The 288,358-nt window shown below is 42.6% G+C and overlaps 2 protein-coding genes across 2 annotated transcripts; both read left to right on the top strand.

Moving 5' to 3' along the window:
* The first annotated feature begins 19,238 nt into the window (after positions 1-19,238).
* Positions 19,239-63,935, top strand: LOC134566017 (vomeronasal type-2 receptor 26-like). The gene is made up of 6 exons (XM_063425732.1): positions 19,239-19,916; positions 35,653-35,931; positions 39,464-40,162; positions 49,468-49,698; positions 55,359-55,482; positions 63,028-63,935. The coding sequence occupies exons 1-6, from the start codon at positions 19,239-19,241 to the stop codon at positions 63,933-63,935; spliced, it is 2,919 nt and encodes a 972-aa protein (XP_063281802.1).
* Positions 63,936-109,705: 45,770 nt separating this feature from the next.
* On the top strand, positions 109,706-233,107 carry LOC134566018 (uncharacterized). The gene is made up of 9 exons (XM_063425733.1): positions 109,706-109,870; positions 132,042-132,115; positions 132,200-132,373; positions 148,690-148,981; positions 163,392-163,599; positions 189,728-189,945; positions 191,003-191,083; positions 213,583-213,706; positions 232,188-233,107. The coding sequence occupies exons 1-9, from the start codon at positions 109,706-109,708 to the stop codon at positions 233,105-233,107; spliced, it is 2,256 nt and encodes a 751-aa protein (XP_063281803.1).
* Positions 233,108-288,358: the final 55,251 nt, after the last annotated feature.

Raw genomic sequence — 288,358 nt, forward strand, 5'->3', positions numbered from 1 at the left:
CATATATTGCCTGGGTATTTGGGTGGTTAAAGGTTTCATCGTATCATCGTAGGGTGTAACAGAACCCTACCTTTTGCCTGGGAATAGTTATTACTACCGGCCCTTTAAAAGCTAACCGGGCACATATACAGTAACAGAGACCATGGATATAATTGAATATGCTTACCTGGTTCATGGGGATTATTCATTATCACAGTTCAGGAATTTTACAAGCATTCGTTTATGTATGCGACCCATTCGGTATTCATAAATACGAATGCAAACTACCAAACACCAGACCACCCTGCCACCTAATTATGTGGTAATTTACCTCCCTGATCGGCACATATAACTCCTATGAGAAACGCACAAACTCTTTGTTTCAGTTCCTGGGTGGCCGCCATTTCGGGACTTTTACATGTGTTCGTGGCCATCTTAACTCCCGAACAGCGGTAATTTGCTGTTGAGTGTCTGGAACTAAAATCAGACACTCGAGTAGGCGAACACCGCTGAGACCTCCATAACACCGTAAATTCGTGCTGAAACTACCGACTGTCCTGCCGTTCGGTAGAAAGACTATATAACTGTAGCGGAATGCAGTGAGCCTGTCCTGTAATATGCCTATGTGACTGTATTCAGTATATCATGCCTAGTTAATTTTCCTATTGTTATAATTCTGTGTATTAATCATATGTTATTCGGTAGTTTCCATCCGTACAATATGCATATGGAAACTACCGAACTGAGGGACCACCCCAGAGAGAAGTGTGTCGGCAATTAAGGTTCGCAATTCTTTCTAACCGCAGGTTAACAAGCTCGTTATGATTGTATCTGGGTGGCCGCCATTCGGTATGCGTACACGTGGCGGCGGCCATCTTACGCATGAAAATCTCAGCGGTGTTTGGTCGTCGAGTGTCTGGAACTCAAATCGGACACTCAAATAACCGAACACCGCTGAGACCTCCAGAGCTCCGTAACTACCGAACGGAGAGTCCTAACGAATCCCCATTCTGTAGAAACAAAGTACCGAACGAGGGAACCAATATCTAGGTGAATTGAAATGCGGATGGCGAATATAATTGTATGTTTTTACTGCCGAACGGAGACCGACCGCAGGGCCCAAACACATGGAACCCTTTTCGGATACCACCTCATGTGCGGTCGGTCAAACTTCACCCTCCACCTAACTACCGAACCACTGGTCCGATCTGGGTGAATTTTGGATATAATAGTCACCCAGATCAGGGCTACCTAGCGGTACCCTAATATTCAGATTATGTGTTGGTTTAGGGGTATATCCATGTTAGGGGTAAAATACGGTATAAGTTAAGGGGATTATGAGTCACTCTGAGGGGAGGAGATGTGTGGGAGGTGGCAAGTACTGTATTGGTTACTGTCCTAATTGATGTGAATCCCTCCCTTGCATGGGAGCATGCTTTATAAGGAACCCTGGAATAAAAGATTGTCAGTTCTGCTCCTGAAACTGTGTGTCGTCCAGTTATTGGGAGTGCTGTGGGATCTTAAGTGGAGATTAGCTGTGGGAAATCAGCTCTCCGCTACAATAACATACAGGGATTCTAGTGACCATCAAGATATCCACGGATGGCAAGCTTTTCGTGACTTTTTACCGCACGAACGAGGACCGACCGCAAGGCCAAAACTTATGGAACTATTTTCGGCTAGTGTGCCTGTGCGGTCGGTCAAAACTTTAAAGCTCCATAACTCCCGAACCCCTTAACCGAATGGGATGATTTTTCCATATGTTGCTCCCCCAGATTAGGGCAATCTGGGGATACTGGATTTATGAATGTACCCCAAGTATTTGGGGTACATCCAAAAACTAGGGTAAAAATGTGTGCTTGTTAATTATGTTAAAGGTTTGTCTGAGGGGAGGAGATGTGTGGGTTGTACCCTGTCTGTTATTGGTTATTGTGTTAATTATGAAGGTGTCTCCCTTGCATGGGCAAAATCACATAAAAGGAGAATGCATGCCATTAAAAGTTAGTTCTTCTTGACCCTTCAAAACGTAGCCTCGTCTCGTTCTTGGAAGGGGATTTACTGCATAACCACCTTGCACTTTTAATAGCTATGCCTGACTCTTCTCTTGGATCTCGTGGATTGGAATAAGTAACTCCACTACTACACAGCAGCTTACCGGGAAAAAGGACGTCTCCAACGGCTGATACACTCTCACTATCTGGGTAGCCGTTACATAGGGACATTAAGCAGGCCTACTGGCTTCACTTGAGTGATACACCCTGTAAAAGATGGTAAAATATAAAAAGGTAAAAGCGCACACAAAAGGAAGGAGGTAGTTACCTGACGTGTAATATAATATTAAGTAACTGTTGATAGATATCTCCTCCTTTTATACGGCAAATATATTCAGTATTGTATTAAAACAATAATGCCTATACAAAAAATATAAGTACAAAACAAAACATAGTGTAATCTGTATACAGTACACAATAAAATGGAAATTTTGAGCTGAAATCACTCACACTTTTCTGAGCCGTTTAGAAGTAGGCTCGGGACTTATACAGCTTTTATGTCACTTAAATGGGACATACGAATTTCCTCCTCCCTTCAAATGAATTCTCCATTTGTCTGAAAAACCTTCTGTTGGAAAGTTGGAGTCAGGAGCCAGGAGTATCAGAATGTATAGATAAAGAATTTATTTGTATAAAACAAAAATAAATAAAAGATATTGCACAACGCGTTTCAACCATCTACAAGTGGTCTTCCTCAGGTGCTGTTCAAAGTAACAATGAACATACTGCTGTTTATATAAGGGATGATATTAGAATTTAATTACTCAATTTCCCACACATGTAGCATTTAATTACTGTTCCCTGCCTTATATGGTCTGGACCGGATGTGAACTGCCACCTCCAATATGGCTCCACATCCGGTTTCGGATACACAGAGTAGGAGGATCATATACCTCATAACATTCTACAAATAGCAGAAAGTCCAAAATAAAACACAAGTATTACCCTCCCATCATAGTCAACCAGCACGATATAACCAGATCGTGGGTGACTAAGTGGTTGGGGATGTTGTGAAATAATTCCATCTGTCCGTCGCGTCATTTCCGGTGACGTGTGAGCTTATGAAATCTGTCCGTCGCGTCACTTCCGGTTTCGCCGAAATTCAATCATCATGCCTCTTCTCTTTCTCCGTAGTATCATGATGTCCATAAATTTAAGGCTGAAGTAGCCATCTTTGAAATGGGCAGTTAGTCCATATAGTCACATTAACATATAAATGGCAAAAAAAAATAGTACATATAAAGGAAAAAAGGAGATAAATATTAGTCTTTCATATCCCCTATGTATATAATATATAAAAGATAAACATTTAAAGTGCCTCTAATCACTGTGTATAAAGTGCAGAGAAGCTGTAAAGTGCAATTAGAAATATAAAGTGCATGTTATCTCATAATAAGGAATTTATAAAATAATATAGGGAAAATATTCCATAAAAAAGATAAGTAGGAAACCTAAATATACAATAAAATATCAATAAAAAATAGGAATTGCACAAAAAAATGGGAACTGCACTAAAACACACTAAAGAACCTTAACTATAGCAATTTATTAATTTCAAAATCAATATTGAGTCCTTTTGGGATTAAGCTCTGGATATATCTCCTCCTCTCCAGTTTCCTACCACCTTTTCAATTGCATAAAAACTTAGAAACCTTGGGTCCGAATCATGATGTTGTAAAAAATGTCTTGACACACGATGATTCGGAAAACCTTTCCTAATGTTTCTAAGGTGTTCGCTAATTCTTATTTTAAGCTGGCGGGACGTCTTTCCCACGTACTGGTAACCGCAGCTACATTGCAAGAGGTAGATAACATAGGTGGAATGGCATGTAATTAGGGATTTAATATGGTATTCCCTTTTAGTAACCATGGAATGGAAGTTTTCAACTTTCTTATTGATTCTTAAAGTATTACAACAAGCCTGACAAGTTCCACAGTAAAAAAAACATTTTGTTCTTGTATCCAATCACTTAAAAAGTTCTTAGGGGCCTCGGTTTTAATGAAGCTAGATGTTAACATTTGTTTTAGATTTCTTGCTCCCCTAAAAATAAACTTGGGTTTATTCCCTATGTACTGATGGATATCCTCCTCATGTTGTAGGATGTGCCAATTTTTGTTGATGATTTTTCTTATAGCACCAATATTACTGGAAAAGTTGAAGATGAGAGGGATCTGGTCAGTCTTCTGTCTACCATTTTCTTTCTTCTTCTATTGTAACAAAGGAGACCTATCCATGTTAGCAACCTGGTCTATTTTTTCTTGCAGGTCGTCCTCTGCATATCCTTTATGTATCAATTGATCTTTGAGAGCCTTCGCTTGGATAGTGTAGTCTTCTTTCTTAGTACAGTTTTTACGTATCCTTAAAAACTGCCCTTTAGGTATATTGTTTAACCACGGGCGGTGATGACAACTGTCTAGTTCAATAAAGCTATTAACGTTGACCTTTTTGAAAAAGGTCTTAGTCATCAGAGCATTATCCTGACTAAAAACATTTAAATCTAAAAAATCGATAATACATTTACTCACGCTCTTCGTGAGTTTAATGCCCCAATCATTCAGATTCAAATATGTAAAAAACTGAAGAAAGGTCTCTTCTGACCCCTTCCAGATAATGAAGATGTCGTCTATATATCTTTTGTAGAGGACCAAGTTTGCACCAAAGTCATGTCCCTGGAACACAAAAAACTGTTCCCAAAAAGACATAAATAAGTTGGCATAACTTGGCGCAAACTTGGTCCCCATGGATGTACCTCTAATTTGTAAGAAGAACTCCTCCTCGAACCAAAAATAATTGTTTAGTAAAATCATACATATTCCTTCCAGAATAAAATTTCTCTGTAGTTCTCCATATGTATTAGATGCCTCGAGGTAAAAATCAATAGCTTTGCATCCCTTTTCATGCTAAATAATTGTGTAAAGACTAGATACGTCACATGTGGCAAGTAAATAGTCATCATGCCATCTAAAATCTTTTAGAATGTTGAGTAGACTTATTGAGTCTTGTAAAAAAGCCAGAGTACTCTTTACTAGGGGTTGGAGATGGTAGTCTATGAATTGGGACAATGCAGACAAAACTGAATCAATCCCAGAAACAATAGGTTAACAGTATCTTTATGGATTTTGGGCAATATATATATAAAAGGAAGTCTCGGATGTTCTGGAAATAGGAAAGAAAACTCTTTCTTATTAAGAATATTATCCTCTAGGCCCTTCTCCAAAAATATTTTTAATTTCTTTTTAATTTCCTCTAAGGGATCCTTTTTAAGTTTAACCTATGTGGTATTGTCTTCCAGTTGTCTGTAGATTCCCCCTCCCCTCCCCCCCCCCCCGCCCATATCTGCTGGTTTCACAACAATTAATTTATCTTTTTTGATTGAGTCTATAGCTCTCCTTTCCTGAAAGGTTATATTTTGTTCAAATTTCGTAAGAGACTTGATGTTATGGATATCATTCAAACATAACTTTTCAAACACCTTAATGGTATCTGTCTTAAGGAAGGTAGGGCAAAAATCTGACTTTTTCTTTAAATCTAAATGTATAATTTCTAACCCTTCGTTTATTGGAGCAATATTCCCAATATCAACCGACATAGTTGGATTCTGCTTATTAAACATTTTTCTTAGACAAAGTTTCCTCGGATAATGATTTAGATCAACTTATTTGCTGGACAGCTGGGTACAAATTTTAAACTTTTTGATAAAATTGTATTCTCCATAGAGGAGAGAACTCTATTAGACAAGTTAAAAATCTTTATCTCATCTCCTTTAGTCTCCTTTTTCCTGGTATAATCTCTCCCTCCTCTCTTTCCTCTTCTGATCTTCTGATCCTTTTCCTTGGAGTTTCTTTTACCGGGGTATTTCTCGCCATTCTGTTTCCTAAAAAAACATCTTCTTGGGTTCTATTCTTAAGGCCTCAAAATGATGTCTTATAGGTAACCGTGGAGTGTTCATTCTACCTGGGCTCTTTCTCCTGTTGTTGAAAGTATTTTCTTCTCTATATCTACTGTGTCTTTGATAAGAGGAGTCATTTCTTGGATAATCAGATTTAGGTGGCTCTGTTTGTACAGTCCCTCTAAATTTCTGATGTTTTGCTTGTTGGAATTGGGAAACCATCCTTCTCGGCCTGTAGTTTTCCTCCAATTTAGATTGGGAGTTATTTCTTCAAGGTCTATAATTATGATCTCCAGAATGCTGATGGATATAGTTATTTCTCTCTTCAATAGATGCTTTATTATTAGTTTCTGGGATCCTAGGTCTCCCTTTCTGTCTCTTATGATAATTATCTTTTTTGAGATTAGGTATTATTCTAACCCTATTGCTTGCATAGTCCTCAAGATCTCTATAGAATTTCTTTTTTTTATTTGTGATAAGACTTTTTTCAATTTTGTCTATTTTGTTGCTAATTCTTTCTGAGAGACTTTCAAAGTCCTTGGTCCCGACAAAGGGTTCTAGTTTTGTTTTAATTCCCATAATCAATTCATTAATCTCCTGTAAATTATCCCTTCTTTCTGAGACGATAATGTTAATCATGGTTATCGAAAATGATTCTAGAGCGGAGGTCCATCTTTTTACAAAGCTCTCTTTTCCCCTATTAAACGTAGATAACTTTGTAAATCTGAGCCCCCTTGGGGTGATTTCCTTCTCAAGATATTTCTCAAGAGTAAATATCTCTCATTTAATCTTTAACTCCCGTATGAGTAGTTTTTCTAATTGAAACATACTCTCATCTAAGTTATCACTCAGGATAATTTGGGGTTCAATTATCTGATCTTCCTTTGTCTTTGTTCAAATATTGACATATTCCTCAGCAGCCTCAACTATTAGTGGCAAGAACTAAACAAGTGACAAAAGAATATATAGAAGTGGCGCTTAAGGATTAAGAAAGTGAATGGTGCTGCTATACCCAAGTATATCGCCACTACATATACTTAGAGAGAATACAGTAAAATATAAAAAACTACTCATACTGGACTGAAAAAAAGGAGATAAATATTAGTCTTTCATATCCCCTATGTATATAATATATAAAAGATAAAAATTTAAAGTGCCTCTAATCACTGTGCCTTGTGTATAAAGTGCAGAGAAGCTGTAACGTGCAATTAGAAATATAAAGTGCATAAAAACCCAGTCCAAATTGTCCAACATTCCTTATCTCATAATAATGAATTTATAAAATAATATAGGGAAAATATTCCATAAAAAAGATACTGTATATACTCGAGTATAAGCCGACCCGAATATAAGCCGAGGCCCCTAATTTTACCCCAAAAAACTGGGAAAACTTATTGACTCGAGTATAAGACTAGGGTGGGAAATGCAGCAGCTACTGGTAAATTTCTAAATAAAATTAGATCCTAAAAAAAATATATTGATTGAATATTTATTTACAGTGTGTGTATAATGAATGCAGTGTGAGTGTATGAATGCAGTGTGTGTATGAGTGCAGAGTGTGTGTATGAGTGCAGTATGTGTATGAATGCAGCGTGTGTGTATGAGTGCAGCGTGTATGAGTGCAGTGTGTGTGTATGAGTGCAGTGTGTGTGTATGAGTGCAGTGTGTGTATGTATGAGTGCAGTGTGTGTGTGTATGAGTGCAGTGTGTGTATGAGTGCAGTGTGTGTGTGTGTATGAGTGCAGTGTGTGTGTGTATGAGTGCAGTGTGTGTGTATGAGTGCAGTGTGTGTGTGTATGAGTGCAGTGTGTGTGTGTGTATGAGTACAGTGTGTGTGTGTATGAGTGGTGTGTGTGTGTATGAGTGGTGTGTGTGTGTATGAGTGGTGTGTGTGTGTTGCAGAGCCCTGGTGGGGGGTGGGCAATTTTTTTCCATTTATTTTTTATTATTTTTTTATTATTATTATTTATTATTATTATTTTATTTAATTTAATTATTATTATTATTTTATTATTATTTATTATTTAATTTAATTATTATTATTTTTTATTATTACTATATATTTTTTTCGTCCCCCCTCCCTGCTTGATACATGGCAGGGGGGCTCTCCTTCCCTGGTGGTCCAGCATTGGCAGTTCAGTGGGGGGGAGAGGGGGGCTGTCAGAGCTGTAACTTACCTGTCCTGCAGCTCCTGTCAGCTCTCTCCTCCTCCGCGCCATCCGGTCAGCTCTTCTGTCAGCTCCCACTGTAAGTCTCGCGAGAGCCGCGGCTCTCGCGAGACTTACACTGGGAGCTGACCGAGGTGCTGAACGGACGGCGCGGAGGAGGAGGGAGCTGACAGGAGCTGCAGGAGAGGTAAGTAACAGCTCTGCCAGCCCCCACAGCCCCCAGTCTGTATTATGGCAATGTAAATTGCCATAATACAGACTATTGACTCGAGTATAAGCCGAGTTGGGGTTTTTCAGCACAAAAAATGTGCTGAAAAACTCGGCTTATACTCGAGTATATAAGGTAAGTAGGAAACCTAAATATACAATAAAATATAAATAAAAAATAGGAATTGCACTAAAAAATGGGAACTGCACTAAAACACACTAAAGAACCTTAATTATAGCAATTTATTAATTTCAAAATCAATATTGAGTCCTTTTGGGATTAAGGTACGCAACTCAAAAATCCACTTGGATTCTTTCAAACTAAGAGCTCTGGATATATCTCCTCCTCTCCAGTTTCCTACCACCTTTTCAATTGCATAAAAGCTTAGAAACCTTGGGTCCGAATCATGATGTTGTAAAAAATTTCTTGACACACTATGATTCGGAAAACCTTTCCTAATGTTTCTAAGGTGTTCGCTAATTCTTATTTTAAGCTGGCAGGACGTCTTTCCCACGTACTGGTAACCGCAGCTACATTGCAAGAGGTAGATAACATAGGTGGAATGACATGTAATTAGAGATTTAATATGGTATTCCCTTTTAGTAACCATGGAATGGAAGTTTTCAACTTTCCTATTGATTCTTAAAGTATTACAACATGCCTGACAAGTTCCACAATAAAAAAAAAACCCTTTTAGTTATGTCTTTTTGGGAACAGTCTTTTGTGTTCCAGGGACATGACTTTGGCGCAAACTTGGTCCTCTACAAAAGATATATAGACGACATCTTCATTATCTGGAAGGGGTCACAAGAGACCTATCTTCAGTTTTTTACATATTTTAATCTGAATGATTGGGGCAATAAACTCACGAAGAGCGTGAGTAAATGTAGTATCGATTTTTTAGATTTGAATGTTTTTATTCAGGATAATGCTCTGATGACTAAGACCTTTTTCAAAAAGGTCGACGTTAATAGCTTTATTGAACTAGACAGTTGTCATCACCGCCCGTGGTTAAATAATATACCTAAAGGGCAGTTTTTAAGGATACGTAGAAGGCTCTCAAAGATCAATTGATACATAGAAACATAGAAACATAGAATGTGACGGCAGATAAGAACCATTCGGCCCATCTAGTCTGCCCAGTTTTCTAAATACTTTCATTAGTCCCTGGCCTTATCTTATAGTTAGGATAGCCTTATGCCTATCCCACGCATGCTTAAACTCCTTTACTGTGTTAACCTCTACCACTTCAGCTGGAAGGCTATTCCATGCATCCACTACCCTCTCAGTAAAGTAATACTTCCTGATATTATTTTTAAACCTTTGTCCCTCTAATTTAAGACTATGTCCTCTTGTTGTGGTAGTTTTTCTTCTTTTAAATATAGTCTCCTCCTTTACTGTGTTGATTCCCTTTATGTATTTAAATGTTTCTATCATATCCCCCCTGTCTCGTCTTTCCTCCATGCTATACATGTTAAGATCCTTTAACCTTTCCTGGTAAGTTTTATCCTGCAATCCATGAACCAGTTTAGTAGCCCTTCTTTGAACTCTCTCTAAGGTATCAATATCCTTCTGAAGATAGGGTCTCCAGTACTGTGTACAGTACTCCAAGTGAGGTCTCACCAGTGTTCTGTACAATGGCATGAGCACTTCCCTCTTTCTACTGCTAATACCTCTCCCTATACAACCAAGCATTCTGCTAGCATTTCCTGCTGCTCTATTACATTGTCTGCCTACCTTTAAGTCATCAGAAATAATCACCCCTAAATCCCTTTCCTCAGATGTTGAGGTTAGGACTCTATCAAATATTCTGTACTCTGCCCTTGGGTTTTTACGTCCAAGATGCATTATCTTGCACTTATCCACATTAAATGTCAGTTGCCACAACTCTGACCATTTTTCTAGTCTACCTAAATAATTTTCCATTTGGCTTATCCCTCCTGGAACATCAACCCTGTTACATATCTTAGTATCATCCGCAAAAAGACACACCTTACCATCAAGACCTTCTGCAATATCACTAATAAAAATATTAAAGAGAATGGGTCCAAGTACAGATCCCTGAGGTACCCCACTGGTGACAAGCCCAAGCTTCGAATATACTCCATTGACTACAACCCTCTGTTGCCTGTCACTCAGCCACTGCCTTACCCATTCAACAATATTGGAATCCAAACTCAAAGATTGTAGTTTGTTGATAAGCCTTCTATGTGCAACAGTGTCAAAAGCCTTACTGAAATCGAGGTAAGCAATGTCTACTGCACCACCCTGATCTATAATTTTAGTTACCCAATCAAAAAAATCAATAAGATTAGTTTGGCATGATCTCCCTGAAGTAAACCCATGTTGTCTCTGATCTTGAAATCCATGTGTTTTTAGATGTTCAACAATCCTATCCTTTAACATGGTTTCCATCACTTTCCCCACTACTGAAGTTAGGCTTACTGGCCTATAGTTGCCCGACTCCTCCCTATTACCTTTCTTGTGAATGGGCACAACATTCGCTAACTTCCAATCTTCTGGGACTACTCCTGTTATCAATGATTGGTTAAATAAATCTGTTAATGGTTTTGCTAGTACACCACTAAGCTCTTTTAATAGCTTTGGGTGTATTCCATCAGGTCCCATTGACTTATTTGTCTTTACTTTTGACAGTTGAAATAGAACCTCTTCCTCTGTAAACTCACGTGTAATAAATGACTCATTTATCCTTTTTCTTAACTGAGGTCCCTTTCCTTCATTTTCATCTGTAAATACCGAACAAAAATATTCATTGAGGCAGTCAGCTAGACCTTTATCCTCATCTACATACCTTCCTTCTTTTGTTTTTAATCTAACTAATCCTTGTTTTACTTTTCTTTTCTCATTTATGTATCTAAAAAAGGTTTTGTCCCCCTTTTTTACTGACTGTGCTATTTTCTCTTCTGTGTGTGATTTGGAAGCTCTTATAACTTGCTTAGCCTCTTTCTGTCTAATCTTATAGGTCATTCTGTCTTCCTCACTCTGGGTTTTTTTATAATTACTAAATGCTAACTTTTTGTTTTTTACTATTTTGGCTACATCTGTGGAGTACCACAGTGGTTTCTTGAATTTTTTGCTTTTACTGACAAGCCTAATGCAATTTTCTGTTGCCTTCAGTAGTGCAACTTTTAAATAATCCCATTTCTTTTGGACTCCATTTAAATTGCTCCAGTCTGATAATGACTCCTTTACACATATTCTAATTTTGGAAAAGTCTGTTTTTCTAAAGTCTAAAACTTTTGTTTTTGTGTGGTGTGACTCAGTCACTGTTCTTATATTAAACCACACTGACTGATGATCACTGGATCCTAAACTTTCACCTACAGTAATATCTGATACCAAATCTCCATTTGTTAACACTAAATCTAGTATGGCCTCTTTACGAGTTGGCTCCTCAACGACTTGTTTTAGAGACAATCCCAGTAGGGAGTTTAGAATATGTGTGCTCCTGGCACAAGTAGCTATTTTTGTTTTCCAATTTATATCAGGAAGATTAAAGTCACCCATGATGATAACTTCCCCCTTCATTGTCATTTTAGCTATTTCTTCAACTAGTAGATTATCTAACTCTTCAATTTGTCCTGGGGGCCTATAAATCACACCTACACGAGTTACTGTGTGATTACCAAATTCTAACGTAACCCAAACTGACTCTATGTTCGCCTCACTAACCTTTATTAGGCTAGATTTTATGCTATTCTTTACATACAGGGCCACCCCTCCCCCTTTCTTGCCTTCCCTGTCTTTTCTATATAAAGAGTACCCTGGTATTGCTATGTCCCAGTCATTTTTCTCATTATACCATGTCTCAGTAACAGCGACTAAATCTACACTATCAGTTGCCATTATTGCCACAAGTTCATGGATCTTATTCCCTAAACTGCGAGCATTTGTAGACATGACTCTAAGCTTATCATTTTTTAACACACTTGCTACAGGCACCTTCTGTCCTTGTTTTGGGGGACAATTGGATTGATGTTTTATCACCCTTTTGCCCCCCCCTCCTAGTTTAAATACATCCTAGCAAAACCTCTGAACTGCTCACTGAGAACATTTGTTCCCTTTTGAGAAAGATGCAAACCATCTTTTTTGTACAGTTTATTTCCATTCCAAACAGAGCTACCATGAGCAATAAAGCCAAATCCTTGCTCCCGACACCATTCACCAAGCCACAAGTTAAAGTCCCTAATACGCATCCGCCTGTCATTCTGAGTGTTATGCACAGGCAGAACTTCAGAGAATGACAATGTGGAAGCAACCTGCCGTATATCATTGGCAAAAACACTAAAAACTTCCTTAACCTCTGAAACCTCATTGCAAGCCAAGTCATTTGTCCCTAAATGGACAAGTACATCCAATTCCCCTTCCTGCTTTGCTTGCTTAACAATATTACCGATACGTCTCCTGTCTCTGTGAGCAGTAGCTCCGGGAAGACACCTCACAAGACCACCATTGTCCATCTCCACACCTCTTATGATGGAATCCCCCACCAACAACTGCTTTCTATTAGGCCTCACCAAGCCTCTCTGCACAACACCACTAGCCTCAGTGCCTCTCTGCACAACACCACTAGCCTCAATGCCTCTCTTCACAACACCACTAGCCTCAGTGCCTCTCTTCACAACACCACTAGCCTCAGTGCCTCTCTGCACAACACCACTAGCCTCAGTGCCTCTCTGCACAACACCACTAGCCTCAGTGCCTCTCTGCACAACACCACTAGCCTCAGTGCCTCTCTGCACAACTCCACTAGCCTCAGTGCCTCTCTGCACAACACCACTAGCCTCAGTGCCTCTCTGCACAACACCACTAGCCTCAGTGCCTCTCTGCACAACACCACTAGCCTCAGTGCCTCTCTGCACAACACCACTAGCCTCAGTGCCTCTCTCCACGACACCACTACACTCTGAAAGTGCAGAAAATGAATTATGTAGAGCAACAGACTGTGCAATATGCCTTTTATCCACAACTCCAAGTCTACCAGATCCTACAGTAATCCATCTGCCATTCCTAGTATGTCTCTGCGGCAGTGGCTTTGCAGCAGTTCCAGCCTGAGTTTGTTTACCAGATAATTTACAAATCTCAGACTTCAAAAATACAATCTCCTGCCGCAAAATAGAGAACTGTCTACAGATTAGACAACAACCAAACCTCCAAAAAGTGGAACGTGAAACAAATGCAAAGCAACTATTACACTGAACTAAGTCTGCCATTCCAATGAGGTGAATAATTTAAATCAAACAAACCTTAACTTTTTATTTATCCTCCTGAATACCTTGGATTACCTCCAGCTTATCTCCAGAATATCTCCAACCACACACACACTTAGAAGCAACACTTAGATGAAGCAACCAAGCTCTATTAGCCAAGCTAATGACAACTACCCTTATATACTCCTAAAATCACCACCCACTAGGAATGTTTAACACCTGGGTAGGCCTCTGCTTATTAGCAAACAATAGCTAATTTAAATAGCAATCAATAGCAAGTAGCTACCTAATCCAATCAAATGCCTTATAATTACCAACAGGAAATCAAACCTTGTGCAGTCAGTAACCTTTTCCTACAGATGAATCTTACCTGTAACAGTAAAAAAGAACTCTTAGCACAGCTCTTAGACAGTTGAAGCTTCTGTAAAACTCTCCAGAATATCTCCAACCACACACACACTTAGAAGCAACACTTAGATGAAGCAACCAAGGATACATAAAGGATATGCAGAGGACGACCTGCAAGAAAAAATAGACCAGGTTGCTAACATGGATAGGTCTCCTTTGTTACAATACAAGAAGAAAGAAAATGTTAGACAGAAGACTGACCAGATCCCTCTCATCTGATGACTGAATTTCGGCGAAACCGGAAGTGACGCGACGGACAGATTTCATAAGCTCACACGTCACCGGAAATGACGCGACGGACAGATGGAATTATTTCACAACATCCCCAACCACTTAGTCACCCACAATCTGGTTATATCGTGCTGGTTGACTATGATGGGAGGGTAATACTTGTGTTTTATTTTGGACTTTCTGCTATTTGTAGAATGTTATGAGGTATATGATCCTCCTACTCTGTGTATCTGAACCGGATGTGGAGCCATATTGTTCACATCCGGTCCGGACCATATAAGGCAGGGAACAGTAATTAAATGCTACATGTGTGGGAAATTGTGTAATTAAATTCTAATACCATCCCTTATATAAACAGCAGTATGTTCATTGTTACTTTGAACAGCACCTGAGGAAGACCACTTGTAGATGGTTGAAACGCGTTGTGCAATATCTTTTATTTATTTTTGTTTTATACAAATAAATTCTTTATTTATACATTCTGATACTCCTGGCTCCTGACTCCAACTTTCCAACAGAAGGTTTTTCAGATAAATGGAGAATTCGTTTGAAGGGAGGAGGAAATTTGTATGTCCTATTTAATTGACATAAAAGCTGTATAAGTCCCGAGCCTACTTCTAAACGGCTCAGAAAAGTGTGAGTGATTTCAGCTCAAAATTTCCATTTTAATGTGTACTGTATACAGATTACACTATGTTTTGTTTTGTGCTTATATTTTTTGTATAGGCATTATTGTTTTAATACAATACTGAATACATTTGCTGTATAAAAGGAGGAGATATCTATCAACAGTTACTTAATATTATATTACACGTCAGGTAACTACCTCCATCCTTTTGTGTGCGCTTTTACCTTTTTATATTTTACTGTATTCTCTCTAAGTATATGTAGTGGCGATATACTTGGGGATAGCAGTACCATTCACTTTCTTAATCCTTAAGCGCCACTTCTATATATTCTTTTGAACCCTGTAAAAGATGACTCGCCCCATTTTATATTCTCTTTTTTTCTCCCAGTCTATTAAAGGATTGTGCTTAGAGAGCCAGGGAAAGCCAAGAATGACCGGAAAGGTGGGAGAAGTAATCTGCTGTAGGATTATAATTTCCTGATGTATGGTACCTACAGTCAAGACTATGGGGTTTGTTTCTTGAGTAATAAAAGTAATTGACAGTGGTCTACCATCTATGGCCTCAACGGCCAAGGGTGTTGATCTCTTTTGAAAGGGGAGAGCATGTTTCTGACCGAAGCTGAGATCGACAAAATTCTTGGCAGCCCCAGAATCTATCAACGCAATGGTCTGAACCTTCTTTCTCCCCCACTTTATAACAACTGGTAGAAGAAGCCTAAGATCTTTTTTGTCATTGAAGGAGGACATACACATTACACCCAAGGCCTGTCCTCCTGGAGGGCTTAGGTGCTGGAGTTTTCCAGCCTGCTAGGGCAAGCAATGCCCCTTCTTCCCACAATACAGACAAAGTCCCTCCCTTTGTCGGTATTGTTTCTCAGCTTCGGACAACCGCGTGGCTCCCAATTGCATTGGTTCAGGGAGGGTGACAGCGGTTGTCTCCGAAGCAGGGAAGGTGAAAGCTAAACGCTCCGGCACACGACTAGGTCTCTTTTTGGTGCTTTGTCTATGCCTGAGACGTTTATCAATATGAGCCAAATAGGTGATTAACTCCTCTAAAACATTAGGTAGATCTCTGGTAGCTACCTCATCCAATAGTTTATCAGAGGCAGTATTCAAGAACACATCCACAAACGTCTGCTCATTCCATCTCACTTCGGCAGCCTGTGTATGAAAATCTAAGGCATAATCTACCAAAGAACGAGAACCCTGTCTCATGCGTAAAAGAGTTTTAGCAGCATTGGTCCATCTCCCAGGGGGATCAAAAGTTCTCCTAAAGGCAGCGACAAACTCCGCATATTTGAACACTACGGGATTGTCGTTCTCCCATAATGGGTTAGCCCAAGCTAAAGCCTTATCCACTAAGAGGGTTATAATATAACCAATTTTCGACCTGTCTGTCGGATAAGCTCTAGGATGGAGCTCAAAATTATTGCTCACTTGGTTTAGGAAACCACAGCAACCCTTAGGATCGCCCCCATAACGAAGAGGGAATGTAGCGTGGTTAGAAGAACCACCTTCGACCATTTCCAAAGGTGGTTCCAGGTTTCTGGGAGCAGGTATTTGCTCCTCAGGTTGGAGATGGGCAGTACGTGCTAATAACGTTTAATAACTGCTAATAACGTGTTAATAACTGGTCCATACGATGGTCCAGTTCCTCAAATGGTTGTTAGGAACCGGGTCATGAAAATTAACACCTGCAGGGTCCATGGCCCTATTGTAATTTCACGACAGTGACCCATACACGCAGAGTGTAATTAGAAAGTGACGTATACCAGACCTTAGAGTGGCTGAACTCAAACGCCAAGGAATAGTCGAAGGAATAGCCAAGAGTCAAGGGAGTACGAAAAAGCAGGCACACGAGAATAACCAAGCCCAAATCAGATAACCAGAGAGTAGAATAGTCAGAGAGTACAAAAGCCAAAAGTCAAATTCCAGTAAATACAATAAATGATCTCAAGAGCACTAAAGGGAACTATCAAGAACCACAATAGGGCGCTGAACAATTGAAAAAGGCACCTTTTTATAGTGTGGTTCCTTTAGCTTTAAATCCACCCCCCCAAAAGGTCCGGGAGCGTGGTAATGTTTGAATATCCGCGGGATAATTATGCTGACGTCGGCGCGCATGCGCTGCGTCATAAGAGGAGGCGTGCCTGGAGCGTCCGGCTTCCTCCCGGAAGCAAGAAGAGAGGACGCCGCGCTGCACGGATCTGGAGGGAAAAGGTAAGGTATCGTTACACCCACCCAAAAGTGCAGTCCTAAGTTTAAAAGTTGAAGGATCACTATAGGATCAGGAACACAAACATGTATTCCTGATCCTATAGTGTTAACACCACCATCTAGCCTCCCTGGGCCCCTCATGCCTCCATAAATATAGTAAAAATCTTACTGTATTCAAACCTGAAGCTGTAACTCTGCATGCTGTTAGACTCAGAAAAACAAGCAGTCTGCTGACATGTGGTAGCCTGATCCAATCACAATGCTTCCCCATAGGATTGGCTGAGACTGACAAGGAGGCAGATCAGGGGCAGAGCCAGCATGATTTAAACACAGACCTGGCCAGTCAGCATCTCCTCATAGAGATACATTGAATCAATGAATCTCTATGAGGAAAGTTCAGTGTCTGCATGCAGAGGGAGGAGATACTGAATGTTTGGAAGCATTTTAGGCAGCCATGACCCAGGAAGGATCTCTGACAGCCATCTGAGGAGTGGCCAGTGAAGTTATCACTAGGCTGTAATGTAAACACTGCATTTTCTCTGAAAAGACAGTGTTTACAGCAAAAAGCCTGAAGGTAATGATTCTACTTACCAGAACAAATTCAATAAGCTGTAGTTGTTCTGGTGACTATAGTGTTCCTTTAATCCAGATGTAGACCCCTTGCTCATGGTGCTCAGAGGGCTACTGGCTGTACTTCAATAATGAGGCCTAACAAAGGAATATGATAATCTGGTATTTCTGTATCTCTCACTCAGAGAGACCCGGCCTACATTTTAAATCTGGGCCGCCCTTTTGTGTGAGACCAATGCAAATAACCTATGTTCTATTTGTTATGACATAAGATGAGCTAAAACTAACTTTAAACTTGAGTGGAATCGCACTGAAGGGCAAGCTACTTGAGCTGTTCTCTGTTCTCACTATTCTCTTGTACTCTATTCTCTTGATTTTTTGCTCTCCATAAGTTTAAAGTGAAATCTAGAGGTGGACCCCTTCCTCATGGTGCCTAGAGGGGTAGGTACTGGCTATACTTCACTGACGAGGCTTAACAAGGGCAAAATGATCACCTAGGGTTGTTGTATCTCTCCTTTTAGATTTGAACTGTCCTTTTGGGTGAGATCAGGCTGATATGTAAATGACCTAAAAATAGCTTAAAACCTGAGCGAGGACCCATAGAAGGGAAAACTACTTGAGCTGTTGTCTGTTCTCAGTATTCTCTTGCACCATGTTTTTTTATTTGCCAGGTAACTCTTAGACATAATTACCTGAGTTTCATTGAGTTGTGCTTGCGTTGAGGGAAATCTTGATCTCAAATTCCCCTATTGATGGGACTCCAGCTTTAAAGATGATCCTCGGCCACTGTGAATCCATATTCCTGGCATAAGGTGCTGCTCTCAATTATGGTTTTGGGGAACCTGGCACAGAAAGGTTTATTGAAATACAATACAGCATGTGGGAGAGAATCTAGATCAAACATAAACTAAGAAGGGAATAGTTAAGAGATTTTTGTAAACCTGCTGCCCAAAGGTAATTCAATGGCAAGTTGTTTAGAAGAATTAAGACAAGAAAAAAAAGGAAGCCCAGTCCCTCATGAGAGAAAGATGTAATCTCTTGGTCTGTGACTATCATGGTCTATTTGACAGTGTGACCAATCTGGGCCCTACACATATTCTGTAGTCAAGGTAGGATTTATAACATGCAGTGTTCATTCATGAACTCATAATAAAAGTTAGTGAGGTGAACATAGAGTCCTTTTGGGTTACGTTAGAATTTGGAGATCACACAGTAACTTGTGTAGGTGTGATTTACAGGCCCCCTGGACAAATAGAAGAGTTAGATAATCTACTAGTTGAGGAAATAGCTAAAATGACAATGAAGGGGGAAGTTATCATCATGGGTGACTGTAATCTTCCTGATGTGAATTGGAAAACAAAAATAGCTGCTTGTGCCAGGAGCACACATATTCTAAATTCACCACAGAAAAGACGGAGAAGTATAGAGGAAGGGGAGTTAGAGGAGGAGTGGATCTTCAGAGGAGAAAAGAGAGACAAAACAAGCAGGGATTTTCAATTTGACTCCATATGTTTTAAACTCCCCTCAGATCAAATTATTACAGAAGGGTTTAAAATTCGCACCAACAAAAGGGTTAAACAAATTTAAAACATATGTGGATTTAAATAGATTTAAGAGGACATTGTGCCTAAAGATTTTTTTTCAAAAGAATCCCATTATGACTAGTTCTGAAGATATTCAACAGGACAACCATAAACATACAAATCTGAAAGAAAAACCAAAGTATTACTCCAAAAATTTAATTTCAAGCGAAATGATAACATTTGAAAAACTAGTGATGAGAGATATAAACAAAATTAAAAAAACAAATACATATCAACAGAATCTCACTAGGAAAGAATGTATGGCCCTAAAGAAATTCCAGAAAGATAAATCAATAATAATTAAACCTGCGGATAAGGGGGGAGGTGTAGTCCTTATGACGTTAGATGACTATAATAAAGAATCACATAGATTATTGGAGGACACTAACACCTATATAAAACTACGAGCAGATCCCACTAAAGATTTGAAGGAGAAATGTCATAATTATCTAAATGAAGGATACAAAAATGGGATTTTAAATCAAAAAGAGTTCAATTACTTAAAAATTGATTTTCCAAAAATTCCGGTATTATACCACCTCCCCAAAGTCCACAAGAATCCCACTCAACCTCCAGGAAGACCCATAGTTTCGGGCATTGGATCTATATCCTGCAGACTATCTGAGTACATAGACCAATGTCTGCAACCAATTGTTCGACAAATACCCAGCTACTTAAAAGACACTGGAGATATATTAAGGCACATAGACAAATTGGTGTGGAGTGAGAATTATTTCTTGACCACTGCTGACGTGAGTTCCCTTTACACCATCATTGCCCACGATAAGGGCTGTATGGCCACTAGGTTTTTTCTAGAGCAATCAAGACATTTTTCACCAGAGCATATAGATTTTATTATGCAAGGGATTCTTTTAATTTTAACCAGCAATTACTTTTGGTACGATGGGCATTTTTACCTGCAGGCCTGTGGAACAGCGATGGGAACAAGGTTCGCGCCCAGCTATGCCAATCTTTTAATGGCATATTGGGAGCTCCAGTTTGTACATCATGGGGCTGGCTGGGCGACGGGCCTTGTTACCTATCGCCGTTACATAGATGATCTGTTTTTTATCTGGGAGGGTACTGAAGAATCACTTACTAGTTTCATCAATTCACCAATACCATTGGGGGTATAGTTTTAACCACGGATATTAGTAAAATGAGGGTTAATTTTTTAGACCTTGATATTTTTATTGAAGACAATCAAATTAAAACCAGTACCCATTTTAAAAAAGTCGATGTAAATAGCTTCATTTACACTACGAGCTGTCACTTTACACCTTGGCTCAAGGGAATCCCCAAATCCCAATTTATCCAAATTAAGAGAAATTGCACCGAGGAGATAACATTTATTGAACAGTCACACAAATTAGAAGTCAACCAATTGGAAAAATGAGATAAACAAGATGATTTGACTAATGATCTAAATCAAGTAATGGCAATTAAGAGAGAGACTCTACTAATAGATAGAGGGACCAATGATAATAAAATAAGACTCAATATTGCCATACCAATTTTCTTCAACTACAGCCATGGAAATCGTCATTTAAAAAAAATTATTAACAGACATTGGTCAATCCTAAAGGAGGACCCAGCCCTGTCTACCATTCTACCAGATAAACCCAAGGTGCTTTTTAGAGGAGCTCCAAATATGAAAAAGTTATTAGTGAGGAACCATATCAGGAAACAATGTAGTATAAAACCAATTGATATTAGGCAAGGTTTCTTTGGGTGCGGTATGTGCCTGGTGTGCAAAAGCACTGGAAGTAAAAAGAGACATATAGGGAAATTTAAAAGTAGTAAGGAGAACGAAGAATTCGATATTAAAAGTCTCATTACCTGCTATTCAACTAATGTAGTTTACTTGTTGGAAAGCCCATGTGGCCTTAAATATGTGGGTCGCACAAAACGAAATTTGCACACCAGGATAGAGGAACACACAAGGAACATCAAAAAGGGGTTTGTGGGACATAGTGTGTCGAATCACTTCAAGATTGCACATAACAGTGACCCTCAAGATCTCACGTTTATGGGTATACAAAAAGTTTTAGAAAATTGGAGAGGAGGTGATTTTAATAAAATTTTAGCTCAAAATGATATGAGATGGATTTTTAACCTTGGGACTTTACAACCCAATGGTCTGAATATAGATTTTGAACTCTGCCATTTTCTTTAAAATCATATTTGCACTCGTACCTCCTGAGAATCTCCATTTTTTAAAATTTTCATTCCTTACTTTATATTTTTTACATTTATTTATTTGTATTACATATACATTTCCTATTCAGATATGAACTGCATTTAAGGTTCTTTCTCTTATGCCCACTTTCAAAATGGAGCTTCACTATATTTTTAGGAGGAGTTTAGTTTGACCACTCCTCCTTTTTTAACCCCTTAACGCCGTTACGGCGTTCTATGCCGTCGCGGCTTTAAAGGGCTATAAAGCCGTTGCGGCGGCATAGAACGCTGTAACGGCTTAAGCCCCCAGAAGATCGCAACTACTCACCTCTGCCGCGATCCTCTTCTGGGGGGCTGCCTGACAGCCCAGGCAGCCCCCCCATGGCAAATGAGGCCCCCGGGGGCCATGTGATCGCTCTCAAAGAGCGATCACATGGCCCCCTATAGCTGGCTGTGGATCTGCCAGCAGGGGGACTGTTTGAAATATCAGACAGTCCCCCTGCTGGTAGGAAGAATAAAAAAAAAGTATTAAACATGTGTAAAATTAAATGAAAAGTATTTATATATATATAATATGTATATATATATTATATATATAATATATATACATATTATATATATATGTAACGTCATACAAAGTGTATTTTAATATTAATATTAGTATATATATTAATATTAAAATACACTTAGAATGATGTTACATATATATAATATGAATATATATTATATATATAATAGATATATACACATATATTATATATAAATACGTCTAATTACAATAATAAATAAAATAATAAAATAAATAAATAAAATATTGAAACAAAATTTAAAATAAATTATATATGCATATGTAATTTCATTCTAACTGTATTTTGCTATTAATATATATATATATTGGTAACATAATACACATAGAATGACATTCTATATATATCTATCTATATATAAAATACAAATAACCGCAAATATATATATAGAGATAAATACATATAATTACATAAAAGATTACATTAGTATACACGTAGAATTTAAATACCTATAAATGCATATATATTAAAATTCTACGTATATATTTAAGTAATTTTTTAACGTAATTATGTCATTTGATTAATTAAAATTTGATTGACATGCCTGACAACACAGGGAGAAAGTGCAGAGAATTTAATTCGCAAGCACTATATTTGACCCTGTAACTCTCCAAGACACCATAAAACCTGTACATAGGGGGTACTGTTTTACTCGGGAGACTTCGCTGAACTCAAATATTAGTGTAATATTGTATTAAAACAATGATATTTTAAGTAAAAGTGAAGTTTTTTGCATTTTTTACAAACAAACGCCACTTTTATGGACTATATTATTGTTGTAATATGTTTTACTGTTTTAAAACACTAATATTTGTGTTTACCCCCCATGTACAGGTTTTATGGTGTTTTGGAAAGTTAGAGAGTCACATATAAGGCTTGCATTTCATTTTTTTGACATTGAAATTTGCCAGATTAGTTATGTTGCCTTTGAGATCGTATGGTAGCCCAGGAATAAGAATTGCCCCCATGATGGCATACCATTTGCAAAAGTAGACAACCCAAGGTATTGCAAATGGGGTATGCCCAGCCATTTTTAGTAGCCACTTAGTCACAAACACTGGCCAAATATTAGTTTTTTCCTTTTGTTACACAAAAACAAATATGAACGCTAACTTTGGCCAGTGTTTGTGACTAAGTGGCTACTAAAAAAGACTAAACATACCCCACGTTCAATACCTTGGGTTGTCTACTTTTTCAAATGGTATGCCATTATGGGGGTAATTCTCATTCCTGGGCTACCACACTGTCTTAAAGGTAACATTACTAATCTGGCAAATTTCAATTTGAAAATGGAACGTTCTATATTTGACCCTGTAACTTTCCAAAACACCATAAAACCTGTTAATGGGAGGTACTGTTGTACTCATGAGACATCGCTAATTACAAATATGTGCATTTTGTTGCAGTAAAACCTAACAGTATTATGACATTTACAGCTAAAATGTGAGGCGGAACTTCACATTTAAAAAAAAAAAAAAAAAATACATTTCTCACAGTTTTTTAAATTTTATTCATAATAAATTATGTTTCATATATAAATATTTGATATAAAATGAAAGCCCTGTTTCTCCTGAACAAAATGATATATAATAAGTGTCAGTGCATTTAATATGAAAGAGGTGAATTACGGTTGAACAGACATATAGCGCAAATTCCAGTTTTTGTTTACATTTTGTTTTGATCAGAACGTGTACTATTGACTCCGTCCTGAAGGGGTTAACATATATTATTTTTAACACATATTCTTTTAATAACAAATTTTATTTAAAATATCTTGTTTTTATTCTTATTTTTTTTTCCGGACAGTGGGTCCTTGATGGTCACTCAAATTTGTGCTAATGTACATGTGCACTTTATTCCGGCGGTGAGGGGCGGTCCTGGCGAGCGGGTAAGCCCGTTACGTCATTTCCTCCGATCCCCGACTGGATGGTGAACATATTATAGGTGCACCTGCGGTATCCTCCCCCTGCACACACTGACACCTAACAAGGGTTCCGTTGGAGCTAGTGTGCCTGTGGGGATCTCCAATTTGACGCACGATATGTGACGTCATTGGAGTTTACTTCCTCCCGGCCGGCCACCAGACTTCAGCATGGGAATCACTTTTACCCGTTTTTTTAAATAAGTTTTATGACGCTCGGGCAAAGCAAAGCATGTCATTTATACATATCTTGATTATGTAATCACAGAGGGGGGTTGTCTAGTCGGCGGTGGAGGGCGGAAGTGGCGGTCGGTATTTTCCGTAACTGCCACTTCCGCCAACCACTACCCTGATTGGATTTCCTTTATAATGATACAACCTAATAACCTAATAATCTCTTCAATTAAGTCTCTCTTTTGAGTGAAGGGAAGTTTAGCCAATGGGAACCCCTTTAACACAGATGTTTTGCCAAAACGAATTGTTTTAATTTTATGATTGGACAATTACATATTGAATGACCCCAAAGGGAGGTCCCATATAATTTTTGGAGCATTTATAAAGCAGTAGATTCCTGAGGCTACTCTACAGTTACTGAGGAAGCTCATACAAGAGTGAAACGCGTTTAGCTGGATTTTGGACTTTTTCATTTTATTTATGTGTTTTATATATAATTCTAGCATTGCTTTTATCGTCAATAAATTATTTGTTATACCTACACATATCAGTCCTTAAAGTCCTTTCTAGCCTCCAGGAACTTTATGTGGGGAATGCTATCCCGTTTAAATTAGCATACTGCCAATCAACCTCAGAGCCGGGAATCCAAGGCTCTGTTCAAGGTGAGCACAACCTTTATCACTTGTACTACATTTACTCTTCATACAATACTACCCATCTGGCCTATTGCTTTCTGCTTTATATCCCTGGAGGAATACCGTTTGGGACCAAGGGGTGTGTTGTTGCCTTAAAAGCAAGAGTTATTTATGGAGCCAATGTCATATAGGCTCCAACCCATGTGAGTGGTTTAAGCTATTTCTTACTATTACCCACTGTTTTTATGTAACCATCTGCACTATATTCTGTTTTTGTTTTTTCGTTTTGTATGTATTTTAGGACATATATTTTCGAGACTGTCATTGCACTGGAGGGGTGAGTGTACCCCCACATTACTTATATTTACTATAGCGCTCCACTTGTTGGTATGTAATCTATACCTCCTTTTTTTGAATAGTTGAGGAAATAGCTAAAATGACAATGAAGCGGGAAGTTATCATCATGGGTGACTTTAATCTTCCTGATGTGAACTGGAAATCCAAAAAAGCTGTTTGTGCCAGGAGCACACATATTCTAAACTCCCTACTGGGATTGTCTCTAAAACAACTCATTGAGGAACCAACTTGTAAGGAGGCCATACTAGATTTAGCGTTAACAAATGGAGATTTTGTATCAGATATTACTGTAGGTTAAAGTTTAGGATTCAGTGATCATCAGTCAGTGTGGTTTAATATAATAACAGTGACTGAGTCACATCACACAAAAACAAAAACAAAAGTTTTAGACTTTAGAAAAACAGACTTTTCTAAAATTAGAATATGCGTAAAGGAGCCATTATCAGACTGGAGCAATTTAAATGGAGTCCACGAGAAATGGGATTATTTAAAAGTTGCACTGCTGAAGGCAACAGAAAATTGCATTAGGCTTGTCAGTAAAAGCAAAAATTTAGAAAACCCCTGTGGTACTCTGCAGATGTGACCAAAATAGTAAAAAACAAAAAGTTAGCATTTAGTAATTATAAAAAAATCCCATAATGAGGAAGACAGACAAATCTATAAGATTAGGCAGAAAAAGGGTTAACCAAGTTATAAGAGCCTCCAAAGCACACACAGAAGAGAAAATAGCACAGTCTGTAAAAAAGGGGGATAAAACATTTTCTAGATACATAAATGAGAAAAGGAAAATAAAACAGCGATTAGTTAGATTAAAAACAAAATAAGGAAGGTATGTAGAAGAGGTCTAGCTGATTGCCTCAATTAATATTTTTGTTCAGTATTTACAGATGAAAATGAAGGAAAGGGTCCTCAGTTAGGAAAAAGGACAAATGAGTCATTTGTCACATGTGAGTTTACAGAGGAAGAGGTTCTATTTCAACTGTCAAAAGTAAAGACAAATAAGTCGACAGGGCCTGATGTGATACACCCAAAGTACTAGCAAAACCATTAACGGATTTATTTAACCAATCATTGTTAACAGGAGTAGTCCCAGAAGATTGGAAATTAGCTAATGTTGTACCCATTCACAAGAAAGGTAGTAGGGAGGAGTCGGGCAACTATAGGCCAGTAAGCCTTATTTCAGTAGTGGGGAAAGTGATGGACACAATGTTAAAGGATAGTCCCTGCTTCCCCAACATCCAGACTCCAGGAGCTGCACTGCCTTCACTCCTCCCTTCCAAGTTCCAGCCCATAATGGACAGAGGTAACTGTGTGTGTGTGACTGTAACTGTGTGTGTGTGTGTTTGACTGTAACTGTATGTGTGACTGTGTTTGTGTGACTGTAACTGTATGTGTGTCTGTAACTGTGTGTGTTTGTGACTAACTGTATGTGTGACTGTATGTGTGAATGTAACTGTAACTGTGTGTGTGTGACTGTATCTGTGTGTTTGTGTGTGTGACTGTCTGCCTCTGTGTGTGTGTGTGACTGTCTGCCTCTGTGTGTGTGACAGTTTGCCTGTGTGTGTGACTGTTTGCGTGTGTGTGTGACTGTTTGCGTGTGTGTGTGACTGTCTGCCTCTGTGTGTGTGACAGTTTGCCTGTGTGTGTGACTGTTTGCGTGTGTGTGTGACTGTTTGCGTGTGTGTGTGACTGTTTGCGTGTGTGTGTGACTGTCTGCCTTTATGTGTCTGTGCGTGTGACTGTCTGCCTCTGTGTGTGTGTATCTGCCTGCCTGTGTGTGTGAGACTGTTTGCCTGTGTGACTGTCTGCCTCTGTGTGTGTGTGTGGCTGTGTGTGTGACGGTCTGCCTCTGTGTGTGTGACTGTCTGTCTGTGTGTGTGACTGTTTGCCTGTGTGACTGTCTGCCTCTGTGTGTTTGTGGCTGTGTGTGTGTGTTTGACTGTCTGCCTGTGTGTGTGTGACTGTCTGCCTGTGTGTGTTTGACTGTCTGCCTGTGTGTGTGTGACTGTCTGCCTGTGTGTGTGTAACTGTCTGCCTCTGTGTGACTGTTTGCCTGTGTGTGTGACTGTTTGCATGTGTGTGTGACTGTTTGCATGTGTGTGGCTGTCTGCCTTTAGGTGTGTGTGCGTGTGACTGTCTTCCTCTGTGTGTGTGTGACTGCCTGCCTCTGTGTGTGACTGTCTGCCTCTGTGTGTGTAACTGTCTGCCTGTGTGTGTAACTGTCTGCCTGTGTGTGTGACTTTTTGCCTGTGTGTGTGACTGTTTGCCTGCCTCTGTGTGTGTGACTGTCTGCCTCTATGCATGTGTATGTGACTGTCTGCCTCTGTGTGTGTGACTGTCTGCCTGTGTGTGTGACTGTCTGCCTGTGTGTGTGGCTGTCTGCCTCTGTGTGTGTGTGTGTTAATGTCTGCCTCTGTGTGTGTAACTGTCTGCCTGTGTGTGTGACTGTTTGCCTGTGTGTGTGACCATTTGCATGTGTGTGACTGTTTGCGTGTGTGTGGCTGTCTGCCTTTATGTGTGTGTGTGTGTGACTGTCTGCCTGTGTGTGTGACTGTTTGCCCGTGTGACTGTCTGCCCCTGTGTGTGTGTGGCTGTGTGTGTGTGTGTGTGTGACTGTCTGCCTCTGTGTGTGTGACTGTCTGTGTGTGTGACTGTTTGCCTGTGTGACTGTCTGCCTCTGTGTGTATGACTATGTGTCTATGTATGTGTGACTGCCTGCCTGTGTGTAACTGTAACTGTGTGTGCATCACTGTCTGCCTGTGTGTGTGACTGTAAGCCTGTGTGTGTGATTTTTCACACAGAGCGTCTAAAGCCGGCCCTGGCTGTATCGATCCAAAGTGCCCGCATTGATGTCCTTGGTGATTCCTCCTGTCATGGAGGGAGCAGTTTATGGACCCCCGAGGTGGGCAACTGTGAGCACATTAGAGGCGGCGAGAGAGCTGTAATGATCCTGCTCTGCTCCCTTGCGCACTGTCTACTGATGCCGGGAGCTGGAACATGACATCATATTTGTGCTTTCCAGTTGAACCTGGAGAGGGTTACAAGCATCTAAAGAGGCAAACAGCAGGTGGAATGTTTCAGCCATTATTCAAGCATACCAAGCTTCATGGGGTTCTGTTCCAGATGGACTTAAAGCACAATTAATCAAATCTCTTTCTCCTTCCTGGACAACAGTGGAGAAAGTCTCACCTGAGGTGAGTTGCAAGGCTGCTACTTGGTCTTCCAGTAATGCATTTATTAAACAGTATTAGTTGGATGTCAGAACTGCTCAGTGTGATAATGTTGGTAAAAGTGGTTTCAGTTTGCAATATTTAATGCAGTGCAAACTGTATGTTTGATTTTTTTTTATGTTTGATTTTTTTAACCATATCTCGGGGTGAAAATATAATTTTGCCTCTTTATAAATTGCTGGTAAGTCCACACCTTGAATATGCTGTGCAATTTTGGGTACCTCTTCTAAAGAAGGATATCATGGCACTAGAAAAAGTGCAGAGACGAGCTACAAAATTTATAAAAGGAATGGAGCATTTTAGTTATGAAGAAAGGCTAAAAAATGTAAATCTCTTTAGTTGTAAATCTCTGCTTGATCCAAGGAGATATGGAGATATCTGACTCATTTTAGGGTCAAGAAGGAATTTTTTCCTAGTTTGTTGCAAAATTGGAAGCGCTTCAGACTGGGTTTTTTGCCTTCTTTTGGATCAACAGCAAAAACATATGTGAGGAAGGCTGAACTTGATGGACGCAAGTCTCTTTTCAGCTATGTAACTATATTTTTTTCTCGCAATCTGGAGTATGTGTTTTCTTATTCTTATGGGTCTTTGCTTGGGTATTACCCAAGGAGGAGAACATTTATTTCTACTTACTGTAATTTTCTTTTCCTGGTCATAGGCCATGGCAGCACTATGGTTTTACCCTTGGTATTTGGCTTGAGACTAGGAAGGGTTTTTACAACTTTATTTTAATTAGGTTCCTGCATAATTGTGGATGAGAGGAGCCACACATTGTTGTGCTACCATGGCCGATGACCTATCGTGCATCCGGGCTTAGTGCTGCCATAAGTAGGCACAGGCAGTGGCCTTAAGATGCACTGGCCCTGTTGGCGCACTGTTTGCATGACTGGCAGGAGAGGAGCACACAGCACATCGCTTCCCTCCTACTGATCACAGCATGCAGTGTGGCTGAGCTGTGGATTGCAGTAGAGGAGCTTCTGTAACCTCTACCCAGTCTGACAGGAAGCTGTTCGGTGCTCTATGAATGCACATCCTGTCAGACTGGGTAAAAGTTACAGAAACTCCTCTTCCATGGTCTGTGGCTTGGACCCACTACAAACACACAGGGAGGTGAGAAAGTTCAGGTAGGAAGAGGGAGTAAGACATACAGGGACTGGGGGAACGAGACACATGGAGTGGCCTGGAGGAATGAGACACATAGGGGAGGGAACTAGACATATGGAGGGGGCTGGAAGGAATGAGACACGTGGGGGCTCAGGGAGTGAGACACATGAAAAAAGGCGATGGTGGAAGAAATAGGACACATGGGGCTGGTGGAATGAGACATTGTAGGGAGGGAATGAGATGCATGAAGGGGATAGGGGATGAGACACATGATGGGGCTGGGGGAATGAAGCACATGGTGGGGAAGAAATGAGACACATGAATGGAGGGGCTGGGTGAGAAAATGAAGGGGATAGGGGGATGAGACACACAAGGGAGTGGGTGGAATGAGACACATGAGGTGAGGAAATGAGACACATGCATGGAGAGGTTGGGAGGAATGAGACATATTGCAGTGAGGAAATGATACAATTGGAATGGAGGGGCAGGGAGAACGAGGCAAATGGAGGGGCTGGGGGGTACACAAAGAGACAGAGGGGATGGGGAGAAAGAGACATTGTGGGGGAAGATACATGCAAAAGGGGCTGTGGAGAGAAAGAGACAAACAGAGGGGATGGGGGAATGACACAGAGGGGCTGGGAAAGGGACAAAAGAGACACCCAGAGGGGTTGGGTACAGGTTACGGGATCTCCTCTACCAAGGTCTGTCACTCGGACACACTACAAGGTGGGAGGCAAGCAGGTGCAGGGTAAGGGAGTAAAACACAGTATGTAGCTGGGGGAATGAGACACATGGAGAAACCTGGAGAGACATATGGGTGCTGGGGGAGCCACATGAGTGGAGGTGCTGGCGGATAAAATGGGACACATGAGGGGAGGCTGGGGTAATGAGACACATGGTGAAAGGAGACACATGGGGCCTGGGGGAATGAGACACATGGGGGGCTGGGGGAATGAGACCCATGGGGAGCTGGAGGAATGAGACCCATGGCGGCTGGGTCCATGGCGGCTGGGGGAATGAGACACGAAGGGGCTGGGGGAATGAGACACGAAGGGGATGGGGGAATAAAGCACATGGTGGAGAGGGAGTAAGATACATGAATGTAGGGGCTGGTTGGAGGAAATGAGACACATGGAGAGGTTGGGGGGAATGAGACACAGGTGGGAGTGTGGGGAATGAGACACATGGGGTGAGGCAATTTGAGACATGGATGGAGGGGATGGGGGAATGAGACACAGAGCAGCAGGGGTGAAGAAAAGAGACACTTGGAATGGAGGGGCTGGAGAAATGGGACACATGGAGTGGCTGGGGGGTACACAAAGAGACATAGAGGGGATGGGGGAGAAAGAGACAAGGTGCTGGGGGAAGAGACACACAAAAGGGTCTGTGGAGAGAAAGAGACAACCAGAGAGGCTGGGGGGGCGGGGCCGGGCCACCGAGCTGAGAGGCAGCAGAACAATATGCCTCCCGGCCTGAACGCGAAAAAAACGCTAAAACTCGCCATATAAACTAACTCAATACCGAAATGACCGACACATCCCTAACAAGCAGCATCCAAGCTTCAGGGAGATCCCAAACAGGGACGGGTACCGAGTCAGGAACACCGCAAATACAAAAGCGGGCCTACTCGCCATCACAGACATGGAAAATGGCGGCTCCCAACGACACATTGATCACTGATAGGCAGCCAGTGAGACGGCGGACTGCCAGCTACGCTACCTACACGGAGGACCATACCGTTACAAGAGGCGGTCCGGCCCCGCTCCCCCCCACCGGCCGGGGGGGGAGACAGACCCGGCCACATGGCGGTGGCGCGCCCCGGGTGAAAGATACCGCGAGGGGTTCGAGCAGACCGCCTACACGAGCAAAGGCAACCGGAATGGAGCCTGCCCGAAGATTTGCCTCAGACAGAGAGGCAACGGGGAGACAACCATGGGCGGCTCACACGGGCCCTGGTAGAACCGAGCGCTAAACAGATCCCCCGTGCTGAGTCCCTGACCGCCGGAGAAGTGGATACCCGGGCTTCTGGGTCTGGGAGGTCCCCGGAGAGCCATGTCCCCGATGCCGTGAGCCCGGTGGGGCGGGATTGTGCCACCCTCCCGACGGACCGGTGGTCACGGAGGTGGAGCACCGGCCCCAAGCAAGTGGCCGACACCGGGCGAGACACTGGAGTACACACTTCAGGAGGCCCACGTGGAGCTGGGGAGGTGCAGGGAGCGGATGCCCCGAGGACTTTTGTGGTGGGGTCCGACGGACAGCTACTACTCCTGAGTGCCCACAGCACAGTGGGGGTCCCACCGGTGAGCGGAGACCGACATGGGGAAGAAGGAAGGAGGCCTAGCGACCCAGGGACGGTGTGGTTGCAGCGCCATGGGAGACTCCCTCCAGACGGCTAGGCGGTCTGACAAGGCCTTGCTGCCGTTCGATAGTTCACAATTCTTAATTTTCCACTTTTGATTTTTATTGTTTATTTTATTTTATTTTTTTATTTTATTATTTCCACGCTTGTATTTACAATTTAAGCAATTAGCATCAATGTGCAGGTCCTTCACGAATCCAGGGGCCGTTAAGAAGCCCAGTAAAGCATGTACACTGCTTTCGTAGTTCCACTAATTATTGCACACAGTGCGAGGCATGCCCATATTGTCCTTAACTAGCGACTGCAAGGATGTAAACAGGATATATTGATGCCTCAAGATGCCAGACTAATATAAGTTAATGCACGTGTACTATACCAGACAACAGCATTTTATATAGGGAGTCCGTTTATCTACCCCGTACCAGTACTGCACTGTTAGGAACAGTACTATACTAGACCATGCGTTATAAGCTATTCCAATGACCACCTACATGCTTACATGTTACTGAGCATTATGTTTGGCGATAAATATGAAAAAAATAAAAAAATAAAAAATATAATATAAAAATGTAAAGATAACCAATGAGAATCAGGTCAGACAGCAAGGTCTTGCCGATATGATATCATTTAATGCCAAATGGTTATTAGATATTATAAAGTTTGAACAATGCTAGACCCGGACCAGGCAGCTAGGACTTAATGTTATGTTTATACTCCTTACCAATTGCTTACTGGATCCCGCAAGCATGCATCTTCTAGTTGTTGCCTGAGTAATTAACCTGATAAATGCCACTAATGGCCTACGTATAGTTAAAATGGTTGACATACAGTGCCTTTCCTCTCGCAAAGTTTAGATACCTTACATTTACTTCAATGCCTGTTTATTTTGATATCTCTGCCTCTGCGCAAGCAACCAAATGTTATTCCTATGAATCCGCAATGTGCCTGCTCACAATTTATTGCGACTCCAATAAAAATATTCAAAACAACAAGAGAGGCTGGGGGAATGACACAGAGGGACCTGGAAAGGAACAAAAGAGACACCCAGTGGGGTTGGGTAGAGGTTACGGGAGCTCCTCTACCATGGTACGTGGCTAGAAACACTACAAGGAGGGAGGCAAGCAGGTGCAGGGGGAGGGAGTAGACACATAGAGGTCTGGGGAATGGAACACATGGGGGATGGGTTAACGAGACATGTAGAGTGGCCTAGGGGAATGAGACACATAGTGGAGGGTATGAGACACATGTAGGGGCTGGAGAAATGAGACATATGGGGCTGGTGAAGTGAGACACATGAATGGAGGGGCTGGGGGAAGAAATGGGACACATGAGAGGGGGATGGGGGAATGAGACACATGAGGAAAGGAGACATAGGGGGCTGGGGGAAAGAGGCACATGAAGGGGTTGGGGAGATTATGAGACACATGCAGGGGCTGGTGTGGAATCAGACACATGAGGGGGCTGGGAAACTGAAGCACATGGTGGGGAAGGAATGAGACACGTGAATGGAGGGTGTGTTGGGAGGAAATGAGACACATGAATAAAGGGGCTGGGAGGAGGAAATGAGACACATGGAGGGGCTGGTGGGACTGAGACCCACGAGGGAGTGGGGGGGTGAGAAACATGGGGATGAGGAAATGAGACACATGAATGGAGGGGTAGGGGGGAATGAGACACACAGAGGGGCTGGGGAGTACACAAAGAGACAAACAGAGGGGCTGAGGGAAATAACAAAGAAGGTCTGGGGAAGGGACAAAAGAGACACCCATACTGTGGTTTGTTGCTCGGACACGCTACAAGGAGGAAGGTGAGCAAGTGCTAGAAAGGGGCTTGGAAAGTGGAAGAGACACAGAAAGGCTGGAGAAAGGAAGAAAGTGACACACAAAGGGGCTAATGTAGAAAAAGGAAAAAAAATGGGGCAGTGGTAGAAAAAGACAAACAAAGGGCCTGGGGTAGAAAGAGACACCCAAGGGGGTTGTGTAAGAGACACATAAAGGGAAACAGGGGGGGATAAGATATACTAAAGGGGAGTGCAAGAAAAAAGGGGATAACATACACTAAAGGGGGTAAGTAATTCAAAAGAGAGCATAAGAAAAAGAAAAAAGTTAGAAATGAATGAGGTGGATTAAGGGACATATAGGTGAAGATAATTTTTTGGGGTGAAATGGGGGCAGCAAAATGCATTTTCGCCTGTGTAGCCAAAACTCCCTGCTGTGCCCTGCATATATATTGCATATATTGCCACATTATCATGACATTTCCCTTACAATAAAATGTGAAAATAGAAAAAAATCAATATGGCCAACATATTTGGCAGCATTGACAGTGTTCACTCATCCATAATTAAAAATATTTTTTGTGTGTTTTGTGATTTAGCGGTTATTACTTTACCACCAAGTTACTTACAGTACATTTTCAATTGTTAAATATGTGCATAAAATATTTTGTGAAAAGTCAAAGTAAGTCAAAGAAAATCTATTTCGGCGTAATTGCCTTGCATATCAATTAAAATTCAACTAAGCATTTTGACGTGTTTGTGCATATCTCATGTGTATTTTTAACCACAGGGAATCGAATAATTGTAAAGGCTTTTCTTGGATACACAGCTATTTAAATACAGTGATCTTTCAGCTTATGCCTTCGTTGAACGAATCGCTGTGTCAGAGCAACAAAGAAATCAATTTCACACTAAGGACGTTGTTAGAAGAATTCAGTATGGTTAAGGAAATATTTTTTCTATTTTTTCTATGCCCATTTTTTTTCTTTACTTGTACTTTGTGGGTGATAGACTGTACAGAATTGATGAAGAATTTGAGATATCCATGCACCCTGATCCCCAGAATGTCAGTTCTGGAATACAGCAGCACACAAGATGGAGATATCATAATAGGAGGCATATTCAGTGTGCATTACCATGTTTCAAAGAAGGCACACACGATGTCAATGTGTACGTTGTGAGTTTTTATTTATTTTTAATATGATTTTCTCATGAGTAAATATACAGCTATGTTTGAACAATGGTGGCTGCTTTCATAAAAGTACTATAAAGGTGTCAATATGTTAAGTTTCTCCTTATTTCTAAAGTACTATAAAGGTGTCAAATGCTTACATGTCGGTACAAATTGTCTAAGAATTTTTTCTGTTGCTCTTTTGGCTTCTATGGTTTTTTTTTTTCTCATCCTATATTTTTTTCACTGTGTTTACTTTTCTATCTTTCTTTTATTAAAACATTTTCTAAAATATATTTTCTCTTTAATTTAAAAATAAATAAATAAAATATAACAGCGCCTGAGTGAGAATATTGTTCTTGTATCCGCAAGATGTTTTTAATTGAATGCTCCTACTTTTTAGTTCACTAGAATTTAATGTAACAAATTAGGAATTTTAACTTTTTAAACTGCTAGAAACAGTGGTATGTTTTCCACATTTATATTAGGGGAAATTGCTCAATATAAATAGTGTTTTATTTCCATTTATTTTGTTAGTTTCTTTAGCTGGAAGGTATCACATAAATGTCATTATTTCATTTTTTAGCATTATAGTAAATATCAGTTTTTGTAATATTTATTTGGGGATTTTTGTCTAATTATACTCTAATCTCTATGTAGATATAAATTACTGTTCCAACCATTCCTTGCCGAATATATATCATTTTTGCCCTTTGTATTGACTCGAAAATTCAAAATTGGGAGATTTCAGTATGAACAATTTTACAAAACCAGTTTAATGAGTTTTTGAGATACAGCATCAGACCCCTGTCGAATATGATGTCTGTTACTAGATATAAATTAAAAATTATTTGTAGACAGAACAGTATGTTGCTTTTCTTCTGCTGTGGGGTTTGTAATGGTAAGCTGTGGCAATGTTACAATTATATATTTATTAAATAAAATGATATACCTAACTCAGCCTTTGATTTTTTTTGTTTAGTATTTCTCCTCAGTATTACAGACATTTCTTGGCCCTTGTTTTTGCCATTGATGAGATAAACAGAAATCCCAATATACTACCTAACCTAACTCTAGGATACCATATGTTTGATTCTTGCTGTGATGTAAATACAGCCATAGACGGCGTAATAAGGATATTATCTGGATCTAGAAAAGTAATTCCTAACTACTCTTGCAGGAAACATGGCAAACTAGTTGGCTTTATCGGAGATCTGTCCTCGGACTCTTCTGTGTCTGTAGCTCATGTTCTTGGAGTCCATAGCTATTTACAGGTAAAGTTCTATTGATTTATTAAACTGGATCTGCATCCAAAACCACTTATTAAAAGAATAAAGTATAAGATCTTGATATACCGATATTACAATATTTGCAATGTGCTTTATAATTCTAGCTCTACACCATGGATAGATGCTGTGGGCTACATCTCCCACAATAGTCTTGTGGCCATAAAGCATCATGGGAGATGTAGTCCATAACATCTGGAGTGCCGAAGGTTACCTACTCTTCCTCTACACATTTGTTCATACTACATATTTCCTTCATTAAATTGAACTAAGCGTTTTCATAGATACAATGATTGAAGAACTTTCTATAAAGAAAAATGATGAGTCAACTTAACTATAAATAATATTTTACTATGAAAGACTTATCTAAAATCAGGAAAATAGGAAAATGTGAGGAAGGACATGAACGATAGCCAACTAACACAATTGGATGTCTTACAATTTTGTAATTCCTAATAGTGGGAAGCTGAGTGAATCACAGTTTGTTGAGTACTGGTTTCTGGATACTACATGGATCCTGTAAATTTTCACCCCAGTGTTTGACACACATTGTACTAGTCTGAGGCTACTTGGCCAGAAAGAGACTAATCAAAGGTATTGAATACATAAACTATATACTGAAAGACATTTTCTACATTATTGATATGATTAGGTTCACCTAGATTGAAATTATAGGTGTAGAAGCAGAGTATTTCTTTCAGAATTTGAGTAATGTTCAGGTCTAGATTATTTTATATATAATCATTTAAAGTGCTGAAAATGTGGTGGGCTGTTGGTGATCTGTTATATAAATATACTGAATGTTACTAGTCTAGGTGCCCAGATACATAGGGATAATGAAAGCCTTGAGTTCTGCTTGAAATGTGGTCATTATTTTTTTAACTTCCTTTTTTACCGTGATTTAGCAAAGTAAGTGTTGTGAAAGTCAAGGGCTCTTGGGAAAGTTCAATTCACACATTACTATTTGTGTATGTATGAGCAAATGGACGGAGTATGTCTTCTACTTGTACACTTAAAAGGACACTCCACAGGCCAAATACAAAGCAAATACCCCAAATTAAAACATTTAATTGTGCATGTTTTTCATTGGGTTATATCTAAAAACTGTTTGCAAAAGCTGCAGAACTATTGTCTGCAGCATTTGCAAGACATCCTCTTCTTCCCCAGCCCAGACTCTTTGAGGTTGTTTAACCATTGAGAAGTTTTTTCAAGGCAGGTGCTCTGAGCAATTACTGCCTCTTGGGTTCACCATAATAATCTAATGACTGAAATGTCCAATCCTTTAGCTCAGTGATAACTGGATGTGCAGAGTCCTAATAATCTCCCCACCATCTTATCTAACATAGGAACCAGGGCTGTCCAGTCCCCTGGTCCAAAGAAGTTAAAGGGGAACTGCCCCTTCCAAGGATTTGTAATATCATATTTACTAATCCTTACATTTTACAAATATGTATTTGTGAAGTGTGAAAAATAAAATTAAATGTAGAAGTCCACTTTATCCTGCAACTAGGCTCCCCGTCGATCATTATTAATAGTTCCACCCTGTGCACCCGGAAGCCAGAATACAAAAAACATGCACTGAAAAGAAATGAAACCATGTTTAAATTTCTCCTTTTCCTTTGCAATACTGCCCTGACTTGACTTTGCCTTGTCTGAACTGGATTATCATGTAATTTGCTAAACTTTTAATATAAATTAAGTATTTCATGGAAAACATTTTTTTAACATAAGTTATAGGTGATATTATGATTTTTATTCAATGGTAGAATTTCCCTTCAAATTCTCCAAAACCCCTAACCCTGCACCCATCAATTTAGACATTTACCTAGTTACAACCTCCCTTGAATTTTTATAAAATGGTGAGCAGTGCATTAAAACCTAAATTTAAAGAGTATGAGCAATTCAATTTTGTTACACATTCAACAAGCAGACAATCAAAACACAGATGGTCCTGTATGGGTTAACTGGCGATAGATAGGTTTTTAGGTCTTTTTTTTTTTATTTTTAGTCTTTTTAGATACTGTAGGAATGTGGAAGATGCTAGGTTGTTCCATAATCACAACACTCTGTATAAGAAGGCTGTATGAACTACTTGTAGTTTGACAGCCCTCTAATTGACAACAGGCTTTAAACCTTAGAGGACTTGTGGGATCTAAATAAGGCGAGTTTAAGAGATTGAGTAATATCTTTTATAAGAGTTTATACATATTACACTATTGTAATAGTCTTTTCTTTTTTGTCAATCTTTGTTCTATTGAGGCATGAATGATATACAATGCACGTAATGATGAACATGCAAGAAAGGTAACCACTGGAGTTAGGTTAAGAAATATGCTTCAGCACCAAAAGACTTAAAAGAAAAGTAATTAATAACAACATAAGAAACAATTGGGTGTGAATAAAGCAGTGTCCGCTAATACCAAATTGTATTGAGCTCAGGCGGGGCTTGGTGCCATGCCAGCTGACTCCAGACAGTAGCAAGGTAGGGCAGTGTCTTGGGAAGTCCATGGACAATTCAAAATAGCTGTACAGGAAAGGGTCACCCCTCCAACCCCAGGTCTGCGCTAGGGTCCGCATGTTTGGACCACACTTTTAGAGACCAAGATCTTCCATCTACAAGGACAATGCGAGGAGGCCATATCTTGATTGCCCTTAGCCCAGGTAGGCCAGTAGGCAATTAGCTTTGCCCAGAAGCATCTGAAGATCTTATCGAGTCACATTTGATGGAGCCACTACAATCCCTCAAAGACATGTCCAAGCCCTGGGAGTCGGAAAGAAAGGCATCCACCATATTAGGTAATTGGAGCTCAACAAGAGTGAAAGTCTAAGCAACTTGCAGGTGCCATTGGGACAGCATGCAGAGGTTCAGTGGAGACTGGGTAGTGCATCTATCGTGGCTTTAGGGCTTAATGACCAGGGTTTGTACCCCATAATCAGTCAAAGTGATGTATATGTATATGTTCCTTTTATTTTTCATGTATATGGCACATATACATGTTAAATCTTTTTCAACTTGTATCTCTTTTGTATTTAGTGGAACATATAAACCCAAAAATAAAATTAAAAGAATCCTTTCATTATATAGACAATGCATACTTTTAATTCCACTTCATCGGATATCTTTTTATATGTTTGTTACTTTAAGCATGCAAAGGCTATAGATTTGCATGGTTTGCGGTTATTAAAAGAATTTTTTTATAACAAAAGTGGAAGGTCCAAAAAAACACCACTTTTTTATTTATGCCCACTCAATATTTTACTAATTAAAAAAAATGAAAAAAAACTAATCTAAATAAGTATTGAAAAAAACCCCACAAAAAATGAATTAAAGGCATAGAGTCTAAAGCCATGTAAATCGGGACAAAATTAGAAACGTATCTCTTTGGTGTCTTGATCCCATTTGTCACAGCACTATATTGCATGGATTGTGCAAAACATTGCAGGCTGAATACAGAACAAAGTTCATAATGTTCCTTGATATGGTGAGATCAAAATAAAATAGACTATTTTGTATTCACAGATTAGCTATGGAACCACCAGCCCTCTTTTAAGTGAAAAAAATCCATATCCATCATTTTTTCGTACAGTTCAAGATGATAAAATTCAATTTGTGGCAATTTCAAACTTGCTGATACACTTAGGCTGGAATTGGGTTGGAATTATTACGTCTCCCGATGACAGTGGAAAGACGGAGGGACACGAGCTGGTAAAGGAAATGACAAAGCATAAAATCTGCATTGAATTCACGATTACACTAAAAACTGAACAAAAAATACATGACATTGTTTCTTACAGTGAATTCAATGAAATCCTTTACCATTCCACATCCCAAGTATTCATCATTTGTGGCACAGTTCCAGTGCAGTTTTTTTGGGGGTTTGGGGATGGTGATCCCTTCTTTAACAAAACTCTGATCTTTTCCTCGTCATGGATATTCAGTGCCGACCTTGGAAAGATGCCGATACCTGCCCTTAATGGGAGTTTGCATGTTACTATTCCCAGAAGACACATTCCAGGACTGCAAAAATTCCTTCGAACTATCCACCCTTCTAACCGCCCAGATGACAGCTTCCTAGAAGATATATGGGTGCAATTTTTTGAATGTTTATCTCCAAACCAGTTTAAGAATGAACTATTTGTAGAACTTTATGACGTTGAATTTTTGAATTGTAAAGGGAATGAAACAATTACAGACATTAGTAATGTTGTGTATGACACAGTCAGTTTTAAAACATCTTACAATGTATATGTTGCAGGATACATTATGGCACACGCTCTGCATGATTTACATTACCCTGGTGATACATCTCTCCATCGCCAGCTTAAAATCTATGGACATAATTATAAGGTATAGTTACCTGATCTGGCAAGTCAATGTTATTTTTTTTATATAGTGTGATAAATGATATTATACAGCACATAGAATAACTGAGTTTCACCTTATTTACTAAATATAAAAAACACCTGAGATTGCATAATTCTGACTCCTAACTTGACTTTAGCCTGTTTACGGGATTCATTCAGATGGTTGATTTGGTATCATAGAGCCAAATATCTCAACGTCCTCAATTATTTGTTATTCAGTCTTCTTTGAAAGTGAATTATTCTTATTTATTCTTTGTATCTGATTAAATTGTAACATATATTTATTACTACTTGTTAAGACGCTCACCGCCAGGGGAATGAAGCCGCCGTTTAGTCGATAATCCCCTTTCTCCAGAAATGCAATTTTAGTCCAACCGATTGTAAAACTCCCGAACGGAGCATACGAATACGGCAACTCCCGATCAGCAATCCATCCGAAATCCTTCGACAGCTAGAAATAAACGAAAACGCTGTCCCAATAGTAAATCCCTCCACAAACGAGACAAAGCTCCGTCTTGAAGGTCAAACAGGAATGTGTTTAATGTGGGCTACCTGCCCGGTATTTATGCAGGTCTCCACAAGGTAGACACTCCCCTAGGGGACCTTGTGGAAGACTGTAAAATATATTATACAGTAGCCAATCGCAGTGGCTTCAATACAAGCCCTTCCCATTTTACCCATAAGTCATTATGTTCTATCCCAGAGATAATTAGGGAGAAACCTAATTATCTCCGAGGATAGAGACCATCGCCATTTTAAAACACAATGAGAAAACTACAATAAAATACATAAAATCAGAAATACCGATTGTATAGTGTTCGTGCAACGTATCCCCAGATAGCCTGGATCTGAGGGCATATTCCTACAGAATAGCGCTCAGGTCCGATGTACATAGTCCAATCGCCATGGAGTCAAAGTCTCTCATAAGTCCTTCGGTATACGAATGACTCCATGGGACGGCTACCTGGGTAAGTCCATCCGAATTAGAGAAACTCCCGAACTGACCGGTGTTCGTACGCCTCAAGGAAAATAGAAGGGGGGTGGCCGTCTCCAGCGGTGTTCGGTAGATAAAGAGTCAGTTTTTAGATCCATAGGTTTTGCACCGAACACCGCTGATTCGCCTCGTGTCCAAAATAGCCGCCGCCTCGTGTTTGGCATACGAACGACGACCACCCGTACAAATGGAATGGAGAGGTGTTTGCAGTTAACCACAACGTTCTAATTGTGGTTAAGGTGTTAACAAGCCACACACTCCTCTCCTGGGTGGCCGTTGGTTCGGTAGTTTCAATCGGTACTAAGGAAAACATACAAACAAGGGCATACGGACAGGAAATCCACGAACTCAAGGCAAACAGACGAACCAGCAATACAAGTCTATACAGATGGGTTCGTCACACGGCTCCCCCCTTGTGGGACACTCCGGCAGACCCGGCTTGGCACTTTAACGGGTCAACTTGGGAATGACCGGACTAGGAGGTAGCAAGAACGTCGGTTTGTCGCGACAACCCATCTGCATTCCCATTCTGCTTACCGGGTCGGTAGCTGATGGTGAAGTTATACGGTTGCAAGGCTAAACTCCACCGCAGCTGTCTACCATTGTCTCCTGAGACCCGGTTAAGCCAGACAAGGGGATTGCGGTCCGTCACAAGGGAAAATTCCTGTCCATACAAATAAGGGCTTAACTTTTTCAATGCCCAGACCAGGGCTAAGCATTCTTTCTCCACTGCCGCATAACTCACTTCTCGGGGTAACAGCTTTCTACTGAGATATGCGACAGGGTGCTCTCCTCCATCTTCCCCGACCTGGCTCAGCACAGCCCCCAGTCCATACATACCTTATGTACAGCTAGGGTAGTGTAGCCGGGCTCTTGGGAGAAGGTCGCCTGCTTCTCCCACAGAAGCTGTCTTGCCTGTCCTTTCTCTGTGGGGCTTAACCTGTCCCCTAGCTGTACGAGGCTAGTCATGTCAGTCTGGGAATCTCTGGCTAACAAGTCGGGTAAAGGTAAACTTTCGGTATCGTCTGCAGCGGGGGCACATACTGCAGCTACATTCTCAGGTCGTTCCTGATACTCCTTTAGCATGTTCACATGAAAGGATCGCTGGATTCTGTCATCTGAACAGCTGGCTATAAGGTAGGTAGTATCACACACCTGAGCTAACACCTTATACGGGCCCTGCCAAGATGCCTGCATCTTGTTCGCCTTCACAGGTTTGAGCACTAGCACCTTCTGCCCAACCTGGAAGACTCGCTGCCGGGCACCCCGATCGTACCATTCCCTCTGTCTCCCCTGGAGGTTCTCTTACCATCAGAGACAGTTTCTCCATGCGGTCTCGGAGTTCCAGAACATACGGTACTATGGGGGTCCCTTTTTGCTCTGTCTCCCCCTCCCAGTGGCCTCTAATGAGATCTAGGGGTCCGCGGACCCTTCTCCCATAAAGCAACTCAAATGGGAAGAACCCAGTAGATTCCTGGGGCACCTCTCTGTAGGAAAACAACAGATGAGGCAGGAATCGCTCCCAGTCTCTGCAAGTGTCAGAAAAGGTCCTCAGCATTTGTTTGAGGGTGCCATTAAATTGCTCGCAGAGACCGTTAGTCTGTGGATGGTATGGGGAACTAAGTATCGGTTTAATGCCGCATACCCTCCACAGCTGCTGGGTGAGCACAGCGGTAAATTGGGTTCCCTGGTCAGAGAGGATCTCTTTAGGGAACCCAACCCTGGTAAAAATCCTAACCAGGGCATCAGCAACTGTCTCTGCCTCTATGTTAGACAGCGCTATTGCCTCTGGATAGCGAGTGGCATAGTCCACCACGGTGAGAATGTATTTCTTACCGGATGGACTAGCCCTGGCCAGTGGACCCACAATATCAACAGCTATGCGGGCAAAGGGCTCCCCAATAATAGGCATTGACATAAGCCTAGCTCTTGGGTGGTCCCCCCGCTTTCCTACCCATTGACAAGTGTCACACGTGCTACAATATATCCGCACAGCCTGGTTAAACCCTGGCCAAAAAAAGTTCTGCATAATCCTATAAGCTGTGCGGCGGGACCCTAGATGTCCGGCTAGCAGAACATCATGCCCTATCCGCAGAATCTCCTGCCGGTATTTTGCGGGTACTACCAGCTGTCGATTCGGCAGAGGGGCAACACTCTTCTGGGACGGCTTAGGGATCCGGTATAACCTGTCCCCCACCCACTCATACCGCTCCCCATCGGTTCCTTCCTCTCCAGTATCTGCTCTGCCCCTATATCTCTGGAGGGATGGATCTGTCTGGGTTTCCCTCCCGAACTCATCTGGGGAATCCCAGCTAACTAAAGTCTGCCCTGGGGTGTCAGTCGGGGAATCGGTTCTTACCTGGGTCTCAGCAGCAGGTGGGCTGGTTCCAGCAGCACGGGTCTGAGCACGGGTAGTCACTGGGTTGGCCTCGGCAGGTCCCATGGGAGCATATGCAGAAACCAAAGGGGCCAAATCATTTCCCAGCAAAACGTCAGTAGGTAAATCCTTCATAACTCCCACATTCACATGTCCGGATCCCACTCCCCAGTCCAAATGAACCCGGGCAACAGGCAGACGGAACACGGCGCCTCCTGCCACCCTTACTGCCACAGTATTTCCAGTATGTTGTTGTTCGGAAACAAGGTTCTTTTGGAGCAGGGTCATAGTAGCTCCGGTGTCTCTTAGGCCAGTGACCACTTTACCATTCAGCTTAACGGTCTGTCTGTGCTGTTGGCGATTGTCCTGCTGAGCTGCTTCTACTTGGTCAGCCTCATGTAGGATACCCCAAAACTCCTCCTGCTCAAGACAGTGAGCGGAAGGCTGAGGTGGCTGCTGGGCTCCGCCGGCTGGTCTTCTCCAGGACTGTGCTTGGCTGGCATTGTTCAATGGGCACTCTGGTCTTTTATGCCCCAGCTGCTTGCATCCATAACACCGGATCTGTTGTGAGTAATCCCGAGCGTTGAATCGGGCTGACTGCCCATAGTTGGTCGCTGGCGGCATAGTGGGGGTACGTTGTGCTGGGGGGTGATAGACATTGGTGGGTGGAGGTGCTGCCGGCTTGTATTCTACTCGGGCAGGGACCTTGGCTGCTGTCTGGTCTAGCTTTCGTGCATCAGTGTATTCGTCGGCCAGACGAGCAGCTTCAGGCAAGGTAGCAGGTTTGCGGTCCCTGACCCACTCTCAAACTCCTGCAGGTAACCGGTCAAAGCAGTGGTTTAGCAGGAATACTTGCAGCACCTCTTCCCCAGTTACCGCTTGGCACCCTGCCATCCAGTGGGCTGCCGTGCGGTGTACCCTGCATGCCCATTTCACATAGGAATCACCAGCCTGCTTGTTAATGTCCCGGAATCGCCTCCGATACGCCTCAGGGGTAACGGCGTATCGGGCCAAAAGGGCATCTTTTACTGCCCGGTAGCTAGTGATTTCCTCCTCTGGGATGGCCCGAAAAGCCTCACTGGCCCGGCAGGATAATTTCCCAGAGAGGATAGTAACCCATTCTCCGGGCACCTAGTGTAAACAGGGCCGGCCTTAGGGGTGTGCGAGCTGTGCGGCCGCACAGGGCGCCATGGAGCAGGGGGCGCCGTGGATTTTAAAAAAAAAAAAAAAAAAAAAAAATTTTTTTTTTTTTTTTAAATTTGCAGCGGGGGCGGAGCTTACCGTGCGGCGGGGGCGGAGCTTAAAGCGCCGGGAAACTGCTGCAGGGGAAGCAGGAAGGAGTCCCTGCTTCCCCACCAAACAGTCACCAGGAGCTGCACTGCCTCCACAATGAACTCCACAGGTAACTGTGTGCTTGTCATGTGAGTGTGACTCTCTGCCTGTGTGTATTACTGTCTGTGTGTATGACTGTCTGCCTCTGTGTGTGTGTATGACTCTCTGCCTGTGTGTATTACTGTCTGTGTGTATGACTGTCTGCCTCTGTGTGTCTGTGTGTATGACTGTCTGCCTCTGTGTGTGTGTGTGTGTATGACTGTCTGCCTCTGTGTGTGTGTGTATGACTGTCTGCCTGTGTGTATTACTGCCTCTGTGTGTCTGTGTGTATGACTGTGTGTGTCTGTGTGTATTACTGTCTGCCTCTGTGTGTGTCTGTGTGTATTACTGTCTGTGTCTGTGTGTATGACTGAATGTCTGCCTGTGTGTGTCTGTGTGTGTGTATGACTGCCACTGTGTGTCTGTGTGTATTACTGTTTGCCTCTGTGTGTGTGTCTGTGTGTATTACTGTCTGCCTCTGTGTGTGTGATTGTGTGTATGACTGCTTCTGTGTGTATGACTGCCTCTGTGTGTATGACTGTCTGCCTGTGTGTGTCTGTGTGTATGACTGTCTGCGTGTTTGTCTGTGTGTATGACTGTCTGCGTGTGTGTGTGTGTGTGTGTGTGTATGACTGTCTGCCTCTGTGTGTGTGTATTACTGTCTGTGTGTATGACTGACTGTCTGCCTGTGTGTGTGTGTGAGACTGTCTGCCTTTGTGTGTCTGTGTGTGTGTGTAGGACTGTCTTCCTGTGTGTGTGTATGGCCGTCTCACTCTGTGTCTGTGTGTGTGTCACATACAACCAATACACGCATATCACACACTGTTAATACACCCATTACAAATATCACACATAGCATACATATCACACACCGTCATCACACCTACTATCACATACACAGACAACACAAACATTACAGCATACATGGATGACGGGGGGGGGGCGCTGTGAAGATTTTTCGCACAGGGCGTCTAAATGCCTAAGGCCGGCCCTGAGTGTAAAGCACACTGTCTTTCAAAGTCCACCAGGAACCCGTCTATCTCTCCTTCAGTCTCAATAAAATTTCTAAAAGCAGCAAATGGTACCTTTTTCCTTCCATTATTATTATTATAAGGCACCTCTGCTGCTGCAGCTCCTCTCCTCTGGAGCGCCTGTTGTGCTGTCACTGCGGCTTGTACTTGCACCACAATATCCGCTGCAGGGTTGGGGCCAAAGTGTGCCAGCCTTATCTGGACTGCCCGGTTAAACGATATCTCCTCGGGTGTTAAATCCAGCAGGCCCGGCACATTAGCTCTTTCCATTCCCTGTGCTGCATCCATCTCCAACAATATAGAAATAATCTCCCTTTTCTTGAGATTACTTGCTGATCGTCCTCTGCGCTCCAAAATGTCTTTAAGGGTAGCACGCCTTAATTCCTCATATTGCATTTCCAATCTGGGGTGTGTAGCTGGCCTTCAGGGCGGTGGGATTCATCCCGTCGCTTGCCACCAATTGTTAAGACACTCACCGCCAGGGGAATGAAGCCGCCGTTTAGTCGATAATCCCCTTTCTCCAGAAATGCATTTTTAGTCCAACCGATTGTAAAACTCCCGAACGGAGCATACGAATACGGCAACTCCCGATCAGCAATCCATCCGAAATCCTTCGACAGCTAGAAATAAACGAAAACGCTGTCCCAATAGTAAATCCCTCCACAAACGAGACAAAGCTCCGTCTTGAAGGTCAAACAGGAATGTGTTTAATGGGGGCTACCTGCCCGGTATTTATGCAGGTCTCCACAAGGTAGACAGTCCCCTAGGGGACCTTGTGGAAGACTGTAAAATATATTATACAGTAGCCAATCGCAGTGGCTTCAATACAAGCCCTTCCCATTTTACCCATAAGTCATTATGTTCTATCCCGGAGATAATTAGGGAGAAACCTAATTATCTCCGAGGATAGAGACCATCGCCATTTTAAAACACAATGAGAAAACTACAATAAAATACATAAAATCAGAAATACCGATTGTATAGTGTTCGTGCAACGTATCCCCAGATAGCCTGGATCTGAGGGCATATTCCTACCGAATAGCGCTCAGGTCCGATGTACATAGTCCAATCGCCATGGAGTCAAAGTCTCTCATAAGTCCTTCGGTATACGAATGACTCCATGGGACGGCTACCTGGGTAAGTCCATCCGAATTAGAGAAACTCCCGAACTGACCGGTGTTCGTACGCCTCAAGGAAAATAGAAGGGGGGCGGCCGTCTCCAGCGGTGTTCGGTAGATAAAGAGTCCGTTTTTAGATACATAGGTTTTGCACCGAACACCGCTGATTCGCCTCGTGTCCAAAATGGCCGCCGCCTCGTGTTCGGCATACGAACGACGACCACCCGTACAAATGGAATGGAGAGGTGTTTGCGGTTAACCACAACGTTCTAATTGTGGTTACGGTGTTAACAAGCCGCACACTCCTCTCCTGGGTGGCCGTTGGTTCGGTAGTTTCAATCGGTACTAAGGAAAACATACGAACAAGGGCATACGGACAGGAAATCCACGAACTCAAGGCAAACAGACGAACCAGCAATACAAGTCTATACAGATGGGTTCGTCACACTACTGGTCATAAGTATTACACCTCAATATTTTCACTTTTAATTCAATTTGAGCAGTTCATGTCCAGAGACTAATGTGAAAAAAGTAAGCAGTAAATGGCCAGAGATAAAAAGAAGCACGTTTAGGTTACCAAAATAGAAACATAATAATGTACATTTCAGAGTTATAAATTAAGATTTTTTTTCAGAAGTAAGCAAATTCCAGCAGTTCTGCAACAATTGAGGTAATGTAGGCCTTAGAAGCTCTTTGTATAAAAACATGGTTGGAACAGACTGGGAACTAAGACTGAAAAATCAGGACCAGCCTGCCTAAGTCGGTATGGTTTGGAGGCATGATGTATAGATCTACTTGTGCAGTCTAACTGCCCAGTTCTCTGCCATTTAGGAGTTTCTGTGCAGAAAATTGAGAATCACTTTGTATATGCATCCCTAGTAACACCTTCCCTGCATGTGACTTACACTTACACATTGCCTGTGAAACAAAATACAAAAATGGATGATCCATCAAGTGAAACTGTTTCATTAGGCCAAGGATGTTTTGGTGGTCAGAATATTCCTTTGAACTAAATTTCCAGCTGTGCTAGGACAGGTCTGATGGTGTTCGATCCTAGACAGTGATAGCAGAGATGCATTTCTAGAATATAGAGTGGCCAGGCTTACAAGTAAAACAGGCTCCTGCAAAGAGGTGGTAACTAAACCGTTAACCGGGACATGCTGACATTATGACATGAGGGCACAAGAAATGAGAGAGGGCAACAGACTAGGATAACCAGGACCAGATTAGGATTGTGCAATCTGATGTGTGATGCACAAGTTAATAAAAGTAACAATACATTTACCATTTAGCCGCAATATCATATTTGGTCACTAGATTGTGCATATCAACTGTATCAATAGACGAGCAGGTAGCATCCAGAGAGGGCATGGGAACTGGACCGTTAAATGCAAGCATAAAACTGGCAAGCATTTGGCATATAATGTAGCCACCAGTAACTGCACTATGAAAGATAATATAAATAACAAACATGATTTTTGAGCTCAACCTAAACGGGAAGAGACAATGTTTCCTTCTTGTCTGGAAGATTGAAAACTTGGGCATCATGTTAATGAAAGAGATAATGGCAACTGGTTCATTCTCACAACATCCCTAATACAATAGTAACAGTTTTCATTTGGCAAACACAGAATATACAATATCACAGGCCATATACACAGTTTAAATTTCTTCCATGTCAACTATATCACATTTCTATCTCAAATTGAACCTTCTACATTTTATACAATGAGCAGCAAGGCCCTCTAGCACTCCTTTACATAAATTATAGTAAATTAAATACTGATAATCTGACCAGTATACCGTTCGACGATGACACATAGTCACTAGTCAACTAGATAATTAATTATGCTGAATATCTTTTTTTCCCAGTTCTCCCAACTTAATGTAAGAAGTCTTTTGTAGAGTAGTTTGGCCAAGATAATCGAAAAAGCATTTGCACAGGTAAAAAGAGTATATGCAGAGAATTAGAGAATGTTGATGGCCTACATCGTGCAGAATTCCTTGATTTTAATGGATGTCAAAAGAATAACAGGATTTGTAGTTTAGATATATCTGGGGGGACAGAGTTTGAGATGCCTGATTTATAGCTTCAAAGAGACAAAAACAACTGTGATTAAACACCACCAGAGATGGGCATCTAATGGTGTAAGCATATGCCATTGGATACATTGAAAAATAGATTTACTTATAAGTATTAATTATGAAATAATGCACTAAACATGTTATATCACATGTAGTATTTTTTTCAAAATATCTTTATGCTAGAAATTGCATCACTACATCAGAAGAGTTAACTTTATAGACCCCATCGGAGAGAAGATATATTTCAATGAGAAAGGAGTGATACCGACACAGTACCACATTGTCAATCAAGTTGTTTTGGAAAATGGGACCTTTTTGAGGAAACTTGTTGGTCACTTCACCATGTTGGAGCCTGATGGAAAGAAACTCATTATCAACACAAAAGACACAATATGGAAAGGGAGCACAAATGCGGTCAGAATTGTTTGAGGTTTTTAATTATTTGCCAAGACTTAATGGGCACTGTTTTCATTGTATTGAGTGGTAATTAACTGAGAGTGATGAGAGTGCAATTAGATGAAATTGGCATTAGTAATGTAGAAGTATTCCAAAACTATTTAACTTTAAACTGGGGTCAGGGTCAGGGAGACCATTAGGCATTAGGCAGATGTCTAGGGCAAACCGACAGGGCCGGACTGGGGATACAAAGCAGCCCTGGAAAAAAATGTTATCCCAGCCCCATAAGTCACTGCACCATATATTGTCACATGTAATATGTAAGGCTATATCTTACCACCCCAGATGACAGATGATTGAGTAATATATAATATTGCTTTTTCTAATATAAAATATTGGTCCTTTCAGAGTAAAACGTTTAATTATACAGTAAGCATACTCACATGCAGACACTGACATCTCAATGACACACACCAGCTCATTGATACACAGCCTCATAGACAAACAATCTCACTGATATACATCAGCTCATTGACATAAAAATACAAGCTCACTCACTAGAAGGCACACACATGCAAGCAAGCAAACTCACTAGCAGACACACACACACACACACACACAGCTTAATGTAGTGGTACTGGTGTCTATAGCATGTCCCTACAGGCTTTTCATTGTAAACACTGACTTTTCAGAGAAAAGGCAGTGTTTACATTGCTTCAAAGTGACACCGCTAGTGACAGTCACTCAGATGGTCACTAGAGGTGCTTCCTGTGTCAGTGCACCTACATTCAGGGCCTCCACACTCTGGAGGCACTGAACGTTCCCAATAGAGATACACTGATTCAATGCATCTCTATGAGGAGATGCTGATCAGTGTAGCGTTTTGCAGCCAATCCTATGGCAAAGCATTGGATTGGCTGAGATCATCAATATTGATGATCTCAACCATAGAGGCAGAGCCAGTCGAGGGGAAACCAGCACGCTGCGTGGGGGAAAAAAAAGTGAGCAAAAACACTATTTTAAAACACACATATACACCAGGACAGACACAGAAACACACATATACCATGACAGATACACACCATGGCAGACCATGACACAGACAGACCCACACACACACCATGACACAGACAGACAAACACACCATGACACACACACATATACCATGACACACACACCATGACACAGACAGACCCACACACACACCATGACACAGACAGACACACACACCATGACACACACACATATACCATGACACACACACCATGACACAGACAGACACACACCCCATGACGGACAGACAGACACATGTATATAGGATATAGAATGCACACCATAACAATCTAAAAAAAATATTTAAATTTTATTATGTACAAAAAAGTACCAGAATGTAAACATATAAGAAAAAATAAATATAAACAAAGTAACAGAAGTAAAGGCAGATACAATAAAATAATAGTAATAAATTACCACAAAAATCCTTACAAGCCTCAGACAGAAACACGAGTCACCAAACCCCCCCAACGTTTCGGCACCAACTGGCTGCCTTTATCAAGGGTACCTGACAGACAGACACACACACAATGATAGACAGACAGACAGACACACACACACGCACACACCATGACGGAAAGACAGACACACACACCATGACAGACAGACACCATGACACAGACTGACAGACACACACACCATAGAGACAGACACACACACCATGACGGACAGACATACAGACACATACACACCATGACAGACACACACACACCATACAGACAGACACCATTACACAGACAGACACACACACACACACCATGACACAGACAGACAGACACACACACCATGGCAGACAGACAGACAGACACACACACACACACACACACCATACAGACAGACACCATGACAGAGGCAAACAGACACACACACACACACACACACACCATGACACAGACAGACAGACACATCATAACAGACAGACACACATCATGACACAGACAGACAGACATACACAGACCATGACACAGACATACACACACACACACCATGACACAGACAGACAGACTCACACACCATGACACAGACAGACAGACACATTATAACAGACAGACACACACCATGACACAGACAGACAGACTCACACACCATGACACAGACAAACAGACAGACACACACCATGACACAGACAGACAGACACATCATAACAGACAGACACACACCATGACACAGACAGACAGACACTCACACCATGACACAGACAGACACACACCATGACACAGACAGACAGTAACACCATAACATACAGACAAACTCCCACTGACACACATTACTACTACCTGCCAGGGGTCGTGCAGTGCAGACGGATGTCTGTGCTGGCGGCCACTGGGGGACTTGTGCTGGAGCCTGGCAGCCGGTGGGGGACTTGTGCTGGAGCCTGGCGGCCGCTGGGGAACTTGTGCTGGGGGAGCTGCACTGGCTCTGCTCTCCCGCCCTCGCGCGCTGCTGAATGAGACAACGGCCGGAATATGACGTCATATTCTGGACGCGGTCTCATTAAGCTGTGCGCTGGGGAGCAGAGCCAGTGCAGTTCCCCCAGCACAAGTCCCCCCTGGCCGCCAGCCTTCAGCACAAGTCCCCCAGCGGCCGCCAGGCTCCAGCACAAGTCCCCCAGCACACCCAGCTGTTTGTCCGGCCCCAGGTGCCGACGGCCCACCGGGAAATTTCCCGGTATCCCGATGGGCCAGTCCAGCCCTGCAAACCGGCCCCGGGGATGCAATGTCCAGGTGACAAGCAGGAAGGGAGCGTACTGCACAGTGTTCCCCTAATGCCAGTCACTTCATGTAGCATGGCCGAGCGAACCACAGGAGAGGATCTTCTGCACACATAGAGGGAGTATGGGGGACACAAATGCACAAAGGGGCTGGAGGGAAGAGACACACAGTGGGTCTGGGGAAGGGGAAAATTATATACACAAAGGGGTGGGTGAGAAAGACACACAAAGGGGCTGGGGGACAAAGAGACACCCAGGCTGTACACCTGGGAAATGTGTCAATAATGAGAGATTTTAATAATCCAGACATTGCTTGTGCCAGAGGGACTAGTAGTACAATTAAGAGAAACTGTTTTTTTAATCTGATAAATGATAATTTCATGTCTCAATTAGTAGAAGCACCAACTCGAATAGATGTTTGGGATAACAAATTGACTTATTTTCAAACATTCAAGTTAGAGAGCACTTGGGTAATAGTGACCATAATATGGTATCATTTGAGGTAAACTCAAAACAACTAATTTATAATGGCTGTAAATGTAATTTAAAAAAGGCTAAATTCAATAGGGCATCTTTACAACTAATAGACTGGCAGGAATTATTCACTAGCAAAAGTGCAGAGGATAAATGAAAGATCAATAAACAACTTCTACAAAAGTTCATTTCTCAATACACTATTGGGGAAAAAATATGAAATAGGCAAATAAAAACCAATGTGGCTTAGTACAAGGGTTAGTCTAGTCAAATGATAAAAAATAACAATAGGTCATTCAAAACATTTAAATCAGAGGGGTCGATTGCATCCTAAAATCAAAAAGCTCCAAAGAAAGCAAGACCAAACCGAAAAGTATATTAATGTAAAAAAGATTAAGAGTAAAAGTGCTGGTCCATTGGAAAGCAGAAATTCTAAATAATTGTTTTTCTTCAGTATACAGGGAAGAAGTATCAATGGCTGTAGATATTCAAATCCGTGTTACAAAAGCATTATAACAAACATAACATATACAGGATAAAGTGCTTCAGAAATGAAATAAATGTAATGCAAACAAACTCATGGGGCTGTAGAAATTATTTGAAGGACTATTAAGTAATAATATTTAAGAATTCATTTTGAACAAAAATATCATTAGTAGCCCTCCTATGTGATCTGTAGTCCAGTAACCCTCCTATGATTGATAACAGAACTCAGAAGTTACACATTGTATATCACTCTGTGCTCTCCCTGCTCCTCCTGCAGGGCACTTCCTGTGTGAGAGCTTATTAGTGGACAGATGGGAAATGATCCCATTTGCTTCCCCTACAGTCCCACACTGGAGGAGCTGGGCAGCACCGTGCTTACTCTTTCTATAACTGTTCCTGCAGCTCTGTTATGAAGAAGAGGAGGCTAAATGGATTACATAGGACATTGGACAAGACTCCTGGTATATGTCTCTCCCTATTAGCCCACTTGCAATAAGGCGCTTTATAAGTGATGAAAACAGGTGCATGTTTGTGGACAGGTTCCAGTAGACAGGTGCCTACTCTGCCCAATTGAGCTGGACTCTGTTACGATTGTAGCTCTAAAAGTAGGAGGGTGATCATGATCCATCCAGGTCATTGAGCGGCCATTGAGTTTAAGATATGCAGGCCCGGCTCTACCACATGGCAACACAGGTGGCCCCCTTTGGGTGCACCGGCTAGAGGGCGCAAAGTGAAGGTGACTGGCATTAAGGAGGTGCACAGAGCTCCTTCCTTCTGATGGTCATTCTGAGCCCACCAGGATACAGAGACATTTCCTGGTGAGTCACTGTTACCAAGGGCTGCCTGGTGCTTGCTGTTGGCTTTAAATAATGCTGCAACATGTAGGAGGAGTAAGGAGTGACACCAGCCATTTGCTCCTCACGATGCACAGAGCTAAAGCTGCTAGTATACATGATGTCAGATCCAGCAGCCTTAGCTCTGTGAATAGCTGTAATGAAGCATCAGGCTGCCTTACTCATCAAAACCCTGGTGGCAGCTGTGTAAGGGCAGTAAGTCAGTCAGTCAGAGTGAATGTGTGTGTCAGTATATGTGTGTGTCAATGAGTGTATATTTGTCTGTCAATGATGACTGTGTGTTTCAGTGTGTCAGACTGAGTGTCAGTGATGAGTGTGTGTCAGACTGTCTGTCAATGATGACTGTGTTTCAGTTTGCGTGTTTTCATGTCAGCCTGTGTGTCCATGATAAGTGTGCTTATTTGTCAGACTGTGTGTCACTGCTGAGTATGTGTCAGTTTGTGTGTTTGTGTGTCAGACTGTGTGTTAATGATGAGTGTGTGTCAGTTTGTGTGTCAGACTGTGTGTCAATGATGAATGCATGTTGGTATGTGTGTCAGTGTCAATGGGATTGTGTTTTTGTGTCCATGTGTCTTTAAAAAATCAAGTTTCAAGAACAAAATATATGTGTATGTATATACAATGGTATGTGAACATATTCAAAATATATTTACACATGTCTATTTGTATAGATTTTAAGCTTATTATTTACACACAAATAGTACAAAAATACACATTGATTTGAGGAACACTCCAATGTTCTGATAACTTATAATTGTTTTTAATGTTTTGGGCTATTCCTTAAACCCAGTAGGTGCTAGATCCCTCCTCCCCTTCCAAAAAAAAAAAAAAAAAAAAGGATGAGATGGGGGTGTAAAGAGAGACACAGCATTTTTTTTGGGGGGGGTAGGGGGGGAGGAAAGGCGAACAAAATGCATTTTCACCTGTTTAGCCAAAATTCCTAGCAATCCTTCCGACTCTGAAAATATGTATTTAATGAATGTAAAATGACGACTTAATCTCATTGTAAAACCCAAACGTTTTTATTTTTTTAAAATAACAAATAATTATTTGAATTTTATAACTGCACATTTACAACATCATGCTCTTTTGCTAATCAGATTCCACAATCACAGTGTTCAGATAACTGTATACCTGGCTTTCGAAGAGTTTTACGTATAGGGAAGCCGGCTTGCTGTTACAACTGTGTACGGTGCTCAGAGGGTGAAATTTCCACTGAAACAGGTAACTAAGATATTTGTTATCACATGCAAAACATGAACTACACTACCTTACATACACTACAGAACAAGTTTAAAAGTATGTGCTAAACACAAATTACATTACCTTTACACTACATTGTATACACTACAAAACAAGTTAAATATTACATGCTAAAAACTACCGTATTTATCGGCGTATAACACGCGCCGGCGTATAACACGCACCTCTTTTTCAGAAGGAAATTCCAGGAAATTTCCACCCCTCCCATAGTATTCCCCCCCCTCATCCCATAGTGTTCCCCCCCCCTTTCCATAGTATTCTTCCCCCCCTCCCATAGTATTCTCCCCCCATAGTATTCTCCCCCCCCCTCATCCCATAGGGTTCCCCCCCCTTCCATAGTATTCTTCACCCCCTCCCATAGTATTCTCCCCCCCATAGTATTCTCCCCCCCTTCCATAGTGTTCCCCCCTCATCCCATAGTGTTCCCCCCTCATCCCATAGTGTTCCCCCCTTCCATAGTATTCTTCCCCCCTCCCATAGTATTCTCCACCCCCCATAGTGTGTCCCCCCTCCCATAGTGTCCCCTAGTGCACTTTCCCTCTGTCCCATATTTACTTACCTGTCTTGAAGCGTGGGCCGGCTTCACAGCGCGCACCGCGGTACTGGAACTTAAATTTCAGGTTCCGGTTTCCGGCGGGACTGAAAGGAAGTGTGCACACTATTGTGTGCACACTTCCTTTCAGTCCCGCCGGTTGTGGAACTTAAATTTCAGGTTCCGGTTTCCGGCGGGACTGAAAGGAAGTGTGCACACAATAGTGTGCACACTTCCTTTCAGTCCCGCCGGAAACCGGAACCTGAAATTTAAGTTCCAGTACCGCGGTGCGCGCTGTGAAGCCGGCCCACACTTCAAGACAGGTAAGTAAATGTGGGATATCGGCGTATAACACGCACCCATGATTTTCTCCCTATTTTCAGGGAGAAAAAGTGCGTGTTATACGCCGATAAATACGGTAATTACGTTACATCATTAGCACTCCAGCCCCTAGCTGTCGCTTCTCACCCTGGAACAGGGTCCTGGATCCAGCTTCTAGTGATGAAAGCTCTCTTGCAAAGAGTACAGCTGTTTAGCTGGTACACCCAAACACTAGTGAAATATGAAAAGAAACTGGTCTATTATGGCCAAGTTGCCTGCTTTTATACATAGTTCCCAGCATTGGGTCTCCATTTAATGCAAGACAAGCCCATAAGTCTCTGTGCCTGGGAGTTGATTGCGTTAAAGGCCGGTAAGCTAATTATCTCCAGGAACAGAGAGGCAAACATAAAAATATAAAACATAAAAATACCCCAACATATCATAAAAATATAAAATAACCCCACAAATAATACATCCCCAAATAGCCCTGATCTGAGCACCCAAGTTCTCCAAATAGCGCTCAGATCCATGCAGTGTTGAGGAAACGCCACCGTATTAAAGTTCTGGCAGGATGCACACGTAATCCCATGCCTACAACGGTTCCAGGGCATTTGGTGCTTTGGCCTGTCAACTTTCAGGAGCTCCTGCGTCCAAAATCTAGAGTGATCCGGCTGGCTCTTAGGTAGCATTTGTACCTTCCCTCCAAAAAGTTCTCTCCTGTCGGGTTGCAAAGTCATTCAAAATCTGTTTAAAATCAGTCCCCTTATATAAACCCTAACCTACCAAGCATGTTTTTTGTCTCCACTTCAGAAAGCCATCATAGGTTAAACGCGTTGTGGATATTTTAATATTTTATTCTGTATTCCAAATAAAGATATTTTGGCTACTTTTAAATCACTCTGATTGTGCCATTTTACTCTTTTATTTATTATTTTTACTTTTGCTCGGTATCCTGATCTTATTTTTCCTGCTGAGTATTACACTAAAGACATCCGAGGTGGGGATTATACCACTCACGCCTGAGTCATTGAGCTCAATCGTATGTGAGTACACATTTTACTATTTATACTCCTTATATATAATTTTATACAGTGAGCACTATTAGTTGTCTCTCTTCTCCCTTATTATCTACATATCGGTAAAAGACTTAACCCTCTACACGTATCCTAGAAGCGGGGATTATACCGATGTACGCTATTCACACTAGAGCTGGCTTAAGCTCTACTAAACGTGAGTAGTACTGTATTAGACTCTGTTGTTATACATACCATCTTTACCAGACATACTGCCCTATCATCTGTCTTTTTCTTCCACATACGGAGTAAAGGACCAATATTTCTCTACGTATCCTATAAGCGTGGATTGTACCGCTGTATGCCATCCACACTAGAGCTAGTTCAGCTCTACTATACGTGAGTAGGATTACCATAGATCTCTTCTTCCTGCACCCTCTTATCAGACGTATTTGCACTATTATTTGTTTCTTTCTTTACATACGGATCCTGGAAAGCCATCTTCACGTGACCCTTACAGAGCATACTCATCCACATCAGGCCCAACTAAAGATTTTGTTTTGGCACCACTTACACTTTGGACTTTGTTCATTTTTAGCTGCACTTTAGTCAGCTATGGCGCAGCATTCTTCTGTCTTGTCTTGTATAAGACAATCCTAGACTTAAGATAAAGCCAGGGACTAATGAAAGTATTTGGAAAATTAGGCAGACTAGATGGGCCAGACGGTTTTTATCAGCCATCACATTCGGTTTTATGTTTCTATGTTTGTTTTCGCCAAACATGGTGCTGTGCATTATAACATCTCCACTTTGGTCTTGTCTATCCAAAAGGACATTGTTCCAGAAGTCTTGTGGTGTGTTCAGATGCAACTTTGCCAGTCTAAGCCATGCTGCCATGTTCTTTTTTGAGAGAAAAGGCTTTCTCCTGGCCGCCCTTCCAAACAAACAATACTTGTTCAGTCTTTTTCTAATTGCACTGTCCTGAACTTTAACATTTAATATGCTAACTGAGGCCTAGAGAGTCTGAAATGTAGAGTTTTTTTGCAATTTCTCTGAGCATTGCATGGTCTGACCATTGGGTTCACTGGGCAGATTGGCAACTGTCTTGAATGTCTACTACTTTTGTATAAGCTGTCTCGCTGTAGACTGATGGACTTTAAATTGTTTGGAAATTGTCTGATAACCCTTCAGTTTGATGGGCAGCAAAAATTGCTTCTGTAAGATTTAGCATTTTGTTAAAACACACCTGAATGCTCCAGACAAGCAAACTGCTATAACTTCGACTTTTACAGAGGTGGTGACACTTGCTGATGATCAGTTAATCAATGGCATTTGATTAGCAGCACCTGTCTGCTACTTAGCCTCTTAATTCCTATGGAAGCAGTAAATGTGTACTTATTTTTCCACACCTGGCTTCCCACATTTTGGCTTGATTTTTGTTAAATACTTCATGACATGATGTAATATGTCACATGTTGTTCAGCTCAAGTTGTAAATTTACCTAATTTTAAGACCTGCTAAGGAACATGTGACGAGAGCAATCTCGCCACATTGCATTGGTGAAGCCTGGTTGCCCGCCTGCTGCCTTTGGACTATGGACCGGCAGTTAAACGGTTCATTTTACTGTGCAGAAAGGTTTATTCATGCCTTTCTGTACAGCCGTTCGGTAGATTCTGTCTACCGCACAAACCGCCTTCTATTAGACTCCCCAGAGCCGTGGGGAGCCGGCAGGCGCTGTTAATTGGCCACCCAGAAGCTAGCATGTGCCTTCAATCTACATCCCTAAAGCCGCGGTTAACCACGGCTTAACGAGCGTGTGCAGTCAATTGACCACCCAGTAGCTGCGGTTAACCGTAGCTTAATTGACTGTTACTGGGTGGCCGCGAATACACTTAGCGGCCGCTAGGTGGCGGTGTTATGGAGCTCCCCGGACGGCCAGCGGGGCTCAGCCCGGAATCAGTGCACTAAAAGCGGACACTTTTACGTGCAGGCACCACTGAGCCTCCAGCCCCCTGGTTCCTATTCGTGCGATTTAGCCAAACGCCGGTTAATTCGGTAGTTTGTATATGTGAATGTGTTACCCAGATAGCTATGCCATGGACCCAATTCGTGTAATTAAAGACTCTGGCTCCATGGCAATTGAACTGTGTGACATGTCTGTGTTTTATGTATAAAATGTAATATTATATGTTTTAATGTATTTTACTGTATTTGGGTCCCCACGTGTATAATGGAGTTTGCCTCTGCCCTGGGAGATAATTAAATTACTTCTCAATTATCTCCAGGATAGAGGGAGGGAAATTAGGATGCATTGTGGGGATGTTGTACTTCTGTGTGTCTGAAATGTGATACATGTCTGTCTGTGTTACAGTCTTCTATCTGGTCCCCTAGGGAAGTGTCCACCAGGTGGGAGACCTGCATAAATACTGGGCGGGTAGCCCATAATAAACCAGACCACTGCTTGAGCCTCAACACGGAGCCTTGTCTCGTTCTTGGGGGGATTCACTGTATGCTGATAGAGACTGATTGCCAGGAGTGTAAGCCGCTTGGGAGCTTTTCCTGTTCGTCTGCTAGCAGCTATTCATGAGGTTTCGGTTCTGGAGTTTGGAGTGCTCCCTTATTCCCTTGTATGCAGTTCGGGAGTTTGGTGCATTCACGTGTATTCAATTCGGGAGTTTGGTGTTCTACAGTAGCTACCTTTATATCTGAAAGGGGAATATCGCCTAAACAGATTTTAACCCCTTGTGTGCAGAAACGGTCCGTTACAGAACAGATCATTGTTATTATATTCTTTATATACTTTCTTCCTCCCATGACCGTACAATTTATAAATATTTTTTAAAATAGCTACATCAAACTAAAAATAAGAAAATTCTCTATATAAGTCACATTAGTCTTCATTCATTGAGTCTTTAGTTGATTTTATATGATCGTGCTCAAGTTCAGAATCAAAATGAAACATAATTAATGTGAGTATGTTAGTTTAGCTGTATTTAAGTGTGTCAGTTGCTGTTTAAACACTTGCAAGGTCATTCACTAAAGTCCAAATAGTCCTGAATGGGATGGGGCAAAACCAAGTGGCTGCACATGGGGCCATTTGGCCTGCAAAACCAGAACATAGTTGATGGAATTCATCAATGTTCGGCTTTTGTTAGCAGCCCGGGTTTGGTCTGGATTTTAGCTGAACCGAATTAATTAAAATTCCTTTGTCTGAGTGACTGCAACTAGAGGTGTTACTAGGCAGCATTAAAAATGCTGCCTTTTCTCTGAAAGGTGAATGTTTACATGGTAAAGCCTGCAGGGCCAAACTCTAAACACCAAAATTATTACATTAAACTATAGTGTACCTTTGAATATTAAGGGCTGGTGGACCTATTGTCCCCTCCCCCAAGCCCCATCCATGGGCAGAAAGCAGGGGCCTAGTATTATTAAAACAGGGGGAGAGGCAAGGGGTTTGGGAATCCTGTGGGAATCCCGTGGTCATAGCTATGTCCCATCCCCGTTATATCTCAGACCCCATCTTCATGGCTGTGGCCTTTTCAAATGACTAGGCAGCAATGACTATCCAATAGCAAGTTTGAAATACCTAGTAGATATACCCACACAAGATAAAACTAATGAAGGTAATATACCATCATTATACTAATATGGGGGTCTTCTTGACCCCATAGAAATGTATTAATTTTTTCTCAGAGCCACATTATTTACCTTCGCACTACGATTTTAACTGTTTGCTTGCTGACTGCTAGCTCTGCCGGGGGGGAAACAGTACTTTAAATTAGTATTCACCTGCAGAAAGCAAATAAATGATTGTGGCGGACCTGGTAACAGTCCTATACGTTGTCTGAACCCATCTTTAATTTCCCCATTCACTAGCGTATCCTCCTGTTCAGGAACTGAACAGAACTTGTGTGGTCCCCCTCATTATTGACTTAGACCACCGACCACCCCTGGCTGTTAAACGCATTAAAGGATTAACTTGACTGCTTTCCCTGGGTGGCCGCTGTTCGTATAACCGAATGCACATGGTCCAGTGCATGGCGGCCATTTTATCTCCTGAATAGAGGAAGCAGTACTTGGTCGTTGAGTGCGTAGAACTAATTTTGGCTACACGTTCTCGCAAACCTTGGTCAAGATGTGTCACAAACAACCTGCTCTGCTCGGCTTCTGGTATCCAGTACTCTTTTTACAATTCTTGTTTAGTTTTTCTTGGTTGTTCTGGTTTTCTATTCCATGTCTGGTTTTCATAATGCTGGGTTTCTGGGTTCATTCCTTCATTCCGTTCCTGGAATTCCCAGTCTCCTGGATTCCTTTTTAATGTTTGTTTTATGTTGCCACACCCTTTCCTTTTCCTTTAATCACTTTTGTTTCAGTTGGTTCCTGCAGGCAGTTGCTCCAAGTCCTCTGCCCCTTTCTTGCAGATAAGTGCTGTGTGTGTTTTATTATTGTTTATTCATTCATATCTAGGCAGTCTAGGACCCATCTTAATTTGAGTACTTTGGCGCGGTAGTGGGCTGCATACATCTTGGCCATTTATGTATGTCTAAATCTCCAATGTTTTACATATATAGTACTTAGTTATGTCTCCTCTTGTTTTGCCTTGTATCTCTTGTCTTGTTTAATTTTGTCTTGTATTCCCAGTTCATGTACAGTCATGTCCTGCCCTGTTCTTGTTTTCCTCATGTCTTGTGTACATGTTCTGGGTTCTGCTTTCTGTCCTGTTTCGGTTCTGGGTTCTCCTAGTTTTGTCTTGTTTTCTTGTGTGGTGTCTATTCTAGTCTTACCTTGTTTCTGTACTGGATACATGTCTGCTGCAGAGCCTCCTGACCCTGTTCCTGGGAGGTCTGCATATTGTCATCTGGCACCTGGGATCCACAGAAGCTGCATCAGGGCCCTGATATGTGGGTGCACAAACGCTGGTGCTCAACAGCAGGGGGCGTGCGGTTACCCTGCACCAGGCCCTGATAATCCATTTCCACACAGTGACTCCTACTATCAAGATCAGGCATACAGGGTCCCGGTAACTGGACCGCCACCCCTGACAAGATGGTACTGCTGCCTGTATACTTTCCCGACCAACTAGACAAACCACGTTCAGGACATATGATCTGCCGACTGGGGGGAGCATTCACTACCTAAGAGCCGGGGGGAGCATTCGTCGGTGTTTGTGCAGGAACTGCCCTGGATTCTCTGGAACTCTTGGGGCATCACCTCATGGTCGGCCGGTCAAAACTTCTCCCGAATAGAGATCCCGTACCACCAAACCAATCTGAACACTTTTTGTATATGTTTTGCTCACAGATACAGGCTATTCAGGTGTGTAATAATTATGGGGTTCCTGTAATGTTTTATGTTTTGGGGATGTTTTATAATATTTATGTATTTCCTGTAACTGAGAGATAATTGAGTTATCTAAATTCCCAGCTCAATTATCTCTCAGACCTAGAGACTCTTGGGAAAAAACCCTGTAAACTTGCTTAAGAGACCCCATACTAGGGGGCTGTGCATGCAAAGCTGTGTGTGGGATAATAAAAATAAGTTGACTTCCAGAACTGTATGTCCTCCAGTTACTGGGGGAATGTTTAAATATGTCTGTACTTAACACTATTTTTAATTGTTTATTATTTATTTTCTTTGCAGATGTTGATATATGTCAGAGGTGTCCAGAAACCCAGTGGCCTAATGAAAGAGGTGACAAGTGTCAACCAAAAACATTTGAATTTCTGTCTTATGAAACGGATCTTATTGCTTCAATATTCTCTTTTTTCGCCATATTATTTTCGGTTTTAACCGCCGTAGTGTTGGTGATATTTATTGTGTTCAGGGACACTCCTATTGTCAGGGCAAATAATCGTAACTTGAGCTTTGTTCTTCTGATCTCTCTGTGCCTGAGCTTCCTCTGTGTTTTCTTTTTCATTGGTCGCCCCGTGGACGCAACCTGCATGCTGCGCCATGCGTCTTTTGGAATCATCTTCACCGTGGCTGTATCTTCAGTATTGGCCAAAACAATCATTGTCGGCATTGCCTTTAAAGCTACCAAGCCAGGAAACAAGTGGAATAAATTAACTGGGCTAAAAATAGCAAACAACATTTTTATTTCCTGTTTTTTAATTCAAGTTTTAATTTGTGTCAGTTGGCTGGTTATTTCTCCTCCATTCCAAGATTTAAACATGAATTCACTACCTGGAAAGATCATCGTAAAATGCAACGAGGGCTCTTCACTTGCTTTTTATTGTGTCATTGGATATATAGGGCTTTTGGCAGCAATGAGTTTTATTGTTGCTTATCTGGTAAGGACTTTGCCCAATAGCTTCAATGAAGGAAAACACATTACTTTTAGCATGCTGGTGTTCTGCTGTGTCTGGGCCTGTGTTATTCCAGCCTATCTAAGCACTCAAGGAAAGGACATGGTATCAACGGAAATATTTGCCATTCTTGCTTCATCTGCTGGACTTCTGATGTGTATATTTTTTCCAAAATGTTACATTATTTTGCTAAAACCTCATAGGAACACAAAAAGACACTTGCTTGGAAATTTTAGGAGATAACGACTCTGCAACAATAAACAATAATAAAAAAAGATTACATTATAAACCTTTATTTCTTATTCTTATTTAACATGGTTGCTTAGTTACTCCAATTATACATTAACTGGGTTAACCCCTTAAGGACACATGACATGTGTGACATGTCATGATTCCCTTTTATTCCAGACGTTTGGTCCTTAAGGGATTAATGGCCCTGTGCAGAAACCATTCTCAGCTACACAGGGCCATTCAGCCTGCAAAATCCATACATTGTACACGGTATGTATCAACGCACTGATTCCGAGGAGCCGGCTCCAAATGAGCCTATATTTGGTAACTATATGCCTAATGGCCGCCAATAGGGAAATAGTTAAAAAAACAAAAAACCTTTGGCGTACTTATGAGATGGTTCTACAGTGCAAGCCAGCTGCCACATTAAATAGTAAAAAATATATACAGGAGAAAGCATAGATGGGGTCAACTAGCAACCATTGCTGCTCAGCCACTAGAAGGACTCCATCCAATAGGTTGCGGGTGGGGCTACCGTTTCCCCCAGTCACTATCCACAGAGGATAAGAGGGGGGACAGCCCCCTCTGGACCTGATGGGATACAGGGACAATACAAACAGTTGACCAATGACAGTACACTGCATCGTTTGAAATAGTCCCCGCCCAGCTTGGAGATAATGATTCCAACGGTTATGGCAATGCAATTATCTCCAAGTGCCCAGAATCTCACGTGTTATTTGAACATGTAAAAACAGCATAAAATACATATTTTTAACATTTTAGTAGGCACCCCTTACATTCTACCATTCATTAGATAGCTCAGGTCTAACCACATGTTTTCTATCAGTGAATAGGCGAGTGGGACCTGGCTCCAAAACCCCTGGAGCGAGAGACGGGTAGCCTGCTGTACGAATACCGCTCAGTGGATGGTTGTCCCAGCTCTTCGTGGACCGAACGTAGACCGCCCTGAAGGGGGCAATTAGCCTGTGGTTAACCACAGCCTCAACGTTCTGATTGAGGACACACGCCGGAGTGTAGGTTGTCCTCGTTTGGGAGTATGAGTACGGTGAAATATTATACGAACGAGGCCACCCTGAGGCAATCAATTAACCGCAAACCGCAGCTTCCCGGTGGTTGTCCGTTCGGTTGTTTCAAAGGTGAAAAAGGTTAAGTGGCGCAACACGCCAAGGGCCGGGTGGTCTTAGTTCGTATGCACGAATATATGATCCTGGTTGTTCGTGTAATTGGGTGTATACAACAATAATACCGAAGAGAACGGCATACGGTAACTTGAAATAAAGTAATCCATTACTGGTCTGTAGAGCGTCCGTAACAGTGCCCCCTCCTAGTGGAACACTCTGGCAGACACTGTCTGACCCCTCGTCGGAGCTGACTAAGGCTGTCCAGACTGGTGGGTTATGCTGGACTGAGGTCGGTTTGTCGAGATAACCCGTCTGCATTGCCGTTCTGTTTTCCGGGTCTGTAGGTGATGGTAAAATTAAAGGGCAGTAATGATAAGCTCCAACGTAAGTGCCTGCCGTTATCCCCAGAAACCCAATTTAACCACACCAGTGGGTTATGGTCGGTCACCAATGTGAATTCTTGTCCATATAAGTAGGGAGTCAGTTTCTTTAGTGCCCACACCAGGGCCAAACACTCCTTTTCCACTGCGGCATAACTGACCTCGCGTAGCAGGAGCTTTCGGCTGATGTAGGCAATCGGGTGCTCCCCTCCATCTTCTCCTACTTGGCTGAGGACTGCCCCCAGCCTGAACATGGAAGCGTCTGTATGAACAATGAAACGTTTGTTAGGGGCTGGGGCAGCCAAAACGGGAGCATTAACAAGAGTGGTTTTGAGGGCTTGAAACGCTGTTTCACAGTGGGGAGACCACAGGACCTGTCGGGGTAGGCTTTTCTTGGTCAGGTCTGTCAGGGGCTTAGCTATGGTACTGTAGTCTGGCATGAAACGTCTGTAGTATCCTGCAGTGCCCAGAAAGGCTAGGACCTGGGTCTTGGTGGTGGGGGTTGGCCAGTTGGCGACAGCTTCTATTTTAGCTGGCTCTGGCCGCTGTTTCCCACACCATACTCGGTGACCCAAGTACTGCACCTAGGCCATTCCAAAATGGCATTTCTCTGGCTTTAGAGTCAGGCCAGTGGCCCAAATCTGATCCAGAACCATTCTTACATGAGCCAAGTGTTCCTCCCAGGATTCACTGTGGATCGCTATGTCGTCCAAGTATGGGCAGGCAAAATCCTGGAAGCCATCCAGGAGTCTATCCACCAAGCGCTGGAATGTAGCGGGGGCATTCTTCATCCCGAATGGCATTACCTTAAAGTGGTATAAACCGAACGGGGTGACGAATGCCGACTTAGGGATAGCTTCCTGGGCCAGGGGAATTTGCCAATAACCTTTACAGAGGTCAATGGTCGTTAGATACTTTCCCCTGGCTATACGATCAAGTAGCTCGTCGACTTTGGGTATCGGATAGACGTCCTTTACCGTTTTATCGTTGAGCCTCCGATAAGCCACTCAAAACAGGGTGGTTCCGTCTTTCTTGGGGACTAGAACCACCGGGGATGCCCAGGGACTGTCGGAAGGCTCAATCACCCCTAGTCTAAGCATCTCCTCGATCTCGGTTTTCATTCCAGCCCGGTTTTCATTCCAGGAATTCGGTAGGGGGTCTGTCAGAGGGGTTGCTGCCCTGGGGTGTCTACCTGATGGGTGGTTAGGTGAGTGCACCCGGGTTCTTGGGAGAATGTAGTTTGTTTAACGTGGCTTAGTTGTTCCCTCTCCTCATCATTAAGTCGGTCCCCGATCTGGACCTGGGCCACTAGGTTTAGGTGGGGATTCCTTTCCAGCAAGTCTGGAATAGGGAGGTTGTCTGGGTCCTCGTGAGGGGGAATGCAGATAGCTGTCACATTCTCGGGTTTCTCTAGATACTCCTTGAGCATATTTATGTGAAAGGTTTTCCTCAAATTTTCGTCATGGCAACTAGCTATGGTATAGGTAGTGTCCCCCTTCTTTTCTATAATCTGGTACGGACCTTGCCAGGCGGCTTGTAATTTGTCTGCCTTAACTGGCTTAAGTACAAGCACCTTCTGTCCTATAGTAAAGCTCCTTGCCCGGGTGCCTCGGTCATACCATACTTTCTGTCTCCTCTGAGCCGACTGGAGATTAGCCTGGACCGACCTGGCTAATTGCTCCATTCGGTCTCTTAGCTCCAGCATGTATGGCACGATGGGGACCCCGGCATTCTCGATCTCCCCCTCCCAGTGCTCTCGGATCAGGTTTAGGGGTCCCCTTATCTGGCGTCCGTAGAGCAGCTCGAACGGAGAGAACCCTATCGTTTCCTGGGGCACCTCCCGGTATGCAAACAGGAGGTGCAGTAGGAAGCGTTCCCAATCCCTATATTTCTGTGTTGCTCCTCTCCTCTGCTCACACAGCCAGAGCGCTCCCTGTGGCCTGCAAACTGAGCTGGGTATACTTACCATTTGGCCAAGTGAACAGTTCCCTACGCCAAAATCATTTCAGCTGTATTCTTTCCTGCATTATATTAGATGCTGCCCGTTTAATTGGCGTGTCTTTTATAGTTGAAATACTGTGAAGTCATGCCCACTCTTAAAGTTACCACGTCATCCAGGCGAACCCATCATCAATTATTTTGGAGTCACAGAGATGACGTGAACTAATTAGAATTATTGTTAGCCTATATAAAGCTAAGTTGTTCCCTTGGTTTCTGCCCTGGTACACATTAGTGCTCATAGTAAGTCTCTCTTGTGATATCTTGATATTGACCTCGGTTTGTTTCTGACTTCGTTTATTTGTGGTATCCTGACCCGGCTTGTTATTCAGTTTATCCTTACTATATGCCTGACTTTGGCTTTTTTTGACTCTGTCTTTATCTGTATTAATGTTAAGTCTAGCCTCTCTAGGGCCCGGTTATTTGTCTACATAGTACCTCTGTTTGTGGTGTTCGACATTCCTTTATGTTGAGGTAATACCTCCTCGACAGATGTAACTTGAATGTAACAAAGTTTTGAGGGAAAGGCAGGGTGGTTATACAAAACCTAGCAATGAACCACATGACTTGAAAACCTTAACCCCTTAAGGACACATGACATGTGTGACATGTCATGATTCCCTTTTATTCCAAAAGTTTGGTCCTTAAGGGGTTAAAGGAGCACTGTAGTCAAAATATACTCTCTACTCTCTCAATCACTCTTTCACCCACACTTACTCTCTCTCAATCACACTCACTCTCTCTCAATCTCACACACTCACTCTCTCACACTCACTCTCTCTCATTCATTCATTTTTAAAATAAGTTTACTTACAGTTTGAAGTCAGTAGATCCTCCTGCTTGGTTTCCTGCCTTCAGCCTGTCAGCCAGAGCCCACGCTGCGTGCAGGAGATGGTTATCACCCACACGGTTGGCTTTGCTTGCTGACAGGCTCCGGGTTACTACAGGACACAGGATGTGCGTTCACAGTGCCTCCTGTCTCCTGATATCAGGTTTGATGTATTCACCCAAGCGTGAAGACGTCAAATGTGATAAATGCGAATTAGGCAGCCCTTAACCCGGAAGTCCCTTTGGTGGCTGTCTGAGTGACTGCCACTGGAGGTGTTCCTCGCTTCCAAGGTAAACACTGTATTTTCTCAGAAAATGCAGTGTTTACATGAAAAAGGTTGCAGGGAGCTATAGTTCCCACCTGAACAACCTCATTAAGCTGAAGTTGTTCAGGTGACGATAGTGTCCCTTTAACATCATTATGTGTCTTAGCGGTTTTGTAAAAGTATCTGTTGTTTAATAAATAAAAAAAATGATTTATCTCAGCAACAAAAGTCTTCATATGAATACACAAGTCAAAAGCCTAATCTTTAGCATGTTTGGGAAGATAACTACCGGTAGGACTTGTATCTGTTTAAATAGCAGGAAGACCAAGGTCAGAAATCCCCTGCTTCAGACAAATAAATTATATAAAATTATATAGAATAGAGTTTTCTTTAAACTCTGAAAAATAATATGAGACACCTTTGTATTATAGAGTTTAACAAAAATAATTATAAAAATAAAATAAACCTAATAAAATGTATTCCTTAAAACCAAAACATAATACATAGAACGTGCAATATTCGAATAAACATTTTCATGGAGTGATAAACCTAAAAGCCTGAGTAAATCAGAACAAAAATATAAGTAAAAACATTATTCGAAAACAAATGCATGGATGTAATATATGTGTTAAAAAAAGCTCACTATCACCCAGTAATAGTTTACTGCACACAATACCTGCTCTAAACCTCCCAGTAAGGTCATATTTGAGTATCCAGTAATACTTAGCATTTTACCATCCCAATAGTATCATTCAGAATTATTCATTTTCTGTCATGATTTGTCTCAAAATCTAATTTTTATGACATGTTTTACATGTTAATACTGGCAATTGATTATTTTTTCTAAACTTTAGCTCTATTTTCCTATGGCAGGCAGATACATTTTCCCCACAAACAGCTTTTTAACTAGAAGCAAATTCTACCCGGGTGTAAAATACCGATTTCATCAGCTCTGTTATTAAGATTAGTTTCACAGTGTCTCGAATTACACACGGCTCCAGAAATTACTTTTTGAATGGTTTTCCATGCAATGGGAGTAATGTTGTTAATTTCCTGATCATTTTGGACAACAAACGAAGACATTGTGAACACAAACAAGCGTACAGTATAAATGACACACCAGAGAATATTCATTTTAGAGAAAAGTCATATCAGATTACATCTTCTGACTGCTAAATTAGTGTTAAGGCATATGGTTGTAATCCGCAAATAATTCTCTGGCAAAGAAAATGTGAAGGTTTGCAAACTGCCACGAAAAAGTTAAATTATGTGCGCTGCTGTAATTCATTTTATTAATTTATTAAACCTTCCATTACAGAAATATTGGACAATAACTGTTTTATCATTTTTAGACGGGATCTTAAATATTGCTATTAGTGTATAAATACTATTTTTGACACATACAGCTGAACAATAAACAAATTAAATAATGAATGATCCTGCTTATGATCTTTATAAAGAACATGATACAGTTTTGAAAATTCAAGCTTCCGAACAAATGAAATCAAAATAGGAATATGGCTTGGCTGCCAATAGGCATGGACACATAGTATCTGAACTCGGAGCAATCAACGCCTACAAAGCCCAAGAAAAGGCATTCCACCTCTCAATATAGTAGAGTCTATATATGGTCTCTGCCATATGAACAAATCATTCACCACACTTACTGTTATAAATTTGGTTTTCTAAAAATTTGGATTTGCATCACATAGGCAGAGAATGAATTTGAAATGAAACCATACTTTAATGACAATTGACTGCTCAAATATTTTCTTTTGATTTTAGCAAAATGTTTCTAGGGAATACAATTGTTTGGAGTCTCTTACCAACTCCTAATGGCCAGGCAACTTTGAGCATTTTTGCAATGCCAATTCTGAGTTGTCAAAATTATATCTGTATTAAAAAAAAATGAAAGTGAGCAAACAATACTATAATGATTGATTGATTCTCCTTTTGCAATCTTGGATTAATGAAAACTAAGAGCAGGAGTCATTTTAAATAGAAAAAAGGAAGAATAGGATTTTAAAAAAGTGGGAAATTGAGAACCTGGAACAAAGCCCTGCTAAACATCCAGTCTTCGGTATCATTGGCACAGTGTGGAAAAAAACAGTGCCCTATCTGTGGAGGTAGCGTGTTGTCACACTGTGAGAGAGTCTTGCACCTTATTTTTTGCTTTCCCTAAATTAAAAGGGTAAACCAGATGTGGACCTTTTGCTCATGGTGGCTAGAGGGATATCAGCTGTACCTCACTAACAAGGCCTAACAAGGCTGAAACAATCATCTGGGGTTGCTGTATCTCTCATGCAGAAAGAGTCAGTCTGCATTTCAGATCTGGACTGTCCTTTTGGATGGGATCAGTTGGTTCTTTTTGTAATGGCACAAGATGAGTAGTGTTGTCGCGAACCCGAAATTTTCGGTTCGCGAACGGCGAACGCGAACTTCCGCAAATGTTCGCGAACCGGCGAACCGCGCGAACCGCCATTGACTTCAATGGGCAGGCGAATTTTAAAACCAACAGGGACTCTTTCTGGCAACAAAAGTGATGTAAAAGTTGTTTCAAGGGGACTAACAGCTGGACTGTGGCATGCCGGAGGGGGATCCATGGCAAAACTCCCATGGAAAATTACACAGTTGATGCAGAGTCTGCTTTTAATCCATAAAGGGCAGAAATCACATAACATTGACACCTGTCCTCAAAGCCCCTGATACACACTGACACAGAGCAGAATAGAGACTGTTCCCCGTCCTCAGAGACCATGATACACACTGACACAGAGCAGAATAGGGACTGTTCACCCTACATAGGGTCACTTGGCAGATATGGCGGGGTCGTGGGAGGGGGAGGATGACTTTCACCTCTTCCCCTGTTAGATTCCCGTTGTGCTGTGACATAGAAACATAGAAACATAGAAACATAGAATGTGACGGCAGATAAGAACCATTCGGCCCATCTAGTCTGCCCAGTTTTCTAAATACTTTCATTAGTCCCTGGCCTTATCTTATAGTTAGGATAGCCTTATGCCTATCCCACGCATGCTTAAACTCCTTTACTGTGTTAACCTCTACCACTTCAGCTGGAAGGCTATTCCATGCATCCACTACCCTCTCAGTAAAGTAATACTTCCTGATATTATTTTTAAACCTTTGTCCCTCTAATTTAAGACTATGCCCTCTTGTTGTGGTAGTTTTTCTTCTTTTAAATATAGTCTCCTCCTTTACTGTGTTGATTCCCTTTATGTATTTGAATGTTTCTATCATATCCCCCCTGTCTCGTCTTTCCTCCATGCTATACATGTTAAGATCCTTTAACCTTTCCTGGTAAGTTTTATCCTGCAATCCATGAACCAGTTTAGTAGCCCTTCTTTGAACTCTCTCTAAGGTATCAATATCCTTCTGAAGATAGGGTCTCCAGTACTGTGTACAGTACTCCAAGTGAGGTCTCACCAGTGTTCTGTACAATGGCATGAGCACTTCCCTCTTTCTACTGCTAATACCTCTCCCTATACAACCAAGCATTCTGCTAGCATTTCCTGCTGCTCTATTACATTGTCTGCCTACCTTTAAGTCATCAGAAATAATCACCCCTAAATCCCTTTCCTCAGATGTTGAGGTTAGGACTCTATCAAATATTCTGTACTCTGCCCTTGGGTTTTTACGTCCAAGATGCATTATCTTGCACTTATCCACATTAAATGTCAGTTGCCACAACTCTGACCATTTTTCTAGTCTACCTAAATCATTTTCCATTTGGCTTATCCCTCCTGGAACATCAACCCTGTTACATATCTTAGTATCATCCGCAAAAAGACACACCTTACCATCAAGACCTTCTGCAATATCACTAATAAAAATATTAAAGAGAATGGGTCCAAGTACAGATCCCTGAGGTACCCCACTGGTGACAAGCCCAAGCTTCGAATATACTCCATTGACTACAACCCTCTGTTGCCTGTCACTCAGCCACTGCCTTACCCATTCAACAATTCAACAATACACCCTGTGTAAAGCATACTATTTAATTTGATCAGCATGGCCACTTGAGTTTTTATAGTTTTCACGCTGCTTGTAGTTTATATATGGTTCACAAAAATCAAACAAACGATAAAGTAAACATGTAAGGATTCAGAATATTCTTTCAAACCCTTACACATTGTGTGTACGTATTTTTTGTCTTAAGTTTGTGGCTTTAAAGAGGTTCACGTTGTTTCTATGATGTGCATAACATGTTCTTGTAAATGTTTGTTAAATTTTTCCTGGAATTGTAATTTTTCAATCTGAATAAAGATAGTCAAATCCCTGATACACACTGACACAGAGCAGAATAGGGACTGTTCCCCCTACATAGGGTCACTTGGCAGATATGGATTGACACCTGTCCTCAGAGACCATGATACACACTGACACAGAGAAGAATAGAGACTGTTCCCCCTACATAGGGTCACTTGGCAGATATGGATTGACACCTGTCCTCAGGGACCATGATACACACTGACACAGAGCAGAATAGGGACTGTTCCCCCTACATAGGGTCACTTGGCAGATATGGATTGACACCTGTCCTCAGAGATCATGATACACACTGACACAGAGCAGAATAGAGACTGTTCCCCCTACATAGGGTCACTTGGCAGGTATGGATTGACACCTATCCTAAGGATCCCTGATACACACTGACACAGAGCAGAATAGGGACTGTTCCCCCTACATAGGGTCACTTGGCAGATATGGATTGACACCTGTCCTCAAAATCCCTGATACACACTGACAGAGCAGAATAGGGACTGTTCCTCCTACATAGGGCACTTGGCAGATATGGATTGACATCTGTCCTCAAAACCCCTGATACACACTGACACAGAGCAGAATAGGGACTGTTCCCCCTACATAGGGTCACTTGGCAGATATGGATTGACACCTGTCCTCAAAACCCCTGATACACACTGACACAGAGCAGAATAGGGACTGTTCCTCCTACATAGGGTCACTTGGCAGATATGGATTGACACCTGTCCTCAAAACCCCTGATACACACTGACACAGAGCAGAATAGGGACTGTTCCCCCTACATAGGGTCACTTGGCAGATATGGATTGACACCTGTACTCAAAACCCCTGATACACACTGACACAGAGCAGAATAGAGACTGTTCCCTGTCCACAGAGACCATGATACACACTGACACAGAGCAGAATAGAGACGGTTCCCCCTACATAGGGTCACTTGGCAGGTATGGATTGACACCTGTCCTCAAAGCCCCTGATACACACTGACACAGAGCAGAATAGAGACTGTTACCTGTCCACAGAGACCATGATACACACTGACACAGAGCAGAATAGAGACTGTTCCCCGTCCACAGAGACCATGATACACACTGACACAGAGCAGAATAGAGACTATCCCCCCTACATAGGGTCACTTGGCAGGTATGGATTGACACCTGTCCTCAAAGCCCCTGATACACACTGACACAGAGCAGAATAGAGACTGTTCCCTGTCCACAGAGACCATGATACACACTGACACAGAGCAGAATAGAGACTGTTCACCGTCCACAGAGACCATGGTACACACTGACACAGAGCAGAATAGAGACTGTTCCCCGTCCACAGAGACCATGATACACACTGACACAGAGCAGAATAGGGACTGTTCCCCCTACAAAGGGTCACTTGGCAGGTATGGATTGACACCTGTCCTCAAAGCCCCTGATACACACTGACACAGAGCAGAATAGAGACTGTTCCCTGTCCACAGAGTCCATGATACACACTGACACAGAGCAGAATAGAGACTGTTCCCCGTCCACAGAGACCATGATACACACTGACACAGAGCAGAATAGAGACTGTTCCCCGTCCACAGAGACCATGATACACACTGACACAGAGCAGAATAGGGACTGTTACCCCTACATAGGGTCACTTGGCAGGTATGGATTGACACCTGTCCTCAAAGCCCCTGATACACACTGACACAGAGCAGAATAGAGACTGTTCCCTGTCCACAGAGACCATGATACACACTGACACAGAGCAGAATAGAGATTGTTCACCGTCCACAGAGACCATGATACACACTGACACAGAGCAGAATAGAGACTGTTCCCCGTCCACAGAGACCTTGATACACACTGACAAAAAGCAGAATAGAGACTGTTACCCCTAAATAGGGTCACTTGGCAGGTATGGATTGACAACTGTCCTCAAAGCCCCTGATACACACTGACACAGAGCAGAATAGAGACTGTTCCCTGTCCACAGAGACCATGATACACACTGACACAGAGCAGAATAGAGACTGTTCACCGTCCACAGAGACCATGATACACACTGACACAGAGCAGAATAGAGACTGTTCCCCGTCCACAGAGACCATGATACACACTGACACAGAGCAGAATAGGGACTGTTCCCCCTACATAGGGTCACTTGGCAGGTATGGATTGACACCTGTCCTCAAAGCCCATGATACACACTGGGGGGAGCTACTGTCCTCCCCAACCCCTGCGCGGTGGGTGGGGGCCATAAATCACAATGGGGGGACCTACTGTCCTCCCCCCCTCGGCCCCCACCCCTGCGCAGTGGGTGGGGGCCATAAATCACAATGGGGGGGCCTACTTTCCTCCCCCCAGCCCCCATCCCTGCGCGGTGGGTGGGGGGCATAAATCACAATGGGACGGACCTACTGATAGGAGTGGAGTATTGTTCATATCAGTTTAATACCTTCCGCGTCTCCTATCAGTGGACGTGTATATGGCAGCCATTTTAGGAACCGCACACCTGGGACCCGAGCAAGGTCACCTCATTCAAGCTGCTCTGGTTCCTTGATGAGCCAGCTGCCCGTGAGTTAACATGTCCCTTGGAGAAGCACTCTGTCCTGTAAAGCCTCACCACAAAAAAATTAAATAAATAACAGCACTCGGAGTGGTGAGTTTAGTAAATGTTCATATCAGTTTAATACCTTCCGCGTCTCCTATCAGTGGACATGTATATGGCAGCCATTTTAGGAACCGCACACCTGGGACCCGAGCAAGGTCACCTCTTTCAACAGGCGACATGATTTGGCCCTGTAAAACTATCCTGGATATTCTCTACAATTTCTATGGATATGGCATTGATTTATGTAACAGGGGGATGGAAGAAGATGCTTGGTCGGCCCTCTTACTTGAAATTTGGGGCACTGCGCGGGCAAGCTAATGTGCCACCAGATAGGAGTGGTGAGTTTAGTATTGTTTATATCAGTTTAATACCTTCCGCGTCTCCTATCAGTGGACGTGTAAATGGCAGAGATTTTTAATTGTTGAACCCTTTTTAGGCCAAGGTGGGAAGATGCTTAGACCACTGGTATATTGGTGCCATCTTGGAGGATTTTTTTTGGTTTGGTTTTTGAAGCCACAGTGCTGCACCAGTGGGCCTAAAAATTAGGCATGTACACATGCCTGAAAAATTTGGTATTGTTGCAGCCGCTGCTGTAGCAGCGGCCAGAAAAATTGATGTTTGTTTCACAGGCAGAAAGTGCCCTAAAACATGGTGGCTTGAACCCTAGTTGGTGGTGGATAAGTCACGCAAGTCAAACGTCATTCAGAGCTAAAATACAGCAGCGTGTGGACCATTTTTAGCCCAAGGCAGCTCATCTCATCAGGCCTTTTTTAATCGAATGTATCGCCCAGTGTCAGTCCCTTCGGGATCCATCCCTCATTCATCTTAATAAAGGTGAGGTAATCTAGACTTTTTTGACCTAGGCGACTTCTCTTCTCAGTGACAATACCTCCTGCTGCACTGAAGGTCTTTTCTGACAGGACACTTGAAGCGGGGCAGGACAGAAGTTCTATCGCAAATTGGGATAGCTCAGGCCACAGGTCAAGCCTGCACACCCAGTAGTCAAGGGGTTCATCACTCCTCAGAGTGTCGATATCTGCAGTTAAGGCGAGGTAGTCTGCTACCTGTCGGTCGAGTCGCTCTCTGAGGGTGGATCCCGAAGGGCTGTGGCGATGCATAGGACTTAAAAAGGTCCGCATGTCCTCCATCAATAACATGTCTTTAAAGCGTCCTGTCCTTGCCGGCGTGGTCATGGGAGGAGGAGGAGGATGACTTCCACCTCTCCCCCTGTTATATTCCCGTTGTGCTGTGACATCACCCTTATACGCTGTGTAAAGCATACTTTTTAATTTATTTTGCAAATGCTGCATCCTTTCCGACTTGTTGTAATTCGGTAACATTTCCGCCACTTTCTGCTTATACCGGGGGTCTAGTAGCGTGGACACCCAGTACAGGTCGTTCTCCTTCAGCCTTTTTATACGAGGGTCCCTCAACAGGCAGGACAGCATGAAAGACCCCATTTGCACAAGGTTGGATGCCGAGCTACTCATTTCCCGTTCCTCCTCCTCACTGATGTCATTGAAGGTATGTTCTTCCCCCCAGCCACGTACAACACCACGGGTACCAGATAGGTGACAACGAGCACCCTGGGATGCCTGTTGTGTTTGGTCTTGCTCCTCCTCCTCCTCCTCAAAGCTACAATCCTCCTCTGACTCCTCTTCCTCACAATCCTCTTCTAGCGTTGCCGCAGGTCCAGCAAGCGATGCTGATAAGGCTGTTTCTGGTGGTGATGGTGACCACAACTCTTCCTCTTCCTCTTCACGCTCATCTACAGCCTGATCCAGCACTCTTCGCAGGGCACGCTCCAGGAAGAAAACAAATGGTATGTGTTACAAATGGCTATTTGTAACTGGCCCTTTAAATGAAAAATTGCCCTGCTTCCCTGGATTGTGGAGAAGCCTCCTGCCTCATGACTATGGCCCCTGGAAGATTGTGCCCCTGAAAATGTATTAACTTTTATTGGGTGTGTATGGCCCTTTAAGAACCGTCTGTCACGGTAATAGACCCCAACACGCAGGAATAGTTCACAGTCAAGAGACAAGAAACAGAGTTCGTCTTACCGGACCTTAGAATGGCCGGACTAGGACGAGAGAAAGACAGAGTCAGAACAAGCCGAGGTCAAGGGAACTGAGAGACAGCGTAACGTAGAACAAGCCGAGGACTGGTACACAGAGGACAAAACAGCGGATAAGCAAGCAAGGATAAGGAGAGAGCGGAGTCAGGAACAAAGCCAAGGTCAAGCACCAAAAAACCAACTGAACGATACAAGCACTAAAGGGAACTGGACAGAAACCACGATAGGGCAAAGAGCAAGGGAAACAGGTGAGTATAAATACCCTTAAGGTTCACTTTGATTGGCCCCTGTCATATCCACGCCCCCAAAACGTGAGTGTATGGGGAATGTGGCCTGACAGGGGCCAATGGGAGACGGATTCTAATTTAGTCTCCCACTGTCCCTTTAAGAGCGCGCCCGAGACGCGCGGCACGCTCTTAGTGTCGGGCGGGACATGTGACCGCTTCTCGCGGTCACTGCCCGCCTGACTGATCCCATCGTTGGCTGAGCCGCGCGCGGCTCGTGCAGGAGCAGGACCGCGCGCGGCGAGAAGGGAGGACCCCGGCCGGCCCCTGGAGAGGGTAAGTGCCGCTACAGTACCCCCCCCTGAAGACACGCCCACCGGGCGGGGAGGAGCAGGCCTGGCAGGAAAACGAGCGTGGAAAGAACGCACAAGGCGAGGAGCGTGAACAGCGTCAGCGGAAATCCAACTGCGTTCCTCAGGCCCATAGCCCTTCCAATGTACCAGATATTGGAGGCGACCCCGAAACAAGCGAGAGTCAATTACAGCCGCCACTTCAAACTCCTCATGGCCCTCCACCGAAACCGGAGGAGGAGGGGGGACATGCCGAGTAAAACGGTTGCACAGGAGGGGTTTTAACAAGGAGGTATGAAACACGTTAGGAATGCGTAAATTTTTTGGAAGATCCAATGCATACGAGACAGGATTAACCACATGCAAGATACGAAAAGGACCAATAAAACGAGGGGCCAACTTCATAGAAGGCACACGAAGACGAATATTGCGAGTAGAAAGCCAAACCCGGTCTCCCACAGCATAGGATGGAGCCGCCCTGCGATGCTTGTCAGCGTGAACCTTCTGGCGAGCAGCTGAGGCCACCAAAGAACACTGAACCTGCTCCCAAGTATTACGTAGACTAGCCAAATGTTCGTCCAGAGCTGGCATGCCCTGTAAGGAGAATGCAGCTGGAAGAACCACGGGATGCCGGCCATAAACAACGTAAAAAGGGCTGTTACCGGAGGATTCATGAGCAGCATTATTACGAGCAAACTCAGCCCAAGGAAGCAGGTCAGCCCAATTGTTCTGATGGTGGGACACGAAACAGCGAAGATACTGCTCCAGAGATTGGTTGGCACGTTCAGCAGCTCCATTAGACTGGGGGTGGTAGGCTGAAGAAAACGAGAGGGAGATACCCATCTCTGCACAAAACGCTCTCCAGAATCTGGAAATAAACTGGCTACCCCTATCGGACACGATCGAAGTGGGAATACCATGCAACCGAAACACCTCCCCGGCAAAGATAGAGGCAAGTTCCTTGGATGATGGCAATTTGAGAAGAGACACAAAATGAGCCATCTTAGAAAAACGATCCACAATCATCAGGATGACAGTTTTACCATTAGAGGGAGGTAATTCAACAATAAAATCCATGGATATATTGGACCATGGCCTCTCGGGTATGGGCAACGGATGCAACAACCCACAAGGAACTCTGTGGGAGGACTTCATACTGGCACAAGTGCTACAGGCATTAACGTAATCGGTGACGTCCTTGCGCAAGGAAGCCCACCAGAAATATCTAGAAACTGCTGAGACTGTCTTAGAAATACCAGGGTGTCCAGCAGTTCTAGTGTCATGATATAATGACAAGATGTCTCGTCTCTCTGGTATATCAACGAATAGCTTATCAGCAGGCCTCTCCTCAGGAGCCAAGTTTTGTTTAGCCTGAATAGTTTGTAAGAGAGAAGACGAAATAGAAAGAACAGTAGTCGCTATTATTCTGTCAGGCGGAATGACAGGGGTAACATCGACCTCGAGTTTGTCAGTAGTTTCGGATTGTCTGGACAGAGCGTCAGCTTTAGTATTACGATCACCCGGTCTGTAAGTGATTATGTAATTAAAACGAGACAAAAAGAGAGACCACCTGGCCTGCCTAGAAGACAATCTTTTTGCTTCACTAAGGTATGAGAGGTTTTTGTGATCCGTTAAAATGAGGATAGGATCCCTGGTACCCTCTAGCAGATGTCTCCATTCCTTGAGCGCCAAAATGATAGCAAGGAGTTCACGATTGCCTACATCATAATTCCTCTCTGCTTTGGACATCTGTCTGGAAAAGAAGCCACAAGGGTGTAACGGCTTTTCAGGTGAATCTCTTTGAGACAAGATAGCACCTACCCCTATCTCAGAAGCATCAACCTCAAGAATAAAGGGCAGTGAAGGGACAGGATGCTGTAAAACAGGAGCAGAGGCAAATGTAGCTTTCAAGAATTCAAAGGCCTCGAGTGCTTCTGGTTTCCAGACATGAGTATTACCATCCTTCTTGGTCATTCTGGTTATAGGCGCTACAATGGCAGAAAATCCTTTAATAAAACGCCTATAATAATTAGAGAACCCCAGAAAACGCTGAATGGCTTTCAAACCCTGGGGCAGAGGCCATTCCATAATGGCAGACAGTTTCTTGGGATCCATACGAAAACCCTTGGCAGAGATTATATAACCCAAGAATTGGACTTCAGATTGATCAAATGAACATTTTTCGAGTTTGCAATAGAGACCGTTAACCAGAAGAGTTCTCAACACTAATTTAACATGCATGTGATGAGTCAGTAAATCATTAGAATAAATTAATATGTCGTCCAAGTATACTATAACGAATGTATGTATAAATTGACGTAGGACATCATTAATAAATTCTTGAAAAACTGCTGGGGCGTTACAAAGACCAAAGGGCATCACAGTGTACTCGTAGTGGCCACTCCTGGTATTGAAAGCAGTCTTCCACTCGTGATCCTTTTTGATACGTATGAGGTTGTAAGCACCCCTAAGGTCCAATTTAGTAAAAACTGTGGCCTGTTTAAGCCTATCAAAAAGTTCTGTGATCAAAGGTATGGGGTACGCATTTTTGACGGTGATTTTATTAAGGCCCCTATAGTCAATACAAGGCCTTAATTCGCCATCTTTCTTAGACACAAAGAAGAACCCAGCCCCTGCCGGGGAAGAGGATCTTCTTATAAATCCCTTCTCTAGAGATTCCTTGATATATTCCTCCATAACCAGATTCTCCTGAGGAGATAAAGGATATATTCTCCCTTTGGGAGGCATCGTACCAGGTAATAAATTAATTGCACAATCGTAAGGCCTGTGAGGTGGCAATCTTTCAGCCTCCCTTTTATCAAAAACAGATTTAAGAGACAGGTACTGAGAGGGTATGACCGTAGGCACGGGAGGAATATGAGTAGAATTCAAAGGGGTGACTTTAACAACACAAGACTCTTGGCAAGAATCACTCCAAGAAACTATTTGTCCTGACTCCCAATCAATGGTGGGATTATGAGTACGTAACCAAGGATACCCTAACACGAGGTGAGAGGAAGGAGAAGTAATGATCTGAAACCGAATGGTCTCAGAGTGTAACACCCCTGTAGACATATGTAGGGGAACAGTCTCATGTGTGATAATTGGAGAGCATAATGGTCTACCATCTATGGCCTCAACGGCCAAGGGTGTCTCCTTCTCTCTGGTGGGTATGTTATTCTCCTTGACAAAACTGGAATCAATAAAGTTTTCGGCCGCTCCGGAATCAACCAGGGCTAGTATATTCCCTGCTATGCAGTTACTATCAAGGTGCAGGGAAACAGGAAGAAGTAACTTATTAAGAGGCAAATGTGAGGACTGTGATGTCACACCCAAGGCCAGTCCTCTATACGGTCTTAGGTGCGATAGTTTCCCGGACGCACGGGACATTCTTGTCTCATATGACCCCTCCTACCACAATAAAGACAAAGTCCCTCCTTTCTCCTATAAAGCTTTTCAGCGTCGGTAAGTTTAGCAACCCCTAACTGCATAGGTTCCTCCTCAGAACCTTTAGATCCCTCGGGAATCTCAGCTCTAGGGGAGTTAAAGGGAACAAAATGTCTATTTCTGGACCTGGTATATAACCTGTCACGGATCCTGTTATCTATATCGATAAGATAGTCAATCAGGTCCTCCAGGGGTACAGGGAGGTCCTTAGCTGCTACCTCATCTAAGATAGTATCAGACAGACCTTCCATAAAGGCAGTAGTAAGGCCATTATTAGTCCAATCTACCTGTGAGGCAAGGGTCCGGAACTGAATAGCATAATCGGCTACAGATTTAGATCCTTGCTTTATTCTCATTAATGCCCTGGCGGCATTTTTTGACCTTTTAGTCGTGTCAAATGTTCTACGGAACGCTGTGAGGAAGCTATTGAAGTCGTGTACCATAGGCCCATTAGCCTCCCAAATAGGATTTGCCCATTCTAGTGCCTTATCCGTAAGCTGGTGCATAAGAAAACCCACCTTAGATCTGTCAGTGGAAAATGAACGTGGGTACATTTCGAAGTGGAATTCCACTTGATTAAGGAATCCCCTACATGTCTTAGCGTCCCCTCCATACCTAGGTGGCGGGGTTAGATGTGCAGAAGCATTAGACATATTAGCTGTGTCCGGTATAGGGTTTACAGGAGGCGTAGGTACAGGTACCGGAACAGATCTGGATAACAGTGTCTGGATGGCTTGAGCCATTTGATCCATACGGTGATCCTGTTCTGCGAATCTAGCCTCATGAGTGGCCATCTGTTGACCTAAACCTGCGGGGTCCATGGCCCTATCGTAATGTCACGGTAATATACCCCAACACGCAGGAATAGTTCACAGTCAAGAGACAAGAAACAGAGTTCGTCTTACCGGACCTTAGAATGGCCGGACTAGGACGAGAGAAAGACAGAGTCAGAACAAGCCGAGGTCAAGGGAACTGAGAGACAGCGTAACGTAGAACAAGCCGAGGACTGGTACACAGAGGACAAAACAGCGGATAAGCAAGCAAGGATAAGGAGAGAGCGGAGTCAGGAACAAAGCCAAGGTCAAGCACCAAAAAACCAACTGAACGATACAAGCACTAAATGGAACTGGACAGAAACCACGATAGGGCAAAGAGCAAGGGAAACAGGTGAGTATAAATACCCTTAAGGTTCACTTTGATTGGCCCCTGTCATATCCACGCCCCCAAAACGTGAGTGTATGGGGAATGTGGCCTGACAGGGGCCAATGGGAGACTGATTCTAATTTAGTCTCCCACTGTTCCTTTAAGAGCGCACCCGAGACGCGCGGCGCGCTCTTAGTGTCGGGCGGGACATGTGACCGCTTCTCGCGGTCACTGCCCGCCTGACTGATCCCATCGTTGGCTGAGCCGCGCGCGGCTCGTGCAGGAGCAGGACCGCGCGCGGCGAGAAGGGAGGACCCCGGCCGGCCCCTGGAGAGGGTAAGTGCCGCTACACCGTCTGGGGACATATTGTGACTTTGCTGAACAATACCCCTTTAAGACTATGTCCCCAGACCTGTAAAATAACTTGCCCCTGGCTCTCTCCCACTTGGTTCAGTAAATAGGGCTTACTGAACCAAGTACCACACAGGCGGACCACCCAGAAGTTAAAGTGTGCAGGCAATTTACCTCCCAGGCTGTGAGGTTACTGCAGGTTAATTGCCGAGCGCTGGGTGGCCGCCATTCGGTAGCCGAACACGTGGCGGCGGCCATTTTGGTCATTCGAATGCGGTCAGCGGTGTATGCTAAAGATTCTGTGGAACTAAAATCGGCTACACATTTTGCCGAACACCGCTGACCCTTACCTCTCCCATACTGAACTTGCAGCTCCAGAGACTAAGTCCCGTTTGAAATGGGACTTAGTTGTTTTTTCGCATGAAATTGACCGACCGCACAGCCCAAATCTATGGAACTGTTTTGGGCAGGAAATTGTGCTTGCGGTCGGTCATAAAGGACTTCCAGCTAACTTTTGATCCACTGGAGGGATTTGGCTGATTTTTGGAAGTGTTTATGTTTGATGTATGCTGAGTCTGAATATGCAACTTTTATTGAAATTGAATGTATGGTTTTAAAGTTACAGTGTGTGTGTAAAAACTATATTTTTATTGTATGTAATAATTGGTTTAACTGTTTATCTGAGGGGAGGGAATGTGTGGACTGCACCAGATGTGTGATTGGTGATTTTATGCCTCCCCCTGGGAGTGTCCTATTTGCATGTAACCTCAATAAAAGCCAGGCTTGGTGTTCCAGCATCTCAGACCTATTCTGACCCTCTAACTTGCAGCCTTGACTCATGTTTGTAGGGGACAGCTATAATCACTACAGGGATTGCTATGCTCTTCATACTCCCTTAGCTACTGAGCTCTTGTAAGAGCTCTGGTTCCTGATCCAGCTTCGCTCTACAGAAGGAAGAGGTTCGCCTATTGGAACCTGGAGCCTGGTCGTAGGTCCAGGGCACAGAGCAGACGGCGAGATACCAGCCCAGCAGCGGTGGTTCGTGGAGTTCACAGTGCTTATGGTGGCTACGGTGCTGATGGTCCTTTGGTGAGCGCTAGGAGCATCCTTTTCTATGGTCCAACTTCCAGCCAGCCTGGAGGCAACCGTTACAGTATGATGTCGCTGATGGTGCCTTCGTTGCGACTGACTAGGTTTGTCACCTCCTCAAAAGGACGCATGAGCCTACAGGCATTGCGCATGAGCGTCCAGTAACGTGGCAAAAAAATTCCCAGCTCCCCAGAGGCTGTCCTAGCACCCCGGTCATACAAATATTCATTAACAGCTTTTTCTTGTTGGAGCAGGCGGTCGAACATTAGGAGTGTTGAATTCCAACTTGTAGGGCTGTCGCAAATCAAGCGCCTCACTGGCATGTTGTTTCGCCGCTGGATATCGGCAAAGTGAGCCATGGCCATGTAGGAACACCTGAAATGGCCACACACCTTCCTGGCCTGCTTCAGGATGTCCTGTAAGCCTGTGTACTTATGCACAAAGCGTTGTACGATCAGATTACACACGTGCCATGCACGGCACATGTGTCAACTTGCCCAACTTCAATGCCGCTATCAAATTTTTTCCGTTGTCACACACCACTTTGCCGATATCCAGTTGCTGCGGTGTAAGCCACTTTTCCACCTGTGCGTTCAGGGCAGACAGGAGTGCTTGTCCGGTGTGACTCTCTGCTTTCAAGCAAGTCAAACCCAAGACGGCGTGACACTGCCGTATCCGGGATGTGGAATAGTACCTGGGGAGTTGGGGGGGGGTGCCGTTGATGTGGAGCAAGACGCAGCAGCACAAGAGGACTCAGCCGAGGAGGTTATGGGAGAGGATGGAGTAGGAGGAGTAGAGGAGGTGGCAGCAGGACTGCCTGCAATTCGTGGTGGTGTCACCAACTCCTCTGCAATGCCACGCATTCCTTGCTTGTCAGCCGTCAGCAGGTTTACCCAATGCGCAGTGTAGGTGATATACCTGCCCTGACCATGCTTTGCAGACCAGGTATCAGTGGTCAGATGGACCCTTGCCCCAACACTGTGTGCCAGACATGCCATGACTTCCTTTTGCACAATCGAGTACAAGTTGGGGATTGCCTTTTGTGAAAAGAAATTCCGTCCGGGTACCTTCCACTGCGGTGTCCCAATAGCTACAAGTTTTTTGAATGCCTCAGACTCAACCAGATTGTATGGTAAAAGCTGGTGGGCTAATAGTTCGGACAAGCCAGCTGTCAGACGCTGGGCAAGGGGGTGACTTGGTGACATTGGCTTCTTACGCTCAAACATGTCCTTGACAGACACATGACTGTGGGCAGATGAGCGGGAACTGCTCAAGGCGGGAGACGGAGTGGCGGATGGTTGAGAGGGGGCAAGAAGGACAGCAATGGTTGACGTGGCTGAAGATGCTAGACCAGGAGGAGGATGGCGGCTTAGAGTAGGCGTGCTGCTTGTACTCATGTGTTGATCCCATAGGCGTTTGTGATGTGAGATCATGTGCCTACGCAAAGCAGTTGTACCTAGGTGGGTGTTGGACCTCCCACGACTCAGTTTCCTTTGGCACAGGTTGCAAATGGCATCGCTGTTGTCAGAGGCAGACACACAAAAAAAATGCCACACTGCTGAGCTCTGCAATGACGGCATTCTGGTGGTGGACACAGCATGCGTTGATTGGCGTGCTGTCGGGCTGACCCCGGGTGCCAATGCATGCTGTCTGACTGTGCCACTAGCTCCTTGCGACGACCCCCCCTGCTTCCAACTCGTCTCCTCCTCCTCTCTGTCTCCCCATCTGAACTTTCGCCCTGTTCTTCTTCTTGCCGAGCGGGCACCCACGTGACATCCATGGACGCATCGTCATCATAAACCGCTTCGCTTGTATCTGACAACTCAGAAAAGGAAGCAGCAGCGGGTACAACATCATCATCATCACACCGTACCTCCATTTGTTTAATGCTGCCTGCCTGAGACATATCCCTGTTATCTACATCCTCTAGCAATAATGGTTGCGCATCACTCATTTCTTCAAACGGGTGTGTGAATAACTCCTCTGACATACCAAGTAAAGCGGCTGTGGTGCTAGTTTTGGTGGTGGCGGCAGGCGGGTGAGTGCTATCTTGAGAGGTGCCTGAAGCTAAGCTGGAGGAGGATGGTGCGTCAAGGTTCTGAGCGGAGGCTGTACAAGATTGGGTGTCCTGTGTTAGCCAGTCAACTAAGTCCTCAGAACTTTTCAAGTTCAGGGTACGTGGCTTCTGAAAACTGGGCATTATTCTAGGGCAAAAGGGAATCACAGCACCACGACCACGACGGCCCCTGTGGGGTGGCCTGCCTCTGCCTGTCATTTTTTTGGGGATTAGTGGTACTATGCGTGCAAGCTACTGTGAGACCAGATATGATTGGCAATGTGAACTGTAACAGTTCTGCAGAGCACACACTGTAGGCCTGACACACCCGCTTGAAGACAAGTAACTGCTATTCAATCTATAACAGTGAAAAACAAATTTTGGTTTTAAAAGCACGCTATAGAGACACCAGATATGATTGGCAATGTGCACTGGAACAGTTCTGCAGAGCACACACTGTAGGCCTGACACACCCGCTTGAAGACAAGCAACTGCTATTCAATCTATAACAGTGTAAAACAAATTTTGGTTTTAAAAGCACGCTATAGAGACACCAGATATGATTGGCAATGTGCACTGGAACAGTTCTGGAGAGCACACCCTGAAGGAAGGACTGACAGAGCCGCTTGAAGGACACTGACTGGCTGCTATTAGCTTACACTGGAAACCTTTTTTCTTTGTAAAAGCACGCTATAGAGACACCAGATATGATCGGAAATGTGCACTTGAACAGTTCTGCAGAGCACACACTGTAGGCCTGACACACCCGCTTGAAGACAAGTAACTGCTATTCAATCTATAACAGTGAAAAACAAATTTTGGTTTTAAAAGTACGCTATAGAGACACCAGATATGATTGGCAATGTGCACTGGAACAGTTCTGCAGAGCACACACTGTAGGCCTGACACACCCGCTTGAAGACAAGTAACTGCTATTCAATCTATAACAGTGAAAAACAAATTTTGGTTTTAAAAGCACGCTATAGAGACACCAGATATGATTGGCAATGTGCACTGGAACAGTTCTGGAGAGCACACGCTGAAGGAAGGACTGACAGAGCCGCTTGAAGGACACTGACTGGCTGCTATTAGCTTACACTGGAAACCTTTTTTCTTTGTAAAAGCACGCTATAGAGACACCAGATATGATTGGCAATGTGCACTTGAACAGTTCTGCAGAGCACACACTGTAGGCCTGACACACCCGCTTGAAGACAAGTAACTGCTATTCAAACTATAACAGTGAAAAAAATTTTTGGTTTTAAAAGCACGCTATAGAGACACCAGATATGATTGGCAATGTGCACTGGAACAGTTCTGGAGAGCACACGCTGAAGGAAGGACTGACAGAGCCGCTTGAAGGACACTGACTGGCTGCTATTAGCTTACACTGGAAACCTTTTTTCTTTGTAAAAGCACGCTATAGAGACACCAGATATGATTGGCAATGTGCACTTGAACAGTTCTGCAGAGCACACACTGTAGGCCTGACACACCCGCTTGAAGACAAGTAACTGCTATTCAATCTATAACAGTGAAAAACAAATTTTGGTTTTAAAAGCACGCTATAGAGACACCAGATATGATTGGCAACTGTCAAAGTACGCTGGCAGGGTTGTGCAGGGCACACGCTGAAGGAAGGCCTGACAGAGCCGCTTGAAGGACACTGACTGGCTGCTATTAGCTTACACTGGAAACCTTTTTTCTTTGTAAAAGCACGCTAAAGAGACACCAGATATGATTGGCAACTGTCAAAGCACGCTGGCAGTGTTGTGCAGGGCACACGCTGAAGGAAGGCCTGACAGAGCCGCTTGAAGGACACTGACTGGCTGCTATTAGATTACACTGGAAACCTTTTTTCTTTGTAAAAGCACGCTAAAGAGACACCAGATATGATTGGCAACTGTCAAAGCACGCTGGCACAGGTCTGCAGAGCACACGCTGAAGTAGGCCTGACACCCAGACGCTTGCAGACAACTAACTGCTCTTCTATTACAGTGAAAAAAAATGATTTATTTTAAATCTAAAGCTTAAGCTATTGTAAAAACAGATATGAGTGGTGGCACTGGGCAAGAGGGCACAGTATCCACTGTGAACCTCACACAGAAGCTGGCAGGCAGGCAGGCAACTGCTCTTCTATTACAGTGGAAACAAAATTTTGGTTTTAAAAGCACGCTATAGAGACACCAGATATGATTGGCAACTGTCAAAGTACGCTGGCAGGGTTGCGCAGGGCACACGCTGAAGGAAGGCCTGACAGAACCGCTTGAAGGACACTGACTGGCTGCTATTAGCTTACACTGGAAACCTTTTTTCTTTGTAAAAGCACGTTAAAGAGACACCAGATATGATTGGCAACTGTCAAAGCACGCTGGCAGTGTTGTGCAGGGCACACGCTGAAGGAAGGCCTGACAGAGCCGCTTGAAGGACACTGACTGGCTGCTATTAGCTTACACTGGAAACCTTTTTTCTTTGTAAAAACACGCTAAAGAGACACCAGATATGATTGGCAACTGTCAAAGCACGCTGGCAGTGTTGTGCAGGGCACACGCTGAAGGAAGGCCTGACAGAGCCGCTTGAAGGACACTGACTGGCTGCTATTAGCTTACACTGGAAACCTTTTTTCTTTGTAAAAGCACGCTAAAGAGACACCATATATGATTGGCAACTGTCAAAGCACGCTGGCACAGGTCTGCAGAGCACACGCTGAAGTAGGCCTGACACCCAGACGCTTGCAGACAACTAACTGCTCTTCTATTACAGTGAAAAAAAATGATTTATTTTAAATCTAAAGCTTAAGCTATTGTAAAAACAGATATGAGTGGTGGCACTGGGCAAGTGGGCACAGTATCCAATGTGAACCTCACACAGAAGCTGGCAGGCAGGCAACTGCTCTTCTATTACAGTGAAATTTTTTTATTTATTTTAAATCTAAAGCTTAACCTATTGTAAAAACAGATATGAGTGGTGGCACTGACTGTGCAAATGGGCAAGGCATCCAGCCTGACACAGAAGCTGGCAGGCAGGCAACTGCTCTTCTATTACAGTGAAAAAAATGTATTTCTTTTAAATCCAAAGCTTAACCTATTGTAAACACAGATATGAGTGGTGGCACTGACTGTGCAAATGGGCAAGGCATCCAACCTGACACAGAAGCTGGCAGGCAGGCAACTGCTCTTCTATTACAGTGAAAAAAAATTATTTCTTTTAAATCTAAAGCTTAACCTATTGTAAAAACAGATATGAGTGGTGGCACTATCTGTGCAAATGGGCAAGGCATCCAACCTGACACAGAAGCTGGCAGGCAGGCAACTGCTCTTCTATTACAGTGAAAAAAAAATATTTATTTTAAATCTAAAGCTTAACCTATTGTGACCCCAGATATGAGTGGTGGCACTGGGCAAGTGGGCACAGAATCCAATGTGAACCTCACACAGAAGCTGGCAGGCAGGCACCTGCAATTACATTACACAGGAAAAAAAAAAAAAAAGCAGCCTGATGTTCTAGCCCTAAAAAGGGCTTTTTGGGGTGCTGTCCTTACAGCAGAGATCAGATGAGTCCTTCAGGATTGTAGTGGACACTGAATACCCTAGCCTAGCTATCAATTTCCCTATCTAATCAGCAGCAGCTAAACTTTCCCTCCTCTCACTAAGCATGCAGCTTCAGAATGAATCGAAAATGGATGCTGGGAGGGAGGTTGGAGGGTGTGGAAGGGAGGGAGTGCTGCTGATTGGCTGGAATGTGTCTGCTGACCGAGAGGCACAGGGTCAAAGTTTGCCCAATGATGACGAATAGGGGGCGGATCGAACTGTGCATGTGTCCGCCCGCCGCGGCGAACGCGAACACGCTAAGTTCGCCGGGAACTGTTCGCCGGCGGACAGTTCGGTACATCACTAAAGATGAGCTAAACCCAGCTTGAGATTTCAGCAGGGACCTACCGAAGAGATGGCTATTTGAGCTCTTGTCCATTCCCACACCTTGTTTTTTGCTCCTCCCAAGTTAAAGGGGCAATCACAGTGCATAGAGACGCGAACACAATCTCAAATACAAAAGAGAAAGTGTAGTAGGAAAGTACAAGTCTAGATCCCCATAAAGCATCACGGATAAAAGGCTTGACCTTAAAAAGCCTCCAACATAGCTTCAAAGATGGGATTAGCCCTAATAAGATACAAACGTAAAGAAGGAATCCATTGGGACAAGGGGGTCCTGAGGTGAAGCTCTGAATATACAGAGATTAAAGTCTGCCTAGATAGAAACTAGGAGCAGAAGTATAGACCGTAACTAGGATCTTGGAATAAATGGGGAGATAGAATAGGTAGGATATATATACAAATATAGGGTAGGGGAGGTAATAAATATGTGGAAGGTCCACACATAGGACGTGACTCCTCACTAAACCTGAAAAAAACAAAGACAACTTTGACCGACCGCCTGGCACCCCGACCGGGTGCCTCCGGCAATCGATGCTCCTAGTGCTCACTGAGGACTCCAAGCACTCCACTAGACACCATCAGCACTGTAGACCCCACAAACCGCTGCAGCTGGGTTGGGGTCTCGCCATCCTCCACCCACCCTGGACCCAAGGCCAGGATCCAGCTTCCAGTGGGTGAACCTGTCCTACTCCAGAGAGTATAGCAGGGATAGCTCTTATAAGAGATAGTGATTATAATCCTATGGGAGTATAATGAGTATAGCAATTCCCAGAGTAAATATAGCTGTACCCTCCACACATGAGATGAGGCTCTATGTTGAGGGTGAAGAGGAACTGATTTTAATGGTGCCACACTTGGCCTTATATGACAATCCCCATGCAAGGACCTGATGACATGGACCTGATGATAGACTGATTACTGACTGATGATAGACTGATAGACTGATTTACAACGTCACAGACCAATAACAATAAAGCTAAAAGGCACAACAGTCCCACACACAGCACACAATCCCTCCCCTCTACCCGGGAGATAATGGAGTCAGATACTGTATTAACTCAATTATTTTCAGGCAGAAAAAAAACACATATTTCTATAAAAACTCCAAAATACCCCAAAACACATAATATTCCCACAAATGTTACATCCACTGTTAGCCCTGATCTGGGTGACCAACGTATCCAAAAATCACCCAGATCAGTTCAGGGGTTCAGGAATTCTACGGAAGTCACATTTTGACTGATCACAAATGTGGTACCATACCCAAAACAGTTCCAGAGAATCAGGGCTTGCAGTCGGTCTAGTTCGGTAATTTGAAAATGAACAAACTATCGAGTCAATAGTCTTACCCTGGAGCTTGTTCCCTTAATCCAGACAAATTATCTCACCAAACAGTGCCCTTCTAAGTTGTATAAAATCGAACGCAGGTGATGATGGAAGTCCAACGGTGTTCAGGAGTTTCTGTGTCCGATTTTAGTTCTATGAGATTCATGCCCAAACTCTGCTGCCTGCGTTCATGTGAACAAGATAGCCACCACCTCATTGTTTTCCATAGGAATTGCCCCACCAGGGCCGGACTGGGAAGAAAATTCGGCCCGGGCATTTTTAAATTACAGCGACCCACTAAAAGGGGGCGGGGCCAGATAGGGTGTGTTTTGTCATCACCAATGACAAGCACGCTGTCAGGGTACCTGTAGTCTCTACCTCAGAGGAGGTGAGAGACTTAGACGTTTATCCTCCCAGAGGGGTTGTTTCTTCCGTTCCTCGCGGTTCTCTCGGCCATTTACAAGCCGACCGCGAGGGATCCACTTCCTTATATGACGCGACGCTCAGTAGTCGACGTCATGACGCCAACCCGGGTTGACCTGTCAGTCAAGTCCCGAGCACTAATCAGGACTCGTCGGGGGCGTGATTACCCTCTAGAATCAAGGTATAAAGTAAGGCTTTCGGCATCTGCTCATTGCCCTGTCGTGGTTCTAGCCTGTCTAGTCACTCAGTGCTCTTGTATTCTAGTTGTCTCTTTGGTTCTGACCCGGCTTGTTTGTACTACCCTGTTTATCTCTGTTACCCTTTGACTCGGCTTGTCTCTCGCTTACCTGTCCTCTCGTTCCCTCGACCTCGGCTTGTTCCTAGACCATTCTCTACTTACTCCTTACGTTAAGTCCGGCCATTCTAAGGTCCGGTATACGTACCTACCACCTGTTTGTACTCTGCGTGTTGGATCCCTGTCCCGATCCTGACACACGCCCCATCACAAAGTGAGCATGTTGGTTCAATGCTCTTCCAGGGTAGACCATGAGCAGAGCTCTGCTGAAGAGCTCTGGCATAAAAAAGACCCTGTATTTGTTCTGCACAGCGCAAGCAAATTCAATAACATGCTTGCACTGTGTTTGCTTGAAATAGTCTCCATAGTTGGGATACCAGGAGACAAAAATGCTAGGATATTATATTGTGCAGTGTGTGTGAAGGTGCTGTGTGTGTGTGTGTGTAAGGGGTGTAGTGTACGTGCGAGAGGGGTGCAGTGTGTGTGTGTGTGAGGGGTGTAGTGTGTGTGAGTGATGGGTGCTGTGTTTTCATGAGGGTGCTATGTGGGTAAGGGTGTTGTGTGTGTGTGCTGTGTGTGAGTGGGTGCTGCGTTTGCGTGAGGGTGCTATGTGCGTGTGAGGAAGCTATGTGTGTCAGGGGTGCAGTGTGTGTGAGGGTGCTGTGAGTGTCAGGGTGCAGTGTGTGTGAGTGAGGGTGCTGTGAGTGTCAGGGGTGCAGTGTGTGTGTGTGTGTATGTGTATGCTAGTGAGGGTGCTGTGAGTGTCAGGGGTGCAGTGTGTGTGCTGTGAGTGTCATGGGTGCAGTGTGTGTGTGAGGGTGCTGTGAGTGTCAGGGGTGCAGTTTGTGTGTGTGTGTGAGGGTGCTGTAAGTGTTATGGGTGCAGTGTGTGTGTGCTGTGAGTGTCAGGGATACAATGTGTGTGAGTGAGGGTGCTGTGAGTGTTAGGGGTGCAGTGTGTGTGTGTGTGTGCTGTGAGTGTCAGGGGTGCAGTGTGTGTAAGTGTGGGAGTGAGGGTGCTGTGAGTGACAGGGGTGCAGTGTGTGTGTTTGTGTGAGTAAGGGGGCTGTGAATGCTAGGGGTGTCTGTGAGGCTGATGTGATTATTTCCCCCCTCCCTGCTTACCTTATGCCTGGAAGGGGGGAATCCTGCTGCTGCCATCCATCCCTGGTGGTCTTAGTGGTGCTAGAATTCACTCTTGCAAGACCCGGAGCATTGCCATGGCAACGCTCCAAATCTCACGAGAGGAACCCGGCGGAGCTGCAAGTTAGAGCTCCGCCGGGTTCCTCTCCTGGCTCCCTCACTCTCTCCCCCACTGGCGGGCGGAATATACTCTATGTGGGCCGGTGAGGGAGATCTTTGATCTCCCCACCGGCCTGCCATGGAATGCAGCAGGGCCGGTGCGCGGATAGTGCCGGCCCTGCAAAGACCAGCAGGAGAGATCCTGTGATCTCCCTGCCGGCCTTGGCCCTTGGCCACCGCGGCCCTCTGGGCATTTGCCCGGTGTGTCCGATGGCCAGTCCGGGCCTAGCGGCCACCCAGACAAACAATTAAAACACTGCGATGAGAAACGTTCCAAGCTGTTAAGAGGTGTTAACAAGCTCCAAAGTGGTCTCTGGTTCGTGCGGTTGTTCGGTAGTTCGAACTGCTTCGGGAGTTTGAAGTGCCGCTTTGAGAGTTCGAAGTGTAGCCATACGAGAACAAAAAGGCACAAACAGTATCTTAAACCAAAGTCTATTACAGGGGCCATAATCACAGGGCAGGAGGCTGGCAAACAGGCTCCTCCAAAAGCCAGTAGTGAGGTTACTTTCGCTACAACAACAAAACCCCCACTCTAACAAAAAACATCTACACAAGGAGGAGGTAATGGGGAAGATAATGATATGGAAAAATGAAGATAGACGTGTTAAGAGTGGTCTGTATTCCAAATATATTCCCCTAATAATACCTTGGCACAGTGGATATACCCTACCTAAACAAAACTTTCCCTGCCTGGAAAGAAATCTTATAGAAGCAAAAAGTCCTAAATTAATAAAGCATAAAGCTATAAAGTGCTATCTAGTAAAAAAATAAAAAAAAGGTTTGACGCGTGTTTCAGCGTATCTACACGCCGTCGTCAAGAGCAAGTGAAGCTGAGCGTTCAGAATCCCGGTTTAATTACCCTGTAAATACAGAGGATTGCTGCCAACTTGTTGCCATCAACCTATTAGAGTAAAGGGAGGGGAGGTGTGTATCGATCGTCATTGGATCCGTCCTTCTCCGATCAGCTGATCCTGAGGTCAAGCAGTATGCCCAACTTGCAAGACTAAAGAGTCTAAAATTTTCTCACTGGGATCCGTCGTAAATTTGTGAGTGACAGGGGAGAAGGGGGCGGCGAATCTGTCAATCACATCCCAAATATGCAATGACTAGGCTGCGGAATATGGTGGGGTAGTAAGGTATTTCAGGACACTCCCTCTTCTTTTCCAGCTATGGTTACCACGTACGATGGAGAGTGATCGGAGGGGGTTCCATCCTCACTGTTGACTTATTTAAAGTTCACATTATACTGGGTATATAATATTATTCCCTATGATCCAGCATCACCATTCCAACTCCTTCTTATCAAAGGTCCCAATTCTTACAGTCTACAGTCTTAGTCTATTTTCTCTCACTAGAGAGATGGGAAGGTGGAGATAGGGGAGGGAAGGAAGGCGAGAAACAAAAGTCTCTTTATTAGCATATTCTCGGGGAAGGGATTAATGGGGTAAACTCTCATTATGGAGAGGGCGGGTATATGTCCAGAAACACGCCTCTTGCAAAGTTGCAATAACAGTAGACCAATCAATTACACAGTAAAAGAATTGCAGTGGAGTCCGGCTAAGGGGTATACAAAATGTCAATACGCTCAATATCATACTCATAAGGATAAACATTCCATTACTGGATAGTTATAAGGTTTGCATTATACGTAAGTACTCACTTATCCTCTATCAAATGAAGGATGGACTCTAAACCAGTCCCAAAGTCACGTGTTAAATAAAGTACCCAAAAGCCCTATTGACAGTAATATCTTGAGCGGACCCGCAAGGTAATTACCATGACAGTAAAAAAACAATATTATGCTCCAAAAAAAAAAAAATGTGGTAGAAATATGAAAATAAAAAAACTCCTTGAGGGGGATGTTTTTTTGTTAGAGTGGGGGTATTCTTGTCTTTGTTTTTTTATAGTTTAGTAAGGAGTCATGTCCTATGTGTGGAACTTCAACATATTTATTATCACCCCAACCCTATATTTTAATATATACCCTACCTCTTCCCTCTCCCCATTTATTCCAAGTTCGTGGTTACTGTCTATACTTCTACTCCGAGATTGTATTTAGGCAGAGGTTAATCTCTGTATTTCCAGAGCTTCACCTCAGGACACTCTTGTCCCTCACTGATTTGACACACTGACAAGCACACACATTCACTGACATACTCACTGGCAGTCACATGCTGACAGTCACACACACATACTCAATGACAAACACACAGACTCACTGGCAGACACATTAACTGACAGACACACATTCACTGACAGACACATACTCACTCACAGACAGACACATTCACATGCACTGACAAACACATTAACTGTCAAACACATACACACTCATTGACAGACATACACATTCACTGACAGACATACACATTCACTGACAGACACATACATATTTACTGACAGATACACACTAACACACATTCACTGACAGACACACACACACACTCACTCACAGGACACACACACTCACAGACACACACACACATACACATACACACACTGACAGACACATCCACATTCACACACACACATGAGTATAGCAATTCGCCTTTGGGCGGACTAAGGTCAATCTGTCCCTGGGATCCAGTGTGCCATTTATGGATGCTGGGATTCAAATTATGATGTCACTCTGGCTCCTGGCTTCAGTAGACGGCCCGCGAGGGAGCAGAACAGGAAGATCACAGCTCCCTCGCTGCCTCTCATACACTCACAGCTGCCTGCCTTACATACAGCAAGAGACACCGGGGACATTTTGGGGCGTCATTATTTGCCACCCCTAGATAATGCCTCCCAAGGCAAATGCCTAGTTTGCCTTGGGCAAGATACAGCACTGCCTGCATGCTATACAAATATATTGCTACTGCTTGTGGGCCTAATGTGATTATATAGTATGGGACTTTGAACCAGGACACAGCAATGTATTGTGACTAAAACATATATTTTATTAGAATTCATTAAAATATACACCAAAGGAAAAAAAATAGAATACAAATATATATACAACCGTCAGAACAGTAAAAAAAAAAAAAAGATTCTGTGCTAAGCCTCAATACAAAACTGCAAAAATTTACCCTGAGGTTGCAGAAAAAAACTTTCATTTGTTGACAAATTATATAGGTAATTATTATAGGGGACTTTTGGGTGTAGCTGACTCTGCTGCTCCAACTACAGATTCCTTCGCTACTTTTGAATCACCAATTGCAGCATAAAACAAATCTATGTCAGAGTACTTTGGTTGCCTTTGGTGCACTTGTAAGCCAACCATAGAAACATGGTTATCTTAAGGTTAGGATAGCCTTATGCCTATCCCACGCATGCTTAAACTCATTCACTGTGTTAACCTCTACCACTTCAGCTGGAAGGCTATTCCATGCGTCCACTACCCTCTCAGTAAAGTAATACTTCCTGATATTATTTTTAAACCTTTGTCCCTGTAATTTAAGACTATGTCCTCTTGTTGTGGTAGTTTTTCTTCTTTTAAATATAGTCTCCTCCTTTACTGTGTTGATTCCATTTATGTATTTAAATGTTTCTATCATATCCCCTCTGTCTCGTCTTTCCTCCAAACTATACATGTTAAGTTCCTTTAAACTTTCCTTGTAAGTTTTATCCTGCAATCCATGAACCAGTTTAGTAGCCCTTCTCTGAACTCTCTCTAAGGTATCAATATCCTTCTGAAGATACGGTCTCCAGTACTGCGTACAATACTCCAAGTGAGGTCTCACCAGTGTTCTGAACAATGGCATGAGCACTTCCCTCTTTCTACTGCTAATACCTCTCCCTGTACAACCAAGAATTCTGCTAGCATTTCCTATTACATTGTCTGCCTACCTTTAAGTCTGAAATATAAAGCAGCAAGAGTCTACCCCTATTCTCCAGAAGATTCCAAGTCTTGGATATCTATCACTAAAATAGAGGTGGCAGCCATCCATATGACCAAAAAGACTACACTACCGGTTGATACAATTTCAGGGAACCTTTGGAGTAATGGCTTGATTCTGATCTAATAAATTCTAGATGACATCCTCCTAATGTAATCATCTCACCAAGTAGTTTCTCTTCACACCCAAGTCACCATAGATTGTCTTCTAGAACATGGATGGGTCTGGAATCTGGAGTTCTCTGATTCCTTCTCAATGGATCATTGTACCTAGATGCAGTTATTGACACTTCTCGATTAACAGTGACTCTATTACCAAAAAGAATAGTCAAGATTCAATAAAAAAATTGAAATATTGTGTAAAGCTATGTCTATCTGCAAGAGAATATACAAGCCGTTTGGGGTCTCTAACCTCTACAACAGGTTTAGTAAGATGGGTCCATTGGGAAACTCTGCCTATTCAGATTGAATTTCTGAGACAGTTCGACAAGGACAGATCCAATCAGGATCAGAAAACGCTCCTTCTCAAATGTGGATTTTTGGCACCCTTCACAGACCCATATCCTGGAATTTCTACAAACAGGCTTAGAAAAAAAGATTAAGTCTGAGTACTCTAAAAGTACAATGTTCGGCTTTATCTGCCCTATGTAATGTCTCTTGGGCATCAAATCTCTTGATGGCTGGGTTTGTTAAGGCTACGTTACGCATCAGACCTCCTAAACGCAATTATATTCCTCTATGGGATCTTCCTCTAGTTCTGGACGTATTTTCTGATATGGATATTACTTCTTTGTCCTATAAAACTCTCCTGTTAGTGGCCATTACATCGGCTAGGAGAATGTCTGAGATAAAAGCCTTTTCTTGCAAAGAAAAGTTTACACAGGTTTTTCATGACAGAGTGGTATTAAAACCTAAACTGGAATTTCTACCCAAAGTGATTTCCAACTTTCATCTGATGCATGATATTGTTCTACCCTTATTTTTTTTCATAATCCTTCATCAAAATTGGATTATAAACTTCATTGTGTGGATGGAAGGGATTGCTTGATTAAATACTTATCGGTAACAGGATCTTTTTGGAAGACTGATCAACTCTTCATAATTCCTGCAGGCTCCACCAAAAGGTGAAGCTGCATCTTCTTCTACTTTGCAAAGATGGATTTCTAATATAATCTTAAAAGCTTACACTCTTAAGGATCTGACTCCTCTGGAGAAGATTAAGTCACATTCTATTAGATCTTTGGCGACTTCATGGGCTAATTGGCCAGAGATTTCTCCTTAGGACATCTGCAGGGCAGCTACTTGATCTTCACCTATGACTTTCATTAAGCACTACAAACTGGATGTGGCCTATTCTTCTACTAAATTTGGCAGAAGCGATTTGGCTTCCTTTACTTCTGTATAATACATTTCAAATGTTTTTTGTAGTATTCTTGAGTATTGTAATGTTTTGTTGTAGCTTGGGTATTACCCATAAGTGATGCTGCCATGATTAACCAGGAATAACATAATCTTATTTTATACTTACCAGTTAATTTATTTTCCTACCTATTTCTCATGGCAGCATCAGGTACCCGCCCTGGAGTTTATCTGAGCTATTGAAGTTTACTGAGGTAATGAAGAAGGAGGGATTTTTTATACCTGCAGGCTAGTTAATTGTTTAATTGTTTCCTGTCCTGATCTGGCCAGAGGTGGAGCTATTCATAAATAATGCAGAATTGAGAAATATTAGAAAAAGAAATTTACTGGTAAGTACAAAATACAATTTTGTTAATTCACATAGTCTTGACAGTAAAAAAAATAAAAATAAATAAATATATATATATATATTAGTTATTGTATTAAAATCCTGAAATATATTATTTTTGTTTAAGTCTGTGTTACTGATTTGAAAACCACTGTGCATTTCATATATTTTAAAAGCTGGTCACCTCCCAGGGCACATAATGCTCCCACGGTACGTAGACCTGTAACTATTTTCAGGATCCATTGAATTGTATTACCTTATGCGGCATAAAAGGAGATGTTTACGTTAACCCATTTTAATCATAGCAATACCCATGTTATAGATGTGCTATATTTCTAACAGTGACAGGCTGCTATCCAGCATTATACAGGTGTACATCATGCTGCACAGGGGGATAATGCTAAGACCTTCCTTCCTACCATGCAAATGTCTAGTGCTTGTGTTAATACTGTGTGTGTCACCGTGCAGAACTGAGATCCACCGCTCAGCCCAGGCTTGTACCCTTCACCTGCTGGGGTCTTACGAGGATTTCGAGTATTTACAAGATGGAGACATTGTAATAGGAGGAGTGCTCACTGTGAATAAGCAAACATATAGAGAACGTGAATCCATTGTCAAACAACTGATCTGCGTTTAGTAAGTAAATATTAAAATGATAAATATTGTTGCAATGTATTTCATATTAGAATGAGAAACACGGATTCCAATTCTTTGACATGGTTATAGGGCTGCGAGTGTAGAGTAAATCTGGGTATATTGTTAATGTGCATTGTTTGTGTCACATGTTATGCTGTGATAAAAATGACCAATAAAAAATATATATGAAAAAAAGACATATTGGTATGTCTTTTCACATTGTTAATCAGCACCCCAAGTTTGATCTCCTGTTGTCTGAATCTATTGTATGCAAACACATCTCATTTTGTTTACTGGAACAGATAAAGAGGCAGATTTGAACAACAACAAAGTCTCAGCGGTTTTAAACATAACTAAACAAGGTTTGTTGGACCAGGTTTTATTTACATGTGATAAGATGAGACAAACTCATTCCTACATTTATATATAACAGGATCCTGCTGCCATATACATGCACCTTGGGTCAGAGACAACTGATAGTTAGTCTCTATGGTCATGTCTGCTTCCCTGCTTCACTTCCTGCACAGAAACAGAGATGACCATAGAGACTAACTACATATGGAGACTAAGTATATCCACTAAGGTGAATTCCAAGTGAATTTCAAATTTAAGGCCAAAATAATTGAAGTGAAAGCACAGCTGTCTTAGAGAATGTTTACAGTTCGGCTATTTTGAGCTCTAAATCTAAAATCCACCTTGAATTCTCACTTTAGAGAATAACTCTGTATCTGTCCATTTTCAAACTCTGACAGACTCAGGATTAGTGATGTACCGAACGGTTCGCTGGCGAATAGTTCCCGGCGAACATAGCGTGTTCGCGTTCGCCACGGGCGAACACATGCGTAGTTCGATCCGCCCTCTATTCGTCATCATTGAGTAAACTTTGACCCTGTACCTCACAGTCAGCAGACACATTCCAGCCAATCAGCAGCACACGCTCCCTAGCAGACCCTCCCACCTCCTGGACAGCATCCATGTTAGATTCATTTGGAAGCTGCATTTTTTTTTTTTTGTATTATTTTTTTTAATGTATTTTTTTAAATTCTTTATTTTTGTAGTGCATGGAGGTATAACAAATGAGCATGTGGTACCCCAACAGCATTCCTCATGCTTTTCAAGTAACAATTGTAACAATAGGGTATATGTTAATACCCTAGTCTGCGTGGGGCCCTACATGGGTGAAGATGGATTAATTTTTGTTTGCGCTCGGGTTTTTTATTTTATTTTTAAGTTTGACGGGTATGATGGCTTTTTATTTGGCCTTTTTTGGGGCTGAAAAATGAAGATTTTATAAAAAAGAAGACGAATAGTAAGTTGAATTTTACTTTACAGGGTAGTCATCTTATTCCCCCCTCACTATTTTTTAGGGTGAGGGAGTTAGGTAGGGGCTTTTTTATTTGGGTGTGTGACTAGGGGCTTGGGGACCCCTAGTCACCTTTGATGGGGAGGGGGGGATTTTCATTTAGGGCCCTCACCCGCTGCTCAGGGGTGGGGGCGGGGGGGAGGACAGTAGGTAACCCCCCATTATTCTTTTATAGGTCCCCACCCGCAGCTCAGGAGCCATGTTACTCTGTATATAGAGGGAGCCATGTTTACACTGTATATAGAGGGAGCCATGTTACTCTGTATATAGAGGGGAGCCATGTTACTCTGTATATAGAGAGGAGCCATGTTTACACTGTATATAGAGGGAGCCATGTTACTCTTTATAGAGAGGAGCCATGTTTACACTGTATACAGAGGGGAGCCATGTTTACACTGTATATAGAGGGGAGCCATGTTTACACTGTATACAGAGGGGAGCCATGTTTACACTGTATATAGAGGGGAGCCATGTTTACACTGTATATAGAGGGGAGCCATGTTACTCTGTATATAGAGGGGAGCCATGTTACTCTGTATATAGAGGGGAGCCATGCTACTCTGTATATAGAGGGGAGCCATGCTACTCTGTATATAGAGGGGAGCCATGTTACTCTGTATATAGAGGGAGCCATGTTACTCTGTATATAGAGGGAGCCATGTTTACTCTGTATATAGAGGGAGCCATGTTACTCTGTATATAGAGGGAGCCATGTTATTCTGTATAAAGAGGGAGCCATGTTATTCTGTATATAGAGGGAGTCATGTTTACACGGTATATAGAGGGAAGCCATGTTACTCTGTATATAGAGAGGAGCCATGTTTACACTGTATATAGAGGGGAGCCATGTTACACTGTATATAGAGGGAGCTATGTTACACTGTATATAGAGGGAGCCATGTTACTCTGTATATAGAGGGAGCCATGTTTACTCTGTATATAGAGGGAGCCATATTTACTCTGTATATAGAGGGAGCCATGTTACTATCTGAGGTGGTTAACTATGATTGACCCTGGCATGTTTGTTAGTCTGGCCTGCATGGTTGTCTGGCATGAAAAAAGTAGCATGTTTCAACTATATTAGTAGTTAGACTAGTTTGCACTAAAACATGTGCAAATGGGGAGTTTGTGGTTGTGCAAATGGACTGTTTGTGGTTGTTCGCGGTGCGTTAAATGGGGAGTTTGGTCTGTCACTGTGAAGCGGGCGTAACCCTTACACTACAGATCGATAAAGCATGTTATTCCAAACAATTTAGGAATGTTAGGTGATTTATGCCCTCTATGGATTAAAACCAGACTCTGCATCAACTATGTAATTTTCCATGGGAGTTTTGCCATGGATCCCCCTCCGGCATGCCACAGTCCAGGTGTTAGTCCCCTTGAAACAACTTTTCCATCACTTTTGTGGCCAGAAAGAGTCCCTGTGGGTTTTAAAATTCGCCTGCCCATTGAAGTCAATGGCGGTTCGCCCGGTTCACGAACGTTTGTGGAAGTTCCCGTTCGCCATTAGCGAACCGAAAATTTCGTGTTCGTGACATCACTACTCAGGATGCATGTATATGGCTGAAGGAGCCTGTCATGTACTAAAGGTAGAGATTATTTTTTCCTCATCTTTTACAAAAAAAAAGCTATTTTCTTTCAAAACTTTATGAAAGAATTATCATATAAAAAATGGTTATGAAGTGACCGAGTATTTCAAACTTTAAATAAGACTCCAAGTTATACAACATAGAACATGTGAAGATTATTTATAATAATATACTTGTGCACGGCAAATTCAAACAAAAATATTTTGGGGGGGATTCAGACTAACTGGAATGTGTCCTTTTGGTATTTACTTTCCGACATATGTTTCCCATGCTATCTTTAGTGCAATGCAAAAATTATGACATTGTTGACTGGCTTAATGGCTAGGTAATATCAGGCATTTTTGCAATGTCATTTCTTAGTTGTCAAATTGTCATATTAATTATATTATTATTATTAGTTTTTTTTTTTTTTTAACTCAGGTTAGATGTCAAGGTCAAGTCAATGTGAATTTCAATTTAAGACCAGACTAGATAAAATGAAAAAAGTATCTGTCAGCTATGCTCCCTGTTCAGCCACTTTGGCCTTACATTTGAAATTCACTTTGTATTATCACTTTGGTGGATAACCCTGCAAATCTGTATAAATTAAGCCCTTCGTCAGCAATTAGGCAAAGCAATATTGTAGCTGATTTTGCTTTGCATGAAAAAAATAGGAGTGGCCAATCAATGACAAGGACAGAGCAGGGGGTAACCCTAATAGTGAATTAAACAAAGAAGAGAGGAATCTGTCCTATAAAGTGTAAATCGCAACGTATGCAGTGAGTCAAGAACAGTTAAAATACCCTTTAATAAAATGGGGTAGACATGATAAAGATCAATTAACGAAAAAGGTAAAGAGAAAAGTGTTAAGACACACTCGAAAAGGAAAAATTGGTGTGTCAAGTAAAAGCTAAATAATAAATGTAACTACTATTGGTGCCCTAATGCCGTAAAACTGGCAAAGTACTGCTAGTGCCACAATTAGTCTATATGCTGGTAGTATGTACCACAAAGGTAACTATTAATCAGTGTAGTGAAATGTAATAGTAACCCAACAATAGATGTGGCAAGTGACAGTAGGGGGTACCAAATATCTCGTGGTAACAGTAGTAGTATACGTATGGTTATTTAGACAAAACAGTACCGATATCCTACATTAAATCAGTATGTCCCCAAAGAAATCTCAATTGGAGAATAGGAAGGTCATGTATTAGCATAGGGAGTGCCACAGACCAATCTCTAACTCAACACACTGGTCACTTAAATAAATCGTATTTACTAGGATATATAATCCTAATGGGTAGTGTGAGTGAGAAAATAGTTGCCGGGTATCGGTTTAGTAGAGGGAGTGAGCTGTATACCGACTAGAGGAATGTCGGATCACAGTGTGCCTCCCTCCGGGTGCAAACATACATGCCCATAAAGATTCTGGTCAATATAAATTAAAGTCGTAGTTGTTACCTATGGTTGCCAATGTCGGGCAATCCGTACGGGTAATAAGGTTTAGTATCAAAAGTTAGTCCTGTTTCTTTGACTGCGTTGTTGTGACCTGTGGTTGCCGGTGTCGGGCAAACCAAGGTGGTAACAACGTTGTGAAATCGAAACGAGAGATTTCCTTACTCGACTACCTTAATATTGTTACCTATGGTTGCCGGTGTTTGGCCATCGGTGGTGGTAGAACAAAAGATACCAAGTAACCCCCTATTCAATGTATATGTATCTGTGTGATAAGCAGAAAGTATTTATACATGGAGGGTAGAATGGTGCCTTCGTGGGCACCAGGTATAGTAAAGTGGTAGGAGACAAGAAAAAGAGAAGGGTATGTAATAAATGTTTGCCCTAATAATTCCTTTACAAAAGTAAAAATAGTACGTAGTACCCTGGTGGATACTTAAGGTTCCTGTTCATCCGGAGCCCAATTAAGCATCCCGTATATGTGAGGTAGTAAGCCGGGATGCTGGACAGTAATGAAAATATCGCTAGAATGCAAGGTTCTGGTCAACCGAGAGATTTTCGTGAAATAATGTCCGAGGAGTCAGGGTAACCTTGAGGTGGACGGGTTAGTGTCAAAAACCCGAAACCGATGATAGGTGCCACACTTCAGCCCGACGCGCGTTTCGCCTGTGTATCTTTATGGGCATGTATGTTTGCACCCGGAGGGAGGCACACTGTGATCCGACATTCCTCTAGTCGGTATACAGCTCACTCCCTCTACTAAACCGATACCCGGCAACTATTTTCTCACTCACACTACCCATTAGGATTATATATCCTAGTAAATACGATTTATTTAAGTGACCAGTGTGTTGAGTTAGAGATTGGTCTGTGGCACTCCCTATGCTAATACATGACCTTCCTATTCTCCAATTGAGATTTCTTTGGGGACATACTGATTTAATGTAGGATATCGGTACTGTTTTGTCTAAATAACCATACGTATACTACTACTGTTACCACGAGATATTTGGTACCCCCTACTGTCACTTGCCACATCTATTGTTGGGTTACTATTACATTTCACTACACTGATTAATAGTTACCTTTGTGGTACATACTACCAGCATATAGACTAATTGTGGCACTAGCAGTACTTTGCCAGTTTTACGGCATTAGGGCACCAATAGTAGTTACATTTATTATTTAGCTTTTACTTGACACACCAATTTTTCCTTTTCGAGTGTGTCTTAACACTTTTCTCTTTACCTTTTTCGTTAATTGATCTTTATCATGTCTACCCCATTTTATTAAAGGGTATTTTAACTGTTCTTGACTCACTGCATACGTTGCGATTTACACTTTATAGGACAGATTCCTCTCTTCTTTGTTTGATTTTGCTTTGCAGCACACTAATTGGTGCCTTTTATTCCTATTTTTTTTTTTTTGGCTCCCTGAATTTTTTTTAGTAATGAATTTCTGACAAGCAAAAAAACACAATGGCCAAGGACTGACAACTCATGAGTCCACGGGCAATAAGAGATCAACTTGCAAAATCAATAAGAGACAAACTTGCAAGCTCCACCCATATAAGCTCCACCCACATACAGGCACCACCCACATAGGTTACACAATAAGTCAGGGGGGGGGATAGAGGCTGTAGTGGGGTTGATATGGATTGTAATTGTGGGATAGAGACTGTAGTGTAGGGGTTGACCAGTTAGGAGCTGTAATGGGAATAGTGAATGTAAATGCGGGTAGATGTTTTAGGGGCTGTAATGTGGGGTTAGGGGCTTTAGTGGGGGTATAACAGCTGTAATGGTTCCCAAGGCTGTAGTGTTGATGTAGTGAGGCTAATCTAGCAGTTCCTCACTCTCCCCTCGCACACCCTCTTTGATGCCGGGAGTCAGAATATGACATCATAACGGCACCGGCATACTAAATAACATGCTGGTGGAGTGAGGAATTGCAAGATTACAGCCCCACCCTGGACCCCAGGCTGGATGGGCCTCAAAAAATAAAATTAGTTTGTGAGGGTGTGCAAGAATGTGTGTGTGTGTGTGTGTGTGTCTGTCAGTGTGTGCCTGTATGTCAGTGAGCATCTGTCAGTGTGTGTGTTTTTCTGTCAGTGAGTGTGTCTCAGTCTGTGTTTGTCACTGTGTGTGTGTGTCTGTCTGTGAGACACAAGGAGGAGCTGGGGGTGGGAGAGACACACGGTTGGGGGAGAGACACATTGTGGGGATATTTATGGGATAATAATAGTAAACAGTTGAGAATTGCCCACTATTTCAATTCTCAGATCCCAAAGATCGTTATCGTGTAAGTGAAATGTATTCCATATAAATAAAATCACAATTTGTTATAAAAATAGATACAATTTATTGTGACAACTTAAATAATAATAATATGTAACATGCGTGACTATAATCAATGAATATTTAGTATAACATGATATGCAATACAATATGGTAATGTAAAAACATCTTCCAATGGCTAAGACAAGATTTATGACTGTCTTTCATAGAGAAACGACAGTGAAGCTTACACACAGACACAGAGCTGCAGCTTAAGGCCATAAAACTTTAGCGGATAGTTAGAATAACCCTTTCAATGCTGGCTAGACCTCCTAGGTAATTAAGACCTATTCTCATGTCATTTTAAATAAAATAACATTTATACCAGCTCATTAGTCATTTCCTGGAACCATCCAATAAGAGTAATTTACCATGTTCTATAGCAGAATTTTAACTTGCCTAAACAGATATTTTATCTTATTTTAGAGCAAATCAATACACCTGGATAAATATCACGATATGCTAACATGTGATATGTCACATAAATACATAATTATTCATTTATATCTGCAGAATAGAAAGTTTAATAATATATTTCTTTAGTAACTAAGATTTCTTAATATCGAAATCTATATCTGTATGAGTGCAGTGTGTGTATGAGTGCAGTGTGTGTGTATGAGTGCAGTGTGTATGTATGAATGCAGTGTGTGTGTATGAGTGCAGTGTGTGTTTGAATGCAGTGTGTATGAGTGCAGTGTGTGTGTATGAATGCAGTGTGTGTGTGTATGAGTGCAGTGTGTATGACTGCAGTGTGTATGACTGCAGTGTGTATGACTGCAGTGTGTGTATGACTGCAGTGTGTGTGTGTATGAGTACAGTGTGTATGAGTGCAGTGTGTATGTATGAATGCAGGGTGTGTGTATGAGTGCAGTGTGTGTGTATGAGTGCAGTGTTTGTGTATGACTGCAGTGTGTGTGTGAGTATAGTGTGTATGAGTGCAGTGTGTATGTATGAATGCAGGGTGTGTGTATGAGTGCAGTGTGTGTGTATGAGTGCAGTGTGTGTTTGAATGCAGTGTGTGTTTGAATGCAGTGTGTGTGTATGAATGCAGTGTGTGTATGAGTGCAGTGTGTGTATGAGTGCAGTGTGTGTATGAGTGCAGTGTGTATGTATGAATGCAGGGTGTGTGTATGAGTGCAGTGTGTATGAGTGCAGTGTGTATGAGTGAGTGCAGTGTGTGTATGAATGAGTGCAGTGTGTATGTATGAATGCAGTGTGTGTATGAGTGCAGTGTGTGTATGATTGCAGTGTGTGTATGAATGCAGTGTGTATATGAATCCAGTGTGTGTATGAGTGCAGTGTGTGTATGAGTGCAGTGTGTGTGTATGAATGCAGTGTGTGTATGATTGCAGTGTGTGTATGATTGCAGTGTGTGTATGATTGCAGTGTGTGTATGAATGCAGTGTGTATGAATGCAGTGTGTGTGTATGAGTGCAGTGTGTGTGTGTGTGTGTGAATGCAGTGTGTATGTGTATGAGTGCAGTGTGTATGTGTGTGATGCAGAGCCTTGGTGGGGGGTGGGAATTTTTAATATATTTTTTTATTATTATTATATTTTTTATTTTTGTTATATTATTTTTATTTTCATTATTATTATTTTTTCCGTCCCCCCTCCCTCCTTCCCTGGTGGTCCAGTGGCATTGGTAGTTCAGTGAGGGGGTAGGGGGGCTGGCAGAGAGTTTGCTTACCTCTCCTGCAGCTCCTGTCAGCTCCCTCCTCCTCCGCGCCGGTCCGTGCAGCTCTTCTGTTAGCTCACACTGTAAGTCTCGCGAGAGCCGCACTATGACACGGCGGCTCTCGCGAGACTTACACTGGGAGCTGACCGAGGTGCTGAAAGGACCAGCGCGGAGGAGGAGGGAGCTGACAGGAGCTGCAGGAGAGGTAAGTAAACTCTCTGCAGCCCCCACAGCCCCCAGTCTGTATTATGGCAATGCAAATTGCCATAATACAGACAGTGACTCGAGTATAAGCTGAGTTGGGGTTTTTCAGCACAAAAAATGTGCTGAAAAACTCGGCTTATACTTGAGTATATACGGTAAATTAGATTAATTAAATGAAACCAGTATATTTACCAGTTGAGTAGATATTTTCATCAGATTAGTAGGTAGTCTCAGGAACTTGTTTGGATTTCTTGCTTTTCTTTCTTAGCCTGCGATCCTGACTGCCTCCTTTGCATACCCTTTGCTTTCTCTGCATCTCTGCATACCTCTCTCTTCCCTTTGTCTTAACTTTTAAAGGGAAAATTCACTAGGTAATAGACCAATAGGGACACTGGAGGTGTGGTTACCTTCCAGATAACAATTTAAGTATTTGGTCTATAGAGGGCAGTCTCGTCCCACTAAACATTCCTATCCAGAAAAGAGTTAACTTTTCCTGGTGGCTATTTTGACGTCATTTACCTTATCTTTATAGTTGTCTATAATTTAAGTTTACTGTCAGATCAAAGAGTTTCTTTGAAATTTCTTCAGACTATGTGTCTGGCAAATTCGGCTATAATTTATAATATGACAGGTATAACTAAGTATGACCCCTAAACTTACAATGGGATCTTATACAATATCGAAAGTAAAATTAAATTATTTAATCTTCTCTGTCACAAATGTCTGGGTTTTAGAATTAATTATATTCCATTAGCATTTAGCTAACAGTCTGTCCATCCCCCGTTCTCATCTCTTATCAACAGGTTTTTATATACAATACATTCCTTAGCTTCTGGCAAAGTGGTTAGTTTTACAGAAGGGATAGAAATCTTGTGTCTTTTGTTAACTTGAAAATAACAAAATGGAGTCTGCTCTGTTCAGAGTGACTGACAATATACATTTTAATTTCTATGAATGAGACATGTAGAAGGGCTAAGGGGGATATTGAGACACTTGGAGGGGCTGGGAGGGAATGAGACATGTGGAGAGGCTGGCGAAGGGGGAAGGAATGAGACACATGAGGGGGGGGGGAGTGAGGGCAATTTTCACACTGGGGACCAGTTATTTCTAGTTAAGCCTCTGAGTAGAGTAATAAACGCTGTAGTGGGAGTATAGGGACTGAGGGTATTGAAAAACAAAAATAGCATGTTAAAAAAATCAACTAAATAAAGTTAGACGACCCCCCTTTCTTTGGCTTACCTTAGGCAAGGAGGCAGAAATCCTTGTTGGTCCAGTGATCCCTGGTGGTCTGGTGGGATGAAAACTTCCTAGTTTTCCTGGTGTTCCAATGTATCTGCTCTTGCAAGCTCTGGTGTTTGACAAGCTCTAAACACCAGAGGAGCTATAGTGATTCGGGCCTGGGTGCGGCCCAGGATGAGCAATCTTCAGATTATAGATGGCCGCAAAGCAAGCATGATGACCATCATCCCAAATGGAGTACCAGTAGGAGCTGAGGGCTCCAAACTGGTGCTACGACAGGGCCTTGCATGGGTCCTCTTCCTGACCAGGACCCTTTTGCATTGCCCACATGTCCATATGGTCAGTCTGCCCAAAATATATTTATTATTATTTTTTAAGTTGAAGTGAATCAGCAAAAACAAATTTGCAGTCTTTTTTTTGTGTCACATTAATTAACCATAAACAATGAACAGCTAATTTTTTTATTTTATCCTCTAGCTATCTTAACACTAAATCACCCAAGTTCCAACTAACTACCAACCACTTCAACAAAGTAAATCGCCAAAATAAAAAGAATTTTCAAAAATGTAACCCCTAAAAGTAAAAAATCAAAACAAACATCAGAACAAAGAAAACGACGTGATCCACACTGTGATCACTCCAAGCAGTAATAACAAGGCAGGGAAATGGTTAAATGGTGTCACTTTCTGTTTTCTCTACATACCTCTGGACCACTCAACAGTGTACCAAGATATCAAGTTCATATCCACGGACAGAGATTATACTGCCTAGCACATCAATTTGGAGCTATTATCAGCTCCATACACAGTAAGTGCAATTCCATTTTCCATTCTTTTATTCAGCTATCAAGATACTTTACTATATGTTTGCACTTATGTCACATCAGTGACATGGATTTGCATAATTTACAATGCCCCCTTATGTTTGGGGTGTGGTTTTATAGCAAAAGCACTCTAACTATAAATAAAGCACTTTGTGCTTTTGCCAGTGCGCTTTTGTGGTTCCTTTTTTGGTCCTTATAGCACATTGCGATTTATAGTGTTTTTCTGGTTATTGACTCAACTTGTGCTCTTACTACTCTAACCTATGTTATGCCCATAGCAGTGATGATGCCCATAGCAGTGACCCAGCTATTGTCTCTCGTTCTCCTGACTTCCGGTTCCCATGATATTATCCCATGATGGTGTATTCTATCTATGCTACGTTAGCCCGGCCATTCTGAGATCCAGTAATATGTTCTATTCAGATAGGGTTACAACGAAGGCCAACACTACCATAAGGAGCACAGATGGCCACCTCATGGTGCACGGGCCTGTGGGGGGCAGCAATGCCTAGATGACCGGCAGGAGGCAAGCATGTAACACTCCTCTCCGGCTTGTCACTTTATGTAGCATGGCCCAGCCCCACAAGCACCTCCCTGCAGCTAAGCCTTCTGCTCTGGATCATGAGGCAGGTTGTGTGAAGGAGGCAGGGATTTAATTCACGTCATATCCATGCTCCCTGTATGGCACACAGTGCTGCTGGTTCGGCAGCACCTTAGTGATGGGGCTGGGCTGCTGGGATTAGCATGCACCCCAGGCACATGATTGGAGAGGACTGAGATGTAAGTACTGTGTAAGAGACTATCTGTGTTTGTCTGTTTTTGTATGACTGTGACTGTATGTCTCTGAAAAAGAGAGACACACAAAGGGTATGATGGAGTAAGAGACACACAAAGGGGATGATGGAGTAAGAGACACACAAAGGGCCTTGTGGGGAAGTAAACAATACATAAAGATCTGGGGAAGTAAGGCTTGTTATACTTTCTTTTTAAATAATTATCAAATAATTTTAAATTTTTTTTACAAAAAATACTTTGTCAAAGACTAAATGTCCCATGTACCATGTTTAAGAAATAGCACATTGAGTCTCTTGGCAACAGCCTTATTTATCTACTTGTTTATTTACAGTCCCGACCCTCGTGATTACATCAATCTATTAGTTTTTCTTTTTGCCATTGAGCATGTAAACATGAATCCAAACATTTTGCCAAATATCACACTGGGATATCATTTCTATGATTCTTGTCTTGACACAAGAAAAGCTGTGAAAAGTGTTCTACAGATTCTATCCGGATCAGAGAAAACTGCCCCTAATTATTCCTGTATGGACCATAACAAGCTGGCTGGTTTTATTGGTGATCACTATTCAGCTACAACGATCCCCATAGCAGAGATATTAGGGGTGTATGGATATTCACAGGTCAGTAAAATTGCTCTTTATCAACATTAATGGAATTGTTTGATGCAAATAAATTATGTCCAACCATGTAAAACAATCCAGTTATACAAAGAGGATAAAGTGATCCTTGGACACAAAGTCCAGGATACACTAATGAGATATAGGTCTGAGTAACCTGTTACTTTAAAAATATATAAATGTATTAAACATAAACATGAACAAAAAATAATAAACAAAAATAATAAACGCACTTCAATAGATAAAGAGGAGATATAAGAAGCTCAGGGAGCTAAGGGGGGAGCCTGTACAGTAGTAATAGGAGGTATCTATAGTACATAGCAATATAAATTCCCAAAATAGAAAAAGAGAGAGACTAAATGTGCCTCTCAAAAAAACGGGCAGTAGCTATTACAAAGTCTAATAAAGATACCCTCCAGCCCCAGTATGGCTACACTTAAGGATTCTAACCAGAGCAGCTGATACTCTATGCTACATAGTAACACACGCTGGCTAGTGCTGTCAGATATATCCTAAGTGAATAAGAGCCATCTAATAAAAGCAGGCTAACACTCTCCCTAAACTATGCTCCAAACAGGCTTCAACTCCTCTTACCCTAAATGCACACCCCAAACAGTGTCAAAATAAAAAGTGCTGTCATGATAAAATCATAATTATCACAGCTTTTTATCATCAGATTTTATCATCACAGCACTTTTTATTTTGACACTGTTTGGGGTGTTTATTTAGGGTAAGAGGAGTTGAAGCCTGTTTGGAGCGTAGTTTAGGGAGAGTGTTAGCCTGCTTTTATTAGATGGCTCTTATTCACTTAGGATGTATCTGACAGCACTAGCCAGCATGTGTTACCATGTAGCATAGAGTATCAGCTGCTCTGGTTAGAATCCTTAAGTGTAGCCATACTGGGGCTGGAGGGTATCTTTATTAGACTTTGTAATAGCTACTGCCCGTTTTTTTGAGAGGCACATTTAGTCTCTCTCTTTTTCTATTTTGGGAATTTATATTGCTATGTACTATAGATACCTCCTATTGCTACTGTACAGGCTCCCCCCTTAGCTCCCTGAGCTTCTTATATCTCCTCTTTATCTATTAGAGTGCGTTTATTATTATTGTTTATTATTTTTTGTTCATGTTTATGATTAATACATTTATATATTTTTAAAGGAACAGGTTACTCAGACCTATATCTCATTAGTGTATCCCGGACTTTGTGTCCAAGGATCACTTTATCCTCTTTCTATAGCACATTATAAGGGTTACCCCCTTTCGAGGTATGGTCTGGACACACTGAAAAGTCCCTGTCTCAGGGATACGTTCTTTTTCTTTTTTAGTTATAAACAATCCAGTTAGCTAAACTAATCACAATACTGGGAGAGTTAAGTTTACGTCACACGGGCTCAGTTCATAGATCATGGAGATATACCTTATGCTGTACAAAAATAAATGTATGTGTAACTGAATATTAATTCAATATATATTGGTAATTAAGGTTGATTTTCTGATTAACGGTTGCACTTTTTTTTATCAGTGAATGCAACCATCCCAAATGTCATTATTTCAATGGGACAGTCCGGTTTTTCAGGTCCACTATTGGGGACACCAGGGAACTGACCCCAGCAAGCACATCTAGACACACTTGCACTAGGATGCAGCAGTGAGTGTTGATTTGTGGGATTAATTTATTCCAGATGACACCTCTGCCTTTGGGTGCCCTGCCCCCTTGTGTTCCCTATTTAGGGATAATAAGTATATAGGCATGTAATAAAAAAAATACCCCTCTCTGTCTCATTAGAGATTTTTTCCAGAGGCTCAAGGAAGCAGGCTGAAGGGCCTGCTTTGACGTTGGCAGACGGGCATTACCTCCAGTGGCCATTGGAGCAACTAAATGACCTCCATTTGTTTAAATATGCATAGGGATTAAGGAGAGAGCGCAGGTAACTTTTTCTTTGGTTTTTACTATAAGTAGCGTAATCTGTTTACTTCAAGGAAAAAAAGATTATACGTGCCAAAATTGTCTTACAAGTAAAACCCCATGCAAAATAACTTAATACAGCATCAACAAAATCATTCAAATGATTTTGATATTGCTGCCTTCAGTATTTTTGTATTCATTTTTAGTAACTAGGTCACCAGATTGAGCTATTTCATTTGTGTTTCTCATTTGGTTATTGATTGTGTGAGTCCTCTGCAGGACCGATTCTAGATTCACAGAATGATTTGTTTTGTGCCCCCAGGTGGGTGTGGTCCTCCCCTTTACAAAATGTCATGCCATGCATGTTTCTATGGCAGCAATTCCATCCTCTCATTCTATAAGCCCCACCCCTTTTTGTAATCACACACTCTCACTGAAAGACACCCACACACATTCATTGACTGACACACACTGACATACACACACTTACTGACAAACACACTCTTAATGATAGACACACACTGACAGACTCACACTCATTGACATACAATCACACATACACACTGACAGACACACAATGACAGACACACTCACACATTTACACATTCTTGCAAACACATACACTAACAAATTCATTTTATTTACTGTTATTATTTCTTATTATTATTATTTACTGTTATTATTTCTTTGTCTTATGCCCATCTACCCTTCCTACCTTTGGGAGAGCTGGTGTGGGTATCTTCTCTTTAGTACCAGTGGGGATCTTCTTCTTGGGTTCCAGTGGGGATCTTTTCACTGGGGTCTAGTGAGGATCTTCTCTCAGAGGGCCAGTGGTGATTTTCTCCCAGGAGTTCAGTGGCTCCTGTAATCGTTCGGCTTTTCCTCATTGCTCCCTCACACACTGTTTAATGATGCTGGAGTGACATCATATTCTGGCTTTCAGCATCACTGCAGGGAGTATTGGGAAACTGGAAGAGCAAGAAAATCATCTCTCACTGTCCTCCACCTGCCTTCTGTCTCTCCATCGGTATATATCAGTAGAGCAGGCATATTACTTAAGATGCATAGCTCTTGTTTGATATGGTCAATAAGTCTGAAAAATCTTGTGTCCTGTTTGCTAGTTTAATTTTTAATTTTATGTTGCTGTTTTATAAACACAACTTTCATAGAGTTACACTGATCAGCTACAACAATAAAACCTCTGATGGGTAAAATGAATAACAATGATTGTATTGTTACAATTGTACCTGTCATGGGGTGGGATATATTAGGAAGCTAGTGAACAAATCTGAGTGACAAGAGCCATATAGTGATTGCTAGATGACTGGTTCAGAGCATCTCCAAAATGGCACATCTTGTTGGGTGTTCCTGGTATACAGCGGTTAATACCTACCAAAAGTGGTGCAAGGAAGGAGATCTCTCATTGATTCATGTAGGAAGCGAAGACTAGCCTGTCTAGTTCGATCACACAGAAGAGCTAATGTAGCTCAAATGGCTGAAAAACCTTATGCTGGCCATGATTGAAGAGTGTCAGAACACACAGTGCATCGCAGTTTGTTGCATATAGGATTGCTTACCCACAGAGTTCCCATGATGACCTCTGTCCACTGTCTCTTCAAAGGGGGTGTGAGCATCATAACTGGATTACGGAGTAATGGAAAAAGGTTGCCTGATCCGATGAATCACGTTTTCCTTTAGATCAGGTGACTGGCTGGGTACATGTGCATTGTTTACCTGGGGAAGAGATGGCAGCAGGGTGTACTGTGGGAAGAAGGCTGTGTTATGCTCTGGGCACTGTACTGTTGGGAAACCTTGGGTCCTGGCATTCATGTGGATGTTACTTTGCCATGTACCACCTACCTAGAGATTATTGCAGACCACATACTGTAATGATATTGATGTTACAAAGGTTTGGAGTCCAGCAGCCAGATCAGCAATGTTTTCTGCCAGATGTAGCCACTCGTTACCCAGGTGGTTGAGCCCCTGAGCCTTGAGTGGCCATCTGGTCTTAAGCAGAGATGAGAAACTGGAACAGAAAGATGGTAATCATAGTAAGGCAAGCCAAGGTCAGTGGGAAGGAGAAGCAGCAAAGTCAAACGGTCCAAATTCAGCAACAGGTAGGAGAAACAGGAACAAGCTTGATTATAGAGTACAGGAGCCACAATAATCTGGCAAAGGTACAGAGACCGGAAGTGGCTTATATAGGCCAAAAACCAGACACCTGACCAGACACAGCTGAAGAGAGTTGGCACTGATATCATTGCTTGTAGAGTCAAGGTTATCAGATCTCAGGTAAATTTGCAAAAGGCAGGCTGGTTAACTGGTAAGGAAGTGGTTTAGCAGCATATAAACCAGGGTTTGAAACCCAGCAGAGTCAGTTCCTCACACTTTCATAACAATGGTGTTCCTTGATGGCAGTGACTTCTCTTAGCAGGATAATGCATCCTAACACACTGCAAAAATTGTTCAAGAAACATTACCAAGAGTTCAAGGTGTTGGCCTTGGCCTCCATATTCCCCATATTTCAATCCGATTGAGCATCTGTGCGATATGCTGGAACAACAAATCTTATCCATTGAGGTCCCGTCTCGCAACTTGCAGGACTTATTCAGTGCCTTGATACATAGAGCATGAGGGGGACCTGTAGTCTTAATGTGTCTTTCTTCTGTCTGTACTCCCACCTCTGATGTTTGCCTTTAAGACTTCTCGAGGACTGCACCGTTCCTCTGGAACTCCCTTCCCATTAGATGCTCACCCAGTCTCCACTCATTAAAAAAACACTTTTTCATAAAAGCGTATCAATTAAACTGTTAATAGCTCCCAACTGATTCCTCTCTTGCAACTGTCATTAGTCTAATACTATCATTCCCTTTTATGTCACTTTACCCCACTCTCTCTAGCATGTAAGCTCATTGAGCAGGGCCCTCAACCCCTCTGTTCCTGTGTGTCCAACTTGTCTGGTTACAACTACATGTCTGTTCGTCCACCCACTGTACAGCGCTGCAGAATTTGTTGGCGCTAGATAAATAAAATAATAATAATAATAATAATGTTGTGGCTGATAACTGTATGTTGTCAAACAAATGTTAACATTGACAGTGTTTTACATTTTTCAGAAAAGGACAGCATCTATCCATCAAATCTAATACATTAAGATATAGTGGTTTGGGTACTGATAGTGTTCCATTCTAAAATGCTCTTTATTAGTTGTGGAACTGATCAATTGAATATAACTATCTATCTCTTGATAGCAATGATTTCTCTGAACTCTTCCAGATAAGTTATGGGGCTACAGACTACTCTTTGAGTGACAAACTTGTGTATCCTCATTTTTTTCGGATGGTTCAAAGTGATTACACCCATTTTAATATTGTAACCCAACTTCTGAAACATTTTGGCTGGACATGGGTGGGAATTCTGACTACGGATGATGAGACTGGAGGGACAGAGAGTCAGATTTTAACAACATATATGGCCAGTAATGGAATTTGCACGGCTTTTTTGCAACATATTAATCCCTCACAATCAATATCTGAAAATTCTGCTAGGATAAAAAAGTATATTCAAACATCAAAAAGTAAAATTATTGTATTTTGTGGCTCATGTAATGGTATGTTTGTTTTTGTTATAAAGCAGCTGAACAACATGATCCACAAGGATTGCACATTTATCTTTCCTCCATCCTGGGCTTCAAGCTATCTGCTTTCAGACAACGTCTTAGAAATATTAAGTCGAAGTTTAGCTGTAGAACCATTTCATATTGCACTGCCAGACACCAGGGAAGTTTTTGATAATATCCATCCTTTAAAACGTACAGAAGATAAACTTCTTGAAAATATATGGATGACATATTTTTATTGTTTATCCAAAAATGCAGAAAAAAATGTATTTTATACAAATATTTATCCATCTTTATCTTTACATAATTGTACTGGTCAAAGCCATACTTTTTGTGCGAAGAATCATTTAACAACGGGAATATCTCCTCGTGTATTTTTTTCAGTGATTGCTATGGCAAACGCCCTGGACAATTTCCTATTAATGAAAAAAAGGGCATTTGAAGGAAAGAGGAAAAAACACTATGCATATAGACATCGGGTAAATATTTATCATAATAATATTCCATATTAATTAAGAATGATTGATTGATCACTATTGAGCAAATTAAACTCTTATAGATAGTTAAGATGGCGCCAGTTAAAACCACAAAACACAGCATGAAAATGACTCATGAATACCATCACGAGATAATTATTAGTACAGAGCTAGCTTTTAGATAAGAGATAATTAACCGCACAGACCTGACATGGCATTATTGGTGGGCCTGAACAGCCTGGCCAGCTGCCACTCCCATCGAACGCTTTTGCAAGGTCTTTGCTGGGCTGCACTAGTAAGGAAACTTGGTGGAAAAGTACAGACTATCCATCCCATTGGTAAAAAATGTATAAAAGGCAGAGAAAACTTGGCACTCGCTTGTAGTACTACCCACCTGTAATATGGACGCATATTGCTGGTTCTGCTGATTCCCAGAAAGAGAGGGTCCCTTCAAGCCTGACTGCCAGAAGTTCTCTCAGTCGAGTGCAGCAAGCTTCTCAAATGGTGATGTATAACTGAGGCTGAATATCTAGATAATTAAGCTGTTTCTTTAGGCTGAATGTGCACTATAGATTAATTAAGTCTCTGTTAGTCAATAAAGTTTGTATTGATTATTTACAAGTACTTGGTGTCATTGTCTTTCCCTTTCTCAAACACTCAATTCACTCATCCCGGATAGGGTTTTGGTGCCCACCAATATCTTATAAAAACTTTCGGTTAATTCATTTTTGCGTTTTGATATTGGCGCCTCATGAATTTAATGATTAGGCACAACAATATTATGTCCTCTTACCTTCTTTGGAATTCTTTAAATACACGGGGTACAGAGTGCACTATGTGAGTTGTAAAATAATTATCTTCCGATGCAAGGTGACTTCAATGATCTATGTTGACAAATATTTATCTTGTTTCATGTTGTCCAGAAGTGTATGTTTATTTCAGGATCCATTCACACAGTCATAATATGCCATGATTTACACAGTAAATAAATATCCTAAATTAAGGATAAAAAGTGAAATGGAGAAAGTATTTATTGACTGCAAGTCACAATAGCAAGTATAAAGATAAGAGATTTGGTATAGCAAGGTATGGCATGTGATACTTCCTGGTCATGTATACATGTAATTTATGAATCTCTAATTGAATAGTATTGGGTAACTCTCTCTCTCTCTCTCTCTCTTTTATTTTATTTTGACATTCTTTATTTTTGATTTATTCAAGCACGACATGTACATGCGTTACATTTCAACAGGTTTCAACAGAGGTATTATAGTGACAGTATACAAAGTAAGATATGAGTAGTGTCAACAATTAACTAAGATGAATTTCCTTATGGCGTACACATGGCAATAAACAGTTTTGAATATTGGGTTGTGGTGTTAGACTCATCTTGTTATGAAGGAGTAAGACCGTAAGGTACATGTCTTTGTGTGAGTAAAGCTGTTAGTCAACAAGAATGCTGTAGGTTTTCGTATAGCATAAGCATAACGTCAATCGACTGTCAGTACGTAGTTGGGGAAATATATATGCCCTAGTGGTGGTGTCTGATCTGTATCCTTTGGTAGCTTATCAAATCTGAGGGTATAGCTTGGTGCGAAAAAGCCTTTCACCGTCGGATTGTGCCATATTCCCTTTATGTTACTTTGGGTCAGTAGTAAATCCTTGTACAATGTTGAGCGAGGATAGGGGAGGGTATGTGTAACGGTTGTGATATGTCAAGCAGGTTGGGTGGGGTTAATGGAAGTTTGGGGCGACAGCATTGTGAGTATGTCAAGTCGGTGGGGTCATAGGTCCCAGTACATATATTATTTCTGTATATACAGTGGTGTGGATATTAGCGGGTAACATTCTGACCCATTGGTCCTCAGGACCCTGCTGGTCCTTGTGCCAGAGTAATGTACCTGTCCTAAAAACGTCTGGAACTAATGGCTCATTCCCTGGAATGGAATGGTGGTACCACTGGAGCTGGGGTTGGTGGAGTGGGGGATGAGACTGGGAGGGGTTGGGCGTGGGAGGCCCGGGCGAGCCTCTCAGATCTGCGGACCGTGGCTGCGCCGCCGTCTGCTGCGTGTCAGCCCTCCTGAGTCAACAGGCATTTGGGGTGTGTACTATGCTATCCCCCTCGAAATATATGATTTCCAATGGTACCATTTGAGAGCGCATTTGTCCGAGTGTTCCTGCAGGGAGGCGGTCATGATTTCCATGTCATAGATGTTTTCTACTTTATCTACCCATTGCCGAAGTGTGGGAACTGTTGGGCGTTTCCAGTGCTGGGGTATGAGAGCCTTGGCTGCAGTGAGCAGATGTATGGTGAGGGAGTTTTTATATGTGCGTGTGGGCGTGGGTGTTTGGTGTAGAAGCATTGTCAGGGGCTGGAGGGGGAGGTCCGATGCTGTGATCTCCCTGATCTTTGTGTTGATCATCTGCCAGAATGGTATTATGTGTGGGCAGGAGCAGCAGATGTGTAGGCTAGTACCAGGCTCTGCACCACATATCCAACATTCGCTTGTAGCAGCATGTTGTATGTGCCTGAGGGTGTCCGGTGTTTGATACCAATGTGTCAGGAATTTATAACTAGTTGTAACATAACCCTGGGAATACTTATTGCTAACCGGCCCTTTAACAACTAACCAGGTACATATACAACAACAGAGACTATGGACACAATGGAATATGCTTATCTGGTTCATGTGGATTATTGTTATCACAGTTCGGAACTTTTTACCAACATTCGTCTATTTATGCAACCCATACGGTAGAGACTCAGCATGCATAAATAGGAATACAATTACCGAACACCGGACCACCCTGCTATTCAATTATGTGGTATTTTACCTCCCAGATCGGCACATACCATCCGTATGAGAAACGCACAAACTCTTTGTTTCAGTTCCTGGGTGGCCGCCATTTCGGAACTTTTACACGTGTTCGCGGCCATCTTAGTTCACGAACAGCGGTCACGAATTTGCAGCCGATTGTCTGGAACTAAAATCGGACACTCGAGTAGGCGAACACCGCTGAGACCTCCATAACACCGTAAATTCGTGCTGAAACTACCGACCTGACGTTCGGTAGATAGACTATACCACATACAGGGATTCTAACGACCATCAGGATATTCAAGGATGGCAAGATGTTCGTGACTTTTTACCGCATGAACGAGGACCGACCGCAAGGCCAAAACCTGTGGAACTATTTTCGGCTAGTGTGCCTGTGTGGTCGGTCAAAACTTTAAAGTCCCATAACTCCCGAACCCCTTAACCGAATGGGATGATTTTTAAATATGTTGTTCCCCCAGATTAGGGCTATCTGGGGATACTGGGGTACATCCAAAACTAGGGTAAAAATGTGTGTGTGTTAATTATGTTAAATGTTTATCTGAGGGGAGGAGATTTGTGTGGGATTTACCATGTTTGTTATTTGTTACTGTACTAATTATGTAGGTGTCTCCCTTTCATGGGCAGAATCGTATAAAAGGAGAATCCTTGTCATTAAAAGTTAGTTCTTCGTAGTTAGACGTAGCCTCGTCTCGTTCTTGGAAGGGGATTTACTGCAGAATTACCTTGCTCTTTTAACAGCTATGCATGACTCTGATCTTGGATCTTGTGGATGGGAATAAGTAACTTCATTACTATACAGCAGCTTGCTGGGAAAAAGGACGTCTCTAACGGCTGATACCCTCTCACTACCTGGGTAGCCGTTACACTAGTTTCTTGGAACTTTGAGCTTATGGAGCATTTATGTGTTAGGAGGAATATTTTGTCCCAGTCTTGCTCTGTCAACTGGGTTCCGGTCTCCCTCTCCCATTTACTCATGAAGCCTAGCGGGCCACTGTCCACCGACGTCAGGTGGGTTACGTACAAGTGGGAGATGCCATGTTCTATGTGTCTCCTGTTTGTGCACAGCCGTTCAAAGTCTGTGAGTTGCCTGTGTAGGTGGGCCCTTCCTGGTAGTTGAGTGTTGTATGACTTTACCTGGTGGTAGTGGAAAGAGTCTAGCTGCGTGGGTGGCTTGTTCGTCAGTAAGTCCGCCAGTTGCCTGAGCTCGCTCCCTATGCTCCATTGGTGTAGGTAGATCCAGTCTGTTGTTTAGAAGTGTTTGAGGGCCGCCGGGGGAGGCCCCCTGCCAGGTCTGGGTTGTAGGTGATGGGGGTGAGGGTGTTTGGGGGAAGTTGTCAGTTGTCGAGCATAGCACAGGTTGCACCAAACCCTCAGTGTAGCGTCTATTATGGGGTTGCCCCTTTGCAGTTCTGTAAAGGTGGTTCTTCCTAGCCAGTGTCTGGACGGGATTGTGCCCCAGGTCTGCTTCGTCTCCATCGCCACCCAGCGTTTGGGGCTAGGGTGGGCATGCCAGTCTATGATTCTGTGCAGGTGCGTGGCTTGGTAGTAGGCGAGTAGGGACAGCAGCCCCACTCCTCCTGCTGCCTTGGGGCCTTCCAGGGTCGTCCTGCGGATGCGCATCGGTCGCTGGTTCTACACACAAACTTGCGAATGGCTGTTGCTGCCGATCTGAAAAATGCCTGTGGGATCCTCGTGGGCAGAGTCGTGAACAGATAGAGCAGTCTCGGTAGGATGTTCATCTTAACCGCACTGATACGGCCGAACCAGGTGATGTACTGCCCTGAGGTGACTGGTGAGCCCTTCATTCTGCGTTATCGACATGGCTTCGGACTTGTCTAGGTTTAATTTCAGGTTGGATACTTTTTAAAAAAAATTCTGGTTATATAGCGAGTGCCTATACTTCTCTTCTATTATCAGGTTAGATACTTGTCCGTAGGTCTCGAATGCCCGTAGCGGGTTGGGTGCTGAGACCATAGGTTGTTCCAAGAAGAAGAGCATGTCGTCCGCATACGCCGCTACCCGGTGCTCCTCGCAGCCAACACGGACCACCGTTATGCCTCCGTCCCATCTGACCGCCTCCAGGAATGACTCCAGGGTGAGGGCAAACAGGAGGGGGGACAGGTGGGAGCCCTGTCGGGTCCCATTGCCTATGGGAAAGGTTTTCGTCAGGGCCCCATTGATTCTGATCCTCGCTAGTGATGTACCGAACTGTCCGCCGGCGAACAGTTCCCGGCGAAATTAGCGTGTTCGCGTTCGCCGCGGCGGGCGGACACATGCGCAGTTCGATCCGCCCCCTATTCGTCATCATTGGGCAAACTTTGACCCTGTGCCTCTCGGTCAGCAGACACATTACAGCCAATCAGCAGCACTCCCTCCCTTCCACACCCTCCAACCTCCCTCCCAGCATCCATTTTCGATTCATTCGGAAGATGCATGCTTAGTGAGAGGAGGGAAAGTTTAGCTGCTGCTGATTACATAGGGAAATTGATAGCTAGGCTAGGGTATTCAGTGTCCACTACAATCCTGAAGGACTCATCTGATCTCTGCTGTAAGGACAGCACCCCAAAAAGCCCTTTTTAGGGCTATAACATCAGGCTGCTTTTTTTTTTTTTTTCCTGTGTAATGTAATTGCAGGTGCCTGCCTGCCAGCTTCTGTGTGAGGTTCACATTGGATACTGTGCCTATTTGCCCAGTGCCACCACTCATATCTGTTTTAACAATAGGTTAAGCTTTACATTTAAAATAAATATTTTTTTTTCACTGTAATAGAAGAGCAGTTGCCTGCCTGCCAGCTTCTGTGTGAGGTTCACATTGGATACTGTGCCTATTTGCCCAGTGCCACCACTCATATCTGTTTTAACAATAGGTTAAGCTTTACATTTAAAATAAATATTTTTTTTCACTGTAATAGAAGAGCAGTTGCCTGCCTGCCAGCTTCTGTGTGAGGTTCACATTGGATACTGTGCCTATTTGCCCAGTGCCACCACTCATATCTGTTTTAACAATTGGTTAAGCTTTCAATTTAAAATAAATAATTTTTTTTCACTGTAATAGAAGAGCAGTTAGTTGTCTGCAAGCGTCTGTGTTTCAGGCCTACTTCAGCGTGTGCTCTGCAGACCTGTGCCAGCGTGCTTTGACAGTTGCCAATCATATCTGGTGTCTCTATAGCTTGCTTTTACAACCAAAATTTAGTTTCCACTGTAATAGAAGAGCAGTTGCCTGCCAGCTTCTGTGTGAGGTTCACATTGGATACTGTGCCTATTTGCCCAGTTCCACCACTCATATCTGTTTTAACAATTGGTTAAGCTTTCGATTTAAAAGAAATATTTTTTTTTCACTGTAATAGAAGAGCAGTTAGTTGTCTGCAAGCGTCTGTGTTTCAGGCCTACTTCAGCGTGTGCTCTGCAGACCTGTGCCAGCGTGCTTTGACAGTTGCCAATCATATCTGGTGTCTCTTTAGCGTGCTTTTACAAGCAAAATTTTGTTTCCACTGTAATAGAAGAGCAGTTGCCTGCCTGCCAGCTTATGTGTGAGGTTCACATTGGATACTGTGCCTATTTGCCCAGTGCCACCACTCATATCTGTTTTAACAATAGGTTAAGCTTAACATTTAAAATAAATATTTTTTTTTCACTGTAATAGAAGAGCAGTTAGTTGTCTGCAAGCGTCTGTGTTTCAGGCCTACTTCAGCGTGTGCTCTGCAGACCTGTGCCAGCGTGCTTTGACAGTTGCCAATCATATCTGGTGTCTCTTTAGCGTGCTTTTACAACCAAAATTTTGTTTCCACTGTAATAGAAGAGCAGTTGCCTGCCTGCCAGCTTCTGTGTGAGGTTCACATTGGATACTGTGCCTACTTGCCCAGTGCCACCACTCATACCTGTTTTAACAATTGGTTAAGCTTTAGATTTAAAAGAAATAATTTTTTTTCACTGTAATAGAAGAGCAGTTAGTTGTCTGCAAGCATCTTGGTGTCAGGCCTACTTCAGCGTGTGCTCTGCAGACCTGTGCCAGCGTGCTTTGACAGTTGCCACTCATATCTTGTGTCTCTATAGCGTGCTTTTACAACCAAAATTTGTTTTTCACTGTTATAGATTGAATAGCAGTTACTTGTCTTCAAGCGGGTGTCTCAGGCCTACAGTGTGTGCTCTGCAGAACTGTTCCAGTGCACATTGCCAATCATATCTGGTATCTCTATAGCGTGCTTTTAAAAACAAAATTTGTTTTTCACTGTTATAGATTGAATAGCAGTTACTTGTCTTCAAGCGGGTGTCTCAGGCCTACAGTGTGTGCTCTGCAGAACTGTTCCAGTGCACATTGCCAATCATATCTGGTCTCACAGTAGCTTGCACGCATAGTACCACAAATCCCCCAAAAAATGACAGGCAGAGGCAGGCCACCCCACAGGGGCCGTCGTGGTTGTGGTGCTGTGATTCCCTTTTGCCCTAGAATAATGCCCAGTTTTCAGAAGCCACGTACCCTGAACTTGAAAAGTTCTGAGGACTTAGTTGACTGGCTAACACAGGACACCCAATCTTGTACAGCCTCCGCTCGGAACCTTGACGCACCATCCTCCTCCAGCTTAGCTTCAGGCACCTCTCAAGATAGCACTCACCCGCCTGCCGCCACCACCAAAACTAGCACCACAGCCGCTTTACTTGGTATGTCAGAGGAGTTATTCACACACCCGTTTGAAGAAATGAGTGATGCGCAACCATTATTGCTAGAGGATGTAGATAACAGGGATATGTCTCAGGCAGGCAGCATTAAACACATGGAGGTACGGTGTGATGATGATGATGTTGTACCCGCTGCTGCTTCCTTTTCTGAGTTGTCAGATACAAGCGAAGCGTTTGATGATGACGATGCGTCCATGGATGTCACGTGGGTGCCCGCTAGAAGAGGAAGAACAGGGCGAAAGTTCAGATGGGGAGACAGAGAGGAGGAGGAGGAGACCAGTTGGAAGCAGGGGGGGGTCGTCGCAAGGAGCTAGTGGCACAGTCAGACAGCATGCATCGGCACCCGGGGTCAGCCCGACAGCACGCCAATCAACGCATGGTGTGTCCACCACCAGAATGCCGTCATTGCAGAGCTCAGCAGTGTGGCATTTTTTTTGTGTGTCTGCCTCTGACAACAGCGATGCCATTTGCAACCTGTGCCAAAGGAAACTGAGTCGTGGGAGGTCCAACACCCACCTAGGTACAACTGCTTTGCGTAGGCACATGATCTCACTTCACAAACGCCTATGGGATCAACACATGAGTAGAAGCAGCACGCCTACTCTAAGCCGCCATCCTCCTCCTGGTCCAGCATCTTCAGCCACGTCAACCACTGCTGTCCTTCTTGCCCCCTCTCAACCATCCGCCACTCCGTCTCCCGCCTTGAGCAGTTCCCGCTCATCTGCCCACAGTCATGTGTCTGTCAAGGACATGTTTGAGCGTAAGAAGCCAATGTCACCAAGTCACCCCCTTGCCCAGCGTCTGACAGCTGGCTTGTCCGAACTATTAGCCCGCCAGCTTTTACCATACAATCTGGTTGAGTCTGAGGCGTTCAAAAAATTTGTAGCTATTGGGACACCGCAGTGGAAGGTACCCGGCCGGAATTTCTTTTCACAAAAGGCAATCCCCAACTTGTACTCGATTGTGCAAAAGGAAGTCATGGCATGTCTGGCACACAGTGTTGGGGCAAGGGTCCATCTGACCACTGATACCTGGTCTGCAAAGCATGGTCAGGGCAGGTATATCACCTACACTGCGCATTGGGTAAACCTGCTGACGGCTGACAAGCAAGGAATGCGTGGCATTGCAGAGGAGTTGGTGACACCGCCTCGAATTGCAGGCAGTCCTGCTGCCACCTCCTCTACTCCTCCTACTCCATCCTCTTCCATAACCTCCTCGGCTGAGTCCTCTTGTGCCGCTGCTTCTTGCTCCACATCAACGGCACCCCCCCAGCTCCCCAGGTACTATTCCACATCCCGGATACGGCAGTGTCACGCCGTCTTGGGTTTGACTTGCTTGAAAGCAGAGAGTCACACCGGACAAGCACTCCTGTCCGCCCTGAACGCACAGGTGGAAAAGTGGCTGACTCCGCAGCAACTGGATATCGGCAAAGTGGTGTGTGACAACGGAAAAAATTTGATAGCGGCATTGAAGTTGGGCAAGTTGACACATGTGCCATGCATGGCACATGTGTGTAATCTGATCGTACAACGCTTTGTGCATAAGTACACAGGCTTACAGGACGTCCTGAAGCAGGCCAGGAAGGTGTGTGGCCATTTCAGGCGTTCCTACACGTCCATGGCTCACTTTGCCGATATCCAGCGGCGAAACAACATGCCAGTGAGGCGCTTGATTTGCGACAGCCCTACACGTTGGAATTCAACACTCCTAATGTTCGACCGCCTGCTCCAACAAGAAAAAGCTGTTAATGAATATTTGTATGACCGGGGTGCTAGGACAGCCTCTGGGGAGCTGGGAATTTTTTTGCCACGTTACTGGACGCTCATGCGCAATGCCTGTAGGCTCATGCGTCCTTTTGAGGAGGTGACAAACCTAGTCAGTCGCAACGAAGGCACCATCAGCGACATCATACCATTTGTTTTATTCATGGAGCGTGCCCTGCGAAGAGTGCTGGATCAGGCTGTAGATGAGCGTGAAGAGGAAGAGTTGTGGTCACCATCACCACCAGAAACAGCCTTATCAGCATCGCTTGCTGGACCTGCGGCAACGCTGGAAGAGGATTGTGAGGAAAAGGAGTCAGAGGAGGATTGTAGCTTTGAGGAGGAGGAGGAGGAGCAAGACCAAACACAACAGGCATCCCAGGGTGCTCCTTGTCACCTATCTGGTACCCGTGGTGTTGTACGTGGCTGGGGGGGAAGAACATACCTTCAATGACATCAGTGAGGAGGAGGAACGGGAAATGAGTAGCTCGGCATCCAACCTTGTGCAAATGGGGTCTTTCATGCTGTCCTGCCTGTTGAGGGACCCTCGTATAAAAAGGCTGAAGGAGAACGACCTGTACTGGGTGTCCACGCTACTAGACCCCCGGTATAAGCAGAAAGTGGCAGAAATGTTACCGAATTACAACAAGTCGGAAAGGATGCAGCATTTGCAAAATAAATTAAAAAGTATGCTTTACACAGCGTATAAGGGTGATGTCACAGCACAACGGGAATCTAACAGGGGGAGAGGTGGAAGTCATCCTCCTCCTCCTCCTCCCACGACCACGCCGGCAAGGACAGGGCGCTTTAAAGACGTGTTGTTGATGGAGGACATGCGGACCTTTTTAAGTCCTATGCATCGCCACAGCCCTTCGGGATCCACCCTCAGAGAGCGACTTGACCGACAGGTAACAGACTACCTCATTTTAACTGCAGATATCGACACTCTGAGGAGCGATGAACCCCTTGACTACTGGGTGTGCAGGCTTGACCTGTGGCCTGAGCTATCCCAATTTGCGATAGAACTTCTGGCCTGCCCCGCTTCAAGTGTCCTGTCAGAAAGGACCTTCAGTGCAGCAGGAGGTATTGTCACTGAGAAGAGAAGTCGCCTAGGTCAAAAAAGTCTAGATTACCTCACCTTTATTAAGATGAATGAGGGATGGATCCCGAAGGGACTAACAGTGGGCGATACATTCGACTAAAAAAGGCCTGATGAGGGGACTACTTAACACACCACTCCTATCTGGTGGCACATTAGATTGCACGCGGAATGCCCCAAATTTGAAGTAGGAGGACCGACCAAGCATCTTTTTCCATCTCCCGCTTCCTAAAATCGATGCCTTATATACACGTCCCCTGATAGGGGATGTAACAGGGATTAAACTGATAAGAATAGTACTACTTAACACACTACTCCTATCTGGTGGCATAGTAGATTGCATGCGCAGTGCCCCAAATTTGAAGTAGGAGGACCGACCAAGCATCTTTTTCCATCTCCTGCTTCCTGGGTGGAGGAAGAGAGACCTTCAATGACATCAGTGAGGACAAGGAACGGGGCATGGCTAGCTTGGTATCCTACTTGTGCAAATGGGGAGTTTGCGGTTGTGCAAATGGACTGTTTGCAGTTGTTTGCGGTGCGTTAAACGGGGAGTTTGGTCTGTCACTGTGAAGCGGGCATAACCCTTACACTACCTGATCTATACAACATCATACCTGATGTTTTAAAGCATGTTATTCCAAACAATTTAGGAATGTTAGGTGATTTATGCCCTTTATGGATTAAAACCAGACTCTGCATCAACTATGTAATTTTCCATGGGAGTTTTGCCATGGATCCCCCTCCGACATGCCACAGTCCAGGTGTTAGTCCCCTTGAAACAACTTTTCCATCACTATTGTGGCCAGAAAGAGTCCCTGTGGGTTTTAAAATTCGCCTGCCCATGTAAGTCTAGGCGGTTCGCCCGGTTCGCGAACATTTGCGGAAGTTCGCGTTCGCCGTTCGCGAACCGAAAATGTTATGTCCGCGGCATCACTATTTTCCAGCTAGCACAGAATTTTAGCCAGCTCAGTGCTGTTTCAGAGTAATTCATTTTGATTGATTCATTCATCCAGTAACTAAATTCTTGCAGGTTTAGTTAAAACAGTTGTTATCTGATAAATATTTCCTAGATTGGTATAGGTTAATATTCCCCTGGGTAACTGTTGATATTCTAATTTTTATTTCATAATTTTGATTAATATTCCAGTCTGCAGTTTGAGATATCAATCTTTTTCATAAGCTATCATGAAACCCAATTTGGGGGATTTCGTATCAGCTTTTACCCAGAAAATATTTGTTTTTAGTTATGTAATTTTATAGTTCGAATACTTGGCTTATATTTACTGATAGATGTTGTGGATGTTATTTTTAAGATTGTTTCAAGATGTCTTCTTGTCTGTCTCTTGTCTTGTGTCCTATCTCTCTGTCTCTCTGTTTATGTGTGTTTTTTTGTGTGTGTATATCATCGGGTTATATGTCATTCCTAATCTGTTAATCTTCTGACCTGGTCCAATGACATTTTGGGGTAAGTCATTATGGTAATAGCTGTGATGTCATTTTGATATATATTTCTATATGTTTCAAACAGTAGTTGGAGCTGTTGGCTTACGTCAGGAATGTTATATAGGGTTAATTCTTGTTCAGGACAATTTAGAAATGCTTAATTTCAAGATGCAATTCTTCTTTCTATGTGGACTTTGGTTGTTCAACCAATATGTCCTTGTTCACCTAAGGGTTATGGTAATTGCAGGATATTTAAGCTGTCTAACTTAATTTATCTCTTTGCTAATTCAATTTTTATATGAATATAGTTTCTTTATATTATCATTATTATTTTATTATTTATATAGCGCCATCAAATTCCGTAGGGCTGTACAATGGGTGGACTAACATACATGTAATTGTAACCAGACAACTTGACGTACAGGAACAGAGAGGGCTATGGCCCTTCTCAATGAGCTTACATTCTAGAGGGAGTGGGGTATAGTGACACAGAGGGTAAAAGTGGGGGTTTATATGTATAGATTGCTAACTTATATAAGGATATATCACACTATATTTATATTTTTATATATGATTAAACATAATGTATATACCTCATAGCAATATATGTGTTTTTTCTGAACACGTACTTTTAATTAACACATACTTGTCTTATCTGTGTTCTTATCTTTTATTGACACAAATTCATTTACTCACTGTCTCTCTCAGCTGACAGGGTCATACTTTGAGAAAAACATCTTGTTTCTTCATTTTAGCGCCTCGTGGAATATTAGCTAAATGGTGTTTTTGCTATTATGCATGTATTATTTTTATCACATGATATATACGCATATCCTTCCTACACCATATCTCTGACAAGGGAGGAGGGGTTACTAACAAAGGATACGCTGAAAAAATAGGATTATAACCTCAGTGTCATGATGGCCAAGACTGTGAATAGTTAGAAGAAGGAGAGTGGTAACAACTGTGCCAAAAGCCACAGAGAGGTCTAGAAGAATTAGAAAAGACTAGTGGCATTTTGATTAGCTGTGATAAAATCATTAGTTACTGTAAACAGAGCGTTTCCAGTAACATTTAAATTAAAGAGTACCAAAGAAAGAGTAGAGTTGAGAAAGTGTTCAGATGAGTAAAGGCATGTTGTTTAGAGGAGAAGGGAATAGAGATATGGGATGGTAGACATGTCTTTTAGGGTGAGAATTACAGTAGCATGTTTAGGAAAAGAGCAATACCGACACCTCCTGTTCAATAACTGTGGTTAAGGCCTGAAGGGTATGGAAGGCATGGTTTACAGAGAGGTGTAAATGGGGGAGAATTATTTGGACATTTCAGTCATTTAGAATGATTCAATTTCTTCTGGCTATAGTTCTCTAGAACGAGCCATTTGTAGGGGCTGAAAATCCAGTGTAGATGTTCGAGATTGTCTTTGAACCATGGGGTTCACAGAGATCACTGCTACTCACATTGGTGTCCTGGCATGCATCTGTTCTCCAACCAGACATTTTAAAAACATGATTTGTTTAGTCTAGAACATAAAAAGTACTCTACAATGATCAGCCACAACATTAAAACCACAGACAGGTAAAGTGAATAACATTGATTATATCATTAATGGACCCTATTAAGGGGTGGGATATATTAGGCAGCACGTGAACAGTCAGTTGGAATTCATGCAGGAATACATGTAGTAAACCAGCAGCAGGGTCATGGGCACCCAAGGCTCATTGATGCATGTGGGTAGCAAAGGCTAGCCCGCTTGGTCCAATCCCACAGAAGAACTACTGAAGCTAAAATTGCTAAAAAAAAAAAAACGTAATGTTGGCCATGATAGAATGGTGTCAGAACACACAGTGCATATGAGTTTGCTGCATATGTGCCTACATAGATGCAGTCCGGTCAGAGTGCCCATGATGACCCCTGTCCACCACCGAAAGCTTAAGGAACTTGACAAACAGTTCAAGGTGTTGCTTTGGCCTACCCAAATTCCTCAGATCTCAACCTGTTTGAGCATCTGTGGGATGTGCTGGAACAACAACTTCGATTCATGGAGGCCTCACCTCACTATTTGCAGGACATAAAGGACCGACTGCTAATGCCCGTGGTTCTGGACACCACAGGGAACATTCAGAGGTCTTGTGGAGACCAGGCCTCGATGTATTAGAGCTGTTTCGGCAGCAGGAGGGGGTCATACACAATGTTAGGCAGGTGGTTTTAATGTTGTGGATGATGAGTGTATTAAATTGCTTAAATTACCTTGACAATTTTTTATGTCTGTGTTACTGATTTGTAACCTGCTATTCATTTAATATATTTTAAGAGCATATCAGTATTGTGCTCCCAAAGCACCTGTAACTAATTTCAGAATCCATTGAAGTGTATTATCCTGTGCTGCATAAAAGGAGAGGAGATAGCTAATTTTAATCAGTTTAATCATTGCAATACATATGTTCCAGATGTCACCACCCTACGTTCTGTATTCTATCAGTGACAAGCTGGTATCCTGCATTGTACTGGTGTACACCATACTGTATTGGGGAATAATGTTAAGACCTTTATCCCTTCCATATAAATGTCTAATGCTAGTGTTAATACTGTGTGTGGCACCCTACAGATCTGAGATCCACAGCTCAGCCCAGGCCTGTAGCCTTCGTCTACTGGAGTATTACGAGGATTTTGAGTATTTACAAGATGGAGACATTGTAATAGGAGGAGTGCTCACTGTGAATAAGCAAGCGAGGCTTTCTATAACAAATCAGTCCATTGTCAAACCAGTGCTTTGTATTTAGTAAGTAATACCTTAGAATTATAAACATCATTGCAATGTAAATCTGGGGGATGTGTAGATTTGGGTATATTGTTATCTGTATTCAGTGTCCATTGCTAGTGTCATATGTTACACTGTTATGTGAAAATACCCATAAATATATATATATATATACTAAAAACAAAAAAAAACATTATATTATGTCAATACTACGTTTTTGAACCTAAGTCCTGAATTTGTTCTAATATTGTCAAACACTGACTTGTAGTATATCAATAACCAAATTGCAAAATGTAGTAAATAATGTCCATATACTAATATAATATTCTAACACAAAGGAGATTACATTTTTCACTAAACTCCAAATTATAGTGAATTAATGGGAAAAAAAAAAAGCTGACGTAAAAAAAAATCTTCCAGCTTAGCTGTAGCAAACCTTGGTTATTTTAGCCTTAGTAATACCATTTCGATTTCAGTTCACTGGCATTCTGAATTTGGCAAATAGGCCCCACAATGTCAATTTAAATGTATGTTAATAACTGGAATAAGTGAACACATGTAATGATTTGTGTTGTTGTGTGGTTGCTTGTCTCCTCTTGAAACATTATCCTATTTACTCCACTGTATCGTTTCAGCAATGTATGCTTAGCCCCATTAGCCTGCACTGCATATAAAAGGTGCTACCTGTAGAGTTCTGGTTACCATTGGTACCAGTTTGTAATATTATTTATCGTACTTATGTCCGTTTTTTTTTTTCTAAATTTTTCATTTTTGCAGTGCATACGTTCGTAACAAAACATGCATGTGGTACCCCAACGGCAATCCACTTGCTGCTTTTAAAACATTAGATACAGTGGGGAGGTTGATAACAATGCACAATTTTATAATTAAGTGAGGGATTGGCATGGTTAGAGCAAGCTTGTCGTACGTAATGTGTGTTGCTACAGGCAAACATACTCAGGCTTTCGTTCTCGTCTATGTATGAGAGAGTATACGTATATATGTTCATGAGCTCTAGAGAATTTGTCATATAGTGGTTGTGACGGACCTGTTGGCACTCCGACCGAGTACCTCCGCCAATCGATGCTCCTAGTGCTTGCCAAGGAATAAAACAGGGGTTTTCTTCACACTCTGCATCCGAAGTGCATAGCAAAACTGCAGATCCTTTGTCAGAGCATTTAAAGGGCCAAAACCAGTCTAATCAAATCCACTATGCCCAAATAACGTATTTAAAGGGCAAAATCTTCCAGGGGCCATAGTCATACGGCAAGGGGCTGGTAATTAGTCCTCTCCAGGCACAAGTGGTGAAGGGCACTTTCTGTCGGTCAGTACCTGAGTTAGTCGAGTGGCCCACCCATAATAAACAGTTAACAGAGTAGCCCACCCACAATACACCATTACTGCACCTGGTGATTCCTGGTGTCCGGCTCTGGCCTGTATGTCCCAGGTTGCTGAGGGGAACTAGTGGACAGAGGACAGCGGCACTCTGCCCGGATGCCAGAGCTTCTACTGGAAGGGGGTCAGTGGGTATTGCAGACCCATCCACAGCCCCCAGGACTGGGTTGAGAATTAGCTGGGGAGAGGAGGGCTCGCTTACCTCCTCCCAGTATCCCTGTGGGGATGGTTGGGGATCTGGACAGGTTGTCCAGCATCCCTGTAGGACTGGCACAGAGAACGCGGTCCCATCTGCGCCAGTGGGGTTAGGGTTGCTTTCCCCCTATGGTTGAGTTGAGGCACCAGGTGTTCCCTCTCCCAGTATCTCTGGATGCTGCTGGAGGGTGAGGCTGGTTGCCTCCAATCCCCAGGACGCTGGTTGCTGTGAGGTAGAGGGATCGAGCATCCTCCTTGAACTCAGGCCGCCCTCATAGCAATACGTCATGTTCGCTCTGCCCCCACTCTGGGCCACTAGCACTCCGATCAGCGCTTTCGATTTTGCTGTAGACAGGGGTGCTGCGCTGCGCCAGTGCTAGCGTTGCTCTCAATTATAGCTCCGTAACGCTACCAGTGTCTCTGAGCTGCTTCTCCTCACACTAGGACGCCATCCCACCGCTTGCCACCAAATGTGTGCAACTTAGGTGGTGTAGTTCTGGGGTTGAAAATAACTTCCTCCGCAGGGTAAAGCCTGGCCTCTTTCTTACCCCTAAGGCCTCTGGAACTTACTTTGTAAGCCCTTTGTAAGCCCTGCCCGCATGTCATGTGGCTGCACAGTGATAGGTCATGCTGAAGCGACAACCTTCTGGAGGAAGTCAGTGCATAACCGATTCCTTCCACTGTTTACTCCTCATAACCAGATCCTGGTGAAGAATCAGACATCTGACAAATAATAATAACTAAATATTACCTGTGGTAAAGTATTAAGAAAAAAAGTGCACTGTTGAATTCTATAAGAAACCAGAGAAACAGCTTTAAAACAGGCTGAAGACAGCACTTATCCATGTCTAGAGACCCTGCAAATACTTCCTAAATAAGTGTGGTATGTTTACTGTAATTTTCCCTTTATTTTAGGAACTTTCTGGCAATTGCCCTTATCCAAGATGGCTGCCACAACTTGTATTCCCACAATGTAAGTCATCTGTATTAGGCCCATTAAGGCACAAACTGCACACATGTGGGCCTATTCCATGTGTGTTTGCGGTTTAGAGACCAGGGAGAGGACTGTCTGAAGCCTACATGGCCCCTAAACACCCAGGGGATTGGGAATAGATCACTGGGACCGAGGGGAAGCAAAATAGATAACAAACGTGCCTGCAAGGAAGTTTAACCCCTTAAGGACACATGACATGTCATGATTCCCTTTTATTCCAGAAGTTTGGTCCTTAAGGGGTTAAAAGGCAACCTGGTGGAAAAAGTCAAAGTTTAAAGGTACCACAGTCTAAAGACCTCAAGGTATAAAAGGTAACAGTTTCCAAAATGTATCACAGTTTTTAAAATATATCAGTCTTCAAATGCACTGCAGTTTTCCAAATGTACTGCAGTTTCCAATGACTTGCGGTATTACATGCAACAGTATCAAATGCAAATTTAAATGAAACAGTTTTAAATGCCACACAGCTTAATTGCAACACATCTTAAATGCTTCCTAGTAAAAGCACAACCGCATAATGTACCACAATCTTAAAAATAAGGTACAGCTGTATAATGCACTAGTTTAAAGATATCAAAGCTTAAATGCATCACAGCATAAAAGCACAACTGCATAATGTACTACAGTAAAACAGGCAAATGAAGTAATGAAGATAAAAAACATACATGTCCGTAAGTAAAGGGAGCAAATTGCTCACGTCCTAAGGGCTGTAGGACAGGAACTTAGGGAGCCTCCTTTTAAAACCTTGGTGGTTTTCCTGTCCTATCGGCTGTAGGGGAGGAGTTAACCCATGCTAACTCATGCCATTGTACAGAACACTGGTGAGACCTCACTTGGAGTACTGTACACAGTACTGGAGACCCTATCTTCAGAAGGATATTGATACCTTAGAGAGAGTTCAAAGAAGGGCTACTAAACTGGTTCATGGATTGCAGGATAAAACTTACCAGGAAAGGTTAAAGGATCTTAACATGTATAGCTTGGTGGAAAGACGAGACAGGGGGGATATGATAGAAACATTTAAATACATAAAGGGAATCAACACAGTAAAGGAGGAGACTATATTTAAAAGAAGAAAAACTACCACAACCAGAGGACATAGTCTTAAATTAGAGGGACAAAGGTTTAAAAATAATATCAGGAAGTATTACTTTACTGAGAGGGTAGTGGATGCATGGAATAGCCTTCCAGCTGAAGTGGTAGAGGTTAACACAGTAAAGGAGTTTAAGCATGCGTGGGATAGGCATAAGGCTATCCTAACTATAAGATAATGCCAGGGACTAATGAAAGTATTTAGAAAACTGGGCAGACTAGATGGGCCGAATGGTTCTTATCTGCCGTCACAGTCTATGTTTCTATGTTTCTTTCTTTGTCTACTTATCTTCGTAACAGACAACAAATAAATTGTAACAGTCTAACTGATTTCCCAGTGTATTTTTGTCACACTTGATGTACATAATTTGTACCATGTGGTACTGAAGGAAGAGGGCATTTGTGCAATGTGTAAGATTCTGGCTCGGTCTACAAGCTATCATGGACCATTGATTTGGTGAATAATTTGGGATTGGAGAAGTCATTACATTATGACTTCTATACAAATTGACACTTTATTAAAGTTGCACTTACAAAATGTTTTAAGAAGTTTGCAAGATTTCTTCTGCATCCAGGAGGATAATCTTCCATCCACCATGAATAAGAAGTGGGTGAATGTAAAAAAAAAAAACACATAGATCAATATAGCAAAATAAAGTAGTCAAGCTGCCCTACGCGTTTTGGACTCAAAGTGACTTCATCATGGGCATCCGGAATGTGTAATGAAGTGTTCTCTAGCTTTTCTGTTTAAATATCCCTCTTGGACATCCCTGAATGCCTTCCAGCCAAGAGTCTGTAAAATATTCTACCTGTAACAAATAAAAAAACTCATCCACATACCAAGCCTCTCTTCCATGCCACCTGGTTGTCTGTGTGTCAACCCTCAGTCTCGGAATACTGGGAACGTTCTTATGTCCTCAATGCCGATCGTATCTTATCTATCATTTCTTACTTCCTCTTTTGACAGTGGAACACATATGCGTTCCACCTAATGCAATTGTGATCCCTTCCTCCTTTAGCAGTGGAACGCACATGCCACCTAATACTTGCGGGTACACAGTCCTCCAAAGTCCATGGGAAATAAGCCAAAATATGGTAAGATAAAAACAGTCACCTTATATAATCCCTCAATTTAAAAAGTACTATGTGTAAAAAACAATGATCAAATAAAATACATCATAAAAACTATTTTGTAGAGAACATATATTAGTACCCACAAAAATAAAAAGGAAAATGAATATAAAATATATAATAATGTATCTTCATCTCTATTATATATAATTGAGACAGAGGAGAGGGCCCTATAGGAAACACATTATATCAAAATCTACATTCATTTTTGTTTTTTAAAGTGTATATCCAAAAACCCTCTCCCTGTCTTAATTTTAAAACCAAATCCCCTCCTCTTTCAAGAGACACTTTTTCAATCCCTTTACACAAAAAAAAATGTGAATTAAAATTCTGTTAGTTATTACAATGCACCGGTACTGAATGATTTTTTAATGTCTTTTTAATATTGTTATGATTGTTACAGTATTTTATATTGTTAGGCAAACTACATTTGGTTGATATGCAAATACCCTGCTATACTATACTGTTTGTCTGTCTTTCGAAACCCGGATTGTTGATTATAATCATTATGACATTATGTTTTACATTAAATTGTTTGCAGAATTGTGCTTATGCATCCCTTTACACTGACCTCTTCCTATTTATGATGGGAGTGGTGCTTAGCAGCATCAGTCTACTTCCAGCCTGTTGTGTGCTAGTAGTTGTATTAATTAAGTCTGGATGCCCGTTGGGCACCAAGTTTCACAATGGCAGTTCTTTGAGGGAAGTGGTTTTTATTATTGGGCACACTAATAGTGACCCTGTTCACTTATGACAATGAGTTCTGTCCCATCCACCCTCTTTAAGTCCCCTTCAGGACAGTGATACTAAGTAACAGAGGGTAGATGGAGCTGGGAAATTGAGACTTTAATTTTTTGGTCTCGAGATTATTCCCCCAAAGAGGATTGTACAGAATAGGGTGGACTTTAGCCTTTAGACGTTCCTCCCATAAGAGGATCATATCATTTCCCGCATCAGCTGCTTATGTGGGATGATTTGAGTTCCGCCTCCTCCTGTAGTATGGGCCGAATGTAGAGGTGGCACCCGATCACCGAGGGTGTGCCTTATGGTGTATACAAATAATTAAACTTAGGGTGAGAGCACACAGAAAAACTAACACATGCAATTTACCATGCAATTTTGCCACAAACTTGGAAATAAAATTACCTAGAAGACATAAACATAGACAGACCACAGTATAGTAAATGTATTACAATAATACAAGTTTATAAACAAATTAGCCCTACTCACATGGCGCTGAGCCACTTATTAGTATGCTCAGATTTAAAGCGCCTTTCAAATGGAAATAAGGTGGATATTGTTGAGAGCCGCGACTGGACTTTCAGCTGGATACTTAAAAGAAACTTTTCCTCTCACACTCAAATAATAATAAATAAAAACTAGTAAAAAAGGTAAAAATACAAACAGATCTCTATTAAAAACAAAAACCACCTGAGGTGCATTGGCGCATTTCAACATAACAGTCATTATCAAAGAGCTCCTTCCTTCCACCTAAGCACTCTCCTCTTTTAGACCTAAAAGAACATGTGTTTCAAGTCCATCTGAATGCCAAAATTCATTCCAAACTGTTCCGGATACACCGGCCCTTCAGAGTCATGACATGGTGCCCTTACACCACTCTATCACGCGTTCCCATTACATAATCGAGTTCCGGTCATCAGCGCCATGACATTCCATCATACAGTTTGACCACATGATCTGGTTTTGATTCCCAGCGCCATCTTGGCGAAGACTAACAGTGGTTAATGGAGTTCTACTATTCTTATTTTCACAATATTTTACAGGCTCTTTGATTGTACTATATCTATTTAAAACACACACACACATCGTTATAATTACACAATCATACAAATGACCATACAAATACTTTCAATATAAAGGAAAAACAAGAGAAACTAAACAAATTAATAAGGAATGATGAAAAAAGTTGAATAATAATACCTAAAATCTGAACTAAAATAAAGTTACCTAAAAATTACTTAAAACCTGAAAAAGCCTCCTAATTGAATTAAGGTCACATAAAAATGCAAATAGAGAAAAGCAATAGATATAAAAACAAAATAAATACATTTTTTTTGTTTTACATATAAATTGAAATATATGTTTATATATAACTAAATAAAGGAGGCAACTTTAAAATCCACATTTAAGCAATTAGGAGTCAAGGTCTCGAGATTAAAAATACATCTAATTTCTGTTTTCATTAATCCAGAAAGCTTTAACTTTCTCTATTCCAATAAATCTCAGTCCACTTGGGTCTCCACCATGCATGTCTGAATAATGTTTAGAAACATTAGGATTTTAAATCTTTATGATTTTAAATCTTTTTTTAAATATTATTTATATGCTCTCCAATACCTACTTTTAACTTTTGTGATGTTTTCCATACATATTCATATCCGCAAGAACACACAAGTAAATAAACAACATTTTCTGTATTGCATGTAATTAGGGATTTAATTTTATATTTGTCGGGTTCACAGAGAACAAGATGCAAAAGGCAATGGACCAAGTTTGCAGTACAAAAGGATCAGATGAAGAGAGCAGTAGGGGAAGCCAAAGGTCAGGACAGGTGGCACAGGTTCAGAAGCGATGATACAGGCAAGGGTCAAGATCAAGATACAACAGGATAGGCTCTGAAGGTCTTTACACAAGACCCTCCCACCGTTTTGGAGTACTTGCCGCAGTGGTTTGCTGCATACATCTTGGCCATTTATGTATGTCTAAATCTCCAATGTTTTAAATATTTAGTACTTCGTTATGTCTCCTCTTGTTTTGCCTTATATATCTTGTCTTGTTTTATTTTGTATTCCCAGTCCATGTACAGTCCTGTCCTGTCCTGCCCCTGTTCTGTTTATGTTTCCCTTTTGTATTGTGTAAATGTTCTGGGTTTTGCTTTCTATCCTTCTCTGGTTCTTCTAGTCTTACCTTGTTTCTAGTACTGGATACATTTCAACATTCATCTGCTCTGGCTTCCACTTAACTGCAACAGGGTCTTGGTATGTGCTTGCACAAACGCTGGTGCTCAACACCAGGTGGCGTGCGGTTACCCTGCACCAGGCCCTACCTATCCACTACCACGCTGAAGACTCCGCTCATCTCCCACATCAGGCACAGGGGTCCCGGTCTTCAGACTGCCACCCTGACAGAGACAAGACAAATGGGACCCAGAACTCCATGTTGGGTGGGGCGGATGTATGCTTGAAAACCAGATACATCGCCATGTTAGGGGTGGCATATTCTGTAGATAGTTTACATGTGTAAACAATAAGAAAAATTTTGTATAGGTATATAAAGATGCTTATGTCAGTGTGTTACATACCTTAACCTGAGGAAACCCCAGCTTGGGTTAAAATGCGTTGTGCTTATTTTTTATTTGTTTCTTATAAAGATATTAATAAATATGTGTTTACACTTGCCTATCTCATACTGAGTTCCTGATTCCAGCACTTTTGGGACTTATACCATTGGAGGAATCTAATCTGTGAGGGGACATATATGCCATCTAAGTTCAGAGCCAACTTTTAATGGGCTCTGCAAAGTGTGTGTTTTTGATCTCTAACACTTATGCTCAATAAACAGATTACACTATGTTGTGTTCTGCTTTTATCTTTATATAGGACAATTTTATTACCTACCTAATAATTATATAAAGATACCTCTACGATCTACTCTGAATATATAGGTAATACTCTTATTGTATGTGCGCTTATCACCCTTTGTTTCAGTTTTTATTGCATCTCGTTTTAAGTATATTTGGTGACAATACACTTGGATGGGTTAGCAGCACCAGAGACTTTTTATTCTTGAGTGCTATTTATCCCTTCTGCTTTTTTTTTGTAACTAATAGGTGTCTGTTAGTCCACCCATTGTACAGCGTGGCGGACATTGTTGGCGCTATATAAATAATAATCATAATAATTAATAAGTCAAGGTTTAAAATGACAACTCCTCAAAACAATTTACATCTATAAAACTATTTACAAATGTTTAAAGGGACTCTATAGTCACCATATAAAAGCAAGAAAGACAGGTCCCCCAGCCTTCCTTCTTGCTTTTATATGAACTTTCATTCATTAAAAAAAAAAATTCGGTGTTTTTATATTAAAAACTTACCTCCGTTCCAGCGCCGAGCTCCCCGCTAGGCCGCGCCCCCTTTTTCGTCAAAATGACGAAATCGCGGGGCCCAATGGGACGGCTTCGCGCTGGACCAATCGCGTTCTTCATAGAGCGGCATTGAATGCCGCCCTATGAAGAACCTGAGCGCTTTACCGCGCATGTGCGCGGAATGCGCGTTCGCGAGCTGAGCTGTCTGACTGACAGCTCAGCTCGCTTTCTAAAATTATCAATAATAATTTAGGGCCCCCACCCGCCCTGTGCGGCGGGTGGGGGCCCTAAAATTATCAATGAGGGGGGGGACCTACTGTCCCCCCCCCGGCCCCCACCCCTGTGCGGCGGGTGGGGGCCCTAAAATTATCAATGAGGGGGGGACCTACTGTCCCCCCCCGGCCCCCACCCCTGTGCGGCGGGTGGGGGCCCTAAAATTATCAATGAGGGGGGGGGACCTACTGTCCCCCCCCCGGCCCCCACCCCTGTGCGGCGGGTGGGGGCCCTAAAATTATCAATGAGGGGGGGACCTACTGTCCCCCCCCGGCCCCCACCCCTGAGCGGTGGGTGGGGGCCCTACAATTATCAATGAGGGGGGGGACCTACTGCCCCCCCCCGGCCCCCACCCCTGAGCGGCGGGTGGGGGCCCTAAAATGATCAGTAAGGGGGGGGACCTACTGTCCCCCCCCGGCCCCCACCCCTGTGCGGCGGGTGGGGGCCCTAAAATGATCAATAAGGGGGGGGACCTACTGTCCCCCCCCCCGGCCCCCACCCCTGAGCGGCGGGTGGGGGCCCTAAAATGATCAATAAGGGGGGGGACCTACTGTCCCCCCCCCGGCCCCCACCCCTGTGCGGCGGGTGGGGGCCCTAAAATTATCAATAAGGGGGGGGGACCTACTGTCCCCCCCCCCCGGCCCCCACCCCTGAGCGGCGGGTGGGGGCCCTAAAATTATCAATAAGGGGGGGGGACCTACTGTCCCCCCCCCCGGCCCCCACCCCTGAGCGGCGGGTGGGGGCCCTAAAATTATCAATAAGGGGGGGGGACCTACTGTCCCCCCCCCCGGCCCCCACCCCTGAGCGGCGGGTGGGGGCCCTAAAATTATCAATAAGGGGGGGGGACCTATTGTCCCCCCCCCGGCCCCCACCCCTGAGCGGTGGGTGGGGGCCCTAAATACAAAGGGGGGGGGACCCTAGTTAACCCTCCCCCCCAAAAAAAAATATCTCCCTACCTACCCCCCTCACCCTAAAAATAATGAGGGGGGACCATTAACTAAAAACCTGTAAAAAAATGAGATAAAATCAACTTACCATTCGATGTTTTCTTTCTTCTAAAATCTTCTTTCTTCAGCCCCAAAAAAGGCCAAATAAAAATCCATAATAACCGACGCAATTAAAAAAAAAAAAAAAAAAACCGAGCGCAAAAAAAAATAATCCATCTTCACCCATGGAGGGCTCCGCGCAGACTGAGCTCCGCAGGGCGGGGGAAGGCTTATAAAGCCTTGCCCCGCCCTGCAATTAGGCTAAGAACACTCTGATTGGTGGGTTTGAGCCAATCAGAGTGCTCTGTGTCATTTTACAAGCGTGGGAAAGTTCTTTGGAATTTTCCCACGCTTGTAAAATGACACAGAGCACTGTGATTGGATGGATTTCAAGCCATCCAATCACAGTGCTCTGTGTCATTTTACAAGCGTGGGAAAATTCCAAAGAACTTTCCCACGCTTGTAAAATGACAAAGAGCACTGTGATTGGATGGATTTCAAGCCATCCAATCACATTGCTCTGTGTCATTTTACAAGCGTGGGAAAATTCCAAAGAACTTTCCCACGCTTGTAAAATGACAAAGAGCACTCTGATTGGCTTAAACCCACCAATCAGAGTGTTCTTAGCCTAATTGCAGGGCGGGGCAAGGCTTTATAAGCCTTCCCCCGCCCTGCGGAGCTCAGTCTGCGCGGAGCCCTCCATGGGTGAAGATGGATTATTTTTTTTGCGCTCGGGTTTTTTTTTTTTTTTTTTTATTGCGTCGGTTATTATGGATTTTTATTTGGCCTTTTTTGGGGCTGAAGAAAGAAGATTTTAGAAGAAAGAAAACATCGAATGGTAAGTTGTTTTTATCTTATTTTTTTTTTCTTTACAGGTTTTTAGTTAAAGGGTCCCCCCTCATTATTTTTAGGGTGAGGGGGTAGGTAGGGAGATAAGTTTTTTTTTTTTTTTGGGGGGGGGGGAGAGGGTTAACTAGGGTCCCCACCCCCTTTGTATTTAGGGCCCCCACCCACCGCTCAGGGGTGGGGGCCGGGGGGGGACAATAGGTCCCCCCCTATTGATAATTTTAGGGCCCCCACCCACCGCTCAGGGGTGGGGGCCGGGGGGGGGGGCAGTAGGTCCCCCCCCCCTTATTGTGAATTTTAGGGCCCCCACCCGCCGCACAGGGGTGGGGGCCGGGGGGGGACAGTAGGTCCCCCCCTATTGTGAATTTTAGGGCCCCCACCCACCGCTCAGGGGTGGGGGCCGGGGGGGGGGGCAGTAGGCCCCCCCCCTTATTGTGAATTTTAGGGCCCCCACCCACCGCTCAGGGGTGGGGGCCGGGGGGGGGGCAGTAGGCCCCCCCCTTATTGTGAATTTTAGGGCCCCCACCCGCCGCACAGGGGTGGGGGCCGGGGGGGGGCAGTATGTCCCCCCCTTATTTTTTATTTTAAGGCCCCCACCCACCGCACAGGGGTGGGGGCCGGGGGGGGACAATAGGTCCCCCCTTATTGATAATTTTAGTGCCCCCACCCGCCGCACAGGGGTGGGGGCCGGGGGGGCAGTATGTGCCACCCTTATTTTTAGGGCCCCCACTCACCGCTCAGGGGTGGGGGCCGGGGGGGGGGGAGGAGAGTAGGTCCGTCCCCCCCCTCCCTTCAACCACTATTGTGGCCAGACAGCATCCCTGTGGGTTCGGGCTTCAGCTGTCAGCTGAAGCCACGCCCACAGCAGTGCTGACAGGCTGTCAGCACACAAAGCGCGTTCACAGTGCTTTGTGTGCTGATAGCCCGTCTGATGCATTCACCCAGAATGCATCGGACGGGAGGCCTTTTTAGGGCCTCTGAACTCGGAAGTCCCTCTGGTGGCCGTCTGATTGACTGCAACAAGAGGTGTTCCAAGCTTCCAATGTAAACACTGCATTTTCTCAGAAAATACAGTGCTTACAAGAAAAAGGCTCCGGGTAGCTGTAGCACTCACCTAAACAACCTCATTAAGCTGAAGTTGTTCAGGTGACTATAGTGTCCCTTTAAAATAACACCATCGCTAGATACTTTTTTTTTGCACCATAACACATCATTCTAAATGCTGCCTTTTCCTTTGTCTTGGTTTGCATTTGTTTGTCGGTTATTAATATTATGATTTTATGTTATTTTATATTATTATGATTTAAAAACATATTTGAAGCTGACCTGTTTAAATCCTGGGCATGCAACATAATCGACTAGCTGAATTTGGCACTTTTCTCTTTCATTTTGCATTGAAGAGCAGGTAGAGGATTGCAATATACTGGCAGGGGCGGACTGAGAATCCTCAGGGCCCTCGGGCAAAATAAATCAAGGGCCCCCTTACAGGCCCCACCCATGCTCCACAGCAAGCTCCACCCATGTCCCGCCTCCATGCACCGCCTCCAGCCACACCCTATACAATCTTTAGACACAAGGAACAAAAGTGCAATAATCCCTTCGAGGCCCCAGTAGAGACTACAATTGAGGGCTAATGGGCCATGGAGGGGGGTCTTTCTAGCAGAGGCTATCTCAGTGTCCTTTAGAGAGTGTGTTAGAAAGAATCCCCTCCAGGCCCTATTAGAGACTACAATGGAGTCTAATAGGCTTGGAAGGGGGTCTTTCTAACAGAGGCCATCTCAGTGTCCCTGCTGGAAACAGTCGCCTCCAGGCCCCAGTAGAGACTACAATTGAGGGCTAATGGGCCATGGAGGGGGGGGAGCATTCTAGCAGAGGCTATCTCAGTGTCCTTTAGAGAGTGTGTTAGAAAGAATTTCCTCCAGGTCCCATTAGAGACTACAATGGAGTCTAATGGGGCCTGGAGGGGGGTCTCTCCAACACTCTGGTTCCTATTCACAATATAGCAACACAACATAGCTCGCTGATACCTAGGCCAAGTTGGCTCCTCTTACCTTAATTACTGTTGCTGGGTGGCAGTCTGTGGGCTTGCTGGAAGGATGTGGGCTTGCTGGCTACTGCCGGCAGGCTGTGGGCTTGCTGGCTGCGGCTGGCAGGCTTTGGCTTGCTGGCTGCGGCTGGCAGGCTGTGGCTTGCTGGCTGTGGTTAGCTGGCTGGCAGGCTGTGGCTTGCTGGCTGTAAGCCTAACTGGTGGCCTGTGGGCTGGCTGGCTACTGAACAGCCTGTGGGCTGGCTGGCCGGCCTGTGGGCTGGCTGGCTGGCCGGCCTGTGGGCTGGCAACTGGGGCACTTGTAGATTATTTAAAGAAATAATCCATGCACAATAACCACTACTGCTCTGTGTAGTCGTTATGGTGCCAGGAGTGCCGGGCTCCCCTTTCAGAGTAAGTAGTCAAACCGTTTAAGAACAGTTTGACAACTTACCTGGGGTCTGCTGGGATATGAGGCTGTAGTAGGGTATAGGAGCAGTGGTGCAATGTGTAAGGGGTGCAGTGTGTGTGTGAAAGGTTCAGTGTGTGTGAGGGGGTGTAGTGTGTGAATGTGTAGGGTGTGTGGGGCAATGTGTGTATGAGGGGGCTGTGTATGTGTGTGGCAATGTTAGTATGGGGGGCTGTGTGTGTATGGGTGGGCAGTGTATGTGTGTGTGTGTGAGGCAATGTGTGTAAATGTGTATGGTGTGTGTGGGTGTATGGGGGGCAGTGTGTGAATGTGTATGGTGTGTGGGGGCAGTGTGTTTATGGGGCTAGAGTTCACTCTCACCACTGCGACCACCAACAGTGTTGAGAGTGAACTCTAGCCCATAGCTCCAGGGCTAGAGTTTACTCTCGCAAGAGCTGTAACGTTGCCGTGGTAACCGCGGCAACGATCTGAGCTCGCGCAAGAAGGACCCAGAGGAGCTGAAGGCTGAGCTCCCGGGTCCTCTCTTCCTCCCTCACCTGCCGGCTGCCCGCACGGTGCCTGCGGACAGGGGAGGGGGCAATTGCCCTCCTCTTACTCCCCCCTCTTCTTACTCCCCCCTCACTCTCTTCTTACTCCCACCTCTTCTTACTCCTCCCTCTTCTTACTCCCCCCACTTCTTACTCCCCTCCCCCTCCTCTTACCCCCTCCCCCCTCTTCTTACTCCCCCCTCTTCTTACCCCCCTTCCTCTCTTCTTACCCCCTCCCTCTCTTCTTACCGCCCCCTCCCTCTCTCTTCTTAACCCCCCTCCCTCTCTCTTCTTACCCCCTTCCTCTATCTTCTTACCCCCCTCCCTCTTCTTAACCCCTCCCTTTCTCTTCTTACCCCCTCCCTTTCTCTACTTCCCCCCCTCCCTTTCTCTTCTTACCCCCTCTCTCTTCTTACCCCCCTTCCCTCTCTCTTCTTACCCCCTCCCTCTCTTTCTCTTCTTACCCCCTCTCTATTCTTACCCCCTCCCTTTCTCTTCTTACCACCCCTCTCTCTTCTTACCCCCCTCCCTCTCTCTTCTTACCACCCCTCTCTCTTCTTACCCCCCCTCCCTTTCTCTTCTTACCCCCCTCCTTTCTCTTCTTACCCCCCTCCCTTTCTCTTTTTACCCCCCTCCTTTCTCTTTTTACACCCCTCTTTCTTCTTACCCCCTCCCTCTTTCTTCTTACCCCCTCCCTCTTTCTTCTTACCCCCCTCCCTCTTTCTTCTTACCCCCTCCATCTTTCTTCTTACCCCCCTCCCTCTTTCTTCTTACCCCCCTCCCTTTCTCTTCTTACCCCCTTCCCTTTCTCTTCTTACCCCTCTCTCTTCTTACCCCCTCCCTCTCTCTTCTTACCCCCCTCCCTTTCTCTTCTTACCCCCTCCCTTTCTCTTCTTACCCCCTCCCTCTTTCTTCTTACCCCCCCTGCCTCTTTCTTCTTACCCCCTCCCTCTCTGTTCTTACCCCCCCTCCCTCTTTGTTCTTACCCCCCTCTTTGTTCTTACCCCCTCCCTTTCTCTTCTTACCCCCCTCCCTTTCTCTTCTTACCCCCCTCCCTCTTTCTTCTTACCCCCGCCTCTTTCTTCTTACCCCCCTCCCTCTTTGTTCTTACCCCCCTCTTTGTTCTTACCCCCCCCTCTTTGTTCTTACCCCCCCTCCCTCTTTGTTCTTACCCCCTCTTTGTTCTTACCCCCTCTTTGTTCTTACCCCCCTCTTTGTTCTTACCCCCCCTCTTTGTTCTTACCCCCCTCTTTGTTCTTACCCCCCTCCCTCTTTGTTCTTACCCCCAACCCTCCCTCCCCTCCCTCCCTCTTTGTTCTTAACCCCCCCTTCCCTCCCCTCCCCTCCCCTCACCTCCCTCCCTCTTTGTTCTTACCCCCTCCCCTGTAGCGTGGCCGAGCTGCTCTCCGGTCCGCGGTGCCCGGGCGGAGTGATAGGAAGGTGCACACTCATGCACCTTCCTGTCAGTCCGGCCGGGTACAGGAAACAGAAACTCCTGTTCCGCGCGGAACAGGAGTTTCTGTTTCCTGTACCCGGCCGGACTGACAGGAAGGTGCACACTCAGTGTGCACCTTCCTATCACTCCGGCCGGGCACCGCGGACCGGAGAGCAGCTCGGCCACGCTACAGGGGAGGGGAGGTGAGAAGCTGCAGCCGCCTGAGGCTCTTAAGAGAGCGCTCAGGCAGCTGCAGCATTTAAAGGGGCGGCGGGCCCCCTGATGGCGGGCCCCCTCCCGGCCGGGCCCTCGGACCATGTCCGAAGTGCCCGACCGGTCAGTCCGCCCCTGTATACCGGGATATCTGTCAACGAGAGTTTCATCAGCTTTTAATTTATATACAAATCTTGACCCAGGATATTTTGAAAACTGAAAAGGCAATGTTTTTTATCTAAAAATATTAAAGGAATTATACTTTTCTAGCATAGCCACAAATGTATTTTAACTTGATTATGGCAAAAAATAATATTAATCTGTCATAAATATTTTAATTTATGCATTTCTGAAATCTGGTGTCATGAATGGGAAATGAAACATTGGCAAACAGTTTTCATTTGTTTAAATCTAGGCCTGAATTTTAAGCATTTGGGTTGGGCTGTCCAATAGCATTTGCTCTGACTGATATCTGGAGATAGTTTTGTTTGCAAAATCTGGATATTGTTAAATAGCGTGATGTCTACATTTTGCTATGTAAATGGTCGCTTTTATAGCTGAATAGTCATTTTTCGGTACAGGCACCATTAGAACATTAGGAGTAACCCTGTAAATATCACATGTACCATGTTTAAGACCCGATACCTGTATCTCTTTGCAATAGCTTTATTTATCTACTTTCCACAGTCCCGACCCTCGTGATTACATCAATTTATTAGTCTTTCTTTTTGCCATTGAGCATGTAAACATGAATCCAAACATTTTGCCAAATATCACACTTGGATATCATTTCTATGATTCTTGTTTTTACGCAAGGAAAGCTGTGAAAAGTGTTCTACAGATTCTATCCGGACCAGAGAAAACTGTCCCAAATTATTCCTGTATGTCACAGAACAAGCTGGCTGGTTTTATTGGTGATCACTATTCAGCTACAACGATCCCCATAGCAGATATGTTAGGGGTATATGGATATGCTCAGGTGAGTAAAAGAACTCCTTCACACAGATTGCTTAATTATTTGATGCAAATACATTATGTCTATTCATATATTATTCCACATAGAAACTTTAGTCATATTAGTCCTGTGAAGTAGATGCAAAATAATAAAAAAAAATAATATGTATTATAATTTATAACAGTATAAGCATTTGTATTGGACAAACTTCCTTTTCCTCAGGTCTAAGTATTTCCATACCAAATGACACATAGAATTCACAGTTGAGTTGTGATACTGGGTTAAAGCAACATCAGAGTAGATAGCATACAAGTCTAGAAGACACTAGAAAAAGAATATATGATAATGATAAAAGATAATGATAGAGCGTGCACTCACAGGACCTCTGAATTCACCTGTGGTTTAACGAGAAAAAAACAAAATTATATCTGCAAATTGACCATCGATTCGACCCTGAAAAATACATGTCATGGTCGAAACATCGGTCAATTTGCAGATGTAATTATGTTTTTTTTCTTATGAAACCATGAGTGAATTCAGAGATCCTGAGAGAGCACCCTCTTTCATTAATTTATAGAATGATCTAAAAGCATCACTTGCATATATCATTTCATATTTTATACACAACTTTCTTTTTTTTTTTTTTTTTTTAAACGATAGCATGGGTTCTAATCCAGAAGGTCCGGTGACCAGAAATCAGCCATTGATTTCAGTCTAAACCTTGTGGGTTTCATCAACATAATAAAATATTAATCTGAGGCGCTTTTCCTTTAAGAAATATATATAATTTATATAATAGATTTTATCTCTTTAATTAATATATAACCTGTGCCGCTGTCCTCCACTTCCCCCCCAAATACACAAAGCTCCAAATTAATCTTTACAACAATGAGTTAGTGCACAAAATGGTAATATCTCTCAAATTTGAGAGAATAAAATATAACTTATTAAAAAATGTATATAGAACTTATTAAATTGAAACAATGTCTCAGTGTGTATATGTTGTACTTATTAATATGTCCAAGTTGTTGCAATATGCACTGTAATAAGCTTTTTCTCGATCCTCCAGCACTCCAAGGGTTACACACTATGGGGATAACCTAGTGAAAATGCAACGGAAATGTTATAATAATGTCAGGTGAGAAAACCTCCACCTAACCTCCACCAATAGAGCTTGGTTGCTTCATCTAAGTGTTGCTTCTAAGTGTCTGTGGTTGGAGATATTCTGGAGAGTTTTACAGAAGCTTCAACTGTCTAAGAGTTGTGCTAAGAGTTTTCTTTTTTACTGTTACAGGTAAGATTCATCTGTAGGAAAAGGTTACTGATTGCACAAGGTTTGATTTCCTGTTGGTAATTATAAGGCATTTTATTAGATTAGTTAGCTACTTGCTATTGATTGCTGTGTAAATTAGCTATTGTTTGCTAATAAGCAGAGGCCTACCCAGGTGTTAAACATTCCTAGTGGGAGGTGATTTAAGGAGTATATAAGGGCTGTTGACATTAGCTTGGCTAATAGAGCTTGGTTGCTTCATCTAAGTGTTGCTTCTAAGTGTCTGTGGTTGGAGATATTCTGGAGAGTGTTGCTTCTAAGTGTCTGTGGTTGGAGATATTCTGGAGAGTGCTGCTTCTAAGTGTGTGTGGTTGGAGATATTCTGGAGAGTGCTGCTTCTAAGTGTGTGTGGTTGGAGATATTCTGGAGAGTGCTGCTTCTAAGTGTGTGGTTGGAGATATTCTGGAGATAACCTGGAGGTAATCTGAGGTATCCAGGAGGATAAATAAAAAGTTAAGATTCGTTTGATTTAAATAATTGATCTCATTGGAATGGCAGACTTAGTTCAGTGTAATAGTTGCTTTGCATTTGTTTCACGTTCCACTTTTTGGAGGTTTGGTTGTTGTCTAATCTGTAGACAGTTCTCTATCTTGCGGCAGGAGATTGTATTTTTGATTTGTAAATTATCTGGTAAACAAACTCAGGCTGGAACTGCTGCAAAGCCACTGCCGCAGAGACATACTAGGAATGGCAGATGGATTACTGTAGGATCTGGTAGACTTAGAGTTGTGGATAAAAGGCATATTGCACAGTCTGTTGTTCTACATAATTCATTTTCTGCACTTTCAGAGTGTAATGGTGTCATGGAGACAGGCACTGAGGCTAGTGGTGTTGTGCAGAGAGGCACTGAGGCTAGTGGTGTTGTGCTGAGAGGCACTGAGGCTAGTGGTGTTGTGCAGAGAGGCACTGAGGCTAGTGGTGTTGTGCAGAGAGGCACTGAGGCTAGTGGTGTTGTGCAGAGAGGCACTGAGGCTAGTGGTGTTGTGCAGAGAGGCACTGAGGCTAGTGCTGTTGTGGAGAGAGGCATTGAGGCCAGTGGTGTTGTGCAGAGAGGCACCGAGGCTAGTGGTGTTGTGCAGAGAGGCTTGAAGACTATGGTGAGGCCTAATAGAAAGCAGTTGTTGTTGGGGGATTCCATCATAAGAGGTGTGGAGATGGACAATGGTGGTCTTGTGAGGTGTCTTCCCGGAGCTACTGCTCACAGAGACAGGAGACGTATCTGTAATATTGTTAAGCAAGCAAAGCAGGAAGGGGAATTGGATGTACTTGTCCATCTAGCGCGCTGTCTTGGCGTCATACTTGACTCTGGTCTCACCTTTGAGTCTCACATCCAGTTTGTTGCCAAGTCCTGTAGGTTCCAACTCAAAAACATAGCCCGCATCCGCCCCTTTCTTACGCAAGATGCTACCAAGGAGCTTGTCCATGCTCTAGTAATTTCCCGCATGGATTACTGTAACCCTCTCCTGATTGGTCTCCCCAAAAGCCGTACTGCCCCGCTACAGTCTGTAATGAATGCTGCAGCTAGACTGATTTTCCTATACAGTCGGTCCTCTCACACCTCGCCCCTCTGCCAGTCCTTACATTGGCTCCCTGTATCCTATAGGAGTCAATTCAAAGTGCTAACCCATACATTTAAAGCACTGAACAATTCCAGCCCCTCTTATATCTCTTCACTGATCCAGAGGTACGCCCCTCCTCGTACCCTCCGCTCTGCCCGCGACCACCTCCTGACCGCTGCTCGCACCCGTACGGCCAACTCACGCTTGCAGGACTTCTCACGGGCGGCTCCTCTCCTATGGAATAACTTGCCTACTGCCATCAGACTCTCCCCTAGTCTTCAATGATTTAAGAAGGGCCTTAAATCCCATCTCTTCAGGAAAGCGTATGGCCTCCCAGAGTAATCTCTCCCTTACATACCTGTCTCTTGCTCTCCTATGGGATAGTGCTTTGCTCTCTCCTCCAGCTCTGCTTCACTCCTACTTGATATTTCCTATCCTAATGTTTCTAATACCCCACCTCCTATAGACTGTAAGCTCATTTGAGCAGGGTCCTCTTCAACCTATTATTCCTGTAAGTTTTCTTGCAATTGTCTTATGTATTGTTACATCCCCCCTCTCAAAATATTGTAAAGCGCTACGGAATCTGTTGGCGCTATATAAATGGCAATAATAATAATAATAATAATAATCTAGGGACAAATGACTTGGCTTGCAATGAGGTTTCAGAGGTTAAGGACGTTTTTAGTGTTTTTGCCAATGATATACGGCAGGTTGCTTCCACACTGTCATTCTCTGAAGTTCTGCCTGTGCATAACACTCAATATGACAGGCGGATGCGTATTAGGGACTTTAACTTGTGGCTTGGTGAATGGTGTCGGGAGCAAGGATTTGGCTTTATTGCTCATGGTAGCTCTGTTTGGAATGGAAATAAACTGTACAAAAATGGTTTGCATCTTTCTCAAAAGGGAACAAATGTTCTCAGTGAGCAGTTCAGAGGTTTTGCTAAGATGTATTTAAACTAGGAGGGGGGGGGGGGCAAAAGGGTGATAAAACATCAATCCAATTGTCCCCCAAAACAAGGACAGAAGGTGCCTGTAGCAAGTGTGTTAAAAATGATAAGCTTGGAGTCATGTCTACAAATGCTCGCAGTTTAGGGAATAAGATCCATGAACTTGTGGCAATAATGGCAACTGATAGTGTAGATTTAGTCGCTGTTACTGAGACATGGTATAATGAGAAAAATGACTGGGACATAGCAATACCAGGGTACTCTTTATATAGAAAAGACAGGGAAGGCAAGAAAGGGGGAGGGGTGGCCCTGTATGTGAAGGATAGCATAAAATCTAACCTAATAAAGGTTAGTGAGACGAACATAGAGTCCATTTGGGTTACGTTAGAATTTGGTAATCACACAGTAATTCGTGTAGGTGTGATTTATAGGCCCCCAGGACAAATTGAAGAGTTAGATAATCTACTAGTTGAAGAAATAGCTAAAATGACAATGAAGGGGGAAGTTATCACCATGGGTGACTTTAATCTTCCTGATGTGAATTGGAAAACAAAAATAGCTACTTGTGCCAGAAGCACACATATTCTAAACTCCCTACTGGGATTGTCTCTAAAACAAGTCGTTGAGGAGCCAACTCGTAAAGAGGCCATACTAGATTTAGTGTTAACAAATGGAGATTTGGTATCAGATATTACTGTAGGTGAAAGTTTAGGATCCAGTGATCATCAGTCAGTGTGGTTTAATATAAGAACAGTGACAGAGTCACACCACACAAAAACAAAAGTTTTAGACTTTAGAAAAACAGACTTTTCTAAAATTAGAATATGTGTAAAGGAGTCATTATCAGACTGGAGCAATTTAAATGGAGTCCAAAAGAAATGGGATTATTTAAAAGTTGCACTACTGAAGGCAACAGAAAATTGCATTAGGCTTGTCAGTAAAAGCAAAAAATTCAAGAAACCACTGTGGTACTCCGCAGATGTGGCCAAAATAGTAAAAAACAAAAAGTTAGCATTTAGTAATTATAAAAAAAAAAAACCAGAGTGAGGAAGACAGAATGACCTATAAGATTAGGCAGAAAGAGGCTAAGCAAGTTATAAGAGCTTCCAAATCACACACAGAAGAGAAAATAGCACAGTCAGTAAAAAAGGGGGACAAAACTTTTTTTAGATACATAAATGAGAAAAGAAAAGTAAAACAAGGATTAGTTAGATTAAAAACAAAAGAAGGAAGGTATGTAGATGAGGATAAAGGTCTAGCTGACTGCCTGTCACGGTAATATACCCCAACACGCAGGAATAGTACAGATAGTCAGGAGACAAGAAACCAGGGTTCGTCTTACCGGACCTTAGAATGGCCGGACTTGACGAGAATAAGCAAGACAGAGTCTAGAACAAGCCGAGGTCAAGGGAACAGAGAGACAGCGAAACGTAGAACAAGCCGAGGACTGGTACACAGAGGACAAAACAGCGGATAAGCGAGCAAGGATAAAGAGAGAGCGGAGTCAGGAACAAAGCCAAGGTCAAGCACCAAAAAACCAACTGAACGATACAAGCACTAAAGGGAAACTGGACAGAAACCACGATAGGGCAAAGAGTAAGGGAAACAGGTGAGTATAAATACCCTAAGGTTCACTTTGATTGGCCCCTGTCATATCCACGCCCCCAAAACGTGAGTGTATGGGGAATGTGGCCTGACAGGGGCCAATGGGAGACTGATTCTAATTTAGTCTCCCACTGTCCCTTTAAGAGCGCGCCCGAGACGCGCGGCGCGCTCTTAGTGTCGGGCGGGACACGTGACCGCTTCTCGCGGTCACTGCCCGCCTGACTGATCTTATTGTAGGCTGAGCCACGCGCGGCTCGTGCAGGAGCAGGACCGCGCGTGGCGAGAAGAGAGGACCCCGGCCGGCCCCTGGAGAGGGTAAGTACCGCTACAGTACCCCCCCTGAAGACACGCCCACCGGGCGGGGAGGAGCAGGCCTGGCAGGAAAATGAGCGTGGAAAGAACGCACAAGGCGAGGAGCGTGAACAGCGTCAGCGGAAATCCAACTGCGTTCCTCAGACCCATAGCCCTTCCAATGTACCAGATATTGGAGGCGACCCCGAAGCAAACGAGAGTCAATTACAGCCGCCACTTCAAACTCCTCATGGCCCTCCACAGAAACCGGAGGAGGAGGAGGGACATGCCGAGTATAACGGTTGCACAGGAGGGGTTTTAACAAGGAGGTATGAAACACGTTAGGAATGCGTAAATTTTTAGGAAGATCCAATGCATACGAGACAGGATTAACCACATGCAAGATACGAAAAGGACCAATAAAACGAGGGGCCAACTTCATAGAAGGCACGCGAAGACGAATATTGCGAGTAGAAAGCCAAACCCGGTCTCCCACAGCATAGGAAGGAGCCGCCCTGCGATGCTTGTCTGCCTGAACCTTCTGGCGAGCAGCTGAGGCCACCAAAGAACACTGAACCTGCTCCCAAGTATTACGTAGACTAGCCAAATGTTCGTCCAGAGCTGGCATGCCCTGTAAGGAGAATGCAGCTGGAAGAACCACGGGATGCCGGCCATAAACAACGTAAAAAGGGCTGTTAGCGGAGGATTCATGAGCAGCATTATTACGAGCAAACTCAGCCCAAGGAAGAAGGTCAGCCCAATTGTTCTGATGGTGGGACACGAAACAACGAAGATACTGCTCTAGAGATTGGTTGGCACGTTCAGCAGCTCCATTAGACTGGGGGTGGTAGGCTGAAGAAAACGAGAGGGAGATACCCATCTCTGTACAAAACGATCTCCAGAATCTGGAGATAAACTGGCTACCCCTATCGGACACGATCGAAGTGGGAATACCATGCAACCGAAACACCTCCCTGGCAAAGATAGAGGCAAGTTCCCTGGATGATGGCAATTTGACAAGAGACACAAAATGAGCCATCTTAGAAAAACGATCCACAATCATCAGGATGACAGTTTTACCATTAGAGGGAGGTAATTCAACAATGAAATCCATGGATATATTGGACCACGGTCTCTCGGGTATGGGCAACGGATGTAACAACCCACAAGGAACTCTGTGGGAGGACTTCATACTGGCAAATGTGCTACAGGCATTAACGTAATCGGTGACGTCCTTGCGCAAGGAAGCCCACCAGAAATATCTAGAAACTGCTGAAAATGTCTTAGAAATACCAGGGTGTCCAGCAGTTCTAGTGTCATGATATAATGACAAGATGTCTCGTCTCTCCGGTATATCAACAAATAGCTTATCAGCAGGCCTCTCCCCAGGAGCCAAGTATTGTTTAGCCTGAATAGCTTGTAAGAGAGAAGACGAAATGGAAAGAACAGTAGTCGCTATTATTCTGTCAGGCGGAATGACAGGGGTAACATCGACCTCGAGTTTGTCAGTAGTCTCGAATTGTCTGGACAGAGCGTCAGCTTTAGTATTACGATCACCCGGTCTGTATGTGATTATGTAATTAAAACGAGACAAAAACAGAGACCACCTGGCCTGCCTAGAAGACAATCTTTTAGCTTCACTAAGGTAAGAGAGGTTTTTGTGATCCGTTAAAATGAGGATGGGATCCCTAGTACCCTCTAGCAGATGTCTCCATTCCTTGAGCGCCAAAATGATAGCAAGGAGTTCACGATTGCCTACATCATAATTCCTCTCTGCTTTGGACATCTGTCTGGAAAAGAAGCCACAAGGGTGTAACGGCTTTTCAGGTGAATCTCTTTGAGACAAGATAGCACCTACCCCTATCTCAGAAGCATCAACTTCAAGAATAAAGGGCAGTGAAGGGACAGGATGCTGTAAAACAGGAGCAGAGGCAAATGTAGCCTTCAAGAATTCAAAGGCCTCGAGTGCTTCTGGTTTCCAGACATGAGTATTACCATCCTTCTTGGTCATTCTGGTTATAGGCGCAACAATGGCAGAAAACCCTTTAATAAAACGCCTATAATAATTAGAGAACCCCAGAAAACGCTGAATGGCTTTCAACCCCTGGGGTAGAGGCCATTCCATAATGGCAGACAGTTTCTTGGGATCCATACGAAAACCCTTGGCCGAGATTATATAACCCAAGAATTGGACTTCAGATTGATCAAATGAACATTTTTTCGAGTTTGCAATAGAGACCGTTAACCAGAAGAGTTCTCAACACTAATTTAACATGCATGTGATGAGTCTGTAAATCAGTGGAATAAATCAATATGTCGTCCAAGTATACTATAACGAATGTATGTATAAATTGACGTAGGACATCATTAATAAATTCCTGAAAAACTGCTGGGGCGTTACAAAGACCAAAGGGCATCACAGTGTACTCGTAGTGGCCACTCCTGGTATTGAAAGCGGTCTTCCACTCGTGATCCTTTTTGATACGTATGAGATTGTAAGCACCCCTAAGGTCCAATTTAGTAAAAACTGTGGCCTGTTTAAGCCTATCAAATAGTTCTGTGATCAAAGGTATGGGGTACGCATTTTTGACGGTGATTTTATTTAGGCCCCTATAGTCAATACAAGGCCTTAATTCGCCATCCTTCTTAGATACAAAGAAGAAACCCGCCCCTGCCGGGGAAGAGGATCTTCTTATAAATCCCTTCTCTAGAGATTCCTTAATATATTCCTCCATAACCAGATTCTCCTGAGGAGATAAAGGATATATTCTCCCTTTGGGAGGCATCGTGCCAGGTAATAAATTAATTGCACAATCGTAAGGCCTGTGAGGTGGCAATCTTTCAGCCTCCCTTTTATCAAAAACAGACTTAAGAGACAGGTACTGAGAGGGTATGACCGTAGGCACGGGAGGAATATTAGTAGAATTCAAAGGGGTGACTTTAACAATACAAGACTCTTGGCAAGAATCACTCCAAGAAACTATTTGTCCTGACTCCCAATCAATGGTGGGATTATGAGTACGTAACCAAGGATACCCTAACACGAGGTGAGAGGAAGGAGAAGTAATGATCTGAAACCGAATGGTCTCAGAGTGTAACACCCCTGTAGACATATGTAGTGGAACAGTTTCATGTGTGATAACTGGAGAGCATAATGGTCTACCATCTATGGCCTCAACGGCCAAGGGTGTCTCCTTCTCTCTGGTGGGTATGTTATTCTCCTTGACAAAACTGGAATCAATAAAGTTTTCGGCCGCTCCGGAATCAACCAGGGCTAGTATATTCCCTGCTATGCAGTTACTATCAAGGTGCAGGGAAACAGGAAGAAGTAATTTATTAAGAGGCAAATGTGAGGACTGTGATGTCACACCCAAGGCCAGTGCTCTATACGGTCTTAGGTGCGATAGTTTCCCGGACGCACGGGACATTCTTGTCTCATATGACCCCTCCTACCACAATAAAGACAAAGTCCCTCCTTTCTCCTATAAAGCTTTTCAGCGTCAGTAAGTTTAGCAACCCCTAACTGCATAGGTTCCTCCTCAGAACCTTTAGATCCCTCGGGAGTCTCAGCTCTAGGGGAGTTAAAGGGAACAAAATGTCTATTTCTGGACCTGGTATATAACCTGTCACGGATCCTGTTATCTATATCGATAAGATAGTCAATCAGGTCCTCCAGGGGTACAGGGAGGTCCTTAGCTGCTACCTCATCCAAGATAGTTTCAGACAGACCTTCCATAAATGCAGTAGTAAGGCCATTATTAGTCCAATCTACCTGTGAGGCAAGGGTCCGGAACTGAATAGCATAATCGGCTACAGATTTAGATCCTTGCTTTATTCTCATTAATGCCCTGGCGGCATTTTTTGACCTTTTAGTCGTGTCAAATGTTCTACGGAACGCTGTGAGGAAGCTATTGAAGTCGTGTACCATAGGCCCATTAGCCTCCCAAATAGGATTTGCCCATTCTAGTGCCTTATCCGTAAGCTGGTGCATAAGAAAACCCACCTTAGATCTATCAGTGGGAAATGAACGTGGGTACATTTCAAAGTGGAATTCCACTTGATTAAGGAATCCCCTACATGTCTTAGCGTCCCCTCCATACCTAGGTGGCGGGGTTAGATGTGCAGAAGCATTAGGCATATTAGCTGTGTCCGGTATAGGGTTTACAGGAGGCGTAGGTACAGGTACCGGAGCTGATCTGGATAACAGTGTCTGGATGGCTTGAGCCATTTGATCCATACGGTGATCCTGTTCTGCGAATCTAGCCTCATGAGTGGCCATCTGTTGACCTAAACCTGCGGGGTCCATGCCCTATCGTAATGTCACGGTAATATACCCCAACACGCAGGAATAGTACAGATAGTCAGGAGACAAGAAACCAGGGTTCGTCTTACCGGACCTTAGAATGGCCGGACTTGACGAGAATAAGCAAGACAGAGTCTAGAACAAGCCGAGGTCAAGGGAACAGAGAGACAGCGAAACGTAGAACAAGCCGAGGACTGGTACACAGAGGACAAAACAGCGGATAAGCGAGCAAGGATAAAGAGAGAGCGGAGTCAGGAACAAAGCCAAGGTCAAGCACCAAAAAACCAACTGAACGATACAAGCACTAAAGGGAAACTGGACAGAAACCACGATAGGGCAAAGAGTAAGGGAAACAGGTGAGTATAAATACCCTAAGGTTCACTTTGATTGGCCCCTGTCATATCCACGCCCCCAAAACGTGAGTGTATGGGGAATGTGGCCTGACAGGGGCCAATGGGAGACTGATTCTAATTTAGTCTCCCACTGTCCCTTTAAGAGCGCGCCCGAGACGCGCGGCGCGCTCTTAGTGTCGGGCGGGACACGTGACCGCTTCTCGCGGTCACTGCCCGCCTGACTGATCTTATTGTAGGCTGAGCCGCGCGCGGCTCATGCAGGAGCAGGACCGCGCGTGGCGAGAAGAGAGGACCCCGGCCGGCCCCTGGAGAGGGTAAGTACCGCTACACTGCCTCAATGAATATTTTTGTTCGGTATTTACAGCTGAAAATGAAGGAAAGGGACCTCTGTTAAAAAAAAGGATAAATGAGTAATTTATTACACGTGAGTTTACAGAGGAAGAGGTTCTATTTCAACTGTCAAAAGTAAAGACAAATAAGTCAATGGGACCTGATGGAATACACCCAAAGCTATTAAAAGAGCTTAGTGGTGTACTAGCAAAACCATTAACAGATTTATTTAACCAATCATTGTTAACATGAGTAGTCCCAGAAGATTGGAAGTTAGCGAATGTTGTGCCCATTCACAAGAAAGGTAATAGGGAGGAGTCGGGCAACTATAGGCCAGTAAGCCTTACTTCAGTAGTGGGGAAAGTAATGGAAACCATGTTAAAGGATAGGATTGTTGAACATCTAAAAACACATGGATTTCAAGATCAGAGACAACATGGGTTTACTTCAGGGAGATCATGCCAAACTAATCTTATTGATTTTTTTGATTGGGTAACTAAAATTATAGATCAGGGTGGTGCAGAAGACATTGCTTACCTAGAATTACGGTAAGGCTTTTGACACTGTTGCACATAGAAGGCTTATCAATAAACTGCAATCTTTGAGTTTGGATTCCAATATTGTTGAATGGGTAAGGCAGTGGCTGAGTGACAGGCAACAGAGGGTTGTAGTCAATGGAGTATATTCGAAGCTTGGGCGTGTCACCAGTGGGGTACCTCAGGGATCTGTACTTGGACCCATTCTCTTTAATATTTTTATTAGTGATATTGCAGAAGGTCTTGATGGTAAGGTGTGTCTTTTTGCGGATGATTCTAAGATATGTAACAGGGTTGATGTTCCAGGAGGGATAAGCCAAATGGCAAATGATTTAGGTAAACTAGAAAAATGGTCAGAGTTGTGGCAACTGACATTTAATGTGGATAAGTGCAAGATAATGCATCTTGGACGTAAAAACCCAAGGGCAGAGTACAGAATATTTGATAGAGTCCTAACCTCAACATCTGAGGAAACGGATTTAGGGGTGATTATTTCTGAGGACTTAAAGGTAGGCAGACAATGTAATAGAGCAGCAGGAAATGCTAGCAGAATGCTTGGTTGTATAGGGAGAGGTATTAGCAGTAGAAAGAGGGAAGTGCTCATGCCATTGTACAGAACACTGGTGAGACCTCACTTGGAGTACTGTACACAGTACTGGAGACCCTATCTTCAGAAGGATATTGATACCTTAGAGAGAGTTCAAAGAAGGGCTACTAAACTGGTTCATGGATTGCAGGATAAAACTTACCAGGAAAGGTTAAAGGATCTTAACATGTATAGCTTGGTGGAAAGACGAGACAGGGGGGATATATTAGAAACATTTAAATACATAAAGGGAATCAACACAGTAAAGGAGGAGACTATATTTAAAAGAAGAAAAACTACCACAACCAGAGGACATAGTCTTAAATTAGAGGGACAAAGGTTTAAAAATAATATCAGGAAGTATTACTTTACTGAGAGGGTAGTGGATGCATGGAATAGCCTTCCAGCTGAAGTGGTAGAGGTTAACACAGTAAAGGAGTTTAAGCATGCGTGGGATAGGCATAAGGCTATCCTAACTATAAGATAAGCCAGGGACTAATGAAAGTATTTAGAAAACTGGGCAGACTAGATGGGCCGAATGGTTCTTATCTGCCGTCACATTCTATGTTTCTATGTTTCTATGTAACACACCATAAGTAGAGCTCTCACCTAGTTGAATATCCTATATATTCAGTCCTGATATGTATCTTTATGATCCATGTCTAAGGGATAAAACACATAGATCGTCCAATGGTGTAGCACTTACGATATGCACGATATACCACGTGACTTAAGCGTTTCGCCCTGGGCGGGCTTTCTCAAAGTCTGGTGGTGCTGAATGCCGATCTCTGTTAAATACTCACTCTTATCCACAATCTCTTACAGATGCGTAACCTTCAGCAAATTAACCCGTGCTTGCTAACACAGCACAAGTTAATCCCCAATGGCAAACACAGTAAAAGAGGGAAATATATTAATTTTGAACTGACTATTTTTTTTAGATTAGATTATTTTAGTGGAGATATATCTTATATTTCTAAGGATTTTTTATCATTTTATTCTTATTTATTTTTATTTTCGTTGACTGGGGTAATATCCAGAGAATTCGTTAGTCCTTTATATAGGGGACCATACAAATAACCAGTAATTTCATTTGTAAATACCTATTAAAGTGTGAATGGGTGGTTATTATACACACCTATATGTTTTTAGATATATAACACTTTTTTATATATTATATACTATATGTATTTAATTTTTAGATATCTTTAGGACTTATCTTTAGGTTCTGATAGCTGTTGTGCAGAAGCTTAATATACCTAATCAGTATTACAACGGGATATTTCTCCTTCTCTATGTTCAAAGAAAATCTCATTAATATGTGTATTTCTTTAAATTTAGATCTAAATTAAGGTTGCAAGTATCTCTCTAAAATTTAGATTTTTAACGGGGTGCCTGAGTTATTAACATTTAAGATATACTTGGTCCCAAGGGCTTTGTAACTTATGTATTAACACTCTATTATACAAGAGGCATTCAGCACCACCAGACTTTGAGAAAGCCCGTCCAGGGCAAAACGCTTAAGTCACGTGGTGCCGACATTCCTGGTGTTCATGGGGAGAGGATCAAACAGTGATATCGGTGGACGATCAACTGACTGCGATCTTTTCAATTTCCCTACGAACTGTAAGCCAGTTGCAGAGATTTTACTATTTATTTTTACAGGATCTGTTTATTTTATGCAAGTCAATAAAGTGTGGAAATCATTTAATCACTGAAGGCTCATTACATGTGCATATCGTGAGTGCACCAGGTGAGCGCAGCATATAGGGGGAGTGGTGTTAACCCCTGTTTACATAGTGCTACACCATTGGAAGATCTATGTGTTTAATCCCTTAGACATGGATCATAAAGATACATATCAGGACTGAATATATAGGATATTCAACTAGGTGAGAGCTCTACTTATGGTGTGTTAGGTGGAGGTTTTCTCACCTGACATTATAATAGCATTTCAGTTGCATTTTCACTAGGTTATCCCCATACTGTGTAACCCTTGGAGTAACCCTATGTTGTACTAAAAAGTACAACATATACACACTGGTTTCATCAACATGGTGCAATTCTGGTCTGAAAACTAAAGTTGTCTCTGGAAGCAAATAGCTAGGTGACAAAAAGATTGTGGTGAGGCCAGACATAATACCCCACAGTGCAATTATAAAAAATGATATTGTCGTATATGGCCTTCATGTCTCATGTTGGACTTTGGTAAGTACTAGCTGAGCACAGTAACTTTAAAAAAATACTGTGTTTAAAACAGTGTCCGTTGCTTAGGGTACCATTGCCAGCATGTTTAATTTTTCATTTTATATTGCTATTTTTGAAACATACCTTTAATTATAGGTAAGTTGTAGCACAAATTTAAACATTGACATTTCTCTGAAACTGCAATGTTTTACATTTTCCAAGACAAGGGTCAGCATCTACACAGCAAATCCATTATATAAAATATATTGGCTTTGGTTCTTAAAGTGTCCCTTTATTGTCCCCTTCTCAAATGCTTTTTTATTGGCTATAAACCTGATCATTTAAAATGTAACGATCCTCTCTTGCAAAATAAATTTCTCAATTATTTATTTTCTCATTTTGTAGATAAGTTATGGGGCTACAGACTACTCTTTGAGTGACAGACTTGTGTATCCACATTTTTTTCGAATGGTTGAAAATGATTACACCTATTGTAAGATTGTAACCCAACTTCTGAAATATTTTGGCTGGACGTGGGTGGGAATTGTGTTTACCTTTGATGAAACTGGAGACACAGAGAGTCAGATTTTAACAAAATACATGGCTAGAAATGGTATTTGTACTGCTTTTTTGCAACCTATAAAAGCTTTATATTCAATACATGACATTTCTACTAGCATAAAACAGTATATTCAAACATTAAAAAGTCAAATTATTGTACTCTGTGGCTCATTTAGTTCTACAGTTACTTTTATTATACAGCAGCTGAACAGCATGTTCCACCAGGATTGCACGTTCATCTTTCCTCCATCCTGGGCTTCAAATTATCTGCTCATCGCATGTAACTTTGAAATATTAAGTGGAAGTTTAGCTGTAGAACCGCTTCATATCTTTCTGCCAGACACTGGGAGTTTCTTTGATAATATCCATCCTTCAAAACGCGTGGAAGATAAACTTCTTGAAAATATATGGTTGCTATATTATAATTGCCTATCCACAAATGCAGAAAAGAATGCTTTTTATACAAATATGTATCCATCTTTATCTTTATATAACTGCACTGGTCAAAACCATACGTTTCTTGCTAAAAATCATTTAATAATGGGAAGTTCTTCTCGGGTATTTTTTTCAGTGATTGCTATGGCTAAATCTCTGCATGATTTTCTAGTAGCTAAACAAATGGAATCTGAAGATATAAGGAAAATACATTACACATATAGACATCAGGTAAATGTTATGTCTTCTCACCTTTTTTTTTTTTTTAAATGCTTTAAATACATGGGGTACAGAGTGGGCTATGTACCAAATAATAATAATAATAAGGTACAAAATAAATCTCAACAGGTTCAAGGTGACTTCTATGATCTATGTTGACAAATATTTCTCATGTCCTGTTTATTTCAGGGTTAATTTCACACAGTCACCCTTGTATACTACTGTAAATATTCCCTAAAGCAAGGATTATGAGTGAAAGAAGATATGTGACACAAAGAGGCTCTTTCAAAGCTTCTGTAACAGTTCCCCTATACTCTGACTGTATAGGGGAAATCCGCTAAAGAGTATATCCGCTAAAGAGTCTCTTTAGTCCCACAGAGTGAAAGTGTGATATAACTCTTGTGTTCCCAAACATCAGCCAAGACTTGATGAAGGATACATCAGTATGTTTCATTATGGCCAGGTTGCCTGGGTATATACACAGACCCCCAGCATGGGTTCTCCATTCATTTTAAGAGTAAGGTCACAGAGATATGTGAGCTTGCTTTTCCTTAAACTAATTATCTCCTAGGTAGTGATGTCCCGAACTGTTCGCTGGCGAATAGTTCCTGGCGAACATCGCTTGTTCGCCACGGATGGCGAACACATGCGCTGTTCGGTCCACCCCGTATTCGTCATCATTAAGTAAACTTTGACCCTGTACCTCACACTCAGCAGACACATTCCAGCCAATCAGCAGCAGACCCTCCCTCCCAGATCCTCCCACCTCCTGGACAGCATCCATTGTACATTCATTGTGAAGCTGCATTCTTAGTGAGAGTAGGGACAGTGTAGCTGCTGCTGATTTGATAGGAAAATTGATAGCTAGGCTAGTCTATTCAGTGTCCACTACAGTCCTGAAGGACTCATCTGATCTCTAGTGTAAGGACAGCACCCCAAAAAGCCCTTTTTAGGGCTAGAACATCAGTCTGCTTTTTTTTTCCTGTGTAATGTAACTGCAGTTGCCTGCCTGCCAGCCTGTGTGTCAGGCTCACAGCATATACTGTGCCCACTTGCCCAGTGCCACCACTCATATCTGGTGTCACAATAGCTTGCATTTAAAAAAAAAACAAAAACTTGTTTGACTGTAATATAATAGCAGTCAGTTTCCTTCACGAGTGTGCGTTTCAGGGCCTGCCCAGTGCCACCACTCACTCATATCTGGTGTCGCAATAGCTTGCATTTAAAAAAAACAAAACTTTTTTGACTGTAATATAATAGCAGTCAGTTTCCTTCACTAGTGTGCGTTTCAGGGCCTGCCAGGGCACAGTGTCACACCAGTGCAACTCATATCTGGTGTAACAGTAGTGTACATTTTTAAAAAAAAAAAATACAATTTTGACTGTAATAGATTGAATAGCAGTTAGTTGTCGGCCAGCGTGTGTGTCAGGCTCACAGCGTATACTGTGCTGCGCAAGCATTATTGCCAGAGGATGTAGATAACAGGGATATGTCTGAGTCAGGCAGCATTACACACGTACGGTGTGATGATGATGTTGTACCCACTGCTGCTTCCTTTGTTGAGTTGTCAGATACAAGTGAAGCGGTTAATGATGACGATGCGTCCGTGGATGTCACGTGGGTGCCCGCTAGAAGAGAAGAAGAACAGGGCGAAAGTTCAGATGGGGAGACAAAGAGGAGGAGGAGGAGACGAGTTGGAAGCAGGGGGAGGTCGTCGCAAGGAGCTAGTGGCACAGTCAGACAGCATGCATCGGCACCCGGGGTTAGCCAGACAGCACGCCAATGAACGCATGCTGTTGCCACCACCAGAATGCCGTCATTGCAGAGCTCAGCAGTGTGGCATTTTTTTTGTGTGTCTGCCTCTGACAACAGCGATGCCATTTGCAACCTGTGCCAAAAGAAACTGAGTCGTGGGAAGTCCAACACCCACCTAGGTACAACTGCTTTGCGAAGGCACATGATCGCACATCACAAACGCCTATGGGATCAACACATGAGTACAAGCAGCACACAAACTCAAAGTCGCCATCCTCCTCCTGGTCCAGCATCTTCAGCCACGTTAACCACTGCTGTCCTCCTTGCCCCCTCTCAACCACCCCCCCTTCCGTCTCTCGCCTTGAGCAGTTCCTGCTCATCTGCCCACAGTCAGGTGTCTGTCAAAGACATTTTTGAGCGTAAGAAGCCAATGTCACAAAGTCACCCCCTTGCCCGGCGTCTGACAGCTGGCTTGACTGAACTCTTAGCCCGCCAGCTTTTACCATACAAACTGGTAGAGTCTGAGGCGTTCCAAAAATTTTTAGCTATTGGCACACTGCAGTGGAAGGTACCCGGACAAAATTTATTTGCACAAAAGTCAATCCCCAACCTGTACTCGATTGTGCAAAAGGAAGTAATGGCATGTCTGGCACACAGTGTTGGGGCAAGGGTCCATCTGACCACTGATACCTGGTCTGCAAAGCATGGTCAGGGCAGGTATATCACCTACACTGCGCATTGGGTAAACCTGCTGACGGCTGCCAAGCATGGAATGCGTGGCTCTGCAGAGGAGTTGGTGACACCGCCACGACTTGCAGGCAGGTCTGCTGCCACCTCCTCTACTCCTCCTACTCCATCCTCTTCCATAACCTCCTCGGCTGAGACCTCTTCTGCTGCTGCGTCTTGTTCCACATCAACGGCACCCCCCCAGCTCCCCAGGTACTGTTCCACATCCCGGATACGGCAGTGTCACACCGTCTTGGGGTTGACTTGCCTGAAAGCAGAGAGTCACACTGGACCAGCACTCCTGTCCGCCTTGAATGCACAGGTGGATCAGTGGCTGACTCCGCACCAACTGGAGATCGGCAAAGTGGTTTGTGACAAGGGAAGAAATTTGTTGGCGGCATTGCATTTGGGCAAGTTGACACATGTGCCGTGCATGGCACATGTGTGTAATCCGATCGTACAACGCTTTGTGCATAAGTACCCAGGCTTACAGGACATCCTTAAGCAGGCCAGGAAGGTTTGTGGCCATGTCAGGTGTTCCTACACGGCCATGGCGCACTTTTCCGATATCCAGCGGCGAAACAACATGCCAGTGAGGCGCTTGATTTGCGACAGCCCGACACGTTGGAATTCAACACTCCTAATGTTCGACCGCCTGCTCCAACAAGAAAAAGCCGTTAACGAGTATTTGTATGACCGGGGTGCTAGGACAGCCTCTGCGGAGCTGGGAATTTTTTTGCCACGTTACTGGACGCTCATGCGCAATGCCTGTAGGCTCATGCGTCCTTTTGAGGAATTGACAAACCTAGTCAGTCGCACCAAAGGCACCATCAGCGACATCATACCATTTGTTTTCTTCCTGGAGCTTGTCCTGCGAAGAGTGCTGGATCAGGCCGTAGATGAGCGTGAAGAGGAAGAGTTGTGGTCACCATCACCACCAGAAACAGCCTTATCAGCATCGCTGGCTGGACCTGCGGCAACGCTGGAAGAGGATTGTGAGGAAGAGGAGTCAGAGGAGGAATGTGGCTTTGAGGAGGAGGAAGACCAACCACAACAGGCATCCCAGGGTGCTCATTGTCACCTATCTGTTGTACGTGGCTGGGGGGGAAGAACATACCTTCAGAGAGATCACTGAGGATGAGGAACAGGACATGAGTAGCTCGGCATCCAACCTTGTGCAAATGGGGTCTTTCATGCTGTCGTGCCTGTTGAGGGAACCTCGTATAAAAAGGCTGAAGGAGAACGACCTGTACTGGGTGTCCACGTTACTAGACCCCTGGTATAAGAAGAAAGTGCCTGAAATGTTACCGAATTACGGCAAGTCGGAACGGATGCAGCAGTTTCGGGGTCCACCCTCAGAGAACGACAGGTCGCAGACTACTTTGCCTTAACTGCAGATATCGACACTCTGAGGAGCGATGAACCCCTTGACTACTGGGTGTGCAGGCTTGACCTGTGGCCTGAGCTATCCCAATTTGCGATAGAACTTCTGGCCGGCCCAGCTTCAAGTGTCCTGTCAGAAAGGACCTTCAGTGCAGCAGGAGGTATTGTCACTGAGAAGAGAAGTCGCCTAGGTCAAAAAAGTCTATATTACCTCACCTTTATTAAGATGAATGAGGGATAGATCCCGAAGGGACTGACAGTGGGCAATACATTCAACTAAAAAAGTCCTGATGAGGGGGACTACTTAACACACCACTCCTATCTGGTGGCACATTAGATTGCACGCGCAGTGCCCCAAATTTGAAATAGGAAGACCGACCAAGCATCTTTTTCCATCTCCCGCTTCCTAAAATTAATGCCTTATATACACATCCCCTGATAGGGGACGTAACAGGGATTAAACTGATAGGAATAGTACTACTTAACACACCACTCCTATCTGGTGGCAAATTAGATTGCACGCGCAGTGCCCTAAATTTGAAGTAGGAGGACCGACCAAGCATCTTTTTCCATCTCCTGTTTCCTAAAATCGATGCCTTATATACACGTCCGCTGACAGGGGACGTAACAGGGATTAAACTGCTAAGAATAGTACTACTTAACACACCACTCCTATCTGGTGGCACATTAGATTGCATGCGCAGTGCCCCAAATTTAAAGTGGGAGGACCGACCAAGCATCTTTTTCAATCTCCCGCTTCCTAAAATCGATGCCTTATATACATGTCCCCTGATAGGGGACGTAACAGGGATTAAACTGATAGGAATAGTACTACTTAACACACCACTCCTATCTGGTGGCACATTAGATTGCACGCGCAGTGCCCCAAATTTGAAGTAGGAGGACCGACCAAGCACCTTTTTCCATCTCCCGCTTCCTAAAACCGATGCCTTATATACATATCCCCTGATAGGGGACGTAACAGGGACTAAACTGATAAGACTAGTACTACTTAACACACTACTCCTATCTGGTGGCATAGTAGATTGCACGCGCAGTGCCCCAAATTTGAAGTAGGAGGACCGACCAAGCATCTTTTTCCATCTCCCACTTCCTGGGTGGAGGAAGAGAGACCTTCAATGACATCAGTGAGGACAAGGAACGGGACATGGCTAGCTTGGTATCCAACCTTGTACAAATGGGGAGTTTGCGGTTGTGCAAATGGACTGTTTGCGGTTGTTTGCGGTGCGTTAAACGGGGAGTTTGGTCTGTCACTGTGAAGCGGGCATAACCCTTACACTACCTGATCGATACAACATCATACCTGATGTTTTAAAGCAAGTTATTCCAAACAATTTAGGAATGTTAGGTGATTTATGCCCTTTATGGATTAAAACCAGACTCTGCATCCACTATGTAATTTTCCATGGGAGTTTTGCCATGGATCCCTCTCCAGCATGCCACAGTCCAGGTGTTAGTCCCCTTGAAACAACTTTTTCATCACTATTGTGGCCAGAAAGAGTCCCTGTGGGTTTTAAAATTCGCCTGCCTATTGAAGTCTATGGCGGTTCGCCGGGTTCGCCCGTTCGCGAACATTTGCGGAAGTTTGCGTTCGCCGTTCGCGAATGGAAAATTTCATGTTCGCGACATCACTACTTAAAATCCAAAGAATATTTTTGGATTATATATCTAAGGAAAAAAAAACAAGAATAACAATAAAGATACTGGAGAAAAGAATAGATAAAGGAGGTTTAGCTATCCCTAATAGTGATGTCCCGAACAGTTCGCCAGGAACCGTTCGACGGCGATGTTCGGTCCGCCCCTATTCGTCATGGAGGTGGGAGGGTCTGGGAGGGAGGGTCTGCTGCTGATTGGCTGGAATGTGTCTGCTGACTGTGAAGTACAGGGTCAAAGTTTACTCAATGATGACGAATAGGGGACGGACCGAACATTGCGCGTGTTCGCGACCGCAAACATGCTATTTATGCTCGGGACATCACTAATCCCTAGTGATCACTAATCCCTAATATTAAAAATATCATGATGCTGCTATTCTTAAACATATCTCCAAGTGGTTTCAAATAGAACCCAAAGACTCCTGGTACGATCTTGAAAATTTTATGTTGGGAATTTCCAACCTTTCCCTTTTATTATGGATTGATTAAAAAAAAATGGGCATTGTTACGAGCTTTGATAATAAATCCGGAAAACATATTTTTACTTGTCAAATCTTAAAATTCTGGGCCAGATTTAAGAAATAATATAATTTAACATGGGATAATAGTATTAGAGCCAAGAGCAGTGTGAGCCTTTTGGACTATAATATGGAAGATATTAACCTATCCATATGGAAAAGGAATTGTATAGGGGCTATAATAGATATTCTTGATGGCGCTCATAACAAACCTTTTCATGAACTAGCTCTAGAATTTCATTTACGTCCAAAAGAAGTTTGTTTTATATCTCAGAGTTAAAAGCTATCTGAGAAACTTTATATGCAAACAAGACAATGAAATCTTAGGTTTGGAGTCCTTATTAAAATATGGAGATAATATTAGAATCTTGATGAGCAGTTCTAATTTTGATAATGAAGACACTTCTATAATAGATCCAATAATTGGTATTATGATCAATTGGAAAACGGATCTTGAAATCGAGATCCAATTATTGGACTGGTATAAGATCATGCCGACAGTTAAGAAATCTATACATTGTCTTAATCTTATAGAATTACAATACAAGATATTAACTAAATGGCATTTGGTTCCAAAGAAAATCAATAAGATGTTTCCCACATATTCCTCTCTGTGCTGGCGCTATAGCCAACAAGAAGGCTGTTACATCCATATTTGGTGGAGTTGCCAAAAACTAAAGCCCTTTTGGGAATTAACATACAAAGTATTGGAAAATATCACAGGCATACATATGATATCTTCTCCTCAATCTGCTTTATTACACCTTGATTGGCCTAAATTGTCAAAAAAAATGGATACATAGTTACTCACATTCTGATAGCTGCAAAAATATGTATTGTAAACTTCTGGAAGCAGAAGGAGCCCCCAACATGGGTAACACTTAAAACACAAATCTCCTTCCAATTAAAAATGGAGAGAGAGACCCTGCCTATAATTAAATATGGATGGAATATATGGAATAACTTTATTCAAAAAGCTTAGTATGTATATATATATATATATATATATATATAAAATTGGATGAGAATTCCCTGAATGGTTTGTTGTTATTTTTCATCTCGGGATGTGCTCCTTCCACTTCTCTGCTCCTCCCTGCTCTCATGGGACTATATCTTGGGGCCACATGATGTAAATATGGTATAATATATGTAGATTTAAAAATGGGTACCTCCTTTTGCATTTCTCAACTGTATTTTAAAGCTTGAGACCATCATGTTTTGTTTTTGTTTTGTTTTTATGTAATGTAGTATGTTAACCCCTTAAGGACACATGACATGTGTGACATGTCATGATTCCCTTTTATTCCAGAAGTTTGGTCCTTAAGGGGTTAAGGCCTTTGAGGAATTGGATTTATTTTTTTTTTATTTTTTTATTTTTTTATTTTTTTTTATTTTTATTTTTTTATTTTTTTTATTTTTTCTTTTGTTTCAGACTATACCCGCCTCTTTGTAATTCAGATATATCTTCATATATGGCCGGGTATCTTGGTCATCATAAACATTTGCTGGCTCAACTCTACTTAATAAAAACAAGCAGTTAACTACATAACCCAGGTTGAGCTTTTATTATTTACTCCTATCCTCTTCCTCCCTCCCCTCCCCTCCCCCTCTTACTCCTCCTCCCTCTCCCTGCCTCCCTCTCTTCTTCCTTTCCTATTATTTGTCATTATTTATTCAGAGATCTTCTATCTAGAGAGGGGACGGGACCAGCCGAGGGGAAATTGAAAGAACGAAGAGGAAAAAACTGCCAAAAACAAAAGAGAAACAGCATCTTAACCTCATTCATACTCTCATTCACACCATACAGTACTGCTACCTTTCTTTCTCCTTTTCTTTACCCTTTTCTTTCTCTCTTTTCCTCTTCTCAGCTTTCTTATTTCTTGTGCCCTTCTTTTTATTAGTTTGTCCTCTTATCTTTCGTTTTTCTAGCTTATTGCCAAGAGAGTTCTATCTCTAGTTTCTCCAAATTTTTGAGCCACTCTTCCCATTTATCAAGTTCTTTATGCTGGTTTTTAATTTTATTCATCCCTATTTCCATTTGGATCTGGTATTTTAATTGCTGAATAATCTGTATCTTTGTAAATATTTGTGTCTTTTTCCAATTCCTAGCAATAATGATCTTTGCTGCTATTAAGGCATGTGTTGTCAAAATTTGGTTCATTCTACTAAGAGCGGGCCACCTTATATGGAGTAACATCATATCTGGATTGACTTTTAATCCTACTCCATTTAAACTGATTAATAATGAATTTGTCATAGACCATATGGTAGTTACTTTTTTACACCTCCACCAGATGTGGAGATAATCTCCTTTCTCCTTTCCACATCTCCAGCAAAGATCATTATTGTTATTAAACATTTTTGATATTTTTGAAGGAACCAGATACCAATTATTGATCACTTTAAAGTGAGTTTCCAACAGAGAGAGACAGTGTACATGTTTATTTGTTTTTGATATAGCATCGTACCATTCTTCTAGTTCTATAGTACATTTCAGAGTTTTTTCCCAGCTTTTTATTGCCGTTGGGCGGTTCTCTGTTTGTATTGTATCACATACTTTTGTACATTTAGCGAAAAGGTTTTTACACTCTTTTTGAGAGAATATCCCTTTTAAGGCATTGTATGTATCTCCGCTGTTTAAAAAAATGTTATGCTTCATATAATTCCTAACTCTTAGATAAGAGAAAACCTCTCTATCTGGGAGGGGAAATATCCTTGTCAATGTCTCGAAAGTTTTTAATTCACCATTCTGCATTAAGTCTTCTACCTTCCCAGTATTTACTTCTCTCCATGTTTTTAAAGAGATATTACTTATGTCTATTTCAAGGCTCTCTATATTTTGGAACCCCAGAATCTTATTACTAATATCTGCTTTCTTCTTTATTTTTTCCCATGTAGGGATAATTTGATTTAACACGAATGAAAGCGAATAGTCGTATGCTTTGTTGTTCCATATGATATTAGATAAGTTTTTGGATTGACATACTTCTAATTCTATCCTCCCCCAGGCCTCCTTTTGATATATCTCCCTTTGTAGCATTACAGTGTGGTAGATTATTCCGGCTTCATAGAATTTTTCCATATCTGGGAAACCTAGTCCCCCTTTGTCTATATTACAGCTCATTGTTTTTAATTTAATTCTAGGTTTTTTTCCCCTCCACACAAAATTAGCAAAAGAAGATTTAATCATTTTTATCCAAGGTTTAGGGATAGATAATGGTAGCATCCTAAATAGGTAAATCCACTTAGGGAGCACATAATACCTCAAGGTATTCACTCTGCCCCACCATGATATCTCTACCTGACGCCATTCCTTTAAATCTCTATTAGTGTTTTTCAAAAGATGGATAAAGTTAGATTCCATGATTCTTTCTAATTTTTTATTTATTCTTATCCCCAAATAAGTAAATTCTTCTGGTTGGGCAAAGTTATATTCATTTTGTAGTTTGATTATCTTATCTGATGACACGTTCCTATACATTGCGGTAGATTTAGAGAGATTCAATTTATAATTAGATACTGTGCTATACTGTTCTATTTCTGTTATGACATGTGGGAGGGATTTTTCTGGGTCGACGATATACAATAGAGTGTCGTCCGCGTATAGAGAGATCTTTAAGTCCCCTTTTGAGATTGGTAGACCCTTGATTAGTAAATTTTGTCTGATTTTTGAAGCAAAAATTTCTACTGTTATAACATACAGAATTGGTGACAAGGGGCACCCTTGCCTTGTGCCGTTTTCCAGACTAAACCAATTTGCACATATGTTTTGGCCTATGGATCTTGCCACTGGCTTCTTGTACAGGGAACCTATCGCTTCATTGACCCATCCTTTTATATTAAAGGCCTTCAGCGCTTTAAACATGAATCCCCAACTGACCCTGTCAAACGCTTTTTCTGCGTCTAATGACAGGATCAGGAGGGGATTACATGTCTTATCAGACAGGTCCATTGAGTCTAATAGCCTTCTGACATTATTTCCTGAATTTCTGCCAGGAACGAATCCAACCTGATCTGGGTTGATAATTTCAGGCAGAACTGTTTTTAATCTTTTTGCAATGATTGAAGCAAAGATCTTAACATCTACATTTATCAATGAGATCGGTCTGTAGCTTTTGACATCTGTTGCTGTTTTGCCTGGTTTCAAAATTGGTAAGATGTTGGCTCTTAGCATCTCTTGTGGAAATGCTCCTTCTTTTACGGCTTCATTAAATGATCTTGTTAGTGACTCAGCAATTATATCGTTCATTAACTTAAAAAACTTATTACTAAAACCATCAGGTCCTGGAGTTTTATAGTTCGCCAAGTTATTTATTGCCTCAATTACTTCTTCTTTTGAGATGTCCTTGTTTATTGAGTCTAGCTGATCTGGGGATATTTTTGGTAGTTCAAGATCTTTTATATAACTGTCTATGGATTCCTCCGTAGATCTGTCTGGTAAATTATAGAGTGATCTATAGAAATGATTAAAGATCTCTCCAATTTCGTTTGGGGCTCTATATATATTTCCTTCATATTCCATTTTATCTATGCGGTTATCTGCCGTTCTCTTTTTCAGTTGATTTGATAAGATTTTATCTGCTTTGTTTTGTCGGTAGTAATATCTGATTTTTAATTTGATCATTTTCTTTTCGATGTTTGCTAATATTTTTTTCTTAATAGTTTGTTTGAGATTAGTGATCTTTACTTGTCCTTCTTTATCTGGATTTAATTTGTGTTCTCTGAAGACTTTGTACAACTGAATATATAATTCAGATAAACCCGGTCCGTCTTTTTTCCTAACTCTACTCTTAATATTTATACATTGTCCCCTAATAAAGGCTTTGTATGCACACCAATTATTTAATTCTGAGGTATCTTCAGGTCTGTTATCTTCTAGAAAATTTTGTGACCCTAATTTTAATGAATTTAGGTTTTCGTTGTTATAAAGTATTGAATCATCTAATTTCCAAGTAGTTCTAGGATAGGGACGTATCCCGTCCTTTATATCCATTATAACGCTATTATGATCTGACCAAATCATTATATTTATACGTATGTCTATTACTTTATCTATTATTTTTGGATCTCCTAGAAAAAAATCAATTCTTGAATGAGTATTATGCGGCCAAGAGTAGAATGTAAACTCCTTTGCGAGCGGGTTCCTGACCCTCCAAATATCATAGAGATTATTTTTATGAATTATATTCTGAAAGGAACTAGCGTTTCTCAAGGCATTTTTATCCACACAGATCTTGTTAATATTAGATTTATCCAACTCAAAATCAAAAACACAGTTAAAATCTCCCCCTATTATCACACAGCCCATGGCTACTCTATCCGCTCTTTCTAATATGTGAGAGAACACTCTCATCGGATTTACATTCGGTAAGTATACATTAATCACTGTATATAGTTCCCCGTTAATTTCACAGATCAATATTATATATCTACCCTCTATATCGATATCCTTATGTTTGATTTCTACTTGAAGTGTTTTGGAAAAACCTATAGCCACAACAGCTTTTTTTTCCTCCTTCTTAGAGGCGGCTACTATTAGAGGGAAGTTATTGCCAAGCCACCCAATACTGTCTCCTAATATCCAATGCGTCTCTTGTATCAAAAATACTTGTATTTTCTCTGTCATTAAATATTCTCTGAAGGCCACTCTCTTATGTGGGATATTTAAGCCCTGTATGTTAATCGTAGCAAATCTTACCATACTCTATTCTGGTTCATTAACTCTTTGCCTTTTTTCCGGAAGATTCTATAAACTCGTAGCAATACACCTTTCATATTCTTACACCAGTCACACACATTCATACTAACTTTTATACTGGAGTCTCTAATTATAAGGGACTGTCTTCTGCACATACTTGGTTTCCTTATCAAGGCAATCACTAAGTTCTATTTAGAACTTATGGGCGAGCTGTGTTGGGCCACCGTGGTGGTGTGGGTAACTGGAAGGAAAGAGGGGAAAAAAACAAAAAATAAAAAAATAAAAAAACCAACTAAATCTTAACTTTAACTTGTTAGTTAATTCTATTTCCTTTTAATCAAGTGATAATCTTCTTTAACCTCTTGTGGTGCCTCTATACTTTTAACTTAAAAGTTAATTCTATTTCATTATTAATCAAGTGATAATCTTTCTTAACTTCTTATAGTGCCTCACTCCTTTTGGCTTTAGAATTAATTCTATTTCATTTATAGTCAGGTGATAGTGCCTCTCTCCTTTTATTTAAGTGTGCCTTATTGGTTCAAATTACTCATGTCTACTTTCCATATATTTAGGCTGATTCTATTTATTATGGGTGAGTGTAATAGTGTGATATCTCTCCTTTCATCACCATCTCTCTCTGTTGTACTTACTAAATAACATAATTTATAGGTGTACCAATCGCTTCAAATTACCCTTGCTTCTATATGTTGGCTCAGTTTCCTGATGTGGTGAAATTAATTCTATATTATTCTATATACATGTGAAAGTCTATATACATGTGTAAAAAAAAAAAAAAAAAAAAAAAAAAATTAGCAACTCTCATTTGTTATCCCTTCCCTCTATCTCCTCCCACCCCCCCTCTCTTCCCCATCCTTCTTGCTTTTACCTAATCCATCAGCTTCTTATCTTTTAACCAAATAACGGCTTTTTCTACTGAGTCTAGGACCACTAGCTGATCGTGTATGTATAATCTTATTGCAGTGGGGAACCCCCATGTATATTTGATCTTCTTAGCTCTCAAAGTTTCTGTAACAGGGGCGAATGCTTTCCTTTGCATTCTGGTGAAATAAGATAAGTCTGCGAATACAATTATATCCTTATATTCTTCCCCATGTGGTTTCCTGACTCTGCTTGTTTTTAAAATTTCCTCTTTGAATTGGAATGATTGGAAACAGCAGATTATATCTCTTGGTTTTGTTTCTGGGATATTTTTGGCTCTGTACAGCCTATGACACCTTTCTATGGAATGGGTGAATTTCTCTTTCTCTATCCCCCAGGCTTTCCATAAATTATCCAGAAATTCTGGGATCTTATCCTGGGTGATTTTTTCTGAGATATTTCTTAATCGCAGGTTATTTCGTCTAGAGCGATCCTCTAGATCTCCTACTTTTGTCTCTAAAATTTTAATTTTATTTTCCATATGGGTATGTTGATCTTTCAATATTTTCTCTTGAAATTCCAGACAATTTATTTTTTCTTCAGCCATATTTATTTTCTCAGTTAGGAGTTTCACTTGGTTTAGAATCTCCTCTGAATTCTTATTTATTTGCTTCATTAGTGTTTCTGACTGAGAATTTAGACAACTCTCCAGAAATTCTGCCGAAATATGATTATTCGCGCAGATTTCTGAGCTGTTTAGTGTCTGGTCTGATCTTGAAATTGTTAAAACATCCTCTTCTGCTTTTTTTTTACTTTCTGGTGAGAAAAAATTAGTTACTTCTCTTCCCATTTTAAGGTTTTTCTTATCCCTTTTTACAGTAACTTTCTCCTGTGTTTTAGAGGCCATCTCTGCATTAGACTTCTACTATCTAAGTCTGCTGTTTAGTCTGCTGTTTAGCTGATCCACCAAAAAAAAAAAAAAAAAAATGTGCCAGAAAAGTGGGAAGGGGATTTTCGAAATAAGGAACTTGCCAGCTTGTAGTAGAGGAGGGAAAAATAATAGTTGAGGACTTTATACAGCTTGTCCAGGTTTAGGGGCCGGTCAACTCGTTACTATTGTAATTGGTTTAATTGGCTACTACCTTCAGCTTGGTGACTTCCAGGAGTGTTATTCAGCGTGTTATTAGTGCAATTATAGTGCCATTATAGTGCCATTATAACTCCTTCTATACACACTATACACTATACACTCTATACACTCTTTACAATGTTATTTCACTTATCTGCTGAGGTAGTGCCGCAGTTTTCCGCTTGTCCTCCCCCTTTCCTCTGTAGTTCCTCTGTAATTTTCTTCCGTGCTATGTCGCCGGATGTCGGGCACCCTCTCACCATAAACTGCTCAGCGTTGCTGGATGCTGGATACTGTTCGCCGCATAGGTCCTCTCCTAACTTCCCGCCGCTTCCCAACCACGCTTACCCACTGTAGCCCGTCATGGCTCCGCCCTGTCGAGCGCCCGTACGTAGCGTGCCTACGTCATCATCGCGCGCCCCCTCCACCAGCGTAATCATTATTCTTTATTCTACATTTACATTGCAAAAGAGGAATTGGATTTAAAACAGACCAACCAATATGTGTTTTGGACGATAAGGAAATGGGATAAAAGGGCATTGCGAGATAATTAATGTACTGCATTCTGATGACTTGTGATTGTATGTCTTATTTGATATGTGTAAAATACTTAATAAATATTTATAAATAAAAAAAAATTTAAAAATGTCACAACAAAGTGGAATATGATCTACCTTATCCCATGTAGTGAAGAATTTGGATTTAGGTTTGAGATCCCGATGAATTACATTTGGTGTATAAAGACCATCTTAATCATTTCCCTTTGGGTTGGGTCATAATCTTTTTATATTGTTGATCTATTATTAGTTTATTTTATCTTTTTAAACTAACTTGGTACTGACAATTTTTTTATTTTAGTTTTGTGCACGTGAAATATAATATATTTGCAGTCAGGGCATTGCATAATGACATAAGAAGAAACAAACATTGCAGCACAATGCATGACAAGAAAGCTGCACAAATTTTAAGTAGAAACAAGCTTGTAACAACATGTGAGTTTGTAGTCCCCATGTGTGAGCAATAAGTACTACGCTTAAGAGCAGACCTTAAGAGAAAATAAACAGCTTAAACAGTGTTATTGTTTCTCTATTAAAAGCAAGAGGGAGAGGGTAGAATGGATGACCCAGAGCTCTCCCCACATTAGTTAAGGAACCCATATCACACTACCCTTAGCAGAGGGATATTAAAGTCCACCTGGCCAGGCGGGGAAGACAGGCCTCTAAGCCTTGCTGGGAACCTGCAAACGAAGCCAGGTGTCATAACTTGAGAGTGTGTAACAGTCCCTGTGCTGGGTCCCAGTGGTACCCTCCTTCTTGCTGCTCTGTTCTGGTGCGTCTTGCACCGCCGCTATGTTGGGGTTAGTTTTGTTGCAGGAGCTGTGTTTTTTTTGCCGTGAGACAAGTAGTCGCTTGTGTGCAATTCAGCAGCTGGTTGAGTCTGGGCAGGGTGGTGCATCCTTTTCTCCAGCTTACGCCAGAAATCTTGAAAGATTTTCTCCAGCCTAGCCACCTTATTTGTTCTCTGTGTCTCTGGGGATCGACGTGGTGACTGCCATGTTAGGTTGGTCACTGTAGTGTATAGCAGCCTTTGTGGTATCTCCTCACTCAACCATTAGGTCAGGACAACCACCTGGGGTTGGACAGGGATAACCCCCACCGGTCCAAGGGGGGAGGTTACGGGGCTCTTGAGCAGCAGTGGGTGCCAATATGCATTTCTGGTCCAAGTGATCGACCGCCTACACCGACCAGTGTGTCTCAGGCTGCATGTTTCAAATCCTGCAGTTAATGAGCTCTGGTCTCGCCTTGAAGCCTTGCATCGAGTCACAGTGGGATCAGGAGTCAGGTAAGTCGCTTTAAATTATGATCCACCATAATTTCAATGAGGGTAAGAATTGCGATTATTCACAATATAGGAGAGGAGCTCCAGCAGAGCATGTCTTCCCTCCATGATGGTCAGGCCCTGCCCCAGTACTGTCAATTTTAAAAAAACATATTTTGTATGTCAAGAAATAGTTCAAAATGATTAGGCCCTTTTTGTGGCGGAAATTGTATGTATTTATTCAATCTACGATTGCTGAGGATTTTACCACAAAGATGAGACATTATCTCGTATCAGATTTACTTCTAAGAGTTAAAAACATAATAGATCTTTTGAAGGAATGCATATGAAAATGAAGTGTTCCTGTAACGGAGCTCCCTGTACCCCGCCTGGGTACCTCCGCCAAGGACAGCTTACTAGCTTACTAGCTGGAGCAGGGGGCACTTCTGCACTTCTGCCCACAGTTGCTTTGGCTTGACTGGGGCCCTGGATCTGCTCCCTCCTGGAGCTGAATCGGGAACTCGATCTAGCAACCCCCAGGCCCTGGACGACACTCAGTCCTGGGAGCTCTAGTCCTGGAACCGCTCCCTCCTGGAGCCGAATGGGGAATCGCTCTAGACACCCCCAGGCACTGGGCGACACTGAGTCCTGGGAGCTCTAGTCCTTACAAGGACTTTCCCCATTTAATCCTCCACACTGGAACAGTGATTAAAGAATAGCCCTTTCCCCTCCCAGTAACCAGACGATACATAGTTCTGGGAGTACAAGCTGGAATACGTTTATTGTCAGCCACAACTGGCCTTATATGCAGATCCCCATGCAAGGGGCAGTCCCCCCTGGACCTGAGAGTAGACTACAGTAAAAACATACACACAATTACATTGGCTCCCAGGTCCAGGACACTCCCATACAAAACAAGATAATCCCTCCCCAGTGCCTGGGAGATAATTGAGTCAAGCAGTGTATTAACTTGTGCATAGGTGGTACCTAGTTCCTTCAAAACTCGCAGTACCCCCACTACTCTAACAGATGCTGGAGGTGTGGAACCAGGGAAGGTTCTCTTTTGCACATTTGGTGGAAGTGGGATCTAATCAAACCCGTATGGCTACTGATCTTTGACAAGTTGAAAATATTCTCTAAACTTAACTTAGAAAAAAGACCAGAGACCGCTTTGCTCCAATTGATCTGGTATAGAGTTTCCAATTTAGAAACAATGATAATTATACATTTTTTTTCTGCTACAAAGCTCTTAATAGCTAGAAACTAGAGTAAAACTAACCCTATTACTTGGTCACAATTAAAATATTAAGTTCTATATCAACTCCAAATGGAGAAATGCCTAAGATGGATAAATTCTTCCACAGTTGATATAGAACTTGATATTTTAATTCTTAACTTGATATACTTAATTCTTAAGTTGTTATATGATGTTCGATTAGGGAGGAAGACAATTTGATCAGGGTGTATAATGTTTGAGACGACCTGTTTCAGTCTTTTGTAAATGATTGTAGCGTGGAGTTTAACATCCATATTTATCAAAGATATTGGCCTGTAATTTTGTATTTTTGCTAGATCTTTGTTTGGCTTGGGTATTGGGATTATGTTTGCTTTAAGCATTTCACTAGGAAAATTTGAAGTATTATTAGCTTTGTTAAATGTAGAAATAAGATGTTCCTAGATTTCATTTCTTATAGAATTTTGCGCTAAATCCATCTGTGCCTGGTGTTTTTTGTTTGTCTAGTTTATCCTTTGCGAAAGATAATTCCTCAGTTTCAAAGGGTCTGTTTATATTACTTAGGTTGTTTCTTTATTTGTGGGAATGTCAAATTTGCTCAAAAATAGTTTTATATCCTTATGCTTATGAACCTGCAAGATGTTCTATAGGTCGTGGTAATATTTGTTAAAGATGTTGTCAATACCTTCTGAGGAAAGATAGGTCTTATTATTATCAACTATCTTATATATTCTTTGGTTTTCAAATTCTTTCTTTAATTTATTGGTTAGTATTTTGTCTGCTTTGTTATTTTTATGGTACCATTTTTGTGTTAGAGTTTCCAGATCTCTGTTTATTTCTTTCCATGTTGACACTATTTGTTTTTTTAGAACTTCAATTCTGGCAAAGGTATCTTTTGATGGGTTTTCTTTATTAATATTCTCTAAATTATATAAGGAAACCAATAAGTTTGACATATTAATTGTTTTTTTTTTTTTTTCAATTGCACTTATTTTAATATGTCTTGTATAACACACTTGTAAGCCAGCCATAGCACCAACCAAGTTAGAGTTCACTGAATTTATATCTTCAGTAAAAAAATGTTTTGTGAGATTTTTTAATTGATTATATTATCAGCATTCTGTAGTATGTAATCATTGATCCTCCAATCTGACATGATATTTCTTGCTATATTTTCTTTAAGAGACCATATATTGGCATTATGATCTGGCCATGTAATCACATTTATTATTGCTTTATTTATAGTCTGTGCTGAAATTAAATTACCCATGATCATGTCTATTCTCGCATAGGTGCAATGGCTGGCTGAAAAGTGCATGTAGTCCTTATCTTGTGGGTGCAATAGTCTTCAAATGTCAAATAATCCAAACTTTTTTAATAGCATTAGCAGAGATCTGGATAGTCTTACGGTTCTATTATCTATTTTGCCCATTTAAGTTTTTTGTCGAATAGCACATCTGCTACACAGTTATAGTCACCGGCTAATATTAACTTGCCCTTATCAATCTTGTCTACTTTATTAAAGAGTTTTTCTAAAAATGTTATTTGACCTGTGTGACAGAACGCCTGGCACCCCGACCGGGTACCTCTGTTAATCTCTGCTTCCTAGTACTTGCGAGTACAATAAACACTGCACTGGAACACCATTACCACCGTAAACCCCACGGACCGCTACAGCTTGGTTGGGGTCTTGCCGTCCTCCACCCACCCTGGACCCAAGACCAGTATCCAGCTTCCAGTGGGTAGACCTCTCCAAGTCCAGAGAGAGTAGCAGGAAGAGCTCTTAGAAAATTATACTCAGGGGAGTATTGTGATATAGCAATCCCCAGAGTGTATGAGGTTCTCCAATCCCCGAAATATGAGCCAAAGATTACAAGATTATACTCAGGGGATTATTGTGATATAGCAATCCCCAGAGTGTAAGTAGTTCTCCAATCCCCGAAACATGAGCCAAGACTTCATGAAGGGTAAGCATTCTGCACAGCTGGCCTTTTATGCAAGTCCCCATGCAAGGGAACACCCACGTGGACCTTGTGGGGGACAGGATGACATTTGTTACAAGCCAATGATAATGCAGTAGAGTAGCTATTACTCCCACACATTACACAATTCCCCCCCCCCCCTATCCAGGGAGATAATTGAGTCAAGTCCCGTATGTAACTCAATTATCTCCAGGCAAAAAACACACAATTTTTGTATGAAAAGTACCATGAATACATATGATACCAACATAAATGTCACATCCCCTGATAGCCCTGATCTGGGTGAACAACAGATCCGAATATCACCCAGATCAGAGGAGGGGCTCAAGAAATTCCTGGAAGTCTCTTTTTGATCGACCGCACGCATGGTTTCATGCCCAAAACAGTGCCAGAGAATAAATCTGTGCGGTTGATGAACATAGTCAGTATGTGTCCCTTGTTCGTGGGCTTCTACCCACTGAACGCCAATTGACTCCTTTTCGAAAAGCCAAAGTTCCATGGAAGGTAACTGTTCAGCGGTGTTCGTGCCGTCATGTGTCCGATTTGAGTTCCATGAACTCAACGACAAAACACTGCTGAACGCGTTTCGACTAAACATTATGGCCGCCGCCACGTGTTCGACCACAGCCGTTCATCAATTTGGCTGTGGTTAACTACCAGCCTGGGAGGTAAATAGGTTGCACACTCCACTTGCATGTGGTCTGACTGTTTGGTTGTTTGTTCGGTAAACATACACCATAAGCATAATCCATTTGGTAGCCCCATATACTGAACCATAGAAGGTAAAAAGCATGAACACAGTCCTGAAGCCAGGTCTAATACATGGTCCTGGGGCAAGAGGCTGGCAAGGAGGCCCCTCCAAGTACCAGTGGTGAGGTTACTTTCGCCACAACCTGTATTTGGGGCATACACGTTTATCAAAGTAAAGATATCATCATTCAATTTACAAATTAAAATAATGAATCTTGCTTCTATGTCGCATTCCTGGTACAGGATTTCAAGCCTTATGTCTTAAGATATGGCAATCGTTACACCTTTGGATTTTGAATTTTCTAGAGATGCATTTGTTATGAAATTAAATTGTTTTCCTAAGTAGGTGTCATATTTCTATTTTTTTCCCAATGTGTTTCTTTTTTAATACATTTCTAAGCATTGCACATTTGGTGGGAGTGTTGAGACCCCGCACGTTTAACTAAAAAAAAAAAAATTAACCATTCAAAAAAGCTCATTTTTTTCAATCTATGTCCTTCTAGGTCCTTTGTAATTTCTGAGCAAGTACAAACAACAAACAAGTAACATTTACAAAGAACAATCGTTAACATTGAACATAAAAAAACTATTATTGTCAACCACAAGACAGTGGTGAATAAGTGTTTACATTTCAAACACTAACCCCTGAGTTAAGCTCATAGATGGTCTTTGGAGGGGAGAGAGGTAGGAAGTCATGTGACTGTGTAACTGTTTCCTTCGTTGTCTTGTTTTGACTATCCTCCAAAATTTAGAGGACGGTAGGGACAAGAGAGAGAAGGAGAAAAAAAAAGAGAGCAAATTTATGTTGATCTATGTAACATTACCCTTTATTCATATCAGTAGTTAGAGTATCTTATAGCCTTTATATCTTATAAGATGATATTGTTATTTTTAGGGTGTCATGCCTGAGAGACAAAACACACTTCCTTTTTTTCTATTTTTTTTCCCCTTGTTTTAATCTATAACTATCTTTGTGACTATCGCCTATTCTTAAGAGAGAGAGAAGGAAAGAAAGAAAAAACAAACAAACAGAAAAAAACATAATGCAGATATCTTATTTTATGATCATTATATATTTGTGAGCAATATTTATATCAAACTGTAGTCTATTGTAAATGTGCCGTGTTTAACATATGGGAAAAAAGAGAAAAAAAAAAAAGAGAGAAAAATCGCATTAACGCTTTCCCTTTCCTTTTCTCTCACCCTCACCCTCTTGTAAACAAATTGTGTTTATATCCACTGCCTTGTCCTTTGATCATATTATAGTGGTGAATATACCTTGTAATCCTTGTGTTCTTTAAGGTTGTGACTAATTTTAAAGTGGCATGCTTAACTTTTATTCTTCCTCTTCCCCTTTTCTCCCTTTTTTTTTTTTAGAGAAAAAAGAGAAAGAAAAACATTGTATTTTTTTCTTTAGGTCAATCTGAGACTGTCTTTGTAACTATCATTTATTCTACAAACAAAGACTTATTTTGTGATCGTTATGAATTTGTGATCCGTGTATGTTTTAAAGCTATGTTTCTATTTTTTAAGTGCGGTGCTTAGAGAAGAAAAAAAAAAGATTTTTAAATAGATAAAGTTACACATTTTAACTGGTTAAGTGATCTGTGCAAATCTACATAACTTTATCACTGTTCTCAACACAGTATTAAAGGTGTTTTGTGAACATTTTGTCTTTTCTAATTGTAATTTTAGATATCTTGTTTAACTTGTTCCTTAATCAAGGGGGGGAAAAATTGCTTGAGCAAAGTACTAAACTTCAAATCTTTGGCTCTAAAACCAAAATATTTATATTTCAAGACCGTTTATTTTTTCTTTGTTCTGAATATGCTGTATTCTACATATCTTATAGTCATTGAAAAATAAGAAAGAAGAAGAGGGCCACAGAGAAAAAAAAGGGAGAGGAATAAAAAAAAAACGATAATAACATCCCTTTCCTCTCTTTTCTTCCCCTCCCTCCCCATCTTTCTAGGTTTTAGCAATTGTGTGCTCATAATGTTCCTGTTGTTTTCAGGGTTTTTAACTATTCTTCTGCTTTACTTGGTGTTTCAAAGGATTGTATTTTGTTTTGAAATTATATTAATAATTTCGTAGGGAATCCCCATCTGTATTTAGTATTGCGTAAACTTAAGATGGCTGTAAATGAAAAGAAAGAGAGTCTTTTTAATCTTGTGATCCAGGAAAGGTCTGGAAAGATCTTTATTGAACTGAATTTATCTTCTGTAGGTTTTTTTTTTCCTGTTTGTTGAGTGTATCATCTCCTTAAAATGAAAGGATTGGAAATGAATAATAACGTCTCTTGGAGAAGTCTTTGGTGCAGTTTTGGGTTAAGACAAGCGATGAAGACGTTCCATTGTAGAGTCTGCATGTTGACACGTCTATTTCTAGGGCTACAAAATATTTAAGCATAAATTCTTCTATTTTGTCGATGGTTATATCTTCTGGTATATCTCTAAACCTTAGGTTATTTCTTCTCAAGCGGTTTTCTCTCTCTGATATTTTACCTTCTAATAATTCACATTTTGATTGTAAAGTGCTGTAGGAATCCTTCATAAGGACATTTTGGAATTCCAATGCTTCAAATTTGTCTTCAAGTACTTAAATTTTTTGTGTGAGTTATAATATATCTGATTTTAGATCTTTTGTGTTCATTTGGATTTTTGTTTTTATCTTCTCAAATTGAAGTTGAAGGCTTTTATTGAGTAGTTCAGGTGTGATTATAAATAAATCAGAGTCCTTATTACGCATTATTAAAGTGTTGCTGAAGTCCATGTCTGGAGGATTTTTTGCTGTTTGAGGAGAGCAACATTCAGGGAGACCTCTTTCTTTTTTATTTTCAGTTGGCTCTTTTTCCTTTTTAGGGGGTCTCTTTCTTTCTTGTGTTTTCATAAAAGTCATATTTTCTTTTTATAGTTTTTTTTCCCCATGTTTTGCCTTCACAGACAGTGTACTTTGTGCAGACAATTGTCACTATTTGCTTGCTGTTAGCGGTGGGGGGTGGAGGCAGTAAAGTGGCAAAGCGGTTTTGCAAATAAAAATAGAACATTTAAGCATCAGTTTTATTGCTTGTTGAGAGCAGGTTGTAAGAAAAAGCAGAGAGATGATCAATTATTCTCCCATAGATCAGATAAAGATTGTTAGCAATAAGTATTGAAGCAAATGCATATGTTTAAATCACCTTTCATCACAGGCAAGTTGCAGATATCCAGTTTCCTTACAATAATTATAGCCAGAAATAGATAACAAGCATTAGCAGTCCAATGTCCCTGCCTCTTCCACAGTCAGCAGTGTTATAGAAAAAATAAAACACAAAAAAACTTTTGGTTATATAGAGTAGAGAGCAATTATAAGGTGTTAATAGGCAAGATAAAGCAGGTCAATGTTAGTATTTTTGATGTTGTTGATAATAAGCCTGTAGCAGACAGAAAACAAGTGCAGCAGTGAAACAATTCAAGGGTTAACAGTTCTATAATATATCGTCAGCATGTTACACTCTTCACTGTTAATGAAGCTTATGTCACCTGAACCTAGTTGACCGTGTTCACCCCAGAGATCCAAAATATCTTCCAAGCATATCCCACCTCTTGCTCTTGATTCGATGTTCACTCTGTTCACTCACTGCCCTTGTATCCACGTTTTTTTATTCTTCCCACTATGTTTATTACACTCTGCCGAGCCCACACCACTAGCTCCGCCACGCTGCTATTCAGGTCCGTTCCTCTCTCCCACACTTCGTACCATCGGAAGCGCGTGTGCGGCGTCTTACGTCATCATCGCTCCTCACCCTTTTTTTGGCTGTAAACATTATTGTTCATGGATACCTACAAAAATAAAATCAAGTTAAATAAATTTCACTTCGAGAGAACTTAATGGATAAAATAAAGATGTGGAGATAAGTTAAAAATGTGCTTACTTAAACTGCACTTCAGTGTTGAGGCAACTTCTTTACCACCCCATGTATGCTCAGACATCTAACAGATACATTCTGCTCAACTTTTCTCCTGTAGTGTTGTGCTCACAGAAATGTGTTCTGAAAAACAACAAATATGTTTAGAATTCACCTTGTGAATGTGTGTATGTTCTTCTTGTTTTAAATCATTAGTTGCATAAATTGTTATTATTATTAATTCTCCAAATAGTTCTGCACCTGGCCACCACCCTGATAAGTGTCACTCTTTGCTCATTTAAAATGTCAGGAGGAATGTGTAAGGAAACCAAGTGTATTTAAACCTCCTTCGGTAGTTTCCTCCCGAACCGCCAGAGCCTAGTATATATATAGCTAATCCATACAAAATACCAATAGCTTCACAAAATAATTCCCTTAGTAAAGCATACGAATTCCAAATAACAGCAGAAGTCAAGAAGCAGGGTACAAGATGAACTGGCTTTAATTAACACACACAGGCTTTTATGCAAGTCCTCATGCAAGGGGACATCCCACAGGGAGGGACAACATGTAACCAATCCCGTACAGTAAAAACATAAAACACACCCAGTACAAACATATAATTCCCTCCCCTAGCCCTGGAGATAATCAAGTCTGATAAAGTAATAACTTGATTATCTCCAGGCAGAAAAATCACTATTTTCCCCAATATCTGGAACACCACTTTATACATGGAGTATCCCCACAATCACCCAGATCGGTTCAGGGGTTCTCAAAAACCATGGAAGTCCTTTGTGACCGGTTCACCGTGGGTGAGCTGCCCAAAATAGTTCCACAAGTTTGGGTGGTTTTGCGGTCACTTTAGAAAAAGGAGAAAACGAACAAAAGTACCAAATGGATTCCCCTGACTCCTAGCAGCGATTGTTCCCCTCATTCGTATACACAACCGTACCGAATAGTGCTCTCTAGCTAATTGGTACATATAGATCCAGCGTTCGTGTGTTTGAGACCGGTGTTCGGGAAGTCGAGTGTCTGATTTTAGTTCCAGACACTTGACGACCAAGTCCTGCTGCCTTTGTTCGTATGAAAAAAGATGGCCGCGGTTTTCACAGCCACGTGGCGTTCGGTAGTACGAACGCTGGCCACACACGTAGAGGGTTTAATTGATGCCGGCTTTGAAGTTAAATGATCCAGGGGGTGGTCTTTGTTCGGTAGTTCCATCTACCGAAGGGAAACATGAAGAAATGCCGAATAAAAGGGTAATTTCTTCACAGAATGTAAAAGGTCAATACCCAGCTATTTTAGAACCACAACTTGCATGATGTTTTGCTATTTAAGACTGTCAAATAAAGACTGTCAAAGCATCTTGGGAATTGTAGTTCTACTTGATCTTTGAGTAATTGCTCTTCACCAATGTTGGAAGGGACTTGGGCAGCATGTGTTTCTCTGCCAGTTGAAAACCAGTACGTGAGTGCAAATGAAGACATAGCTTGAAGTTAATTAATGCAGTTAATTATTATTATTTTTTTTTTCTATTTCAGATATTACCAGCCTTTTATATTCTTTCAAGCTTTCTGCATCTCAGGCCTTGGTATATTAGTCATCATCAATGTTTTTCTCTCCCTTCTTTTTCCTATTTACATGACTTTAACTTATATAAAACATTAATATTACTCTTCACGACAATCTGTTTTCCTGGCACTGGAGCAGGGGTCTGCAACCTTTAAGACAAAAAGAGCCACTTGGACCCGGTTACGAAGAAAAAAAAAACTGGGAGCCGTAAAACCATTGCGACATTTAAAACAAATATAACACTGCATATATTGTTTCTTACCTTAATGCTATATATACAGGATCGTGCAGTCAGCTGTCAATATGAAGAAAAAAAGGACTTTAAGTTAACAATGTAAAATATATTTTTGCAAATTAATAGCTAATTAAAATATTTAATTTACCTGGTTAATGTGACTTTTGCTCCTGAACCTCAGTGCTCAGTGTCTGCACATCAGGGCTGTAAGACGTCACCTTCATTTTCACACAGGCTTGCAAGCTGTCATCTGTGAGGCGTGATCGATGTTTGTTTTTAATATAGTTCATGTTGGAGAAGACCTGCTCACATACAAATGTGGAACCGAAGATCGACAGGACTCCAAATGCATACTTTTTCATGTTTATATAAGTGTTGGGGATGGCATTCCATGTTTCGAATACAAGTTTGTCCTGTTTGGGAAGGTTTTCAATATCACTCCATTCATGATACTGAGCCAGAATGGCCTTCTGACGGGCAACATCCTCAAGAGTAGCGGTCAAGTATTTGAACTTGGACACCCATATATCTTTGTCGGCTATATCGGCCAGTTCCATCTCAAGATCAAGTTGACTTACACCTGCAAATGCAGTCATATTCAATAGGGATGGATCGATCGCCAGGGGAGTGACATGGAAGGATAATGTGTTTTTTTCCTCTCTGAACTCACAGAATCGTTTCCCAAACGAGCTTTGCATTGTGGTGATTGCAGACTTGAAATATTCCAAATTTATCGTATCATGACTTTGTTTGAACTCTCTCAAAGAGGGAAAGTGAGACAGTGCGCTCGAATGCCAAAACCTCCTCCAGCATGTGCAGGGCTGTGCCTCCTTTCCCCTGAAGGGTTGTATTTAGCGTGTTTAGATGGGCTGTCATGTCTACCATAAAATGTAATTTTTCCAGCCACTCTGGCTGTTCCAGCTCAGCAAAGGTGAGCTCTTTGCTGGCCAGGAAGGTTTTTACTTCTTCCAAACATGTGACAAAGCGTTTTAGCACCTCGCCTCTGGACAGCCACCGGACCTTGTTGTGGAGCAGGAGGTCAGAATATGTGCTTTCCACCTCATCCAATAGCAAACGAAACTGGCGGTGATTTAAACCCTTTGCCATTATCTTATTAACAATCTGAATGACCACATCCATCACTTTTGTGCATTCGGGGGGAAATGTTTGAGCACACAATGCCTCTTGGTGCAGGATGCAATGAAATGACAGCAGCGTTCTACCCAGTGCCTTCTGCAGTAGAGCCACAAAGCCCTTCTGTGCTCCTCTCATGCTCGGTGCCCCATCAGTAACCACTGAGACCAGGTGGTTGGTGTTTATTTCTTTAGCACTTAAAAAGTCCAGGACAGCCTTACAGATATCCTCACCCCTTGTTTGGTCTTTTAGTGGTATCAGCTCAATCAGTTCTTCCTGTTGCCCAAAATAGTTCACATATCGGCAGAACAGCGCTATTTGTTCAATATCACCTTTATCTTTGGACTCATCACAGGCGATGGAGTACGCCACAGCTGAATTAATGTCTTGAATTTGCTGTTTGCTAATGTTTTCTGTCATTTTTAGGGTTCTGTCTTTAACAGTCTTCGCAGAGAGAGGCATGTCTTTGATATTCTGCACAATTTCATTCTTGTTTTTGAAGTCCATGTATAGATGTTCCGAAATCTTAATGAATGCTTCTTTTATATACTCTCCATCTGTGAACGGCTTCCCGTGCTTGACTATTTCCTGAGCGGCTACAAAACTAGCATATGTTGTGGAATTTGCAGACTTCACCCACTTCTTGAAATTATTTTTGCTCCTATCAACCTTCCTCATAAGTTCTGCAATGGCTTTTCGTCTCTCATCTCCATCTGGATATTTTTCAGCAAAGGCTGTGTGTTTATTCTGGAAATGTCTTGCAATATTCGACTTTTTGTTGTTTGCAAATTTCTCACCACATATTAAGCATACTGGTAAACCAGTCTTGTCAGTAGAGAATGCAAATGATTCTGTCCATGTATCATTAAACACTCGGTTTTCTTCAGAAATTTTTCTTTTCTTGCCTTCATCCATGGCTGGCCTACCGGGGGTCCAAAACAGGGACGTAATTAGAAATCAGAGGGCCCCATACCAAAATTTGCAATGCCCAATAATCAATGCCCCAAAATGCCATAGAAAATTAATCAGGGCCCCAGTGTACCATAAATCATAATCAGTGCCTGATGTAAATAATAATTAATAATGAGGGCCCAATGTCATCCTCGTCATTATAAAAATAACTTTTTTGTCACTTTTTTTTCCTTCTGATTGCTTAAAAAGATGACAACAAAGTATTAGTAACCCAGCTACTAAGGATTATGGCTGCGCTATGCTCAGTTACCCTTTATGTATTATGGTCACAATTGTCCACAAAAGCTGGTTATGCGTAACACATTTAATTTCATTATTATGACTGATCATACAGTTTACTACAGCAGATTTCAAGTAGTATCTATTAACAAGTATCGATACAGCTACATAATGAATGACCAATAGGTAGACCTGTAGTTGTTGTATAATAACTACAACTCCTATTATGCTCTACAAGCCTTATGCAAAGCATAATTGGGGGTTGCAGTTCTACAACAGGTAGGGTTGTACCTTTTGGCCACACTGAAGCTAGCTCGTTATCACAGGTTTACAGGAAACAGATTGTAAGACAGGGCATCACCCCCGAGGCATCACTTCACTTACCTCACACTGGTGCCTGGCACGCTGCTGCTGACGGGAGTCTGGACGGACGTCATCTTCCTCCTCGCAGTCGTAGACCTGCATGCGCGCCGCTGCCCTCCGATCTGACAGCGGGCGGGAAGGTGACGTCGGGACGGTGCGTGACTACAGCGCCCGCCACAGTGGGGAGTGATAGAGCGGACAATGCGCCTCCTCCCCTCACTAGTATCCTCCCCGGAGCCGCGGGTTGCCGACCCCTGCACTGGAGGGTCCCTCTCCCTCCCACCCCCCAATCCCCAGTTTCTGAAGGGGTGAAAACCCCTTCAGTCACTTACCTGAGGCAGCAGCGATGTCCCTCGTCGCTGTCTCCTCCTCTGCGCCGCTCCTCCCTGTGATTCCGTCGGCCGGTGGGCGAGACTGATCCCACCCACCGGCCGAGGAGACCTAATGCGCATGCGTGGCAATGCCGCGCATGCGCATTACATCTCCCCATAGGAAAGCATTGAAAACGAATTTCAATGCTTTCCTATGGGAAAATGAGCGACGGTGGAGGTCCTCACACAGCGTGAGGACATCCAGCAAAGCTCTAGCACAGCAAACAGCAAACAAATTTCAATGCTTTCCTATGGGAAAATGAGCGACACTGGAGGTCCTCACACAGAGTGAGGACATCCAGCAAAGCTCTAGCACAGGTTGAATATTATTTTCTAGTATTGAGATCGGCAGGGTGTTAATAATGTGATTTTTAAATCCTAGACTTTTTTTAATCTTAGTCCACATTCCTCTAATGGACTCTATTACCACACTATTCGAACTTAGTTGGCTCTTATTGTTTTCTCCTTCTTGAGTAAACCAGAAAAGTGTTACTAGATCCCTACCGTCTGCAAGTTCCTTTTCCACCTCATACCACCTTTCTAGTTTAGCCCCAGCCAATTGTGAAATGATACTATGGAAAAGGATACTCGCTTTATAGTATTGTTGTATGACTGGGAATCCTACCCCTCCCTTAGATTGCCTAATCGAGAGGAGTTTTCTTGCCATTCTTGTTTTTTTTGCTTGTCATATAAACTTAGACCAGGCCTGTTGTATTAATAGCAACCAACTATCGGGGAAACTCAAGGGAATCATTCTAAACAAATATAGCCATTTTGGTAAAATATAAGACTTAATAATATTAATACGGCCCCACCACGAGAACTCTAAATTCTTCCAACCCTTTAGGAGTTTATTCATTTTAATAAGTAATGGGAGAAAATGAATCTCCACTATTTTCAGTGGGTCAGCACAGATATTAATTCCTAAATAATTAAATGATTTTTCGACCCATGCAAAATCATATTTCCTCATAATCTCATTTTTTTTCTTCTTTATTTACATTTATAGCTAAGATCGTTGATTTTTCTATATTTATTTTATATCCAGATACCTGGGAAAATCTTCCAATAATTTCCATAAGTTGTATTATAGATTGTAGGGTTTTTTGTATTGTTTAGATAACGTCATCAGCGTATAAATGTATTTTTATATTTTCTTTATTAAATTCAAAACCTACTATCCTCTTCTCTTGTCTTATGGCTAAAGCCAAAGGTTCTAATGCCATTATATGAAGTACCGGAGACAAGGGACACCCTTGTCTTGTTCCATTTAGCAATGAGAACCATTCAGATCCAAAGCCATTTCCTACAACTCTAGCCGTAGGTACTGTATAGAGAGCAGAGATATTCTGGAAAAGTCTTCCCTCTAATCCAAATGCCTGAAGGGTTTGCCTCATGAACTCCCAGTTGACCCTGTCAAATGCTTTCTCAGTATCTAAAGACAGGGCCAACATGGGAGCCCTCGATCTTCCCGCATGATTTAAAAAATCAATCAGTCTTCTTATATTATGGGTAGATGATCTACCTGGGACAAACCCCACCTGGTCCCTATCTATCACGTCTGGTATAATTTTTTTCAAACGTTCTGCTATCATAGCCGAGTACAGCTTTATGTCGGTGTCAAGAAGGGAAATTGGGAGGTAGTTCTTAATTTTTTTGTATCTTTTTCTTGCTTAGGAATTGGGACTATGTTTGCTTGCAGTAATTCTGCTGGAATCTTTTGAGTTGTTCCAAATTAGTTAAAAAATTTGATCAAATCTGTTTTTATATTATTTTTCAATACTTTATAGAAGAGGCTATCAAACCCGTCAGGTCCTGGTGCTGTTTTTTTTTAAGTTTATTAATACAGAAGATCAATAGTGATGTACCGAACTGTCCGCCGGCGAACAGTTCCCGGCGAACTTAGCGTGTTCGCGTTCGCCGCGGCGGGCGGACACATGCGCAGTTCGATCCGCCCCCTATTCGTCATCATTGGGCAAACTTTGACCCTGTGCCTCTCGGTCAGCAGACACATTCCAGCCAATCAGCAGCACTCCCTCCCTTCCACACCCTCCAACCTCCCTCCCAGCATCCATTTTCGATTCATTCTGAAGCTGAATGCTTAGTGAGAGGAGGGAAAGTTTAGCTGCTGCTGATTAGATAGGGAAATTGATAGCTAGGCTAGGGTATTCAGTGTCCACTACAATCCTGAAGGACTCATCTGATCTCTGCTGTAAGGACAGCACCCCAAAAAGCCCTTTTTAGGGCTATAACATCAGGCTGCTTTTTTTTTTTTTTTCCTGTGTAATGTAATTGCAGGTGCCTGCCTGCCAGCTTCTGTGTGAGGTTCTCATTGGATACTGTGCCTACTTGCCCAGTGCCACCACTCATATCTGTTTTAACAATAGGTTAAGCTTTAGATTTAAAAGAAATAATTTGTTTTCACTGTAATAGAAGAGCAGTTGCCTGCCTGCCAGCTTCTGTGTCAGGTTGGATGCCTTGCCCATTTGCACAGTCAGTGCCACCACTCATATCTGTTTTAACAATAGGTTAAGCTTTAGATTTAAAAGAAATAATTTGTTTTCACTGTAATAGAAGAGCAGTTGCCTGCCTGCCAGCTTCTGTGTCAGGTTGGATGCCTTGCCCATTTGCACAGTCAGTGCCACCACTCATATCTGTTTTTACAATAGGGTAAGCTTTAGATTTTAAAGAAATATTTTTTTTCACTGTAATAGAAGAGCAGTTGCCTGCCTGCCAGCTTCTGTGTCAGGTTGGATGCCTTGCCCATTTGCACAGTCAGTGCCACCACTCATATCTGTTTTTACAATAGGTTAAGCTTTAGATTTTAAAGAAATATTTTTTTTTCACTGTAATAGAAGAGCAGTTGCCTGCCTGCCAGCTTCTGTGTCAGGTTGGATGCCTTGCCCATTTGCACAGTCAGTGCCACCACTCATATCTGTTTTTACAATAGCTTAAGCTTTAGATTTAAAAGAAATAATTTTTTTCACTGTAATAGAAGAGCAGTTAGTTGTCTGCAAGCGTCTGGGTGTCAGGCCTACTTCAGCGTGTGCTCTGCAGACCTGTGCCAGCGTGCTTTGACAGTTGCCAATCATATCTGGTGTCTCTTTAGCGTGCTTTTACAAAGAAAAAAGGTTTCCAGTGTAAGCTAATAGCAGCCAGTCAGTGTCCTTCAAGCGGCTCTGTCAGGCCTTCCTTCAGCGTGTGCCCTGCACAACCCTGCCAGCGTACTTTGACAATTGCCACTTATATCTGGTGTCTCTATAGCGTGCTTTTACAAAGAAAAAAGGTTTCCAGTGTAAGCTAATAGCAGCCAGTCAGTGTCCTTCAAGCGGCTCTGTCAGGCCTTCCTTCAGCGTGTGCTCTCCAGAACTGTTCCAGTGCACATTGCCAATCATATCTGGTGTCTCTATAGCGTGCTTTTAAAACCAAATTTTTTTTTTCACTGTTATAGATTGAATAGCAGTTACTTGTCTTCAAGCGGGTGTGTCAGGCCTACAGTGTGTGCTCTGCAGAACTGTTCAAGTGCACATTGCCAATCATATTTGGTGTCTCTTTAGCGTGCTTTTACAAAGAAAAAAGGTTTCTAGTGTAAGCTAATAGCAGCCAGTCAGTGTCCTTCAAGCGGCTCTGTCAGGCCTTCCTTCAGCGTGTGCTCTCCAGAACTGTTCCAGTGCACATTGCCAATCATATCTGGTGTCTCTATAGCGTGCTTTTAAAACCAAATTTTTTTTTTCACTGTTATAGATTGAATAGCAGTTACTTGTCTTCAAGCGGGTGTGTCAGGCCTACAGTGTGTGCTCTGCAGAACTGTTCAAGTGCACATTGCCAATCATATTTGGTGTCTCTTTAGCGTGCTTTTACAAAGAAAAAAGGTTTCTAGTGTAAGCTAATAGCAGCCAGTCAGTGTCCTTCAAGCGGCTCTGTCAGTCCTTCCTTCAGCGTGTGCTCTCCAGAACTGTTCCAGTGCACATTTCCAATCATATTTGGTGTCTCTATAGCGTGCTTTTAAAAACATTTTTTTTCACTGTTATAGATTGAATAGCAGTTACTTGTCTTCAAGCGGGTGTGTCAGGCCTACAGTGTGTGCTCTGCAGAACTGTTCAAGTGCACATTGCCAATCATATCTGGTGTCTCTATAGTGTGCTTTTACAAAGAAAAGAGGTTTCTAGTGTAAGCTAATAGCAGCCAGTCAGTGTCCTTCAAGCGGCTCTGTCAGTCCTTCCTTCAGCGTGTGCTCTCCAGAACTGTTCCAGTGCACATTGCCAATCATATCTGGTGTCTCTATAGCGTGCTTTTAAAACCAAAATTTGTTTTTCACTGTTATAGATTGAATAGCAGTTACTTGTCTTCAAGCGGGTGTGTCAGGCCTACAGTGTGTGCTCTGCAGAACTGTTCAAGTGCACATTGCCAATCATATCTGGTGTCTCTATAGCGTGCTTTTACAAAGAAAAAAAGGTTTCTAGTGTAAGCTAATAGCAGCCAGTCAGTGTCCTTCAAGCGGCTCTGTCAGTCCTTCCTTCAGCGTGTGCTCTGCAGAACTGTTCCAGTGCACATTGCCAATCATATCTGGTGTCTCTATAGCGTGCTTTTAAAACCAAAATTTGTTTTTCACTGTTATAGATTGAATAGCAGTTACTTGTCTTCAAGCGGGTGTGTCAGGCCTACAGTGTGTGCTCTGCAGAACTGTTACAGTTCACATTGCCAATCATATCTGGTCTCACAGTAGCTTGCACGCATAGTACCACTAATCCCAAAAAAAATGACAGGCAGAGGCAGGCCACCCCGCAGGGGCCGTCATGGTCGTGGTGCTGTGATTCCCTTTTGCCCTAGAATAATGCCCAGTTTTCAGAAGCCACGTACCCTGAACTTGAAAAGTTCTGAGGACATAGTTGACTGGCTAACACAGGACACCCAATCTTGTACAGCCTCCGCTCGGAACCTTGACGCACCATCCTCCTCCAGCTTAGCTTCAGGCACCTCTCAAGATAGCACTCACCCGCCTGCCGCCACCACCAAAACTAGCACCACAGCCGCTTTACTTGGTATGTCAGAGGAGTTATTCACACACCCGTTTGAAGAAATGAGTGATGCGCAACCATTATTGCTAGAGGATGTAGATAACAGGGATATGTCTCAGGCAGGCAGCATTAAACACATGGAGGACAGGGCGAAAGTTCAGATGGGGAGACAGAGAGGAGGAGGAGACGAGTTGGAAGCAGGGGGGGGTCATCGCAAGGAGCTAGTGGCACAGTCAGGCAGCATGCATTGGCACCCGGGGTCAGCCCGACAGCACGCCAATCAACGCATGCTGTGTCCACCACCAGAATGCCGTCATTGCAGAGCTCAGCAGTGTGGCATTTTTTTTGTGTGTCTGCCTCGGACAACAGCGATGCCATTTGCAACCTGTGCCAAAGGAAACTGAGTCGTGGGAGGTCCAACACCCACCTAGGTACAACTGCTTTGCGTAGGCACATGATCTCACATCACAAACGCCTATGGGATCAACACATGAGTACAAGCAGCACGCCTACTCTAAGCCGCCATCCTCCTCCTGGTCTAGCATCTTCAGCCACGTCAACCACTGCTGTCCTTCTTGCCCCCTCTCAACCATCCGCCACTCCGTCTCCCGCCTTGAGCAGTTCCCGCTCATCTGCCCACAGTCATGTGTCTGTCAAGGACATGTTTGAGCGTAAGAAGCCAATGTCACCAAGTCACCCCCTTGCCCAGCGTCTGACAGCTGGCTTGTCCGAACTATTAGCCCGCCAGCTTTTACCATACAATCTGGTTGAGTCTGAGGCGTTCAAAAAATTTGTAGCTATTGGGACACCGCAGTGGAAGGTACCCGGCCGGAATTTCTTTTCACAAAAGGCAATCCCCAACTTGTACTCTATTGTGCGAAAGGAAGTCATGGCATGTCTGGCACACAGTGTTGGGGCAAGGGTCCATCTAACCACTGATACCTGGTCTGCAAAGCATGGTCAGGGCAGGTATATCACCTACACTGCGCATTGGGTAAACCTGCTGACGGCTGCCAAGCATGGAATGCGTGGCTCTGCAGAGGAGTTGGTGACACCGCCACGAATTGCAGGCAGTCCTGCTGCCACCTCCTCTACTCCTCCTACTCCATCCTCTTCCATAACCTCCTCGGCTGAGTCCTCTTGTGCTGCTGCGTCTTGCTCCACATCAACGGCACCCCCCCAGCTCCCCAGGTACTATTCCACATCCCGGATACGGCAGTGTCACGCCGTCTTGGGTTTGACTTGCTTGAAAGCAGAGAGTCACACCGGACAAGCACTCCTGTCCGCCCTGAACGCACAGGTGGAAAAGTGGCTGACTCCGCAGCAACTGGATATCGGCAAAGTGGTGTGTGACAACGGAAAGAATTTGATAGCGGCATTGAAGTTGGGCAAGTTGACACATGTGCCGTGCATGGCACATGTGTGTAATCTGATCGTACAACGCTTTGTGCATAAGTACACAGGCTTACAGGAAATCCTGAAGCAGGCCAGGAAGGTGTGTGGCCATTTCAGGTGTTCCTACACGGCCATGGCTCACTTTGCCGATATCCAGCGGCGAAACAATATGCCAGTGAGGCGCTTGATTTGCGACAGCCCTACACGTTGGAATTCAACACTCCTAATGTTCGACCGCCTGCTCCAACAAGAAAAAGCTGTTAATGAATATTTGTATGACCGGGGTGCTAGGACAGCCTCTGGGGAGCTGGGAATTTTTTTGCCACGTTACTGGACGCTCATGCGCAATGCCTGTAGGCTCATGCGTCCTTTTGAGGAGGTGACAAACCTAGTCAGTCGCAACGAAGGCACCATCAGCGACATCATACCATTTGTTTTCTTCCTGGAGCGTGCCCTGCGAAGAGTGCTGGATCAGGCTGTAGATGAGCGTGAAGAGGAAGAGGAAGAGTTGTGGTCACCATCACCACCAGAAACAGCCTTATCAGCATCGCTTGCTGGACCTGCGGCAACGCTGGAAGAGGATTGTGAGGAAGAGGAGTCAGAGGAGGATTGTAGCTTTGAGGAGGAGGAGGAGGAGCAAGACCAAACACAACAGGCATCCCAGGGTGCTCGTTGTCACCTATCTGGTACCCGTGGTGTTGTACGTGGCTGGGGGGAAGAACATACCTTCAATGACATCAGTGAGGAGGAGGAACGGGAAATGAGTAGCTCGGCATCCAACCTTGTGCAAATGGGGTCTTTCATGCTGTCCTGCCTGTTGAGGGACCCTCGTATAAAAAGGCTGAAGGAGAACGACCTGTACTGGGTGTCCACGCTACTAGACCCCCGGTATAAGCAGAAAGTGGCGGAAATGTTACCGAATTACAACAAGTCGGAAAGGATGCAGCATTTGCAAAATAAATTAAAAAGTATGCTTTACACAGCGTATAAGGGTGATGTCACAGCACAACGGGAATCTAACAGGGGGAGAGGTGGAAGTCATCCTCCTCCTCCTCCCACGACCACGCCGGCAAGGACAGGATGCTTTAAAGATGTGTTGTTGATGGAGGACATGCGGACCTTTTTAAGTCCTATGCATCGCCACAGCCCTTCGGGATCCACCCTCAGAGAGCGACTCGACCGACAGGTAGCAGACTACCTCGCCTTAACTGCAGATATCGACACTCTGAGGAGAGATGAACCCCTTGACTACTGGGTGTGCAGGCTTGACCTGTGGCCTGAGCTATCCCAATTTGCGATAGAACTTCTGGCCTGCCCCGCTTCAAGTGTCCTGTCAGAAAGGACCTTCAGTGCAGCAGGAGGTATTGTCACTGAGAAGAGAAGTCGCCTAGGTCAAAAAAGTCTAGATTACCTCACCTTTATTAAGATGAATGAGGGATGGATCCCGAAGGGACTGACACTGGGCGATACATTCGATTAAAAAAGGCCTGATGAGATGAGCTGCCTTGGGCTAAAAATGGTCCACACGCTGCTGTATTTTAGCTCTGAATGACGTTTGACTTGCGTGACTTATCCGCCACCAACTAGGGTTCAAGCCGCCATGTTTTAGGGCACTTTCTGCCTGTGAAACAAACATCAATTTTTCTGGCCGCTGCTACAGCAGCGGCTACAACAATACCAAATTTTTCAGGCATGTGTACATGCCTAATTTTTAGGCCCACTGGTGCAGCACTGTGGCTTCAAAAACCAAACCAAAAAAAATCCTCCAAGATGGCACCAATATACCAGTGGTCTAAGCATCTGCCCACCTTGGCCTAAAAAGGGGAGGTGATTCCACAATTAAAAATCGCTGCCATTTACACATCCACTGATAGGAGACGCGGAAGGTATTAAACTGATCAGAACAATACTAAACTCACCAATAATATCTGGTGGCACATTAGCTTGCCCGCGCAGTGCCCCAAATTTCAAGTAAGAGGACCGACCAAGCATCTTCTTCCATCTCCCTGTTACATAAATCAATGCCATATCCATAGAAATTGTACATAATATCCAGGAGAGTTTTACAGGGCCAAATCTTGTCGCCTGTTGAAGAGGTGACCTTGCTCGGGTCCCAGGTGTGCGGTTCCTAAAATGGCTGCCATATACATGTCCACTGATAGGAGACGCGGAAGGTATTAAACTGATATGAACATTTACTAAACTCACCACTCCGAGTGCTGTTATTTATTTAATTTTTTTGTGGTGAGACTTTACAGGACAGAGTGCTTCTCCACGGGACATGTTAACTCACGGGCAGCTGGCTCATCAAGGAACCAGAGCAGCTTGAACGAGGTGACCTTGCTCGGGTCCCAGGTGTGCAGTCCCTAAAATGGCTGCCATATACACGTCCACTGATAGGAGACGCGGAAGGTATTAAACTGATATGAACAATACTCCACTCCTATCAGTAGGTCCGTCCCATTGTGATTTATGCCCCCCACCCACCGCGCAGGGATGGGGGCCGGGGGGGAGGAAAGTAGGCCCCCTCATTGTGATTTATGGCCCCCACCCACCGCGCAGGGGTTGGGGAGGACAGTAGCTCCCCCCAGTGTGTATCATGGGCTTTGAGGACAGGTGTCAATCCATACCTGCCAAGTGACCCTATGTAGGGGGAACAGTCCCTATTCTGCTCTGTGTCAGTGTGTATCATGGTCTCTGTGGACAGGGAACAGTCTCTATTCTGCTCTGTGTCAGTGTGTATCATGGTCTCTGTGGACGGGGAACAGTCTCTATTCTGCTCTGTGTCAGTGTGTATCATGGTCTCTGTGGACAGGGAACAGTCTCTATTCTGCTCTGTGTCAGTGTGTATCAGGGGCTTTGAGGACAGGTGTCAATCCATACCTGCCAAGTGACCCTATTTAGGGGGAACAGTCTCTATTCTGCTCTGTGTCAGTGTGTATCATGGTCTCTGTGGACGGGGCACAGTCTCTATTCTGCTCTGTGTCAGTGTGTATCATGGTCTCTGTGGACAGGGAACAGTCTCTATTCTGCTCTGTGTCAGTGTGTATCAGGGGCTTTGAGGACAGGTGTCAATCCATATCTGCCAAGTGACCCTATGTAGGGGGAACAGTCCCTTTTCTGCTCTGTGTCAGTGTGTATCAGGGGTTTTGAGGACAGGTGTCAATCCATATCTGCCAAGTGACCCTATGTAGGGGGAACAGTCTCTATTCTGCTCTGTGTCAGTGTGTATCAGGGGTTTTGAGGACAGGTGTCAATCCATATCTGCCAAGTGACCCTATGTAGGAGGAACAGTCTCTATTCTCCTCTGTGTCAGTGTGTATCAGGGGTTTTGAGGACAGGTGTCAATCCATATCTGCCAAGTGACCCTATGTAGGGGGAACAATCTCTATTCTGCTCTGTGTCAGTGTGTATCAGGGGTTTTGAGGACAGGTGTCAATCCATATCTGCCAAGTGACCCTATGTAGGGGGAACAGTCCCTATTCTGCTCTGTGTCAGTGTGTATCAGGGGCTTTGAGGACAGGTGTCAATCCATACCTGCCAAGTGACCCTATGTAGGGGGAACAGTCTCTATTCTGCTCTGTGTCAGTGTGTATCATGGTCTCTGTGGACGGGGAACAGTCTCTGTTCTGCTCTGTGTCAGTGTGTATCATGGTCTCTGTGGACAGGGAACAGTCTCTATTCTGCTCTGTGTCAGTGTGTATCAGGGGTTTTGAGGACAGGTGTCAATCCATATCTGCCAAGTGACCCTATGTAGGAGGAACAGTCTCTATTCTGCTCTGTGTCAGTGTGTATCATGGTCTCTGTGGACAGGGAACAGTCTCTATTCTGCTCTGTGTCAGTGTGTATCATGGTCTCTGTGGACAGGGAACAGTCTCTATTCTGCTCTGTGTCAGTGTGTATCAGGGGCTTTGAGGACAGGTGTCAATCCATATCTCCCAAGTGACCCTATGTAGGGGGAACAGTCTCTATTCTGCTTTGTGTCAGTGTGTATCAGGGGTTTTGAGGACAGGTGTCAATCCATATCTGCCAAGTGACCCTATGTAGGGGGAACAGTCTCTATTCTGCTCTGTGTCAGTGTGTATCAGGGGTTTTGAGGACAGGTGTCAATTCATATCTGCCAAGTGACCCTATGTAGGGGGAACAGTCCCTATTCTGCTCTGTGTCAGTGTGTATCAGGGGCTTTGAGGACAGGTGTCAATCCATACCTGCCAAGTGACCCTATGTAGGGGGAACAGTCTCTATTCTGCTCTGTGTCAGTGTGTATCATGGTCTCTGTGGACGGGGAACAGTCTCTGTTCTGCTCTGTGTCAGTGTGTATCATGGTCTCTGTGGACAGGGAATAGTCTCTATTCTGCTCTGTGTCAGTGTGTATCAGGGGTTTTGAGGACAGGTGTCAATCCATAGTGACCCTATGTAGGGGGAACAATCCCTATTCAGCTCTGTGTCAGTGTGTATCAGGGGTTTTGAGGACAGGTGTCAATCCATATCTCCCAAGTGACCCTATGTAGGAGGAACAGTCTCTATTCTGCTTTGTGTCAGTGTGTATCAGGGGTTTTGAGGACAGGTGTCAATCCATATCTGCCAAGTGACCCTATGTAGGGGGAACAGTCTCTATTCTGCTCTGTGTCAGTGTGTATCAGGGGTTTTGAGGACAGGTGTCAATTCATATCTGCCAAGTGACCCTATGTAGGGGGAACAGTCCCTATTCTGCTCTGTGTCAGTGTGTATCAGGGGCTTTGAGGACAGGTGTCAATCCATACCTGCCAAGTGACCCTATGTAGGGGGAACAGTCTCTATTCTGCTCTGTGTCAGTGTGTATCATGGTCTCTGTGGACGGGGAACAGTCTCTGTTCTGCTCTGTGTCAGTGTGTATCATGGTCTCTGTGGACAGGGAATAGTCTCTATTCTGCTCTGTGTCAGTGTGTATCAGGGGTTTTGAGGACAGGTGTCAATCCATATCTGCCAAGTGACCCTATGTAGGAGGAACAGTCCCTATTCTGCTCTGTGTCAGTGTGTATCAGGGGCTTTGAGGACAGGTGTCAATCCATGCATGCCAAGTGACCCTATGTAGGGGGAACAGTCTCTATTCTGCTCTGTGTCAGTGTGTATCATGGTCTCTGTGGACAGGGAACAGTCTCTATTCTGCTCTGTGTCAGTGTGTATCATGGTCTCTGTGGACGGGGAACAGTCTCTATTCTGCTCTGTGTCAGTGTGTATCATGGTCTCTGTGGACAGGGAACAGTCTCTATTCTGCTCTGTGTCAGTGTGTATCAGGGGTTTTGAGGACAGGTGTCAATCCATACCTGCCAAGTGACCCTATGTAGGGGGAACAGTCTCTATTCCGCTCTGTGTCAGTGTGTATCAGGGATTTGACTATCTTTATTCAGATTCAAAAATTACAATTCCAGGAAAAATTGAACAAACATTTATAAGAACATGTTATGCACATCATAGAAACAACGTGAACCTCTTTAAAGCCACAAACTTAAGACAAAAAGTAGGTACACACAATGTGTAAGGGTTTGAAAGAATATTCTGAATCCTTACATGTTTACTTTATCGTTTGTTTGATTTTTGTGAACCATATATAAACTACAAGCAGCGTGAAAACTCAAGTGGCCATGCTGATCAAATTAAATAGTATGCTTTACACAGCGTATAAGGGTGATGTCACAGCACAACGGGAATCTAACAGGGGAAGAGGTGAAAGTCATCCTCCCCCTCCCACGACCCCGCCATATCTGCCAAGCGACCCTATGTAGGGGTAACAGTCTCTATTCTGCTCTGTGTCAGTGTGTATCATGGTCTCTGAGGACGGGGAACAGTCTCTATTCTGCTCTGTGTCAGTGTGTATCAGGGGCTTTGAGGACAGGTGTCAATGTTAGGTGATTTCTGCCCTTTATGGATTAAAAGCAGACTCTGCATCAACTGTGTAATTTTCCATGGGAGTTTTGCCATGGATCCCCCTCCGGCATGCCACAGTCCAGGTGTTAGTCCCCTTGAAACAACTTTTCCATCACTTTTGTGGCCAGAAAGAGTCCCTGTTGGTTTTAAAATTCGCCTGCCCATTGAAGTCAATGGCGGTTTGCGCAGTTCGCCGGTTCGCGAACATTTGAGGAAGTTCGCGTTCGCCGTTCGCGAACCGAAAATTTCGGGTTCGCGACAACACTAAAGATCAATTCATCCTCCTTGAATATTTTATTTAATTCTTTTAATTGTAGATCTGTGATTTTTGGGATTTTAATAGTTTTTAAGAACTTTCTTTTTATTAACCTCTCTTTTTATTAACAGTTACATCACTACATAAAAAAGCTGACATTTACATCAGAAATGCAGAGGGATAATCTATTTAATGAATATGGAGAATTCCCATATTATTATTTGGTAATAAACAGGATAAAATTATCTAACGGGTCCATATTTTTAAACATCGTGGGTAACTTCACTGAGTGGGCACCAGAGGGCGAGCAGCTCATCATTGATTCAAAATTAATAAAATGGAGAAACAAGGAAAATCAAGTGAGAGAAATTGTTACTTACTTTTTTGCTGTCTAGTATTATTTTTAATGTATGTTATTAAAAATTGTAATTAATATAGAAATTACTTCTAAGCTCCTTGAACCACACAAAATATTGCTGGAAAAATGTGGGGCAACTCTGTTACTGACAAATTGCTTTACAAGAATAATATGTTTTTTTAAATTAAAGTAGAATTGACTGAGATAAGAAACATATTTATTTTCTATCATGTGATCTGAAACCTGGTCTACACTGCAGCCTATGGCTGCCTTCCTACTTCCCCACTGTGACCAGGCACAAGCTGGCCTTCATCCGCTCATTTTACTACCACTCTTCTGACTCCCCTCCCTCCAAACTGTTCTTCTCTCCCTGATATACCTTCTCATTATTTGTGTTCCTCCCATTCTCCTCTCTCCTACCCCCTTACACTAAAACTCTTTTAAAGCCCAGTCAACATTCCCTATACTCCTAATTGTTATGGACCTCTCTGCCTTCCCTATCTTCACTGACATTTATCTTAATTCTCACCTCTGTCTATACTGATGACATCTTCACCTAACAAAATTAATTAATATTTCACTAGTGAGTATTATATGCAGACAGAGCTACCATTATAAATGTTGGGGTCTCTTACAAAGCTCAAGGCCTGGGCCCCCATGGCTCAACTCCAAGTTTTCCCACAGAGTCAGCACCAGAAATCACCTACAAAAATGCAGTTTATGTGTGTGTAAGGATCTCAGTGTGTATGTATATAGTGAATGCCATGTGTGTGTAGTGGATGCAGTGCCTTTCCCGCTTGTATACTAAAGGGGAGACCCTAAAAAAGCTTTTGCTTTCACTATCCTAACTTATGGCAACACTCTGACAGCCAGAGTTCATGAGAGTCAGAAACTAGAGTTTAGAGTGCCTTTGTCTGCCAAATCCCCCTGACTCCAGCCCAAGTCCCTTACAACTGTATGGGTTATACTCCACTAACAGCGACACTGTATGACCTTTTCTGGGAACAGTCTCAGAACCAGTCAGCATATGGTATTCATGGAGCTTCAAACAAATGTTCAAAAGACCCACCACTAATACAGCAAATAAACAACATAGTACAATAAAATATATACCATTATGAACACAATTGGATTGTGCAAACTAAATAAGTGCCCAAGACTAATGGCTCAATTCTGTTCATTCACAACATTAACCTTTATGTCAGCATCAAACAAAATACCATATTTTTCTTAATTTACTACAGCTGTGTCTAATGACTGTTGTAGCATAGCAAAAGTCAGAGTATTGTAAAAAAGATGATCAGGCAGATGCTGAAACTGGATTAAGGGCAATCCCCTAATATAAGAAAATAAACTAGACTCCTATCGAGCACAAGAAAGTGCCTCTTTCCTAGCCCATCCTCTAACAGAGTGCCTACTTTGTTGAATTGTGTGACAGACTAGTGTGCAGTACAGACTGTATAATGCTATGCAGGAACTGGATTGCACAAAAGTTAGTTCATTAAAGTAAAAGTATTCCTGGCTAATCCATGGCAGCATCATGATAGGGTTAGCTCCACCCGCTTGGTTATTTAGGACAGGAAACTATAAATAGGACCTTGGCTGTGGGCAAGATATCAGGTCAATTATTTTACCTTTATCCACTTTTATTTTAGTTGACCTTGGCTAAAATTTACTTAGCATGTTCCAAAAGAGTTCAGCCTCTCCCTCTCTTGCAAGCCCCAGTGTGTAGCCCTGTAAAAAAAAAAAGGAACAGTCACTGGGTCTAAAGGCATCCTAATTTCAAGAACTTTAAAAAAAATCACTGTGATCCTATGGGTAGCAGTATGTTATGTGGTACATCTTCTCTAACAGAGTCCTTGTCTGAACTTAAATAGGCAGGAAAGTTTTTCTCCTTTGCCTCTCTTGACCTGGTCAGAATCCTGGCAATAAATATGGCTTTAATAGCAGCACATATAGCATTATAGTTAAAATCGTGGAGTGTTGCATTGTTTTCTAAGAACAGTTTATGGTAACAATGATAATGGTTTTGTGTATATAGGCGTGTAAAACAATGGTAATACAGAAGGGAGAGATCTGTGCTGCTGGAAAATAGCAAATATGGTGTAGTATATCAAAGTTGATCAGACAGGATAATTTAATAATTGGGTTCACTCACATGGTTCTGAGCCTCGTTAGGACAGACTTAGATCACTCTGGCAGGCGTGCATTAGGGGTCACGTACCCTCTAGATGATATGTCTTGATGTTCCTTCTAACAAAATAATAAAAAACTGTTTCTGGTGTAGTATGTTGATAAAGATTGATTTGTGGAAAATATAAGTAAAAAACATTCACCTGATTTAGAGCCTGTAAACTTGGCTCTAAGTGTGACAGCTTGAGTGTTTCAATTTTAATAAATCTTATTACCAACGTACAGGGATGCTTTGACCTTGGGTAGATATGGTGGAATATAAAAATCTAGGGTTAGAGCGGGATTGTCACATCCAAAATGGTATGGATAAGTCTGGCCAAATATAACCAGAACTTTCATATTACAGGGCAAGATCACCATATGTGTGCCGAGTTACCTCTTGGTTGATGGCATGTCCAGCAATGATTAGAAGAATGTGGGAATAGTGCCTGGACATTGGCTGGTGTGTAGTGTCATCTGACTATCCTCTTGTATTTGCTCTCCTGTGCAGCTAGGTTCAGAGATGATTTGTGGATGAGCTGAAAGAGGAGGAGCTCTCTGTTGGTAAGGGGAGGAGGAATTACTTCTCCCAGCGGAGGTGCTTCGGTTGTGTGGTTTGTAAGAGGGAGTTGTGTTGGGAAAAAGGGAGGCTAATGGTTTCACTCCAGAATCATCAATGAGATCACCCAGGGTCAAGTATGGTGTAGTTCAAATTTGGATCCATTGCTTGGTAAAGCATGCTTCAGACCAATCATGGAATCTAGCGAGAAGTATGGCATTATGGTAGAGTTCCACATTGGGGGAGATCTTGGGGGGAATGGAGGTGCAGCCTACTTGCTTCTTTTGTAAATGTAGAAAAGAAATCCAGGCACTCCAAGGTATTCCACCAATTAGGCAATTGTAATGGACCCAAGCACCAAACAACGTTTCGACCCCTTAGGGCCTTTGTCAAGCTACTGAGCACTCAACTTGTATACAATATATAGGTATATACAACAATTAATAAGTGAAAAAACATGTGAAGTGTTACAATTAATTAATTACATAATCACTCAATAATCATGAAAACAGTGTTAAAATATAATTATCGCTCCAATCAGGATCTTACATATTAGGGGTGTCTCACTATGCAATGGAACTCAACCAATCAAATAGAAAAAATCATTAATCATTTAATTAAATACTAATTAAACAGTTTTTTTCAATAAATGAAAACAATATTAATCAATTGGAAACGTCAAATTACTTACATTTCCGGATCGGCTACGTGAGTTAAATCACATGATTATGTTTGACGTGATACGCACGTCCCATTACACCGATCACATGATTGCATTGAAAAATTATTAATGCACGTGCGCAACTCCGCACATGCGTAGTGCAATTAAACCTCCGTCAAGATAAAATTAATACGGAGACGGGGTACAAGGTCAATGCGCATGCGTATGATAGTGCACGCGCACAACAAAAGTTAATGAAAAACGCCGCAAAAAAATGACGAAAAAATAAAAAAAATTTATTTATTGTATTGTATCAACATACATTTTTTTTTTTTTAAAGGCTGAATGCCATTTCAGTGTGATCACCTAACTTATGGATAAAATATACAAACTAGAATGACCCAAACTGTAATTGTAGATTATAATACATCTATGACTAATTACATTAAAAAAATAGTATAATAGGTGACATATCTTGTATTCTCACAAATGACAATATATATACATACACATAACAATATATATATACACATACCCATCTTTTCATGAATCTTATTAATCAGTTTAATCACTTAAAACTTAGTGTAAGAAAATCAGCAATTTGATGAATTAAATAAAATTAATAAAGGAAAATTAATATATAAACTACTCTATAAATAAAAATTAAAAAAAAATTATAAATAAAAAATAGATAAAAAATCAATATACATTATAAAAAAGAAAGATTAATTCTGTAAAGTAGAATTTGTTTCAGAATATGTGATGCTATAATTTATATAATGTGTAGAACCTCTATGGTGCACATTTAGTAAGTAAGAAAAGCTACCAAAAATATGTAAATGTGACACAAAAATATTGTTAAGATGCACTGTAAAAAATAAGTGCAATAATTACCATGTGAAGTGTTAAATATAAGAAACAAAGTGATCTGATAAAGACATCTTATTAACCCATAATTACCGTATATACTCGAGTATAAGCCGACCCGAATATAAGCCGAGGCCCCTAATGAATGCAGTGCAGTGTGTGTGTATGAGTGCTGTGTGTATATAATGAATGCAGTGCAGTGTGTGTATGAGTGTGTGTATGAATGCAGTGTGTGTGAGTGCAGTGTGTGTGTGTGTGAGTGCAGAGCATTGGTGGGGTGGGCATTTTATTAATTATTATTATTTCATTATTACTGTAATATATATATTTTTTAATGTTGTTATTATTATTTTTTTATTATTATTATTTTTTTTTTTATATTATTTTTTAAATTTATTTTTTCGTCCCCCCTCCCTGCTTGTTAGCTGGCCAGGGAGGGGGGCTCTCACTCCCTGGTGGTCCAGTGGATGGGCTGTAGGAGGGGGGCTGTCAGGAAGCTGTAACTTACCTTCACCGCAGCTCCTGTCAGCTCCCTTCTCTCTCCTCCGTCCGTGCAGCTCCCAGGTCAGCTTCCTCTGCAACTCTCGCGACCGCGTGGAGCGTTGCCACGGTAACCCGTGGCAACGCTCTGACCCCGCGGCTCTAGCGAGAGTTGCAGAGGAAGCTGACCTGGGAGCTGCACGGACGGAGGAGAGAGAAGGGAGCTGACAGGAGCTGCGGTGAAGGTAAGTTACAGCTTCCTGACAGCCCCCGGTCCTTGTCTGTATTATGGCAATGTAAATTGCCATAATACAGACAACTGACTCGAGTATAAGACGAGTGAGTGTTTTTCAGCACAAAAAATGTGCTGAAAAACTCGTCTTATACTCGAGTATATACGGTAATGCTGGGATTTAATTGATCTTCAATTTAATTTTCACTTTAATAGTTTTCACCATTTCAATACATGTTAGTGTAAATATATTATCATCTTGTTAGAATACTGTCTAATCAACCCATAACTATAATGGGATTTAATTAAATTCAATAAAATCTAATTTTAAGGGTGTCACCATCTCAATAAATATTGATGTAAATATATTGTCAAATTTATTAGGGTACAATCTCCTCATTAATTAAGGATCTATCCAAATCCAATTTATTATTAGCAAAATATTTACATTTTAAATTTTTAAATTTTATAGATATTTTAGGTTTTAAATAGACCCCAAATAAAATTGATAATAACTGATTACAAAATATCTTAAAGTCTCCTATCAAAATCAAAACAAATAATTAAGTAAATGATATCCAAAGACAATCATCTAGATGAAAATACATAAGAGCTCTGAGAGACAATCTTTTAATGTAGAAACATAGAATGTGACAGCAGATAAGAACCATTCGGCCCATCTAGTCTGCCCAATTTTCTAAATACTTTCATTAGTCCCTGGCCTTATCTTATAGTTAGGATAGCCTTATGCATATCCCACGCATGCTTAAACTCCTTTACTGTGTTAAAAGAAAAACACCAAATGCTTGGGCTCGTCCAGGATTTGAACCCGGGACCTCTCGCACCCTAAGCGAGAATCATACTCCTAGACAAACGAGCCATTACACTTCAATAGTGTGATAACCAGCACAGCCTCACAGATTACAATAATCTTGAACGATGATCTGTAAGACATAATATTGATAAAGAAAATTAAACAAATAAAAATTAAAAGCAAATAAAATATAATTTAAATAAACGGATTGAGGTCGTATTCTTGATTAAGTCCCCTTGCTGTCAGGGAATCTAGTTCCCTAATCCAAAATGCTTCTCTAAATAATAATCTTTTATGTCTATCGCCACATCTCAATTTTACTTCTACATGCTCAATGATTTGAAAATTAAGAGATATTATGTTTTGCTTCTGCAAAATGCAATGGAATAGGTAATTCTAAATTTTTTGTTCTAATTGTAGACTTATGTTTTGAAAATTTCTCTTTCATTTTTTGGGTTGTTTGGCCCACATAGATCAAACCACAAGGGCAGCCTACTGTCCTCTTTTGGTCTAGTTAGCAGGGGGTAGGGAAGTCTGTGGTGTTTATGGGGCCAGATGAATGCAGTCAACATTTTCCTTTTCTCATTTATATGTCTAAAAATAGTTTATCTGACTGGGCTATTTTCTCTTCTGTGTGTGCTTTGAAAGTCAATCTACCTCACTCTAGTTTTTCTTTTTTTTTATAATTACTAACTGCACATTTTTTAGTTTTTTACTATTTTGTCCACATTGGCAGAGTACCACGGTGATTTCTTCAATTTTTTACTCTTACTGACAAGCCTAAGTGAATTTTCTGCTGTCTTCAGCAGTGCAACTTTTAAATATTCCATTCCCTCCTGGACTGTATTTGAACTGCTCCATTCTGATAATGACTCTTTTACACATAGCCTAATTTTAGAAAAGTATGTTTTTTCTAAAATCTAAAACTTTGTTTTTTGTGTGGTGTGAATCAGTTACTGTTCTTCTATTAAACAAAACCGACTGGTGATCACTAGATCCAAAACTTTCACCTACAGTAATATCTGATACAAAACCTACATTTGTTAACACCAAATGTAGTATGCCATGTGGATGGCAAGGACCACAAGTTGTATGATTTAAAATGTAAATAAACTATTGGTTCTTCAAAGACTTCTATTTATTATTTAGCTTTCTACAATAACTAAAATAAATTTTAAAAAATGATACGTTTCAAATGAGTGTTAAATCTATAAATCTAGATTGGTGTGTCATGAATGAAGATTCTTATATTTATATCACCAAGATAAAATATGGTAGGTGATCAGCACAAAAGGTAAAATGGAATATACATATGGTACAAAGGCAGTATCAAGTATACAAATCTATGAATATAAAGCAAAAGACAAATTATGGTGCAGTACAATTGGTAGGCTAAGGGGGATATATATAGGTTAAGTGCACACTCACACTTTTTACAGCTGTACCAGCTCTGTTTGGAATTTCCAGATACCAGGACTCATGTCTCATTGCTCTCCCCTAATCTAATACTCCCCCATGTTGATCAACTGTGTGGGTCTATAGGAGAGTGCTGAGTAACTGTCTGTATACGGTGTGCTGGGGGGGAATTCTCTGCACAACAGTCAGCTATCATCAAACTTAACAGAATTGCGTTTAATAGAAAATCTTTTCCCTAAAAGGGAGAACCAGCTTTCATGCTTTCAAGCTCTATTTGGTTTTGCATTCAGCTTTTTTTTAGACAATAAAGTACCTTTTATACATACTTACCTGTGGAGTATCCATATATACAGCTTCTACCACTTATCCGGTTCCTGCATATATCCTTGGGTGGGGATTATTCCACCTCACGCTCTTCATACCAGAGCAAGACATTGCTCTGGGTTACGCAAGTAGGATTATTTCCTCCATTTATATCGTTTCTGTGTATGTACCATACCATTGGAAATTTTCCTGTGTTTTATTCCACATGATGTCTCTATAACTTTGGAATCAAGCTTGGAAGACCTTCTACATATATCCATAGACGGGGATTATTCCACCCAGGCCTTCCAAACAGAGCTGGTACAGCTGTAAAAAGTGTGAGTGTGCCCTTGACCTATACATATCCCCCTTAGCCCACCAATTGTATTGCACAATAATTAGACTTTTGCTTTGTTGTCATAGATTTATACACTTGATACTGCCTTTGTACCGTATTTATATTCTATTTTACCTTTTGCGCTGATCACCTCCCATATTGTATCTTGCTATACATTTCACAAGGGTGAGGGAATCCCTTGTTGGTGATTTGCTGCCATTTTTTGTTTGATATCGAGCACCTATACATTCAAAAATTTTACTCCATTTATATTTATATCACATTTCACTTTTTTTTCTGTTTTAGATTCCAAAATCTATGTGTTCTGAAAAATGTTTGCCTGGAAATAGAAAAGTCCCGAGACCAGGAGTACAATCCTGCTGCTATGACTGTGTCCCTTGTTCAGAGGGAGAAATAACCAACAGAACTGGTATAATAAATTACTAACAAAATAATATAGCAGCATAATTAAAAAGTGAAATATTGCACTTAACCCCTTTACTACTAAGCATTTTGCAAAACATATAACTACCAGTAGTCAAGTATGTTGGGTGTCCTGTAAAGTAATGTTTACATGTATTTTTTTGTTTAATTACATCAATTTATCTACAAACAATATATTTTGCTTACCTATCTTCGTTGAAGGTGGTGAAGGCTAGCAAGTCATCCTTGGTGCTGCAGCTTTTATGGAATGATCTGAATCTTTGCTGGAGCAGGGAGGCTGGGACATTTTAGCTAGCTTATATGCAGTGCCTCCACTCTGTGATTTTATACTTCTTGGGTAACCCACAGCACTGAGACAATGAATACCCCGTCCCCACCTAAAACAATTAGACAGGCAACAATGCCGAAAGACATTCCAAATATGCTAATATGAGAAGAAAATTAAATGCAATAAACTAACAATACGAACAGTGCTTGTCTATAGTTTGAATGCAACTGCTTGTTACTGTTGTTAATAAATCTCTAATGCAGAATTTATAAGGGTATATAAAGTATATCTATGCCATTGTACAGAGCACTGATTATAACAAAGACAATAATCAAATTGACAAATAGCTCTCCCAACTGATCACGTCTTGTTGGGACCATTGATGAACTTTACATAGTGTTATTCCTTATAGTGTGAATCGTAAAATGGGAAATTCCAACTATTTGAATCCTCCTGCAGAATGATCTGTACAATGTCTAGGTTCGCTTCTTCCACTACACAATCACTGCTCTCGGAACAGGATAGATGAGGCTGGCACACTGGATGAAGGATCATCCAGAAAAACACAGGAACCTAACTAAACTTACAGCTAAGCCCAGACTGGCCATCAGGCAAACCAGGCAAGGGATCTCCCCTGCCGGCCCATGCAGGGAAGCACCAGCCCTAAGAGAGAGTTCTATCCCTTCATGGGCAAAAGGGGAGATTGGGCAGTGAGCCGGACACCCTCCATGCGTGCTGAGTAGCTTCCTTCTCTCCCTCTTGCGAGCTCTGAGATTATCAGAGTGGGAGAGAGACACGATCTGTACCCTGCAGGGATACAGACCAAATAGCATCTGTCTGATAACTCTGGGAAGATTGATCTATTTGATAGTTTAAATTGGATTTAAGCAGTGAATATTTTTATTTAGTTTGTTTAAAGAGTGTATCCATTCTTCGTCTTCTATATGTACTTGTAGTTCTTTTTCCCATTTATTAATCAGTGATATCGGTTTGTCATGTCTCCATCTATATACAACTTTAACACATTTTGCCAGTAGATTTGTATAATTCTTTAGAACAAATAGATGTATAAGGTTTATGGTATTCTCCCCCTTGTTTTTATAGAGGTATTCTGCTAAGAAGCTCTTGATTCACAGATAATTGAAAGTTTCACTGGGGGGAATGTTAAGTTCCTTCATAATTTGGTTGAAGGGTTTGAGATTATGTTCCACTACTATATTTTTAAATTCTCTTATCCCCCCTGACGTCCAAATGTCTGTTTTTATATTTTCTCACATATATGAAATACTTGAGAATGGGAGCGCATCTATTATTTTATTTCTGAGTCCTTTGTTGTTTGTAAATGTATCCTATGATCTCTGTGAGGATATTTATGGGGTGATACATATTAAAAATAATATTTTCATAAAAATTTACAAAACATAATTTATTAATTTGTATTATATAAAAAAATTTACATCTTGGCACTGTTTCCCTGATTATTTAAAGCTGAGAATTACCCACTTTTTTAATTCTCTTAGATCCTAGAGGAAGTTTCATTAAAAGATTTTATCTCACACATTAATCACAAAATTATTATAAAAATATAATTTATTGTGACAATAATAATAAAATAATAATAATATGTAACATGCAGGGGCGGACTGACAACTTACCTGGGGTCTGCTGGGATATTAGGCTGTAGTAGGGTATAGGAGCAGTGGTGCAATGTGTAAGGGGTGCAGTGTGTGTGAAAGGTTCAGTGTGTGTGAGTGGGTGTAGTGTGTGAATGTGTAGGGTGTGTGGGGCAATGTGTGTATGAGGGGGCTGTGTATGTGTGTGGCAATGTTAGTATGGGGGCTGTGTGTGTATGGGTGGGCAGTGTATGTGTGTGTGTGTGTGAGGCAATGTGTGTAAATGTGTATGGTGTGTGTGTGTATGGGGGGCAGTGTGTGAATGTGTATGGTGTGTGGGGGCAGTGTGTTTATGGGGCTAGAGTTCACTCTCACCACTGCGACCACCAGGAAGTGTCACAGTGTTGAGAGTGAACTCTAGCCCGTAGTTTACTCTCGCCAGAGCCATAACGTTGCCGTGGTAACCACGGCAACGATCTGTGCTCGCGCAAGAAGGACCCAGAGGAGCTGCAGGCTGAGCTCCCGGGTCCTCTCTTCCTCCCTCCCCTGCCGGCTGCCCGCACGGTGCCTGCGGACAGGGGAGAGGGCAATTGCCCTCCTCTTACTCTCCCCTCCCCCTCTTCTTACCCCCCCTCCCCCCTTCTTACCCCCCTTCTTACTCCCACCCTCTTCTTACTCCCCCCTCACTCTCTTCTTACCCCCTTCTTACTCTCCCCCTCTTTTTACTCCCTCCTCCCCCTCTTCTTACTACCCCCCCCCTCTTCTTACTCCCACCTCTTCTAACTCCTCCCTCTTCTTACCCCCTCCCCCCTCTTCTTACCTCCCTCCCCCCTCTTCTTACCCCCCTCTTCTTACCCCGCTCCCCCTCTTCTTACTCCCCCCTTCCTCTTTTTACTCCCCCTCCCCCTATTCTTACCCCCTCTTCTTACTCCCCCCCTCCGTCTCTTCTTACTCCCCCTCTTCTTACCCCCCTCCCCCCTCTTCTTACTCCCCCTTCCCTCCTCTTCTTACCCCCCTCCCCCTCTTCTTACTCTTCCCTCCCCCCTCTTCTTACTCCCCATCTCCCCCTCTTCTTACCCCCTTCTTACTCTCCCCCTCTCTTCTTACTCCCCCCTCCTCTCTTCTTACCCCCTCTCTCTCTTCTTACTCCCCCTCCCTCTCTTTTAACCCCCCTCCCTCTCTTTTCTTACCCCCCCTCCCTCTCTCTTCTTACCCCCTCCCTCTCTCTTCTTACCCCCCTCCCTCTTCTTACCCCCTCCCTCTTTTTACCCCCCTCTCTTTTTACCTCCCCTCCCTCTCTTTTTACCCGCTCTCTCGTTTTACCCCCTCCCACTCTCTTTTTACCCCCCACCACTCTCTTTTTACCCCCCCACTCTCTTTTTACCTCCCCTTCCTCTCTTTTTACCTCCCACTCTCTTTTTACCCCCCACTCTCTTTTTACCCCCTCCCCTCCCACTCTCTTTTTACCCCCCTCCCAATCTCTTTTTACCCCCTCCCCTCCCAATCTCTTTTTACCCCCTCCCCTCCCAATCTCTTTTTACCCCCCCCTCCCCTCCCAATCTCTGTTTACCCCCTCCCTTGTAGCGTGGCCGAGCTGCACTCCGGTCCGCGGTGCCCGGCCGGAGTGATAGGAAGGTGCACACTGAGTGTGCACCTTCCTGTCAGTCCGGCCGGGTACAGGAAACAGAAACTCCTGTTCCGCGCAGAGTTTCTGTTTCCTGTACCCGGCCGGACTGACAGGAAGGTGCACAGTGTGCACCTTCCTATCACTCCGGCCGGGCACCGCGGAGTGGAGTGCAGCTCGTCCAGGCTACAAGGGAGGGGAGGTGAGAAGCTGCAGCCGCCTGAGGCTCTTAAGAGAGCGCTCAGGCGGCTGCAGCATTTAAAGGGGCGGGCGGGCCCCCTGATGGCGGGCCCCCCTCCCGGCCGGGCCCTCGGACCATGTCCGAAGTGCCCGACCGGTCAGTCCGCCCCTGGTAACATGTGTGACAATCAGTGAATATTTAGGTATACGATATAGACAGCTAAAAGTAACAGTTATATATGCAGTTTCCAACAAGATTTACGACAGGACACTTCACTTAGAAACACAGAATACAGCATCTCACAGCAGCACAGCGTAAAGCAATAACAACTTTGTCTGACAGTCAAATCACACTGAATTAACTCTTTCACTTCTAGCTACAATCCTCATAGGCTACATATCCTATTATATTGCAAATTTTACAACTACAATAATTCTCATACCAGATCATTTACCATTCTTGTGTTCCTCCAATAACAATAATTCTAACCAGATTTTACATTTGCAGAATTTTAACTTTCCTAATTAACATTCACAATTTCTAAATTACTTAAGCTAATATATTTGGATAATTGCCTGGCATTCTATTTTTAAAGTTAAACGTAATATAGAGTTCATTAGTGCACCTGCAGGAATGGAATTCCAAATTCTTTATATTATTAACGAATCATGACTCCGTAATGTTTCGAATCACTAGCTTTTATCCAAGTATATTCTGCCTTTTAACAAATCAATTAATTTAATTGTATTACATTAAATTAAATAAAACCAGCATAATTACCAGTTAGGTTGTAAATTTTCTATCAGACGTGTAGATATGTCTCAGGAATTTTGAATGCTAGTATGATGAGAGAATTGTATGAGTTCTGAAGTTATGTTAGTTGGAAAGGGTACTAAGAATTAGGTGTGTCCAGCTTTGGCTCCAGATGTCAGATCTTAGCTGTTAAATGTGAGTCCATTCTCAGAGTGAGTGTCTAGAGAGTATGAGTCTGAGTGTTTGAGAGTTTAGGAGTGGGAGTTTTGAGTCCAGTGCAAGAGTCAGAGTGTGTCCTCTCTTCATTTTGTCCATCATTTTTAATGGCTAGTTCCCTACATGTCACTAGTTAACAGTAACCAATAACGAACTGTAGGCGTGTCTTCCCTACAGACTCTCATCTAGATTTTGGTCAGTAGGTGGCACAATTACATCACCGAAAATTCTTGTCAGGGGGTCCATTTACCTTTTTGTATAATCGGTTATCTGAATTTCATGATGCGTTTGACGTAATTTTCGTTATCTCTTATGGCTACTATACATCACAGAAGCTGCTATCTTCTTTGGTTGCTTTTTACCAGACAGAGCGTCTGTATTTTAATGTCATAATTTTAGAATTGGCACATCCTAACCTTAATTTCACCTTTCCTTACAATGGCACTCGTTTTTTTTTGTTTTTTTTTTATAAAGTAAAACTTATTACTGTTATCTGTCATTTTTGTCTGGTTTTCTTGAAACTGTAGTTAAGATAACACATATTCCACTAATGTTAGTAAATAATATGATATTTCTTTATTGATATTACATCCATGAAGATTCTGCATTATTAACATAGTAACTTTGGGTTGTAGCATTTAACCCCCTTTTTGCTGCAGACATCATACCTTATCTCTGGTTTTATCTGTAATGTTTATGTAAGTCACATTCCTAAGCTCAGATATAAATGAATAGAGTTACAGAAAGTAAAAATTTGTGTCTGTCTTAGTATTCGGTTACAAAATGGAGTCACCTCTATTCTGATGGTGACTAATAGTATACACTTTTAATTTCTATCTTAACACAAAATGTCTGCCAGTATGAATATACTGACATCTCGTTAACTCTTTGAGTATCTGGGATTTAGTTTGTGCCTCTCTTTGTCTATTGACAGAAACATTAGAGGGGTTCCATTGTTCTCTGCTTTTATTTATTATTTTTCTGAGATTGTTAATTGGGAACCTCCCTGGTATGAATCCAACTTCGTTATTATTGATTAATTGTGGTAGTACTATTTTTAATATGTCAGCAAGAATGGAAGATGGTATTTTAATATCTGTATTGATTATTGATATAGGTCTCTAATTGCCAATGTGTTCTAGGTCTTTATCTGCTTTTGGGATGGGCACAATGTTTGCTCTCAACAGCTCGCCAGGACAGTCTCCTGTTTCAAATATGTAGTTAAAAATATTGGTGAGTTCCCCTTTTAGTTGATCTTTCATTAGTTTGTAGAATGTATTTGTAAAGCTATCTGGGCCTGGAGCAGTCTTTGTTTTAAGATTAGCTATAGATTTATTTTCTGTTATGGGCTGGTTTATCAGCCTTAGTTGGTCGTTAGGATTTTAGGCATGGACAAATTTTCCAAAAATGTCTCAATCTCTTTTCCTTTCCGAATGTTTCTTCTGGTAAACTATATAGATTCTGGTAAAAACTTTCAAAGGCTCCTCCTAATTATTCTAGGGGCCATTAGATAGTTATCTATATCTTTTATTTTATGTATTACTCTTTTATATTTATCTTTTTTCAATTTGTTAGACATAATTGTTTCTGGTTTATTGCCTTTTAAGTACAATTGAGCTTTTAATGCTTCTAATTGTTTTGATGTAGTGATGTCGCGGACATAAAATTTTCGGTTCGCGAACGGCCAACGCGCCATAGACTTCAATAGGTAGGCGAATTTTAAAACCCACAGGGACTCTTTCTGGTCACAATAGTGATGGAAAAGTTGTTTCAAGGGGACTAACACCTGGACTGTGGCATGCCGGAGGGGGATCCATGGCAAAACTCCCATGGAAAATTACATAGTTGATGCAGAGTGTGGTTTTAATCCATAAAGGGCATAAATCACCTAACATTCCTAAATTGTTTGGAATAACCTGCTTTAAAACATCAGGTATGATGTTGTATCGATCAGGTAGTGTAAGGGTTACGCCCGCTTCACAGTGACAGACCAAACTCCCCGTTTAACGCACCGCAAACAACCGCAAACAGTCCATTTGCACAAACGCAAACTCCCCATTTCCACAAGGTTGGATACCAAGCTAGCCATGTCCTGTTCCTTGTCCTCATTGATGTCATTGAAGGTCTCTTCCTCCACCCAGCCAGGTACAACTCCAAGGGTCCAACAAGCCCCCTGGGACGCCTGCTGTGTTTGGTCTTCCACCTCCTCAAAGCCACCTTCCTCCTCTGACTCCTCTTCTTCAGACTCTTCTGTCTTTGCGTTGCCTCTCTCTGTGTTATTATAAGGTGTGTTAAATTGTACTATTCCTATCAGTTTAATCCCTGTTATGTCCCCTATCAGAAGACAACCCTGGAGAAGGTCCCAGCGGGACTTCACCAACTAATGATAAAGAAGAAGCTACAGGTTCCCCCTCATCTGGATTGAATCCTGAAAGTCCCAGCTGTGTCCCTCATTCACCAGTTAGGGACTCTAACTCTATACGAGGATCTGGACCTCTGTCTACCAGATCCCTTCCCAATGGTGTGGGCGAAAGACCGTGTAATGAAGAAATTAGTGGACAACCACCGAGCAACCTAGGTAGAGGCAGAAGAAATCGGAGGGCCCCGAGATTCTTGACCTATGACAATATTGGGGAACCCACATATTCTCAGAACCCCCACACGTGCACTAAGTTAATCAATGTATTGCATACTGTGAATGAAATATTAAGTGATAGAATTTCCCTGTATTAGATTGTATTGTACCATCTTGTTAAATGGTTATAAACCAGATGGACTGCTCTTGCCAGTGGAAGGCAAGGATTTTACAGAGGGCCTCCCTCTATTTTACTGTTTTTACTTAAGTTTTGAGATATTGAACTTTGCCCTTTGCCCTGTCTTGTGAGGAGGAGGGGCTAGGATGGCAGGAAGAAGAGGACAGGGGAGAAGCCATGTTCTCTGAGTCTGCTATAAAGAAAGTGTGTTCCTACCTGTTTATATGGTCAATTACTGCTGGGACAGTGAGATAATAACAGGGGAAGGCTAATGCACTGCAACTACAAGAAGTTGGAGACGGTCTACTGCTCTGCTAGGAGAATTAGAAGACTGTCATTTTATGTTCAACTCCCTGCAGATTCTGGAACTTTCTGCAGGAGTGTGAATGAGCTCTTGCATCCTGCCAGCAGAAGGAAGAGAAAGGATTGCCATTGCTGTTCTGCTGCTGTCCTACATTCTGCTGGATCTCTCTGGAAATATCTGCAGTTACAGAAGTCACTCAAAGGTACTGTCTCCAGAGATTGCTTCAGGATTCTCCCTTATAACAGTACCTGGGGAGCTGGGGGGGTGCCGTTGATGTAGAGCAAGACGCAGCAGCAGAAGAGGACTCAGCCGAGGAGGTTATGGAAGAGGATGGAGTAGGAGGAGTAGAGGAGGTGGCAGAAGTCCTGCCTGCAAGTCGTGGCGGTGTCACCAACTCCTCTGCAGAGCCACACATTCCATGCATGGCAGCCGTCAGCAGGTTTACCCAATGCGCAGTGTAGGTGATATACCTGCCGTGACCATGCTTTGCAGACCAGGTATCAGTGGTCATATGGACCCTTGCCCCAACACTGTGTGCCAGACATGCCATTACTTCCTTTTGCACAATCGAGTACATGTTGGGGATTGCCTTTTGTGCAAAGAAATTTCGTCCGGGTACCTTCCACTGCGGTGTCCCCATAGCTACAAATTTTTTGAACGCCTCAGACTCCACCAGCTTGTATGGTAAAAGCTGGCGGGCTAAGAGTTCAGTCAAGCCAGCTGTCAGACGCCGGGCAAGGGGGTGACTTTGTGACATTGGCTTCTTACGCTCAAACATGTCCTTGACAGACACCTGACTGTGGGCAGATGATCAGCAACTGCTCAAGGCGAGAGACGGAGGGGCGGATGGTTGAGAGGGGGCAAGGAGGACAGCAGTGGTTTACGTGGCTGAAGATGCTGGACCAGGAGTAGGATGGCGGCTTTGAGTTTGTGTGCTGCTTGTACTCATGTGTTGATCCCATAGGCATTTGTGATGTGCGATCATGTGCCTTTGCAAAGCAGTTGTACCTAGGTGGGTGTTGGACTTCCCACGACTCAGTTTCTTTTGGCACAGGTTGCAAATGGCATCGCTGTTGTCAGAGGCAGACACACACAAAAAATGCCACACTGCTGAGCTCTGCAATGACGGCATTCTGGTGGTGGCAACAGCATGCGTTGATTGGCGTGCTGTCTGGCTGACCCCGGGTGCCGATGCATGCTGTCTGACTGTGCCACTAGCTCCTTGCGACGACCTCCCCCTGCTTCCAACTCATCTCCTCCTTTCTGTCTCCCCATATGAACTTTCCCCCTGTTCTTCTTCTCTTCTAGCGGGCACCCACGTGACATCCACGGATGCATCATCATCATCAACTCATTTTTTTAAAAATGTACACTACTGTTACACCAGATATGAGTTGCACTGGTGTGACACTGTGCCCTGGCAGGCCCTGAAACGCACACGCGTGAAGAAAACTGACTGCTATTATATTACAGTCCAAAAAGTTTAGTTTTTTTTTAAATGCAAGCTATTGGGACACCATTTATGAGTGGTGGCACTGGGCAAGTGGGCACAATATACGCTGTGAGCCTGACACACACGCTGGCAGACAACTAACTGCTATTCAATCTATTACATTCAAAATTGCATTTTTTTAAAAAAAATGTACACTACTGTTACACCAGATATGAGTTGCACTGGTGTGACACTGTGCCCTGGCAGGCCCTGAAACGCACACGAGTGAAGGAAACTGACTGCTATTATATTACAGACAAAAAAGTTTTGTTTTTTTTAAATGCAAGCTATTGTGACACCAGTGAGTGAGTGGTGGCACTGGGCAGGCAGTGAAACGCACACTCGTGAAGGAAACTGACTGCTATTAAATTACAGTCCAAAAAGTTTAGTTTTAATTAAATGCAAGCTATTGGGACACCAGATATGAGTGAGTGGTGGCACTGGGCAGGCCCTGAAACGCACACTCATGAAGGAAACTGATTACTATTATATTACAGTCCAAAAAGTTTAGTGTTTTTTAAATGCAAGCTATTGTGACACCAGATATGAGTGGTGGCACTGGGCAAGTGGGCACAGTATACGCTGTGAGCCTGACACACACGCTGGCAGACAACTAACTGCTATTCAATCTATTACATTTAAAATTGCATTTTTTTTTAAAAATGTACACTACTGTTACACCAGATATGAGTTGCACTGGTGTGACACTGTGCCCTGGCAGGCCCTAAAACGCACACTCGTGAAGGAAACTGACTGCTATTATATTACAGTCAAAAAAGTTTTGTTTTTTTAAAAATGCAAGCTATTGTGACACCAGTGAGTGAGTGGTGGCACTGGGCAGGCCCTGAAACGCACACTCGTGAAGGAAACTGACTGCTATTATATTACAGTCAAAAAAGTTTTGTTTTTTTAAAAATGCAAGCTATTGTGACACCAGTGAGTGAGTGGTGGCACTGGGCAGGCCCTGAAACGCACACTCGTGAAGGAAACTGACTGCTATTATATTACAGTCAAAAAAGTGTTTTGTTTTTTTAAATGCAAGCTATTGTGACACCAGTGAGTGAGTGGTGGCACTGGGCAGGCCCTGAAATGCACACTAGTGAAGGAAACTGACTACTATTATATTACAGTCAAAAAAGTTTTTTGGTTTTTTTTTTTAAATGCAAGCTATTGTGACACTATTGTGGCGGGCAGGCAGGCAACTGCAATTACATTACACAAAAAAAAAAGCAGACTGATGTTCTAGCCCTAAAAAGGGCTTTTTGGGGTGCTGTCCTTACAGCAGAGATCAGATGAGTCCTTCAGGACTGTAGTGGACACTGAATACACTAGCCTAGCTATCAATTTCCCTATCAAATCAACAGCAGCTACACTGTCCCTCCTCTCACTAAGAATGCAGCTTCACAATGAATGTAAAATGGATGCTGTCCAGGAGGTGGGAGGGTCTGGGAGGGAGGGTCTGCTGCTGATTGACTGGAATGTGTCTGCTGACTGTTAGGTACAGGGTCAAAGTTTACTCAATGATGACGAATAGGGGGCGGACCGAACAGCGCATATGTTCGCCATCCGTGGCGAACGCGAACAAGCGATGTTTGCCGGGAACTATTCGCCGGCGAACCATCCGGGACATCACTATTTGGATGCTTTGTTCATTAATTGGTTATTATATATATATATATATATTATATCAATTTTTATGTTTCTGCAATCTTACTTGATGTTTGTGTGGAGGGTATTGTTTTATTTTGCCTTTTGTATTCACCTAGTGTTGTATATAATTTAAAGAGAGGTGGTAATTCTTTTTTATTTTCAATGGCTGCCATTTTTATCAAATTACCTCTAATTATACTTTTATAAGCACACCAGTCCATAATGTCTGGTGTGCCTTTGTTTTTATTTTCTAAATAGAAGAGATTTGTTATTTTTTTACATTTCTTCCACATTATTTTTATACTATTTTTATACTACTTGTTTTTTTTCTCTCACTTTGATCTTTGCATACGATATTTACGGCCCTCTCTGCAAGAATGGTGTTTATGTTCTATCAAACCTGTGTTATCTGCACTCATGTCACTTTAACCCCTGTATTATTATTATTATTATTATTATTATTATTATTATTATGATATTTATAGAGCGCTGTCAAATTCTGCAGCGCTTTACAATGGGTGGACGAACAGACAAGTAGTTGTAACCAGACAAGTTGGACACACAGGAACAGAGGGGTTGAGGGCCCCGGTCAATGAGCTTACATGCTAGAGGGAGTGGAGTAAAATGACACAAAAAGGTAAGGATAGTATTAGACTAGTGACATTTGCAGAAGAGGAATCAGTTGGGAGCTATTAGCAGTTTAATTGATACGCTTTTATGAAGAAGTGGGTTTTTAACTATTTTTTGAAGGAGTGGAGACTGGGTGAGCATCTAACGGAGGAAGGAAGCGAGTTCCATAGGAACGGTGCAGCCCTCGAGAAATCTTGAAGGCGAACATCAGAGGTGAGAGTACAGACAGAAGATAGACGTAAGTCTTCAGAAGATCGTAAGGGCCTAGACGGGACATACTTGTGTATAAGGGAGGATAGATAGGTGGGAGCAGCATTATGTAGAGATTTGAAAGCAAGAACCAGAATTTTAAATTGAGCTCTATATTTTATAGAAAGCCAATGTAGGGACTGACAGAAGGGTGAGGCATGGGAGGTGCGGGCGGACAGGAAGATGAGCCTCGCCGCCGCATTCATTATGGACTGAAACGGCGCAAGTTGGGAGCATGTAGGGCCACTGAGAAGCAGATTACAGTAGTCAAGGCGAGAAAGGACAGTGGAATGAACCAACACCTTAGTCGCATCTGGCGTTAAGTAGGGGCGGATGCGTGCAATGTTTTTGAGATGGAAATGACAGGATTTGTCGATAGATTGAACATGAGGCTTGAAGGAGAGGTCGGAGTCAAAGAGAATCACAATTCAACTTTAAATTCTATGTGTTGTCTTGCTCTGAAATGCGTCAGACTTGAGAAAGGGAGGTTCTGCTGAAAGCTTGCCATTAAAAAATTCTATTAGTCCAATAAGAAAGGTATTACAAGATACAAATTGTATCTGTTTTTTTTACACATACATATCAGCTTTTTTGGCTTCCATTATCATTTATATGCAGATAACACACAAATCTACCTGTCTTCTCCTGATCTCTCTCTGCCCATCTTGACTCGTATCTCTGACTGTCTCTCTGTGATTTCCAATTGGATGGCAGCTCACTTCCTTAAACTAAACCTGTCCAAAACAGAATTTCTGGTCTTTCCTCCCTCAAGTGTTGCTACTTCAGTGTCTGCCTCCCTCCAAGTCAACGGCACCACCATCACATCTACCTTGCAGACTTGCTGCCTGGCTGTTCTCTTTGACTCCGACCTCTCCCATCATGTCCAGTCGATCGCCAAATCCTGCCACTTCCATCCCAAAAACATAGCTCGCATCTGCCCCTATTTAACACCAGACGCGGTCCATGCCATTGTTCTTTCTCGTCTTGATCCCTTTTTTCAGTGGTCTTATGTGTTCCCAGATTGCACCGCTGCAATTTATTATGAACGCGGCGGCAAGGCTCATGTTCCTGTCCGCCCGCACCTCCTACACCTCCCCCCTCTGTCAGTCCCTACATTGGATTCCAGTTAGATATAGGGCTGGTGCTTGCTTACAAGTCCCTACATAATGATGCTCCAAACTACCTATCTTTCCTAATACACAAGTATGTCCCGACGCAGCCCCTGTGCTATGCCGAAGACCTACATCTATCCTCTGTCCGTACTCCCACATCTGATGCTCGTCTCCAAGACTTCTCCAGGGCTGCACCTTTTCTGTGCAACTCCCTTCCCTTCTCTGTTAGACTATCACCCAGTCTCCACTCCTTCAAAAAATCTTTGAAAACTTACTTCTCCAGGAAAGCATATCATTTAATTTTCCAGGAAAGCATATCATTTTTAATTTTCATTCCTCCCTACCCCCAATGACTCCTCTCCTGCAGTTGTCAAAAATAACCTACTAAGTTCCCAGTGAATATTTTTCTAGCAACCGATTTCATTACCCCTACTTATACCCTTTGTGTCACTATACCCCACTCCCTTTAGCATATAAGCTCATTGCACAGGGCCCTCAACCCCTCATTTCCTGTGCGTCCATTTGTCTGGTTACAATTACGTATCTGTTAGTCCACCCATTGTACAGTGCTACAGAATTTGCTGGCGCTATATAAATAATAACATAATAATATCCTTAAATTAAATAAATTACCCTTTTTCCATAGTGCACTGGAATTTTATCTGAGTTATAATTTCATTTAGACATTTAGACTTCAGTTTGTAAATCTAAATGAAGCAAAAAAAGCATGATCACTCTTTTTTAGTCTGTATTTTCAGAATCTCTTTCATTTATTTTTTACACTTCCACCATATACGGAACAATGTTCTCACTTCAACTTTGCACCTCCAACAAAATTCAGAGTTGTGAGCATTAAATATATGTAACAAATATGCAACAAAATACCATCTTTGGAGGATTTTAAGTTGCATTTATGAAATAAATAAGTTATTTTTGCTGCCTGGTTTAAAGAGATATTACTAAAATTTTGAGATTCTAATTCCTTTTCATTATATCTTCAAGATAAATAAAGACAGATCCTGTTCAAGGGAGCCTCTCTCCTCCTCACACAATAAAAGGTAACACTCTAAGACGTATAGGTAAGCCATATTTTTCTTATATCATTATCTCATTATTATTAGGGATTGAGGGCCCTGCTCAATGAGCTTACATGCTAGAGGGAGTGGGGTAAAGTGACACAAAAGGTAAGGATAGTATTAGACTAATGACAGTTGCAAGAGAGGAATCAGTCGGGAGCAATTAACAGTTTAATTGATACGCTTTTATGAAGAAGTGGGTAATGATTTTTTGAAGGAGTGGTGAATGGGTGAGCATCTAAAGGAGGAGGGAAGTGAATTCCACAGGAACGGTGCAGCCCTCGAGAAGTCAGCCAGAGCTGATTTGTAGAGCAGCTACTTGGTCTTCAGCTAACACTTTCATAAGACATTACCAATTAGATGTCAAAGCAAGACAGTTTGATCAATTTGGTAAAAGTGTTCTTTCAGCTTTTGACATTTGAATTCCATTATTGTGTGTTTTGTTGTTCACATTTTGGTTTGTTGTGACAATATACTTTTACATTGGATTTAATTTAGTGTCTGTAATTTTTTTCCCTCCCTTGGTTATTGCTTGGATATTTCCCATCGTTGTGCTGCCATGAATATGGCCAGGAAAGGAGAACATTTATTCATACCTACCGTAATTTTCTTTTCCTGGTCATAAGCCATGGCAGCACAAAGATCCCACCCGGATTTATTGCTTGTTACAAGACTGAGGGGGAAAGGGGTGGGCGGAGGCTTTTATACCCTTCTTTTAATTAGAAGTTCCTGTTTAATTAGGGATATGAGGGGCCACCCATTGTTGTGCTGCCATGGCTTATGACCAGGAAAATAAATTTACAGTAAGTATCCTGTACTATTTTTTGCATTTGTTAAAAAAGCCTTTAAACTTCCTTTCTCTTTTAGATCTCCTAAGTATGTCATTCCATATTATATTATTATTTTATACTCCAAATCAGCAATATATAATTTCAAATTTCTATTTCAAGATGTTGTTTTTGGTATAGCTTATAGATTGGTATATATCTGGAATATTTTTATTGTCAGTATTTAGAAATTTAAAGATAGCTCGTTTCATCTAACATATCCATAATGGATCTAGATTTTCACAGCAATATATTTTGCAGATATACCAACATTCCATGCCAGACATTCAATAATAATAAAAAAAAAAGAAGTCTAATTGATAGCCACTAGAAACATTTGAACTGTTAAAAAAAAAAATATATATATATATATAATTGTTCACATACTGCAATGCTTACATTTATCAGAGTGCAGAAACAGGGTCATGCTCCAAAACCACAACACTAAAGGGACAGCTTAATGTAATTGTTCTGGTGTTTATAGTCAGTTCCTTCCGGCTTTTAGCAGTAAACAATATTTTACAATTTTTTTTAGCATTTGTTGCATGATAACAAAACAAATTGTTACAGCCTACTTTACTACCTCTAAAAATTGTATTATTTTGTAAGATAATTTTTTTTTTTTTTTTTTTTAACCAAAATATGGATACAACAACATTTATGGATACAACACCATCATTAAACATAGATAGACATGTTGTAAGTACATGTCTTAAAGCACAACTGGATAAAATCAGATCAGAGGAAAATATAACTCACACGAATCTGGAGCAATACTTAGAAGAATTATTAATATTTCCGGGATTGCAACTGGATAACAAACCATTTGTTATTGAGAGAGTTCACAGAATTTCCAAAGCTACTAGTCTTCCAGATCATAGCGCGCCTACACTCCTTTACACTCAAGGCTAAGATCACTACTGCTTTAAGGTCAAAGTATTTAAGGTAGTACAAGTATGACTCGATAACATTTTTAAATGATCTATTCATGGCTACTAGAAATGTATGGAAAGGTTTTGCGGCTTATACTTTAAACTAAGAAATAGTGGCATAAAATACACATGGACTTTTCCAGTTGGCCTAAGCATAACATACAGAGATAAAAATCGAGTTTATTAAGGACACAAAAAACTCTATTCTGTTGGTTCGTCTTATATTAATCCTGTAACAGCACCCTGGGCATAAAGGAGTTAAACCGCCGTTTAGTTGATCTTCCCCTTCCAGAGATACAGGCACAGCTACTGCAGAACACCAAACTCCCAAACTAGATACAAAATAGCACTCCAACTCCCGAACTGGAACCTCACAAATAGCTGCTAGCAGACGAACAGGAAAAGCAGACTATCAGCTTACACTCCTGGCAATCAGTCTCTAACAGCGTACAGTAAATCCCCCCAAGAACGAGACAAAGCTCCGTGTTGAGGGTCAAGCAGTGAACAGCCAGAGCTATGGGTTTATTGTTCTTATATACACATTAGTACCACCCACAGGGTTTTGGAAAACAAACAATAAACACGTACAATACACTCAGACACTCAGATGCAATTACCTTACACAATGGGTAATGTAATTATCACAAGCAGAGAAATACAGTTTTTCAACATTATTCATAACTTAAAAAGTATGCATTACATTCACATAAAACATTTTCAGAATCAGCATACTCCAAATACAAACATACGTCAAAATCATACAAATTGGTCCAGTGGTTCAAAAGATAGATCGTAGTCCTTTGTGACCAAATGAAGCATGGCTTTTCTGCCCAAAACCAGTTCCACAGAGTCTTCTATCCTGGAGATAATTGGGAAGTAATCCAATTATCTCCAAGGACAGAGGCAAAACTCCATTGAACACATGGCAGCAAAAGACAATAAAATACATAAAAATATATAACTGTGCAGCCATTGCATAAAACAGGTACATTCAACATATCCCCAGATAGCTCAGATCTGAGCACACATTATTACTGAATGGCGCTCAGATCACACACATACAGTTCAATTACCATGGAGCCAAAGTCTTTCCCATAGTCTTTCATTATACGAATGGGCTCCATGGCATAGCTATCTGGGGTATCACCGCTCAAACAGAGCAAGCACCGAATGACCCAGCTTTCGTGTCTTTACAGGGGAAAATCAAGCTTTTTAACTTGGGGCCATAGTCCAGAGGCAACAGGCAGGCAACCAGGCTCCTCCAATGCAATGTGGCGAGATTGGTCTCATCACAAATGCTGTATATTTCAAAAGACTCCACTTTTAATCATTGATATCATTGTTTTTAATAAGCACAGAAAGAGTTTATTGTAGGACTTAGCAAGCTGCAGTAGCCTGAGATAGGTGCCCTCGAGGGTACACTGATTAAGTTCCAGTGATAGTTTGACAATAATAGTACTAGCATAGCTAGATAGAAGCATAAAATAGACTGAAGTCTAGGTTTCCCTTGGGATTCATCTATTTCAATTTAGGCATTAACATGCCACTTCACAAGTAATATTTAGGCATAGTCCCCCCTTTTCCTCAAACAGTTATTTTTATGTATGATTATTTTCACTGTTCACTACCACACATTTGAGTATTCTTTTAGTGTTTTTTTCTCTTTTAGCATTCTGCTTTTTGCTAATCTGTACATATCTAGATTGATAACAATACTACTCTGGTTCCACTTTGTCAAATTTAGAGTTTAGTAAACCTGTGACCTGTGGCATATATGGCACCCTACAGAAAGAATACTTGTTTTTCTTACACTTACCATATTTATTCAAGCATCAACCTTATTATAGCTGAACCAGTTATCTCTAAAAGAGTGAAAAAAATGTATTAATAATATTTTGGTTAAGCAATTAATTTTATAGATTGATGAATGAAAATATAATTTATACTCTAATTAATATATTTAATGATTTCATGATTATTGGGAAGATTCCTGAAGTAATGTTAAAGCCACAAATAGTACCTATTCCTAAGCAAGACAGAGATGATCCCAAACTATTGACCCATCTTATTACTAAATGTGCACATCAAACTATATTCTTTTATTTTTACAATCTTTATTTGAGTTTTGTTTTTTTTCACATAGGAGATAAACAGAAAAGGGAAAGCTTGGAGCATATGTTATGACATAGATCACATGTACTATACATCCATTTTCTTACTGTTAGTTCAGTTGTTATGTCAGGGTACAGTGAGCGATGCACGTTACAGAGCTTAATATCTGAGTCGAGCCATGCTTTGTGTGCCTCTGAGTTGGCCTTAGACTATGGATGTGTGGCCTTAGTCTTTGGTTTCCTAGCCAGAGGGGCATCTTCAGGAAGACGTGGTTGGGCTGCTAGTGAACAATTGCATTCAAATTTATTCGAAATTATTCTAATAAAAGATGCAAATTTGTTTTAATTATTTTGTGCTTGGCGGTAATATTATGCTCACAAAACTACTACCATTTATTTTGTAGTTGGTTTCTTTTGAATCTATTTACTAAAATTCAGCTGTTTGAACTGAAATTTTGAAATCTTTTTAAGTTCTACACAATTCACTTGTTAATAAATGCTGCCTCTTCATTTAATTTCATTTCACTAAAAGTTACACTTGGGCAGTGATAGTAGTTAATTATCAAACACTTATTGGGGAAAACAAACCATTTCAGAATTACAGAAAATATTTTTTAATACCATACTTTTGATAATAGTAAGTAAAAATAATAATAATGTATTTGCTATTTTACAGATAGTGAAAACTGTGAGAAATGTTTAAGCAATGAATGGCCCAATGGGAGGAAAGATCAATGTATTCCCAAACTGGAAGAATTTCTATCATACAAAAGTGATACCATTGCCGTTGTTTTGTCTTCTTTCTCAGTTTTATGTTTCCTTATGAAAGTTATGATATTAGTCATTTTTATTTGGTATCAAGACACGCCTATTGTAAAAGCCAATAACAAGAAGCTCAGCTTTGTCCTCCTGGTCTCCATCATGCTGAGCTTTCTCTGTGTGTTTCTGTTCCTTGGTCGTCCTGTGGATATAACCTGCATGCTGCGTCAAACTGCTTTCGGAATACTCTTCTCAATAGCAATCTCTTGCATTTTGGGTAAAACTATAATTATCTGCATTGTTTTTAATGCCACCCAACCCGGCAGTGTCTGGAAAAGCTTTGTTAGTTTAAAAGTCTCCAATTGTTTTGTATTCTGCTGTTCTGCTGTTCAAGTTATAATTAATGTAATATGGTTGGCTATTTCACCCCCCTTTATGGAACTTGATACATATTCTCATCAAGGAACGATCATCATTCAGTGTAATGAAGGTTCAGTTATTGCCTTCTACTCTGTCCTGGGTTACATGGGATTCCTGGCAGCTGTTAGTTTTATTATAGCTTTTTTAGCCAGGACATTACCGGACAGTTTTAATGAAGCCAAGTACATCACCTTCAGCATGCTGGTATTCTGCAGTGTTTGGATTGCAATGATCCCGGCCTATCTGAGCACCAAAGGGAAATACATGGTGGCTGTAGAGATTTTTGCCATATTAACCTCAAGTGCTGGATTTTCAGGATGTATATTTTTCCCCAAATGTTTCAATATTATATTCAGACCAGAAATAAACACAAAATCCCATTTATATGGGAGCGTAAAAAAAAATTGGGGACCATAAATAAAATCAATCTATGCTTCCAGTTTACCTTTTCATAAGTTCTTTGGTGGTAAAGCATTCCGTAGACCAAATCCTCGTAGGTATTCTATGTACATTATATTGGCAAATGCTCTTAAAAATATTATGTGCAAAGAACCCATTGAATATGTCAAACCTTAACCTAAACCTTTTATGTACTTGTTGGTATAAATAAATATACCCTGTATGTGAAATTCTATGAATGTGCCAGACTTTTGTTTTGACACTAGCATAGTACTATAGGCAGTGGAGGGCTGGCAGCCTTCCACTGGGGGGCAAAACCAGTCAAGTGGCCCATTGCGCCACCAAATCAGTTCACCATCCATGCCCACCTTTTTCTGGTTTTATAACGGATATTGATGTTATGCTAATCAGTAGCTCTTTGCCATACCCGCTCCTTCACGGCTCTGACTTTCAATGTTGTCAGAGCACAGGCTGAGAATCTCTGAGCCTGTGCTCTGACTCACTAACTGAGCGCCGGAACCACGAGGGAGAGGATATGATCTGACTGCACCTACTGCTGGTGCGCACCAGTGGACCACCAGCGAATCGTTTAAATTAAATATGCTGGTGTACCCAACTTGTGAGCTGTGTTGGCCGCCGGGCGCCTCTGTTGTCATGGCACCCTGCGTGACCGCACAGCTTGCCCACCTCAACGGCTGGCCCTGCTGACACACACTGATGTTACTACTTAGACATCCCTCAATATTAATACAGAGATGAGAGTAAACACCAATAAACTGTGGAAACAGAGCTGATCCCCCCAAATTTATAAAGGTTTGCTTAGAGGATTTATTCAAGATTAAATCATGCCTCCTCCTCTCTCCCCCATGCGCTGCTCTGTAGGCTGGGAGGAAGTGAAGAGTAATCACAGTCTCCCAGCACAACGCCACCTGTGGCTGCATGAGGAACAGCTGTTTAATGTAATGCTTGCAGGACGGCCAGCTGCCGCAGAACCTCTTTGTTTCCATCTCTGCAAAGGGCTCCAGGCACTGCTTGTTGTGAGTGTGAGCCACTGTAAATTAGGGGCAGAGGGCACTTGCACTGCGGTCAAGACAGGTCTGGGCAGGAGAAGAGTGCAGTGCAATCAGTGCACTCCCCTCCTGTGGGTCACCAGTAGACTGGTGCACCTGCCCAGGATCAGAGCCGGTGCAAGGATTTTTGCCGCCCTAGACAAAATATAAATTTGCCGCCCCCCCCCCCATGTGACATCACAATGCCCCACCTATATGATCATGATCTGCCATATGAACTAACGTGCTGCACACAGTGTGTGTTTACATTAAAAAGCCTGCAGGGACCAGCTATAGACACCAGAACCACTTCATTAAGCTATAGTGTCCCTTTAATGTGAGGTAAATTATAGATTAGTGTCACTAATAATATACTAGATTGCCTACTTACAATTAGATGAGGATGATGATGGGCTGCAGTTTGGCTCCACTGGTCTGGTGTAGAACAGGACCTCTGGAGGCTGTTTGCAACTGTGGTCACAAAATTCAACGTTCTGGGAGAATTGGAAGCAGCTCCATTTTTTGGGGGCCTCTTACACAGCTCAAGGTCTGGGCCCCAGTGCCTGACGGTGAGTATGCCCATAAGGCCCACTCATAAGTCCACTTATATGTTCCACCCACCCATGAGCTCGCTCACAGGGAGTGGAGTGTGTAGGGGATGTGTTATGTGTTATCTAATATGTGTGCTTATGGTATGTAGTGTATAGGGATACCAGTTTGTGCAGGTGATGCAGTGTGTTTGTGTGTAGTGGAAGCAGTGTGTATTTGTGTATAAGGGATGTATTATGTGTTTCTGGTTGTGTGTGAGGGATGCATTGTGTGAATCTGTGTTTGTATGCATAAGGGATGCAAGGTGTGTGTCTGTATGTGTGTGCATTGAGTGTAAGAGATGCATTGTGTTTCTGTGTGTATGTAAGAAAAACAGTGTGTGTGTTTGCATGTGTGTGTAAGGGTTTGCATTGTATGTTTCTGTGTATGTGTGCAAATGATGCATTGTCTTTGTTTGTAAGGGTTGCATTGTGTATGTGTGTAATGGATGCATTGTGTGTTTCTCTGTGTATGTATAGGGATGCATTGTGTGTTTCTGTGTATGTATAGGGGTGCATTGTGTGTTTCTGTGTATGTATAGGGATGCATTGTGTGTTTCTGTGTATGTATAGGGGTGCATTGTGTGTTTCTGTGTATGTATAGGGATGCATTGTGTGTGTGTGTGTGTGTGTGTGTGCGTGTGTGCGCGTAGTGTTAAAGAGCTCCCTGTCTTGCCCCCTGTCCTATAGAGCTGTCCCTTCTGTCCCTTAGAGCTCTCCTCTGCCCCTTAGTGGTCTCTCCTCTCCCCAACCCTCCCCTAGCGGTCTCTTCTCACACTCACCCACCCTCCCTGTGCTCTTCTCATCCCCCCTCCACCCTCCCTGTGTTCTTCTCACTCCTCCCTCTGTGTGTTCTCACCCCCCCCTGTGTTCTTCTTACCCCCCCTCCCTGTGTTCTTCTTACTCCCCCCTTGTTCTTCTTACCCCCTTCTTCTTATTACTCCCCTTCTTCTTACTCCCCCCTCCCCTCTTCTTACTCTCCCCTCTCCCCTCTTCTTACTCTCCCCCCTCCCCTCTTCTTACTCTCCCCCTCCCCTCTTCTTACTCTCCCCCCCTTTCTTACTCTCCCCCTCCCCTCTTCTTACTCTCCCCCCTCCCCTCTTCTTACTCTCCCCCCCTCCCCTCTTCTTACTCTCCCCCTCCCCTCTTCTTACTCTCCCCCCCTCTTCTTACTCTCCCCCCTCTTCTTACTCTCCCCCTCCCCTCTTCTTACTCTCCCCTCTTCTTACTCTCCCCCCCTCCCCTCTTCTTACTCTCCCCCCTCCCCTCTTCTTACTCTCCTCTCTTCTTACTCCCCCCCCCTCTTCTTACTCTCCCCCCCTCTTCTTACTCTCCCCCTCCCCTCTTCTTACTCTCCCCTCTTCTTACTCTCCCCCCTCCCCTCTTCTTACTCTCCCCCCTCCCCTCTTCTTACTCTCCTCTCTTCTTACTCCCCCCTCCCCTCTTCTTACTCCCCCCCTCCCCTCTTCTTACTCCCCCCTCTTTTTACTCTCCCCCCTCTTTTTACTCTCCCCCCCTCTTTTTACTCTCCCCCCTCTTTTTACTCTCCCCCCCTCTTTTTACTCCCCCCCTTCCCCTCTTTTTACTCCCCCCTCCCCTCTTTTTACTCCCCCCCTTCCCCTCTTTTTACTCCCCCCTTCCCCTCTTTTTACTCCCCCCCTTCCCCTCTTTTTACTCTCCCCCTTCCCCTCTTTTTACTCTCCCCCCCTTCCCCTCTTTTTACTCTCCCCCCTTCCCCTCTTTTTACTCTCCCCCACTTCCCCTCTTCTTACTCTCCCCCCCCTTCCCCTCTTCTTACTCTCCCCCCCTTCCCCTCTTCTTACTCTCCCCCCCCCTCCCCCTCTTCTTACTCTCCCCCCCCCTTCTTCTTACCCCTTCCCTGTAGGTGGCCGAGCTGCACTCCAGTCCGCGGTCCCGGCCGGAGTGATAGGAAGGTGCTCAGTGTGCACCTTCCCATCACTCCGGCCGGGACCGCGGACCGGAGACCAGCTCGGCCACCTACAGGGGAGGGGAGGGAAGGGAGAAGCAGCTGCAGCCGTCTGAGCGCTCTTTACAGAGCGCTCGGCGGCTGCAGCATTTAAAGGGCCGGCCCACCGCGGCCGGTCCTAAAATTATTTCGGGCGGCCTGGGGGGCAATTGCCTCCCTGCCCCCCGGCCCAGCCCGCCCCTGACTATAGGAGTGTAAAATTCATACTTAAAGTTATTGTCTGACTATTCCATATGTAACTTCAGTCGTTTCTAAACCATCCCTAAAGATGCACCAACAGTGTAAGATTTAGGTACTTTAGAATTCTGTCCTGATGAGATATTGTCAAAACCTGGACACTAGGTGTACCATGAGAGGTTCAGCAAGAAACCCCATGCATTCCCTATTTAGCGTTTCATGATGTGCACCACAAACATTGTCATCTCATTGTTATATACATTTGTGTCTTTTTCATTAGGTTATTGGTTTCAGTTCTGCAGGGCCCTTTATGAAATAAAACAAAAGCACAATAAGGTTAATGAATTAGAGGCACCACTAGGGGCAGTGTGTAGGATCAATTTCCAATATATGATTTACTTAAGCAATGTGCTTCAGGCAGGGATATTACAGGCCAGCCTACTCGAGGAATGCACTGTGAATAAAAAAACAGATGTAAAAGAGATTCAGTCTCTTTGCTTTTTCTGACTGTGCCCAGAATTTAGATTTACCAGTTCTGACTTAAAGGACCACTATAGGCACCCAGACCAATTCAGTTCAATGAAGCTGTCTGGGTGACAAGTCCCCCTCGTTTTAACCCTGCAGCTGTAAACATGGCACTTTCAGATTGCCATGTTTACATTGAGGGTTAATCCACTAAAGGCCGCTTCCGCAATCCTCAATACGATAATCGCATTGAGGACATGATGGACGTCAATAGGAAAGTATTGAGTAATGCTTTCCTATGGGCAGTTTGAATGCGAGTGCGACTCTTGCCGTGCATGCACATTCCGAGCTGACGTCGGCAGGGGGAGGCAGGGAGGAGAGGTCACCAGCACCGAGGGAGCCCGGCACTGAATTAAGGTAAGTGGCTGAGGGGGTTTTAACCCCTTCAGCCCATCAGGAGGGGGGCCCTAAGGGAGGGGTGGACCTAATAACCCTATAGTGCCTGGAAATGATTTTGTTTTTCTAGCACTATAGTGTTCCTTTAACCTCAGCTAAAGAGCTGCGACCTTGTAAGTAATATGAATACATTGTTACATCTAGCATCCATAATAGCCTCTTGAAAGTAATATGTTGTAGTTTTGTATAATTATTGCAGTAGTTTGACATTCTGCTAGCATCTGTTAATGTTAAAACTATTATATTAAATACACATGTAATATTACAATGTTTTGTTTATCTTCTCTCCACATATTTGACCATAATATCAAGAAATATAATAAAAAAAGAATGTTGTTACTTATTTCTTAATTATTATATAATTAAAATATTAATGTATTCATCTTTAAGCCATAGCCACAGCACCCCCTACCCTTCATTTGTGTCTGTCTGGGGAGCATGTCAAAAAAAGAGGGCAGACTATGGACGTCCCATATATGTAAATGAAGTGTGTTAGAATGCACCAATCATATGCAGGACCTGTCACATAAAAACTTTCTGAGAGTGGGAAGGAACTTAGCACATTACATCCTGATGAAGCCGTCTGTGAACGGAGAAATGCGTAGACACGGAAACACGTTGAGAAGGGGGCGGAGCCTATCAACAAGCCGGGACTTTTAAAAGAGCAGCAGCTGATAATTTGCATGCAACCCAGACTGCACCAAAGGAACTCCACTGACCCCTTAACATAGGAGACATCTCCCAGAGTGGGAAAGCCTGTTTGTGGGTAACGGGAACATATACCGTTTTACTCACCATCCCATCTAGTAAGCAGTGACCTGTTGTATGTTTGTGTATTTAACAGTGACCTGCTTTATGTTTGCATATTAAGAAATGACCTGCTTTATGTATGTTAACTAAGCAGTGACATGCTTTATGCTTGACTTTTTATATTTGCTTTTATAGCTTGTTTTTATATTTGATATTGTTACATATTGGTAATAAATTGTTTAATACCCAGCTGATCAAGTAATTGCATGTGACATTTAGCACTATTTAAGAAGTGCCAAGCAATCTATACAGATCTGTTCCATGATCTTTTTATTTTTCTCTTGCATGCTGAGTATGAATTGGAATACCATCCAGTGAGAAATATAAGTATTTTTCTTTTCCTCTTGAAAGCTCTGTTGCATGTGGGAGAGGGGCTTATTGTAGCTTGATATCGCTCCACTATACTATAATACTATAAAGTTAATACTATACTTTGAATGCTCTATATGTGGTGAAGGGATCACTTTGAAGTGTGGTAGCTAGTATCTAATAAATATTTGGCAACTTATATAACCTATAAATAGCTCTATTTTTGCCCCTATAGAGTTTTTTTAAATACTAAGCGCTCCAGTATTGTGTATTTTATTTTGTATACTTGTTTGCTCCCTTTTATTACTGTTTGAGCTGCTTTTTAAAGGAACCCCATAATATGGATGTATTTAACAAACGGATGGTTCTATGTATGGACATAGAAAATAAATTTAAAAATATGTCCTCTAGTTATACCAATAAACAAAAAATGAGGATAAACCAGAAATTAAATCGGTATGCCGTAAATTAGAAACTTTGCTGGCAAAAGAACTTAAAATAAAATTAGAAGTTGCTACTCTAGAGAAATATATCACAGACAAAATTGTCCCAAGGGGCCTGAGGTATGGGAAGTTTCCTGCATTTGATAGAGATGATGGGGAATTTATTGGGGAGTGGTATACGCTAATGGACAACCTCTCCTTCCATACTATGACCTTCATCATTAAGTGCAGTCAGCTGACCTTACGAAAACTGGATAAAGACATTTTGGAACTTAAAAGGGAATGCGAGAAATGTAAAAGTGAAAAAGAATTTATAGAAAAAACATATGTGATAGGTGAAAAAATTGACAAATTAGAACATGATGTTAAATTGGTTAAACAGAAAAAATACTATCGAGATCAAAAAGATTACATGACTAAAACGGCCCATGTTAAAAAACATGAAAATGAAAACATTCAAAATAAACCTCTGAGAAAAGGAAATAATAACTTTAATTTCAATTCTAATCAAAGTTCTAGACCTCTATATAATACAGGATATAGAGACTATAATAACCATCGGATTCCCCCAATGAATGATTTTAGGAGACAAAGGGATCAGTCGGTAAATGAGGCAAAGAGAATAAATTCTTATGAGCCCCAAAAATTAGAAACCCAAAAAAGGAATCATCATGGACAATATAAGGGCCAAAGACAAGATAATTTCTATATGCCGATTAGGAATCGCTTTGAACCCTCAGGGAAAATAAACGATAACCCCATTACTCCTTTTTTAGAGAAACGAAGAAGGAATTGGGAATTGAGTCCACCCCCAGTATATACCAAAAGAATAAAAAGGAGGGGAGAAGGAGAAACAGAGGGGGGGAGAGGGGGGAGAACAAAAAGAGGCATAAGAGAATATAAAGCTCCAGTAGAACCGATAGGGATGTTTAATTTGTCTGATAAACAACTAGGGAAGGCACATATCTCACTACTTAATAAGGGTTTAAAGTTCGCTCCCACAAGGAATTTATATCAATTCCAATTCTTTGTGGATCTGAATAAGTTCACAAGGAAACTTTGTCTTAAAAAGCATTTTAATAAGAATATAGAGATCCCCATAGCTGTAGACGGACAATGTGAATTGGAAAATGAAAGGGTAATACATACATTTTAGTGCTGTACTAGCAAAACCATTAACAGATTTATTTAACCAATCATTGATAACAGGAGTAGTCCCAGAAGATTGGAAGTTGGCAAATGTTGTGCCCATTCATAAGAAAGGTAATAGGGAGGAGTTGGGCAACTATGGGCCAGTAAGCCTTACTTCAGTAGTGGGGAAAGTGATGAAAACCATGTTAAAGGATAGGATTGTTGAACATCTAAAAACACATGGATTTCAAGATCAGAGATAACATGGGTTTACTTCAGGGAGATCATGCCAAACTAATCTTATTGATTTTTTTGATTGGGTAACTAAAATAAAAGATCAGGGTGGTGCAGTAGACATTTCAGTAAGGCTTTTGACACTGTTGCACATAGAAGGCTTATCAATAAACTGCAATCTTTAAGTTTGGATTCCAATATTGTTGAATGGGTAAGGCAGTGGCTGAGTGACAGGCAACAGAGGGTTGTAGTCAATGGAGTATATTCAAAGCTTGGGCGTGTCACCAGTGGGGTACCTCAGGGATCTGTACTTGGACCCATTCTCTTTAATATTTGTGTTAGTGATATTGCAGAAGGTCTTGATGGTAAGGTATGTCTTTTTGCTGATGATACTAAGATATGTAACAGGGTTGATGTTCCGGGAGGGATAAGCCAAATGGCTAATGATTTAGGTAAACTAGAAAAATGGTCAGAGTTGTGGCAACTGACATTTAATGTGGATAAGTGCAAGATAATGCATCTTGGACGTAAAAACCCAAGGGCAGAGTACAAAATATTTGATAGAGTCCTAACCTCAACATCTGAGGAAAGGGATTTAGGGGTGATTATTTCTGATGATTTAAATGTAGGCAGACAATGTAACAGAGCAGCAGGAAATGCTAGCAGAATGCTTGGTTGTATAGGGAGAGGTATTAGCAGTAGAAAGAGGGATGTGCTCATGCCATTGTACAGAACACTGGTGAGACCTCACTTGGAGTATTGGACGCAGTACTGGAGACCGTATCTCCAGAAGGATATTGATACTTTAGAGAGAGTTCAGAGAAGGGCTACTAAACTGGTTCATGGATTGCAGGATAAAACTTACAAGGAAAGGTTAAAGGATCAATCATGAAAGCAATCCTTTTTCCCCCTATTGCTACATCGACCATAGGCTTCGCTCGGCCAAGGGGGATGGAGCCCGGTTGGTATCAATAGTCCTCCATGAATGTGTCAGCCAACCCCACAAAGTCCCTATCCTCTCTATCGCGGGGTCTCTGCGCTGCTGGGTAGTACCTATCTCCACTAACACTTCCTCTATTGTTACCACTATTCCCTCCAGGACCTCCTCTACCTCTTGCTCTGCCTCTATAATTACCATATCCTGCCCTAGGTCTGTCTCTCTCATACTGTTCCCTTCGTGGACACTCACTTCTCCAATGCCCTTCTTCCCTACAGTACGCGCATTGATTCCTACTCAGGGGTTCCCCATTCCATTTACTCTCGCCTTTATCCGTTCCCCTATACACTTCCTGTGGCGAAACCTCCCTTCTATCTACGCCTGCGATAGCTACCGCTAGCATATCTGCTTTTCTACGCATCTTACGCTCTTCCTCCTTCTTTGTCTCTTTTTCCCTATTCATGTATTCTTTATTTGCTACCTCCATTAGTTGGGTTATGGACATCCCTACGAACCCTTCTAACTTTTGTAGCTTGCGCTTTATATCTCCGTAGGCTTGGCTGACAAAGGCAGAGTTAACCATCCGGGAATTCTCAGGAGCCTCTGGATTAAAGGGGGTATACAAACGGTATGCCTCCAATAATTGGTCATAAAAGACACTGGGCGATTCATCACATTTCTGTAATACCTCAGCTGTCTTAGACATGTTAATCGCCTTCTTTCCTCCAGCTTTCATGCCAGCAATAATAGCGTCCCTGTAAGCTTTTAAATGGACCATGTCTGCGCCATTGGCATTCTAATTTGGATCGGTGTTTGGATAATGGGCTGCGGCCCATGCTGCCGGGTTGGCCTGATTTTGTGTACGGGCCACTTCTTCCAGCGCTTTAATTGCTGCTTGATTTATCCTTGTCCTTTCCTCATTATTAAACAATGTCATCAACAATTGCTGGCAATCAGCCCAAGTGGGATTGTGTGTCTGGACTATTGAGGTAAACAAATCCATCATGGCTTGAGGCTTTTCGGTGTAAGAGGAGTTATGGGTCTTCCAATTAAAGAGATCGGTGGTTGTAAAAGGGACATAGACGAAGACTGGATCAGCATATTGTATCTGGCCGTCACCGTTAATGTGTGTCGGGCCAGGAGTCAATCGGAGAGGCATTTGATAATGTCGGGGTTGTAGGGTACCAGTCATTTGTCGGGTTAGTATGGGGCTTCGTTGAGATACGTCAGTTAGGGGTTCCGGTCGAGGGGTAGTAAGACAAGGGGATGGGGACGCTTTACTAAGGGGAAGGTTGGTAAGTAAAATATTCCGGGCCGGGCTAGGAGGAGCCTGACCGGAAACTAGATATGGCGCCAAATCTGGGTAAGTGGAGTTAACGGAGGTAGGTACCAGAAGGGGAGGGTTTAAAACAAGGGGGTTGGGCTCTGAGCTAGAGGAAGGGGTAGGTGGGGACAGTGGGGCAAGGGGAGGAGCGTTTCCAACAGCACCTCCTCTTCCGGTGGAGGAGGAGTAAGGGGGCGGCATGGGGATCTCAGACTCAGGGGGCGTGTCCAAAATGGGCGTGATTACGGCCTTAGTGGACAAGCGAGTCCTGGCCACCATGAGGCGACATTGTTCCTCGTGGCATACTCGGATCCATTTTGGCGAGTCATTTACTGACTCGCCAACAGTCAATATATGGAAACTGGCCGTAAAGTTCAGGCCTACCTGATACAGCCACGTGTACACGCTGTACCAGATTAGGATCCAAACTGCCACGTGGTGGCCATGCGGCAACCAAAGTAGGCCATTCCCTACTACATAAAGTAGTCAGGCGTGCTGGAGACATCTTTTCCCCAAAATCACATACAGTATATCCCTTTTTAAAGTTTTTTATCATATATCCTAAGGGATCCAAAACCGTTGAATCTGACGCGCCCATACTTAACAATGAAGCGTTGTCTCCAACAGAAACTAAACAAACACTCTTCCCACACCCGTTCCCTCGGCAACAGCACCACGTGGTACAGTTACTAAGCGAAACGCACACAACAAAACACTCAGGGAATTCCCGTACACACACAGCTGTTACACCAGTCACTAAATAACTGATACTGTGCCCTTTGGCGAAACTATACAGTCACCCACGCTATAATTCCCTATATCTGAATTACCCGTCTATAACATACCCCAGTAACATCGTCTTTACAAACAGTAGTTATAGTACCAATTTTCAAAAGTAACTTAATAGATAAACTCCAGCTTACACTGGTGAATAACTCTCAAATTTTAAACGATGAGACCGGATATGTGTACCATAACCACTGAATCACTGCGAGAATAACCGCCACCTGAGGTTAAAGTGTAAATAGTAAGTGTGTCTATTGAATAATCAATAGTAATAGCAGGACTCTGTGGAGATAGTTATTAAGGCAATATGAGTTCACAAAATAGCAATATTGTGTAACAAATGTCTCAGCTTTTTGTATCTTTTCTTCCCATATGTGGGCAAGAAAAATGAAACAATATTGACTTTTAATGTTTTAATTCTTACATATTGACTTTTAATGTTTTAATTCTTACATATTGACTTTTAATGTTTTAATTCTTACATATTGACTTTTAATGTTTTAATTCTTAACCATTACTATTACCTATAATGGGATGTTTAACATAATGTTAATAGCTGACCAATTAACATTTCTCTAATAAGGAATTATGGGCTTATTTGCATTTGCCTCATTTAAAATGCAAAGTGATGTATTGTATATAACCATTTGAATATGTAAAGTGACTTATCATATGCATTCCGTTTTATATGCAAAAATGATTTATGTAGTAGAAATCTGTTTAACAAATTATGCACCAGCAAACAAGGGGTTAATCTTTTAATAAAGCAATTAGACCAGAGTGTATTTAACAAAAGAGAGAACCGAGAATGCCATCCTCTGATGAAGTGATCCTACGATCACGAAACGCGTAAGGCGGCATTCTATTCCGATTCCCAAGAGAGTGAGCAGGAGAGTGAGCTGAAACACAAATCTGAGCTGCAGTGGAACACACACGGCTGTCAGCAAGTCTGTCTGCAACACGAAGAGGTCCAGATCTGATTTCATCCGGCCGGTGAGAGAGATTTTTAACATCTTTTGGACACTCAAAACTTTAATTTGACAGAAGCTGCTCTCCAAACTTGGGAACTTTTATTGTCTTTTATATTTTATGTGTTAGTTATTGACAGTGATTTATTGCTAATAAAAATTTTTCTACTTGAAGCAATCTGTCGGCTGCACATATAATTGACACAGTTTTTCTACTACAGTGGGATAATACATATCTTTCCCAAAATTCATTTATTTTTTCAGTGTACTGGTTAAACATATGTGGTTAAACCTTTACTAGATTAATTTTATTCAGCTATTGTTTCATTTTTCTTGCCCACATATGGGAAGAAAAGATACAAAAAGCTGAGACATTTGTTACACAATATTGCTATTTTGTGAACTCATATTGCCTTAATAACTATCTCCACAGAGTCCTGCTATTACTATTGATTATTCAATAGACACACTTAGTAGTTATAGTACGGTTAGCATTGGTTAGAGTACAATTTAAAGTCACAGTTCAATTAGTAGTGGTTATGGTGTCAAACATACAACATAGACGACAATTATTAGTACTTATTTACAGTGTCAGTAATTATACATGGTTATGGTACCGTGCGCTATAGTACAGTTACTCACTGTATTATTCACACTCTCGCTAGACGGCAGAGCTCACACTATCTAGCAAGATATACACGCCGCTACTACAATCTTTAGCGCATTTACAATTCCCAACTCATCTATTGGCCAGTACCTTGATGGACTACCTAAAACTATCTACATACGTTTTGGTTAGCCACACTGCCCAAGCACCACAAATAGCGAACTACAGGGCGGAATTTACAACAGCACCCTTTTAGTCTATTTACTCTATCAAAAATCTAGTGGGTTCCAAATTTACACGCCTTCCCACTTAGCCAAGATAGGTTGAAATCTAGCGGACCGAATTTACACAGACGCCGCTTAGTCTCCCGGTCCCTCCGACCTAGCGAACAAAATATTAACCCTAGAACGCTAGTCTAGACAAGACACCGGTGTCCGGCTAGGGCTATTTACACCAGAACCCCGCCTGACTCCAAACCAAAATTAAATGGGCTGACTACAGGGCGTTTAATTGAGCGGTGCGCCTTCGCTCCTTCCCTCCACTGGAGGGGCAGATTCCAAATAACCCCTTATGGGCCTACCTCACAATCAGTATCCAATACCCCTAGTGGGTCCACCGTCTAAAACAGCGGTCGTCTTACCTCCTCGTTCCTGAACCTGAGTTCACACTCATCGACGGGGACACCCCAGCACTTACTACGTAGAGGCCGATGATCTCCTGGACAACAGACCAGTGGCGCCGAGATGAAGGGAGGTCCACGCAGAAGTTCAGGGGTGCAGCCGTAGAGAACGTGGGCAAAGATAGACCGTCTCACACCTCTGCTTCTCAGCTACCGTTGAACGATGAGCTTCCCGGCCAATTGCACCAAATGATACCGGAGAAACTGACGGAAGCCAAGCACAGAGAGATGGACACAGGTTTCTTCAGGAAGGAAGAGATTCTTTATTCGATTCACCGAACGGGACTCAGAGGGACTAGTGTCACCAAAATACAACAAGATCTGAGCCCCGGACAATAGTGTAGGCTCCTTATATAGGCATGTAACTCCTCCCATAATAAGCTCCACCCACACATACTCTTACCCAATCAATCGAACAAGAACTAACTTCCTGTTTGACCACATGGCTTGCCCAGCACAATGGAGGAGGGGAATACTACATCCTGTATTCTCGCACATGCTCTGTACACTACTGATTGTATCTTTGCCACGTGCAACCAACCGACCGATACACCAGTATATGCACGTACATATGCCACGTGGTAATCTCGGCCTACTAAATTTATTTTTACCGAGATTCCACCACACTGCCAGTGCACATTGCCACTCAAATCTGGTGTCACAATAGCGTGCATTTAAAACCCAAAAACCTTTTTTCACCGTTATAGATTGAATAGCAGTTAGTTGTCTTCAAGCGGGTGTGTCAGGCCTACAGCGTGTGCTCTGCAGACCTCTGCCAGTGCACATTGCCACTCATATCTGGTGTCACAATAGCGTGCATTTAAAACCCAAAAACTTTTTTCACTGTTATAGATTGAATAGCAGTTAGTTGTCTTCAAGCGGGTGTCAGGCCTACAGCGTGTACTCTGCCACTGCACAGTGCCACTCATATCTGGTCTATATCTCAGGCAGGCAGCATTACACACATGGACGTGCGGTGTGATGATGATGATGATGTTGTACCCGCTGCTGCTTCCTTTGCTGAGTTGTCAGATACAAGTGAAGCGGTTGATGATGACGATGTGTCCATGGATGTCATGTGGGTGCCTGCTAGAAGAGAAGAAAAACAGGAGGAAAGTTCAGATGGGGAGACAGAGAGGAGGAGGAGACGAGTTGGAAGCAGGGGGAGGTCATCACAAGGAGCTAGTGGCATAGTCAGACAGCATGCATCGGCACCCGGGGTCAGCCCGACTGCACGCCAATCAACGCATGCTGTGTCCACCACCAGAATGCCGTCATTTCAGAGTCGTGGGAAGTCCAACACCCACCTAGGTACAACTGCTTTGCGTAGGCACATGATCGCACATCACAAACTGCTATGGGATCAACACATGAGTACAAGCAGCACACAAACTCAAATCCGCCATCCTCCTCCTAGTCCAGCATCTTCAGCCACGTCAACCACTGCTGTCCTCCTTGCCCCCTCTCAACCATCCGCCACTCTGTCCCTCGCCTTGAGCAGTTCCCGCTCATCTGCCCACAGTCAGGTGTCTGTCAAGGACATGTTTGAGCATAAGAAGCCAATGTCACAAAGTCACCCCCTTGCCCAGCGTCTGACAGTTGGCTTGTCCGAACTATTAGCCCGCCAGCATTTTTCGTTGATATGCATTTTTATTTCTTCTTAGATAAAATAAACATTCTGAGACGACATTGGCAGGGCTATTCACTTGTGTGATCTGTCATGAATTGTAATTTGAATGTTAATTTGAACTGTGGGGCACAAGAACTTGAATAGAAAACATCTTTAAGCCAACTAAAGATGTTTTCACTAAGCTTAGTGAATAACTAACATTAACGAGTCGGATTAAACGCACTATGCACTCGAGGTATGATCTGTTTAAATGACCCCACTCTGGGCCCTAAATGGTAAAACGTTTCACATGGGCATACGAAAGGTGCACATGGCAATTAAAATCAGAAAATATGTAGCTTTTACCATACAAGCTGGTGGAGTCTGAGGCTATATGAATATGGAGATATGGGATATGGAGACACTTCAACACTTAAAATATAATTATGAACTAGAACTACTCACAGCTTTGGAATCTGTCTATTAACATGTACACTGTCTATCCAAATTCTGTAGACCTTTCTTATATACAACACGTCTCTTTATGTGTGAACACATATACTGATTGTTTATTTTTATCACTTTTATATATGTTCTTTTCTTTTTTTACATACGTATATATTCTATATTATATATGTCAGAGAATCAAATATTATCATACTAAAGTCATTAATAGTAATGCTTGAAGAGAAATTGGACTCGATCTGGCTTTGATTCATTTTATTATTTATTACTGTGATAGTTACATTTTATTTTGTTCTATTTTTGTCTCCATATCCCAGGGATGGTACTGATTGAGAAAGCTTCCAATTGAGTTAATTGACACTCGTGACACAGCTGTTAGCCTTTACTATCAATGTGGCCATTCTGGGGGTTGTATATGGATGTAATTTTAACTAATTGTTTGATGGGATCTTGTTAATTGTTAATCACTTGTATTCCTATAAAAATGAATGTATACATGCACTTAGTAGCTTGACAAAGACCGTGTAGGTCGAAACGTTGCGATGGAGTGGGTTCAATAAAATTGCCTGATTTGTACCTTGGAGTGCCTCGACTTTCCTTCTATTTTGTTATTCAGCATTTTGGTCTCTGGTACTGAGACTGTCTGAGTTGCACCCAGCTACATACTGCTTAAAGGGATAGAGTGCAGTTCCACACCCTACCATAAATCCATCTGTATAGACTTATATTGCTGGTTCGTCTGTTTGCCTTGATTTCGTTGGATTTCCTGTCCGTATGCCCCTTTTCGTGTGTTTCCCCTAATACCTAATTGAAACTACCGAACAAACGGCCACTCAGGAGAGGCGTGTGCTGCTCGTTAACTCATTGACCTCAATTAGAACGTTGCGGTTAACCGCAGACACCTCTCCATTCCATTCATACGGGTGGTCGTCGTTAGTATGCCGACCACGATGCGGCAGGCATTTTGGGACACGAGGAGAATCAGCGGTGTTCGGTGCAAATCCTATGGAACTAAAAACGGATACTTTATCTGCCGAACACCGCTAGAAGCTGCCGCCCGCCTTCTATTTCGTTGAGGCGTACGAACACCGGTCAGTTTGGGAGTTTCTATCCTTCGTATGGACTTTACCCAGGTAGCCATCCCATGGAGTCATTCGTATACCGAAGGACTTGTGAAAGACTTTGACTCCATGGCGATTGAACTATGTACATCGGATCTGAGCGCTATTCGGTAGGAATAGGCACTCAGATCCAGGCTATCTGGGGATACGTTACACGAACCATATGCAATCGGTATTTCTGAATTTATGTATTTTATTGTATTTTTCTTATTATGTTTTAAAATGGTGGTTGTCTCTATCCTGGGAGATAATTGGGTTTCTTCCCAATTATCTCCGGGATAGAGAAGACAGATTTATGGGTAAAATGGTAAGGGCTTATATTGCAGCCACTGCGATTGGCTACTGTCCAATATGTTTTACAGTCTTCCACAAGGTCCCCTATGGGAGTGTCCACCTTGTGGAGACCCGCATAAATACCGGGCAGGTAGCCCCCATTAAACACATTCCTGTTTGACCTTCAAGATGGAGCTTGGTCTCGTTTGTGGAGGGATTTATTATTGGGACAGTACTTTTCGTATTTCTAGCTGTGAAAGGATTTCGGATGGTTTGCTGATCGGGAGTTGCCGTGTTCGTATGCTCCGTTCGGGAGTTTGACGATCGGCTGGATTAGAACTGCATTTCTGGAGAAAGGGGATTATCTACTAAGCGGCGGCTTCATTCCCCTGGCGGTGAGTGTCGTAACAATTGGTGGCAAGCGACGGGATGAATCCCACCGCCCTGAAGGCCAGCTACACACCCCAGATTGGAAATGCAGTATGAAGAATTAAGGCGTTCTACCCTTAAAGATATATTGGAACGCAGAGGACGATCAGCGAGTAATCTCAAGAAAAGGGAGATTATTACTATATTGTTGCAGATGGATGCAGCACAGGGAATGGAGAGAGCTAATGTGCCTGGCCTACTGGATTTAACACCCGAGGAGATACAGTTTAACCGGGCAGTCCAGATAAGGCTGGCACACTTTGGCCCCAAGCGGATATTGTGGTTCAAGTGCAAGCCGCAGTAGCAGCACAACAGGCGCTCCAGGAAAGAGGAGCTGCAGCAGCAGAGGTACCTTATAATAATAATGGAAGGAGAAAGGTACCATTTGCTGATTTTAGAAATTTTGTTGAGACAGAAGGAGAGATAGACGGGTTCCTGGCTGATTTCGAAAGGCAGTGTGCCTTACACCAGGTGCCCGCAGAAGAATGGGTTACTATCCTCTCTGGGAAGTTATCCGGCCGGGCCAGTGAGGCTTTTCGGGCCATCCCAGAGGAGGAATTTACTAGTTACCGGGCAGTAAAAGATGCCCTTTTGGCCCGATACGCTGTTACCCCTGAGGCGTACCGGAGGCGATTCCGGGACACGAACAAGCAGGCTGGCGATTCCTATGTGGAGTGGGCATGCAGGGTACACCGCACAGCAGCCCACTGGATGGCAGGGTGCCAAGCGGTAACTGGGGAAGAGGTGCTGCAAGTATTTCTGCTAGAACACTGCTTTGACCGGTTACCTGCAGGAGTCAGAGAGTGGGTCAGGGACCGCAAACCCGCTACCTTGCCTGAAGCTGCTCGTCTGGCCGATGAATACACGGATGCACAAAAGCTAGACCAGACAGCAGCCAAGGTCCCTACTCGAGTGGAGTACAAACCGGCAGCACCTCCAACCACTACCGTGTATCACCCCCCAGCGCAACGTACCCCCACAATGCCACCAGCAAACAACTATGTTCAGCCAGCCCGGTTCAACGCCCGGGATTACTCGCAGCAGATCCGGTGCTATGGATGCAAGCAGTTGGGGCACAAGAGACCGGAGTGCCCATTGAACAATGCCAACCAAGCACAGTCCTGGAGAAGACCAGCCGGCGGATCCCAGCAGCCACCTCAGCCTTCTGCTCACTGTTTTGAGCAAGAGGAGTTTTGGGGTATCCTACACGAGGCAGACCTAGTGCAAGCAGCCCAGCCGGACAACCGCCAACAGCACAGACAGACCGTCTCAGAGACACCGGAGCCACTATGACCCTGCTCCAAAAGAACCTTGTTTCCGAACACCAACACACAAATACTGTAGCAGTGAGGGTAGCAGGAGGCGCCGTGTTCCATCTGCCTGTTGCCCGGGTTCATTTGGACTGGGGAGTGGGCTCTGGACATGTGAATGTGGGGGTTATGAAGGATTTGCCTGCGGACGTTTTGCTGGGAAATGATTTGGCCCTTTGGTTTCTGCTTATGCTCCAATGGGACCTGCTGATGTCAACCCAGTAACTACCCGTGCTCAGACCCGTGCTGCTGGAACCAGCCCACCTGCTGCTGAGACCCAGGTAAGACCCGATTCCCCGACTGATACCCCAGGGCAGACTTTGGCTAGCTGGGATTCCCCAGAGGAGTTTGGTAGGGAAACCCAGACAGATCCAACTCTCCAGAAGTATAGGGACAGAGCAGATACTGGAGAGGAAGGAGTAGATGGGGAGCGGTATGAGTGGGTGGGGGACAGGTTATATAGGATCCCTAAGCCGTCCCAGAAGAGTGTTGCCCATCCGCTGAATCGACAGCTGGTGGTGCCCGCAAAATACTGGCAGGAGATTCTGCGGATAGGGCATGATGTTCCGTTAGCGGGACATCTAGGGTCCCGCCGCACAGCCTATAGGATCATGCAGAATTTATTTTGGCCAAGTTTTAATCAGGCTGTGCAGATATATTGTAGTACGTGTGACACTTGTCAATGGGTAGGAAAGCGGGGGGACCACCCAAGAGCTAGGCTTATGTCTATGCCTATCATTGGGGAGCCCTTTGCCCACATAGCCATTGACATTGTGGGTCCACTGGCCAGGGCTAGTCCATCCGGTAAGAAATACATTCTCACCGTGGTGGACTATGCCACTCGCTATCCAGAGGCAGTAGCGCCGTCTAATATAGAGGCAGAGACAGTTGCTGATGCCCTGGTTAGGATTTTTACTAGGGTCGGGTTCCCTAAGGAGATTCTCTCTGACCAGGTAACCCAATTTACTGCTGTGCTCACTCAGCAACTGTGGAGGGTATGCGGCATTAAACCGATACTTAGCTCCCCATACTATCCACAGACTAACGGTCTCTGCGAGCGATTTAATGGCACCCTCAAACAGATGTTGAGGACCTTTTCTGACACTTGCAAAGACTGGGAGCGATTCCTGCCTCATCTGCTATTTGCATACAGAGAGGTGCCCCAGGAATCGACTGGGTTCTCCCCCTTTGAGTTACTTTATGGGAGAAGGGTCCGCGGACCCCTAGATCTCATTAGAGGCCACTGGGAGGGGGAGACAGAGCAAGAAGGGACCCCCATAGTGCTGTATGTCCTGGAACTCCGGGACCAAATGGAGAAACTGTCTCTGATGGTAACAGAGAATCTCCAGGTGGCCCAGGGGAGACAGAGGAAATGGTACGATCGGGGTGCCCGGCAGCGGGTCTTCCAGGTTGGGCAGAAAGTGTTAGTGCTCAAACCTGTGAAGGCGAACAAGATGCAAGCATCTTGGCAGGGCCCGTATAAGGTGTTAGCTCAGGTGTGTGATACTACCTATCTTATACCCAGCTGTTCAGATGAAAGGATCCAGCGATCCTTTCATGTGAACATGCTAAAGGAGTATCAGGAGCGACCATGGAATGTAGCTGCAGTATGTGCCCTGGCTGCAGACGACCCAGAACGTTTACCCCTTCCGGATTTACTAGAGAGAGACTCCCAGACCGACCTTACTAGCCTTGTACAGCTAGGGGACAGGTTGAGCCCCACAGAGAAGGGACAGGCAAGACAGCTTCTGTGGGAGAAGCAGGCGACGTTCTCCCAAGAGCCTGGCTACACTACCCTAGCTGTACATAAGGTAGAGACCCCTGGACAGAATCCCCTGCGACAACCCCCTTACCGTATCCCTGAAGCAGTCCGAGAAGGAATGCGGAAGGAGATACAGGAGATGACCCAGCTTGGGGTCATTGAACACTCCGATAGCCCTTGGGCCTCCCCTGTAGTACTGGTGCCTAAGAAAGATGGGACCACCCGGTTCTGTGTGGACTACAGGAGGCTCAACGAGCGGACCACCAATGACGCCTACCCGATGCCCCGGGTAGACAAATTGCTAGACCGCATTGCCAGGGGACGCTATCTGACCACCATAGACCTGTGTAAGGGCTACTGGCAGATCCCCCTGGCCGAGGACGCTATCCCCAAGTCGGCCTTCGTCACCCCATTTGGCTTGTACCAATTTAAGGTCATGCCATTTGGGATGAAGAATGCCCCTGCTACCTTCCAGCGTATGGTGGATAGGCTCCTCGATGGATTCTAGGAATTTGCTTGTGCATACCTGGATGATATTGCGATCTACAGTGGGTCCTGGGAGGAACACCTGGTGCATGTAGGGGTAGTACTGGACAAAATTTGGGCCACTGGCCTGACATTGAAGCCAGAGAAGTGTCATCTAGGCATGGCTGAAGTGCAATACCTGGGTCACAGAGTGGGGTGTGGGAGCCAGAGACCGGAGCCAGCTAAGATAGAGGAAGTAGCTAACTGGCCCACACCTATCACTAAGACCCAAGTATTAGCCTTCCTAGGGACAGCAGGGTACTACAGACGCTTTGTCCCTGACTACAGCTCTATCGCTAAGCCCCTGACTGACCTGACTAAGAAAAATCTCCCTAAGCAGGTCCTGTGGTCTCCAGCTTGTGAAGCTGCATTTCAAGCACTTAAGCAGGCTCTTGTGAAAGCCCCTGTCCTGGCTGCCCCAGTGCCTAACAAAGTTTTCTCGTCCATACAGATGCTTCCATGTATGGACTGGGGGCTGTGCTGAGCCAGGTCGGGGAAGATGGAGGAGAGCACCCTGTCGCATATCTCAGTAGAAAGCTGTTACCCCGAGAAGTGAGTTATGCAGCAGTGGAGAAAGAATGCTTGGCCCTGGTCTGGGCATTGAAAAAGTTAAGCCCTTATTTGTATGGACAGGAATTTTCCCTTGTGACGGATCACAATCCCCTTGTCTGGCTTAACCGGGTCTCAGGAGACTATGGTAGACTGCTGCGGTGGAGTTTAGCACTACAACCGTATAACTTCACCATCAGCTACCGACCCGGTAAGCAGAATGGGAATGCAGATGGATTGTTGCGGCAAACCGATGTTCTTGCTACCTCCTAATCCGGTCATCCCCAAGTTGACCTGCTAAAGGGCCAAGCCGGGTCTGCCGGAGTGTCCCACAAGGGGGGAGCCGTGTGACAAATCCATCTGTATAGATTTATATTGCTGGTTAGTCTGTTTGCCTTGATTTCGTTGGATTTCCTGTCCGTATGCCCCTGTTCGTGTGTTTCCCCTAATACCGATTTAAACTACCGAACAAACGGCTATCCAGGAGAGGCGTGTGCTGCTCGTTAACTCATTGACCTCAATTAGAACGTTGCGGTTAACCACAGACACCTCTCCATTCCATTCGTACGGGTGGTCGTCGTTCGTATGCCGACCACGAGGCGGCGGCCATTTTGGGACACGAGGAGAATCAGCGGTGTTCAGTGCAAATCCTATGGAACTAAAAACGGATACTTTATCTGCCGAACACCGCTAGACGCTGCCGCCCGCCTTCTATTTCGTTGAGGCGTACAAACACCTGTCAGTTCGGGAGTTTCTATCCTTCGTATGGACTTTACCCAGGTAGCCGTCCCATGAAGTCATTCGTATACCGAAGGACTTGTGAAAGACTTTGACTCCATGGCGATTGAACTATGTACATCGGATCTGAGCGCTATTCGGTAGGAATATGCACTCAAATCCAGGCTGGGGATACACGAACCATATGCAATCGGTATTTCTGAATTTATGTATTTTATTGTATTTTTCTTATTATGTTTTAAAATGGTGGTTGTCTCTATCCTGGGAGATAATTGGGTTTCTTCCCAATTATCTCCGGGATAGAGAAGACAGATTTATGGGTAAAATGGGAAGGGCTTATATTGCAGCCACTGCGATTGGCTACTGTCCAATATGTTTTACAGTCTTCCACAAGGTCCCCTAGGGGAGTGTCCACCTTGTGGAGACCCGCATAAATACCGGGCAGGCAGCCCCCATTAAACACATTCCTGTTTGACCTTCAAGACGGAGCTTGGTCTCGTTTGTGGAGGGATTTATTATTGGGCCAATACTTTTCGTATTTCTAGCTGTGAAAGGATTTCGGATAGTTTGCTGATCGGGAGTTGCCGTGTTCGTATGCTCCGTTCGGGAGTTTGACGATCGGCTGGATTAGAACTGCATTTCTGGAGAAAGGGGATTATCTACTAAGCGGATGCTTCATTCCCCTGGCGGTGAGTGTCGTAACAGTGGTCCTTTAAGAACATCCTTAAAGGTATTCACAAGGTTACAGTTCCCCGTGTCACTACCAGATTGCCTATAGATGGTCCTATTTTTAGCCTTCTTAGTGACCTACTAGAAAAATCCCTGTTTGACTATCACACTAACCTGGTTATAAAAGCTGCCATCTTTATGGCTTTCTTCGGCTTCCTCAGACCTAGGGAGATCACAGTCGTATGTCAGGTAGATACCACATCAAGCCCGAATCTATCTCATCTTTAGAAAGTTGATGACCACTATGTACTTTTATTACCTTCCACAAAAACTAATCACACCTGTAACGGGAGCGCTGGCACCTCGACCGGGTACCCTCCGCTGACGGATGCTCCTAGTGCTTTCCAAGGGCTCCAAGCACTCTGCCCGACACCATAACCACTGCAGACGCCACGAAACGCCGCAGCTTGGTTGGGGTCTCACCATCTCCACCCACTCTGGGCCCAAGACCAGGGTCCAGCTTCCAGTAGGTGGACCTCTCCGAATTCCAGAGAGCAGGAACAAAAACAAGCTCTTTGCAGAGCTTAGTGATTATACCCTGGGGAGTATAGTGATTATAGCAATCCCCAGAGTGTAGTTCTCCAATCCCCCAAACATGAGCCGAAACTTCATGAAGGTCCAAGATGATCTGAGGTGCTAGCACACCCAGTCTGGCTTTTATTACAGGTGTTGCAAATACAGGACCGCCCACAGGGAGGGATAAAATACCCAATTATACATACAGTTAAAACATACTTTTTACCAGACTTTCATAACTCTAAAACCATACATCCAATCTCCATACAAATCCCTCCAGTAGATAAAAAGTTACACGGAAGTCCTTTTATGACCGACCGCAAGCACATTTTCTTTCCCAAAACAGTTCCATGGATTTGGGCTGTGCGGTCGGTCAATTTCCTGCATAAAAAATGGTCCCATTCGAAGTGTTGCCAGTACTTCGACTTTAGTCGAAGTGTCGAAGCAGAGGCGATGGTAAGGGTCAGCGGTGTTCGACGTTAAAATGGCCGCCGCCACGTGGTCCTTTGTCCGATGCCGGTCACTTCGACGACTTCGACAACTTCGGTAACTTCGGCACTTCGGCTGCATCTGAAGTGCCATATAAAAAGTGCCAATCCTTCTCCCACAGTAATTAAAGGGCCAGAATGAGTGACATGCACTATGTTAGGGCCGAACACTGTTTTTAAAGGGCCCAATCTCCCAGGGCCATAGTCCAAAGGCAGCAGGCGGGCAACCAGGCTTCTCCAATGCCCAGTGGCGAGGTTGGTTTTGTCACAACACCAATCATCCCACTATCATTCCTCTCTTCAATACCGAGAATGCCTGGTGCCCAGTCAAATTACTTGACATTTTCCTTCTATGTCACCATGCACACTCACTGGACACTCCACTATTACTACTCCAAGGGCACCCACTGTCACATATCCATCTGACACTTTTCCCTCACCTGGTGCTCAGCGGCCGGATGCTTGCAGTCCTGACTGTCTCAGCATACAGTCTGGCACCGGCCGCTGCACATCCACGGGCAGAAATAAACCTGCGCACACATGACCGGGTGCGCGCATGTAAACTCTTGCGCGAGCGCACGCGCACATTTTGGAGCCGAAATGCCGGTCTGACCTATTTGAAATAGAGGATGGGTATAAAAACCTAGTCTGACCTCCACTCAGTGCCCTGTCGTGGTTTCCCTTGTGGTTGTCCGAGAGCGCGTTCCTGTTTATAGTTTTCTACCCGTTTTTTGACTTTGGCTTTGCTTATCGACTTCTCTGTATTCTGGTATCCTGACTCCTGGCTTTCCTCATCGCTGCGTCCCTTTCTGTGTTCCCTGACCTCGGCTAGTTTTCTGACTATTCTATGTACGTTAAGTCCGGCCATTCTAAGGACCGGTAATACCTTACTTATTTGTCATCCAAGCTATACAGTTCTACGTTCTGGTTTATACAGTAATCCTGATACCCACTCACCACAGCTAAATTCACATCTCACGTCAGAACTCTACTATCAAGGTTGGGCTACAACCCGGCTTCCTTCTCCGGTCACTCCTTCCGTATAGGCACAGCATCTTTAGCATCTAGCTCAAACACACCAGTCCACATCATTAAGAGACTGGGCCACTGGAAATCCTCTATTTTCCATACTTACATACCACGCCCGGAGAGGGAGCTTCGACAAGCTTTCAGAAGTCTCGCTTTGTAACTTGCAATAAAGGGTGTTTTCTTTGAATCCTGAATTGGAGGTGGTAAGTGGTTGTCTGTGGAAAAGTAGTAGAGGAGAGTTAGGTGGGTAGCTTCTGCGTGTGGATAGAAACAAGTCTAATATTTTACCAGGGCACCAGTTATCATCTGTAGGGACTGTAGTAGGATGGCTGGTCCGGTAAGTTTTAAAAGTTTGTAATGAGAGAGTAGTCATTGTGTTTGACCAAGTCAGATATTTTAAGGCTTGCACTGACTTCAGATTGTTGTACTACAGAGAATTCTCTAGACCTAAGGATGGTACCTAGGGTGCTTGACCTCGCAATGGTCGGTATTGGTGGTGGAGCTCAAATACCATCTTCTGAAGAGGCAAATTGGTCAGCCATCAGAGCATTCATGTTGCTAGAACCCCATGGGTTCCATACTTTCTGAAAATGTCTTCATAGTGCTTCTAACCTGAGCAGGAATTTCAAGTGTAAGCCAGGATTGGACCAAGGTTCTTCTAGCCGCTAAGGTAAGCGTACGCATTAGTTTTGTTCCATTTTCACTCAGATACCAAGTGGTCTGGATAGCAGTGTCCAATTCCACTAAACCTTGAAATACTTTGACAATAAGTCTCTGACACTCCCCCGGAAATGCTGTACTTGTGGGCACTTACACTACATATACACATACATGCCTCTGTGTCCACACCTCTGCCAACTTAGGTCATCCAGTGTTTTTTTTTCATGTGATATGGTTTGACAGGGATGGTATACCACTGAAACAAAGTCTTGTAGGATCGTTCTTGCAATGTCATGCATATTGGTGTTTTGTTAACTTCCCACATTGCTTCCAAATTGATGCCCCTTAGAACTTCACAAAAGTCAGTCTCCTACTCAACTGTATTATGTAATCTCCCTCCAGCCTGGGGTGTTAGAACAAAGTTTGGTATATAGATATGTAATTAGGTTCTTTTAAAGGGATTCATATAAACACATTCTCTTGTAAAATGTCAGCTGCTGATGGGCCACATCACTGATGTGTCTATTTTGCGAAGTCTCAAATTTGGAGGTATCTAAAAAAGTCTGATGGCTTTAGTTTCACTCTGCATTTTGGTTCCTCAAATGGTACAATCCTCACCCCCCTCGTAAATGTGGCACACGCAACATAATCCAGTGTTTTCAATAACTCTAAACTCACAAACTTAAATTTTAGGTAGGAATGCTTTATTTCTCAAAAATGGCATCAATGGGGAAGGAGAAGACACCAACTCCTATTTTGGTGTATTCTTGTACCAACCCCATAGGCAGTTAAGGATGGATGAGCAATCTATGTGTAGCAGCACTCTATGTTCCCTTGGGACTCACATATGAAAGTGTAGGAGATCTGCTCCCATCGTTAGGGACTCCAGATCCAACAACTTCCTATCATCTTGTGGGATATGCCACATTGCGACTTACACTAATTGTGGCACTAAATAGTAGTAGTGTAAGTGCTTCAAGCCTAGTCCTCCAACTAGCTTAGGGCAGCATACTACGTTGTGAGACACCCTATGCCTTTGTTTCTGCAAGATGAATGCACCTATAGCCTTTCTTTAGGGGAGCTAAATTTGATTTGTAGATGGTGACTTTTTGGTGGTAAACAAAGGCATGTTTAAAAAAATAAAAATAAAATAATAATAAACCCTGTCCATCTGAAACCCATGAGTGGAGAGGTGGACAATAGCATGACCAAGCCCATTTATCTTAATAATCCTTACCCAAGGATCATAAGTTAAGGGTTTGAGGTGTTCACACCAATGTTTGTTTGAATACCCCCTGACAAAAAAAACATATTTGGGGGAGTGGTGGGTGGACAACAGCATATTCACCCAATGATGATTAACCAGCTCTTCCCAGCACCCATGGGTGATGGATGAAGTGGAAGATTAGCAGGTCCACCCATACTATGTATTAATAGTAGCCACTCACTTCTGTGGTTGTAGATGGGAGGTGCAATACGATGTCCACATATTATTATTTTGTATTAGTTCCTACCAGCTGCCAGGGATGTGGGGGATTTGAAACGCTTCCCCACTTTCTTTTATCAATCCCTCACTCGCTGGTCATTGGTGTTGCCTGGGATATGGTCAGTGACCTGTCCACCCTCCATTACTTTACTTTAGGCCCCCACCTGATAGCTAAGAGTAGGGGGGAACCTGTATCAGATCCCACCCGATATTTGAAATGCCCCGTATGGCAGGTTAGGCAATATAAAAAACTCAAGATGCAGACTTGTACTAGCAAACCAAAAATATACAAAAGTCCAGGTAAAACAAATCCAGTAAGTCAAGAGCAAGATCCAGTAAGTCAGAATCAGGAAGTCCAGTAGTCAGAATCCAGGCAGCAAAGGTTCAGCAACAGTAAAACAAGCTAGAGGTCAGGAAAACTTCAGGAGAATCAGGAATCATTATTAAAACAGGGATGGAGCACAGAACAACTAAGCAATGGCAGCTCAACTGTTCAAAGTTTAAATATGATGTCAAGTGTAACACACACCGACCCAGCCATGCTCCCATAGCACCCTACTGGTGTATGGGACTGTGTGTCATTCAAGGTTAGCATGGGAGATAATGCACTGTGATTTGTTTCAGCTGTTTGGGCCTTGTTAGTGATGTGTAGATGATACTCCTCAAGACTTAGTGAGCATAGGGTCCACGTCTGGAATTTCCTTTAACTTGGGGAGAGCCAAGTTAATGCTTTGCAACAAGAACAATTTTATTTGTATTTAATGATTTATATAATATTATACTCATGGATATATATGGAGGAAATATATTGCTTTAATTTTATTGTTTTACTATACTTTTTACCTTTCCTTTTTAGCATTACATTTTATATACATCGTTTTACTTATTTTGTTGTAAGCTAGAGTAAAATAAAATATTAAAGTTCTGTATTAGTATTAAGAGTTATGAACATGTAGATAGTTCATTGGGGACAAGATGCAGCTGAGATCAGAGACATTATCCTGATTGATGGTTTTATTTTTAAAGTTGTGCTAATTATTAGTCTTCTGCAATACAGAGCAAGAATTGGAACAGTGATCCCAAGTGCAAAATCCTGTTAATTTCTATATGCTTGAGGCTTATTGTTCGGTATCTATATAAAGTGAGTTGTATGATTTGAGTTACAGATGCTCCTGTTGTACATTATGGCTCTGTGACATTTTATTATATCCTGTCATCTGAAAAAAAATATATAATGTTACAATCTGCAATTTTATTTATTTTTTCAAAATTTTGCAAACTGCTTATCTGTCTTTTTATCCTTTATACTGCACATGTGAAAAGCAGTTTGCCATCACCATGCCAATTACAACTAATGGAATCATTTGAAGACTTTGAATATTTTGAAGATGGAGACGTTATCATCGGAGCTGTGATGACTGTGCATTCACATGTATTTGTAGATACGAAGTACACTAATCCCATTATTCTCTGCTCTTGGTAAGTTACTATCCTGAACAAATAACTAAAATGTACAAACCACACAAACAGAGATATGAATTCTATTACCATTATTGACGTTTTGTGTTTTCCGATCACAAGATTTGTTCTGTATGTAGTAAATTGATATGAGTTAAGAAATTCATTGTAAAATTTAAGCAAAAACGGTCTTCTCCAAAATGTTCTCCAGTTCAGCTGCTTTTTATTTTGCAATTCCGTTTTCATTTGCCATCAATTCACTGTTTACTGAAAAAGCCTCATAATCATTTTTCTAACACTTTTGGCATGATATGCTTTTGAACAACCTTAAGTGCTGTTATTAAAAGGGTTAGAGAATGAGAATTTAAAGTGAATTCATAGAGAATTTCACATTTAAAGGACCACTCTAGTGCCAGGAAAGCATACTCGTTTTCCTGGCACTAGAGTGCCCTGAGGGTGCCCCCACCCTCAGGGACCCCCTCCCGCCCGGCTCTGGAAAGGGGAAAGGGGTTAAATCTTACCTTTTTCCAGCGCTGGGCGGAGAGATCTCCTCCTGCTCTCCTCCTCCGATCCGCCTCTTCTCCTCCCCGTCGGCTGAATGCGCACGCGCGGCAAGAGCTGCGCGCGCATTCAGCCGGTCACATAGGAAAGCATTCATAATGCTTTCCTATGGACGCTTGCGTGCTCTCACTGTGATTTTCACAGTGAGAATCACGCAAGCGCCTCTAGCGGCTGTCAGTGAGACAGCCACTAGAGGAAAAAGGGGAAGGCTTAACTAATTGATAAACATAGCAGTTTCTCTGAAACTGCTATGTTTATAAAACAATTAGTTAACCCTAGCTGGACCTGGCACCCAGACCACTTCATTAAGCTGAAGTGGTCTGGGTGCCTAGAGTGGTCCTTTAAGTAGCTTAACTGGAAGAAATTCTCCCAGTTCTATGCTTCCATTTTGGCTACTTTGAACCTTCCATTTTAAATGCACTTTAAATTCTCAGCAATTCTCACTTTAGTAATAACCCCGTAACTGTTATGTTGGTATTCTAATATACAAACAAAGGGTTAATGGACTCTCAGAGCTAGTAAAGATGATTAGCGCTGAGGAAATATCAAACAGAATTTAGCTCACATGTTCCATTACAGGCAATTCTTCAGACACGTTCTCTTCCAGTAAACTGATTTCAGATCTACAATATCGATCAAGTTTTCTCTGCTCAATGTCATATATATTATCACTAAACTATAAAAGGTTTTATCGCTGTGGTTGTCATTTGGACTTCAGATTTTAAATTCAGAAAACCAATGGATTTTTTCATGGTATTATTGTGGCAATTTCTGAAATTTAAAATGGAAAAAAAGTGCACAAGTTTAGTTATATTTATAAAGAAGGCTTCGACATTGTAGATTCTGCATAGATACACGTACAATACACACAACTATATTGATCACAAACAAAAAATCGTAGATTTTTGTTTGCAGGAATCATAACAAAATTTGCATATTATGACTTTTAATCATAGTTGTAAATGCAGGATGGGTTTCTATTGATTTAAACACTCATTTATTTTATTTTTTTATGCATTTTGATAATGAAGCACAACATTCAAGGATGCTGTATGTTAATATTTGAATCTATCAAATATGCTCAATGAAATAAAAAAAGTGTAATGGCTTGGCTTGTGGCTAGTGTCCAGACAGAAATGTCTTAAATATACCTTACTTTTTTTGTCATGTACACAGCAGACTTGTTTCTGTTCAATTCCAGGTATATTATCACGAGGCTATGGTATTATTAATCTCTTGGATAATTGTATGGGATCAGGAATCTAAAAATCAGGGCCATAGACTTATGATCAGATGTTTGCATCCAAAATTATATATGTGGAATTTAGATGCATAAATGGAATTTATATAAATATTTGTTTCCACTGAATAAACAAAAGCATTCTTCTTGGCAGTCCAGCACTAAAAGAGTTTAGAAAGGGCAGCTAAAAGGTATTCAGTATTCAAAAAAAGTTTTTCATTACGCTTCAGAGAAGTTGCAAACGTGTCACACAAAGGGGATTATTCACTAAACTGCTGCTGCGAAGGATTGGCAATGGAATTTATTTATAAAATATTTTACCAGGAAGGATACATTGAGATTTATCTAATTTGTCCTGGTCCATAACATTATTCTATAGAACTCTTTTTCCATTATGAGGATATAGGACAATTACAAAAAAAACGTACTCGCATTGTAGTAGAAGTGCATACACTACGTCCTCATATTCAATAACTGGTTTTAGCATTTGTTGTACAATCTGTTTCCTTACATAGCTACATAGTTGAAGAGACTTGCGTCCATCCAGTTCAGCCTTCCTCACATATGATTTTGCTGTTGATCCAAAAGAAGGCAAAAAACCTAGTCTTCCAATTTTGCAACAAACTAGAAAAAAAAATCCTTCTTGACCCCAAAATAGCAGTCAGGTGTCTCCTTGGATCAAGCAGCTATTACCCCACTAATTAGAAATTATATCCCTGTATGTTATGTTTTTGCAAGTATTTATCCAATTGCAGTTTAAATATCTGTAGAGACTCTGACAAACCACCTCTTCAGGCAGAGAATTCCATATCCTTATTGCTCTTACTGTAAAAAAAAAAACTTTTCTTTGCCTTAGATGAAATCTCCTTTCTTCCAGCCTAAATTTGTGACCTTGTGTCCTATGTATAGCCCTGTTTACTGTGGAGCTTAGGCAGGATTTGTTTCTGTAAATACAAAAAGAAAAAACAAAGGATCAGCGCTGTCTACCCAAACAAAAATATAAGAAAAGGGCAGCACGCCCAAAGGGATGGGGCTCCTTACAGATCACAAAAGGAATTTAACAAACGAGAAGGTTCCACCAACAAAATGATTTATCACAATATCACAATAAAGATGGTACAATCAAATTCCTTTAACTTAATAGGTATAACCCCTTAAGGACTTCTGGAATAAAAGGGAATTATGACATGACACACATGTCATGTGTCCTTAAGGGGTTAAATGGGCACTATAGGCATGCAGACCACTTCATCTTAATGATGTGGTCTGGGTGCTATGTCTTCTCCGGTGGCTAATCAATGCAATTACAAACTACACCAAATACATTTCTTGGAATCCTTCTCTCAACTGGGCCTCCCACTGGCTGAAATGGACATTGAGTGATGGCCCATCCCCAGTGGTCCATGCATGACTGCTCAGCAGGGCCATCTTTTTCTTCACTACTGCCTTACAAAACAGTATTTGCATTATAACTTTATAAGTGAACCATTTAAGAAATTTAAGTAATTTCCGGACAAAGTACAACTCTTATCGCAAATAATGATAGCTTCCACTATCAGGTTTGTTTCAATACTTTGTCATGGGAGTATCACATACTTTAGACATCAATTTTACATGGAATTTCTAACAACTGCAAAATGGAGAGAATTATATTATTTTATGCAAAAAAGTACTATTATAATTTAACCAATAGTCAGAATATACTGCTACCAGTAGTGGAACTAAAGAAAAGAGGTCCTTAGTGCAAGCATTTTTCCAGCCCCCCTTATCACAAGGGTAGAGAAAAAGGTAGCTAACCAGCTTTCGTACAAATCCCACAACAATATGCCAACAGGGTATCTACCCTTTAAAAACAGTGGTTAAATTGTGCATAGTGTTTACCCATGTAGGGGTGTGCTGTATGTAGTGTTGATGTTTGAATGCAGGGGTGTATTTGTGTGTAGTGTTGGAGTTTGAAGGATGAGATGTATATACCCACACACACACACACACACACACACACTAATATGCATACACACTGGCACATCCAGATACAGACACTCAGATATATACACACAAGCAGATACAAAGACACACAAATGATCACATTACATATTTCCGCCACCCCACTGCTTCCATACCTTTTTGGTGCATGAGGGTGACTTCCTGACCCTGGGTTCCAGTGGCATCCAGGTGTGATGTCTGATCCAGGCATTCCCTCTTCTCAGTTATCCTGGCTCTCAGTCTCCTTTTTCTGTAGGGTCCTCCCCTCACCTGCATGGCTCATTGGTATGCTAGAAGGAAGTGACTTGTACACACAGACCAGGGAACCCAGTCGCTCTGTTAAAGGGCCATGGTGTCTGACCTGGCCCTCTGTTAAAAATGTCCATCCAGTGACCCTAAGTGCCTGGGCCACTAGGTAGGTCCCTTGAGCCTGTGGGCCCCGGTGCTGCTGCACCGACGGTAGTTCCACCACTGACTGCTACCTTATATATTCACATTGCAATGTGTTCTTCTGTATATCAATATATGTTTTCGTGAACAATAAATTGTGTGCATATTTATTTTACATTTAAGATTATATTCATTAGATAGTAAATTGAGATACATTTGCAAGCAAATTTGGAAGGAATTGCAAAATCTAGGCTCAAATAGCCAAACGAGAAAATGTCTCTAATATAGCTGTATTTCCACATTAGCTACTTTGGCTTAGCCTATATTTTACAAATCCCGTGGAGTTTGATTGCAAATCCCACTCCATTCATTATTTAATAAATAAACGGTTTAATTTTTAACATACAGTTGTAATAAAAATTAGTCAACCCCCATTAAATTCAGGTTATTGTCAAAATGTACATTATTTTAGGTGTTTGCAATAAACAAATCAAACAAAAGCAATTAAGATAGCTCAACACAAAAAATGCTTCAAGTGTTTTGCCCAAATTCAACTTAAAATGCAACGTATAATGACTTCTCCAGTCTCAAAGTTGTTCAGCCCCTTGATGGCAAGCATCTTTAATACTTAGTAGAGCATGTTTTGCTGTTATGACCTGCTGCAAACACGATGCAAATCCAGACACCAGTTTTTGGTAGCATTTGTGAGGAATCTTATCCTATTGCTTATGAGCAATGGCCTCCAGTTCAGTAATATTCTTGAGTTTGCATGCGGCACCCGCCTTCTTCAAATCCCACCAGAGATTTTCTATGAGGTTCAAGTCAAGTGACTGTGATGGCCAAAGCAGAATTTTTTTCTGCAATCAGGCGATGGTGAAATTTGAGGTATATTTGGGATCATTGTCTTGTTGGAAGGTGCAATAACACCCAACCTTCAGCCCCTCACAGACAGCATAATATTTTCTCCTATGATTTCCTGATCCATCCTCAATGAATACATCTTGCCTTCCACACATTGTAGGTTTCCAGTGCCAGAGAATACAAAGCAGTCCTAGAGCATTAAGGAACCACCACTATGCTAAACTGTAGGCTGTGTTCTTTTCAGCGTTTGCTTAAATTTTTTTCCTGGCTATGCATCTTGTTTGCAACATGTCATAACAGCAAAAGGTACACTAATGAGAACTAAGGATGCTTGCCATGACGTGGCTGAATAATTTCAAGACCGGAGAAGTCATTATAAGTTGCATTTTAAGTTTAATTTAGGGAAACCGCAAAGCATTTGTTATGTTGAGCTATTTCAATTGCTTTTTTTTTTTTTTTCGAGATGTTCATTGCAAACAGATGAAAGTCTGTAAATGTTGACAATAAACCTGTTTTTCAATAGGGGTTGGATCATTTTGATTACAAGTGTATGTGCTTACCAACAGTCATATTTGGATCATGTCATTGTAGCTTTAGTGGTTGTCATTGGCTCACAGAAGTGTGTCATTTAGTGGTTGTCATTGGCTTTAGTGGTTGTGCAGTGAATATCTGAATCTCATTGTAAAGGCTATAGGATTATGCAACATATATGTTTAATTGAGTTAATGTAGTCTCTTGTGTATAGAAGTATCACAGCTATAATACAGAGTGCTGCAATACAATGTGATATAGTATGCTATAATAGTGTAATACAGTGTTATAATACAGTGAGATACAGAGTGATACAGAATAATATCATACAGTGTGATATAGAGTGACAGTGAATGCAATAATACAGTACTGTGTGATATTATATAATGCAGAGCATACTGTGATATGGAATGCTATCATACAATATAATTCTGGAAGGCTAATGATCATTAACATTTCAAAGAAATTAACTCATAAATTAAGAGGTACAGGTCCTATGGCCGAAGGCAGTTGATATTGGAACTAGACAACCAGGCATCTCAAGTGTAAAATGTCACACCTTGCATAGTCTTTAATTAATCAAAGGATCAATCCATGTTGTAAACCATCTGCCCCATTTCACTTTCAAACTGGCCTTTTTGAAAATGTATTTTTGGAGTGTCTCAGAATATTTTATATTTTCGGTAGAGGATCTTGAGGTTGAAACTCCTGTTGTCTTCTATTGTCAACCCCATGTAGGGGACTGGGCATAAAAGCTGTGTGTGTTCAAATAAAGATCAGTTGAGTTCAGTTGTACTCCCAAATCTGTGTGTCGTCCAGTTACTGGGGGGAATGGAGGTCTACTTAGTTCAATGGTTCCAGAGTGGCTGAATGAAGGAATTAGCCGAGGTAACGGTCGGTTTACCCGTGGTCCATTACAGACCCCCCTCCCCCATCCAGCCACATCATGAAGTACCCAATCTGACAGAAACAAACCCAGGCAAAAAGCCAATCAGGGCATGACTGACAGAAACAGGGGAGCAGGCAGCTTTTCTATTTGCCTCCTGTGAGTACATGTATAATTAAAAATATACAAATATTTAGGCCCCCTTAGACTTTGTTTCTTCTGTGATGCTTTCATCAGGAGCAGTGGTAGATAAGTAGGGTAAGGAGAAGGGAAGAAGGGGATTGGGCAATTCCCCATCCATAAGTTAGTTAGAGTAGTATTGGCACGTAATCCTACTTGAGCGTCTACCTATCAACCTTTCAGATTTTGATGGGACAGTCCCAATTTGTGAGACCTGTCCCATCCTATCCAATTCTCTGGATGCTGGAGTTGGTAGGCATGCCTTCCCATTTCAGTCTTATTACATGGAAATTTGAGAAATTGATTTTCTCCTCCTGTCTGCCTATGATCACAGTAAGTTAACCCAGGAGAAAAAAAATAACAAATTCAACCAGGCATTTGTTAATCAAAGTGTCCCAGTGAGAAGGGGGTGGAGACAAAGAGTAGGATGGTTTGTCAACACCAATGACAAGCACTTACCCTTTCAAAGTGAGCAGGCGGTTCAATGCTCTCCCAGTGCAGCCCATGCACAATACCCTTCTGAAGAGCTCTTGTATGAGAAAGCATATATTTTCTTACCATAACTTTAGGTTTTCTTAGAATTAGAGGCAGTGCACTACAACAGGGATATTAGCTAATCTGGAGAAAAAAGGCAGGCAGATTCAGAAAATAAAATTAGCTTAGATCCTCCCCAAACTCCTCTCCCCAAAAAAACACAGAAAAATACAAAAGCTGGATAACTGCAAAAATAATATATTAAATTGGAGGGAAAATATGAGCACTGCTTCTAATCCTAAGGAGAAAAAAATACAGTGAGAAAAGCTTTGATTTTCCCTAGATTAGAGGCAGTGTACTAAAACAGGGATAAACCAGCAATACCTTAGGGTGGGAATGAATCAACTAACCACCGCTAACAAACACCTTGGCCTGTATGTTTAGTTTGTAATGTCTGGACAAGGTGTGGCAAGAAAACCATGTGGCTGTATTGCAGATCTGTGAAGTAGTTGCTGATGATCTGAGTGCCCAAAAAGTGGTAATTGCACTGTTTGAATAAGCCTTTAAGTTTTCCAGAGGAGAAATTTGAAAGAATGGGTAAGCAAATTTGATAAATAGTTTGATCCATCTTGCCAATAAACTCTTTGATGCCATGAGAACTTTTTTCTGACCTTGAAAAAGAGCAATCGGTCTCTCCGATCTGCAAAGGCTTTAGTGGTGTTGAAATAAATCTGGAGAGAACGTTTACGTCTAATCAATGGACCTTCTCTTCCCCTGGGTTCTTAGTATTTTGGCAATATGTAGGAAGAACAATCTTCTGGTTGAAGTTGGCCACCAAACAAACTTTAGGAATATAAGATGCATGAAGTATCAGAACTACTTCATCTAGATGTACAAAAGGATAAGGAGGAGGCATGGCCAGAGCTTGGGGTTCTCCAAGACGTTTAGCACATGTTATTGCTACTAAAAAGATTGTTTTATAAATCATGACCCTGAGAGATGCATCTTTCAAAGGTTCGAAAGGTGATTCACAGAAAGCCAACAGGACTAGATTCAAATCCCATGGGGAACTGGGTCTCTGATAGTAAGAAGTAAATAAGACAGAGCTTGAAAAAACTAAAACATATAATAAGATGATCAGAGGCCAAATCTCTAAAGAGCTGATATTTGAACCTTAAGAGATGCTGGATGGAGCCTCTTTGTAAATCTTCATTGGCGAAACTTGAGGATATTTGGGATAAATGATGTCAGAGGACATTTCTAAATTCCAAAGCACCATGAGTATAATTTTTCCCAGATGTGTGCATATATAATCAAATTGGAGGATCTGGCGTACAGTAATCATTCTGTGAGTCTGAATCTCTGAAATGTCTGAATTGGAACCATGTTGTACAGACCACACAAAATAGATGAAAAAGTACACACAATGATTATGATTGTCTCCTGTAGTTTAAAAGCATATATGACTATAATATAATATGATTATTGACATACTGAATAAAGGTTTTGCTATATCTGCCCTGCATCAAATATTTGATACCTTGGAAATTTCGAATTTGGAAAAGATCTGTAGCGGACCCCGGGTAACCTCTGCTAAATCCTTCCTTCGGCCACTCTTGAACCATTAAAATAAGCCAACATCCATTTTCCCCCAGTAACTGGATGACACACACTTCTGTGAGTACAACTCAAGCTGAAGTTTATTTGGTCACACATGGCTTTTATGCACAGACACCTACAAGGGGTCTCCAACACAATACAACAGGAGTTTCAATCCCAAAATCCTCTACAGAAAAATATACAATATTCTGAAACACTCCAAAAATACAATTTCAAAAGGGGGTTAATTGGATTTTCTGGAAGGTCAGAGCTTACAACCCAAACTCGTCTTTGAAGCTGGAACCCCCCACAGAGCTACTCTGCAAGGTGTGAGAAGTCACAAATGAGTGGCCTGGAAGTCTGATTTATGTACAAACTAACTTTCACATATGCCATATGCCTTGATTCCCTTTTAGATAATTAGTCCTTTGATATGAATGTTCATTAGCTCTCAAGCACAAGCCTTGTGTTCCATTATCATATCCGAAAGAGACATTAATATCTACCCACAAATTAATACTCAAGCCTCATCTTTATCATATCCAGAATGGGACAAGCACAATCTTCCAATCAAGCCTAAACATGAGTTGCGAACAAGGGGACACCACAAACAATACATTGTTAAATAGCCCTAACCTGAAAACCATAAGAAGGCAAGCGAGTGGGCACATGTGGGCATGGTACTCACTGACAGCGTTCCGTTACAAGATCTATCTCTTTATCCTGGAAGATCCCTTTGCTACTCATGTGTCATGTCTAATCTAGTGACAAAAACAGAATACATGGTGGCATGGGAAAAAGATTTGGGGTTTAATATAAACTAGAGGACTGGCTTGGCTTTACCATCTCTCTCAAAGGCATACCACAAACATTATTGCCATTAAGGGATGTATGTGCTCTACAACAATTTGTAGGTAGGAGTCAAAGTAACATCCACTAGCGTTTGCTCCCCACATGCATCAATCAGCCTTGAGCGCCCATACCCCGGACGCTGATTCACCATATGTCTTTCCTTGCAACACATTTGGTAGGTACTAAGTACTGCAGTTTGGGAAAACCCCACAAGTCTTGATATTTTGGAGATGCTCTGACCCAAGCGCCTAGCCATCACTAATTGGCCCTTCTCAAAAAAAGCAATTTTTTTTGTAGTTTATTCGTTTTTTTTTTAGTGATTATAATCAACGTTATTCACTTCAGCTGCCATTGGTTTTAATGTTGTGACTGATCAGTGTATTTCCTTATGGTGTACTAATTATTCATCTGTTATTTTTCCCATTACAGGCCTGATAAACGAAATTATGCAAATATTCTTAATTTTATTTTTGCCATCAAGAAGCTCAACTCAGTGAAATATGTTACACAAAATATCACATTGGGATATCATCTATTTGATTCCTGTACAAATACAAAGAAAGCTGTGAAAAGTGTCCTGCAGATTCTCTCTGGACCAAAAAAAACTGTCCCTAATTATTCCTGTATGGCTTGTAACAAGTTGGCTGGTTTTATTGGTGATCACCATTCAGTGACAACAATCCCAATAGCTCAAATCCTTGGGGTGTATGGATATTCCCAGGTTAGTAACAACTTTGTATCATTTAAACACAATATTCTGAGGTTGCTACTGGATTTCAGATGTGTTTTCATGTTCTTGCTACAATATTTTATAACTTTATTTTTTTTTATTGCACACTTATTAATACTTTTAGAAGGAAAATCCTTTATTTGGGGAAAGTGTTCAGTAGAAAAAAAGTTTTACTTGCACGCACACAAACAAACTCTGAGTGCTAGAAATGGCCTGTTTCATTCATCCTCATGTGACAATGTTATTTATGGTTAGTGGAACCAGCTTCTTTAAAAATAGAACCAGCTCCCTGACACTTCATAATTCCATCACATTTGCATATCAGACTTATCACACTTAAAAGGGCAGTCCAGATCTAAAATGCAGGCTGGCTCTCTCTGTATGAGAGATATCAACTCCCAGACAATAATTTCAGCTTTGTTAGGCCTGGTCATTGGGGTATAGACCTCTAGGCACAGTGAGCAAGGGGTTAACATCTGGATTACCCTTTAAACTTGGGGAGAACACAAATGTATGATAGTATAGTATACATGTAAAAACAGACAGAATGAACAGGAACAAGTCAAGGTTAAGGGATCAGAATGGCAGAAAAGTGATAAAAAGCCAAAAGCCAAATAAGTCATTGTAGTAAAAAGCAAAACTGAGTCAAAACCAGAATAAACGCACAACGATTAAGAATAGACTCTGTAACACAGAGCATGTCAGGGCGATATGAAGTAGCTACAACAGCCTCCAGATCTGATCATATAGGCTTGCATAAATTATAACACCAGTAGTTACATGACTAAATTTGCTGAACTGATGTGGAGCAGTGTGGTATCTGTAATGGATGCCTTCATTCCTTGGGCTCTTGAAGGCCAACCTCTTTCACACTGACTATAGACCTGGTCCCAAAACCTTCTAAGAATCCCAGGGGACTATTGTCACTATGGGGAGGAGATATGGGTAGTTCCTTATTCTACCTCTCAACTGGAGGTGGGTGAACTCGGGCAGGATCACCTGGGCCTATTATCACACCGGGAAATAGCACAAATCACTATGGAACTATTTATGGATCAGAAAATAGTCATAATCTTATGAATCTTTGAATGAATGCAACTTGGTCACCCAACTGCCAATCACAGTGATCGCTGGGTAGGATGTTGGGGAGATGAGTTTGTATTTGAGGATGTCCAAGACTTTAGGGTGCTTCTCTTCCCAGGGCTCCAGCAACTCATTTTCTGATCCCATAATCATCTAGTCACACATGTGGAATTCTGACCTATATCAGAAGATGGCCGTGACCTGGTCAAAATTTTAAGTAATGTCACTTAGACTGGGTGCCTTGGACTTTGCATGGCTGAGGTCAATAGCTATCTGGTTATGTATAATATTTATATTAAGGGGTTACAACTTGGAAAAGGGACTTTTGGGGGTTTGAATTACCGGCACCCATTCCTGGCGAGGACACAGCAAGTGTATAAAATCATTAGCCTCATTTGAACTAATAATTGTTGATCAAACCAGACTAGATGGCACTAGAAAGGGAACTGTCTTTGTTCTGTGAGTTACTCCTACTGTTTTAATACGCATTCCCTTATATATAAATATATGTGAGCTGTTTCAATAAGTAGTGCTTGTTTTACACTCACTAAATATCATCTAGTTTATAGGGATAAGGGCTATACTCACATTGCTGTAATCTACAGCTAGAAGGAGTCAAATTAGAGGAATTACCTGCCTTGAGTATCTGAGCATCACTACACTTGGTTTCAAGGTCTTGAATTGCTTCTTCATTCTTTATAAAACACCCAGATTAGTACTGGTACATTTTACAGAAATGCAAGAGCCAGAATAGATACTGTAGCTGTTTGTCATAAATGGCTGAAGAAAGGGAATTAGTACTGTATGGGCTTGGCAAGGAGAGATAGCAGAGTCCCTGTATCCTAGGAACTCATCATACCTAGGAGGATCCAATGGTTGGATTCATGTATTCAGAATTACATTTTCAGGAGGAACAGTATGGCTCCTTATAGTGAAGAGCCTGGTACATATAACTTGGCATGACAGAGTTGTACTTCCCAATTCAGGGCTTTGTCTGCATTAGCCCTGGGTCCCTGTGGTATTGATACCGGAGAAACTGACGGAAGCCAAGCACAGAGAGATGGACACAGGTTTCTTCAAGAAGGAAGAGATTCTTTATTCGATTCACCGAACGGGACTCAGAGGGACTAGTGTCACCAAAATACAACAAGATCTGAGCCCCGGACAATAGTGTAGGCTCCTTATATAGGCATGTAACTCCTCCCATAATAAGCCCCACCCACACATACTCTTACCCAATCAATCGAACAAGAACTAACTTCTTGTTTGACCACATGGCTTGCCCAGCACAATGGAGGAGGGGAATACTACATCCTGTATTCTCGCACATACTCTGTACACTACTGATTGTATCTTTGCCACGTGCAACCAACCGACCGATACACCAGTATATGCACGTACACATGCCACGTGGTAATCTCGGCCTACTAAATTTATTTTTACCGAGATTCCACCACATTCCCCCCTTTGATGCTTCTGATATTTTGAAAAATTCCAGAGGCATCACTCAACCATAGTTTGCATATACCTCAGGTTGCCATGAACCAGACCAGACTTTGCGACTCCCTAAAGACATGAATCCCTCAACATTCCTCTTCCTGTTCTGGTTCTCCCTGATTTAAAGCCTCATATCTATATATGGCCATTATCTGTGCAGCAGCCTTTCTCTCTGCTATATTTTCTATAATGCCCTGCACAGACCTAACTACCAAAGGAACAAGACATGGTAGGAGAAGACACAGCATTAAGATTAGCATGACTCCACCTACCAATGCCTTAAGTCCTCCAATCTGCTCATACCAATTACCAAACCAACCACTTGGATTATACCCTTTCCATACCTGAGTAGGCACATGCGCTAGTTTAACCATATGGCTAGTAAGCTCAGCTATTGCTTGCCCTTCATCATCTATTTGAAGACAGCAATTGCTTAAGTTAAACTTCCCACATACACCTCCCTCTACTGCCAATAGGTAATCCAAAGCTAATCTATTTTGGTAAACGGCTGTCCTCATCCTAGTATTATGCTTCGCTAGGAGATTGAGCGCTTGCGATGTCTCATTGGTAATTATCTCAACCACTGCCTGTAATCTTATAATACGGTTGAGCATATATATTGGGGTTCTATATCCAAAAGTACCATCCTCTGCCCATGTAGCTGGCCCATAATAATCTATAATACGCTGGTGAGGCCATTCATTATCTTCCCAGGTACCTATCTCTAGGTGTCCCCTTTTCTTCCTATGATTCACATCATATACTTTAACTCCCAAAGTCTCTCCTGTTTCAATAGGCAACAAGAAGAAGGATGGTTTGAGCATACCTAACACACATGCCCCTTCCAAGGCCTGTGGTAACTCCGAATAGGCTTTCTTACCACAGATCCAGTACAAATTTGCCGGGGCTTTCCAACTAGATGTGATAGATAGATCAAACCACACGTCCTTTAAATTGGTATAACTTGCAAATGGGTTAGGTGGTTCTGAGACATTTGAAGCCGACCACCAGGTTGTATTCTTTGTATTATCATCATAAGCTTTTTGTCCTAGACAAGTCAGTTCTCCTACAGATGTATTAAACAGTATTCCTTTCCTTGCTATTCAAACATAACCTATAATGGAGGTCTTTAATCGCCACTCAGATTTACCTCTAACACTCATTTGATAATCGGCTTGAGAAGATATTATTTGTTCAATTGTCTCAGAACCAGAATACATTACCTCCTTTGCTTCCCAGGGCCATTGGTCTCCCATATTAGTACCTCCACACAGATAGCAGTTGGTCACATTAAGACTACCAGCAATACTTTCAGCTAGATCAATAAACAGGTTTTTAGCATTATGGGGGATCTTCTACACTCATCTCTTCATAAAAAGAATGGAAAACCTGATAAGTTTAGGATGCTACGGTATCGGTGTCTATCCCTATAAATAATATTGTCCCAGGATCCAAACCCGTCCCATATATCTGAAACCCAAATAAGTTTCCGAACCTATCTATAAATTGTTCAGGATTATTAATCAGTATATGGACTGGGTTACACTCCATAGACTTACAATATGGTTTGGTAGGCAACTTAGTAACAATCATATCCCTATCTACTGTCTGTCCCCAAGTTGCCCACCCCACACAAGACCAATATGGACAATAATTATAATCCCTATCTGGGCATTTTGGATTTACATACTTGTTTTTACTACTGGGACAAATATACTTATCATTGGACCCGTACGCTCTTTCCCATTTAAGATCCCCGCATACATTCCACGGTTTTCTACCACTTGATATCGCCTTACATGCATCAAATAGCAGAACACCCGAAGAATGTACGGTTTCTAATACTTTTTTATTTATTAGGGTCCCCTGTGGGTCTCCATTCCGGAGGGTCAACCAAATTGTACGGGGTTGATACTCTGGATTGAAGCACTTAGGTTCTCCTACTCCTAAATGGCATACACTATACTCTATACCTAAGTATCTACACCTAGATACATATCCTTTACACTCATATTGTGAATGCCAAATAAGGGTCTGGGAAATATGATTACCTGTTATAGTAGTCTTAATGCAAACCTCACAGCTAGGTGTGTCGGTACCTCTACCTTCCTGAATAATTAAAATCACAAAAATATACATTATCAAGAGCACTTCTTTCGACGTCTTCATCCTCATTCTTCGTCCGTGCGATGGCACCTCAGCTTCCAGGATGTAAGGGCTGCAAGGAATGGAGTTCTTCAGGTCCTCTCTTCCCTTCACAGAGGTCCCTTCAAGACACCCTGGCTATGTCACGTGGGTTTATTATGGCCGTCAAAACACTCACTTGCTGATCTCTTTAAACACACTTGAAATCCCGATATCTTCTCGTCACTCCGACTGAGTCGTGCGCTTTAACCGGATCTTGCAGGGATTCTCTGGATCTGGTGTAGCTTGCCAAGAATCTACTGCTGCTGGTTTAACCCTGGAGTGATGAATCCACGGAGTCACTTCAGCCACCTTTATAGCTGTAGGGTAGACAAAAGAACAACATAAGGACCCCGCCACTTAGGCCCTAACGGTACACTGTTCCACTCTTTAATCCATACTTGATCTCCTGGATGATAACTATGAACAGGGGGATAAATATTCACAGGTAATCTATCTTGTACCCATTTCTGTACCTCCTTCATAGTTTTACCCAACTCTACAACCTGCTGCCGGGTAATTCCTTCTCCCAACTTACTCAAATCCCCCCTTAAGTTACCAAGTACGGGAAGTGGACGCCCATACATGATTTCAAAAGGTGAGAGACCCATCCTTCTGGTAGGTGTACTACGAATACGCAACAGAGCTATGGGCAAAAGAACATTCCACTTAAGCTGAGTCTCTTGACACATCTTTGCCAATTGGTTCTTAATAGTTCTGTTCATCCTTTCTACTTTACCAGAGCTCTGAGGTCTATATGCCGTATGAAGCTTCCACTTAATACCAAGCATATGAGTCAGTTGTTGTAGGCACTGGTGAACAAAGGCTGGACCATTATCCGATCCTATAGAGCATGGTAGTCCATATTGAGGTATTATTTCTCGCAACAGGAATCGCACAACTTCTCCTGCTTTCTCTGTACGAGTAGGACATGCGTCTACCCAACCTGAGTAGGTACACACAACTACTAGTAGGTAGCGATGTCCACCGGATTTAGGCCTTACCGTATAGTCTATTTGAAGATCGGACATAGGGAGTCCCCCCATATACTGGACTCCCGGTGGTTTCACTGGTCCTTGCCTTGCGTTATTCTTGGCACATATCACACATCTTCGTACAATGGCTTGAGTCAAGTTGGACAATCTTGGTATATAGAAATGTTTTCTGAGAGATTCTTCCATACTATCTCTTCCAGAATGTGTCCCGTTATGATAGTTCTGGACAATTTCTACAGCTAGTGATGCTGGAATAACTATTCTTCCATCTTCTAACTGATACCAATCGTTCTCCAGGTATTTCCCAGTTTCAGTCTTTAACTTCTTCTTCTTGAGCTGTATAAACTGGAGTCCATTGTGACAGTGGAGTCGGTATAAGAGCAGCTATATGTTCCACATACTCCTGCCTTCCTGATTCAGCGGCACGCTTAGCTGCATTATCTGCCATCCGATTTCCTTTGGTTACATCACCATCACCTTTCAGATGCGCCGACAATGTATAATACCAACTTCTTTCGGTTCCCACACGGCTTCCAGTAGTTGTAATATCTCAGCTGCGTACTTGATTTCTTTACCCTCTGAGTTCAATAATCCTCTTTCTTTATACAAAGCTCCATGGGCATGAGTGGTTAAAAACGCATACTTGGAGTCCGTGTAGATGTTCACTCTTAAACCTTCTGCCAATTGTAATGCTTGTGTTAGTGCAATTAGTTCTGCCTTCTGTGCCGATGTTCCTTTTGACAATGGCCGAGCTTCTATCACCTTGTCTATGGTTGTTACTGCATATCCTGCATAGCGAATCCCTTCTTTCACATAACTACTGCCATCCGTATAGTACTGGACATCAGGGTTCTGGATGGGAAAGTCACGAAGATCTGGTCTACTTGAGAATACTTCATCCATCACTTCCAGTCAATCATGTTGACTCTCAGTAGGTTGTGGCAAAAGGGTAGCTGGATTTAAGGTGTTAACAGTCTCTAGATGCACTCTTGGGTTTTCACACAACATAGCTTGATACTTAGTCATGCGGCTGTTACTAAACCAATGATTGCCTTTATAGTCTAGCAACGTTTGTACTGCGCGCGGGACTCGCACATAGAGTTCCTGACCCAGAGTGAGTTTATCAGCTTCGGCTACCAGTAGGGCGGCAGCAGCTACGGCTCTTAGACAAGGTGGAAGACCACTGGCCACTGCATCCAGTTGATTAGACATATATGCAACAGGTCGTTGCCATGATCCCAAGTACTGTGTCAATACTCCCACAGCCATTCTTCTTTGCTCGTGTACATATAAGTAGAATGGGCGTGTATGATCAGGTAGACCTAATGCTGGGGCACTCATCAAAGCCTTCTTCCCATCTTCAAATGCCTTTTGCTGTTCAGGGGTCCACAGGAAGGGATCGTGCTCTGTACCTTTTATAGCTGCATAAAGAGGTTTTGCCAATATCGCATAACTGGGAATCCATATCCTACAGAAGCCTGCTGCCCCCAAGAATTCCCGCACTTGTCTTCTATTCTTGGGTATTGGTATTTGGCATACAGCTTCTTTTCTCTCTGGCCCCATTATTCTTTGACCTTCAGAGATATGGAATCCCAGATACTTGGCAGTCGGCTGACACAACTGAGCTTTTTTCCTGGACACCTTGTATCCTGCCTTCCAGAGAATGTGTAGTAAATCATGTGTTGCTTGCTGACATATTTCTCTAGTAACTGCCGCTATCAACAAATCATCTACGTATTGCAATAGTACACACTCTCCTGGGATGGACTTGAAATCCAGTAAGTCTTGACTTAAAGCTGATCCAAATAGGGTAGGTGCATTTTTAAACCCTTGGGGCAGTCTTGTCCAAGTCATCTGGCGTTTCAAGCCCGTTACAGCATTTTCCCATTGGAATGCGAAGATACACTGGCTTTCCGCAGCAATTTCGAAGGCAAAAGAAGGCATCTTTGAGATCTAGGACAGTAAAATAGGTAGCCCCGCCCGGAATTAAAGCAAGCAGGTTATATGGATTGGGCACAACTGGGTGTATACTTACGACCGCATCATTGACTGCTCTCAAGTCCTGCACAGGGCAATACTCATCTGTACCGGGCTTTTGAACAGGCAACAATGGGGTGTTCCAGGGGGAAGTACAGAATTTTAGGATACCATACCTTATGAACTTATCCAAATAAGATTGTATGTTCTTCTTGGCCTTTTGTGGGATATGATATTGTCTTAAGCTCACTGGATAAACCCCAAGTTTCAGTTCAATGCGAATTGGTGGAATATTGCGAGCAAGTCCTGGTGGGTTGTTCTCTGCCCACACTCCTGGTATATTGAACAAGGATTCATCACTCTTAGGGTTTTGGCTAGTCAACACTGTATAAAGTCGCCACTCTTCTTCCTTTGGTACAGATATTGTCATTATACCTGAAGGTCCATTGAACTTTAAAGATGTTGTTCCATTAGGTAGAAACGTTATCTGTGCTTGTAATTTTGACAACAAATCACGTCCTAGCAGTTGGACTGGACATTCAGGCATATACGTGGCCTCCCAATGTACAGAGTCGACTTTTAAGAACCGGTTTAGCAGCACTCCTTCCAGTTGCTCCTATTACGGTGATAGTTCTTCCAGATGGAGGAGCAACTAGGTCAGTCACCACCGAATGTTCAGCACCAGTATCAATCATGAAAGCACTCCTTTTTCCCCCTATTGCTACATCGACCATAGGCTCCGCTCGGCCAAGGGGGATGGAGCCCGGTCGGTATCAATAGTCCTCCATGACTGTGTCCGCCAAACCTACAAAGTCCCTGTCTTCTCTATCGCGGGGTCTCTGCGCTGCTGGGTTGTACCTATCTCCACTAACACTTCCTCTATTGTTACCACTATTCCCTCCAGGACCTCCTCTACCTCTCGCTCTGCCTCTATAATTACCATATCCTGCCCTTGGTCTGTCTCTCTCATACTGTTCCCTTTGTGGACACTCACTTCTCCAATGCCCTTCTTCCCTACAGTACGCACATTGATTCATACTCAAGGGTTCCCTATTCCATTTACTCTCGCCTTTATCCGTTCCCCTATACACTTCCTTTTCCCTCCTATCTACGCCTGCAATCGCTACCGCTAGCATATCTGCTTTTCTACGCATCTTACGCTCTTCCTCCTTCTTTGTCTCGGTTTCCCTATTCATGTATACCTTGTTTGCTACCTCCATTAGTTGGGTTATGGACATCCCTACGAACCCTTCTAACTTTTGTAGCTTGCGCTTTATATCTCCGTAGGCTTGGCTGACAAAGGCAGAGTTAACCATCCGGGAATTCTCAGGAGCCTTTGGATTAAAGGGGGTATACAAACGGTATGCCTCCAATAATCGGTCATAAAAGACACTGGGCGATTCATCACATTTCTGTAATACCTCAGCCGTCTTAGAAATGTTAATCGCCTTCTTTCCTCCAGCTTTCATGCCAGCAATAATAGTGTCCCTATAAGCTTTTAAATGGACCATGTCTGCGCCATTGGCATTCCAATTTGGATCGGTGTTTGGATAATGGGCTGCGGCCCATGCTGCCGGGTTGGCCTGATTTTGTGTACGGGCCACTTCTTCCAGCGCTTTAATTGCCGCTTGATTTATCCTTGTCCTTTCCTCATTATTAAATAATGTCATCAACAATTGCTGGCAATCAGCCCAAGTGGGATTGTGTGTCTGGACTATTGAGGTAAACAAATCCGTCATGGCTTGAGGCTTTTCGGTGTAAGAGGAGTTATGGGTTTTCCAATTAAAGAGATCGGTGGTTGTAAAAGGGACATAGACGAAGACTGGATCAGCATATTGTATCTGGCCGTCACCATTAATGTGTGTCGGGCCAGGAGTCAATCGAAGAGGCATCTGATAATGTCGGGGTTGTAGGGTACCAGTCATTTGTCGGGTTAGTATGGGGCTTCGTTGAGATACGTCAGTTAGGGGTTCCGGTCGAGGGGTAGTAAGACAAGGGGATGGAGACGCTTTACTAAGGGGAAGGTTGGTGAGTAGAATATTCCAGGCCGGGCTAGGAGGAGCCTGACCGGAAACTAGATATGGCGCCAGATCTGGGTAAGTGGAGTGAATGGAAGTAGGTATCGGAAGGGGAGGGTTTGAAACAAGGGGGCTGGGCTCTGAGCTAGAGGAGGGAGTAGGTGGGGACAACGGGGCAAGGGGAGGAGCGTTTCCAACAGCACCTCCTCTTCCTCTTCCGGTGGAGGAGGAGTAAGGGGGCGGCATGGGGATCTCAGACTCAGGGGGCGTGTCCAAAATGGGCGTAATTACGGCCTTAGTGGACAAGCGAGTCCTGGCCACCATGAGGCGACATTGTTCCTCGTGGCATACTCGGATTCTTTTTGGCGAGTAATTTACGGCCTGCCTCCAACAATCAATATATGGAAACTGGCAGTAAAGTTCAGGCCTACCTGATACAGCCACGTGTACACGCTGTACCAGATTAGGATCCAAACTGCCAAGTGGTGGCCATGCGGCAACCAAAGTAGGCCATTCCCTACTACATAAAGTAGTCAGGCGTGCTGGAGACATCTTTACCCCAAAATCACATACAGTATATCCCTTTTTAAAGTTCTTTAACATACATCCTAAGGGATCCAAAATCGTTGAATCTGACGCGCCCATACTTAACAATGAAGCGTCGTCTCCAACAGAAACTAAACAACACTCTTCCAACGGTCACACCCGTTCCCTCGGCAACAGCATCACGTGGTACAGTTACTAAGCGAAACGCACACAACAAAACACTCAGGGAATTCCCGTACACACACAGCTGTTACACCAGTCACTAAATAACTAATACTGTGCCCTTTGGCGAAACTATACAGTCACCCACGCTATAATTCCCTATATCTGAATTACCCGTCTATAACATACCCCAGTAACATCGTCTTTACAAACAGTAGTTATAGTACGGTTAGCATTGTTTAGAGTACAATATAAAGTCACAGTTCAATTAGTAGTGGTTATGGTGTTAAACATACAACATAGAGGACAATTATTAGTACTTATTTACAGTGTCAGTAATTATACATGGTTATGGTACCGTGCGCTATAATACAGTTACACACTATTCACTCTCGCTAGATGGCAGAGCTCACGCTATCTAGCAAGATATACACGCTACAACAATCTTTAACACATTTACAATTCCCAACTAATCTATTGGCCAGTACCTTGATGGACTACCTAAAACTATCTACATACGTTTTGGTTAGCCACACTGCCCAAGCACCACATATAGCGAACTAGAGGGCGGAATTTACAACAGTACCCTCTTAGTCTATCTACAAATTTACACGCCTTCCCACTTAGCCAAGATAGGTTGAGATCTAGCGAACCGAATTTACACAGGCGCCGCTTAGTCTCCCAGTGTCAGGGTACCTGAGGTCTCTACCTCTGAGAGAGGTAGAGACTTAGAAGTTTATCCGTCCGGACGGCATGTCTCCTCGGCCTCCCGCGGTTCACTCGGTCTTGCTAACGCCGGCCGCGAGGGAGTCACTTCCTTTTATAACAGGAGGACCGGAGGTAGACGTCATGACGCCAACCCGGAACGTCCTGTCACTCAAATCTCGGGAGACGAATCAGGACTCGCCGGAGGCGTGTCTTCTCTCCCTAGCCAGGATACTTAACAGTGGCTCTCTCATTCACTCATTGCCCTGTCGTGGTTCTAGTCCGCCTAGTCACACAGTGCTTTGTTATTCACTTGTCCTTTGGTTCTGACCCGGCTTTGTTGTTTACTCTCCTGCCTTTCTGTTATCCTTGACCCGGCTTGTCTCTCGCTTACCTGTTCTCTCGTTCCCTCGACCTCGGCTTGTCTCTGACCATTCTATTGTAGTTATACGTTAAGTCCGGCCATTCTAAGGACCGGTATACGTATCTGCTACTCTTTGTACTCTGCGTGTTGGATCCCTGACCCGATCCTGACATTACGACAGGGCCATGGATCCTGCAGGTACAAATTGTCAGCTTGGTTCTCCTGATCCTAGGTTTGACGCCATGGATCATAGGATGGATCAGATGGCTCTAGCACTACAGGCGCTGCTGTCTCGCCCTATTAATCCACCTGAGGAGATGCGTAATACGTCTGCTTCTTCTGTGGGTTCGGGGCTAGAGGTAGCTACTGTAGGTGCTTCTTCCCGAGTTACCCCACCTGTACGTTATGCTGGTTCTCCTGAGAGGTGTCGTGGCTTTTTGAACCAGATCAGTATTCATTTCGAGCTACAGCCCCGTTCATACCCTACTGATAGGGCAAAAGTGGGATTTATTATTACCTTACTCATTGAGAAAGCTCTGAGATGGGCTAATCCGTTGTGGGAGAATGATAATCCATTAGTCTATAACTATAATTCCTTTGTAGCTGCTTTTAAAAGAACTTTTGACCCTCCTGGCAGGAGGGCCAATGCAGCCAGATTACTGTTGCGCCTTAGACAAGACAACCAAACACTTGTGGATTATGCACTAGAGTTCAGGTCTTTGGCGTCAGAGGTAAAATGGAATGAACAGGCCTATATAGATGTATTCTTAAATGGATTATCTGATGTAATACTTGATGAGGTAGCGACAAGAGAGCTTCCCGAGAATCTGGAGGACTTAATTTCCTTTATCTCTCGTATTGACGAACGTCTAAGGGAGAGACAGAATACTCGAGATAGAACCGCTAAATCTTTCTCTAGACTAGCACCATCATTTCAAATTTCTGAAACCAAAAATCCACAGGTTTCAGAACCTATGCAGTTAGGCCTTACTCGTCTCTCAGAGGAGGAGAGACAGTACAGGAGAAGAGAGGGACTGTGTATGTATTGTGGGGCCAGAGGTCATGTACGTTTGAGCTGTCCCAGCCGTCCGGGAAACGCTCGCACCTAAGTTTCTCTAGAGGACAGACCTTGGGTGTTTCGATTTTGTCCTCTACTCATAACTACAAAGAACATAGACTCCTATTACCGGTCTCTTTAACTTGGGAGAAGGGAACTTTAGAGACTATGGCATTGATAGACTCTGGCGCTGCTGAGAGTTTTATCGACCAAAAGTTTCTCACCAAACACACTATCCCATCCCAGTTAAGGAAGACACCCTTGGCTGTTGAAGCCATTGATGGTAGACCTTTAGTTGAGCCTGTGATTTTCCGGGAGACCACACCTCTTTACTTAACTACTGGTATTCTACACAAGGAGGAAATATCCCTACTACTCATTTCATCCCCTTCTGTTCCCATAGTCCTGGGATACTCCTGGCTTAAGAGACATAACCCCGTTATAGATTGGAGATCAGGGGAAATAGTTTCGTGGGGTCAGAATTGTCAAGAGAATTGTTTAAAGAAAGTGTCACCTCTTTGTAGTGTCAACTCATTTAATAACGCTACCGACTCTACCAAAGTACAGATACCGTCCTTGTATCAAGATTTAAAGGCAGTATTTGACAAAAGAAAGGCTGATACCTTACCACCACATAGGCCTTTTGATTGCAAAATTAATTTACTTTCTGGTACCATGCCTCCCAGGGGTCATGTATATCCTTTGTCTACGAATGAAAACTTAGTTCTAGAAGAGTATATTCGTGAAAACCTAGACAAGGGGTTCATTAGAAGATCCTCCTCTCCTGCTGGGGCTGGATTCTTTTTTGTTAAAAAGAAGGATGGTTCTTTAAGACCTTGCATTGACTACCGAGGCCTTAACAAGATAACCATCAGAAATGTATATCCGATTCCCTTGATCACCGAGCTTTTTGATCGATTAAAAAGTTCTAAAATTTTCACTAAGTTAGACCTTAGAGGTGCTTATAATTTGGTGAGAATCCACGACGGTGACGAGTGGAAAACTGCATTCAATACTCGATATGGGCACTATGAGTATACTGTAATGCCTTTTGGTCTCTGCAATGCCCCGGCGGTATTTCAGGACCTTATTAATGAGGTTCTTAGGGAGTTTCAAGATGACTGTGTGATTGTATACCTTGATGATATACTTATACATTCCAAGGAAATTGAGACTCACCACGGACAAGTCAGAAGGGTTTTGCACAAACTTCTTCAGCATGGCTTATACTGCAAACTAGAGAAATGCAGCTTTGACCAATCCCAAACTACCTTTCTTGGTTATGTGATTTCTGGGGAAGGGTTTGAAATGGATCCGGAGAAGCTCCAATCCATATTAGAGTGGCCTTTACCTAAGGGTCTCAAGGCTATCCAGAGATTCATTGGTTTCTCTAATTACTACAGACGTTTCATTAAGGGATACTCCTCTATCATTGCTCCCATCACCAATATGACCAAACAAGGGGCTGAGACTAAGAATTGGTCTACTGAAGCACTTCTGGCTTTTAAGACACTCAAGGAGCTGTTTGCTTCCGCACCAATTTTAGTTCACCCTGATACTACTCTACCTTTCCTACTCGAAGTTGACGCTTCTGAGACAGGTATAGGTGCTGTTCTGTCCCAAAGGTTGGGTGTAGATAAACCATTACATCCTTGTGGATACTTTTCCAAAAAATTGTCAGGTACTGAAAGCAGATATGACATTGGTGACAGGGAACTACTAGCGGTTATAATGGCCTTGAAGGAGTGGAGACATTTATTGGAGGGTACTTTGCATCCTGTTACTATTTTGACAGATCATAAAAACTTATCCTATATTGGAGAGGCTAAACGACTATCATCTAGACAGGTTCGTTGGTCCATATTTCTCACTCACTTCAACTACGTACTCACATATAGGCCAGGTTCTAAGAATTCTAAAGCCGACGCCTTATCCCGCCAATATGAACCTGCTGCCGTATCTGAGCCGGTTTTGTCCTCTATAGTACCCAAGTGTAACATTATCGCTAACACTACTCTCAAAGTTCATTCTCCGCTACTTGATCAGATAAGGAACTTGCAGCATCTGGCACCTAGACTGACTCCGGCTTCCAGACTTTTCGTTCCTCCTGAACTCCAATTGGAGCTCTTACAGTGTCTTCACGAGAGTAAGGTGGCTGGTCATCCGGGTGTTCGCAAGACGTATTCTTTGATCTCCAAGGATTTCTGGTGGCCGTCGTTACGGAAGGATATTAAGGATTTTATCGGGGTTTGTGTGGTCTGTACTAAAACTAAACTACCGCATTCGCTTCCTTGTGGCCTTCTACAACCTCTGGAAATTCCTGACAAACCTTGGTCCTGTGTGGCAATGGACTTTATTGTGGATCTGCCTGTTTCTAAAAAGCACACTGTTATCCTCACCGTAGTCGATAGGTTTACCAAGATGGCACATTTCGTACCTTTGCCTAAACTCCCGACTTCCCCTGAATTGGCGGAAGTCTTTGCTAAAGAGATTTTTCGCTTGCATGGGATTCCTTCGGAGATCACTTCTGATAGAGGCTCCCAATTTGTTTCACGTTTTTGGAGGTCGTTCTGTTCTCAATTAGGCATCAAATTGAATTTTTCGTCCGCCTATCATCCTCAGTCTAACGGAGCTGCTGAACGAACCAACCAGAAGATTGAGCAATACTTGCGTTGTTTTGTTTCCGAACACCAGGACGATTGGGTCGGTTTGATTCCTTGGGCGGAGTTTGCGCACAACAATCTCGTTTGTGACTCTACGCATTCAAGCCCCTTCTTCATGAACTATGGCTTTCATCCATCTATTCTTCCCCCGGTTTCTCCTTCCCAAGGAGTGCCGTCGGTTGATGTCCATGTGGCCAATTTGAGGAAGTTGTGGGATCAGACTCGACAGATTCTTCTACACAATTCTGTACTGGTTAAGAAACATGCTGACAAACGTAGAAGGGCGGCTCCGAATTTTGTTCCAGGCGATAGAGTGTGGTTGAGTACTAGGAATATTCGTCTTAAAGTTCCTTCCATGAAATTCGCTCCTCGTTATATTGGTCCCTACAGGATCTTGACTCGAATTAACCCAGTGGCGTATCGTCTAGCTCTCCCAGCTACTTTACGCATCCCGAATTCCTTTCACGTGTCATTGCTGAAACCTCTAATCTGTAACAGATTCTCCTCCACAATCGCCCCTCCGCGCCCTGTTCAGGTGGAGGGTCAGGAGGAGTATGAGGTTAACTCCATTATTGATTCTCGTGTCTCCCGGGGGCGAGTGCAATATTTAGTTGACTGGAAGGGATATGGTCCTGAGGAGAGGAGTTGGGTACCACAAGAGGATGTTCATGCTCCTCGTCTTCGCAGGGCATTTCACTCCCGCTTTCCATCTCGCCCCGGCTCCTTCCGCCCGGTGGGCGTATCTGAGAGGGGGGGTACTGTCAGGGTACCTGAGGTCTCTACCTCTGCGAGAGGTAGAGACTTAGAAGTTTATCCGTCCGGACGGCATGTCTCCTCGGCCTCCCGCGGTTCACTCGGTCTTGCTAACGCCGGCCGCGAGGGAGTCACTTCCTTTTATAACAGGAGGACCGGAGGTAGACGTCATGACGCCAACCCGGAACGTCCTGTCACTCAAATCTCGGGAGACGAATCAGGACTCGCCGGAGGCGTGTCTTCTCTCCCTAGCCAGGATACTTAACAGTGGCTCTCTCATTCACTCATTGCCCTGTCGTGGTTCTAGTCCGCCTAGTCACACAGTGCTTTGTTATTCACTTGTCCTTTGGTTCTGACCCGGCTTTGTTGTTTACTCTCCTGCCTTTCTGTTATCCTTGACCCGGCTTGTCTCTCGCTTACCTGTTCTCTCGTTCCCTCGACCTCGGCTTGTCTCTGACCATTCTATTGTAGTTATACGTTAAGTCCGGCCATTCTAAGGACCGGTATACGTATCTGCTACTCTTTGTACTCTGCGTGTTGGATCCCTGACCCGATCCTGACACCCAGTCCCTCCGACCTAGCGAACGTAATATACACCCTAGAACGCTAGTCTAGACAAGACACCGGTGTCCGGCTAGGGCTATTTACACCAGAACCCCGCCTGACTCCAAACCAAAATTAAACGGGCTGACTACAGGGCGTTTAATTGAGCGGTGCGCCTTCGCTCCTTCCCTCCACTGGAGGGGGCAGATTCCAAATAACCCCTTATGGGCCTACCGCACAATCGGTATCCAATACCTCTAGTGGGTCCGCCGTCTAAAACAGCGGTCGTCTTACCTCCTCGTTCCTGAACCTGAGTTCACACTCATCGACGGGGACACC

Source organism: Pelobates fuscus, chromosome 6 (assembly GCF_036172605.1).
Source record: "Pelobates fuscus isolate aPelFus1 chromosome 6, aPelFus1.pri, whole genome shotgun sequence".
Lineage (NCBI taxonomy): Eukaryota > Metazoa > Chordata > Amphibia > Anura > Pelobatidae > Pelobates > Pelobates fuscus.

What these genes read in the sequence shown, in the direction of transcription:
- LOC134566017 (XM_063425732.1), top strand. Translation starts at nt 19,239, where the DNA reads ATGACTAGTTCTGAAGATATTCAACAGGACAACCATAAACATACAAAT. An exon ending in ATTTCTTGACCACTGCTGAC is followed by an intron (nt 19,917 to 35,652) that starts GTGAGTTCCCTT and finishes ATTTCTCCTCAG; the next exon opens with TATTACAGACATTTCTTGGC. An exon ending in TGAAATTTCCACTGAAACAG is followed by an intron (nt 55,483 to 63,027) that starts GTAACTAAGATA and finishes TTTTCTTTGCAG; the next exon opens with ATGTTGATATATGTCAGAGG.
- LOC134566018 (XM_063425733.1), top strand. Translation starts at nt 109,706, where the DNA reads ATGAGCAATCTTCAGATTATAGATGGCCGCAAAGCAAGCATGATGACC. An exon ending in TCCTCAAGAGTAGCGGTCAA is followed by an intron (nt 189,946 to 191,002) that starts GTATTTGAACTT and finishes TGTCATTTTTAG; the next exon opens with GGTTCTGTCTTTAACAGTCT. An exon ending in TTCTTGTTTTTGAAGTCCAT is followed by an intron (nt 191,084 to 213,582) that starts GTATAGATGTTC and finishes TTTCTGTTTTAG; the next exon opens with ATTCCAAAATCTATGTGTTC.